Source organism: Bos indicus x Bos taurus, chromosome 1 (assembly GCF_003369695.1).
Source record: "Bos indicus x Bos taurus breed Angus x Brahman F1 hybrid chromosome 1, Bos_hybrid_MaternalHap_v2.0, whole genome shotgun sequence".
NCBI lineage: Eukaryota > Metazoa > Chordata > Mammalia > Artiodactyla > Bovidae > Bos > Bos indicus x Bos taurus.
Window position 1 is genome coordinate 63421507 of NC_040076.1, and position 286404 is coordinate 63707910.

The 286404-nt window shown below is 40.6% G+C and overlaps 1 protein-coding gene across 2 annotated transcripts; it reads right to left on the reverse strand.

The window, feature by feature from the left end:
* Positions 1-93743: 93743 nt before the first annotated feature.
* IGSF11 (immunoglobulin superfamily member 11) lies at positions 93744-238617 on the reverse strand. 2 transcript variants are annotated; one of them, XM_027525957.1, is made up of 7 exons: positions 238250-238617; positions 116653-116816; positions 115077-115284; positions 111706-111861; positions 98718-98840; positions 97522-97588; positions 93744-96082 (listed from the first exon to the last, which is right to left on the reverse strand). In XM_027525957.1, exons 1-7 carry the CDS (start codon positions 238299-238301, stop codon positions 95623-95625), a joined length of 1230 nt encoding a protein of 409 aa, XP_027381758.1. In that variant the 5' UTR covers positions 238302-238617; the 3' UTR covers positions 93744-95622. The 2 variants fall into 2 exon arrangements, with proteins under 2 accessions (XP_027381758.1, XP_027381678.1); XM_027525877.1 differs by having other exon boundaries at positions 97522-97672; positions 238250-238615.
* Positions 238618-286404: the final 47787 nt, after the last annotated feature.

Below are 286404 nucleotides of genomic sequence, written 5' to 3' on the forward strand. Positions count from 1 at the left end.
GATTGAGGATTCAATTCATCTAGACTTACATTCATAGATAAGACCATAATTCTAGAATAAATTTATGTCATTAAGATATAAACATTTTAAAAACATGCTTAGACAAATATAATTAATTTCCAACAAAGAAAGTTAGGGGTGAAAAGGCACACTGCCATGTCACTAATAAGTGTTCAAACATGCTTACTATAAGGCAGAGACTGAAGGTCAGTTCTTCAGGCAGAGACAGGTATGTGATGGCTACCATTCAAGCAACATAGATGCTTCTTTTTAAACCACTACTGTTTGAACAGAGTGGTTAAGAATGATTACTATATTTCTGGCAAGAAGCCTCAGAAACTGAAAACATTATTACCTTCAAGAATAAAAATCCCATCTGGTACTAAAATTCATGGACAAATAATTTTATCTATACCACTACTGTCTTTTTATATTCTGTTCCATGTAAAGTAAGTTCTATAAAATAAGAGGAACTAGGGTAGGAAGTTCTGGGTGAGTGGGGTTTTCAATCTCAAATAGGATGAGCAGGGAAGGTCTTACCAAAAATGTAACATTGGAGCAAAGACCCTAAGAAAGTGAGACAACTGTGCACACATGTGGAATGAGGAAGTCCCAGGCGGAGGGAATAAGTGAAAACCTCATGAGGCAGGAATGACTGGAGGATTGGAAGCCAGAGTGGTCACTGACATGTAGTAAGACAGGAGGCAACTATCAGGACATTGGCTCAGAAAGAGGTGTGAAGAGTCTTGTAGTAAGAGCTTTATTAAGGACTCTGGCTGTTACTCTGAGTGAAACGTGGATCCATTCAAGGTTTTGAGCAGAGGAGCAACATAATTTGACTTTGGTTTTTAAAGAATCATTCTAGCTGCCACGTTGAAACTTCACCATAGCAGGCAGCCAAGGCAGAAGCATGGAGACCATTCAGGGATGATACTGCAATAAACCAGGTGAAAGAGGATGGCGTATGGGACCAGGGTGATAGTAGGAGAGGTGATAAGTGGTGGTCAGATTATGGGTATTTGAGCATCTTGAAAATAAAGCCAATATACTATGCTGATCCACTGAAAGTAGAATGTTAGATAAAAAGATAAATTAGGGATGACTTCCAGCACTTGAGCCCAAGCAACTGAAAGGGAGGAATTGCCCTTTATTGATAAATAAAAATTAGGAAAATCATTAAGGGGAGAGCAGAGGTTCAGTGTGAGATATTAATTTTTTAAATGTCTATTAAAATTTAAGTAGAGAGTTTGGTAAGCATATGATTATATGCATTTCAAGCCCATGGGAGCATTTCAGGCCAAAGATAAAAACTTGGGAGTCATCATCAGACATAATATTTAATACATGAGTCTGGATAGGTGTGGGTGTAGGCAGAACAAGGAAGATATCCAAGGATGGTACTCTAGAGAATCCAATAATTAGAGGTCAAGAAGTTCAGGTTGCACCAACCAAAGGCAATGAGATGTGGAGTGGCCACTGAGGTGTCAGGAAACCAGAAGAGTGTGATGTTCTGGAACCCAAAGGAAGAAACTGTTTCAAGAATATAAGATTATAACCAAACATGCTAAATGCTGTGATAGAGCAATTAGAGTTGAGAACTGTTTTTAGCAATGGGAAAGGCACTGATGGTCACTGTAAGAGCAAATAGGTTGGAGTGGAAGAGGTGAGAAGCCTGAGTGGAGTGGATATATGACAGGAGGAAAGAGAAGGGCTCAAGATGGTAGATAAGAGGACATGGGGCTCACCTCCACCAACAAACAGAACAAAAATACATCTACATTTGGAACAATTCTCATGGAATACTAACTGGAAACTAGCACAAAAACTCCTACAAAACCAAGGCTGCAAGAAAGATTTCTATGGAATTGGGTGGGATGGGGGGAAAGCACTCAGTCAGAACCCATGTCTCTAATAGAGAACTCAGAGGAAAAGGAAGGCCACACAGATGTACTCTCATCCTGGAGAATGAGCAGGTCAGACCACAGACAGGGTGTCCCAGTCCTGGGGTCATTCACAGAGGATACAAGCCACCTTGGCTGGTTAGAAAACTGCTAGGATAGAGAAAAGGGCTGGAGAAGCCTGGAACTCCAATCACAAGGAATGCACAGGTGGTAGCTTGCAACCAAATGAGGCACAGAGAGGTCTGCCCTAGCGGATGCCACCTCATCACATTTCCCAACCCAAGGTGAGTGAATACCCCAGCCATGTTCACCCCACACCACACCTTGGTACCAGATCTAAGGCAGCCTGGTCCTAGGAAAAGACTCAGTCTATGGATGCTAAGACAACTTGGGACCTGAAGTGTGGTCCAGATGGGCAATGGCAGCCAATGTTGGCAGTGACTCAAAAAGCACCCCAGAAGCAGCCCAGACATCTGACAGCAGCTCAGTTACTCAAACCCCTACAACCAACACATCAAGATCCCCAGTCCCAGCTGAGCAAACATCCCAGCCCAGTCCACTCTATACCATTACCTTGCACTAGATCTGGAACAACCCCAAGAGGGAAAAAATATGACCTTGGATTGCATCTGAGTGGAGTCACAGATGCCTACACAAGCTGTGCATAAGACCTCTGAAAGTATACAATCCACAGTCACTATAGCTACTCACCTCCTTTGGGGCAAAGGCCTCAGGGCAGGGAAAAGAAAAAAATACACTTAAAGAGAACATAGTCAATCTGAGTCTGACCCTCAGGGCATTTGTTCCACCAATGTAGGAGGCAGACCTCAATCCTAACAGGAATTGATAGCCGCTGAGCAGACAGGAAGTCCTGCCTCACACTCCAGGCTTGGGCTCTAGCCTCTCCAACACTAACCACACTCCTTATCAAGGTGATAGCAGCCAGCACACCCTAGGGAAAGATGTGGCGGGCATCCACAATAACTACAGCCATCACAACCAAAGAACCTGGGTACACCAAGTCTACAGACAGCCCTCACACATAAAAATAGCCCTTCAAGACCACAATAGATGACTGTCTCACCTAAATTCGTAAAAACAGAGGAAATTAAATAAAAGGAAAGGGCAGAGGAACTACTCCCAAATGAAAGAGAAAGAGAAAACCTCTTAACAAGTAATAAAACAGAGAAAATCAGTCCATCAGATACTTAGTTCCAAAGCTAGTAAAAAAAAAAAAAAAAAAAATGAATCAATCTAAACACAAGATCATTTTAAAAAGAAACTATAAATTATAAAGCAATCTCAATCAAAAATAGGTAGTTCAATTCCTGAAATAAAAAGTACTCAAACCACAATGGGAAAAACAAAAAGAATGACAAATGAACAAAGAACTATAAAAACAATTGGAAAAAAAAGGAATAAAGTGGCAATAAGTACATACCTATCAATAATTATTTCACATGACAGTGTACTAAATGCTCCAATCAATGGCTGACTGGGTTTAAAAAAAAAGGGGGGGGGGGTGGCTATTCAATATACTGCTTACAAGAGACTCACTTCAGGGTGAAAGACACATACAGACTGAGAGTGAGAGGACTGGAAAAATATACTTCATGCAAATGGAAATGACAAGAAAGCAGGGGTAGCAATACTCATCAGAAAAAAATACATTTTATATTTTTACATAATGCATTTTTATAAAGCATTACATAATGATAAAGGGATCAATATAAGAAAAGGATATTACACTCATTAACATACACATACCCAATACAAGAGCACCTAAATATACAAAGCAAATACTAACAAACAAAGAAAAAAAAAAATTGACAATAACACAGTGCTAGTAGGAGACTTTAACACCCTACTGACATCAATGGGCAGATCATCTAGACCAAAAATCAACAAGGCAATAGAGATCCTAAATAATAAAACAGACCAGTTAGACTTAATTGATATCTACAGGACACTAAAACCAAAAACAGCAGAATACACATTCTTTTAAAGTGCACAGGGAATTCTCTTCAGAATATATCACATACTAGATCCCAAAACAAGCCTTAACAAATTTATGAGGACAGAAATTACATCAAGCATCTTTTCTGATTACAACAGAATGAAACTAGAAATCAACTATAGGAAGAAAAACAGGAAAAGAACAAACATATGGAGACTAAACAACATGCTACTAAAAAGAATCAATGACTCAACAAAGAAATCAGGTAATACCTCAAGACAAATGACAATGAAAACACAACCGTACAAAATCCATGGGAGGCAGCAAAAGCAGTTTTAAGAGTGAAGTTCATAGCGACACAGGCCTTCCTCAAGAAACAAGACATATCTCAAATACATAACCTCAGTTCAGTTCAGTCGCTAAGTCCTGTCCAACTCCTTGCGACCCCATGAATTGCAGCACGCCAGGCCTCCCTGTCCATCACCAATCCCGGAGTTCACTCAAACTTACATCCATTGAGTCGGTGATGCCATCCAACCATCTCATCCTCTGTCGTCCCCTTTTCCTCCTGCCCCCAATCCCTCCCAGCATCAGAGTCTTTTCCAGTGAGTCAACTCTTCGCATGAGGTGGCCAAAGTACTGGAGTTTCAGCTTTAGCATCATTCCTTCCAAAGAACACCCAGGACTGATCTCCTTTAGAATGGACTGGTTGGATCTCCTTGCAGTCCAGGGATTCTCAAGAGTCTTCTCCAACACCACAGTTCAAAAGCATCAATTCTTTGGCCCTCAGCTTTCTTCACAGTCCAACTCTCACATCCATACGTGACCACTGGAAAAACCATAGCCTTGACCAGATGGACCTTTGTTGGCAAAGTAATGTCTCTGCTTTTGAATATGCTATCTAGGTTGGTCATAACTTTCCTTCCAAGGAGTAAGCGTCTTTTAATTTCATGGCTGCAGTCACCATCTGCAGTGATTTTGGAGCCCAAAAAAATAAGTCTGACACTGTGTCCACTACTTAAAAGAATAAGAAGATAAACAAAACCCAAAATCAGCAGAAGGAAGGAACTAATAAAGATTAGAGAAGAAATTTATAAAACAGAGATAAAACAACAATAAAAAGGATCAATAAAACTAAGAACTGGCTTTTTGAAAAGATAAACAAAATTGATAAACCTTTAGCCAGACTCACCAAGAAGAAAAGAAAGGGGACCCAAATAAACAAAATAAGAAATGAATTAGGATAAATAACAATCAATATCACAGAAGTATTAAAAAAATCATGAAAGAATGCTGTGAACAGTCTCATGCCAATAAATCAGACAACCTAGAAGAAATAAATTTCTAGAAACACAGTATGCAAAGACTGAGTCAACAAGAAATAGACAATTTGAACAGATGGATCAGAAGTGAAATTAAATTTGTAATTTTTTAAAAGTATTAAAAAAAAAAAATCCCAGCAAACAAAAGTCCAGGACCAGACAGCTTCACAGGGGAATTCTACCAAACATATAAAGAATTTGGGAGTGTTGCTTTCACTTCAGTTTTTTGGAATAGTTTGAGAAAGACAAAAGACACAAACTACTATTTATAAAATAGACAAGCAACAAAGATATACTGTATAGCATAGGGAATTATATGTATTTATCTTATAATAACCTATAATAAAATATCTTCTGAAAAATACTGAATCAATATGCAACATACCTGAAACCACCACAATAGTGTAAATCAACTATACTTAAATGTTAAAAACAAGGCAGGAGCTGAAGTAGAAACAGCAGATGCAGACAGTCTAAGTAGACCTCAATGACTGACTACAGGAGCCAATGAAGAACTAGATGTATCCCCTGATTTCAGCAGCAGAAATTGGCACATATAAAGTGGGCCCAAGTTTACCCTAAGAGGAAGGAAAGAGCTGCTTATCTCTTTGTAATAAGATAAGACATTTTTAACTGCTCATTTTCTCAGCCCACCTGGCTTCTGAATCCAAAGTCACAGTGTTCCTGTTCAATTTGACAAACTCGGGTGGCAGGCTTAGATTTCAGCTCCAATCATTTTCAAGGCCCTCATACGAATCCACGCCCCAAATGCCTCCAGCCTCCACCCAATCAATAAATTGCAGTTAATGCCTGTAGGGAAAATGGCCTTTGATGAGACTCAGTGTTAGCAGCCAATCCAAGCCCATTAACTTCCACATCTGGAAATAGGTGAGTAAGGAAAACGAGGCTGATGGCTTCAATTTAGTTCTCATCCATCTATCAGCATCACAATAACCCAACTCAAGGACTTACAATCCAGGGTGATTGGACGACTCAGCTGAGGTCCAAGACTGAAATAATAAGGAGGCTGAAAGTCAGGATTCAGGATTACTGGGAGAGCCATTTCCAAGAATCAGGTTTAGAGTCAGGGAGCAAGAATAAAAGGCACCAAATAAGATGCTCAGAGGCTCAAACCCAGAAAAGCCATCAAGCTGATGTAGTATAATATTCACAGCTCCCCTATGACTTTTGACTCTTATTATACATATAATAAATATCATAATAAGTCTTACACTTTTAAGGTTATAATAAACCTTACATTTCTACAGCTTAATCTCCTGCAAAACACTTAACTGTCCTGTATATCTCACCCTCTTAAGCTCAGTTTTTCCTTCAATGAAATGGAGAATATTGGTGTCTGCTAAGGGACTCATGTTAAAAAACAAAACAGGAAACAGTGATGGCCAATAAAAAGCACACTTTGTTTCAGTGAATAACACTCCCCTGAGGAGAGAAAGAATTGGCTGTTTTGAGTTTAACAAAATTTGGACAGTATATGTAATGGGGTGAAAAAAGTTTAATCTGTTAACACCAGGATTCTTAAGGAGAAAACAGCCTGCAGTTAGGAAGATACTTTGAGAAATAGCAGGTTGTGGTGTGCCCAGAACAATCCCAATTTCCTGCCTTTTGTCCTAGAGAAAAGGCACCTGTACTTTCAAGGGTTTTCCAGGTCCTAGGATGCGGTCACCCTACTGACTATCTGGGCAGGGAAGGAGCTGAGAACCCACTAGAGAGGGAGGGCCAGCAGGAAACAAGGCAACAAAGGGAAGGCTAAGCTGCTCTGGTACGCCCTAAGATAAACAGGAAAGAAGAGAAGAGCCAGAAGAGAGAAGAAAGCAGTTAGAAGGAACTAGGGAAATTACGTGAGCCTAGCACCCCACTCCAGTACTCTTGCCTGGAAAATCCCCTGGATGGAGGAGCCTGGTAGGCTGCAGTCCATGGGGTCACTAAGAGTCGGACGCGACTGAGCGACTTCACTTTCACTTTTCACTTTCACTCATTGGAGCAGGAAATGGCAACCCACTCCAGTGTTCTTGCCTGGAGAATCCCAGGGACCGGGGAGCCTGGTGGGCTGCCGTCTATGGGGTCGCACAGAGTCGGACACGACTGAAGTGACTTAGCAGTAGCAGCAGCACACCGTAGGGTGTTATGTTCTCAGCAGTAGGGTGCCTTAAGATACCTCATTTCCAATCTGAAATTCTTTTCATTCTAACTTGTAAAACCTTGCCCTGTCCTCCCTTTTCCCCACTTCAGTCACTATACATATAAATTTTTTATTTAAGTTTATTTTATAGAAATTAAAGAAATCCAAGTTATATAGGCAGGGCTAAGAGGCACCGAACAAACAGCACATAAGGGACAGGTGATGATGAAAAATCCAAAATACAGAAAAGCAGAAGTTCAAAGCCTGAGGTGACCATGAACATGTGAGCCCTCCCCGAACTCAAAATCCCCAAGACCCAGTATGGAGCTCTGGGACAATTTCCTGTGATTCTCATAGAGCAGGAATATCCAGGTCACACTTGGGTTGCATGAGGAGTAAACACAATGGGAACTGACAGTTGGCCTAATCAGAAAAGGCAGTTAAAATTTCTTAAACATATTATTCAAAGCTAAACCTATAGATGCACATTTATTCATCAATGTATTCATGCAGAGCCAAAGCTGCTGCTTCTACTTTGAGCCTGTTGATTGGAGTTCTTTATTGTCTTTCTTGCATAAACCACATCCATAATGCAGCATCTAATTTCTTTAGATGAGACAAAACAATCTAAATGCTGAATTCTCCCAGACTTTTATAATATTTTCTAATCTTTTGCAGATGTTTTGCCCATCCCTAATTTGATAACAATTCTTCTTAGTTACTTGTTTTATCAAATCTTTTCCAAAGAAGCTTAGCTTTCATAGAAACACTTTCTTCTTGCATTAAAGTCCCATATACTTATGTAATATTTAATAAAGTTATATAATTATGATAACAAAGACAATGGGCATAAACAAGTTTGCACAAAGGCAGCTGACTCTTGAGAAGTGAAGTCATCCGTGGGAGCAGAAGTGGTTGGTAATAGAGCATTAGGTACTTACCACAACTCTTAAAACACAACGCACCATATTTTACAGAGGAAACAGAGACCTCTACTATTCCAAGGAGCTTAGTAAATGGAGCTGAAGTTTTTTAAGTTTCTATAGGATTTACACCTGATTTTCCTGAAGACTTAATAGCTTGCCAATACAAAGCACAGGGAACAACAGTCATGCCCTGCTCCCTCCAGTGGCTGCATCCTGGTCAGCCTGCAGACATTCCATGGGCTGCTCCTACTGATCTCCTTTCAGTGGGATGCACCTGGCTCAGAAGAAAAACAATCATCCCTGTCATGGTAAAAAAATCACTCCCATTTCTAACTGAATAATCTTATTGTGTGATGGGCTTCGACATACACTCAACCCTCAGTGAAGTCCCTTAAAAGAAGCTCTGCTGTACCAAAAGCCAGACAGATCAGTTCCAGGAGACTCTCAGTAAGAAGCGTAACATTTAGTGGTAATGACTAAACGCATGTATTCAGTGTACATTAGGACTCTCTTCCCCTGGAAAGGGCAAAGAGCTAAATCTCAGAAGTGGTCAGAGAAAAGCAAATTTTCTCCTAATCAGAAAAGCACAATCATGGTGAAGTGGAGCAGGTAAATGGAGCTGGTGTATATAATTAGGATCTTTTCTCTTTTCCTCTAAACCATGAAAAAGGAAAGGTGGGCATGTGAGGAGAAGGAAGTTTAAAATGTCTGGAAGCTGACTTTAGTTAATTGTAGAGATAGGTTAAGCTTTGATAACTGTCTTTATTAAAGAAGAACTGAAAATACCTAAAGCTCAAGAAAGTGCATGAATTTACAGGGATTTCAGATGTCAGAAATTCTAAAGTGACAGCATCCTTTTTTTAAGTTATAGATTTTTTAAAGGATTGACATTAAGTACTATATAAGCATTTAATAAGCAAGATTACTAAAATACCTAGGTTTTATGTCTCTTACATTTTAACCTATATATATATATATATATATTCTTCATTAATATAGCATTTAATAAATACACATGGGTAGTTTAGTACAAAGGGTGGTTGTTTTTATAAAAAAGGTAAAATTGAGTAAAAGAAATGTACGTACTATTGAGGGCTTACCAGGTGGCGCAGAGGTAAAGAATCTGCCTGCCAGTGCAGGAGATGTGGGTTCAATTCCTGGGTCGGGAAGATCCCCTAGAGTAGGAAATGGCAACTCACTCCAGTATTCTTGCCTGGAGAATCCCATGGACAGAGAAGCCTGGCAGGCTACAGTCCACGGGGTCGCAGAGTTCACAGAGTCGGACATGACTGAGCATGCACACACACACACATGTACCATTGTCTCTGGAACTCTGTCTCACCTATGGGTCACCTAGAAATCCACAACCAAGGAAGTTTAATTAATCAGATCTAGAACCACAGGGAAACCAGACAGCAAACTGAAAATAAGAACTGTTTTCTTAAGAAAACAAGAATTGGCAACTGGCAGAGGCAGGATCTGTAAAAAGTGATAAAGTTAATTGGATGTTTTGTTTTTGTATTTAAAAAGTTCTAATCTGATACAAAGAGCCAACTCATTGGAAAATATCCTGATGCCAGGAAAGATTGAGGGCAGGAGAAGGAGGGAACAGAGGATGAGATGATTGGGTGGCATCACCAACTCAATGGACATGAGTTTGAGCAAATTCCAGGAGATAGTGAAGGACAGGAAAGCCTGGCGTGCTGCAGTCCCTGGGGTCACAAAGAGTCAGACAAGACTTAGCAACTGAAGAACAACCAAAAAAAAAGAAAAGAGATTAAATGGAAGTTACTGTTTGGGGGCCTCAGAAACAAACATGCAAATTGTGTTTTACCTGCGGCCAGCTCTGCTGAAGAAGATAGACTGGTTCCAGCCTAGCTTTTGCAGTGTGAAATTGGGAGGCAGGTATTAGTGGGTTCTCCACACCTCCCTCCTCCCTCTAGATCTGCTGCTGCTAAGTCACGTCAGTTGTGTCCGACTCTGTGCGACCCCGTATAAGGCAGCCCACCTGGCTCCCCCATCCCTGGGATTCTCCAGGCAAGAACACTGGGTTGCCATTTCCTTCTCCAATGTATGAAAGTGAAAAGTGAAAGGGAAGTCGCTCAGTCATGTCCGACTCTTAGCGACCCCATGGACTGCAGCCTACCAGGCTCCTCTGTCCATGGGATTTTCCAGGCAAGAGTACGGGAGTGGGGTGCCATTGCCTTCTCCATTCCTCTTGTTCTACCCCAGCTCAAATTCAAGGCAGGGAGGTCCACGCTGAGGCCTCTGCAGGAAACCATCAACAGCAGCTGCTAATAGGAAATCTACTGACCTTTTAATGGGTCGAGGAAAGCAAAGAGAGTTGTGCAGATGATATTTATAATAGAAGAAAAAGAAACTACTTATTAAGCTGAAGCAAGATCTGGCCAGACTAGGCACTGTTCAGCCCAGTAAAGAAAAAGCTGCAGCCCTGCTAGAGAAAGGACAGTTATCACAGCTCTGCAGGTTTCCACAACATCACAGCATCACTGTAACCGCCAAACCCTGGGAGTAATGACACGGCAGTCACAGTGCACCGTAAAACCTCACAGGACGCCAGTGTTTCACAGCAGCGGTGGACGGACATTTTTCTTAACTTGCATTTAGGAAACAGTGTTAACCCATAGGAAACGGACCATGGGTGGGTCTCAGAAACCTGGGCTAAATCCAACTGCAACAAAACATGCTGTCAATCAAATTCAAGCATGCCCATCACAGCAGAAAAGCATGGCTGTACAAATATTTCCCAAGCCATGTTACATTGTTTTACTAAACTAACCCAAATTCACCTTTAGATTTTGAAGATTTCCATCCCATCCATTCTGGTAATATTAACCCACTTGAAACTCTAGAAGGATGGTTCTCACAGTTTGCTCCCCAGACCAGTAGCATCAGTATTACTGGAGAACATTTTTGTTAGCAATGCAAACATTCAAGCTCCACTTGACACCAAGTTACTAGGAAAACTTAGGATTAGAACCAGAATCTGTTTAACAAGCCCTCCAGGTGATTCTGATATATACTCAAGTTCGAGAACCACTGATCTTAAATTTGGCCACACGCTGAAATCTCCACCAGGGAAGCCCAGAGCTTCCTAAGAACCTTTAGAAAGCAAAATGCTGATGCCTCTTCCTCCACCTTCTCCTTGCTCCTACCTCCACCGCCACTTTCAGTTAACTGGCATCAGGTGAAACCTAGGCATCTGGATTGTTTTAAAATTCCTCAGGTGATTCAATATGCAAGAGTGACTGTAACTCTAGAACACACTCAAGAAAGAACATCAGCAGACAACTTTTCTTACCTGAGGCAAAAAAGCATACAGGTAGTCAACAGGTATTCAGAGCTACTGATTACAAAGTATAGTAAGTAATCTGTACTGATAGACTCAATAATGTTTTTCTTTTATCATATTTTAACAAAAGAAAATAATGGTGAATTTTCCAACAAAAGGCTTGGGCTTGATTTATTAAAATGTGTGTTTGAGATTTCCTGTTTTGTCCTTGTTGCTCAAGAACTCAGAGACTACTTTTTGTCGTTTGGAATTTTCTGTCTCCCTTTTAAAGTACCTGACTCCTGCTCATTTGTACCTATGAGAAAGTCCTGTTGCCAGACACGTTTATCCCCAGGCTAGTGAGTGATCTGTCAGGGTATCCAGGAAGCCAGGGATAAAGGTGCCTCATGTGTCAGGAGACCCCAAGTTAATCAAAACCAGGTCACTTAAGGTATCTTAATACTAGGACTTCCCCGGTAGCTCAGAAGGTGAAGAATCCACCTGCAATGCAGGAGACCTGGGTTCAATCCCTGAGTCAGGAAGATCCCCTGAAGGAGGGGATGGCAACCCAGTCCAGTATTCTTACCTGGAGTATCCCCTACTAGTTTATGGGGTTGCAAAGAGTTGGACACAACTGAGCAACAAAGCACAGCAATGTTGACAGAGGTATTTACCCTTTGGCTATCTTTAAGGGCTTCCCTGGTAGCTCAGATGGTGAAGAATCTGCCTGCAATGTAGGATACCTGGGTTCCATCCCTAGGTCAGGAAGATCCCCTGGAGGAGGGCATGGCAACCCACTCCAGTATTGTTACTTGGAGAATCCCCTTGGACAGAGGAGCCTAGCAGGCTACAGTCCACAGGGTCACAAAGAGTCAGACACGACTGAGTGACTTATCGTGGACATCATATGCCTGATGTTGACCTAGAGATCATGCATACTAGGACAAATATTATGAATTGGAAGGCAAAATTGGATCATTCTGGGCTCTCCCCCCATGTCTCCCAAAAACAGTGCCCATTTACTCTCCTCTGCCTTTAGGAGCACTTCCAGGAAGGCTGGAAGGCACAGACATTGTATATATGGGCTTTATTGAAAACTGCCTGAAATTATTTTGAAAGAAAGATATAAACAAATAAATGAAGGAACTGTCCCTTGAGTTCTTTTCTGTGTATTTATTCAAAACATTATTCTATCTCTCCTCCTTCAAACACTTCATCCTTTGGATTCCACTGGACACTAATATTAAAAAAGAGAAAAAATGCTTTTCCCCACTGGACATGACTGATACATGAGCTCTCATGGTGGGAGCCATGCAGAAGAGCTTTGAAATGATAATAAAGCTAACCCCTTCACTTTTCTTAATGAGAATGGAGGCTGGGGCTGGCATTCCAGGTGAAGACGTCTGTCTCCAGGAAGCCTGTGACAGGAGCAAGTGAGGACTGTGCGGCAGAGAAACAAAGGAACAGCGCAGGAAGCAAAAAGGAGGTGAGTTTCCAACACTGAGATTCACGGCAGAAACTTGTAGAAACTTATACGGCAAAAGCTTGAGAAAACAAGGCGCCCTCACCCTCTCCCAGAAGAGTGAGAGAGGAGAGGGGACAAGGAATGACAAAAACCCAAATCAAGAATGCACCCTCCAGGAGAAACGTCAGCATTTCGTACAGAATTCCGGTGTCATATTTACACATTTATAACACCCAAAGGGCTTATTGTTCAGTCTTTTCACAGTCCTCGAGGTGAAAAATAGAACACTGCTCCTCAGAGCTTTTACCATAAAAGGGAAATAAAATTTTCCATCGAGCTGGCCCTGTCTCCCAGCCTCTCCTTCTTCTAACCAAGTTTGAGCTTGGGGAGTTGGCGCTTTGAGTGTATCTCCGGTAGCTCTGGCTTCAGGCACCAGCTCAGGGCACCATGTCTGGGGGCTTCTCACTTCTGCGGTGCTCCATCCGGTGCAGATGGCATTCCGGATAAACGTGGTTCTCTTTGGGTTTGTCAATATTTTAGAGAAGTGAAGCTTTTCTCTTTTTGTCAAGAAAGATTAAAATATAAATAACTAGTCTTAGTACTAAACACTCCCAGCAAGAAAATAAGCATATCCCTTTCGCAGAAAGTTACAGGGGTAAGCTGCTCACTTTCCACAGACTGCACTTGGAGCCATGCATTTTAGAACCCACCCACAGTCCATCCTCCGTCGTAACAATCAGGGGGAGGAAAGGTGGCCTCTGAGCAGGGCCACATGGCCAAGGCGACCAGTGCCCCAGTCTCCCAGTTCAGCTCAATTTTCCTCCCAGTTCACCTCCCCACTCCCCTGAATGCCCCAGACCACAGCAGGGCTGAGAGCTGCTACTGCCACCAGCAAAATAATAAAGGAAATAGAATGAAATCTAGTGGGATGGAAATGAAGACTTGACACCTGATGAGGATGTACACACAGGAGGCAGCGAGTAGACTTGGAGCAGGTCTTTGACTCGTAGGAAAGCAACGGAAGCAGATGATACCACTGCCACCCGTGAGGGCCGGGCGATGCAAACAGAGAGTGCCAGAGGCCCACAGAGCCTGGGCTAGGGCACAGACCCTCCTGTGTCTCTTCTGCATTGATGGTCTGGACAGCTACAAGATATAAGGTCCGACACATGTATTCTTGCACCCAGGGAGGTACTCTAGAAAATTGATTTTAGCTTCCATGTCCTTATCTGTAAAATGAGATTATCCCTACCCTTTAAAAAAAAAAGGAAGTGAGGTATGTGAACTTGTATGTAAATTATTACTTGTATGTAAATTACCTAGGGCTTCCTTCGTAGCTCAGACAGTAAAGAATCTGCTTGCAATGCAGGAGACCCGGGTTCAGTCCCTGGGTTGGGAAGATCCCCTGGAGAAGGGAATGGGAACCCACTCCAGTATTCTTGCCTGGAGAATCCCAGGGACAGAAGAGCCTGGTGGACTACAGTCCAGGGGGTTGCAAAGAGTTGGACATGACTAAAGCAGCTTAGCACACAACACATGTGTAAATTATAAAAGAGGGTGAGATAGCACTTTTACTTATCATCACAATCCCTATCTCAGGGGCAAAAAATACTAGGCCTTTAGGAATTTCTAATAGAGTCCCTAGATTTAGAGATGGAGAAAGTAAATATGTAGTGAAATGAGAACAAACTTTGGAAAACAAACAGGGCTGGGTTTACACAGCAGCTGAATTAAGCAAATTCCTTAACTTCTCCAAACCTATTTCCTAGTGCGTACTAGGAAATTAGTATATCATACCAGAGAAGAAGAGGAGGAGGAAGGGAAGAAGAGAAAGAGAGAGAGGGAGAGATAATAATTAAAAGATGTTAATAAACCTTTCCCTGAGGAAGAATCAATCACAGGGCCAACACAAAATCTTTCTTCTAAACATTCATGCAGTTACTAACTGCAAACCTAATTCCAGTTGAGCTTGTCTAGACACACCTTTGTCTGGAAAAAGTTTCCCTCTGTCCTAATAGCCCAGGGGATTGGAAAGCCAAACCTTAGTTACTGGTGAATCTTCAACTCAGGGCTAGAAATACACCAACTAGCACAAAACAGAGGGGAAGGCAATGGCAACCCACTCCAGTATTCTTGCCTGGAGAATCCCAGGGACAGTCTATGGGGTCACCCAGAGTCAGACACGACTGACGTGACGCAGCAGCAGCAGCAGCAGCAGCACAAAATAGAAAAGAAAGAAAAAACATATTCTGTTTTCTCATTAGTTTTTAAATTAACTAAACAGAGCATCAAATATTCATTATATACTTTTGGAAAATTCTTAAGAATAACTGGAAATAATCACCTATATTTGACTTTCTTATACACACAAGAAATTAGAAATCCTCCTCCAATAAGTGAAAGAAACAAAGTCAGAAAACAGCAAAAGAGATAGTGGGTAGAAATGACAGAAACCACAGTTATCCGATCTGGATCAAAAATATTAAACAAAGAAAAAACACTCATTATTCTGTCAGCTCTAAGACATTTTCAGCTTGCTCAAACTGGAACACGTTCCCCTGTGGTCCTGTAAAACTCACTGAATTGGAGTAAAGTGGTGTAAGCAGCAACTTCATATTTAAAGATGCCATGTAAAATACACATATTAACAAGCAGGGATTTCTCGTTATTCCTTCTGTTTCCCTACTCTGTTCCAAGCACCAGCCATGTCTTAGGAACATGGTATTAAGAACCTGATATTAAGAACCGTTTACATGCACTTGCACCTGCCATGGCCTTCTAACCCTGAGGCCTCAGCCCCTGCCCGGGAGCCCTTCTGCGTTCCTCCAGTAGCACCTGGACTTCTTGAGCCAGGAAACTGACATAAGCACTTACATCTCTCTCCTCTAAGACAATACATGGTAAATAGCACCCAGGTCAAACTGCCTGTATTTGAAAAGGCAAATAAACCCAAAAGCCATGTTTGTGGGTGTGTGTCTCAGTGCTTTGCTCTGTAAATTCCTCTTAGACCTGAAAAAAGATGAGATATGCGAATTCAGATTTACAGTTCCAACACATCTTCAGATCTAGGGAGATCTGATACACCTTGCCATTTCCATTTTGCAGCACATTAGTGAATTGCTGTAGATAAGATTAGGGATTCGTCTCTTCTTGACCCATTGCCATCCCTTGCAACGGACAGGTAGATACAGCCATGGAGCAGGATGACCACAAACTAAGAGACAGAAGACCCTGTGATAACGCCATTGTCTTCTTCAGTTCTTTGTATCTGAGCTGCCCTTTTCCTTCCCACCCATAGTCACTGAGGCATGTCTTTCTGAAGGCACAGTAGCCATCCAGGAAAGTGTGACTCTGGGCTTAAAATCCTACAGAGTATAACTGAGCAACCATTTTTGAAGACTCTCCTATAGGCCTAAAATTATGCAAAACCCTGTATCTCCAGGACCAAGCACAGGGCCTCATGCACAGCAGACACTAATTAATGTTTGTTTAATTTATTAACTAATTTGTACTTGTCCTAGATTTCAAAAAAGAAGTTAATGCTTGAATTTGTATCAACAGATTTCAAAATTTAAAGATAGGTTTGATCTTAGTGCCAAAAACTAATATAGAATTCATGAGAGGAAATTATAAAAGAAAAAAAAAAGTCTAATGTGGCCTTCAAAACAATGCCTGATGAGAAATAAAAAGGAGACATGATGAAAGGAAGAGGAACAGAACAACAAAGGGGTTAGAACCTGGGAAATGCACAAACCCACCAGAGTGGGACAGGAGGTCCCTCAAGCTCCTAGCATTTCACAACAGAAGTACAGGCAGGTGGTTTGAGAACCATAAGTAAAAGTTTGGCATAGGTCACCAGCAAGCAGACAGGGCTCAGCCCTGGGAAAGTCTAGTGGCAACTAGAGACTGACTTGTGGAGTCTAGGGGTCACAGATAGGACTCCAAAAACTAGGTAGGTACCCTACTGTTTAGGCAGGACTCACAGAAAAACTCTCATAGCACAGCTGCAGAAAGCAAGCCTAATGTTCCTTAAATCTCCCTTGGTCTTGGTGTTTGAGACCAGAGTGGACGTGTGCCTATAATGGTATCAACAGCAAACACCGATATGTTCACTGTGCTGCTGCTGCTGCTGCTGCTGCTGAGTCACTTCAGTCGTGTCCGACTCTGTGCAACGCCATAGATGGCAGCCCACCAGGTGCCCCGTCCCTGGGATTCTCCAGGCAAGAACACCGGAGTGGGTTGCCATTTGCTTCTCCAATGCATGAAAGTGAAAAGTGAAAGTGAAGTTGCTCAGTCGTGTCCGACCCTCAGCAACCCCATGGACTGCAGCCTACCAGACTCCTCCAATGGGAAAATTGCCATGGGATTTTCCAGGCAAGAGTACTAGAGTGGGGTGCCATTGCCTTCTCTGGTCCACTGTGCTGGGCACTATTAAACTGAGTCACTCATCTAATCTTCCCAACCTTCTGAAGTAGGCAGGACTATTATCATCTCCATTTTACAGAGGAGGAAAGGCCCAGAACACTTAAATATTTGTTTAAGGTCTTATTACAGCTGATACGTGGCACAGCTGGGATCTGAATCCAGGCAGCCTGGCACCACAGACCATGCTCTAAACACTAGCTACTGCTGCTGCTAAGTCACTTCAGTCGTGTCCGACTCTGTGTGACCCATAGACAGCAGCCCACCAGGCTCCCCTGTCCCTGGGATTCTCCAGGCAGGAACACTGGAGTGGGTTGCCATTTTCTTCTCCAATGCATGAAAGGGAAAAGGGAAAGTGAGGTCACTCAGTCATGTCCAACTCTTGGTGACCCCATGGACCGCAGCCTACCAGACTCCTCCAATGGGAAAATTGCCATGGGATTTTCCAGGCAAGAGTACTGGAATGTCTAAACACTAGACCTGCTGCTTATTAGGGTCCCTGACTGCAGGACTTCAAGGGAGGTGGTCAGGGAGCTCTATGTTCTTTCTAAGCAGAACCAACAGAACCAACTACCTAAGCAGAGATCCAAACTTTGAAATGTGTAGAACTGGAAAGTGGAGCACATAACCAAAGAATTATATGCAGGATGGCACAACCCTGTAAGATTAATTCAGCAGAGCAAAAGCCCCCAAGGGCCTGAGGCTTGCTCATGCAGTGAATTAAAATTTATACATTATGACTCACATGTGCAGAAATGGAGCTTAATTCCCCATGCACTTGAGCCCCCAAGTCCATGTGGCTGACCCTGCAAAGCTTCCAAGCCACCACTGGGTCTCCAAACTGTCTCCTTGGGGTGAATGCTCAGTGCATCCAGGAGTCGCCCCTTTAAAAGAGTAGACTCACCGACTCTCTTAGCTCTGGGAAAGGGTTTCAGGCTGATAGATTCTGCCCGTTTATTCCTGGGCATGGGGCTCTGCAAGATGTGGACACTTAGATTAATATTAAATAACATTTAAAACTCATTTCCCCATTCACACTGGCCACGTTTCAAGTGCTCCATGGCCACGTATGGTGAGTGGCTACCATAACTGGGTAAACACAGATAGAACACTGCCATCACCTTGGAATATTCTATTGGACACTTTATATACCTATGTGTGTGTATTCTAGCCTATTTGTAGCTTCTGAAAGTCTGAAAGTGAAAGCTGTTCAGTCATGTCCGACTCTTTGCAACCCCATGGACTATATAGCCCATGGAATTCTCCAGGCCAGAATACTGGAGAGGGTAGCCTTTCCCTTCTCCAGGGGATCTTCCCAACCCAGGGATCGAACCCAGATCTCCTGCATTGCAGGTGAATTCTTTACCAGCTGAGCCATGAGGGAAGCCCAATTGTAGCTTACTTTCTTCTAAAAATAGTACACATACAATAATATACATATGTAACAAGACATTCAAAATCCAAGTCAGAAGCTCCACGCTTTGTAGAGCACAACTCTGCCAACAGGTGCGGTAGGATAGTGAATGAGTTACTTAACCTCCTGTGTGTCAGTTTTCTGGTCTTTAAAATGGATATACTAGAACCACTAGTCCAACCAACCTCTCAAGTGGTTGTAACGATCACACGAGATAAAGCACATGAAAGTACTTGCAAATTTCTAAGACAACATCCAAATTGAGTCACTGTTTCTCCCACGGAGTCAGTTCTGAGAGCATGTTCATTTAGTCAAAGTTAACCTAGGTACTCAACCGACACAATCAGTTATATACCACTGCACTGAATTGGATATGGAACAGCAGACTGGTTCCAAATAAGAAAAGGAGTATGTCAAGGCTGTATATTGTCACCATGCTTATTTAACTTATATGCAGAGTACATCATGAGAAATGCTGGGCTGGATGAAGCACAAGCTGGAATCAAGATTGCCAGGAGAAATATCAATAACCTCAGATATGCAGGTGATACCACCCTTGTGGCAGAAAGTGAAGAAGAACTAAAGAGCCTCTTGATGAAAGTGAAAGAGGAGAGTGAAAAAGTTGGCTTAAAGCTCAATATTCAGAAAATGAAGATCATGGCATCCGGTCCCATCACTTCATGGCAAATAGATGGGGAAACAGTGGAAACAGTGGCTGACTTTATTTTGGAGGGCTCGAAAATCACTGCAGATGGTGATTGCAGCCATGAAAATAAAAGATGTTTACTTCTTGGAAGGAAAGTTATGACCAACCTAGACAGCATATTAAAAAGCAGAGACATTAGTTTGCCAACAAAGGTCCATCTAGTCAAGGCTATGGTTTTTCCAGTGGTCATGTATGGATGTGAGCATTGGACTGTGAAGAAACCTGAGCACTGATGAATTGATGCTTTTGAACTGTGGTGTTGGAGAAGACTCTTGAGAGTCCCTTGGACTGCAAGGAGACCCACCCAGTCCATCCTAAAGGAGATCAGTCCTGGGTGTTCATTGCAAGGACTGATGTTGAAGCTGAAACTCCAATACTTTGGTCACCTGATGCGAAGAGCTGACTCATTTGAAAAGACCCTGATGCTGGGAAAGATTGAGGGCAGGAGGAGAAGGGGATGACAGAGGATGAGATGGCTGGATGGCATCACCAACTCGATGGACATGAGTTTGGGTAAACTCTGGGAGTTGGTGATAGACAGGGAGGCCTGGCATGCTGCAGTTCATGGGATCACAAAGAGTTGGACACGACTGAGTGATGGAACTGAACTGAACTGTAATAGGTTTATAATATTTTCCACACAAATGATACACTAAAAACAAACACACACAAAAAAAACATTTTCAATCTTACAGCATGGTACCCTGAAAATACAGTAATACAGTACAACAGCTGGCATACAGAGGCTGGCATCAAGTGAACAGGCAAGAAGGGTTACTGACTGGAGTGGGAAGAGGAGGTGGGAGATGGTGGAGCTGAGGATTGTCAGCAATAGGAGATGGAGAGCATGCTGCAACTTCACTCATGCCTGACGATGATGGCACAGGTTCTGGTTCCTTGCTGGATTCAATTCTATCTACCTTCTTGAAAAAACAAGCCAGTGACATCTGGGTAGCAGCTCTGTTTTTCTCATCATAGATGACATGGAAGCACTGGACTGCATTCTGAACGGCTGCTGCAACCTTCGTATAGCTTTCTACATTCGAGCCCTGCACCTCAAAACTAACAGTGCCTTCTCAAGTAAAGAAAATCCCCTTGCCGTTTCCTGCATGGTGGATCACTTCAGATCTTCAGTTATATCTTCTTCCTCGTGTCTCCCTTCATTCTTTCCCTGGACCTCCAATCCCATCAGGTCTTCATTGGTAAGCTCCCTGTGTTGCCCAGCAACAGTACTGTACAGTAAGGTACACAAAACGTGAGCAAACGTACGTTTGCATCTTTGAAAGTTCACAGCTTGAAGGTTCATATGTAGGGGACTTACTGTACCATAAAAGAATCATGATACTGTATTTAAAATGGATAACCAACAGGGACCTACTATATAGCATAGGGAATTCTGCTCAATGTTATGGGGCAACCTGGATGGGAGGGGAGTTTGGGGGAGAATGAATACCTGTATATGCATGGCTGAGTCCCTTTTCTGTCTTCCTGAAAGAAACTATCACAGCACTGTCAATTGGCTAAACCCCAACACAAAATAAAAAGTTTAATTAAAAAAGAACCATGCTACAAAATGAACACTTGTGTCACCCCAAAATTCAGATATGGAAATTCTAACCCCCTAGTGTAACAGTACTAGTAGGTGGGGCTTTGGGAAGAGATTAGGTCAAGAGGGTGGCACCCTCATGAATGGGATTAGGGATTTCATACATGAGACCCCACAGAATTCCCTTGCCCCTTTCACCATGTGAAGACCCATAAGAAGATTCCCATCTCTGGACCAGGAAGTAGGTTCTCACCAGACACCAAATCGGCCAATGTCTTGATCTTGAACTTCCCAGCCTCCAGAACTGTGGGAAGTAAATTTCTCTTATTTAAGCCATTCAGTCTATGGTATTCGTGATAAGAGCCCAAACTGACAGACAAAGCATTGTTTTATTTTTAAAAGGAAAAAAAAATAAACACATGTAGCAGAATTCAGACTAATTAATCTCAGGTGCTGAAGGAATTAGCACCTGTATCTCAGAGTTAATCTATGTTCAGTTCAGTTCAGTTCAGTCGCTCAGTCATGTCTGACTTTTTGTGACTCCATGAATCACAGCATGCCAGGCCTCCCTGTCCATCACCAACTCCCGGAGTTCACCCAAACCCATGCCCATCGAGGCGGTAATGCCATCCAACCATCTCATCCTCTGTCGTCCCCTTCTCCTCTTGCCCTCAATCTTTTCCAGCATCAGGGTCTTTTCAAATGAGTCAGCTCTTCGCATCAAGTGACCAAAGTATTGGAGTTTCAGCTTCAACATCAGTCCTTGCAATGAACACCCAGGACTGATCTCCTTTAGGATGGACTGGTTGGGTCTCCTTGCAGTCCAAGGGACTCTCAAGAGTCTTCTCCAACACCACAGTTCAAAAGCATCAATTCTTCAGTGCTCAGGTTTCTTCACAGTCCAACTCTCACATCCATACATGACCACTGGAAAAACCATAGCCTTGATTAGACAGACGTTTGTTGGCAAAGTAATGTCTCTACTTTTTAATATGCTGTCTAGGTTGGTCATAACTTTCCTTCCAAGGAGTAAGCATCGTTTAATTTCATGGCTGCAGTCACCATCTGCAGTGATTTTGGAACCCAGACACTGTTTCCACTGTTTCCCCATCTATTTGCCATAAAGTGATGGGACCGGATGTCATGATCTTAGTTTGCTGAATGTTGAGCATTAAGCCAACTTTTTCACTCTCCTCTTTCACTTTCATCAAGAGGCTCTTTAGTTCTTCTTCACTTTCTGCCATAAGGGTGGTGTCATCTGTATATCTGAGGTTATTGATATTTCTCCCAGCAATCTTGATTCTAGCTTGTGCTTCATCCAGCCCAGCATTTCTCATGATGTACTCTGCATATAAGTTAAATAAGCAGGGTGACAATATACAGCATTGAGTTACTCCTTTTCCTATTTGGAACCAGTCTGTTGTTCCATGTCTAGTTCTAACTGTTGCTTCCTGACCTGCATACAGGTTTCTCAAGAGGCAGGTCAGGCGGTCTGGTATTCCCGTCTGTTTCAGAATTTTCCACAGTTTATTGTGATCCACACAGTCAAAGGCTTTGGCATAGTCACTAAAGCAGAAATAGATGTTTTTCTGGAACTCTCTTGCTTTTTCGGTAATCCAGTGGATGTTGGCAATTTGATCTCTTGTTCCTCTGCCTTTTCTAAAACTAGCTTGAACATCTGGAAGTTCACAGTTCACATATTGCTGAAGCCTGGGTTGGAGAATTTTGAGCATTACTTTACTAGCATGTGAGATGAGTGCAACTGTGTGGTAGTTTGAGCATTCTTTGGCATTGCCTGTCTTTGGGATTGGAATGAAAACTGACCTTTTCCAGTCCTGTGGCCACTGCTGAGTTTTCCAAATTTGCTGGCATATTGAGTGTGGCACTTTCACAGCATCATCTTTCAGGACTTGAAATAGCTCAACTGGAATTCCATCACCTCCACTAGCTTTGTTCATAGTGATGCTTTCTAAGGCCCACTTGACTTCACATTCCAGGATGTCTGGCTATAGGTGAGTGATCACACCATCATGATTATCTTGGTCATGAAGATTCTTCTTGCCACCTCTTCTTAATATCTTCTGCTTCTGTTAGGTCCATACCATTTCTGTCCTTTATTGAGCCCATCTTTGCATGAAATGTTCCCTTGGTATCTCTAATTTTCTTGAAGAGATCTCTAGTCTTTCCCATTCTGTTGTTTTCTTCTATTTCTTTGCATTGATCGCTGAGGAAGGCTTTCTTATCTCTCCTTGCTAGTCTTTGGAACTCTGCATTCAGATGCTTATATCTTTCCTTTTCTCCTTTGCTTTCTGCTTCTCTTTTTTTCACAGCTATTTGTAAGGCCTCCTCAGACAGCCATTTTGCTTTTTTTCATTTCTTTTCCATGGGGATGATCTTGATCCCTGTCTCCTGTACAATGTCACGAACCTCCATCCATAGTTCATCAGGCACTCTGTCTATCAGATCTAGTCCCTTATATCTATTTCTCACTTCCACTGTATAGTCATAAGGGACTTTCTTCAATTTCAGTCTGTATTTGGCAATAAGGAGTTCATGATCCGAGCCACAATCAGCTCCCTGTCTTGTTTTTGCTGACTGTATCGAGCTTCTCCATGTTTGGCTGCAAAGAATATAATGAATCTGATTTCAGTGTTGACCATCTGGTGATGTCCATGTATAGAGTCTTCTCTTGTGTTGTTGGCATGATGAAATCATGAAGAATAAATAAGGTATCAATATTAGATGGCTGAATACAGAATAATTCTTGAGTTTTTAAAAGCAAGGGGGAAACTGTTCCTGTACCAACTATAGTCCAACACATTAGGTTGCAATTGTGAGGACATTTAGAATGCACTTTAACTGAAATATTCACAACAAGACATAGTTGGTAGAATTCCTTACCAAAGAATAACTTGAGGGATGTGGCAAATACACTAAACCTTGATTTCAGCAAAATATTTAACATTCCCCCAATATACCTCTGTGATTAGAATGGTGAAGGGAAGATTAACAGGCAGTGTGATTAGGTATAACAGTGTGTGTTTGAAAAACTACCCCCAAGTAGTGTTGATTATATGTTCAGAGTTGGGCTGGAAAGAGAGGTCTGAGAATATCATCCTTGGAGGCATTCTGTTGCACATTTCTGACAATGATGGATGCTCTCAAGGGGAGTCTTTGCATAGGGAACAACACAGAACAATTTGCCTGGGCTTCAACGGGGAAGGCTATGAAGCGATGTTCTTTAGAAGGGTGTGGCAGGCAGGCAGCTGCAACTCAGGGCAAGAACACACACACATACACAGTGGATATTTTGTGCTGCTAAACTAACTACAACCATGCAAAGATAGATGGTGACCCCACTTCAGAACTAAGGAAACAGAATCAGAGAAGTTAACATAATCCCTTAGGGTCAGAAATCTGTATGCAGGTCAGGAAGCAACAGTTAGAACTGGACATGGAACAACAGAGTGGTTCCAAACAGGAAAAGGAGTAACTCAAGGCTGTATATTGTCACCCTGCTTATTTAACTTATATGCAAAGTGCATCATGAGAAACACTGGGCTGAAGGAAGCACAAGCTGGAATCAAGACTGCCAGGAGAAATATCAATAACCTCAGATATACAGATGACACCACCCTTATGGCAGAAAGTGAAGAAGAACTAAAGAGCCTCTTGATGAAAGTGAAAGAGGAGAGTGAAAAAGTTGGCTTAAAGCTCAACATTCAGAAAACGAAGATCATGGCATCCGGTCCCATCACTTTATGGCAAATAGATGGGGAAACAGTGGAAACAGTGATAGACTTTATTTTAGGGGGTTCAAAATCACTGCAGATGGTGACTGCAGCCAAGATATTAAAAGACGCTTGCTCCTTGGAAGGAAAGTTATGACCAACCTAGATAGCATATGAGAAGCAGAGACATTACTTTGTCAACAAAGGTCCATCTAGTCAAGGCTATGATTTTCCAGTAGTCATGTATGGATATGAGAGTAGGACTGTGAAGAAAGCTGAGCTCCGAAGAATTGATGCTTTTGAACTGTGGTGTTGGAGAAGACTCTTGAGAGTCCTTTGGACTGCAAGGAGATTCAACCAGTCCATTCTAAAGGAGATCAGTCCTGAGTGTTCGTTGGAAGCAGTGATGCTGAAGCTGAAACTCCAATACTTTGGTCACCTGATGTGAAGAGCTGACTCATTTGAAAAGACCCTGATGCTGGGAGAAGAAGGGGATGACAGAGGATGAGATGGTTGGATGGCATCACTGACTCAATGGACATGAGTTTGGGTAAACCCCAGGAGTTGGTAATGGACAGGAAAGTCTGGTGTGCTGCAGTCCATAGGGTCACAAAGAGTCGGACACAACTGAGCAACTGAACTGAACTGAACTTAGGGTCACAGGGTCAGCCAGTAGTACCAATGGGATTTCAGCCGTGACTTTCCTAACACAGGTGCTTCCAGTCTTTCCCCTTTTCCTCAACCCTACATCTGAAGTGCCCTCACTTGCAGAAATGCAGGACCCCTTTATCCTTCTCTGTCTCCCTCTCCTCTCTTTCCCACCCCGACTCCTTTTCTGTGATCCACTCTTTCCCTTCTTCCCTATTGATGCCCTATGCCTATTCATGTATAGGCAGTCCTTGTCCACTAGGGTTCTTAAGGAGATGCCGAGGCTGATCCCTGCCCTAGAAAATAATGTTCACATTCCCCCCAAAGGCAAAATTACTAGATATCCCAAACAGAGTTGGGAGTGACCCATATTTTACTGTTTGTTCCATTTTCAACTCCAATGGGACAAATAATTGTCCTATATTTTAAACTGGAACTGGAGTGTGGGAGTGTGTACGTGTGTGTGAGGTGGGTGGGAAGAGAAAATATGTAATACTCTCACCTCCTGATTTTATAATTGAAAACTGCTAGGTCAGTCACATGTTGTCCACTCAGCTTTCCAAAAGTATGACCTCTTTTAACCCCCACACACGGGCATCATCAGATACCTGATCGCCTCTATTAGTAGTGGTGATGTCTAGAACCCCAGTATTATTATTCACGTCTTACATGTTCATTTTATTCACAATAATCCTGTCTGATAGGAAAAAAGTTTTTTACCATTCCCATTTTAAAGAATCATCAAATCAGAGAATGGCTATCATTAAATTCACAAGGAATTCTATTTCCAAGCCTATAGATCTGGAGTCCCCTAGCTTCCGGTCTGCTGTCTCTAATCTCACAGGGCTCCTTGACAGCACTGCTGGAAGAAATCTAGGACTCCTATCTTCTTACTTAGGTCTCTTTTACAGGAATACAAATTCACATTCCAAAAACTGGGGGTGGGCAGTTTAAATGGAGATAATTTATTCTCCCCTTAAGTACAAAAGGGGTGAAAGGAATCGGAAAAGAAAAGAAGAGACAAAATCTCCTACCACTTCAGGCAGTTGTGACCAATTTCATGTATGGCCGGGGAAACAGCGATGCACAGTCACACAGAGCCAAGGAATCTAAGAGCAGGGCCCATCAGCCCGACCCCCAGCCCCTTGCACAGACTACAGCATCCTTGATGATCATGACAATAATCACAAACATTCATTGAGCACTCTGTAAATCCCAAGCCCTGTGCTTATGAGTTTCACATGTTTTCTCTACAACCCTAAGAGATAACTATGATTATCATTTCATTTTCTAGATGAGATAAAACTACATTATAATCTATCTTTAATCTCCATAACACTCCAAAGAAATTGCTCTCACCTTTATTATCATTTTAGAGAGGATGAAATAGTCAGGTAAGGTCAGAAAGGTCAGGTAAATTTCCCACAGGTTACACAGATCCCCCAAAATGAGGTGCAAAGCTCCTTCTACAGGGCACTACCTCAACAATACAGAAAAGGCCCTCACATCCTCCTCCTACTAGACTACCCATCAGAAAACACTGAAACATCAGAACCTAACAGTGACATTCTGCAAATAAGCTCAAGCCTGGATCTTGTAGTACCCCACTGAAGACAGGGCAGAACTAGCCCCTGTGGAAATCATGAGTCAATAATTCAAAAAGTAGACATGGATTTGTCCCAAAAGCAAACTTAGCCCTCCAAAAAAAGAGTAGTAATTTCATAGGAAGAGAATTTTTAAAAGAGGAACAGAGAATTGATGACTTAGGTAAGGTAAAGTTATGGCACCGGGTTGTAAATTCTGATCATAAATTAGGGCTGAAATAGAGGATTTTTGATTCGGTGGCGGGGCAAACTGTTTTATTGGATACACGAGCACCACCTTGTGGTGGAGAAAAGGAACTTACAAGGTTCTACCTGCTCTGTACTAAATAAAACACACCTTTGCTCCTGGGGGTAAAACGATGTTGGATATAAATAACAAGATTCCATAATTTCATTCAGTAAATGATGACAGCTATTTTGACCAAACATCCTGCTTTGGGTAAATCCTGTTTTGCCTCAGAGAAGGCAAAGTGCAAAATGAGACTCGTTCTTGTATCTTCAGGGTATATCATGGCTTTATTCATGAATGCTAAAACATGTGGAGGTATGATAATACCTCATATGTGCATGACACTTTCACGCACACAATTTTTATTTTGTTATCAAAACACAGAGCTAGGTGTACAATGCATTGGTCCCATTTTACAGTGGAGTAAATTGAGGTTCATTTGTGTTAACTGTGGAGTCAACGTGTGGAGCTTCCAGAGATGAGTCAGAGGTGAAGAAGCTTGCAGACGTTGAGACTGTTAAGATGAGCAGGCTGAAAAGGCCAGAGGATGAAAAACAAGAGTCAGTTGAGTAAATGTTTCATTCACTTTGAAATGACTTCTAAAAAGCTGATTTCTCAGCAAAGATGTGCCTTTCTCAAGTTTGAAAATAAACAGAACCTAAGCAACAGATGCCCTCTGAGAGAGGCAGCCCTGTGCCATGCCCACGTGCTGCCTGTCACTGAAGTCCCTAGGACCAACATACTAACGCAGGACATTGCTGCCAACCTGGCCTCACCACACTGCTGTCGAAATAACTCAGTTAAGCGTCATCTTAACCAGACCACTTCACCCCATCCCCAGGTTGTCCAAAACCTGCTTGTTCTTTCTTGTCTACAGAACTTCAAAGAAATTACTTCTATCCCTCTGCTTGGACTGAGCCAAGGAACTCATTTAACAGAGAAAAGTCCTACATGTAATCTTCCTACTAGAGTCATGTTCATAGTGGGATGGCATATGTTTGGCAATATTTTTAGATGGCAGTTTTACTGGGTCTGTGTCAGGATGGGATGCTCACGTATCCCACATGGGAGTGGGACTCCCTCGATTCCGATTTTTATGTGGTGTTTTGAGACATTCAAGGGTGATATGTTCATTCACCATTCATTTTATTGATCTCAAATGTCAATTCATCAAATCTACTAATAAATATACTGTGAAAATATATAGGTACATTAATCTTTGTCTGCATTTCTAATTGTTTCTAATGGGGTATTTTTTGAAGGGAGGGGTGTAGAGCTTGACAAGGTATTCTAGAACAGACAAGAATATCTTTTGAAATACCCTAAAAGAAGAATGAGGAACTCTCCATCTTTGTTTGTTGTTTGCCTTCTAAGTTGCTGATGAGGTTATTTGACACAGATTACAAGAACTGGAGGATTCAGAAGAATTTTTGGCCAGGGTTCAGTATTATCTTCTCCTTGGTTGGTCACAAATTAATTAATCAGTTCTTTTTTAAGGCAGTGAGTGAAAGGCCAAGATAACAATCAGACACTTTTTTCAACAAAGTCCCTTTATTTTCTATTCAAGATAACATTAAGAAATCATCAGATATCACTTCTCCTTGAACTGCTTCAAAGGCCTGAGCCAAACTAGACACACACACACACACACACACACACACACACATACATACACACACCACATTCACTGGCTTAGATGCCACAGTCAAGTTCCCAGAACATGACCTGATTCTTCTATCTCTCCTTTCAGAAGTCACAACCTCCTCTAGTATAATCTAAACATGATTGACAGTAACAACACCCAATCACAACTTTTCATTTTTCATTAGGGCTCCAAGAGGTGGGCATCCCATTCTCTGAAAAGATATTATAAAGTACCAATATGAAAACATTTTGGTACATAATACAACATAAAGCTAATGAATAAAGTATTCATTCCTTTCCATTGTTTAATTCACATATGTGTGTACATGTATGTATATATACCCACACATACACACAGATACATGTGAATTTAAGTGTATACAATATAAAATCTCACGGGAACAACCTAGACCTCACTGCTCACAGATGAAGGCTGTATTTTCACTGCATAGGCTGGGATATGGCAGTAGATTTGCCCCTCTAATCCCCAAGAATGCCAAGTCAAATGACATGAAAAACATTAAGAAATGGAAGAAATCTCAAAGGACACTTTTGATAGATTTCACTATATTTTACCTATTGATAAAATTAATAATGAAAATATTAAAACCCTAGAAAAACAGGCAAAGGATTAGACAATTCTAAGAAAAAAATGCAAATGGCTGCTGAAACCATAGAACCTATCACTGCTGCTGCTGCTGCTGCTGCTGCTGCTAAGTCGCGTCAGTCGTGTCCGACTCTGGGTGACCCCGTAGACGACAGCCCACCAGGCTCCCCCATCCCTGGGATTCTCCAGGCAAGAACACTGGAGTGTGTTGCCATTTCCTTCTCCAATGCATGAAAGTGAAAAGTGAAAGGGAAGTCGTTCAGTCGAGTCCGACCCTTAGCGACCCCATGGACTGCAGCCTACCAGGCTCCTCTGTCCGTGGGATTTTCCAGGCAAGAGTACTGGAGTGGGGTGCCATTGCCTTCTCCAAGAACCTATCACTAGCAGCTGATTAAATATATGTTAAATAAAAATAACAGTAAGGAAATATAAATTACCTCAACAACAAGATGCTATTTTCTCTCTATCAAGCTGGCGATGGTTAAGAACATTAAAAAAAAAAAAAAAAAAAAAAACTCCCTCTGTCCAGTAAGATGTATACCTTTTATATTGCTAATCCTCTTCCACTTTGAAATCACTGAGACAATATGTACCAAAAGTCTTAAAATTCTTATAGCTTTTGACCTAGTAATTTTAATTCTAGATAACTACCCTAAGGAAATAATCAGAAGTTCAGGCAAATTTATGTGCAAATATGTTTATTATAGCATTATTTATTATAGTAATAAATGGAATCAATACAAATGCCCAACAAGAGAGAACTACTTAAATAAATTATAGGCCATACAAACATGCATATTGTAGAGTGTTACACAGCCATTAAAAATTACATTTACAAGGAATTTTGAATGACATGGGAAAATGCTTATAGTGCACTAAGTGAAAGAAACAGGATATAAAGCTGGCTGTTTCTATAGCACAATCTCATCCTTATTTTTTTAAGTGAGCTTGTTTGCAAAGATAAAGAAAAAGAAAGTACCAAAGCACAAACAACGTGTACGATTACAAGCGATTTTTATTTTACTCTTTATAATACTTCTTTGTGTTTTCCAAATTTTCCATAATGAGCATGTATTACTTTAACAATCAGAGAAAATATTCATTTCAAGTACATTCCATAGCATGGCATTGCAGGCCCAGGAATGCCTCCATTCCAGCTACTCTCCCTTCTCTCAGTGACTGTCTTCTCAACACATCAGGCATTTCCACACCTTTCTGCTTCTCTTCTTAAAGTTCCTACTGTCTGGAGGTCCTTCCAAGAACTTGAAAGTCAGTTCTTCCGGGTGACAGTCTCTGAAGCCCTCAGTAAGAATTCCCCCATCTTTGTTTTAAAACAACTTGATACTTGGTTGTAGGATGCCATTCACCATATCAATTCTAATTACTCATTTTATGTGTCTCTCTGCCCTCTTGGACTCTGAACTTTTCAAAGGCCCTGGGTCTTAGAAACCTTTAAATGTCTAACACCTAGTACCATCATCCCTGGCATGCCATAAATATTAAACATATGGATGAATGAATGATAAATGGAAGGATGGATGGATGGATGGCTAAAGGAAAAACCTCTAGGTTTTCAAAGGGTGAAAGGATCTAGAAACCAAATCATCTTCAAGTCACTTCACGTAGTCGGATGTGTGCATGCTGCAGACGACACACACGAGAAGCCCTAGAAGAAGCACCACCTTGAGTACTGCTAAGACAAGTGGAGCTATAATGAGCTTATAATAGAATTGAAATTTTTCTAGTTGAAACAACAAATCTGTTATCCTGCTTTACAGCAAATGGCTTTCTACAAAGGATACCCACATGCTACTTTATTATTAAAAACCATTCCAATAAAAGATATGCTGAAAAATTATTGCAATTTCTACTAATTAAAAACTAATTAAGTCATTTGCTGAATAATACATGTTCTCTACTTGCATTATCTACGAGCATGCTCTTCACTTACAAATATTTGTCTTCATTTCATTAAAGTAATTAAACGGCTTCAAGTACGGTTATTTTTACAAGCATTTTATAGCCAACTCTCAATTTTCCATACCAATGGAGAAGCATAATTGAAATATTTAAAACTGAATAACAGATAATACAGAACCTCCCTGCCGTTCTTCTCCTCCTCCCGTTTAACAAACAACAAAAACAAGCGACTTGAGTTTTAGCTCGGCTCCTTTCTCCCACTCCCACTCCGGGAGCCAGAACAGAAAAAAAATTACACATAAACAGTAGGATCTATTCATGCGCATAGCTGCCTGCTCCCCACCCCCCACCTCGCCCCTGCCCACTCCATCTCTTAATGTACAATGTACGTTAGCACAAAATGGAGAGATGAGTGAGCCTGCTTTACCATGGAAGACAGACCATCCCCAAATCAATGACAAAATTAATTGCACTCTGTCTCTCTGACCGCATCACCCAGGCTTTGTCCCAGGCAATTATGACAATTCCTTAAGTTCCTAGAGAAAAAAATGCTGCACAAAGCAAAAAATTCTTTACGCTAAGAATGATAATGGAGATTCTGAGTGGAGGTGTCAGCGTGTGGATGACAGTGTGTCTGGCTGCAGCTTTGTCTGATGTTTTAAAGTAAGGGGAATTATGTAGAAGAAACATTTTCCTTTGCAGGATGGGAGGGAGCACAATTATGAAGGGGCAGAGAGTAAATATACACTGGATGCCTCTAATTACGTATATGAGAAACGTGACAAGAAAACATATCGGAAACGAGTTGACAGTCCATTTTCCGTAACAGGCACTTTGTCAGGGATAAACAGAGCAAAGTTGTTCTGACTCCTTGGTGTCAGTTTTTGCCCTGAATAGAAGAGCTGCCTGTGGGAGGAGAGAGATGGTGCTGGGCAGGGAAAGTACCGCCCAAGGAGGTCAAGAGTCTTGTAGAGGGACAGCCGCGAGCAAGACAGTGGACAAGAAAGGGAGTCAGATGCAGGCAGTGTGCGGCCTGGGAAAACTGGCTCCTACAGTCCGGAAGCTGCAGTTCTGATACAAAACAGATTAGACAGATAGATGGATAGACAGGTAGTAGGTAGACAGATAGATGACAGATAAATGTACAGGTAGACAGACACAAATAATAATAATATCTGTTACCCATATGTAGCATACAATAAGAACCTAATAAATTACCCAACTCTGGAGGTCCTCAGACACAGTATTTCGTTTCTCAGGTTAGACACAATACAGGTTGTGTGGCAGGAAGCAGGAGGAGGGTGTTTTTATATTGTCATTTTGTTTCCTTTTAAGGCCCCTGGAGGTTGGTTCCTTAAATGTGTTTGGAAGGCCTGAAACAAAATTTCATTCAGACCTCATGTGTTGTATGGCATCTCCTTTATTCTGGAATTTCTCTTGCTTTACATTTTATTGGATTTTAATCGGAGACCATCTGATGAAATGTTCAGCACTTAGACTGGAATGGAACATGTACTCCAGCTGAATGAGAGGGAGGACAGTGAAATCGCATAATGGAATATAAAACAGATTTTAAAAGCAATAAAACTGCAGCCAACAGAGTGGTCTCCTCAGGGGCACAGAGAAGCAGGGACATGTAGGAACACACCCTGAGGAGAAAGAGGCCCCAGGACACAGAGGGGCGCAGCCCCCAGCCACTCACCTTGGACCACGATGTACCCAGTCCTGCCCGGGACACAGCAGAAATGAGAGGCAGATTCTGAGCTATTTGTGCAAATAACACTGAACAAAGTCATAAAACAGGAGCAGCCAGAGCCCCTAAAACCCGAGGCAAGCTCATGACTTCTCCAAAGGTCATTATCAGAGACTGTGGAGGCCAGTGTGGCTGCACCATCTGAAGCATAGCTTACTGACCTTGACTGTGCAACTGAACCCCAAGAGGTCTTATTAAAATACAGATTATGGTTCACAAGGTCTGGAGGGAGCCGGACTCTGCATTTCCAGCGGCCTCGGAAGTGACGCTGATGCTGTGGTTCCCGGGACCGCACTGTGCAGAGCAGCATGTAAACCAGTGGTTTTTTCCTCTACATCAGCATCATGCAAACCAGCCATAGCTCAGATGCCTGAGCCCCACCCTGCACCTCCAGGAATGTCATCTGATAATGTGTAGGCTTATCAAGCTCCCCCATTGATGTGCCTGCCTTGTCTTCCACACACCAGACAAATCCCTGGTGATGTGTAACATGGATTTCTCTACAGAAATGATTAGGAGACAGGAAGGTGAGCAACCAGTCAACGGGTAGAATGGAGACTGATGTGAGGAGGAGGGGAGGGGCTCCCCTCGAGGATTTAGCAGTGAGTGTGCAGACAATAAGCCATGCCAGGAACCCTCTCTCTGGGCACCAGGTACATGCATGAGGGCAGACACTCGTACGCAATGGCTATATCTTCCTGAGCAGATTTTTAAAACACTAATCCCGTCAGAGGGCCCCATTCATTTTGGCAGCCATCTTTAACTCTGCACTCTCCCCATGCCCTTCCACCCACACCCGGCTACCAAGACCTGACAGCTCAGCCTCTAAAATCCATCCTCTCACCCATCTCGTCCTCTCCAGGTTCCCTGCTGCATCCTACTCTCAGCTACTGTCTTCTCTCCCCTGGACCACAGCAACCAATCTTGAGGCTGGCGTCCCAACTACCACCCTGCTCCTTGACATTTACTCTCTACTCCACAGCTGGCCTGAAACTCCTTCAGAAGCATCCCCCTGCATCCAGGATAAGATTTTCACTGAAACCTGAAAAGCCCCTGATTATCCCTCCATCTCCCTTGAGCCTCACCTTTCTCTCTGTGCTCCAGCCTCACTGGCCTTCTGTGTGTTTCCTAAACATGCCAAGCTCTTTCCCACCACGCAGTCTTTAGACAGGCTCATTTTTGTTGAATATTCTTTTCCAGACATAGCAAGACCCCACCCTTCCTTTAGGTCTAGGCCTGAGTATTGCCTTCTCAGAGGGAACTTCTGCCCATCTCACCTTAAGTAAGTCCCTCTCTAGACCCTGGGTGTTCCTTTATGGCAGGAATTACAACTGGCAATTATTTCATTTACTTACTCATGTACTTTTCTCTCCCTTTCATTACATCATTGGTGCTCAAAGGGTGGTCCCTGGAAGTCACACCAGCACCGCCTGGGAGACTCTGACGGTTGGACCCAGGCTTGGTTTAGCAAGCCCTCCTTGTGGATGGACACATGCTGACGGTTGAGGACCAGTGCACTGGACTGTAACCACTGTAGGGGTAAACTTGTCTGTCATTATGTGCCCAGTACCAAGAATAGTGCTTACAGAAGATATTTGGAAATGTTTTTTAATGAATGGACAAATAAGCCTCACTAGGCCAATCTTCATTCCCTGGTGGCTTATCAGTAAAGAATCTGCCTGCAATGCAGGAGACCTGGGTTCAATCTCTGGGTCGGGAAGATCCTCTGGAGAAGGAAATGGCAACCCACTCCAGTATTCTTGCCTAGAGAATCCCATAGACAGAGGAGCCTGGTGGCTATACTCCATAGGGTCACAAAGAGTCAGACATAACTATGTGACTAAATAGCAACAAAAGGCCAATTTTCACATTCCAACCACTATTCCATCCTAGAACCATTAGCATACTTGGAAAAGGGCCACCTGAAAGAGAAATCTCACATAAATTTTTTTTTCCAGTGAGAAAGTTTCAAGCTGGCATCACAGAGAATGGATTTTAGGGAGCAAGACATAAACTGAGACACCAGCTAGGAGCCCGTTGCAGGGGTGTAGCTCAGAGATGCTGATTGCAGGGGATGTGGACACAGGGAGGTGAACTGCATGATGGATCTGAGAGACCCAGCCATCAGGACTTGATGACTGATCATAGTTAGAGGGAAAAGGAGGGGTTAGTAAAGCCATGTGGTGAGGGACAGGGAAGCCTGGTGTGCTGCAGTCCATGGGGTCGCAGAGAGTCGGATACCATTGAGAGACTTAACAACAACAAGTAAAGCCATGACAGGGGTGCAGGGAGTGAAAATGGGGGTTCACAAGCATACTGGGTTCCAAGTAAAGGAAATAGGACAATAAAAGATAAACAGACTGCTTTACCCAGGAATGATCACACTGGGCCCTTTCCTTGCTCCCCTTAAACTTCTTTCCCCTCTCCATCTCCCAGAAAACATCTGAAATGTTTGCCATCCCAAGGATGGAATGGCAGATGTGGAAGACATCACTAAGGGGCCCCACATCTTTATTACGAGGCTGAGAGGGCTGCGGCCCACACAGTGGAAGCGGCTTATTCAAGTCACATGGCTGCTGGTGGCCAGCAGGACCAACTCCCAGGTTCTACCTTCAAGTCCACTGAAATACTTGCTTCAGTGGGCACCCTGTGGGAAAAAACAGAAAACCCCAGGGTCCAAAAGGTTTGGAAACGCTGCAAGCAACGTTCTCTGGAGAATGTGAGTTCATGCTATGTTAGGACTGTGAAAAGACTTCCAGTGAAGAAACCAGTTTAGTCCAACATGTCTTCAGCACAGTGGACCATGGTGTCCCATCGTCCTGCGCAGCTTCCTAACATCCAGGAGCACCCCAGACTGTACACACTAAGACTGAGAGATAGGAAAGAGAAATGTTAATCCCAATCTAAAGGTCATATCTGAATTTTTCATATACTCATAGAAGCCTTGGAATCTCTGTCATGTTTATCCACACTTTGAGACCTTTAAATAGCTGTACTAAGCAGCCAGCTAGGCTCACTCTGAAGGCACTGAGCTGTCCCAGGGGACGTAACATCAGACGCCCCTCTGGGCTGACCCTCGCTTTAGGTTTCCCTGTGCACTCTGGACGGGGGCTTCCCAGGCCTGACCCCACGCTCTGAAATTCTGCATGACCCAGCTTCCCTCTCCAACCACAAGGCCACAGCATGTATGGAAGGGCACCCTCGTGTTCTGGAAGGAAGAACCCTCTCATGGCAGAGAGGAGGTGGTGAACAGTGATGAACAACTGGGATGATCAGGGCAGGGATGAGGAGGGAGTGGGAAGGGGCCCAGTGCTCAGGGATCCCTGACCCAGAGGCGATGGGAGCCTGGGCAGGCTTGAGGTTGACTCAGGAACCCGGGGAAGAAGAGCTCTCAGAAACGTGAGATTCTGAATTAGGAGGGTGAACACGGTTAGTGCCCCCTCTAATGGGGATGTGCCTGGACAAGACCCTGGGAGCTTGACTGCACTGGGTCGGTCATCCCTGTGAGGTGGGGACAGTGAGGAGAGCTGACACTCTGGAACTCACACAGACCCAAGTCCCAGGGAGCAAGTGTCTCAGGTTTTAGCCACTTGGCTTTGAACAAATTAGTCAATTCCCCTGAGCCTTGGTTTCTGCATGTGGAAAACAGACACAGTAACCTGTCTTCCAGAATTACTAGGTGGTTTAAATCAGATAATGAATATGGAAACACTGAAAGATAACAGAAGTGCCACCAAATATAGGTGTGATTATAATAAACATTAAGGGTGTTTACTGACAATGCATGGAGCACTGGGTTAAGTTCTTCACAAACAATAGGTTGTCTGAGCCTCCGAGGAGGCCTCTGAGGCAGATAAAAACGTAGTCTCAGTTTTACAGCCGAAGAACCTGAAGCCCAGGAAAATTAATTTACTTGGCCAGAGGCACATGGAAGGCAGAAGAGTTAGCATGTGAATGTTGACAGTCTGAGTATAGAAAATACTTCCAGTCTGCAAACACTGGTGTGGTAATGAGGCAGAGAGATGGACAGGAGAATTCCTAGGAGCCAGCTCAGCTCATCCGAAGGGGCTGCAAATGTGGTGACAGTCAACGGCCCCTCCCGGGGTCAGTTTAACAAGCATAATCCTTTGATATCAATGTGTACCCTCTCCCTGAGACAGAGAAAGAACTAGAAATCCTGTCAAGGGATCCATTCGGTCCTTCCTGGGGAGGGCAGGAGAGCCCAAGTGGGTGGCAGTGGCCAGGGAGGTGTGTGCCAGCACCAGGGGTGGCCGTGGTGTGTGCTGCACTGCCTTCCAGGACACAGCCTCCCTTCTCGGAGAGCCCACGTGCAGAGACAGAGGGTACACTGTGTGCAGAGCCAGCAGGACTCTCACGGCAGCCTGCCCAGCCTGGTTGATGCAACAGCCCTTGGCCATCCAGAGGGAAAAGCTCCAAGGTGGAGATTAAATCATGGGAGAGAGATTCTCCCATAGGGAATCTGATGGACACACACGGTCACTCCTGAGAGATCTTTGAAGGAAGCCGGTGGGGATTTCAAGGAAGGAAAGCTTTCAAGGGACAGGGTGGAAGTGACCTTGACATCACCAGCCAGCACCTGACCAGCAGGCAGTCCTCGGAGTTTTGTTGAAAAGAATTGCTCCAGTAAAGAAGGGCCTGTCCTTAATGTTCCAGGATTCCCTGCCGAGGTAGATGGAGAGGAGCCCTAGAAGGATGCCACGCAAACCCAGAGATGAATCACAGCCCTGGGCAAAGTCACAAGGGGTGGAGTGGGGGCCTGAAGTTAACTTGAGGCTGGGGTGCAGGGAACATGAGGGAATATTATGCCCCCACCCAAGTCCCATTTGAGTCATAAAATTCAGGATAGAAAAGTTTATCTCATGAGTGAAATTACACATTAGTTCAGTAACTTATAGAGCAGGTGCTTAAGCCAAGGAATGTTGGCAGAGAAGGACAAAACTCTCAGTCTTACAGCTCTTGAGTGAAGGAGGCGAGAGAGGGGGAAGGAAGAGAGGGGAGGAAAAGAAAGAAAAGCAGGGAGGAAAGTTAGAGAGAGAAGAAGGCAGAAGACAGGAGCTCTCAAATTCAGGTCAAATGCTAGATGAAGAAATTTTATATCCAAAGCCAGCCCATATGTGATGGAACCATTTTATCCTAAGGATTTTAATAAAATCTATTGTTTTAAAACAATACTCTCAAACTTGGGGGGAAACGGCTCTTAATACAGCTTTAACTCTTATAATAAAGGTAAAAATCGAATTTAAAATTAAACATAAATGATAAAAACCTCAAAATTTTCAAGTCAAATTTCATTAACTGATAAAGGTCTACTCTGAGCCTCAGGCAAGGGCAGTGGAAGGGATTTGGTTAATTTGTAAGATTAAAGGCATATTGAATAATTGAGGCCACATTAGAGGGAGACTCTAGTTTGAATGACATTCCAAGGTCAGAAGACTGAAGAGCTAAAAGTCCTTATCCAAAAACTCCAAGTTAAGCTTTCAGACAGAAAAAATTCAAGCCACTGTGGCCTTGAACTTCAATGACTGATAAACAAGAAGGAGACAATATAAATTGGTAATCTACCTGTTTATACACAGATTTATCTTTCCTTTGGTTAAGGAATCTGACCAGTGGAGTCTTGAATATTTTAAGGTGTTCTGTATAAGGTAATGTGTTATCTTGACAGTTTATTAGCAACAAAGTCAAGAAGGTCAAAACTGAAGACTCCTTCTATAATTTTATTTCCGCTCTGCTTACATCTTAATAAAAGGTGTCTCTTGCAACAGTAAACAGAAACCAATCTGCATTTGCAGGTGCAGAAAAGGTGCTTTCAAATATATTACAAGCTGAAAATGACATAAGCTTACTGGCATCAGCGTTACTCAACACTCTTTGGGCCTTCGCAAGATACAAAATGATCTGTTTCCTCTCTTGGCAAAACAGAAAGTGAATAGCAAAGTCTATAGGATACAAACTAAACCAATTAAGATAATAGTAGTTTTGTTACATTATTAATAATAATACCATATAGAGGGCTTTATACGTATCTAATATTTTTCCGGAGTTCACCAGTCAGAGCTGCCTTTGTTGAAGGTGTGTTTGTTGAGCACAGGTTGGGGCTGAGTGTCCTGCCTCCTCACACCCTCAGAAGTGCTTCCGAAGGCTCTCTGGGACACAGAATTTGAATAACCACAGTCACAAGCTGCCTGATTTTATCCTCAATGTTGTTATCATGGAAATTGTGGTTGTTGCTACCCTAACTTCCATTCCCCCCCGCCCCGTCTCTCAGTAGCTGCCACAAGTCCCATCCTAGAATTTACATCCTGCTCACTGTGGCCTGCATGCTTCATGCCACACCTGGTTCTAGACATGGAGCATGCAGGAAAAGAATTATTATCCTGACCCCAGGCTACAGTTACTGGTTCAAGAGTAGGAACATGACATAATTTGGGTCAGTGAGACTGCACACTGAATTTTCTGTAAAGATCTGTAAGGAGAGGAATCATCTCTCTTCTGAAAAACTTCCAGACAGTTTCCTTACATCCACACTTCAAATGTGGACAAGGAAGCTCACAGCCTGGAGTAGTGGCAACAATGGGGCATATTCTCAGGAAAGGCAAAGAAGGACAGAGCTGAAAAGAAAAAAAATTCCTGATGACCCTACTGGTCTGCTGAATCCCACCAAACCTGAGGCCCACCCAGCCCTAGCCTTCCAATTTTATACTCTAATAAAGTCTCGCTGTTACTTAAGCCAATTTAACTTGAATTTTCTGTTACTTGTAGCTGACCTCACCCTAACTGATACCAGTACTATGTGATATGATACAGTCGCATGTTCTATCTCTGTTTTAGAAATAAGACGGATGAAGTTTCGAGATCTTATGTGACACAAGAGCACACCACTAGTAAGTGATGAAGCCAAGCATCGAGTCCTCTGACTCCAAAACCAGTGTTCTTTCCATTGCCACATGCTACCTCCATGATGTGGTCCTAGAAACTCCCTTTTCAGATTTATGATTCCCACACTGTTTGAATTTAAATATTCTGAGATTATACAATTAAAATAAAAATGTAGAGTGTTGGTTCAAAATAGTTTTGCCTTTTCAAGAGTACAAGTGTTTGTTTGTTAATAACAAAGAGTCACCACTCTCTTGTGGCAGCAAACCCATCAAACAGCTTCATTCACATCACTACCAATGATAGCAGACCTGAGGACAACCTGGCAAAAGTACATGCAGATGACTAATCATGCTCTTCTTATTGGACAGGCTATGTGTGCACGCTCATTCGTGTCCAACTCTTTGCAACCGCATGGACTATAGCCCTCCAGGCTCCTCTGTCCATGGGGCATCACAAGCAAGAATGATGGAGTTGGCTGCCACTTCCTCCTTCAAGGGATCTTCCAGACCCAGGGATCGAACACATTTCCAGCAGCTGCTGCATTGGCAGGTGGATTCTTTACCACTGAGCCATCTGGGAAGCCCTGAACAGGCTATAAAATACTTCAAAACAAAAGCCCTGGGTCAGTTATTTAATGCAATTTAACAATGTGACAGTAATAGTAAATAGAGCTCTGCCTTTCAGAAATTTGTTATCTAATGAGAGGGAAGACAGTGATCCTTCCCCTCCTGCTTCTCAACTACACTTCTCTCCAACTGCTTTCATGTGATATTAACTCTCTGCACATGCAGGCTAAATAGCTATGGGAGAATCAGCAATCTTTCTACACTCAAGGGAAAGTACCCAATATAGTTTAAAGATCAATCAGTTACATGAAAGCAAGTCCAGGCTGGAGGGACAGAGAGAACAGTTAGAAAAAAGAAAAGTGATTTGTTCTCTCAAGAGCTATGTTGGGTTAACAAAGAGCAAACACAACTTGAACCAGAGAAGAAAAATTCAAACCACCTAGAGATAAAGCAGACATAAATTATGATTTTAAATTAGTATTATTTTTGTAAAACTAACTTCAGTCTTATAGAGAGGAGTAGGAACTAGGCAGGTACAGCCAAAAAAGCATGACGCTCTTTCTCCCACTTGGAATACTGACTTCTCACCTATGAAAATTTCTACAGAGTGAAAAGGTAAAGAATAACACTTAAAGGACTACTCTGTTGGTCCAGGGGCTAAGACACCACAGTCCCAATGCAGGGGACTCAGGTTTGTTCCTTAGCTGAGGGACTGGATCCCATATGCCACAACTAAGAGTCTGCATGGCACAACTAAAGATCCTACATGCCACAGTGAAGATGGAGGATCCCATATGCCACAGCTGAGATCCAGCACAGTCAAATAAATAATAAAGAAAGAAATATAGATAAATATTTTTTAAAAAGAATTAACACAGGAATTCTAGGTTCAAGACAGACCTGGACCTGAAGTCCACTCCCAACCTTAATACTCTATGACTGAGTAAATTACTGAACCTATTTAAAGCTACTTCCATCTTTACAAAATGGGTTCTCGTAAGGACTAATAAACCTAATACATATCAGATCAGATCAGATCAGTCGCTCAGTCATGTCCGACTCTTTGCGACCCCATGAACTGCAGCACGCCAGGCCTCCCTGTCCATCACCAACTCCCGGAGTTCACTCAGACTCACGTCCATCAAGTCAGTGATGCCATCCAGCCATCTCATCCTCTGTCGTCCCCTTCTCCTCTTGCCCCCAATCCCTCCCAGCATCAGAGTCTTTTCCAATGAGTCAACTCTTCGCATGAGGTGGCCAAAGTATGGAGTTTCAGCTTTAGCATCATTCCTTCCAAAGAAATCCCAGGGCTGATCTCCTTCAGAATGGACTGGTTGGATCTCCTTGCAGTCCAAGGGACTCTCAAGAGTCTTCTCCAACACCACAGTTCAAAAGCATCAATTCTTTGGCGCTCAGCCTTCTTCACAGTCCAACTCTCGCATCCATACACGACCACAGGAAAAACCATAGCCTTGACTAGACGAACCTTTGTTGGCAAAGTAATGTCTCTGCTTTTGAATATGCTATCTAGGTTGGTCATAACTTGCCTTCCAAGGAGTAAGCGTCTTTTAATTTCATGGCTGCAGTCACCATCTGCAGTGATTTTGGAGCCCAGAAAAATAAAGTCTGACACTGTTTCCACTGTTTCCCCATCTATTTCCCATGAAGTGGTGGGACCGGATGCCATGATCTTCATTTTCTGAATGTTGAGCTTTAAGCCAACTTTTTCACTCTCCACTTTCACTTTCATCAAGAGGCTTTTGAGTTCCTCTTCACTTTCTGCCATAAGGGTGGTGTCATCTGCGTATCTGAGGTTATTGATATTTCTCCCGGCAATCTTGATTCCAGCTCATGTTTATTCCAGCCCAGCATTTCTCATGATGTACTCTGCATATAAGTTAAATAAACAGGGTGACAATATACAGCCTTGATGTACTCCTTTTCCTATTTGGAACCAGTCTGTTGTTCCATGTCCACTTCTAACTGTTGCTTCCTGACCTGCATACAAATTCCTCAAGAGGAGTTCAGGTGGTCTGGTATTCCCAACTCTTTCAGAATTTTCCACAGTTTATTGTGATCCACACAGTCAAAGGCTTTGGCATAGTCAATAAAGCAGAAATAGATGTTTTTCTGGAACTCTCTTGCTTTTTCCATCATCCAGCGGATGTTGGCAATTTGATCTCTGGTTTCTCTGCCTTTTCTAAAGCCAACTTGAACATCAGGAAGTTCACGGTTCACATATTGCTGAAGCCTGGCTTGGAGAATTTTGAGCATTACTTTACTAGCGTGTGAGATGAGTGCAATTGTGCAGTAGTTTGAGCATTCTTTGGCATTGCCTTTCTTTGGGATTGGAATGAAAACTGACCTTTTCCAGTCCTGTGGCCACTGCTGACTTTTCCAAATTTGTTGGCATATTGAGTGCAGCACTTTCACACCATCATCTTTCAGGATTTGGAATAGCTCAACTGGAATTCCATCACCTCCACTAGCTTTGTTTGTAGTGATGCTTTCTAAGGCCCACTTGACTTCACATTTCAGGATGTCTGGCTCTAGGTCAGTGATCACACCATCGTGATTATCTGGGTCGTGAAGACCTTTTTTGTACAGTTCTTCTGTGTATTCTTGCCACCTCTTCTTAATATCTTCTGCTTCTGTTAGGTCCATACCATTTCTGTCCTTTATTGAGCCCATCTTTGCATGAAATGTTCCTTTGGTATCTCTGATTTTCTTGAACAGATCTCTAGTCTTTCCCATTCTGTTGTTTTCCTCTATTTCTTTGCATTGATCACTGAGGAAGGCTTTCTTATCTCTTCTTGCTATTCTTTGGAACTCTGCATTCAGATGCTTATATCTTTCCTCTTCTCCTTTGCTTTTTGCTTCTCTTCTTTTCACAGCTATTTGTAAGGCCTCCCCAGACAGCCATTTTGCTTTCTTGCATTTCTTTTCCATGGGAATGGTCTTGATCCCTGTCTCCTGTACAATGTCACGAACCTCATTCCATAGTTCATCAGACACTCTATCTATCAGATCGAGGCCCTTAAATCTATTTCTCACTTCCACTGTATACTCATAAGGGATTTGATTTAGGTCATACCTGAATGGTCTAGTGGTTTTCCCCTACTTTCTTCAATTTAAGTCTGAATTTGGCAATAAGGAGTTCATGGTCTGAGCCACAGTCAGCTCCTGGTCTTGTTTTTGCTGACTGTATAGAGCTTCTCCATCTTTGGCTGCAAAGAATAGAATCAATCTGATTTCAGTGTTGACCATCTGTTGATGTCCATGTATAGCGTCTTCTCTTGTGTTGTTGGAAGAGGGTGTTTGTTATGACCAGTGCATTTTCTTGGCAAAACTCTATTAGTCTTTACCCTGCTTCATTCCATATTCCAAGGCCAAATTTGCCTATTACTCCAGGTGTTTCTTGACTTCCTACTTTTGCATTCCAGTCCCCTATAATGAAAAGGACATCTTTTCGGGGTGTTAGTTCTAAAAGGTCTTGTAGGTCTTCATAGAACCGTTCAACTTCAGCTTCTTCAGTGTTACTGGTTAGGGCATAGACTTGGATTACTGTGATACTGAATGGTTTGCCTTGGAAATGAACAGAGATCATTCTGTCGTTTTTGAGATTGCATCCAAGTACTGCATTTTGGACTCTTTTGTTGACCATGATGGCTACTCCATTTCTTCTGAGGGATTCCTGCCTGCAGTAGTAGATATAATGGTCATCTGAGTTAAATTCACACATTCCAGTCCATTTCAGTTCGCTGATTCCTAGAATGTCGAATTTACTCTTGCCATCTCTTGTTTGACCACTTCCAATTTGCCTTGATTCATGGACCTGACATTCCAGGTTCCTATGCAATATTGCTGTTTACAGCATCAGACCTTGCTTCTATCACCAGTCACATCCACAGCTGGGTATTGTTTTTGCTTTGGCTCCATCCCTTCATTCTTTCTGGAGTTATTTCTCCACTGATCTCCAGTAGCATATTGGGCACCTACTGACCTGCGGAGTTTCTCTTTCAGTATCCTATAATTTTGCCTTTTCATACTGTTCATGGGGTTCTCAAGGCAAGAATACTGAAGTGGTTTGCCATTCCCTTCTCCAGTGGACCACATTCTGTCAGATCTCTCAACCATGACCTGCCCATCTTGGGTTGCCCCACACGCATGGCTTAGTTTCATTGAGTTAGACAAGGCTGTGGCCCTAGTGTGATTAGATTTACTAGTTTTCTGTGAGTATGGTTTCAGTGTGTTTGCCCACTGATGCCCTCTTGCAACACCTACCATCTTACTTGGGTTTCTCTTACCTTAGGCATAGGGTATCTCTTCACGGCTGCTCCAGCAAAGCGCAGCCATTGCTCCTTACCTTGGACAAGGGGTATCTCCTCACTGCTGCCCTTCCTGACCTTCAACGTGAGATAGCTCCTCTAGGCCCTCCTGCGCCCACACAGCTATAGCTCCTTGGGCGTGGGGTTGGTCCTCCTGGCCACCGCCTCTAGCCTTGGATGTGTGTTGCTCCTCCCGGCCGCTGCCCCTGGCCTTGGGCTTAGGGGCATGGGGTAGTTCCTCCCAGCTGCCGCCCCTGACCTCGGATGTGGGGTAACTCCTCTTGGCCGCCCCCCTGACCTCGGATGCTGGGTATCTCCTCTTGGCCGCCCCCCTGACCTCGGACGCGGGGTAGCTCCTCTTGGCCGCTGCCCTTCGCGCATGGGGTCCTCCCGGCTTCTGCCCCTGACCTCAGACGTGGGGTGGCTCCTCTCGGCCACACTTAGCTCACCGGTCGCAGCTGCCTGCGCTTAGTGCACCAGTCATATAACGTGTCTAAGACAGAGTGTTCCATAAACTGAAGATACGAGTATTAGTTGCATGCCAAACAGTCTTCAAAACTTTGCCCAGATTCCTCATTGCAGATCAAGTCTCTCTTGCTCCCCCAAATCCTGATCATGTGACCTATAGCAGCTACCAAAGCACGGTTACCATAAGCTCTCCTACAGGCTCTGGCCACAGACTCCAGGGAGTTCTGCAACATGAACTCTGCCCTTCTCAGGACCAACCCTTCTTGGCTGGCTTTGCAGACTCTCAACAGGGCTGAAGATCATGCCTCTACCTAACTGCTGAACTTCCTGGGCATCTGGGCACTCCTGCTCAGTCTTGTCAGCTCTAGAAAGATGTGACTTCTGGGTCTGGAAAGGGGTTGATCTTGACTATAGAAGCCATGATCCATGTCATCCTTTTCACACAGGGCCTGGGGAACTGAAAAATGAGAATGTTCGTGCCTCTTCTGCAAAGATTATGAGTCTCAAGGGCTCCCATGGTGGCCTTGCCTAAATATCATTTATGTGGTTCCAGGTATGAGCTCACGTGAGATCTTGTATCAGTTAAGGCAGTCAGGAAAACCACAGAAGAAATGTGAATAGAGAGACTTTAGTTTAAAGAAGTGTATGAAGTTACTTATCTGGAAAATGAAAGAATAAAACAACATTAGGGAAACATGGAGGCATCAAGTACAAGAAATTGCTGCACTCCTAGGGCTGGAGGAGCAATGGAAGAGTGTGTAATTATTACAACCTAGAGAAGGAAAACAAAACCTCCAGAGGGACAGAGTGTACTGAGGAGGGAGTACCAGCTGATGTGGGGTCTCTGGGAGGTGCAATGAGATTGATTCTCCAGGTGCTGGAAAAAACTGCAAACCAAACTCAGCTGCTGTGACAGAAAGGAAGTTCTCCTGCTGGAGTGAAGAAGCCTTACACTTTCGTTTACTTTTGAGTGGGGACACCCAAAAGTAAACAGATGACTGTGGCTTTGTTGTAGAGCCTAAAGTCAGGCAGGTTGATTCCTCCAGTTCCATTCTTCTTTCTCAAGATTGCTTTGGCTATTCGAGGCTTTTTGTATTTCCATACAAATTGTGAAATTATTTGTTCTAGCTCTGTGAAAAATACCGTTGGTAGTTTGATAGGGATTGCATTGAATCTATAGATTGCTTTGTGTAGTATACTCATTTTCACTATATTGATTCTTCCGATCCATGAACATGGTATATTTCTCCATCTATTAGTGTCCCCTTTGATTTCTTTCACCAGTATTTTATTTGTATATATAGGTCTTTTGTTTCTTTAGGTAGATATATTCCTAAGCATTTTATTCTTTTCATTGCAATGGTGAATGGAATTGTTTCCTTAATTTCTCATTCTATTTTCTCATTATTAGTGTATAGGAATGCAAGGAATTTCTGTGTGTTGATTTTATATCCTGCAACTTTACTATATTCATTGATTAATTCTAGTAATTTTCTGGTGGAGTCTTTAGGGTTTTCTATGTAGAGGATCATGTCATCTGCAGTGAGAGTTTTACTTCTTCTTTTCCAATTTGGATTCCTTTTATTTCTTTTTCTGCTCTGACTGCTGTGGCCAAAACTTCCAAAACTATGTTGAATAATAGTGGTGAGAGTGGGCACCCTTGTCTTATTCCTGACTTTAGGGGAAATGCTTTCAATTTTTCACCATTGAGGATAATGTTTGCTGTGGGTTTGTCATATATAGCTTTTATTATGTTGAGTATGTTCCTTCTATTCCTGCTTTCTGGAGAGCTTTTTTTTTTAATCATAAATGGATGTTGAATTTTGTCAAAGGCTTTCTCTGCATCTATTGAGATAATAATACGGCTTTTATTTTTCAATTTGTTAATGTGGTGTATTACCTTGATTGATTTGTGGATATTGAAGAATCCTTGCATCCCTGGGATAAAGCCCACTTGATCATGGTGTATGACCTTTTTAATGTGTTGTTGGATTCTGGTTGCTAGAATTTTGTTAAGGATTTTTGCATCTATGTTCATCAGTGATATTGGCCTGTAGTTTTCTTTTTTTTTGGCATCTTTGTCAGGTTTTGGTATTAGGGTGATGGTGGCCTCATAGAATGAGTTTGGAAGTTTACCTTCCTCTGCAATTTTCTGGAAGAGTTTGAGTAGGTTAGGTGTTAGCTCTTCTCTAAATTTTTGGTAGAATTCAGCTGCGAAGCCATCTGGACCTGGGCTTTTGTTTGCTGGAAGATTTCTGATTATAGTTTCAATTCCCATGGTTGTGATGGGTCTGTTAAGATTTTCTATTTCTTCCTGGTTCAGATTTAGAAAGTTGTACTTTTCTAAGAATTTTTCCATTTCTTCCAAGTTGTCCATTTTATTGGCATATAGTTGCTGATAGTAGTCTCTTATGATCCTTTGTATTTCTGTGTTGTCTGTTGTGATCTCTCCATTTTCATTTCTAATTTTATTGATTTGATTTTTCTCCCTTTGTTTCTTGATAAGTCTGGCTAATGGTTTGTCAATTTTATTTATCCTCTCAAAGAACCAGCTTTTGGCTTTGTTGATTTTTGCTATGGTCTCTTTTGTTTCGTTTGCATTTATTTCTGCCCTAATTTTTAAGATTTCTTTCCTTCTACTAACCCTGGGGTTCTTCATTTCTTCCTTTTCTAGTTGCTTTAGGTGTAGAGTTTATTTATTTGACTTTTTTCTTGTTTCTTGAGGTATGCCTGTATTGCTATGAACCTTCCCCTTAGCACTGCTTTTAGAGTGTCCCACAGGTTTTGAGTTGTTGTGTTTTCATTTTCATTCATTTCTATGCATATTTTGATTTCTTTTTTTATTTCTTCTGTGATTTGTTGGTTATTCAGCAGCGTGTTGTTCAGCTTCCATATGTTGGAATTTTTCATACTTTTTCTCCTATAATTGAGATCTAATCTTACTGCATTGTGGTCAGAAAAGATGCTTGGAATGATTTCCATTTTTTTTAATTTACCAAGGCTAGATTTATGGCCCAGGATGTGATCTGTCCTGAAGAAAGTTCTATGTGTGCTTGAGAAAAAGGTTAAATTCATTGTTTTGGGGTGAAATATCCTATAGATATCAATTAGGTCTAACTGGTCTATTGTATCTGGAGGAATCAACCTGCCTGACTTCAAGCTCTACTACAAAGCCATAGTCATCAAGACAGTATGGTACTGGCACAAAGACAGAAATATAGATCAATGGAACAAAATAGAAAGCCCAGAGATAAATCCACGTACCTATGGACACCTTATCTTCAACAAAGGAGGCAAGAATATACAATGGAGAAAAGACAATCTCTTTAACAAGTGGTGCTGGGAAAACTGGTCAGCCACTTGTAAAAGAATGAAACTAGAACACTTTCTAATACCATACACAAAAATAAGCTCAAAATGGATTAAATATATAAATGTAAGACCAGACACTATAAAACTCCTAGAGGAGAACATAGGCAAAACACTCTCCAACATAAATCACAGCAGGATCCTCTATGACCCACCTCCCAGAATATTGGAAATAAAAGCAAAAATAAACAAATGGGACCTAATTAAACTTAAAAGCTTCTGCACAACAAAGGAAACTATAAGCAAGGTGAAAAGGCAGCCTTCAGAATGGGAGAAAATAATAGCAAATGAAGCAACTGACAGACTTAATCTCAAAAATATACAAGCAACTCCTGCAGCTCAATTCCAAAAAAATAAAAGACCCAATCAAAAAAGGGGCCCAAGACCTAAACAGAAATTTCTCCAAAGAAGACATACAGATGGCTAACAAACACATGAAAAGATGCTCAACATCACTCATTATCAGAGAAATGCAAATCAAAATCACAATGAGATACCATTTCACGCCAGTCAGAATGGCTGCTATCCAAAAGTCTACAAGCACTAAATGCTGGAGAGAGTGTGGAGAAAAGGGAACCCTCTTACACTGTTGGTGGGAATGCATACTAGTACAGCCACTATGGACAACAGTGTGGAGATTCCTTAAAAAACTAGAAATAGAACTGCCATAGTGAAAGTGAAGTCGCTCAGTCGTGTCCAACTCTTTGCGACCCCATGGACTGTAGCCCACCAGGCTCCTCCCTCTATGGGATTCTCCAGGCAAGAGTACTGGAGTGGGGTGCCATTGCCTTCTCCAGGGGATCTTCCCGACCCAAGGATCGAACCCAGGTCTCCCTCATTCCAGGCAGACACTTTAACCTCTGAGCCACCAGGCAATCCCACTGCTGGGCATCACACAGAGGAAACCAGAATTGAAAGAAACAATGTTCATCGCAGCACTGTTTATAATAGCCAGGACATGCAAGCAACCTAGATGTCCATCAGCAGACGAATGGATAAGAAAGCTGTGGTACATATACACAATGGAGTATTACTCAGCCATTAAAAAGAATACATTTGAATCAGTTCTAATGAGGTAGATGAAACTGGAACCTATTATACTGAGTGAAGTAAGCCAGAAAGAAAAATACCAATACAGTATAGTAATGCATATATACAGAATTTAGAAAGATGGTAACGATAACCCTGTATGTGAGACAGCAAAAGAGACACAGATGTTTAGAACAGTCTTTTGGATTCTGTGGGAGAGGGCGAGGGTGGATGATTTGGAAGAATGGCATTGAAACATGTATAATATCATATATGAAACAAATCGCCAGTCCAGGTTCGATGCATGATACAGGATGCTCGGGGCTGGTGCACTGGGATGACCCAGAGGGATGGTATGGGAAGGGAGATGGGAGGCGGGTTCAGGATGGGAACACGTGTACACCCATGGCAGATTCATGTTGATGTATGGCAAAACCAATACAATATTGCAAAGTAATTAGCCTCCAATTAAAATAAATAAATTTATATTTTAAAAAAGTAAACAGAAAGCAATAAACCCCATCTTCCTCCTTTAGTCTTGCAACCTCCCTTTTAGTACCCGCTCCTGGCAAATTCTAATCAGGAACCAGCTAGCTAAGTGCAGTTGACAGGTTATCACAAAGCAAAGTGAAGAAGGGTGGCTTTGTAGGTGACAGACAACAGCTTAATAATTAGCACAATGCTTCTATCTGCCCCCTTGACCAGAGATGTCCCACATTGTGAAACCACTGGAGGGTTCAGAGGCAACCACTCTGCCCTTTTCTACTTAAGAGGATCTCCCCCTTTAAACTGAGTAAACAGAGGAAGGCAGGGATTTCCCAAGGATATGAAAGATTTGAAGGTCCTTTAACTGCCCACACCAGATCTAACTCAGTTCCTAGGTTACAAATCGTGTTTCAAAGGAGAGACTAAAAGGAATGACCAAATTCCCAATATCCACAAATACTTAAAGACTGGGACTTCTCTGACAATCCAGTGGTTAGGACTCTGTACTTCCAGTGCAGGGGGCACAGGTTTGATCCCTAGCCAGGGAACGAAGATCCCATGTGCCACATGGCAAAAAAAACCCAAAACAAACAAACCAACAAATGCTTAGAGACTGTCTATTATGGTCATTACCATTGTTCCACTGTTCACTTAACATGTTGATAATATTCAAGAATTAAAAGTACTAAACTATTTCAGCAACACTTTTGAGGTTGGGATTGAGGAAAAAAAGATGTCTTCCAAAAGTCTCATCTGGGTTGAGGCTGGGAGCTTATGAGATGGGGATAGTGAAAGTATACAGACTTATTTTATTGGGATAATGAGAGCGAAAATAAAGGGAAGATACAGGGTCTTCATGGGGAAAATAAGCAAGATACTTTAAAATAAATAGTAGAGAAATAAATATATGAGTTTGAATAGCATAAAATAGAACAGGAAGAAAAGTATAGCTTCCAGATTAACAAATGAAATGAATGTCAACTTTAAAAAATCAACACCAAAAAAAAAAAGAAAAGAAAATTAAAAGATATTCACTTGGATTATTTAAATAGTTCTAATTCACTGTAATTTATCTATTGGCTTTTTGGCTATATATCTTTTGCTTTGTCTTGTTTGTTGGTGACTGGTCTGGAGATTAGAATGTTAATATCTAACTATACTTTCTCAGTCTAATTGGAGCTAATTTTGTTCCACTTCATATTAAAGGTAAAAGCCTTCCAACCATATAGGTCCTTCCACCAAAATTCATGTTATAATGGTCCTTCATAGTGCATCTTCATATACTAAAAATCTTACAAGTTTTTGCTTTTTTCAGTCATACATACTTTAAAAACCTTAAGAGAAAAAAAACTAGTTTTTTCTATTCAGCCAGAGACTTGCCACTTCTGTTGCTCTACCTTTAATCTTGAGGACCCTTTCAGCTGAAAATTTTCCTTGGTATTTCTTAAGAAGCGGTTCTTCTCCTGATGAATTCTCTTAGCTTTCCTTCATCTGAGAAAAAATGTCTTTATTTTGCTGTCATTCCTGGTGGAAATTTTCACTGGACATAGAATTTGAGGTTGACAGTTCATTTCTTTAAAGCACTTAAAGTTGTTGTTTCACCCTCTCCCGCCCTCCGTGGTTTTGATGAGAAATCCACAGTTGTTCTAATCACTGTTTCCCTCTGCATAATGTCACTTTTCTCTAGCTGCCTTCAAGACTTTATCTTTATTTCATCAGACTGACTATGATGCATCTGGCTACAACTTTTTTGACTTTGTGCTGTTCAAGTTTCACCAAGCTTCCTGAACCTGTAACATATGGCTGTATCTTCTCCATACTTAGGAAATTTTGGCCATTATTTCTTTAAATGTGCTTTCTGCCTCAGTATCTGTTTCTTCTCATCCAAGGACATGTAAGTTAGACCTTTTGATATCATTCCATGAGTCTCTGAGATTGTTAACTTTTTCAACTTTTTATTCCTTTGTTTCTCAGATTACCTTCAAATTCATTGACCTGTTTCTATGTCTTCACTATACTATTGAGTTCACACATGTGGTGAGCTTTTCTATTTTATATTTTTTCACTTCTAAAATTTCCATTAGATTCTTTTTTTAATAGTTTTATTTCTCTGCAGAAAGCTCCTATTTTCCCATTCATTTTCAGTGTGTTTACCTTGACTTCATGGAGCATAGTTACAACACATGATAAAAGACTTTGACAATTCCAACATCTGGGCCATTTCAGGGTTGGCATCTACTTACTGTCTTTTCCCTTCCATATTGGTTGCATTTCTCTGGTTCTCTGTATATCAAATAACTCGACATTGAGAATATTATGTAGACTCTGGGTCCTATTATAATCCTCTGTGTTGGTGAGGACATGAAACAATGGAACTCTCATATACAGCTGGTCAGAATGTAAAATGGTTTAACCACTCTGGAAAACAGTTTGGCAGAGTCTTATAAAGTTAAATCTGTATCTACCATATAACCCACCTTTTTGCTACTACATATTTACTCAAGAGAAATGAAAGCATATGTCCATACAAAGACTTCTACATGAATGTTCATAGCAACATTCTTCATAAAGTCCAAAAACTGGAAACCACCCAAATATTCAGCAACAGGTCACTGGATAGGCAAATTATCATATATCCATGCTATAGACTATTATAAGCAACTGTTACACAAAGTGGGTGAAGCAAAATCTTTATGCCATTTGAAAGAAGTGAGGCCAAAAAAGTACATTCTCTATGATTCAATTCATATAAAATTCTAGAAGATTCAAACTAATTTATATTAGTAAAAAGCAGAAGGGTTTGCCTGAAACCAGAGGTGAAGAGAGGGATGGATTACAAAGAAACACAAGGAAGTTTTGCAGGTGATAGGAATGCTTGTTATCTTGATTGAAGATGTGATTTTACAAATGTATAAATATATCAAAATAACCAAATAAAACACCTAAACTATGTTCACTTATATGTTTCAATATCTCAACCAGCCATGTAAATAAAAAGAGGATGCAACTATGTAAATGAATACAAACCAAAAAAGAGAGAGAGAACATCAAGCATACCAGTCCTTGTTCAGGGCATGACAGAATTCTCCCATTAAAGACAAAAGACAAAACTCAGACCTATTTATTAAACAAAAGCAAACAAACAAACAAAACCCTAAGCTTACAAGAAATACTTAAAGTGATAATGAAAGGCTAAAAATAAAGAACTATACAAACAGAATCTGGGAAAATATAAATAAAAGATAAGTTGAATGAAACATTTTAAAGTCGGCAAGGTTATGAAAACATCAAACACATCTAAAGAGGTATTTTGCACTATTTACAAAGAAGATACCACAGTCACCAAATACACAGCAGATAAATATGTAAAGCAAAAAGTATTAGAAATGCAAACAGAACTTACTAAATAAACAACAAATACACTAGGAAGATTCAACATACTTTGAGAAAGGGGTAGATCTACTAGACCAAAAATTAGCAAAAATCTAAAGGAATGGAATCATGCATTCAATAAATTGAATAATACAAGTAATAAATGTATTAAATATATGGAGAACCACATGGCTCCAAATAGAAAATTTTTGTCTTATGGCCATACACAAAAAATGATTCAGTACTTAAATAAACATATATTCAAGAGAATCATGTATAGGCTATGTTTTCCACTCATAATAAGTTAGAAAATAAATTTGGTCAATTGAAGTAACTGTCAGGACTTTTCCAAGGTTGAAATACCATCTTAATCACATTGATCATAAGTAGACTAAACTCACAGGCAGAAAATCTCGGACCAAATCCACCTCTGGCACAGTGATACTGGGAAGTTACACAAACCCTTTGAGAATCCAACTCCATAAGATATCAGTGATCCTACCCACTCTACAAATTTCATAAAAGTAGTTGCTAGTGTCAAGGCAAACTGAAATCATGAAAATTTTAAGGCAGTTTTCAAACTGTAAAGTCCCATAAAAACATAGGGTTTCTACAAGAAAATATGTCTAAGTAGTAATCAACTGGACTCACAGAAATGGGGGAAAAGGGGACTTTAGAAATATGTCCTTCTATATTTGGTCTATCCGGATGTGTATACAGAGGTATTTTAAAGAAATCTAGAAAGGTCATCGGGTTTCCCAGGTGATGCAGTGGTAAAGAATCTGCCTGCCAATGCAAAAGACATGGGCTCAATCCCTGGGTTGGAAAGATGCCCTGGAGAGGGAAATGGCAACCCACTCCAGTATTCTTGCCTGGAGAATCCCAAGGACAGAGGAGCCTGGCAGGCTACAGACCATGGGGTCACAAAGAGTTGGACACAACTGAGCATGCACACAGAAAGGCAATCACACTTGGATTAGTAGGAGCTGCAGTAACTAACAATGGTAACTTGTTGCCAACTTGCCACTAATGAAGAGGAAAAGTCCCTCAGATAGGAACTACTTAAATATTTGATGACTAATAAATTAAATGTTAATTAAATACTTCAGTGATTTTCTTCCCTGACCAGCATATAATTAACATTTAATTTGTTATAAAATATTTAAAGTTATGAAATATCCTACGGCATCTAAAATGTCTCCATTGTCAGACCATTTTAGGACAATGTGTCAAGGGTACAAGAGGTGAGACTGGCATTTAAACCTCAGGAGACAGATCATAAAAAGTAACTTTTGTGCTTTTCTCACATAAGGAAATTGAGACTGAGATAAGGAGCATCTCATTTTCCAATTGAATTTAGCTAAGGAATTTATAACTAAGTGCTACCAGGGAGTAAAGGATAAACTTCAAATCTAAAACTATAATGTCATGAATGTGGCAAGCACCTCAGTAGTAACTGGAAAACATGATTACAAGTTGGTTAGCACCAAGTTAGTTACGTTACAAGTTGGTTAGGAGGAAAGCGACATTCACTCCAGCCTCTCTGGAACATGAAATTCATCTGTAAGAATGAGCTTAAAGAGAAGGCAGATGGGACAGAACAGCTATCCAGTAAAACAAGGGACACTATTAAAGATGTGCCCTTCTCCTAACTTCCCCCACGTGGCTGTCTGAAAGTCTCAGAAATGCATTTCCCCATTGGTTCAAATTTGACCTTGGAAAGTAGATGAGCCTGGGCTTATAGCAAGGGAAGTAGGGTCTGGAAGGGCAAAGAGAGCTGTGACAAGACATCTAGCTGGTAAGGAGAGAGGGATTTGGGGAATGAACATTCACATTGTCAGTCTTTAAACTTGAATGATGCAGAATAGCCACCGGACCAAACCAAGTGAAACAATTTGCCTAACCTTAAAAATGCATTCCAATATACATTAGATGCAGACAGACACTGTTTGATTCCACTTATAAGAAATACCTAGAATAATCAACTTCAGAGTCAAAAAGTACACTGCTAGATGCCAGGGGCCGTTAGGTAAAGAGGTGGGGGAATAGGGCATTAGTGTTTAATGGAAACAGTTTCAGTCTAGGAAGGTGAAAATTCAGGAGAGGGATGATGGTGAGAGTTGCACAACAATGTGAATGGACTTGGTGCCCCTGGATTGTATAGTTAAATATGGTTAAAATAGTATGCCTTATATTCTGTGACTTTTACCACAATTAAAAAAAAAAAAAAAACATTTAAAATAGAGAGAGAAAGAAACAACTTCTCTTGTGTATAAGCAGAGCTATGCAATGAACCAGGCTAACGGAAATCTCCTAAAAGAAGGCTCCCTGACCCACAACTAGAGCACCAAACAGAACAGGTCAGTTCCACTTCTAAAGACCAAGACTGGGAACACAGCCTCTCCCCTTCCATCCCTTTATTGCCCTTCTTGCACGCAGGGTCTGCAAGAAGATTGAGGGCAGGAAGAGAAGGGGATGACAGAGGATGAGATGGTTGGATGGCATTACCAATTCAATGGACATGAACTTGGATAAACTCTGAGATAGTGAAGGACAGGGAAGCCTGGTGTGCCACAATCCAGGCAGTCAAGAAGAGTCAGACACGACTTAGTGACTGAACAACAATAACTATGCAGCCATGGGAAGGTAGTAGCCATCTCATCACCATGGGGAAGCCCCTCCTGAGGGAAAGCAGCCCATATGCATGGCGATCAGGACGGAAGAAGCCAGCCCTCTAAGTCATTAGTGAGTCATTAGTGAGCCACTCTGGGGATGCTCACCTCTGGTCTTCTCACATCACATTCTTTTTCTGACAGCCCTTCTCCCAACATGCAGCCTTCCTCTTATCTCTCTGTTCCATTTTCTCAATATCTCTGCCCTGTTTAACTCATGTTAATTCTCTGCTACCTGATTCACACAGCCAGAACTTTCACTTGGACAAACCTAAGTCTGTTTACACTTTGTCCAGCTCAGTGCAGCAAACGTGAAGAGTACCTATTATGTACTGGGTGCTAGGCTTTGTGCTGGCAGTAAAGTTCATACGTGCTCCATATAAATGTTTCTAAAATCTAGACTGCAGTATGATTGGTGTTGTCCCTTCCAGACAGCAGTATTCCTGGGTCACCCTGTAATTCTAGATACCTGAGTGTGCAAAATTGCATTCCTGAGTGTCTACATCAGGAACTTTCTCTCTGTGGCCTCAATTCCCACTCCATCCTCCACCCAAGCAAGTTATTTCACTCATTTCCACCTGCAGAGTGAGAGGCGGCCACTCCAAGGAACAGATTCAACCTTGGCAAGAAACATCTATCAATGTCTGGGACTTAAGATGGCATCAGTAAACAATCTGATTTTGCAGCTGTTCTCATGAACCTTAGTTTTCTGGTTGCTTCTATCTGTTTAGCTTCTACAGAACTACAGGTCCTAACCCCTTCCCTGGAAGGTAGGCTACCTTCACAGCATTGCTTTCCAGGAAACTGTGGCCCCAGGCTCTGGCCTGTCTGCCTGGTTCCTTAGCCACTTGTTGGCCTGGTTCTCATTCCTGGCACTACCTTCCATGTCCCAGCTTAGTCAATCACAAGCCGCACAAAAAGAGTCACTGTCCACACTCCAATGTCTATTTGGCCAGGACTCATCTCACACGCTAGTAAAGAAATGCTCAAAATTCTCCAAGCCAGGCTTCAGCAATATGTGAACCGTGAACTTCCTGATGTTCAAGTTGGCTTTAGAAAAGGCAGAGAAACCAGAGATCAAATTGCCAACATCCGCTGGATGATGGAAAAAGCAAGAGAGTTCCAGAAAAGCATCTATTTCTGCTTTATTGACTATGCCAAAGCCTTTGACTGTGTGGATCACAATAAACTGTGGAAAATTCTGAAAGAGTTGGGAATACCAGACCACCTGAACTCCTCTTGAGGAATTTGTATGCAGGTCAGGAAGCAACAGTTAGAAGTGGACATGGAACAACAGACTGGTTCCAAATAGGAAAAGGAGTACATCAAGGCTGTATATTGTCACCCTGTTTATTTAACTTTTATGCAGAGTACATCATGAGAAACACTGGGCTGGAAGAAACACAAGCTGGAATCAAGATTGCCGGGAGAAATATCAATAACCTCAGATATGCAGATGACACCACCCTTATGGCAGAAAGTGAAGAGGAACTCAAAAGCCTCTTGATGAAAGTGAAAGTGGAGAGTGAAAAAGTTGGCTTAAAACTCAACATTCAGAAAACAAAGATCATGGCATCCGGTCCCATCACTTCATGGCAAATAGATGGGGAAACAGTGGAAACAGTGTCAGACTTTATTTTTCTGGGCTCCAAAATCACTACAGATGGTGACTGCAGCCATGAAATTAAAAGACACTTACTCCTTGGAAGGCAAGTTATGACCAACCTAGATAGCATATTCAAAAGCAGAGACATTACTTTGCCAACAAAGGTTCGTCTAGTCAAGGCTATGGTTTTTCCTGTGGTCATGTATGGATGTGAGAGTTGGACTGTGAAGAAGGCTGAGCGCGGAAGAATTGATGCTTTTGAACTGTGGTGTTGGAGAAGACTCTTGAGAGTCCCTTGGACTGCAAGGAGATCCAACCAGTCCATTCTGAAGGAGATCAGCCCTGGGATTTCTTTGGAAGGAATGATGCTAAAGCTGAAACTCCAGTACTTTGGCCACCTCATGCGAAGAGTTGACTCATTGGAAAAGACTCTGATGCTGGGAGGGATTGGGGGCAGGAGGAGAAGGGGACGACAGAGGATGAGATGGCTGGATGGCATCACTGACTCGATGGACATGAGTCTGGGTGAACTCTGGGAGTTGGTGATGGACAGGGAGGCGTGGCATGCTGCGATTCATGGGGTTGCAAAGAGTTAGACACGACTGAGCAACTGATCTGATCTGATCTGATCTGAGAAGTATCAGCTCTGAGGGAGGGAAATGCTTGTATATAGTATTGTGGAACACACTGCCCTGTGAATAAGCCAGGGGAAGTGACAAGTCATCTTCTACTGGGAAGGCGATGAAGCAATAAAAGAGAATTAGAAAGCAATAAGGGCATATGCATCTAAAAGGAATATATGCAGAGGTTCTTTGATAAACACAAAGCTATAAAAGACTAGATTGGAGAATGGTCAACAGAATGAAAAACTGAGAACAAATGAGATGTTTGAAAACATTATACGAATACACAATTTCACTGTTCATATTAACTAAATCAGAATGGGGAGTGTCCTAGATTAGAGCTGATTTCAAAGAAGGAAGTCTTGTTTCTGTTGCATTTAACTACCTATGGATGACTCCACAGTACACAGGTATCTAGCAGTGTTCATGCTCTCATCCATCAGCAACTACACAAACCCCACATGAAGTCAAGCAGCAGCAGCAGGTTTGGTAATGGCTGAAACTTTGCTTGCAATGTCCAAAGATGTTTCCTTGGTGGAACAACTTTCATCCAGCCCACTGAACTCTGTGATGAGCCCACCACAGTGATAACATATCCCCAGACTGGCAGGGAACATCAGCATCACACATAATTATCATCTTCAGAGAAAAGAGTCCATTAATGACCTGGGCTGAAACCAGGTCCGAATACTAATGAAAGGGTGGACTTCTAGGACACTAATTAGGCATGACACTTTCAGGGCAAGCTTGACTTTTCTTCCTAGGATTCCAGTGGATACCATGCGGTGTGAGCAAAATGCAAGTAAGAATGAGAAAGGAAAAGAAGAAACAGTGAAGAATTTTTTAAAAAGAAAGAAAAAAGCAAGAAAAGGGACCATGAAAAGCAAATCAGGAAGCTTTCAATCATGAAACCCCCAAATCCAAAAATTCTAAAAGTAATTCAGGTTCCTGTAACTCAGTTATCAGCTGCCCTCTCCTTGTCATTTGAGATTTAACAAAACTGACTCCATCTTTTTTTCCCTGTGTTCAGTGGGCAGTCTAATACTTTCCCCTAAGATATCTGAGGAGCTCGAAGGTTTATGTTCTCAAGGTTTTTCTAAGTTTAAGTCCCCTTGCACTTCTTCAAAGTGTGGTTTTGAGACCAGGGGTATTGGTAACACCTGGATTGCTGCTGCTGCTGCTGCTGCTGCTAAGTTGCTTCGGTCGTGTCTGACTCTGTGCGACCCCATAGACGGCTGCCCACCAGGCTCCCCCATCCCTGGGATTCTCCAGGCAAGAACACTGGAGTGGGTTGCCATTTCCTTCTCCAACGCGTGAAAGTGAAGTTGCTCAGTCGTGTCCGACTCTAGTGACCTCATGGACTGCAGCCTACCAGGCTCCTCCATCCATGGGATTTTCCAGGCAAGAGTACTGGAGTGGGGTGCCATTGCCTTCTCTGAACACCTGGACATTTGTTAGTAATTCAGAATCTTGACCAGCTGGATCACAACCTTCAAATTTAACAAGCTCCCCAGTGATCTGCATGTATATGGGTATTTGAGAGGCTCTGCTATACCCAATGCAGACACTATGGATGTAGAACTCAGTTACTCCTTGATTTCCTCAAAAATCATGAAGAAAATAACTGACTTTATTACAGATATGGGGCTCTGAAGGGGTTAGCACACTAGACATGCCTATACCTCATACCTCAAATCTCACATCTCAGTTCCCCTCATTTTATTATTCAGAGTAATTTCGTTCCCACTCCAACATAGCCCTGTGCTCACATTGGCATGTGTGAAAATGTTAGTCACTCAGTCATGTCCAACTCTTTGTGACCCCATGGACTATATAGCCCACCAGGCTCTTCTGTCCATGAGATTCTCAGGCAAGAATACTAGAGTGGGTTCCCATTCCCTTCTCCAGGGGACCTTCCTGACTCAGGCATTGAACCCAGGTCTCTTGCTTTGCAGGTGGCTTCTTTACCATCTGAGCCACCAGGGAAGCCCCATGTTGGCATACATTAAAAAAAAAACAAAACCTCCTTTATGTCCTTTGATAAAACAATGGGTTATCTCAACCTTCAGTACCCCCACCCCCAAAAAACTTGCAGCATTATGCAGATTAGCAAAAGAAAGAACAGGAAAGACTTTGAAGTTTTATGCTTTCCTCTTTCTCCCCTTCCAGCCTTTGTGACTAGAAGGAAGCCATACAGATGTATAAACAGATTTTCCTCTGATATGAAATATGTCACCCCTATCCCACTTGAAAGGCAGATACTGTTATAATCCCTTTGGATTTTGAAACACTCTTTTTTTTTCATCCTACAAAGCCCAAATCTCAATTATTCATTGTAAAGCAAGATAAGAATAGCTTAGGTCATTCAAATCCACAGTGTAAACACCATATGCGAACCACGACTTTCGTATGTTTTACCAGAATCACAGGCAGAAAATGAGAATTATTCTAACTGGTTTCTCTTCCTTTTATCCACCATCACTTGTCAAGATCAGCTCTGATCTCAGACTCCAGACATGATTCTGGCCACGCCTTCCTCACCTGGGTCACTGGCTTTACTTGTGGGTTTTGTGGCCACTTTCCTCTGGGATTGTCTATAGTCTCTGACGGGTTCTTACTAAGAAATCCTTGGCTGAGGTAACTGTTGCTTCAGTTTAAAGTTCTTAATTTTGGTGATTTAGGATCAAGTAAGCAGGGACATGGGGTGTCATCAGAGTTACTGAGAACAGGGAGAAGTGAAAGGGGTTCACCTGCTTCCATGAGGCAGAAGCAACACAATATTCCAGATATGGAAGACTGGAGTTGGGCATGAGGAGTGGCCTGCATAATGATAACACATTAGGTTAACCTGTTTTATTAGGTAGATCTACAGCAGCCTCTAGTAGGCACTAACCCAACATCAATCAAGAGAAGCGTTGATAGCTTTGAGTTCAATTAGCATGATCAATGTTCTGAACAACAAACATTTTTTTTAGCAGATGCTAGTGCCAAGCATTGCATCAGACCCTGGGAAAGTACAAATAATTGAAACCTCCTGCCTTCAAGGGGTATAGTCACAGGACAAATTTAACTTGAGTATTATAGTTCAGTTTAGTTCAGTTGCCCAGTCATGTCCAACTCTTTGCGACCCCATGGACTGCACCGTGCCAGGCCTCCCTGTCCATCACCAACTCAACACATAAGTTTATTCAAACTTATGTCCATTGAGTCAGTGATGCCATCCAACCATCTCATCCTCTGTCATCCCCTTCTCCTCCCACCTTCAATCTTCCCCAACATCAGGATCTTTTTAAATGAGTCAGTTCTTAGCATCAGGTGACCAAAGTATTAGAGTTTCAGCTGCAACATCAGTCCTACCAATGAACACTCAGGACTGATCTCCTTTAGGATGGACTGGTTGGATCTCCTTGCAGTCCAAGGGACTCTTGAGAGTCTTCTCCAACAGCACAGTTCAAAAGTATCAATTCTTCGACACTCAGCTTTCTTTATAGTCCAACTCTCACATCCATACATGACTACCGGAAAAACCATAACCTTGACTAGACAGACTTTGGTGGCAAAGTAATGTCTCTGATTTTTAATATGCTGTCTAGGTTGATCATAACTTTCGAGTATTATAGGGTAAGTCCTAAAATCAATATAAGCACAGGGTACATATAGAGTAAAAGAATAAGCAGAGATTCCTTTGCCTGTCTTGGGCAGTCAAGGAAGGCTTCAGGAGGAGGTACCATCTGAGAAGAGATGTTTCTGTTCTACTGTGGTAGAGACTGTTGTCCTATTTCATCATACTTCTCACCATGAATATGCTTATGTTAGGTTTTCTAATGTAATTCTCAACATAACTCTCCTGGAAGCTTTCTAACAGAGTTATTAAAACAAAGGAGCCTATAGATACCTCCAGCCTGCAAGACAGAGGTAGAGATCTATGGGAAACTGGTGTTATGGTTATATTATTATGTGTTAATATGTTATGTTAATTACTTTTATTTTCTTATTTATTTACTGTCTCTACCACGAATACATAAATTACATAAGGGCAGAAAACAAGCCTCTGTTGTTCAGTTTTCTATACCCCAGGACCTAGCACCTGTCTGATACAAAATAAAAAAGTAATTATATATATACTGTATCATATATTTGAAAGTCACTAAGAGAGTCGATTTTAAGAGATCTCATCACAGAAAAAAAATTTACATGTGGTGATATATGTTAACTATCTTTACTGTGATCATTTCACAATACAAACACAGATCAAGTTATTATGTTATACATCTGAAACTAGTAATACATTACATGTCAATTATATCTCTACAAAAAATAATAATAATTTTCAGGACTATACGTTTTACCTGAGACTAACTTGGAGGAACTGATAATAGGGTTACCCTGGTGTAAGGTCACATTCCCAGTCATCTTGTATCTTAGGCTGCTATGACAAAACTACCATGGAATGGTTGGTTTATAAACCACAGAAATTTATTTCTGACAGTCCAGAGTCTGGCAAGTCTAAGACTGGCAGCTATAAACCATCTTCTCACTGTAACTTCATCTGGCAGAAGAGGCAAGGAGCTCTGTGGCATCTCTTCTTTAAAGGCCCTAAGGCCATTCATGAGGACTCTGCCCTCATGACCCAACTGCCTCCTGAAGACCCCACCTTCAAATACCATCACCTCAGGAGGTTAGATTTCAAAATATGAATTTTATAGGAACACACACATCCAGTCTCTAATATCTGGTAAATAATAAATGCCCCAAACAACATATCTTGCCATCACCACTGGTCTTCCTACATCATTTTGAGAATGAACTGCTTGTAAAGGATTCCAATAGTGCCCAGGGAAACGCGATCAATTGTTGGCCTCGAAAACAGGCAAGTTTTTCATAGTAGCAGTAGGATCACAGCTAAATGAATCATTTAAAATAGGACTGATGGGAGGAGAGGGGCCAGGAAGGCACTCCATCCAGTTACAGGGGACAGGCCCTGGGGAAACAGACTCAGCTGCAAATGACACAGAGGTTCCTGATTTCTATCATTCTCTAATCTCGGGCCATGTAAATACTCACTGATACTGGGGAGAGAGGAAGAGGAGGAGGAGCAAAGTTAAAACTGGAGGCTATCTCAGTTGGCAGAGACTGAAAGAAAGGGTGAAACTTAGCAAGTTAGGGCAGGAATGCAATACCTAGATGGTCCACGAGGCGGTAAAGCCCAGCCGCAACCTGGAGTTCATTCGGGTTCTACCTGGAGAGACCTAACCACAAATCTAATCAGTGGTCCTCCCAAATCAAATGGTTCAGCAGGTAAAGAATCTACCTGCAAGGCAGGAGACAAGAGATGCAGGTTGCATTCCTGGGTTGGGAAGATCCCCTGGAGAAGGAAATGGCAACCCACTCCAGTACTCTTGCCTGGCAAATCCATCCCATGGACACAGGAGCCTGGCAGGCTACATTCCATGGGGTCGTACATGACTTAGAGACTGAACACACACACAGCCGTGTGTGTGTGTGTATATATATATATATGATCTTCTGCTAAGACCACTTAGTGTGTACAATCTGTGGTCCAGAAGCACTGGAGGGATAAAATAGCATTAAATACAACATTGATTTGATATACATTTAAAGTATATATTTATAAGAAATCCTTTCAAATAAAAGTGATAGTAGCTAACACACAGAATAATGTTTCAGTCACTGTTCGAAGGGCTTCACATTTGTCAGCTCACTGTATTTTCACAATAGCCTTAAATGCTGGACACTACTATGATCATCATTTTGCACTTGAGAACCAGGTACTGAGATCTGAGCTGTGAAGTCTTGGAGGAAGCAGTGCATCCACCATTTCTGCAGTTCTGCCTCTGTAAACACAGATTTGAATAGCTCTTTAAAGGAAATGCCACCTATTTAAGAAACATATGAGGTAGAACTTGAGATTACCCTACTAGAGAGTTCATAAAATAAAGAAAATTCCTCCAGAAATGGTGAGAATGTTAAAGGTCTGTTCATTTACATGACGCTGAGCTTGGCACACTTAATTAAGACAATAATGCAATGTAGTTCACCTAGAATTAATGGATGATGGAGGAGGCAAACCAGCTCCTATTTCTCAAAGAGGGATGGTAGAAGTCAGGGGAAACTTTCCAGTAGAAAATCAGCTCGGTGAGGAAAGCTTCAGAGAGAACTGTCTTACTGACAACCAAGGGCAAATTCAGAGAGGGTCGCTAGGGCCTGGGACTCGAAAAAGATATCCTGCCATCCAGCAACTCAGACTGTAATTTGAGAACCTGCTTTGGAGGAATATCAGATTATTGTGAGAGCACATTCCAATAAACTAGAGCTCTTATTTGCCTCAGGATGAATGTTTTTAATTTTGAATGCTGTTCTGAATTGTTTATCATGAAAATGTTTAATAATGCAATGTGCCTGCGATATGGGAATGCACCATCGGGAGGGGCAGGGGCTGAATAATTGACCGGGAAAAGCCTCTCAGCTAAAGACCAGCAGGACCACAATGGCCAGTAAAGGAATCACTGAAGTAGGAGAGGGGGAGGGAACAGCCAGAGGAAAACCAGAAGAATCAAAGAGAGTGTCACACAGAGAAAGGGAATTGCAGCGCCTTTCTAAGTCCCTTACAGAAGCTCATATGAGGGATATAGTAGGTTTCTGTCTCACCAAGGGTCCAAACAAGGAAAGATACACTCTCAGCAGTAGGGTTGGGGGGAAAGAGTGGGTTCAGAAGATGACGCCCCTCCCTGAGATCCAGGAAATGTGCCCCAAAACTATGGCCACACAGATGAAAGGCGGAACATCACAGTCAGCAACACAAGATATGTTGGCTTCTATATGAAATTAATGTTTATTGTGTGTTGTTTCCAATTAAATTTCTCACTCATTCTTTGATTTTTTTAAAAAATCTCCTTAATTCATGAAGTGTTGAGAGGAAATAAAGCAACACAATCCACGGTCAATGAAATAAGCTGCCTGAGAGTATTTTGGAGAAGGGCTCTGAATCAAATTATGAGACATTTATGTTAAATGATGTATCAGATATTCCCCAGAAAGTGTCCTAAATGGGGTCTCAATTTCCTGGCAATGGCACCCCACTCCAGTACTCTTGCCTGGAAAATCCCATGGACGGAGGCGCCTGGTGGGTAGCCATCTATGGGGTCGTGAAGAGTCGGACACAACTGAGCGACCTTGCTTTCACTTTTCACTTTCATGCATTGGAGAAGGAAATGGCAACCCACTCCAGGATTCTCGCCTGGACAACCCCAGGGATGGGGGAGCCTGGTGGGCAGCCATCTATGGGGTCGCACAGAGTAGGACATGACTGACGCAACTTAGCAGCAGCAGCAGCAGCAATTTCCTGGCACCACAACAGAAGGAGGTTTTCTTCTCTTCACAGGACTAAACAAATAGTCTGTAATTGTTACTTGTTGGAAAGGTGTGGCCTTTCCAAAGAGAAACTGCATATCTGCAATGAGGGAGAGATGCATGTAACATCTGCAGATTCTTGCTAAGAGACACATCATAGAAAACCTCCCTATTCTCTCCTTTGATGTATGGGTTTCTATAAATACACTTGCCTGGAAAATCCCATGGATGGAGGATCCTGGTAGGCTGCAGTCCATGGGGTCGCTAAGAGTCGGGCAGGACTGAGCGACTTCACTTTCACTTTTCACTTTCATGCATTGGAGAAGGAAATGGCAACCCACTCCAGTGTTCTTGCCTGGAGAATCCTAGGGACAGGGGAGCATGGTGGGCTGCCATCTACGGGATCGCACAGACTTGGACACGACTGAAGCGACTTAGCAGCAGCAGCAGCATATATAAATTTGGAGATGCTAAGATTCTTGTAGGCCAAAGAAGACAAAATAAAATTGTGCCTGGATGTCATATGAGTGCAGTTGCAGCCCAGGATGAATTAATAAAAGAAATCAGCATCCTTACGCCCTTTGCTAGAAGAGTTGCACATCTTCACCAGGCTACTTGGTAGAAGGGATGAAAAGGCTGGGAGTGGGAATGCTTGGGAAAGAGCATCTCAGCATGACAGTGAGAAACCATGTTAGTTCTCTATGGGAATTAAGCAGCTGTGCTGTATGAATCTATAATTCCAGGGACGTGTCAGCCTCATTGCCATAAAGGATAGAAGCTTCAGAGGCAAAATCACTACTAATCCCTATGAGGTTTGCAGCAAAGGGTGTGCTGTCAGCAACAACAAACCCCAGGGGTTCCTGGCTTGAGTTCTCAGGCCACGCTCACATGAACTGGGGTGTCTTTGTACTTACAGTGGCTCTGGAGACTGGTGATACATGCTTCTCTTATCTTACTTTATAAAGAACTGAATTCTCCCTCAGCTGAAGGGATACCCAAACACAAGGACTAGGCAAGGACACAGCTGTGGCATGAGATTTAAAGTTCCTGAGGACACAGAGGGAGTTCAGACCAGGAAAGAGTCCCTCAAGAGTCGAGGGTCAACATACTGACAACCTCAGAGGCAAATGTGACAAACTCCAAAGAGTCAAAACTCCAAAGGCAGAGTGTGATTGCTAGATTGGTTTAGAGAGTTGCTGTAGAGATAAGGACATATTTATAGTCCACGGATAAAGATTTCAGGATCTGCAGGAAAATAGAAGCAGGACATTTCTTGCTTATTTAATCTACAAAGTTTCCTCCTGAACATCACATAACAAGAACAAGGAAAAAAAGTGCAGATCATATCTCTGCTTCTGACCATGATAGAATCTTATATTAAACTAATATTCCCACAGTCATTAACCATAAAAAAGGCAGAGGAACCAGAGACCAAATTGCCAACATCCATTATATCATTGAAAAAGCAAGAGAGTTCCAGAAAAAAACATATACTTCTGCTTTATTGACTACGCCAAAGTCTTTGACTGTGTGGATCACAAAAAACTGGAAAACTTTCCAACAGATGGGATTACCAGACCACCTGACCTGCCTCTTGAGAAACCTGTATGAAGGTCAGGAAGCAACAGTTAGAACTGGACATAGAACAACAGACTGGCTCCAAATTAGGAAAGAAGTATGTCAAGGCTGTACATTGTCACCCTACTTATTTAACTTATATGCAGAGTACATCATGAGAAATGCTGGACTGGATGAAGCACAAGCTGGAATCAAGATTGCCAGAAGAAATATCATTAACCTCAGATATGCATATGATACCACACTTATGGCAGAAAGCAAAGAAGAACTAAAAAGCCTCTTGATGAAAGTGAAAGAGGACAGTGAAAAGTTGGTTTAAAGCTTAACATTCAGAAAAATAAGACCATGGCATCCAGTCCCATCACTTCATAGCTAATAGATAGGGAAACGGTGGCTGACTTTATTTATTTATTTTTTGGCTCCAAAATCACTGCAGATGGTGACTGCAGCCATGAAATTAAAAGACGCTTGCTCCTTGGAAGAAAAGCTATGACCAATATAGACAGCATATTAAAAAGCAGAGATATTACTTTGCCAACAAAGGTCCATCTAAAGCTATGGTTTTTCTAGTAGTCATGTATGGATGTGAGAGTTAGACTATAAAGAAAGCTGAGCACAAAAGAACTTACGCTTTTGAAATGTGGTATTGGAAAAGACTCTTGAGAGTCCCTTGGACAGCAAGGAGATCTAACCAGTCCACTCTAAAGGAGATCAGTCCTGAATATTCATTGGAAGGACTGATGCTAAAGCTGAAACTCCAATACTTTGGTCACCTGATGCAAAGAACTGACTCATTTGAAAAGACCCTGATGCTGGGAAAGATTGAAGGCAGGAGGAGAAGGGGACAACAGAGGATGAGATGGTTGGATGACATCACTGACTCAATGGACATGAGTTTGAGTAAACTCCAGGAGTTGGTGATGGACAGAGAGGCCTGGCATGCTACAGTCCATGGAGTCACAGAGTTGGACACAACTGAGCAACTGAACTGAACTGAACTGAATTATCCATAAAATTGGACAAATCTATGAAGTAAATCACAGCAGATGATGACTACAGTCATGAAATTAAAAGATACTTACTCCTTGGAAGAAAAGTTATGATCAACCTAGATAGCATATTAAAAAGCAGAGACATTACTTTGCTAACAAAGGTCTGTCTAGTCAAGGCTATGGTTTTTCCAGTGGTCATGTATGGATGTGAGAGTTGGACTGTGAAGAAAGCTGAGCACCGAAGAATTGATGCTTTTGAACTGTGGTGTTGGAAAAGACTCTTGACAGTCCCTTGGACTGCAAGGAGATCCAACCAATCCATCCTAAAGGAGATCAGTCCTGAGTGTTCATTGGAAGGACTGATGCTAAAGCTGAAACTCCTATCCTTTGGCCACCTCATGCGAAGAGATGACTCATTGGAAAAGACCCTGATGCTGGGAGGGATTAGGGGCAAGAGGAGAAGGGGACAACAGAGGATGAGATGGCTGGATGGCATCACTGACTCGATGGACCTGAGTGTGAGTGAACTCCGGGACTTGGTGATGGGCAGGGAGGCCTGGCGTGCTGGGATTCATGGGGTTGCAAAGAGTCGGACACGACTGAGTGACTGGACTGAACTGAACTGATGAAGTAAATATTTTCAGATGCTGGACCACAAGAATCATATAAAAGAAGCAATGAGGTAAACTGTATGTTCTCCTTGACTTTCTGTATGAAAGCAATTTCTGCCTAGTTCAAGGAGGTAAGTTCCACAGAGCAAATTGTGTTTATTACCTGGAGAAACAGAGCTTGAAGATCAGGACCTCACGGGAATGGAATTTGTGGAAGCTTGTACTAGAAAGAAAAATGCTTCACAGAGGACAATAACAAGAACTGTGAAAACAGATCTTAGCATTTTCAACAAAGATTATGACGCACAAGATGAGAGTAAACGAGGCATAATAGATAACAGTTGCTGGGGATGAGGCCTGGGTATTGACTGAGTGGTTGAGTAGACATTGCAGAGGTCATAGAATGCACTGAGACATGGGTATTCCAATATTCAATGCAAAGAAACCTCACCCGCACTACAAGAATTCAACCGAGAATTCAGAAAAGCCAAAAATGAATCACCTTATTCTAACCATACTGTAAAGTCTACTATAAATCTATCATAATACAGCTTACATATATGCTCTGAAATCATCAAATGATCCTCCATTAAATTAACTGACTGAACAGAACCCAACACTCTATAAAAGAAGACAACAAAAGACAACTTTTTAAAAAGTACCTAAAATGTCATGTACACAATCAAAAATTACCAAACATGAAAACTAAGAAAATGTGATCCATTAAAAAAAAAAACAACAACAATAGAAACAGATACAGAGATGACAGATATGTTACAATTAGCAAATAGCTACTTTAAATGGCTAATATAAATATGTTTGGGTAAAGAATCTGCCTGCCAATGCAGGAGATGAAAGAGATAAGGGTTCAGTCCCTGGGTAGAGAAGATCCCCTGGACTAGGAAGTGTCAACCTGCTCCAGTATTCTCACCTGGAAAATTCCAGGGACAGAGGAGCCCCATGGACAGGCTATAGTCCATGGGGTTGCAAAGAGTCAGACGCAACTGAATACACACACACACACACACACACACACACACACACACATATGTTTAAGGATTTATGAGAATAGATGAGATAAGTGGACCCTACACAAAAGAACCAAACAGAAATCACATAACTTAAAATTGATAAATAGAAACGAAAAATGCTCTAGATGGACATAGAAGACCGAACACTGAAGAGAAAACCATCAGTGAATATAAAGACAGGACAATAAAAACTGTCCAAACGGAAGCACAGGCATGGGGTTGGGGAGTGGGGTGGGGGGTGGGGGTAGCTGGAAAAGCAAATAGAACCTCAGTGGCTACCAGGTAATATCAAGGAGTCTGATGTAAATGTGACAATTTCTAATGGGAAAGGAGAGGAATGTTATAGTAAAATAATACTGATAATAAATAAAACACAACAACAAAAAAATTTGAAGAAATAATGGTTGAAAATTTTCCAAACTTAATGAAAAATATCAATCTACAGACTAGAGAAGTTCAATATACCACAATCCAAATAAACCAAAGAAAATGACACATAAGCTCACTATAGTCAAATTTCTGAAAATCAATAACAAAAAGAAATGCAGTCATATAAAAAAGACTCCAAAATTCTAAGAATTATCACTGACTTGTCATTAGAAACAGTGCAATCCAGAAACTAATGAAATGACATGTTTACAATGCTTAAAGGAAAAATATACATGGTAAATCTAGAAATCTATATACAGTGAAAATATTCTTCACAAGTGAAAGCACAATAAAGACATTTTCAGATAAAGTCTGAGATAACCCATCACCAGCAAACCTGTTCAAGCGGTTTTTCAGGAAGTTCTCTGAACTGAAGGAATATGATAAAAATTATAAATATTCACAAAAACACTAAAGTAGACATGAATAAATAGAAACTTACCACATATTTCAATAAGATGATGCAACATCATAAAGATTTTAATTCTGAGTTAACCCACAAATGGAACTCTAGCAAAAATACCAATAGCATTGTTTTCTATAGATAGACAAAGAAATTATAAAGTTCCATTGGAAGAAGAAACAAGAAAAGCCAGCCAGCAACAACCTGATAGAAGAAAAGCCAAGGGGGAGAGGCTAGCCTATGAGATATTAGAGCATATTACGATCCTTTAAAATTAAAATTGTGTAATATTGACATATGAGTAGACAGAATAGAATGTCTAAAAACAGACCCAAGCACATATGATAATTTGATATATGAAAAAATGGCATCTCAAATCATATGAAAATGACTTTTTAATATTGAGTTAACAAGAGAGACGTTTGGAAAACAAAACTGAGTCTGCCTCACATCACCCGCCAAGATACTCTCCAAACTGACTGGAGATTTAAATGCAAACAATGAAGTCATATACGAACTAAAAGAAAAACTGGTATAAGGAAAAGCTTCCTACGTGACAAGTTTCAGAAGCAAGAAAAAAGAAAGATGGCTCTATTTGACTACATAAAATATTTTTTCAAAGGAAAAAAAATGTTTACATTAAAAAACAAGAAAAACTAAAAAAACAAGTGAACACACTGAAGGAAATGCAACTTATATTAAAAAAAAATAATCACCAGTCTCCATAAGTATAAAAGGGCTCTTCAAAAAAAACTGTAGCACAAAAACGAATAACCTAATAAAATAAAGGGCAGCAGATGGTAACAAATACATTCACTGATAAAGAAATGTTTCATAAACATATGAAATGATCTTTACCTCACTCTTAATGGGAGAAACACAAATTAAAACAACCCTGATACACTATTTCTTACTTATTTCCCAACAAAATCCATGAGTCTAGTCATAAATCCTTTGCACGAGGCTACAGGAAAACATTTGTTCTTATTGTTAACTGGCAGACAGGGAAAGTGGCAACCTCCAGGAAAATTACGTTTGCACTTACAGAACCCAAGTTTTCTTTACTTTGTCCTGAATTCTATTTTTATATGGAAACAGTTTGTGAAAGTGTGAAAGTTTTAGTCACTCAGTTGTGTCCAACTTTTTGCAACCCCATGGACTGTGCCCGCCAGTCTCCTCTGTCCATGGAATCCTCCAGGCAAGAATACTGGAGTGGGTTGCCATCCTGACCCAGGGATCGAATCCAGATCTCCTGCATTGAAGGCAGATTCTTTACTGTCTGAGCCACCAGGAAAACACTTCAGAGACTCCTTTCATCATTGGGGTACAGTTGGAGTTGGGCTTCCCAGGTGGTAGAGTGGTAAAGAATCTGCCTGCCAAGCCAGAAGACTAAAGAGATGAGGTTCAATCAGTGGGTATGGAAGATCCTCTGGAGGAGACGGCAACGCACTCCAGTATTCTAGCCTGGGAAATCCCATGGGCAGAAGGAGCCTGGTGGGCTACAGCCCATGGGGTTCCAAAAGAGCTGGACACAACTTAGTGACTAAACAACAACAATTGGAGCTGGACTGCTCCATCATCCCCGCACTTTCTAGGTGGAAGCAATAGAATCATACTGTTTGACTTGTCTTTTGCTGCAGGACAATAGGGAAGACACTTGGAACTCTGCTCAGTTACTCATGCCCGGATGGTTTTCAGATGCTAACTGACCAGAGGCAGATACCTGAGCTTATCAAAGGCCAAGACCTGAGAGAGAAGAGTCAAAACAAATATCCTGGATTTTCAAGCTCCTCCCATCTTTCCTGATAACTATGGAATATAGGTTGTTATGGTGATGGCAGGAGTTTAAGAATGGAGAGGATTATAAAGGTGTTTTACATCAGGGATCAGTGAACTATGACCTGTGGGCTAAATACAAGCAGTAGCTTGCCCCTCATTTTTGTAACGAGAGTGTTACTGGAGCACAGCCATGCTCATTTGTATACACACTGTTTATGGCTGCTTTTATGGCAGAATTAAGTGGCTGTAACAGAAACCAATCCACAAAGCCTAAAATGTTTACTACCTAGCCCTTCACAGAAAAAGTAGGCCAACCCCTCCCCTAAAGGAGGGATGTGAACTTTATGAAATCCTGGAACAGTTCAGTTCTGCAAGCAGGTCCTGCTGCGCTGCTCCTCCTTCTGTCATGATATCAGCAACCAAAGGTCAGGCGGGCCTCTAGGCTTTGAGAGGTCAAAGCAGAGCCACCAGCCACAACTCAGACACCCAGCACTGGCTCCCACCCTCCTAACAAGATGAGATCCTGAGGACTGTCAACCCTGGATTCCTGAACACAGGGGCAGTTATATTACCAACCATATAACTCGTTGAAATAGACCTTGCAAAGGAATACCCTCCTCTCCAAGACACTGGGCTTTCGAGTGCACCCCAGGAGTAAATACAACAGCAAAGGCACAGGACTTTGGAAATGTGAGAATCGGGAAGCAGGTGACCCAACAGAGAAGCTTCTCCTCTGAGCTTGCTGATTGAGGCAGAAAGGTCTTATTTATTTTCCCCATGTCACACCCTGCACTCTGGCTGGACAGCTCTACACACACACACATACACACACACATATACAAAGCCCTCTCCCCTAGACACCAGTGAGTCCTTCAACTTCCTCTCACGCCCATCTCTCAACTGTTGTCTCTTCCACCTGCTGGCCAAGCTTGTCACTGGCCTTCAGTCTCCTGGACACAAAGCCCCCCAGAGGATCTCTCCTATCTTGGTCACTATGCTGCCAAACCTGCTCTGCCTGCATGCTAGCTCACACATCTGCAAGCAAGGGAGGCAAGAGGGAAGCCTTCAGAGCTGAGTCACCTCCCCAGGTGCTGCGCCAGGGCTCTGGGGGTTCTTGGCCCTGGATGTGCTGCTGCCCCGGGGGCTGCCCTTGGCCTCTGCTCTCCTTGCCTCTGATGAGGTGGCTGCGTCCACCTACCACAGCCGGCGACTGGTCTGGGGGATACTGAGCTCTGTGACACTGGCCCAGGTGTGCCCCACTTTCTAACAGACTTAGGCAAGATCTTCAAGGTACCTGAACTCACACGGCACTTTGATTTCATTAGTTTCCGGTCCCCGGGGTGCCTTTTCTCTAGCAACAGCAAAAAGGCCCAGCCTTCTGAGTGTGAGCTCCTAGTCACCCCAGCTTCTCCTCTTGTAACATCCCTAACGGACGTGTGAACATGCTGATTATGACTCCGCTCTACACTCTTCCCGGACTTGAGGAGAGGCTGGCTGCTGGATAAGCTAGGGACTAACCACGTCTCAAATGCAGCTGCTCCATCATGAGGACACAGTGGGGGAGGAATCCTGTGGAGGGATTTCCCCCCGCGCCACTCTGCAGGAAGTGAATGCAAAGGGACCTCTGCTCTCCAAACCAGATCCCAGCCTTTGGTTCAATGCCGTCCATCTCAACAGCAAGGTCCAAGGGTCACATTTTCCCCCAGGCCTATAACTGGGAAAACACACCCTTGAATTAAGGACTTTTTCCTGCTGTTGTTGTTCAGTACTAAGCAGTGTCCAACTCTTTGCCACCCTACAGACTGCAGCACACCGGGCTCCGCTGTCCTTGACCACCTCCTGGAGTCTGCTCAAACTCATGCTAATTGAGTCGGTGATGCCATCCAACCATCTCATCCTCTGTCGTCCCCTTCTCCTCCTACCTTCAATCTTTCCCAGCTTCAAAGTCCTTTCCAGTGAGTCAGCTCTTTGCATCAGGTGGCCAAAGTATTGGAGCTTCAGCTTCAGTCCTTCCAATGAATATTCAGGATTGATTTCATTTAGTATCAACCGGTTTGATCTCCTTTTAGTCCAAGGGACTCTCAGGAGTCTTCTCCAGCATCACAGCTCAAAAGCATCAATTCTTCAGAGCTCAGCCTTCTTTACTGCCCAACACTCAAATCTGTATATGACTGTTGGTAAAACCAGAGCTCTGACTATATGGACCTTTGTCAGCAAAGTGAGATCTGCTTTTTAATATGCTGTCTATGGTCTTTGTAGTAAACCAGAAGGCCAAACTATAATGGTTCTCTGCTACAGAAAGCATCTCTGGGTTTACTAGCACATGTGGAACTCAGCGGTGTGTGGCTCAGTCTCTCTCTACTTGCCTCAGTCAATCCCCATCTGAGCATCAGCCCACACCCCTTGCTATCTCCCTCGGCACCACTACCTGTATGTCTCCCAGCAATCACAAGACTGAGAAAGGTGTGGCAGTTTTAAATAATGAAACCAAGCCCCTGCCAGGGGATACATTAGAACCCAGTCCTGCTCCCTTTTCCTGACATGGTTCTTGAGTGGGTCATTACACTTGAGGGTAATTACAAGTTCACCTTCATGATCAAAGAGCAAATTCTCCTCTAGTCCTCTTGGGGCTGAAGTTACTATTTTCTTCCTGTCTCTGATACATGGCAGGTGATGTGAGGACACAACTATCACTCTCGTAGAAGGCCTCATCCCCCTGACCAAGCCGTCCGACCTCATCATCGCCACACTGCCCAACATCCCTCCACTCTGTACCACTCCCTCACCTCTCCCCAGGCCAACCACACTGCTGAGATGGGAGAGGACTTTCCCACTGTTAATGCTCCGACACTCTAACTTGGCCGCTGTAAAGTCCATACCCTCAATACTTCTATATTTAAAGAAAGGACTTTTAGGAGATGGAGGTGATGGTTTAGTCGCTAAGTCATGTCTGACTCTTGCGACCCCAAGGGCTGTAGCCTTCCAGGCTCTTCTGTCCATGCAATTTCCCAGGCAAGAATACTGGAGTGGGTTGCCATTTCCTTCTCCAGGAGAATCTTCCCAACCCAGGGACTGAACCTGGGTCTCCTGCATTGCAGGTGGATTCTTCACCAACTGAGCTACCAGGGAAGCCCCATTTTAATTAAGGTTAAATGAGGTCATAGGGACCATAGGAGCGAGGTCTTAATTTGATAGGAAGAGCCAGCAGAACTCTCTCTTTACCTCCCTCCACCACGTGAGGACACAGTGAGAAGACAGCTGCTTGCAATCCTTGAAGAAAGGTCTCATCAGAAACCATCCCTCTGGCACCTTCATCCTGGACTTCTAGCCTCCAGAACCATGAGAAAATTAGTTTCTGTTGGTTAAGCTATCCTGGCTGTGGCATTGTGTTACAGCGGCTTGAGCTAATACAGTCCCAAACAAGATGTACTTGCCTTGTCACTTGTTATGTTTGTGGCCCTCCGTCCTCATTTCCACAGTCCTTCCTATAGGACATTTAGAGATGCCCACTAGAACCAAAGCCTTTGACTGTGTGGATCACAATAAACTGTGGAAAATTCTGAAAGAGATGAGAATACCAGACCACCTGACCTGCCTCTTGAGAAACCTGTATGCAGGTCAGGAAGCAACAGTTAGAACTGGACATGGAACAACAGACTGGTTCCAAATAGGAAAAGGAGTACATCAAGGCTGTATATTGTCACCCTGTTTATTTAACTTATATGCAGAGTACATCATGAGAAACGCTGGGCTGGAAGAAACACAAGCTGGAATCAAGATTGCCGGGAGAAATACCAATAACCTCAGATATGCAGATGACACCACGCTTATGGCAGAAAGTGAAGAACTAAAGAGCCTCTTGATGAAAGTGAAAGAGGAGAGTGAAAAAGATGGCTTAAAGCTCAACATTCAGAAAACTAAGATCATGGCATCTGGTCCCATCACTTCATGGCAAATAGATGGGGAAACAGTGGAAACAGTGTCAGACTTTATTTTTTGGGGCTCCAGAATCACTGCAGATGGTGACTGCAGCCATGAAATTAAAAGACGCTTACTCCTTGGAAGGCAAGTTATGACCAACCTAGATAGCATATTCAAAAGCAGAGACATTACTTTGCCAACAAAGGTCCATCTAGTCAAGCCGGTTTTTCCTATGGTCGTGTATGGATGTGAGAGTTGGACTGTGAAGAAGGCTGAGCCCCGAAGAATTGATGCTTTTGAACTGTGGTGTTGGAGAAGACTCTTGAGAGTCCCTTGGACTGCAAGGAGATCCAACCAGTCCTTTCTGAAGGAGATCAGCCCTGGGATTTCTTTGGAAGGAATGATGCTGAAGCTGAAACTCCAGTACTTTGGCCACTTCATGTGAAGAGTTGACTCATTGGAAAAGACTCTGATGCTGAAAGGGATTGGGGGCAGGAGGAGAAGGGGACGACAGAGGATGAGATGGCTGGATGGCATCACTGACTCGATGGACATGAGTCTGGGTGAACTCCGGGAGTTGGTGATGGACAGGGAGGCCTGGCGTGCTGCGATTCATGGGGTTGCAAAGAATCGGACATGACTGAGCGACTGAACTGAACTGGAAGCAAAGTCGGAGGCACTTAGGGAGAAACATCAAATGTTGTATCTTCAGCTGTCCACCCTACCCTACCTGCTCAGCCCTGAAGAGAGTCTCAGCTGGCAGCACCCTGATGCCTCTTGAAGATTTTCCTCAGAAGGCCCATTTAGTCATGGGCCTTCTGAGGCCCATCCAGAAACGGCCCCAGTCATTGTATTGAACTGCTAACAATCCTATGGAAGATACTATTGCACTCTACCGGAGCCTCATTTCCACAGGGATGTCTTTTCTCATTTAAAGTTCTCTTTCCCTCTATGTCTCTGTGTTTCTCATTCTATCTTTCAGTGTCTCTTTCCTTTTTTAAAAATATTTTCTTTATTCTCTCTCTACCTTATTCTTGAGGTCTGTCTTTGTCTCTTACTCCTTATCATTCCCCTTTTTGCTCTTTTTCTCTCTTTCATCCTTAATATTGAAGTATGTTTTTAAATTATTTTTAACTTAATGAATAAGATCTGTTCTCAGGTATTAATTTGATATGTAAATTAGTCAAATGATGTGTCTCTTCTTGAGACATATAAAAACAAGTAAATGAAAACCAAATTAATAGAACTTTTCTAATCCTTGACTATTCTTTTTTATAGGCTGCATTATTAATTATTAACCATTATTAATCAGAGAAGGCAATGGCCCCCCACTCTAGTACTCTTGCCTGGAAAATCCCATGGAGGGAGGAGGCTGGTGGGCTGCAGTCCATGGGGTTGCTAAGAGTCGGACATGACTGAGCGACTTCACTTTCACTTTTCACTTTCATGCATTGGAGAAGGAAATGGCAACCCACTCCAGTGTTCTTGCCTGGAGAATCCCAGGGACGGGGGAGCCTGGTGGGCTGCCGTCTATGGGGTCACACAGAATCGGACACGACTGAAGCGACTTAGCAGCAGCAGCATTATTAACCAACATTTGTTGTTACCACAAGGGGGCAGTGCAATCAAGCCGATCATGTAACCCAAGCAGTTACAATATGCCAAGAGTCAGAGGAGGTGACCAGGGGCTTTCTCCTAAAGAAAGGGAGGGCCAGAATGCATCAATTGCTTGCTCTTATCACTTGGGAAGAATTATGACAGGCAAAGAGCGTGAAAAGATCCAACAGGCTTCCTGGCTAATCAATTTTCATATCGATGAATTGAATTATATACAGATACAAGACCTTAAAGCTCATCTGACTCAAAAGTCTGTTTTGCTGCAAATAAGAACTAGGGAATAGTGGTGCGATCAAGAACAACTTCAAATCTTTGAACATGGTTGACCAAAAACACCTGATAATTTGGTTATAAAGATGCTGATTTTGTGGTAGGGACTGCCCAAAGGGAAATGTCTAACTCTCCTCTATAGGTTTGTGCCCAGTGCTCAGAAATAAGGAAAACAGATGCAATTTGAGAGGGCAGAGGAGCCACATGCATGGAGAGCCTCGTGTTCCATGGTCTCCATCCTGGTGATGTGTGTAGGGTTCTGTGTGGTAGCCCTTCTGTTTCCCTCTCCTCCCAAGTGGGGATCCAGTATGAGCCTGCCCTAACTCTCATTTGCAAACACAAAAATTCAATCCAAATTAGAATCAATAAATGTGATACCTGCCTGTGTAATGTGTTGGTGCTCTGTGATAAATTTTATTACAAACACATATACACACAAAAAGGGAATCTATAGGCTACTATAAGTAAAAGGTCTAGAGAAGTGCTAAGCAACAGACTTAGATTGTAAGACATACATGTTTTAAATTGTTAAAGAGACATATTTTAAAAATTAAAAGATCCAAGTGAAATTCATTTTAATAGTATACTTTAGGAATCCAATACAGCTATAACTATTCTCCTTTCAATACGTAATCAGAAAATTAAAATTATTGAAACATTTTTTTTACTTTGTTATTGCACTGTTGGCTTCCTTTGTGGCCATTAACTGCTGCTCATACGTTTTTTCCACACAATGTCTTCAACATCTCCATCTTCGACATCTTGAAACATCAGGGTGTTTGAAATTGGACTCACCGTATTTCAAGTACTCACTAGCCACAGGTGCTAGTGGCAACATATTAGCACAGGCCCAGAGCTAGACCTTCAGGTACAGCCAGACTCAGGCGTTCCATAGTGTGCGCCGGGCTCCCTCTATTTTGCTTTTCTCTCCATGTTGGGCTCGTCCTCTCCAAAAAGAGATACCTTCATTTAGCCAGGCAAGATGGCCCAAGAGAGTATCAACTTACACTGTGTGTGTAGCTCATGGTGTCAGAGGAAAGGACAGTACTGTTCTGATAGCACTGACTGGTCTTGCTGACAGCACATAATCCGTGAACCAATCACTGAGGCCAGCAGAACAGAACCAACTCCAACCCCCCTTCTTAGTCTTCTGCAGCTCTGGCAAACAAATCTGACTGCTCAAGCGTAGTCATGCCCCTCTCTGGAGCTGTGCGAATCACAGAGAATCACAGAGAATCAAGGAAGATGGGTCCCCAAACGAAGGGATGTGGCACAAACCACATATATCCATTTAACCACCACTGTGGGCTTAAACAGCCCGAGACCTTGGACCCAGTGACAAAGCAAGCGGAACCAGGGAAGTTGGTATTAATAGCTGACTCGACTACCAGTTCCTCTTTTTCTACCTACACCATAATCATCGAGTCAGGAGGATGAATTCCCACTGGCTTCCCACTCCTGATCTGCAGGTCCTTTTGTGCAGCTTCTCAATACCTGTGGCTGGATCGCTCCCCTGCCAACCTGCCTGGGGTTCCTCTGAGAACCTAAACAAATGTGTTCCTCCATGCAGCCCTTGAACCTTGGATTTAATTCTGACCATTTGCCTGTTCTATCTCCCTGTGGACTTGAGCTCACCTTTGCTTTGGTGCTTAGAACCAGCACTTTCAGGCTCAGCTTTTTCTGGCAACTCTTGTTGCCCCTGACAGACAGCCTCAGTTCTCATGGCTCTCTCCTGACACTGAGCAGTAGCAGCAATGAAAAATAATACCAAGACAGATTGTAGAGTACAGAATAAGAGCAAGGGCTCTGGGGCCAAACTGAAGCTGGGGTTCAAATCCCAGCTCTGCCCCTTAGTGAACCTATGACGTTGAGCAAGTTATGGAGCCTTTCTATGCCTCAATTTTCTCATCTTCAAAACCCGGATAAAATGGACCTGTTTATGGGCATGGATTTCCCCTCAGAAGGAAGCCTGGGAGAGGGTCCCAGCTGAGCTCAATTTTCCCAGGGTAACACTACCCACAAAGTGTTCGCTGGTGGTGTTATTCCCGCTGGCAGTATTCCCGCTGGCATATGCATATAATAGGTCTTTTGTGTCGCTACCGTTTACTGCTTATATTACACTCCACTAGAGTGTAAGTCCCTAAGGAGGTCTTAGGACACCCGCATTATGCATAATTTACACAAGTTGTCACATAGGCGTTATTTAAGCCACATAACAAACCAGTTGCATAGGTAAGGGAGGTCTTATGACCCACAGAAACGTTACTGAGCTGTAGGTCGCCTGATTCCAAGGCCAGGGCACCGCATTACGCCCTACACCTCTCTCGCCACACGGTGGCAGCACAGAGCACAGTGTGGTCGCGGGACAATGTCTATTAACTCGCTTAGAATTCCGAGATGTACGACAATTAAGCAAGAATGTGGTGTGCGGCGGCACAGTGAAACTGGTTTTCATGGGAGGTTGATGGGATTAGTGTTATTACTAACCCATTAACACCTCAGACCCCGCAGAAACCCAAGTGTTTAAAGAGATGCAGTTCCTACAGTTTGCAGCAAGTGTCATCCGAGAGCTACTGAACAACCCAGGTCAGGCCTGAGACCTAAAAGTTTAGAGAGAAAAGTGGTGTCGTGCGTATCATGTAATACAGGACACGGGTACGTATCAACCGGAGTGAACAATCCTAGAAAAGAAAGAAAAAACATCATACCATCGCAGACGACAGCGTTTAAGATTAGGTATAAACCATCCTACATTGCCCCCTTCCCAATTTTCAATCAGGAAGCGTCTCCCAGGTGGCGCTAGTTGGAAAGAACCTGCCTGCCAGTGCAGATGTAAGAGACACGGTTCAATCCCTGGGTCAGGAAGATCCCCTGGAGGAGGAAATGGCAACCTACTCCAGTATTCTTGCTTGGGAAATCCCATGGACAGAGTAGCCTGGGGGTCGCACGAAGTCCGACATTACTGAAGCGACTTAGCAGGCATGCACATCACCCCCTCCACCCCAATATCAATCAGGAAGTGTTTCTAGGATAAAGCAGTGTGCTAAGTGCTGGGGAGTGGCAGGAGTGTCTCTCAAAGCGGGATCCTCTTTTCTAACTCCGTTTTCCTGACTCTAGTTCAATTTCCCAGTATTTCTTATCTGAATCGTTGAAATAACCCCTAACTCATTTCTAAAGCTTAGTTTTTCCACCATTTTGTCTTTCTATAAGTCTTATCACCTCTTTTTCTGCTTTTTAATCTTACAGTGCTCCAATTCATAAAGAATAAGACCCAAAACTCTGCAAGGCATATAAACCCCTTGAACCCATATTTGACCGAATTCCTGGTCTTTTTCAACAACCACCCATACACAGTACTACCTACCATTCCTCAAAATTAATAAGTACTTCTAGGACCTCTGGCCCAATTCATTTGATTATTCTGCTTTTGGTGCCTGGAATATGCTTTCTTCCCTCAGTGAAGGCCTGGGATGTTCATTACTCAGGTCCCAGTCCTAAAAAGTCACTTCATTATGCCATATATTATTGCAAATGGGGTAACTTGCTGTAAACTCTCTGGATAATAACTTGGCCAAAATAAAAAATCAAGAGGCTGAAAATGAATATCTTTTACCCAAGTATTTGCCATATCTGTGTGTTCTGAGGGAAACAAACTCAAAAAATTATTAAGAGGGAATTATCTGGCAACCCACTCCAGTACTCTTGCCTGGAGAATCCCATGGAGGGAGGAGCCTGGTAGGCTACAGTCCACGGGGTCACAAAGAGTCGGACACGACTGAGCGACTTCACGACACGACATTTGGCAGTCCAGTAGTAAGGATTTCACACTCACCCTGTTGAGGTTCCATGTTTGATCCCTGGTCAGGGAACTAAAATCCGATGCAGAAGAAAAAAAAAATTATCCACAGAAAAATACATTACAGTATTACTTACAACTATAAAAAATATAAGTAACCAAAATGTCCTGCTTTTGGAGAATGTTAAACATGGTAGCTTTTAAAATTTTTTGACTATTGTATATATATTCACACACCAAACATACATTTGCATGTTTATATACAGATATATATAATCTGAAACAAAAGCTTCATGAGACAATACATGTCCTTACTACATACAATACACTCAATTTCATTTTTAAAGTATTGATTGCAACTCACCTAACCTATTAATGAGTTGTGAGCTACAATCTGAGAAATACTAGATTAAAAATGTGATGACACTATAATGGAATACTATTTAGCTACGTAAATATTTCTTAAAAACCACTGAATAAGAATAGATTAATATAAGTGATTAAAAAACAAGTTACCAGTTATCCATACAGCCTGATTTTAATATTTTTTAAGCATGTGTGCATTGGGATGGTTCTCTGGGGCCATAGATAAGAGATAGAGTACTTTATTGCATCCACAATTTACCTAATATTTCTTTGCCATAGTTTCTTGCAGGAAGCAGAACAGAAGAGCCTATGACTTACAGTCCTGGAGTCCTATGTGGAGTCAAAGTAACTATAAACTAGTTTCTTTTTTTTAGTAAACATTTATTAGCCATAAACATTATGGGCTGAGTACTCAAAAGCAAAGGTGCTGCAAATCTACCATAGGGGTGGCAGACATTGGAAGAAATCTGCCATAGGGGTGGCAGACATTGGAAGAAATCTACCATAGGGGTGGCAGACATTGGAAGAAATCTGCCATAGGGGTGGCAGACATTGGAAGAAATCTGCCATAGGGGTGGCAGACATTGGAAGAAATCTACCATAGGGGTGGCAGACATTGGAAGAAATCTACCATAGGGGTGGCAGACATTGGAAGAAATCTACCATAGGGGTGGCAGACATTGGAAGAAATCTGCCATAGGGGTGGCAGACATTGGAAGAAATCTACCATAGGGGTGGCAGACATTGGAAGAAATCTGCCATAGGGGTGGCAGACATTGGAAGAAATCTACCATAGGGGTGGCAGACATTGGAAGAAATCTGCCTTAGGTATGGCAGACATTGGAAGACATGAACGTGCTGGTGCTGCAGATGGACATGAAATGTACAATGGACATCCAAAAGAGAGAGTCCTCATTTCTGCTGAGAAGTGATTCCTGAGCTGAGGTTAAGGATGAGTTTGCCCCCAAGGAGCAGAGAAGAAAAGAAGAGCATTCAAGATAGAAGAACGGAGCAGTGGGGGGCAGAACAGGGAAGGGTGACTCTGCAGGGTGAATTGTGAGGTATGAGGCATCTTGGTATGACAGGAGCATAAGGTAAGGTAGAGGTTACGGTGAGGAGTGAGGTTGAAGAGCTGAGCAAGGGCAAGGGCACAGAGGGCCTGTGTGCCATGCCAAGGGCCTAGACACTCTGGGTCCCTGGATCTTAACAAGGATGCACAGTTTAATCTCCTGTGTAGCTTTAAAAGCTGCAGATGCCTGACTCGCCCCCAGTAATACTGGGGTAATTCATTGGTCCTTCATGAGATCTACCATCTTTCACTTTTTGTTCAATCTCTTTCTGTAGGCAATGAGAGGCTATTTAAGGAGTGTAATAAGCAGAAGTGTTATATCACATTTCCAACCAGCAACAGTGTAGAGAGTGGATTGGAAGTGGACAAATTGAAGGCTGGAAGCCCAGCTAAAGAGCATCATGAGAGTCCAAGTGAATAAGTGGGAAAACAGAGGCTAAAGGAAAGGCAGCTGGGAAAAAGAGGAGGAGAAGGATCTTGAAATGCTGAGTTCCCAGCCTAGGCTTCTATGGAGGCAGTGGAGGTGGCAAAGGGCAGGTTGGGGGCTGGGAGGAATAGCTCCCTCACAGTCTCCTGCAGCCCTCCTGAATAAACAGGTGAAATGAAACCAGGCATTTACTATGCTATCAGAATTATAGGAAAAATCTTCCACTTTCCCTTCTCCCTCTTGCCTACTCTCCAATAGATTGCCACACCCAAGCTTCTTCCTGAAGCCACCTAGTGTCTGGGGGTAGAGAAGGAAGACAGGAGGCGGAGAAAAATCAGGATGACTGCCTCTTCTAACACCTTGGGGAAAATAATACTTACCTCATGGATTCAAAGTGAGAACAAATAAGAAAATGTATGGACTGTGTCTGGCACATGTAAACTCTTGATAAGTCATTTCCTTTTTCTGGACAGGAGTGACTAAGGCTCCAGTCCTCCTCTTGTCTGATGAACATTTCTACCTAGCTCTGTTTTCCTCTCTTAAACATATTTATAAATTTTCTAGTGCAAGACTAAAATGACAAGTTTTCACTTTCTTTTTCAGGCAGAAACGGAGGAACTTTTTTCATCATATGGAATAATTAAAGTCAGAGCTAGGTGAAAGATTTTCCCCTCTTTGGGCTGTGTTTCATCAACTGAGAAGAAATTCTCTTTCCTGATAATCCTCCCTGAAATGTAACATTCTTTTCACCTATATACTCAATTGAAAAAAAAAAAAGTGCTAGCAACACATCGGAAGATTCCTTGTACCCATCTAAAAGTTAATTCCTCTTCAGTGCTTTGCAAGTAATCCAACACACTGCACTTCAAAAAAAAAAAAAAAAGGCTGCAGAGGCCTCTATTAAAGCTGTTCTTTTTATAAAAGTGCAGTCACAAATCAATGCATTGTTAATGAAGAGTTTTCCTCCATTGGCGTCTGGAGATGTGGAGACTCAAGACTTGCTCATGACTTCTCACTGGGGGCAGGGGGGCTGGGAGTTTACACAATGGGGGCTTTCAGTTCAACTTATTTCAGAAGAACCTAGCCCAAGAAGTCAGATACCCACATCAGCTGTGTCCCCTCCTTTCCAAGTGTGAAGCCCAGATTTTTTAAGAACTGGGGAGAGGGGTGTGCTGATCTAAATCATTCAAAATTTTCTCTTAATTTAAAAATGATCACAAAGGCACATTTCTCCTTCTTCTGGAAGCATCAATATCACAAAGCACTATACACAAGAAAACCCAGCAATTAAGAGCCCGGTTGCCTACCATTTGAATCTTGGTCCCAGCGCTGCTACTAAGTACCCTGGGGCTACTTAATTCATGGAGCTACTAGAAATGGCTTTTTCTTGTGAGAGAGATCCTAAATATTGGACCACAGGCCAATTAACGCCCACAGACATGCACAGTTAACTTGAACAAGGTTTAACTTTCTAAATACTTCACTGTCAACTTACACGCTTTAGGAGATAAACAAATCAGTACTTCCGCTTCTCTTGAAGATTCCAGAGATTTGACCACCCTGGGCCTTGGGGTCTCCTGGCAAGTCTCGGTGGGGGCTGAGTAGCTGCTAAACTGTGGGCACAGAGCCAGGCTCCAGGCTGGCTGAGGTCTCCAGCCACTACCACCCATCTGGTCCAATTCTCTCATTGCCTTAAACTCTCTGGGCATTTGCAGTTGTCATGTCAACACTAAAGGGACTGCGGCTTGGAAAAGCACAGCCTCTACCAATATCATCATAAAGGAATGGCTCTGTGAAGTTAGAGGGGTGGACATGGCCTAGCCACTTGATGATTGGGAAAAGGGAAATGAAGAAGATGGAGCATGACGAGCTGGTTGTACATGAGACTCAGATCTTCTGAAGTCTCTCCACTGGAACTTTTCTCCCCTTCCTTATAAAATTCAAATAAATGACTTACAAATAAATGACTTACATAAAACATCAACAGCTCCAACTTGTTGACTATGCCATTTTACATGCATTATCTAATCAAATCCTCAGAACCATAATGATCCTCAATTTAAAGATGAAGATAAGGCTAGAAAGACTAAATAACTTTACCTAAATTCAGTTAGAAAGTGATGAAACTCAGGGTCCAGCATAATCAATATGAACGGTTAGCAATTTCTACCAAATTCACCCAGTGCCTTTGTTAGGTAGTTAGAATAGGAAAAAGGAGTACATAATGGCGGTGGCTAAAGGACAAAGAAAGGAAAAAGCTCGCAAAAATAGAACAAAGGAAGGTCCAAGGACCAGAGTGAGAACCTCAGGTAAAACAAACAGCCTCCTGGCTAGCCCAGTTTACATAGGGCAGGCTCATGGGGAGGGGAAAAGCACATATAAAAAGAGGACACAAAATTGAGCTGGGGGCTTCTCTTCTCTCCCCAGCTTTTGGGTCGGCCTGCCCTCATGCCTTGAAGATGTATTTTCCTTTGTTTGCCAAATAAAACTGAGCTATAACATTAGTCCATCCATCACTTCGAATCTTTGCTGCAACAAGACAGAACCAGGGAAACTACACGCGCCCCCAACACCTTTAAGGACACTTTGTCCCCCCTCAAAACTTCTCCTCTAAGAGAATTTCCTCAAATCATCTTCCTCTCATAACAGCTCTGTGGAGAGTAAAGGTGGTGAGGGGATCAATATATTACGTAAAATGCAAATACACTAGGAGACCAATGAAAAAAAAAAAAGTAAAAGGCTGTGGAACTCCCTAGTGAATACGAGTTAAAAAGGAAGACTCAAAAACTTGACTCTGTAGAGAAAAATAATTTCTAGAAGGTCAGAGATGGAACTCCCCAACCATTAAAAAACACCTGGACAAAGAATGATTAAAAGGAATTCAGAGTCCTGTATATGCCATGTCAAATTTGAGACAATGCCAAGACTTTAACATTTATCAGCTATCTTAATGAAGGAACAGTCTATGAAAATACATGAGCAATACTGTGGGCTCTACAACTTACTGGCTTTGTGACCTTGAGCAAATTACTTAACCCAGAGCCTTGGTTTCCTCATCTGTATGATTAGAATAACACTGAACATGTAAATGTGTTGTGATGACTAAATAGGATGCACACAAAGTGATTAGCATGCTCTGTGGCATACAGTTGGTGCTCTATAAATGCTGTTTCCCCACCCTCCCTTTTAATTCTTCTCGGTGATTTAAAATTGATGGTAACCAGAATATAGATCTACTATTTTCTAATAAAATGTGGGAAACTAGGAAACAAGCATTTATTAAACTGTCGAGTCTTTTCCTTTCTCTTAAAAAGAATCTCAAAGGGCTAGCTTATATGCACCAGCACTCAAATAGCACCCCTGGCAAGAAGAGTTGGAATACTGAGTAGGTATTCCAGGTAAAAGTAGGTAAAAGACCTAACTATCACCTGGAAACTTAAACTTCTGAACTACTACTGCTGCTGCTGCTGCTAAGTCACTGCAGTCGTGTCCAACTCTGTGTGACCCCATAGACGGCAGCCCACCAGACTCCCCCGTCCCTGGGATTTTCCAGGCAAGAACACTGGAGTGGGTTGCCATTTCCTTCTCCAATGCATGAAAGTGAAAAGTGAAAGGTAAGTCGCTCAGTCGTGTCTGACTCTCAGTGACCCCATGGACTGCAGCCTACCAGGCTCCTCAGTCCACGGGATTTTCCAGGCAAGAGTACAGGAGTGGGCGGCCATCGCCTTCTCCAAACTACTACTACTAATGGCTAATATTGAGTGTTTGGGCTTCACTGGTGGCTCAAACAGTAAAGAATCTGCCTGCAATGCAAGGAGACATAGGTTCGATCCCTGGGTCGGGAAAAATGCCTGGAGAAGGGAACAGCTACCCACTCCAGTATTCCTGCCTGGAAAGTCCCATGGACAGAGGAACCTGGAGGTCTACAGTCCATGGAGTCACGAAGAGTCAGACACGACTGAAGTGATTCAGCACGCACCTTTAAGATTGTGAAGACTGATGAAATAATGGATATAAAGTGAACAGCATAGTGTCTGGCTGTAGTAAATACTCAATGAGTGTGTGTGTGTGTGTGTGTTAGCTTGGGTTAATTAGGGATCTTCCCAACCCAAGGATAGAACCCATGTCTCTAATGTCTCCTGCATTGGCAGGTGGTTCTTTACTACTCGTGCCACCTGGAGTAGCTACTCTTATCTCTATTTTATAGAATTTGAGCCTTCAAGAATTTTTTAATTTGTCCTATTAAATGGACAACTACAAGGCATCCATGTACTTATACACAGACGTAAAATTTGTTCAAGCCCAAAATATGAATCTGTAAATCTGATGAACATAGGGAGCATTGATGGATGGTATAGAAATGTAGCTTCAGTGGAATATTTTTAGTCTAAATTATCTAGTTATCCAACCTGCCAAAATTAGATATCAACTGAATTCACAGTGTTAAATACACAGCAGGCACTCACACTTATTGCTTTAATACTTTTGTCTCTATCATTAATGTCTTATGATTAAGTCAGAATTTTGTACCCTGCCTTTACTTAAAATAGGGATGAATACCTTATTCACAAGGGAGCTGTGAGGAAAAGCTATGAATAACTATATATACATAAAATTTACAAGTCTGCATTGCATTCACCTCTCCATATTTTACTGTAAGATTATTATTTTACTAAACACAAGTTAGATGGCTCTCTGAAAGAGGGCCCTTAGAAGGCAAAACAGTTAGGACCCCAGATCTCTCCTCCAGACATGGGTTCCTGGCAGATTACTGACGAGTTTGGCCAAACTGCTTAACCTCTCATAGCCTCAGCTTCTGGAACTGTAAAATATAAGTGATGGTTATCTTTTACATAGGACTGTGATAAGGGGAAATGAATTAATGCGTGCATGCCTTTTAAAAAGTGCCAGCCATGTAGAAAGCACAAAACAAGTAACAGCTATTATTATTATGTAAAACACTTCATAGCTAATTTACATGGGTTTCTTCCTAATCAACATATTTATTACGTTAGCTCTACAGCTTTTGCAAAGAATACTGCATCCCTAGTGTAACAGCAAATACCACCAAGGAAAGTGATAAAATCATTTGCCCCTTGGGTTAATGACTCTGATGCACCATTACTTAAGGAGTTTACTGAATCTTGACTACTACTTTTAATACCTGAGATTAAGAGACCAATCCTACATGTTTGGTTTCATCAAGTTAGCACATCCTTCAAGTACTTTCTCTGAGCAAAGCAATGTGCTAAGTGTTGTGACCACAACCAAGATCTAGAAGAAATCCTCTTCTGCAGAAGACAGAAGAAATCCTCCTGTCTGCTTAAAATTGTGTGTCTGTGTGTATATATATATATATACATATATATATAGTCATATAATTATGATACTAACTGTAATTATTTGCTTATAGGTCTGATTCCTCCTGTAATATGAGCTTCTCAAGGACAGCTGGGGTCACTGATTTTCTCTTTTACCTCCAACACCTAGAACAGTGTTTAGAACTCAATAAGGGATAAAAACTGATTCTGGCATAACTCAAGTTGTAGTCTAGCAGAGGAGTTCAATCTTATATGCAAACACATGATTATATGCATGTAATTACAGGAATGTAATACAGACCATGATAATTCCCTCATGAGTAGTAAATGCTATATGGACAATGAGAAGTAGTAGCACTTCTCACAAGACTGAAAAAGCGTTTTTTAATGGAACGCAGAGTATTTGTACTTGTGGTTCAGGAAGATTTGGGTGGGGACAAGTGGAAGATGGGGGCTTCCCAGATGGCACTAGTAGTAAAGAACCTGCCTGTCAATGCAGGAGACTAAGACATGGGTTCGATCCCTGGGTCAGGAAGATCCTCTGGAGGAGGGCGTGGCAACCCACTCCAGTATTGTTGCCTGGAGAATCCCATGGACAGAGGAGTCTGGCAGGCAACAGTCCTTGAGGTCACACAGAGTCAGACACTACTGAAGTGATTCAGCATGTAGGCAGGTGGACGATGTAGGAAAAAAGGGAGTAGGGAAAAAAAAAAAGAAAAGAACAAGCAAATTCAAGAAAAGATAAACAGATCTGGAGCAAAATTTGCATGTAGAAGACTAGCAGACATTGAGAGTGGAAAGATGGTGAACCACTAGTGGAATGAATGGGATGAGTCACGCCGAGGAGTAAGAATTTTATTTATGATACAATTGAGAATCCTTAAAGGTATCAAACAGTAGAGTACTATAAGATGTGTTTAAAAGTGAAAGTGAAGTCGCTCAGGCGTGTCTGACTCTGCGACCCAGTGGACTGTAGGCCATCAGGCTCCTGCGTCCATGGGATTCTCCAGGCAAGAATACTGGAGTGGGTTGCCATTTCCTTCTCCAGGGGATCTTCCCAACCCAGGGATCGAACCAGGTCTCCTGCATTCCAGGCAGACGCTTTAACCTCTGAGCCACCAGGGAAGCCCATAAGATGTGTTTAACTGCTGATTATTTTAAAAAGTAAAGTTCTAGGATTGCTGGTTCCAGCCAAGATGGAGTAGCCCCATTATAAGTCCTATTGTAAGATACATTTTCCCTCTTACAATGAAAAAAACCTGGACATACCACAACATACAAGCACAGCAATACTGTGAAGTGGGAAGACAACTCATAGGACCTGAGTCGGGAAGCGGAGCCTACATTCACACCTAGCACCAACAAGGTGAAACCAGATGATACCAAACAGGTTACTTGACACTCCACTTCCCCCTCCCCGCCCCCTTCCCTCCCAGTTTCAGCAGGCCCAGCAGGGAAGGGCAGTCCCCACCCCATCCACCATGGTGAGGTCGAGTGAGGAGCATTCCTGGCCCCTCCTCCTCCACTGGTGGACACAGGGCAGAGCTGAGTTTCTGTTGCCACCCTGAGGCAACAAGTGGAGTCAGCACTCTGACTCCTTCCTGGGTGCCAGCTGGCCCAGCAGGAGCTGAGCTTACACTCCCACTTGAAGTCCATGCGGACTGAGGGGGAGCATCCTTCTACCCCATCCATCTGCAGAGAGACCCTGTCAACACTCCATTCTCACTGATGTGGGGCCCAGCAGATAACACATACACTCATCTGGCTCTGGTGCCACACCTCAACAGAGAGAATGGCTGCTAAAAAATAAAATAGTAAAAAGAGGTTCTAGAATCTCATAATATCCAAAATTGTTCAAGAAAAAAATCACACACTACCCCAAGAACCAGGAAAATCACAACTTGAATGAGAAAAGATGATCAATAAATGCCAACATCAAGATGAATCAGAGGTTGGAATTATCTGACAAGATTTTTTTAACACATTCATAATAAAAATATTTCAATAATTCTTCAATAAGCAATTATGAATTCTCTTGAAACTAACTGAAAAACCAGAAAATCTTGTAAAAAAAAAAAAGGAATGAAATTAAAATACATGCTACAATGTGGATGAATGGAAAACATATTAAGTAAATTCAGTCAGTCACATATATACACATACTGTATGACATCATTTATATGAAATCTCCAGAGTAGGCAAATCTGTTGAGACAGAAAGTAAATCAATGGTTGCCTGGGGCTGAAGGTGGTGCGGAATAAGAAGTGACTCAGTGGCTACAGGTTCTTTTGGGAGTGATGAAAACTGCACTAAAATTAGATTTGGGTGATGTTTGTGCAATTCTGTAAACACACTAAAAACTACTGAATTGTATACTTTAGATAAGTGAACTTTGTTGCGTAAATTATATCTCAATGTAATATAGATTGAAATTTAAATAATTAAATTTTCTTTTAAAAAGGAATCAAATGTAAGTTATTAAACTAAAAAATAAAGTACAGTAACTAAAAAACTTGCTGGCTGGGCTCGACAAAAGAGTGGAAACAATAGAGGACAGAAATCAGTAAACCTGAAGACAGCTCAGGAGGATTTACTCTGAACAACAGAGAGAAAATAGACTGAAAAAACGAAGAGGGCCTTCGGAACCTGTGAAACAAAAGATTCATCATCAGAGTCTCGGAAAGATCTGAGAGAGACAGTGGGGCTCAAAGAGTATTTTAGGAAATAATGGCTGAATACTTTCCAGATTTTTCAAGGGTAGAAAGAACAGAACTGTCAACCATGAATTCTACACCCAGTGAGGAATGAAAGGGAAATAAAGGCATTTTTTGGACAAAAGAAAACTAACAGAATTTGTTGCTTGCAGACCTACCCTTACAAATTGGCTGACAGGAGGTCTTTAAACAGAAAAAAGAATGATTTTTAAAAAGGAATATTGGACCAAGAGGAAAAAAGAAAGAAAAATGAAAAAGTACATTCATGAGTATACACAATGAACTTCTCATGAGTTTTTAAATTGTGTTTGATGATTTAAATAAAAATCATACACCATCTTATGATCAAGAAAAAGATATTTAAAAGTGGGGACAGAAAAGGGATATATGTGGAATCAGTGTTCACACTTCACTGGAAGTGGTAAAATGCTGAAACAAGTAGATTGTGATGTTATATATGCTTATTGTAATTCCTAGAATAAACACTGTAAAAATTATACAAAGTGATATACTCAAAAACACTAAAATATAGAGAAGAAATCCTAAAAATTATTCAAGTAATCCACAAGAAGGTAAGAAAAGAGAAGCAAATAATAGGAAATAGAGGAGAAAAAAGGAGGGGAAAAAATAGCAGCTTTAATCCCTAAATATATCAACAATTACCTTAAATGTAAATGGTGTAAATACCCCAATTAAAAGACAGGTATTTGCAGATACAAAAATATGATCCAACCAATGTGCTGTCTATTAAGAAACTTCCTTCAAATACAATAACAGTATAAGAGTTGTTGATCAGTCACTAAGTCATGTCTGACCCTTTGTGACCCCAATGACTGCAGCACACCAGGCTCCTCTTTCTTTCACCATCTCCCAAAGTTTTCTCAAATTCATGTCCATTGATTCAGTGTCAGACTTCTAATGATAAAGAATTGAGCTGGGCTTGCCTAGTGGCTTGGTGGTAAAGAATCTGTCTGCTAATGCAGGAGGCACAGGTTCAATCCCTGGTCCAAGAAGATCCCACATGCCCCAGAGCAACGAAGCCAGTGCAGCCCAACTGCTGAAGCTGTGCTCAAAGCTGGGAGCCCCAACTACTGAGCCCATGTGTCACAACTACTGAAGCCTGTGCACCCCAGGGCCCGCGCTCTGCAACAAGAGAAGCCACAGCAACGAGAAGCCTGCACACCCAAAATAGAGAGTAGCCCCCACACTCCGAAATTAGAGGAAAGCCCATGCAGCAGCAAAGATCTAGCACAGCCAGGGGAAAAAAAAAAGAGTGGAACTAAGTAATTTTTGGAATACTATATGCTCATTAAAATTTAACAGAATGGAAAAATGCTTATAACGTCAAGAGTACATTAAATACAAAATCATGCATCATTAGCATATAAGTAAAAACAACTTTTTATATGAATAAACTTTTATTGAATTTTAGATAATTAGAAAGAATAAAGAAATGCAAGATAAATGCTTTTGAAACAACATCTGACAGTATCATCTTTTTGTCATTGGTATTTTCACTTTTCTTTATAAAAATTATAGACATTCATTTATTTAAATTTTTACAAAGTCAAGAACCATCAAATGGAAAATATAAGTAATGCTGAAGTAAATTCAGCTTTTCATCAATATTGGGATGGTTGCAGTGGCTAGGTTCAGAGCTTAGCCCTCTTGGAAAAATAATGTACGCGGCAGCTGTTGGTTTCCATTATTCAAATAAGTCTGAAAACCAGGAGGCCACTTCCTGTGACTGTTCTTGCAGGAAAAGAGGGCAAAAAGCATAGTGGGATGACAGAATGAAAGACAATGACAGGGAAAGAAAAGATAACCTGATCGAATCACAGGGTCAGAATCATAAAAAATTTAGGAAACAAATCTGGGACGAAACCATTTTTGTGTGTTGCTTAAAGTGTGGTTAAGGCGAGACTGTCACCAACACAAGCATGGCCAGGTCTACAGAGCACACAGTGTGGAGAGTCTGCGGATCACCTGGTGGGCTCCCAGGCTGGGTAACTGACCACAGAGAGTCTCTTTACAGTGGTGTAAAACGCATTTGGGCAAAATTGCAACCCTGAGCTGTGACAAGTACAGGGCAGAGCCTCCCAGGAGCATATCTGAAGACAGTCCTTTTGTCTCAGTCTTATCTCTTTTGCAAATCTAATCATTATAGAAACAAACAAACAAAAAACGAGGACAAAGCAACTCCTGCCCTCCCTTTAACAATCTAGAAACCTCCACTTGTCAAACAAGGAAAGTTACCTCCCACAGTACAAAGCGCATGGGGTGCTGCCCTCATTAAGAGCGACCTGGTGTGACAGCAAGGGAGACCTGGACAGCCCTGCTCTGACGGGCTGCCAGGAATTCCTTGCCACACACCTGCATGACCTAGGTCTTTCATGAAGGGGCCTCCTGCCGGGTTCAATCCACATATTTTCAATGAACATGGTGTTAACAGTAGTCTTTACCTTCCTAACCCAAAGCCTCTCACTTATTTTCTTTAAAAAAAAACAACAGTTTTCTTTTTAAAAATATTTTCCCAGGAAAATAAGGAAGTAATTGTCATGGACCTACAACAGACCCCAGAAAAACATAGACAGGCAATAATCTGTCAATATAGCAGTACTCCAAATATGAAATTCATGGTCCAGGAAGAGATAAATAAATAAATATGACGGGGCTTCTCCAAGAAGTTTCTAGTTTTCACCCATTCCTTACTGACTTTTGTTGGTGTAAAAAGTTTTGATTCTATGATACAAGAGCCAGCCCTGTGAAGACCAATACTCGCCATTTATGCCATCTGGCCCCTACAGCGGGAGGGGATGGGGAGGGGCCAGACGATGTACAGGGGTGCTCAGTATGTTTTCTAAAGACACCTATCTTTTTAAATAATTTCATTATTTAAACTCCATGTGGCACTTTATTCTCTTGAAAAATTATTACGTTAGGCGTGAATTAAAAAAACAAGCCCGTCTGGACTGCAGATGGGTTTTCAGTCCTACTCTGCTTTTACACCTCCTTCCTTGGCTTGGCACATCTGTGAGATCCAACTTTCTGAATGGAATCCTGAGACCGCTCTGGTAGGGGAACGTGTCTTCATGCCGGAACATTCCAGTTCGGTTTACAAATCTTAGTGGCCAGGTCACACCACGGCCTCCTTCTCTGTGCTTTTTACTAGGATCATTGTCAGGAAATTGTCCTTCCCAGAGCTCTGCCACCCCACTCTCCCCCTGGAATGAGGGCATCCTTAGCTTTTTTTTCTGCACATTCCCTCCGCCGGCGTCCTATACCAGGGACCCGGCCCGACTCTGGGCTGGCACCATGACAGGGACAGCGCCGATGCGCTCCAGGGTGGCTTGGCTGACGGTGTAGGAGTGTGTGTGCAGTGACGGTACAGGCGGAGGCCGGGCCTTCCTGCTGACGGAACCGTTGCTCCTGGACACAGCCGGCGGTGATGACCCTCTGTTGGCTGTCACTACCAGGGTCTTATGCGGGGCTGGGGCCAGATGGCTGCCATTGGCATAGATGGCTGGTACGCTGGCGTTGCCCGAGTGGAGGGAAAAGGACTGGCGCAAGTCACCGAAGTGGCCGAACGACTCCGTGTTTCTGTGCGCTTTGGGGTTGCTGCTCCAGTAGCGGCTGTTGTAGGTATTGGAAGAGGTCAGTGTGTTGTTCTCCGAGGAGGATATCTCCATGTGAAATGCTTTGGCAGAAGAAGAACATTTGGGTGGAAGATCATCCTCTCTGAAAATGAACAAAAGTAAAGGTGTTGTCAGAATTTACCCAATGTCCACCCTATCCTTCTGCTCAGGACTCTTTCTTCTCATACTCAGGCTAACATGTCTGCAAAATTCACCCCCTCAGGACAGACCACACTCTCAGGAAAGCAAACAAGGCAAGCACCAGGCCTCGGTGCTGATGTTCATTCCCTTTAAGACAATGCTTAAGAAAAATTCTCCCTCAGTGTCTCGGTCTCCAAGAGAAAACAAAGTAGTATCAAATTTTCCGAAGACAATGTCTTCCAATGTAGTGGAAATATATATATATATGCGTGTGTGTGTGTGTGTGTGTGTGTATATACACATAGTGCTCTAAATAGGAAAATAGTCCATGAAGAAATCAACTGAGCTAGCTGCTATAAAATAGCTAAGAAACCATCCTATGGATGTAGCAACTTCAAAAAACTACTAGGCTTGGCTTGATTTGCATTTTGGGGTATTTGAGAAATCACTGTGGTGTGCTGACGAGAGGTTTTTCCCATTAATCTTACACTGGGATGAAATCTGTCCAAACCCTTAAAAATTATAAGAGCCTAAGACAAGTTCTTAAGTTAATCTAAGATACTAACTAATTCACCTAACATTCCTTGAGTACCAGGCATTTTATTAGATGTTTCATATGAAAAAAAAAAAAAAAAGACAGCTCTTCTACCCAAGACAAGGGCCTAAGTCAACTTATGTGAGAATGTGGTGCCTGGATTAGTCTTGGAGCTGATGGAAGAATGTACTGAAGAGATGGATGAAGAGGGATGGGAAGTATGGTCCAGGAAGAGGGTGGGAGCTAAAGGAAAAGCCTCGAGGCACGAGGAAAGACAGAATAGACTGGAGCTGTGTATGTCATTTTTAATAAGGATATTGACATGATGCCATCTAAGCCTGAGTCTGAACCCCCTTATTCCCACAATACACCAAGGGTCACCTTTCTCTCAATATCATTTGACATTCTTTCCTTACGATGTTCACATTCTTGACTCCAATTGTTTTCAACCAAGTCATATTGGTTTGGTCTATCTGTACAGGTGGTGTTCTTTCTTGTTTACGATCTCATCGTTGATAAATGCCAATATTAAATACACGTTCTAAAGTAATTTTTCTACTATGGCGGCCACCTAACCCCACCCCCCCTGAAGCCATGGGAGGAAATGAGGAGATCCTTTTCTCGTGTCCTCCTCACTGGGCACACGCGAGACTAGCCGCTGCTCCCCCTCCGTGATCCAGTAAGTGAAGCTGAGCAGTCAGTCCGAAAGAGTGATGTAACTTACAAGAAATGACCATTTGGCCACTTTAACTGTCTTGGTTAAAGTCATAAGATTAGCAAAGAAACCTTAGCTGCCAAATAGAAATAGAATAGAAACACAGACACTGGATATGCCAATGTCAGGATAAATTATCTGACACACAAACCTTATTTCATTAGGAATTTCTTCTTCCTCCTCCTCTTTATTTTTGCTTCTCCAGTAAAAGAATGCCCCTAAAATTAGTGCAATGCAAAAAATGATAATAACTGCACCAGTGCCAATGGCTCCAGCTATTAGTCCAATGCTCCTGGGCTGGGCTGCAAAATATATTTAAGGTATATTTAAAGAAAAAAAGGAGAGAGAGAGAGAAATAGAATATGCTCATACAACTTCATAAATAGTTAAGACTACCCAAGAATCTTCTTAAAATGCACAAAACTGCCTACAGTACAGCATCCATCTAAAGTTAAATCTTGCTTAACTTTCTGCATCCCCAATGGCTAGGACTAAAACAACAGGCTCACAAACATTTATTGAATGAATAAACAATTAGACAACTCACAGCTGCAGGAGAGTCACCACTGTAGCAGAGCAGGAAAAAGACCATACCTGACTACTTGTCTGTGTGCGTGCACACTAAGTCGCTTCAGTTGTGTCCAACTCTCTACAACCTATGGACTGTGGCCCGCCAGACTACTCTGTCCATGGGATTCTCCAGGCAAGAATACTGGAGGACTGCCATGCCCTCCTCCAGGGGATCTTCCCAACCCAAGGATTGAACCCAGGTCACCTGCACTACAGATGGGTTCTTTATCACTGAGCCACCTGGGAAGCTGACTACCCGGGAAGCTGACTACCTGCCTAACCTGCCCACAATGAACCCAGCAAGCAGTGGGATAACTTAGCACCTCCTCTTAGTCAGATCATTCCCTTTTGCAGCTGGAATTCAAATAACCCAGGATTCTCAACTAGAGAAAAAACGTCTGCACTACTTAGGTATGACCTGGGCACCCAACATTTTAGCAGACATAAGGGATTAGAAGAAAATACAAAAAGGTCTTGCCATGACCAGAAGGTCACTCCAAACTTTTATATGTCTCCAGCGCTACACAATCAGAACTGATTTGATTCTAATGATCCTGAGGAGAAGACATTTTACCATAAAGAACAAGTCCTATTGCTGAAGCTGAAAAGTACACTAATATATTTTGGTAACATTTTCAATAATGATTAAAATCAAAACAATTTCTTTTTTCTCTTCAAATGACCTAAGTACCATTAAGTGAAACTCTTCATTCCCTGGTTTAATGAAGATCTTGGCATTTCGGAACCAGAGTGGACATCGGAATTTCACATACTTACGAGAAATGACCTGGAGATCCAAAAGACAGGTGCTGGTCCCAATGGCGTTAGAAGCCACACACTGGTACAAACCAGACGACAGGGCGCTGATGTTCCGGATAGTGACTGTTCCCTGGACCTGGTCTGTCACAAAAATAACAGTCAAGTGAAGATTTCGGAAAGAAAATAGGAAACCAGAGAAATCAGCAGAAGGCTATAAAAAGAAATGAACAGTGAAGAACTATCAATATCATTTTTCTGGAGAGAGTTTTTGGTTTATGAATGTTAAAGACTAAATCATAAAATAAAGTTAAAGACCTAGAGCTACAGAAAAAAGTGAAATTAGTTGCTCAGTCATGTCCGACTCTTTGCGACCCCATGGACTGTTGCCCACCACCAGACTCCTCTGTCCATGGGATTCTCCAGGCAAGAATAATGGAGTGGGGTGTCATGCCCTCCTCCAGGGGATCTTCCCAATCCAGAGATCGAGCCTAGGTCTCCCACATTGCAGGCAGATTCTTTAACAGCTGAGCCACCAGGAAGAGCTACAGAGGACTGTCCAAAATAAGGGCAGTCTCACAGCCTAATCTGCAAATTAATGTGAGGTCCTAAAGGTGAGCAGCCTTCCTTGAGGAAATGTTGGCTAATGCCCGTTTTAGAGAATCTACAATCATAAATACTGAATTTTAATTCTGAGGAAATGCTGTAATACAAAAATGAAGTTAAACCCATTATACTAATATTTGCTTCATCCTTAATGGAGAAAATATCCACTCTGTGCGTCAAGGTGTAGACTGTTACTCCCTTTCAATAATGATTATAACCATTTTTAGTCCAGCTCCTTCACAAAGTGGACACCAGGACAAGCAAGAGGTTTACTGGAGGCAACGGCAGTAAAGGAAGCAGAGAGGAGCCTGGAGAAAGAAGGGAGCGGCTCTGACTGCAGTGCAGGTCTGACCACCATGAAGGGGAGAAGAAAGAAAGAAGGGGGCATTTCAGACTGCAGCACAAGGTTGCTGAAGCTTCCACCAGGCTGATGGGGAGTCCTGGAGACAAAGTCACCTGTTTCAGGAATCTCACTCCTTGCAGGAACAGGCCTGTATTAGCAGCCCCGCTGAGAATGGTGACTGGCTGGGAGCAGTCCAGGCAAAGCCTGCCTGGGAGGGAAGCAGTGGTGGATGCTGGAGGAAGCCGCTGAGGCTGTCAGTCAGTCATGTTCCCCACAGCAGGAAATCTGAGCCCGGCATTTTCAAGGTGATCACAGTGATATTACAAAGAACTATTTCAGTGTTTCACGTTCCAGTCATTTATCAACATTAGGATAGTTTATTTATTCCTTATAAACAAAATGTAAATGACTTGGTAAAAACCAAAGTTAATAGTTATTACTATGTGCCAAGTACTGGCTAAGCTTTTATACGTTATTATCCTGATCATTACAATCACTCTTAGAGGTATTATTATTATTAATCCTATTGAACAGATAAGGAAACTGAGGCTTCAGAAGAGTAATAAGATTACACAACTGGGCACCAGGAATTACAGCTGGATGGAGGGCTATCTTACCTCTTAGTTCAGGGTTTCACTGCCTCTCTTAGGCAGAACATAACCATCCGTCACCTCATCTCCTCAAAACAGCAGCACATCAGGAAAGGCTCCTGACAGCTTGGTTTCTGGCGCAAAGTCCACACTCCTCGGGCAACACCTAGGGCTCTCGCTACCCAGTGCTGACAACCCTGACATGAAACTAAGATTGAATTACCTAGTTCCTGCTGGCAATCTTCATAGATCAAAGGCAGAAGCAGAGTCATTTAAGAAATAAATATTTATTGAGCACCTTTCTGTGTACCAGGTAATTTCTGAGGATGGGGATACAATGATGAACCAGACAAACGCAGCCCTGTATTTTAATGAGACAAGTAGGCAAGAAATCATAATAAGTGGGGTAAGTGCCATAACCAGAGGATATAGGATGCTGGGGAGCACAGAAGAGGGACATCTCATGATGATGAGCAAATTCTCAAAGATCCCCCAGACAGCAACAGCCCTCAGGGTTATCTCGCTGCATTCTAACATAATACAAAGGGTAGTGTTAACAAGGACTCTGAATCATCAAACACACTCGGAAATTAACATCAGTATACAGGCCAGGAAAAAGAGGGCTTCTTTTGTTTTGTTTTTGCTATTGCTTTTCAGTGGAAGAATGTCAATGATCCAACCCATACTACTATATGGATATTCTTACTAAATGGATATCTTATTTAGACATTTGAATTGTACTGTACACACCCAAATCAATATACCTGGTAGTTATTTGGTTCACACTTGTATGTTATTTCCTTTTCCTTAAGAACACACAATTCTGATGGCTACCAATGTCTGGGCTTTTCAGTGAACTCACTCAGAGAGTTGAGCCGGTCTGGAGGGAAAATGTTTTCTCCTCCTCTGTGTTCTATTTGATTTCCCAGGCTCTCATAAATGTCTCTCCCATGTGTTTCCCAGCACCCTGTATTCTCTGGAACTTACCCCATTTATTATAATTTCTTACCTACTTGTCTCATTAAGATAATGGACTGGGTTTTTCTTGTTTATTACGGTATCACCATCCTCAGAAATTACCCAGCACATGGAAAGGTAAGCAACAAAGAAATAAATGGGCTATCTTCGCTTGAGTGTCTGTTGTGTACCACATGCACTACACTAAGAGTTTTACATGTCTCTCCAAGTTTAGAAACCTTAAGTTTTATACTCTATACTTTTCAAAGGTGACAAAGCTCAGAGAAGCTATGCAATTGGTCCAAGATCGCACAGGACTCAAGTAGCAGCACATAAAATCAGGTCTGTCTGTGTCCAAAGCTCATAATCACCATACCCCGATTTGGCTTTCTAGTAAGGCACTTAATACCATAATATTCTCTGGGGTACATCTATAGGATATTTTCTAACCTTGCGATCAATGTCCCAATGCTGTTAGTCTTAAACTAAGCCATCTGTGTAAATCCATCTTCAATACATTAGCAAATGTCATCATTCAAGAAAACCATAATCTTTGGACCACTAACCACCCCCCCAATTCCACACACTGTATTACTGTCTTCATAAATCCTGAAAGTCTAGAAACTTGATCAGCTCACACCAAACCACTGATTGTGTTGACATTTCCACAGAGAGAATTAGGAAAAAAATTAACAGCTGATCTAAGCAGCCTTCTGGCATGTGGAAAAGGTAAACTGTAAAGATTCATGCTGAAAAAGTTATTTTTAAAAGGTGAAGTCACTGTTTTCCCATTTTTCCCCTTTACCTCTATAGACACCATAAGTGGAGTGATTAAAACAGTGTTTTTCCATGAGGTGGACACACCATGCTGGAGTTAACTTGGAACAGAATCAGGGGATGAGACAGACTCATTACTAAGACAGGACTAGCCGGAAGCAGAAGAGGGCTGTTTCTACGCAGTCAGGGCAACGCAGACATGGGGCACCTCTACCGCCAGCACCAGACTGCTCCACGCCACGGCGCAGGGCCCTTTCTGAAATGAGAGGGGCCAATCCCCCAGTGGGTCACTTCACTTGGCCTGCTCTGACACAGACTAACTTGTTGAAATGAAGTTGTAGAATAAATATCCTTTTGATGTTCTTTCTTTTAAAGAATAGGGGAAGTTCAACAGGGTGGAACTACAATTTGGAAAGCAACAAACTGCATCACACTGCTCCGTTTTAGTTCACAGCAACACTGTATCCCACATAAGATGCTGACCTCAACCAGAAAGCCCTATGGAATTTAGAGAGAAATAAACACAAGCGCACATTTCCACTTCCATCCTTTCTCCTTAGTTCCAGAATCACTTCTCTGCCACCTAGTCAATGGTAAACTGGCTGAGAGTGTGTGTTCTAGACTCAGGGTGGAACCTGTTCTGCCACTGGCTAGCTAGGTGGTCACGGATGTGCCACCTCTTCCTCTGTAGGCTTCCATGAGGACTAAGTGAGATAATGCACAGTGCCTGGGAAGGCTTCTATGTAGGAATTTCCTCTTGGCATGGCTTTACAAATTTATATCTTTTTCTGATTTATGAGGAAAATCAGTCAAGAAATTGGGAAAATGCTAAATGTCTCAAAATTCCAATAAATATTAATACTCAGGATTTGAGGTTGAGAGATCAGACTTAACAAAATCAGATTATTCAATATGTTATATGATTTATGCATTTTTAAAATAATAAGTGACCATAATAATTGAGTCATTTCTTACATAAAATTCAGAATTATTCTACACAAAAAATAATGAATACATGGCTTATTATTTGCACAACATATGATATATATTATGACATATCTCAAAATTCTCCAAGCCAGGCTTCAGCAATATGTGAACCATGAACTTCCTGATGTTCAGGCTGGTTTTAGAAAAGGCAGAGGAACCAGAGATCAAATTGCCAACATCTGCTGGATCATAGAAAAAGCAAGAGAGTTCCAGAAAAACATCTATTTCTGCTTTATTGACTATGCCAAAGCCTTTGACTGTGTGCATCACAATAAACTGTGGAAAATTCTGAAAGAGATGGGAATACCAGACCACCTGACCTGCCTCTTGAGAAATCTGTATGCAGGTCAGGAAGCAACAGTTGGAACTGGACATGGAACAACAGACTGGTTCCAAATAGGAAAAGGAGTTCGTCAAGGCTGTATATTGTCACCCTGTTTATTTAACTTATATGCAGAGTACATCATGAGAAATGCTGGGCTGGAGGAAGCACAAGCTGGAATCAAGATTGCCGGGAGAAATATCAATAACCTCAGATATGCAGATGACACCACCCTTATGGCAGAAAGTGAAGAGGAACTCAAAAGCCTCTTGATGAAAGTGAAAGTGGAGAGTGAAAAAGTTGGCTTAAAGCTCAACTTTCAGAAAACGAAGATCATGGCATCCGGTCCCACCACTTCATGGGAAATAGATGGGGAAACAGTGGAAACAGTGTCAGACTTTATTTTTCTGTGCTCCAAAATCACTACAGATGGTGACTGCAGCCATGAAATTAAAAGACGCTTACTCCTTGGAAGGAAAATTATGTCCAACCTAGACAGCATATTCAAAAGCAGAGACATTACTTTGCCAACAAAGGTTCGTCTAGTCAAGGCTATAGTTTTTCCTGTGGTCATATATGGATGTGAGAGTTGGACTGTGAAGAAGGCTGAGCACCGAAGAATTGATGCTTTTGAACTGTGGTGTTGGAGAAGACTCTTGAGAGTCCCTTGGACTGCAAGGAGATCCAACCAGTCCATTCTGAAGCAGATCAGCCCTGGGATTTCTTTGGAAGGAATGATGCTAAAGCTGAAACTCCAGTACTTGGGCCACCTCATGCGAAGAGTTGACTCACTGGAAAAGACTCTGATGCTGGGAGGGATTAGGGGCAGGAGGAGAAGGGGATGACAGAGAATGAGATGGCTGGATGGCATCGCTGACTCGATGGATGTGAGTCTGAGTGAACTTCGGGAGTTGGTGATGGACAGGGAGGCCTGGCGTGCTGCGATTCATGGTGTTGCAAAGAGTCGGACACGACTGAGCGACTGATCTGATCTGATATATTTTAATAATATGTAAAAAGTTATTTCAATTAAATGCAAATGTTTGATAATAAGAAGTAATAAAAATGGGAATATTAACACAAAATAAAACCTATTTAAAAATCCAAAGATAATATTACAATAAGAATGGGAATATTAACACAAAATAAAACCTATTTAAAAATCCAAAGATAATATGACAAACACTTAATATTTAAACTCTGTCATTCTTTTTTTTTGTTTTTTGTTTTCTTTTTTTTCCTTAATTTTATTTTTAAACTTTACAATATTGTATTAGTTTTGCCAAATATCGAAATGAATCCGCCACAGGTATACATGTGTTCCCCATCCTGAACCCTCCTCCCTCCTCCCTCCCCATACCATCCCTCTGGGTCGTCCCAGTGCACCAGCCCCAAGCATCCAGTATCGTGCATCGTACCTGGACTGGCAACTCGTTTCATACATGATATTATATGTTTCAATGCCATTCTCCCAAATCTTCCCACCCTCTCCCTCTCCAACAGAGTCCATAAGACTGTTCTATACATCACTGTCTCTTTTGCTGTGTCGTACACAGGGTTATTGTTACCATCTTTCTAAATTCCATATATATATGTTAGTATACTGTATTGGTGTTTTTCTTTCTGGCTTACTTCACTCTGTATAATAGGTTCCAGTTTCATCCACCTCATTAGAACTGATTCAAATGTATTCTTTTTAATGGCTGAGTAATACTCCATTGTGTATATGTACCACTGCTTTCTTATCCATTCCTCTGCTGATGGGCATCTAGGTTGCCTCCATGTCCTGGCTATTATAAACAGTGCTGCGATGAACATTGGGGTACATGTGTCTCTTTCCCTTCTGGTTTCCTCAGTGTGTATGCCCAGCAGTGGGATTGCTGGATCATAAGGCAGTTCTATTTCCAGTTTTTTAAGGAATCTCCACACTGTTCTCCATAGTGGCTGTACTAGTTTGCATTCCCACCAATAGTGTAAGGGGATTCTCTTTTCTCCACACCCTCTCCAGCATTTACTGCTTGTAGACTTTTGGATCGCAGCCATTCTGACTGGTGTGAAATGGTACCTCATAGTGGTTTTGATTTGCATTTCTCTGATAATGAGTGATGTTGAGCATCTTTTCATGTGTTTGTCAGCCATCTGTATGTCTTCTTTGGAGAAATGTCTATTTAGTTCTTTGGCCCATTTTTTGATTGGGTCATTTATTTTTCTGGAGTTGAGCTGTAGGAGTTGCTTGTATGTTTTTGAGATTAGTTGTTTGTCAGTTGCTTCATTTGCTATTATTTTCTCCCATTCTGAAGGCTGCCTTTTCACCTTGCTAATAGTTTAAGTTTAATTAGGTCCCATTTGTTTATTTTTGCTTTTATTTCCAATATTCTGGGAGGTGGGTCATAGAGGATCCTGCTGTGATGTATGTCAGAGAGTTAAACTCTGTCATTCTAAAAGAAAATTTAAAAACATGATACAGCATTAAGTATCCAACAGCCTTGATCTTTGTTTCATGCCAAATTTTTCAGACATAGAAAATTTTATTTCCTTTTTGTGTTGATGTTGGTTGAATTAAGATGGAGATGGAAAAGGGAAACAGCAAAAAATTACACAGTAGGACTGTGGATCTGTCAGTTATGTCTTCTTTTTTTCAACCTAGCCTGGGCCTCTGTTGTTTATAAGTTGTTAAATTTCACTGCTTCTCTATGCTTAATATGCACTTTTGTGTTAACTGTTACTGGCTATTTAACTGGTTTCTTTGCTGTTCATCTAAAGCATGGGGCAGGCTCCTGCCTCAGGGACTTCATTCACCTGGCTGTTCCTTCTACCCAGAATGCTCTCCAGCCCCGATATTCACATGCCTAATTCCTTTAACATCTTCCAATCTTTGCTAGAATATGATCTTCTCTAGGAGGCTTACCCTAAGAATCTTTTTCAAATTTCAGCTCCTCATGCCTTAGCTAATCCATTTTACATTCACCTATTTTTCCCCTAATGAATTTATCACCTTGTAACAGTCTCTGCAAGTTACTGATTTATTATGTTCAATCTCCCTCCATTAGAATTCAAGCTCTATAAGGGGAAGGATTTATGTTCACTGACGTGTTTCTAGCACCTAGAAGAGTGCTGGAAACTAGTAGGTGCCCAACAAGCATATGTTAAATTAACAAATGAATTCAGAGCAAAAATGAAAAAATAGGTATACAAGACTATACTTGAGTGAAAAAGCTAGTGGGAAACTCAACATTCAAAAAACTAAGATCATGGCACCCAGTCCCATGGTACCCAGTCTATTTCATGGTAAACAGAAGGGGGAAAAGTAGAAGCAATGACAGATTTTATTTCCTAGGCTCCAAAATCAGTGCGGATGGTGGCTACAGCCATGAAATTAAAAGACACTTGCTCCTTGGAAGGAAAGCTATGACAAACCTAGACAGTGCATTAAAAAGCAGAGATAACAGTTTGCTGATAAAGGTCCATATAGTCAAAGCTATGGTTTTTCCAGTAGTCATGTACAGATATGAGAGGTGGACCATAAAGAAGGCTGAGCACCAAAGAATCGATGCTCTTGAACTGTGGTTCTGGAGAAGAGTCTTGAGACTCCCCTGGACTGCAAGGAGATTAAACCAGTCAAATCTAAAGGAAATCAACCCTGAATATTCATTGGAAGGACTGATGCTGAAGCTCCAATATTTTGGACACCTAATGAGAAGAATCGACTCATTGGAAAAGATCCTGATGCTGGGAAAGATCGAAGGCAAAAGGGGAAGCAGGTGGCAGAGGATGAGATGGTTGGATGGCATCATTGACTCAATGGACATGAATCTGAGAAAACTCCAAGAGAGAGTAAAGGACAGGGAAGCCTGGTGTGCTGTGCAGTCCATGAGGTGGCAAAGAATCAGACAAGACTTAGAGACTGAACAACAACAACATACAAAAGTATAAATAAAATCAAAAGTTTGGTTTAGGTAGGATTGATTAAAAACATAAAGATGAAAAGGAGCAACAGAATTAGGAATGAAAAGGGGAACATATATGCAGAGTTTTAAAATTCATGAGGGAGTAATAATAATGATAATATAAATGCTAGTATTTATTAAGTGCTTATACATGCCAGATGTTGTGCTAAACATTTTACATGTGCTATCATTTAATCTTTATTTCACCCTGTGAGGTAGTTACTATCATTGTCTCCATTTTACACAGAAGAAGACCAAGGCTGTCACACAGCCAGTGGTTCCTGGAGCTGTGATTCCAAACCACATTCTCTTGACTCCAAAACCTGCACTCTTACATACACATTTGTGTTTTCACATGGAGAATACAACTTGATGCTACTATGCATAAGCATAGACAAAAGAGACATTTTATAGAAAAATAAAGATATAGAAAATCTTAATAAACCTACTACATTAGAGAAACTAAATCAGTAGTCAAAGAGCTATCAAAAAAAACCCCAACAACAAGGCAAAGCTTTGACAAGCAAATTCTACAAAATCATCCAATAACCTAAGTTTTCTTATCCATACTGTTTCAGAGCATGGAAAAATGAGGAAGGGCTACCCAACTCAATGTATGAGGGTTTACTATACTCTGATACTACAACTCAAGCAAGGATAATAGAAGACAGAAAAATATGGGCCGTTCTCACTTATGATCACAGATGATCAAGTTTTATTAAACTTGATGAGATGTTCTATTAAACAGATGAGAAAGGTCTATTAAAATATAAGCATACCAAATATTAGTAATTTATTTTAAAATAATGACAAATAGAATTTATTCCAAAAGAGGAGGGTGGTTTAAAGTTTGGAAATATATTAATGCAGTTCACTTATTGACACTGGGGGTGTATAATTCTTTATTGTGGAGGCTGACCTGTGCCTCACAATGCTCAGCAGCATCCCTGGCCTCTACCCACTGGCTGCCAGTAGCATCTTCCTCCCAGCTGTGACAACTGAAAGTGTCTCCAGACATCGCCAAGTGAAACTGTCCCTGGATCAGAACCACTGATGCAGAGGCTGATGTACTGTCTCAATGGGACCTGGGCCAACTGTACAGGCCTAATGGAATGAGGGCCAAACTGATGCATTTTGCTTCAAATAATATCCATCAAACATAGTTTTCACTCCTTTTAGAATTCAAAGTATTTATATGCCAAAAGGACAATACTAAATCCACTTTGTAATTCTTCTGTATAAAAACAAACTGCATCTCCAAAGAATGCTGGTTCTAAATTTATTCAGTCTTTAGCATCCACATATAAACTATACGAAAACAACTTTTTGGTAACTTTTATTGTGGCATAACTTTTAGTTTACAGAAAATTGAAAGAATACTACCAGGAATTCTTGTGTCTCATATATCATCTACTCAGACTTAACAGTTATTTATATTTTGTCCTATTTGGTTATTATTTCCTCAGTACTTACAGAAATATCTTCCTGGACCATGTAAGAGCAAGTAGAAGACACTACACCTTTTTACCACTAAGTACTTAGTATTTCCTAAGGACAAAGACATTACATAATCACAGTACAAGTATCAAAGTCAAGAAATTATATATTGCTACAACAGTATTATCTCATGCAGTTTAAACTCAGATTTTGTCAACTGCCCAGTAACATCCTTTAATAGCTGTTTCTTCCCCTGTCTAGTTTGTAATCTAGGATTCGGTATTACACTTAGTTGTTTTAACTCTTTGGTCTCTTTATTAACTTTGTATTTTGTACTGGGGTATAGCCAATTAACAATGTGATAGTTTCAGGGGAACAGCAAAGGGACTCAGCCATACATATACATGTACCCATTCTCCCCCAAACTCCCCTCCCATCCAGGCTGCCACATAACATTGAGCAGAGTTCCCTGTGCTGTACAGTAGGGCCTTGTTGGTTACCCACTTACATACAGCAGTGTGCACCCGTCCATCCCAAACTCCCCAACTATCCCTTCCCCCACCCCCCTCGCCCCCACCTAGCAACCATTAAGTTTGTTCTCTGACTCCTCAGTCTCTTTAAGTCTAGGACAGTTTGCCTGTCTTCATTCCCTGCTGGATATTTCCTTGTGATTGGACTCAGGTGATGTGTTTTGACAGAAACACTGAAGCAATGATGCTGTGTCCTTCTCAGACCAGAAGACATGAGGCATCCAACAGCAGTTTGTCACAACACTGCTTGTGTGGTTACAGTGGTGTCCACCAGGCCTCTCTACTATAAAGTTCCTATTTACTCTTTGTGATTAGTAAGTTATTTGTGGGAAAATACTTTGGAACTAGTAAACATGTTTCTCATCAAACAACAGCTCCTATTTTGACACTGGGGATGATTTTCTGTCATTCCTTCTACCAACATTGGTAGCCATTCTAATATAAGAAAATGCTCTTCTTTCTTCCCCATTTATTTATGTCTATCAGCAGGGATTCAGGGATTCTCACTGTATGCAGTGGATTACATTATTATTTCAATGTTCACACTGTCCCAGCTTTGTCCTAGAAGGAGCTCCTTCAAGCTAGCCCCTATACATGGTCAATTCTAATCCCCAAATATTATGCCCTGTCACTACTCAGACTTCTGGGGTGCCCTCTTCTGGAGTCAGTTACTCTTTTCTCAGGAATGCATACTGAATTTATATTAAGCAAATGTATACACATTAGTAAGTTAAATCTTCTAAAAGAATTCTAAGTTATTTTGGGATTATATGCTATTTTGTCTACTGCATTAATGCAGATATTAAGAGGTAAATTTAATTAAAAATCAGACTCATTTAATGTGTATTATTATAATAGATTATTATAATAGATGAAGTTAAGTCTGATAACCAATCCAGAGTTGGAATTATAAGACACATGCTGTCATCTTTGGCATTCATGTTCACTTTCACAGCTCAAGTACCAAAGAATATGTAAGTTGCAAAGAATATATCAAGACATTTGACTAATATCTATTTATTCAGAAACAAGTAGGTATGGAAGGCTCTTTCTACAGATACTCACAAGTTACATACAACCATTTTTAAACTTTCATTTGTAATTCCAAACTCAGCCCAATATTTCAAAGAAATGTTATAAATCATTAGAATCTTAATGCTGATACAGAGGTGTTGGAGATGATATTGTTAAATCCCTTTATTTTACAAAAAGACAACACACACACAAAAAGGATAACACAGGCCCAAAGAGGTGAACTGTTGTAGAAATAGTTACTGGAAAATCTAGGACTTGAATATAGTTTTCAGGATTTAAAGACAAGAGCTATTCTAAACATGCCACTTACAACATTAAGATTAATAGATCAGTCCACACACACACACACAAAAAAGCTATTCAGCCTCACAGTATGGTTAAAACATCTAGCAATAAACAATCAGTAGGGAACAACAGCATTGCAGTAATCATTATTAGAATAACCCAGAAGTTATTATGGTGAAAAAATACTTTTTAAAATAATACTGGGATAGGTTAATTAAAAAGTGATAGGAAGATCCATTAATAATTTCTGTGGGGATTCTTAAAGGAAACTGAAAAGCTCTTAAGAGGCTGGTGATCTTGGTTCTTTAATGTCCAACTTCACCATAGAACTTAGGACTTTTCTTCCCATGACGAGTATACACCATCAATATGATTCAAACTTATCAAGCATAACTAAGGTTGTTTGGGACCTCTCCATTAACTGTCAGCTCCTTAAGTTAAGATCTGTAAATCTTCCCTGAGAATGCTAGAAGAGATATGATCTGTTTTAGAGGTGATGTAACACACAAGATAGCAAAAATTTATTTCCTTGAAACAGAAATTATATGTATAATTCTAGAATTTCCCTCATTTCATAAATTTTCCTCAGTTTTCAAGGGTGTTCCCTTTAATATCAAACCTAAGCAGCTGGATTTACATGCAGAAAGCCCTTGATGATACTCATGTCTCCTCCATCTTTACCTGTCTGCTGTGATCAACTCCTGGATCTACCATGATCTGAGGCCTTTTCCTGCTCTCTTTCCCATCTTCCTCCTCTAATTAGACTTGAGGCTGAAAAGGATGATTAACCCCCTCACGACTATGTGGATGTTTCTCATACTAACATAGGCAATCATTTCTTAAGTAGGAAGTAAATTCTCAGTTACAAACTTCAAGGATTATTTTACAGTTAGCAATTCAAAGAAACTACCAATTAGCTATTTTAAATCTTCGCTACAAAGAAACAGAATTTCCATATATAGTTACCACTGGATAAGATACATTTCATAAAGTCAGCAATGAGAAGATGAAAGAAAATATTTTTATAATCTTTAAAGCTGAAAACACAAAACAATCCTGATAGCTTTTCAGCAGTTACAAATACAGTGTGTTCTTTTTCAAAATCTATTAAAGTTAATTACTTTGTGAATCACCTGAGAATTGAAATTTTTCCATGATAATGAATTAAATAAACAAAGCAACACCATACATACCCTGAGTGGCTGTTGGAGGTAGTTTGAGGGTATTGTCTAACTTCTCCCAAAGGTAAGTTGGTCGAGGAATGCCTTCCTCTGAGCTACAGAGCAGGATGACATCGCTGCCGATATCCTGTGACCCTTGGATTTGGCAGTGTGGGGCAGAAGGGGGAACTGTAACAGGAAGAGTAAGTAACAGACGATACATTTACCATGAGCCAGAGGATGACAGCAGAGACATCAACATTCAGCACACTGGAACCTCAGATAGCACTGCTGGGGAACACATATCAGAAGACCACCTCATGAGCAAAGCCAGTGAACACTGTACTATTCACAGGACTTGGTCACGAGTGCAGGGCCGACAACTTCGGCTGGCAGGGAGCAAATATGTAAAAAAGGCAACAGAGTCTGATTATATTTTCAAGATACCCTATGGTTTTAGTTTCACTGTTTTTTTCCTCCAAAGATCTGTACTCAAATGATTTTTAAAATCCTTCTGTCAACGTATTGCTTTTAAAAGAATTACTGAATTCACACAAGTTCACAGCGGCATTATTCACAATAGCTAAAAGGTGGAAATAACCCAAGTGTCTATAGATGGATGGATGAACAAAATATAGTATGGGCATACAATGGAATATTTAGCCTTGATAAGTAAGGAAATTCTGACACAAGCTACAACATGGATGAAGCTAGAGAATGTTAAGTGAAAAAATTCAGTTATAAAAAGACAAATAATGTATGACTCAACTTATATGTGGTCCCTGCTGCTGCTGCTAAGTCACTTCAGTCGTGTCCGACTGTGTGTGACCCCATAGACGGCAGCCCACCAGGCTCCCCCGTCCCTGGGATTCTCCAGGCAAGAACACTGGAGTGGGTTGCCATTTCCTTCTCCAATGCAAGTGAAAAGTGAAAGGGAAGTCGCTCAGTCGTGTCTGACTCTAGCAACCCCATGGACTGCAGTCTACCAGGCTCCTCCATCCATGGGATTTTCCAGGCAAGAGTACTGGAGTGGGGTGTCATTGCCTTCTCCGATATGTGGTCCCTAGGGTACTGAAATTCACAGAAAAAGAAAACAGAACAGTGATTTCCAGCAGCTGAGGGGACGGAAAAATGTCATTTAATGGGCAGAGTTTTATCTTTGCAAGTTGAAGAAAGTTGTGGAGATTAGTCCAAACATCACTGAATTGCTCAATAAAAAACTGGCTAAGATGGTAAATTTTTGTTATATTTTACCACAATTAAACTTTTTTAGTTGATGAAAGAACCCATTTGTAAAGAAGATATTTCAAGGACAGTCCGGAGCATCCACCTTCTCTAAGCACTTCTGTCTCCCCAAGTGAGCTCAATGTAGCCACTTCTACCACAAATACCCATTTACTCTGGGATTCCCTGGCACATGCTCCCCCTTTTCCCTTCCACGGCTGAGTTACTCAGGGATACCAGGGTTGGCGGTTCTTGTCGTTTTCCTTCTTCAGACGAGAAAATGCTATAGCTCCCGTACCTTGTTCTCACAGTCTTCAAACTATCATTTGCTCAAATATATTAAACTTACACAGACTTTAAAACACTCATGTACTAAATACAGAATACTGTTGGGATTTAACATTATTTTGATATTCACACATATAGTGTAGATAATGAGCTTCCCACATGATTCAGGTCACCTTCAAGTAATTATTTTGGGTTTCCTCTCGTAGCGTCACAGTGGCAGTGCTAAGTCAGTAAATTGAGGTTGGTTTATCCATTACAGCAGTTAAGATCCCCTGAGATTTTTCAGTCTTTCTACCTGTACCCTTTCAGTGTTTTCTCTCCCCCCACCCATTTTCTCTCCTGGTTCCTCTGTATAGAGCATTCATTTTCTACGCATTCATTCATTTTTTTCAGGGTTGAACACATTTATTGAAAAGTCACTAGCATTACAAGTGCATCACCCACTTATATTTAAACTCTACTGCACACAATACCTAATATGAGAGTCCAAGCCATGGGCTTAGTTTATATTTTTATTTGCTTGCTTTTTTTACTATAAACTACCACCTTCTTCCTTTAGTGTTCTTTCTTGGAAAAGTTTGTGTTTCACATCCTTTGTGTCCTTGTCTTTCTTAATGATAATAAAATGTCCATGTGTTACTATCAAGTAGCAGATATACTTGAACCTCACTGTGACTCCCCCTACTATAGAACAGAAGTTGGTATAAAGTCAGTGTGTCTGGTTTCGTTAGTAGAGTTAACTGTGTTCTTAACTAGAGTTAAGACCAATGTTAAGGTGCTTTTAGCCAAGAGTAGCTGGCAGGGTAAGTGGGTATTGTTCCTTGAAATATCTTCTTTACAAATGGGCTCTTTCATCAACTAAAAAATTTTAATTATGGTAAAATATAACAAAAATTTACCATCTTAGCCAGTTTTTAATTGAGCAATTCAGTGATGTTTGGGCTCCTCTGTTCATGGGATTTACCAAACAAGAATACTGGAGTGAGTAGCCATGTCCTTCTCCAGGGGATCTTCCCGACCCAAGGATCAAACCTGGGTCTCCTGCATTGCAGGCAGATTCCTTACCGACTGAGCCACTAGGGAAGCCCACACAACCTTGGAAAAGGCTCTAAATCTATTTGGTCTCAGTATTAAGACTGAGTTGATCATATAATTTATCATTCAAACAATGATATTTTTGAAAGCAAAAGGAGGTATTATCAAAATTCTGCCAGAACAAGAGTTGAAGCTTAGAAGAGTCGTGGGCCTATTTAGCATCACATAAACAGCAAGTGGTAGCAAATTTATTCTCATGTGTGCGAAGCTCCCTGCTCCCTACACATTATCAAACATTCATGATTTAATTTGCATCCAACAATGTCTTATTCTATAAAAGCTTGGGCTTCCCAGGTAGCACTAATGGTAAAGAACCCGCCTGCCAATGCAGGAGATTCAGGAGACACGGGTTCAATCCCTGGGTTGGGAATATCAAATGGAGGAGGGCATGGTAACCAACTCCAGTATTCTTGCCTGAAGAATCCCACGGGTAGAGGAGCCTGGTGCCACAGTCCACAGGGTCGCAAAGAGTCGGACATGACTAAAGTGACTGGGCACACACATAAAAGCTTAGGAAAAGTGAGGGGCTACTTTTGATGGTATTTTTACTGCCTTTCTCCACCTTCAGGAAAAGTCATTTAAGAAGTAAGCTTTTGAGAACCACCTGAAATGGAGTAACGGGTGCAGAAACTATATGAAGAAGCACAGAGAAGCAGAGTCCAGATGTGGCTACAAAGAGAGAGGACAGGAAAAAGACACAGCAGTCAGAGTGTGCAGAAGAAATGGCAGAAGTAAATGTGCTTGGGAGTAAATTTGTAAGTAAAGCCAAAGTACCTGGAACATGTCCTGTCACTCACCTAAAACTGTGAGACCAGTGACCCCAATATTCCTGCCACCTCTATCTGGAAGGTTGTTAACCAAACACTGGTAGGTGCCTGTATCTGACAGCTGAGTGTTGTTAATGAAGATGGAGACATTGGTGGCTGGCATGGTGCCTGTAAATCCTACCCGCCCATGGAACCGGGGGGCACCGTCAAACATCTGTCCACCTTGATAGAGAATGACCTGCAAAGGAAAGCAAAAGAAATCATCTGGCCAATGCATCTCCTTTTAGACACATAACAGTAACTATACAGTAAAGAGCAGACTATACCAAACATTGCAAAATTTTATTTCTAATCTTAGAGTTGTCACCAACGTTTTACTACAGCACCTATCTGTAAGTATCCAGGGGTTTTAAATTCCTACATACCAAAGTGGAACAACACTGTATCCTTACCTAACTCATCAGAATATATAAAGTGCATTTTATGATACCTTACTATTGGTCCATAAATATTTTTACCAGTTCAAAAAATTAATTGCACAATAAAAAGTTAAACTAGCACTGACAGTCTCATGCTTACTAGGTCACAAAATGATAAGATCAAGTTATAGACTGAGTATAAATGAATGTCAAAAAAGGGAAGAAGAGTTACAATCCATGACTGCTTTTCTTACATCAATTTATTTATTAAAGTCAACTATTCATGAGAGAGGACTCAGAATGAAGTTGCAGAAAGCTCTTTGGGCTGACGGTGAGGTACCTGGTTTATCCAAGCTCTCTCTGCCTGTAAATATTTGAGTGTAGTCAAGTCTTCCCTTGCCTGTATCACTGACTCCTCAAATGATGAGGTTGAACAAAATGCTCTCAGTCTAATTATGAAAGGCCCATGGACTAAAGAACTAGAAGAAGTTACTGTTAAACACATCTATTTAAATTTCCTATCAGAAAACCTGGCTTATCAAATATTTTTAGGCAGTAAAAATTCTATTGAAGCAGAGAAACTTCATAACAGAAATAAGTTAACTTTGGGAAGGAAAGGTATAGTCATGGTCACAATTCACTAATTTTCTGAACATTATTTTCTGTAGTGGGTATCATATGTAATGGGGTCTTTTACCTATAACTGATATAGCTTATGAGGTAGTAGCTTCTATTTGAACTTCCTGGAAGATGACTAGTGTGCCTGGCCTTATTTTAAAATACTCCTGCAATTAACCAAATAAATCAAGTACTATTAATACTATCTAAAGTTACTTCCTTAATACTATTATCCACCTATGTCAGTGCTAGTCCCTTCGTGTCAAAATATATCTTTCTTTTACTGTCTCAGTATTTCCTATCAACAATGTCTTCTGATAAGATTCCAGATTCCTACATATTCCTCAGAAGGATCCTCCTGACATGTGTTAACTTTTTTTAGTCTTTCAGAAAGAGGATAGCTTCTTTTGATAGTTGGCTAATAATGTAGGAACAGGACTTAAAACAGCACAGGCATACTGAAGTATCACCTTATTCTAGAAATCATATATGTATTCAAAACACTTTCCTACCCACCTCTTATAAAAAGATTAAAATTTCAGTGGCAGCACAGGATGGAACAGAAGTACCTGCTCAGGCTGGTTTGCATTGGAGAGAGGAATGACCATCCAAATGACATTGAGGTTAATGAGGGCGGCGCTGGTGGTGAAAGTGCAGGGCAGGACTGCTGTCTGACCCCGGGCAACTTGAACACTCCCAGGGCTCTCAGAGACTTCCAGGGAAGCTGCAACACCTAGAGAAGAAGGACAGGAGGTCATGTGATAGACCAAATCCCTTCAGAGAAAGTTCGTGTTTTATATTGTCAGTAACGTAGACAGACTGACATGACAGTACTTATTAAACATCTGCTGACCATTCACTAAGTCAAAGTAATAAAAACTGTTTACCCCTTTACCTCTTAGAGACTATAAATAAAAAATTTTAGAGGGTACTTATTTATTTTATAAGACACTATCTTATATTTGTCAGATTCGAATACAAACTCGGAGAAATTAACCAAAAGCATTTGAGCAAAGTTTTCATGGTGATGAGGGATGAGACATAGACTGAAAACATTTTAAAGCATCACTGCACAATAGAACACTGTAAATTCAACAAAATATGTCCAGGATCTATACCCTAAAAACTATAAAATGCAATGAAAGAAATAAAAAAAAGACTAAATAAAAGGGCAGATATGCAACCCTCATGAGTTGGAAGATTCAGTATTGTTAAGACACCAATCCTACCCTAACTGGTCTACATATAGAGAGTAAAAACAATAAAAATTGAAGCAGACTTCCTGTAGATACTAATTATAAAACACATGAAAAGGCAAAGAACTAGAACAGCCAAAAGAATACCGAAAAAGAACAAATTTGGAGAAGTTACACTATCTGATTTCAAAATTTTCTATAAATTGGCCATAGCAATCAAGACGGTGCAGTACTGGCATCAGAACAGAGCCCCAGACAAATGGCACAGGATTGACAGTTCTGAAATAAACCCTGTATTTATGATCGAACGCTTTCAACAGAGGCAGAAGACAATTAAATGAGGGAAAAATAGTCTTTTCAACAAATCATACTGAAACAGTTCAATATTAATATGCAAAAAGTTTAACTCAGACCTTACCTCACCACATACACAAAAATCAATTCAAAAAATATATCATAAACCTGAATGTAAGCATTAAAGCTATAAAACTTCTAGACACAAATATAGGAGAAAATTTCTGTGGCCTTGGGTTAGTCAAAGAGGTCTTAGATGTGTCACCAGGACCATAAATTGTAAAAGAAAACAATAAACTAGACTTCATTAAAATTTTTAAACAGTTTGTACTTCAAAAGACTTAATTAAGAAGATAAAAAAATCAAAGTATAGAGTGGGAAAAATATCTGTAAATTACATATCTGATAAAGGGTTTGTATATAGAATATATAAAGAACTATTACAACTCAATAATAAGAAGACAAACAACCTAATATTAAAATGGGCAAAGTCTGAGTAAATATTTTAACAAAGGTAATTAGTAAGCACACGGAAAGATGCTCAGCATTATTACTTGCTAGGAAATTGCAAGTCGAAACCATAATGAGGTACCATCACACAGCCACTGGAATGGCTATAATCCAGACAATATGAAGCACTGATGAGAGTGTAGAGAAACTGGACTCCTCCCCTGGACTCCTCCCCATTTACTGCTGGTGGGAATGTAAAATGGTACAATAACTTCAGAAAATAGTTTCAGTTCCTTAAAACCATTTAACATAGACATAGAGTAAACTTACCATACAACCCAGAAATTTCATTCCTAGGAATCTACGCAAGTAAAATGAAAATATATGTCCATGCAAAGACTACGAATGCTTATAACAGCATTATTGATCTCATACTTGTGAATGGAAAAAATATAAATATCCATTAGCTGATGAATAAACAAAATGTGATATATCCATACAATGAAATACCATGCATAAATAAAAAGCAACAAGCTACTGATACATGTTACAACATGGATGAGCCTCTCAAAACCATTTTGCTAAGTAAAAGGACCCCAGATTCAAAAGCCTCAGTTCAGTTCAGTCGCTGAGTCATGTCCAACTCTTAATACATACTGCTGCTGCTGCTGCTGCTGCTAAGTCGCTTCAGACGTGTCCGACTCTGTGCGACCCCAAAGACGGCAGCCCACCAGGCTCCCCCGTCCCTGGGATTCTCCAGGCAAGAACACTGGAGTGGGTTGCCATTTCCTTCTCCAATGCATGAAAGTGAAAAGTGAAAGTGAAGTCGCTCAGTCGTGTCTGACTCTCAGCGACCCCATGGACTGCAGCCTACCAGGCTCCTCAGTCCACGGGATTTTCCAGGCAAGAGTACTGGAGTGGGGTGCCATTGCCTTCTCCGATATACTGCATTATTCCACTAATACGAAAAGTCCAGAAAAGGCAAATCTACATCGAGAAGAGGCAAATCAGTGGCTTGGCTGCATGGGACTAGAGAGAAAGGAAAAGAGACTGAGGCAAATAGGTTCAGTGGAACTTTCCAGGGCAACGGAAAACTAAAACTGATTTATTCTGATGGCTGTGTGACCCTACAAATCTACTAAAAACAACGTAATTTTATATTTACAATGGGTGAGTTCTTTGTAGTATAAATTATACCCCAGTATCGTTATTAAAATTCAAAAAAAGAAAACAGTAACTTACCAGAGCTAACTCCTGGCAAGTCAAAATCAACTGTTATCTCTTCTGAAAAGAATGCCCGCCCTCTGGGACTATAGAACAGTATGCGAATTACAGGAGGTTAAGTCAGAGGAATCCAACAAAGAAGTTATTCTAACTATGAAAAATACAGTAAGTCCATGGCAGTATCTCAAACTGTTTTATTTTGAAGTGATATTATCTCAATTCTCCCAAAAAAGTAACAAAATAATATATTGTTATGATTACAATTAGTATTAAAAAAAATGTTCATAGCACCTTTCTTCTATAAAACTTCCTGTTCTTCATATATAGTCTGATGAAACTCTGGGGAGTTAAACTTGCAGGATAAAATGTTTCATAAAATAAGCCATCTGTGGTAGAATATAAAGTACTTGATAACATCAGGAAAAGTCTTTTAAGTTAAATAACATTAGGGAAAGTCTCTCAATTTTAAAAAGGAAAGTTGACAGAACCTAAGAGGCAAACAGCGAAGGTTATTTGATCACAGAACAGGCACTGGCAGGAAAAAGCCACCTCCTGGGTAGAAATAGGTAAAGGGAGGGCATTTGTTCCAAAGATTATTATAAATGTAGTGGAGATTTTTTTTTTTTTAAGTAAATGTGGGTGCTTCCCTGGTGGCTCAGTGGCTAAGAATCAGTTTGCCAATACAGAAGACACAAGTTCAGTCCCTAGTCCAGGAAGACCCCTCCTGCCACAGAGCAGCAGAGCTCACGCGCTACAAGCACTGAGAGTGTGCTCCAGAGCCTGAGAGCTGCAGCTGCTGAGCCCGCAGGCCCAAAGCCCACTCTCCACAAGAGAAGCCATCGCCATGAGGAGCCCACACACCACAACCAGAGCAGCCTCCACGCACCACAGCTAGAGAAAAGCCCGTGCAGCAGTGAAGACCCAGCAGAGCCAAAACTCAATAGATAAATAAAATTTAAAAAGTAACCGTGGACACCAAACTGGCACAAAACCTCCATCCCTTCATTCTTGAGATGTTACTCCAAAGAAGCACAGGGGATGCGCCCCATCCCCTTTAACTGTACAGGATAACGTATACTCTCCACCCCCAAATCACTAATTTCAAGCTGAATTAGTGATTAGTGATTGAAATTACACCATCTTTGACTCAAATTTTAAAAAGAAAAAAGGGGGGCAGTGAAAGGTAAAGAATGAAATATAGAGATGTAGGTGGGAAAACTACCAAAATATGGCAGGATTCCAGTAAAGGAAGAGGAGATTCGCAGGACCGGGGTCGGGGATGAGAAGTAGGAGCAGGTCTGCTGGCAGAGGGCAGACTCCGGGGTAGCAAAAGCTGTGCAAGACTGACTTCATTTACCTCGCGTTTTTTAATTTATTTATTTTTTTCTGAAGTACAGTTGAATTACAATGCTGTATACTTCTCTTTTTTACTCAAGGTTAACTATAATCTCAGGCACTGAGATAACTGCAGAAGAAATATTCTAGATAAACTGCTTTCAAAACTCATAAAAGCATACATTTGAAGTTGGATAAGGCCTAGTTTGAAATCTGACTCTTTTATCTGCTCTGCTGTGGGGCCTCAAATAAGTCACTTATTCTCTGATTACACCACTTATTTGTAAAATAAGGCTAATATTTTCATCTTCAGGAGAGTGTAATGAAGGCGGTGCCTGATGCTGATGGCGGATGGTGACCACTCCCTCAGTCACTACTTTAGCTGACAACACACACAGCAAGTCTACATTGCTGTTACTCAGTCACTAATTTGTGTCCAACTCTTTTTGACCCCCATGGACTGCAGCACGCCAGGTTTTCCTGTCCTTCACTATCTCCCAGAGTTTGTTCAAACCCATATCCATTGAATCAGTGATGTCATCCAACCATCTCATCTTCTATGGCCCCCTTCTACTCCTGACCTCAATTGTTCCCAGTATCAGGGTCTTCTCTAATGAGTTAGCTCTTTGCATCAGGTGGCCAAAGTACTGGAGCTTCAGCTTCAGCATCAGTCCTTCCAATGACTATTCAATTAAGCACTAACTAAAGTGAAGAAGAACTAAAGATGAAACTTTAAAAAAAGAAGAACTCTTTTAAAGAACTTTTTTAAAGAAGAACTCTTGATGAAAGTGAAAGGGGAGAGTGAAAAAGTTGGCTTAAAACTCAACATTCAGAAAACTAAGATCATGGCATCTGGTCCCATCATTTCATGGCAAACAGATGGGGAAACAGTGGCTGACTTTATTTTGTGGGGGCTCCAAAATCACTGCAGATGGTCATTTCAACCATGAAATTAAAAGATGCTTACTCCTTGGAAGGAAAGTTATGAACAACCTGGACAGCATACTAAAAAGCAGAGATATTACTTTGCCAACAAACGTCCATCTAGTCAAGGCTATGGTTTTTCCAGTAGTCATGTATGGATATGAGAGTTGGACTATAAAGAAAGCTGAGCGCCGAAGAATTGATGCTTTTGAACTGTGGTGTTGGAAAAGACTCTTGAGAGTCCCTTAGACTGCAAGGAGATCCAACCAGTCCATCCTAAAGGGAATCAGTCCTAAATATTCTTTGGAAGGACTGATGTTGAAGCTGAAACTCCAATACTTTGGCCACCTGATGTGAAGGGCTGATTCATTTGAAAAGATCCTGATGCTGGGAAAGATTGAGGGCAGGAGGAGAAGGGGACAACAGAGGATGAGATGGTTGGATGGCATCACTGACTCAATGGACATGGATTTGGGTGAACTCTGGGATTTGGTGATGGACAGGGAGGCCTGGCGTGCTGAGGTTCATGGGGTCATGACATGTCTAGTCGGACATGACTAGGCGACTGAACTGGAACTGGATATATAAACATATACATGTGCATACACATACAAACACTCTCTCTCTCATTTAATACTATGAAGTATTTTATGGCTTCCCAGGTAGCTCAGCTGGTAAAGAATCCTGCAATGTGGGAGATCTGGGTTTGATCCCTGGAGATCTTATGTATTTCATAGCTCATATATAAGATATTGAGGCCCAGAGAGAATAACAACCAGTTCTAGGTCACATAGAAAGTGGTAAGCCTTGGATTCAAATCCAAACACTTTATCTACAGAGAATGTATACTTAACTACCACACTTAACTAATTAACCACCACATAGCACATAGAGATCAGTCCATAAATGTTTATTATTACTGTCACTACTCTATTACAGAATCACAAAATTTTAAATTAGTATGGATTTTTGCATAAAGTCATCAGATGAAAACTCCCTCATCTGCTTCCAAACCTACAAGTCAGCTTCGATCTGCCTAGTCCTCTTTTTCCTCTCTCCTCTTAAAGAAGCTCATCTAAGGTGAACCCCACCCCCTCATCTGAGCATATTTTTTATATTCCATCCTCCTGGCCCTCTTAGTAACCTTATCACAGACTGTCCCGTCTTGTGTAACCTCAACCTCCCCTCTCCACACTTAAGACTTTTTGACAGCATTTAAGCATACTCAAGTATTTCCACTTAGTGCAAAATTCCTCCCTCCCTCCAGCCCATGGTTTCCTCCAGGGACTGCCCTCTCTCTGATACCTCACCACAATCTGTTTGAAAGAGCGGCCTATACCCACTCTCTCCAGACTCTTCTACCATTCAGTCTTTAATCCACTCTGGCCAACATGACTTCTTAACAACAGTTCTCCCTAGGTTTCCCAGAGATCTCCTGATGGCTCCAAAACTCTTTAATTCATTCTTGGACTCTCAGGAGCATCTAACACTGATGACCATTTCCCTCTCCTTGAAACACAGTTTTCCTGTAGCTTTGGTGATACAATTTACTTCTGGTTTTCTTTCCATATCTGAATACTTCTCATATCTCCAAGTAGCTATCTCAAAGGTACCTCAAGTCAACTTGTCCAAGATCAAATTCTTGATCTTCACCCCCATGCCTGCATCCCCTATATACCTATCTGGCTCCTTTCTAGAGTTCCCTGTTCTAGCAAAGGGCTCAACTAGCAATCAAGTTGGACAAGTCAGAAATTTATACATCTTCATTGATTCTTTCTACTCTCTTACCATCACCCAAACCCAACCCATGATCAAATCTGATCCATTTTACCAATTAAATTTCTCTTGACTTCTTCAGTCAGAGCCTTTGCCCTGTCTTCTGCCTTTCCTCTGATTTGCTCTTCTCCACACCCAATGCTTTACTTAATAACCTCCTACTCGTGTCAGCAAATTTGGAAAACTCAGAACTGGCCACAGGACTGGAAAAGGTCAGTTTTCATTCCAATCTCAAAGAAAGGCAATGCCAAGGAATGCTCAAACTACCACACAATTGCACTCATCTCATATGCGAGTAAAGTAATGCTTAAAATTCCCCAAGCCAGGCTTCAGCAATATGTGAACAGTGAACTTCCAGATGTTCAAGCTGGTTTTAGAAAAGGCAGAGGAACCAGAGATCAAATTGCCAACACCCACTGGATCATCAAAAAAGTAAGAGAGTTCCAGAAAAACATCTATTTCTGCTTTAGTGACTATGCCAAAGCCTTTGACTATGTGGATCACAATAAAATGTGGAAAATTCTGAAAGAGATGGACATACCAGACCACCTGACCTGCCCCTTGAGAAACCTATGTGCAGGTCAGGAAGCAACAGTTAGAACTGGACAAGGAACAACAGACTGGTTCCAAATAGGAAAAGGAATACATCAAGGCTGTATATTGTCACCCTGCTTATTTAACTTATATGCAGAGTACATCATGAGAAACGCTGGGCTGGATGAAGCACAAGCTGGAATCAAGATTGCCGGGAGAAATATCAATAACCTCAGATATGCAGATGACACCACCCTTATGGCAGAAAGTGAAGAAAACTAAAGGGCCTCTTGATGAAAGTGAAAGAAGAAAGTGAAAAAGTTGGCTTAAAGCTCAACATTCAGAAAACTAAGATCATGGCATCTGGTCCCACCACTTTATGGCAAATAGATGGGGAAACAGTGGCAACAGTGGCAGACTTTATTTTTCTGGACTCCAAAATCGCTGCAGATGGTGATTGCAGCCATGAAATTAAAAGACACTTAACTCCTTGGAAGGAAAGTTATGACCAACCTGGAGAGCGTATTAAAAAGCAGAGACATTACTTTGCCAACAAAGGTCCGTCTAGTCAAGGCTATGGTTTTTCCAGTAGTCATGTACGGATGTGAGAGTTGGACTGTGAAGAAAGCTGAGCGCCGAAGAATTGATGCTTTTGAACTGTGGTGTTGGAGAAGACTCTTGAGAGTCCCTTGGACTGCGAAGAGATCCAACCAGTCCATTCTAAAGGAGATCAGTCCTGGGTGTTCACTGGTAGGACTGATTTTGAAGCTGAAACTCCAATACTTTGGCCACCTGATGTGAAGAGCTGACTCATCTGAAAAGACCCTGATGCTGGGAAAGATTGAGGGCAGGAGGAGAAGGGGACAACAGAGGATGAGATGGTTGGATGGTATCACCGACTCAATAGACATAGGTTTGTGTGAACTCCGGGAATTGCTGATAGACAGGGAGGCCTGGCGTGCTGCAGTTCTTGGTTCGCAAAGAGTCGGACACAACTGAGCGACTGAACTGAACTCATTCTTCCTATTAACTCAAGTGTTATCTTCTAACAGAAAAGCCTTTCCTAACAACTTATGGAAAGATCAGGGTCTTGTAAAGCAGTGTTCTTTCATTTTGAATATATTCAACTTGTAATCATATTTTGATCAGTGTAATTAAGATAATTTCATTAGAATACTGTGAGGTACATGAATAACTCCAATACAGTAAGCCCACAATAAAAACTCAGTAAGTCAATTTGCACATGAAAATACTATGTGATCCAAAGAGACAGTCCTGCCAAAGGTCTTAAAACTAGGACCTATTTCTTCTGACTTTTGATGGAGTATATTTTCTACCATTTCAAACTCTTCCCCAGAGCATATCTCCAAAAGCAAATGATATTATTACTTGTAGTATGATTAAGGTGATGGGGCACTTCTTTACCAAGAAGACCAAAACTGAGCAATTAAAAACTCAATTTATTTGTAAACATTAATGTATCCGCTCTCCTGTCAGTCTCACATACACAGAACTTAACGTAAGTAGTCTGCTATGTTCCTGAACTATCAGAATTCTCTGTGAACAGAATTTGGCAAGTCATCCAACACCCTAAATGTCAGATATACGACACAAGATATCAAAACAAATTTTAAGACTGACTATACTGAAGGATTTGCACAAAGATGGCTGAAAACTGGCAATGCAACTTTTAGGACTACATAGAGAATAAACTGCTGAGGTGTGAATGTCAGTAAAGAAACTCTGTGGAGAGGTGTGGTATGCAGTCAGTTCCATTCCACTCCTAGCCAGCAAAAGGACCTACTTTCCCTGAATCTGTCACGGCAAAGCACATCTGAGTGGATGAGAAGTGAACGCACGTAAGAGCTGGTGCAGGGTTGCCTTAGATTCTGTCTGAAAGGGTTGTCTAATGAGACTTCCAGCAGAAGGAAGCTGGAGGCTGACCTCTGGACTACTGGGTGGATCACTAGCATTCTGAGAACTACACATAGATATTTGTATATAAATTGAGATTTTCTTGCTTTATTTTTAAACTCAGAGTAATCAAAAAAAAATGTGTAACCTGCTTAAATTTTCATCTAGAAAAAGTGGATCTTGAATAAATTTAAACAGATCTTGAATAAATTTAAACTCTTGGAAAACAAAATGTTGCTTTGTGATTGTGTCTCAAGATTCCTATTTAACATACTGAATACAAATGAAAATTTCTTCAAAAGAGTAAAGAAGGAAGGAAATGAATGTGTTTCAAAATTTAAATAATTAATTTTTTCTATTTTATTATTTTTTTAATGAAATACTTTCTTTTAGAGTGTATTTCCATGTTTGAAACTCTAGGCAAGAATTTAAACTTTAATGCTAAATAACTGAATTAAAAATTCATTTAAAATATCTTACAATTTGCAATGTTTACATGTAAAATGCATAATTTAGGAGTTGAATTGGCAGCATTTTGCAGACTTGAATCTTTTCTTAGTACTTTCGCCCAAGAAAAATTAAGTCAACTCATGAATTCTGAATGACTCTTAGCAATTAAACAAGAAAGACATAAAGCACATGGCCCTGTTTCCTCCCAAGAGTTGAAACCATAAATAACAGTTGTCTATACTCTTTCTTTAGAGCACTATTTCCCAAGATTTAAAGCAGAAAGATTCACATTTTCTCAGACCAAGAGGTACATGTTAGAGGGGAAAAAAGCTGGCAGCAAAGAATCCTTAGAAATCTGAAGAAGGATCATCCACACTACACAGCCAAGAGAACAAAGGAATTTGACAGTGATGGGCTGGACTCAAAGGACACAGGCCTCCCCTGCAACCCCATGAGAGCCGGAACACCCAAAGTTCAGAAGCAGCATTGGCGCAAGCATTCCAACTAAGATGTTGAAATAGTGTTTGCCGATGTCTATGGAGCATGTTTTCATGTTTCAGTATCAGCCCAACTCCCAGAACACTGCTCTGGGAATATGGTTAGCAAAGCATCAAAGGACTTAATGGTACTTGGGTAGACCTATGCTGTACTTTCACCCAAAATGTTAGTTATCAGCAGTCACATAATGTGTATTGGCTTATATGATTCCCACATGATTTCTGGTGTTATTTCATGGATATAAAAGTTGTAAAATTCACTTAGTTTGTTCAAATTCAGCTTTTAGTTCTATCAAACTGAAATAAATTTCAAAAAAACAAAAATTTTATGCTATACTCATTTCCCAGAAGAAAATATGGAATAACACAAGTCTCTAATGTCATAGGGATTTTTAAAGAAATCATTTTCTCTTCATATATTTCAAACAATTTTTAATCAGATGAAATAATCTATCTTTACAATTGTTATTATTATATAATGTTAAAGTGAAAGTCTTACTTGCTCAGTTGTCTCCAATTCTATGCAACCCCATAGACAGTATAGTCCACCAGGTTCCTCTGTCCACGGAATTCTCCAGGCAAGAATACTGGAGTGGGTTGCCATTTCCTACTCCAGAGGATCTTCCTGACCCAAGGCTTGAACCCAGGTCTCCTGCATTATAAGCAGATTCTTTACTTTCTGAGCCACCAGATGTTCATTATATAATATAAACTGCAATCTTAACTAGAAAACAATGTGTTAATTGATATTAAATTAGGTGCTGGCCATCAACACAGCACTAAACTAAATGAAGAGTAAATATTTGGTTAATCTGATCAATGTAGATGGCTCTATTATGCACAGGTCATCTACATTAATCAATTTACAGGATCACTGCCAAGGCTCTACTTCACTTTATGCCATATTAAACAATATGCATACTTTATTGTTAGTATACAAAGGCAGGCTACCATAAAATTACACATCTTCATCTTCTGACTGTATACATGTCCCATGGTATTACAGTGTTATAATTCCATGGTATTATGGTGTCTCTTTAAAGGTCACAGCAGTGCCTTCTCACTGACTCCTCCTTTACAACAACAAGCATTCCTCAAGAAACATGCCAAGGGCAAACAGCATGCCAGGGGCCCCAAATAATGAAACTATTTCCTTAGAGCAGGCCCAGAGGTGAGACAGAGGTCCAGAGGGAGGTCAAGGCCTTGTACTGAATCAATGCTCACACTCTACATTAATTAGCATGCCCCTCTGTGACTCTGCAAGCAATCAAAAGTATACACACATGACTATTTTGCCCCTTCATGACATGGCATATCTATTACATGGGTGACTTCTACTCAGCAATAACTCCTAGAATGTGATGTGACCTTATCGGAATCTCCTACAGCGAGTCTCCCACTATAATCACCCTCTTCTGATTTTACACCTGGCTTAGGGCACAGGTGTAATTTAGGAATTACATTTAGGAATTCCCTTACAGGACTGATGAAAGACTAGCAAAGTTACAGATGATTTACACAGATATTCTGTTTGGCTTATATTATATGACCCACTCAGCATTTTTAAGTACTTTCAATTACAACTAAATAATATAAAACTCTAGATTACCAACTTATCTTTAAAAACTGTAGGTGTTAGTAATATTGAGCTTCTATTTCTCATGGCAATTGATTAATACTGCCTCTTCAGCCAAATTATGAGCTCTCCCCATTGCCACAGTCGCCACCACTCCCTACTGTTTACAATATGGTCCACTTTACTCAGTCAGGATACCCGCCTGTCTGCTATGAACATCTGGGTTTGCAAATCCTTTTGTAAAACTGAGTAATGTGATTAAAATTATATGTATAAAGAAGCAAGCCACAAAGATAGACCCGGTTTTGCAATGTCATGATGAACGTAATAATATGATTGCTACTAGAATCAAAATCCCCTTCAGAGAAGGCAGAATGAAGCAATTCCTTAAACACAGATCACCATGGTTTGTAGCACAGGATCTCATTCATATTCTGGATACAAATGATTGTGCCAGGATTCAGCACCACAGATCAGACAGCTGTTCATGAGGTAACTGTCATAAGATCTTCGTCTAAAGATGTACCAAATACAACAGTGCCTGGCAAATCCAATACGACCTTTCTCCTGTTGGACAGTTTGAGAAAGAAGCAGCATGTGAAGAGAGGAGAACTAGATCACCGAAAGAGGAACAGAGAGGTACATTAAATAATAAGTGGGTCAAAATCACTAAGAACATAATAGTCTTGTGTATGCACCTAACAACAGAGCTTCACAGTTCATGAAGCAAAAACCGATAGAACTGAAAGGACAAAAAGAAAAAAATCCAAATCACGGAGATTTTAGAACACTCTTCTGTCATTAACAATTACATAAAATAACTATATAAAAAATCAATAACAAAAGTAACAAACCAGTAAAAATACAGAGCACCTAAACAACCTGTCTCCTGAGAAATCTGTGTGAAGGGCAAGAAGCAACAGTTAGAACTGGACATGGAAAAATAGACTGGTTCCAAATTGGGAAAGGAGTACATCAAGGTAGTATATTGTCACCCTGCTTATTTAACTTAGAAGCAGAATACATCATGTGAAATGCTGGGCTGGGTGAAGTACAAGCTGGAATCAAGATTGCTGGGAGAAATATCAATAACCTCAAATACACAGATGACACCACCCTTATGGCAGAAAGTGAAGAAGAACTAAAGAGTCTCTTGATGAAAGTGAAAGAGAAGAGTGAAAAAGTTGGCTTAAAGCTCAACATTCAGAAAACTAAGATCATGGCATCTGGTCCCATTACTTCATGGCAAATATATGGGGAAACAATGGAAACAGTGAGAGACTTTATTTGGGGGGGGGTTCCAATATCACTGCAGATGGTGACTGTAGCCATGAAATTAAAAGATGCTTGCTCCTTGGAAGAAAAGCTATGACAAACCTAGACAGCATATTAAAAAGCAGAGACATTACTTTGCCAACCGAGGTCCATCTAGTCAAAGCTAAGGCTTTTCTGGTAGTCACTTATGGACATGAGAGTTGGACTATAAAGAAAGCTGAGCACCAAAGAATGGATGCTTTTGAACTGCAATGTTGCAGAAGACTCTTGAGAGTCCCTTGGACTGCAAGGAGATCCAACCGGTCCATCCTAAAGGGAATTAGTCCTAAATATTCATTGGAAGGACTGATGCTAAAGCTGAAACTCCAGTACTTTGGCTGCCTGATGCGAAGAGCTGACTCCTTGGAAAAGACCCTGATGCTGGGAAAGATTGAAGGCAGGAAGAGAAGGTGACGACAGAGGATGAGATGGCTGGATGGCATCACCAACTCGATGGACATGAATTTGAGTAGGCTTCAGGAGTTGGTGATGGACAGGGAGGCCTGGTGCGCCACAGTCCATGGGGTCGCAAAGAGTTGGACACAACTGAGCAACTGAACTGACTAAACACTACCAATGAACTTAACATAACTGAGATTTTTTTAAGAACACTATCCAACATCATGAAATACATAGTATTTTCAAGTGCACATGTAACATTCACTGAGACAGGTCGTATTCTGAGCTATAAAACTTTAACAAACGTAAAATAATTAAAAATCACACCAAGAATATGAATTAAATTGGAACACAATAACAGAAGGAAATCCAGAAAATCATCAAAGGTTTATAAAAATCCACTTCTAAATAATTCATGGGTCAAAGGTCAAATTTTAAGGAAAATCAGAAAAAATTTTGAATTGCATAAAAATTAAAACACAAAACATAAAATTTTATGGGAGGCAACAAAGCACTATTTTAAGGAAAATTAATAGCATCTAAATGCTCACAGTATAAAAGGAGAAAGGTTTATAATCAACAACCTTAGCACCTACCTTGAGAAACTAAGAAAAGTCAGAAGCAAGTCGAAAGAAGAAAAGTATAAAATAATATAGAATTCAGAGCTTCCCTGGTGGCTCAGTGGTAAAGAATGCATCTGCCAATACAGGAGACACAGGTTTGATCCCTGGTCCAAGAAGATCCCACATGGCATGGAGCAACTAAGCTTGTGCACCACAGCTATTGAGCCTGTGCTCTAGAGCCCGGAACTGCACCTACTGAGCCCATGTGCTGTAACTGCTGAGGCCCAGCCACCCTAGAGCCCATGCTTTGTAGTTTGAGAGGCCACCACAATGAGAAGACGTGTACTGCAACAAAGAGTAGCCCCCACTCTCCACAGCTACAGAAAAGCCCGTGCCCAGCGACAAAGAACCAGCACAGCCAAAATAAATAATTAATAGAATTGTGTTTTTTTTTAAGATAATATGAAATTTTAAAAATGAAGACAGGAAAATTATTAATGAAGTAAATCACTAAAATCACAAGCTGGTTCTCTGAGAAGTCAATAATTGATAAATCTTCAGCCAGACTGATTAAGAGTAGAAAAGAGAAGATATAAATTCCCATTATGAAAGAAGGGACATAACTACAGATCCCAGAGACATTGAGAGAATAACAAAGGGATATTATAAACAACTTTATGCTAATATACATTTAGAAATTCAGATGAAATGAAAAAATCCCTTGAAAGACAGAAACTACCAAAGCTGTCTATAAAACATATATCCTGACTAGCCCTATGTTCATTTAAAACAATGAGTTAATTTGCATTTAAGAATCCATTGACCAAGATAATACCAGGTCCAAATGGCTTCAATTGTGAACTCTGCCAAATGGTTAATGAAAAAATAATGCTAATTCTATATACAAATTCTTCCAGGAAAAAAAAGGGAACACTCCCCAACTCATGTTATGAGGCTGAAACTACCCTGATACTAAAATCCAACAAAGACAAGATATGCTAAGAAAATTACACACTAACATCCCTTCTAAATATAGGCATAAAGCATTTAACAAATTATTAGCAAATTGAATCCAGCAACATATATAAAAATAATTAATCTTGACAAGTGATATCTACCCCTTCAAATGCAAGATTCATTCAGTATTTGAAATCAACATAATTTATCAAGCCAATATACTAAAAAATATAAATATGTGTATGTGTGCGTGTAGTCTTTTCAATGAGTACAGACCTGCTTTGTAGAAACAAACAAACTGCTTCTAAAATGTATGTGTAAAAGTGAAGATTAAAAGAGCCAAATTCTGAAAAACAAAGAAGTCCAAGAACTTGCAATACGTGATTTTTAAAATATACTGTAAGCTACAGCACTTAAGAATAGGACCAGCTAAGCTAGTTCAAATTCTAAAAGATGATGCTGTTAAAGTGCTGCACTGCTGAGCAAACTCAGCAGTGGCCATAGGACTGGAAAACTCAGCAGTGGCCATAGGACTGGAAAAGGTCAGTTTCCATTGCAATCCCAAAGAAGGGCAATGTCAAAGAATGAAACTATTGTACCATTTGCACTCATTTCACATGCCAATAAGGTTATGCTCAAAATCCTTCAAGCAAGGCGTCAGTAGTACATAAACTGAGAACTTCCAGATGTACAAATTGGGTTTAGAAAAGACAAAGGAACCAGAAATCAAATTGCCAATATTTGTTGGATCATGGAGAAAGTAAGGGAGTTCCAAAAAAACATTTACTTCTGCTTCATTGACTATGCTAAAGCTTTTGACTGAGTGGATCACAACAAACTGTGGAAAATCCTTAAAGAGACGGAAGGATTAGACCACCTCACCTGTCTTCTGAGAAAAGCAACAGTTAGAACCTTACAACTTTTGCTTGTCTGAGAAGCTTTTGATTTCTCCTTCATATTTGAATGAGATCCTTGCTGGGTACAATAATCTGGGCTGTAGGTTATTTTCTTTCATCACTTTAAGTATGTCTTGCCATTCCCTCCTGGCTTGAAGAGTTTCTATTGAAAGATCAGCTGTTATCCTAATGGGAATTCCCTTGTGTGTTATTTGTTGTTTTTCCCTTGCTGCTTTTAATATTTGTTCTTTGTGTTTGATCTTTGTTAATTTGATTAATATGTGTCTTGGGGTGTTTCGCTTTGGGTTTATCCTGTTTGGGACTCTCTGGGTTTCTTGGACTTGGGTGATTATTTCCTTCCCCATTTTAGGGAAGTTTTCAACTATTATCTCCTCAAGTATTTTCTCATGGTCTTTCTTTTTGTCTTCTTCTTCTGGGACCCCTATGATTCAAATGTTGTAGCATTTAATATTGTCCTGGAGGTCTCTGAGATTGTCCTCATTTCTTTTAATTCATTTTTCTTTTTTCCTCTCTGATTCATTTATTTCTACCATTCTATCTTCTAATTCACTAATCCTATCTTCTGCCTTTGTTATTCTACTATTTGTTGCCTCCAGAGTGTTTTTAATTTCATTTATTGCATTATTCATTTTATATTGACTCTCTTTTATTTCTTCTAGGTCCTTGTTAAATCTTTCTTGCATCTTCTCGATCTTAGTCTCCAAGCTATTTATCTGTGATTCCATTTTGATTTCAAGATTTTGGATCAATTTCACTATCATTATTCGGAATTCTTTATCAGGTAGATTCCCTATCTCTTCCTCTTTAGTTTGGTTTGGTGGGCTTTTATCCTGTTCCTTTATCTGCTGGGTATTCCTCTGTCTCTTCATCTTGTTTAAATTGCTGAGTTTGGGGTGTCCTTTCTGTATTCTGGCAGTTTGTGGAGTTCTCTTTATTGTGGCGTTTCCTCGCTCTGTGTGGGTTTGTACAGGTGGCTTGTCAAGGTTTCTTGGTTAGGGAAGCTTGTGTCGGTGTTCTGGTGAGTGGAGCTGTATTTCTTCTCTCTGGAGTGCAATGAAGTGTCCAGTAATGAGTTATGGGATGTCTATGGTTTGGGGGTGACTTTGGGCTGCCTGTATCTTGGAGCTCAGGGCTGTGTTCCTTGCTGCTGGAGAATTTGCTTGGTATGTCTTGCCCTGAAACTTGTTTCGCCCAGAGAGGTTTACAGCGTTATATGGAAAAGAGAAGAGTGAGGAGGGAGTTAGAGGTGACCCGAATGAGATGAGGTGGAGTCAATAGAGGAGAGAGTGGGCTATTCAGTAATCTCTTCCTTATGTGCACTCCACAACTGGACCGCTCAGAGTTGTTCACAGAGTTATACAGACAAGAGAAGAAGGAAGAAGGTGGCATAGGTGGCCAGGAGGATAAATGGGGGGAATGAAAAGGAGGGAGACAGATCCAGCCAGTAATCAGTTCCGTAAGTGTTGTCCACCGTCTGGAACACACAGAAAATGAAAACACAAGAACTCAAAACTTGTGGGACACTTTAAAAGCAGTCCTAAGGGGAAAGTTCATAGCAATACAGGCATTCCTAAAGAAACAAGAAAAAAGTCAAATAAATAACCTAACCCTACACCTAAAGCAACTAGAAAAGGAAGAAATGAAGAACCCCAGGGTTAGTAGAAGGAAAGAAATCTTAAAAATTAGGGCAGAAATAAATGCAAAAGAAACAAAAGAGACCATAGCAAAAATCAACAAAGCCAAAAGCTGGTTCTTTGAAAGGATAAATAAAATTGACAAACCATTAGCCAGACTCATCAAGAAACAAAGGGAGAAAAATCAAATCAATAAAATTAGAAATGAAAATGGAGAGATCACAACAGACAACACAGAAATACAAAGGATCATAAGAGACTACTATCAACAATTATATGCCAATAAAATGGACAACGTGGAAGAAATGGACAAATTCTTAGAAAAGTACAACTTTCCAAAACTGGACCAGGAAGAAATAGAAAATCTTAATAGACCCATCACAAGCACGGAAATTGAAACTGTAATCAGAAATCTTCCAGCAAACAAAAGCCCAGGTCCAGACGGCTTCACAGCTGAATTCTACCAAAAATTTAGAGAAGAGCTAACACCTATCCTGCTCAAACTCTTCCAGAAAATTGCAGACGAAGGTAAACTTCCAAACTCATTCTATGAGGCCACCATCACCCTAATACCAAAACCTGACAAAGATCCCACAAAAAAAGAAAACTACAGGCCAATATCACTGATGAACATAGATGCAAAAATCCTTAACAAAATTCTAGCAATCAGAATCCAACAACACATTAAAAAGATCATACACCATGACCAAGTGGGCTTTATCCCAGGGATGCAAGGATTCTTCAATATCCGCAAATCAATCAATGTTATACACCACATTAACAAATTGAAAAACAAAAGCCATATGATTATCTCAATAGATGCAGAGAAAGCCTTTGACAAAATTCAACATCCATTTATGATAAGAACTCTCCAGAAAGCAGGAATAGAAGGAACATACCTCAACATAATAAAAGCTACATATGACAAACTCACAGCAAACATTATCCTCAATGGTGAAAAATTGAAAGCATTTCCTCTAAAGTCAGGAACAAGACAAGGGTGCCCACTTTCACCATTACTATTCAACATAGTTTTGGAAGTTTTGGCCACAGCAATCAGAGCAGAAAAAGAAATGAAAGGAATCCAAATTGGAAAAGAAGAAGTAAAACTCTCACTATTTGCAGATGACATGATCCTCTACATAGAAAACCCTAAAGACTCCACCAGAAAATTACTAGAACTAATCAATGATTATAGTAAAGTTGCAGGATATAAAATCAACACACAAAAATCCCTTGCATTCCTATACACTAATAATGAGAAAACTGAAAGAGAAATTAAGGAAACAATTCCATTCACCATTGCAATGAAAAGAATAAAATACTTAGGAATATATCTACCTAAAGAAACTAAAGACCTATATATAGAAAACTATAAAACACTGGTGAAAGAAATCAAAGAGGACACTAATAGATGGAGAAATATACCATGTTCATGGATTGGAAGAATAAATATAGTGAAAATAAGTATACTACCCAAAGCAATTTATAGATTCAATGCAATCCCTATCAAGCTACCAATGGTATTCTTCACAGAGCTAGAACAAATAATTTCACAATTTGTATGGAAATACAAAAAACCTCGAATAGCCAAAGCGATCTTGAGAAAGAAGAATGGAACTGGACGAATCAACCTACCTGACCTCAGGCTCTATTACAAAGCCACAGTTATCAAGACAGTATGGTACTGGCACAAAGACAGAAATATTGATCAATGGAACAAAATAGAAAGCCCAGAGATAAATCCACGCACCTATGGACACCTTATCTTTGACAAAGGAGGCAAGAATATACAATGGATTAAAGACAATCTCTTTAACAAGTGGTGCTGGGAAAACTGGTCAACCACTTGTAAAAGAATGAAACTAGAACACTTTCTAACACCTTACACAAAAATAAACTCAAAATGGATTAAAGATCTAAACGTAAGACCAGAAACTATAAAACTCCTAGAGGAGAACACAGGCAAAACACTCTCCGACATACATCACAGCAGGATCCTCTATGACCCACCTCCGAGAATATTGGAAATAAAAGCAAAAATAAACAAATGGGACCTAATTAAACTTAAAAGCTTCTGCACAACAAAGGAAACTATTAGCAAGGTGAAAAGGCAGCCTTCAGAATGGGAGAAAATAATAGCAAATGAAGCAACGGACAAACAACTAATCTCAAAAATATACAAGCAACTCCTACAACTCAACTCCAGAAAAATAAATGACCCAATCAAAAAATGGGCCAAAGAACTAAATAGACATTTCTCCAAAGAAGACATACAGATGGCTAACAAACACATGAAAAGATGCTCAACATCACTCATTATCAGAGAAATGCAAATCAAAACCACTATGAGGTACCATTTCACGCCAGTCAGAATGGCTGTGATCCAAAAGTCTACAAGCAATAAATGCTGGAGAGGGTGTGGAGAAAAGGGAACTCTCTTACACTGTTGGTGGGAATGCAAACTAGTACAGCCACTATGGAGAACAGTGTGGAGATTCCTTAAAAAACTGGAAATAGAACTGCCTTATGATCCAGCAATCCCACTGCTGGGCATACACACTGAGGAAACCAGAAGGGAAAGAGACACGTGTACCCCAATGTTCATTGCAGCACTGTTTATAATAGCCAGGACATGGAAACAACCTAGATGCCCATCAGCAGATGAATGGATAAGAAAGCTGTGGTACATATACACAATGGAGTATTACTCGGCCATTAAAAAGAATACATTTGAATCAGTTCTAATGAGATGGATGAAACTGGAACCTATTATACAGAGTGAAGTAAGCCAGAAAGAAAAACACCAATACAGTATACTAACGCATATATATGGAATTTAGAAAGATGGTAACAATAACCCTGTGTACGAGACTGCAAAAGAGACACCGATGTATAGATCAGTCTTATGGACTCTGTGGGAGAGGGAGAGGGTGGGGAGATTTGGGAGAATAGCATTGAAACATGTATAATATCATGTATGAAACGAGTCGCCAGTCCAGGTTTGATACACGGTACTGGATGCTTGGGGCTGGTGCACTGGGACGACCCAGAGGGATGGTATGGGGAGGGAGGAGGGAGGAGAGTTCAGGATGGGGAACGCAGGTATACCTGTGGCAGATTCATTTCGATATTTGGCAAAACTAATACAATATTGTAAAGTTTAAAAATAAAATAAAATTAAAAAAAAAAAAAACAAGAAAAAAAAAAAAAAAAGAACCTTACAAGGAACAACTGCCTCATTCAAAACTTGGAAGGGAGTATGACAAGGCTATGTATTATCACCTTGCTTATTTTACTTTATGAAGAGCACCTCATGTGAAATGCCAGGCTGGATAAATCATAAGCAGGAATCAAGACTGTTGGGAGAAATATCAACAACCTCAGGTATGCAGATACCACTCTAATGCAGAATGTGAAGAGGAACTAAAGAGCTCTTGATGAGGGTGAAACAGAAGAGTGAAAAAGCTAGTTTAAAACTCAACATTCACAAAACTAAGATCATGACATCCAGTCTTACTACTTCACGGCAAATAGAAGGGGAAAATGGGGAAGCAATGACAGATTTTATTTTCTTGGGCTCCAAAACCACTGCAGACAGTAACTGCAGCCACAAAATTAAAAGACACTTGCTCCTTGGAAGGAAAACTATGACAAACCTAGACAGTGTATTAAAAAGCAGAGACATGAGTTTGCCAACAAAGATCCATTTGGTCAAAGCTATGGTTTTTCCATAGTCATGTATGGATGTGAGAGCTGGACCATAAAGAAGGCTGACTACGGAAGAACTGATGCTTTTGAATTGCAGTGCTGGAGAAGACTCCTGAGAGTCCTTTGGACAACAAAGAGATCCAACGAGTCAATCCTAAAAGAAATCAACCCTGAATATTCATTGGAAGGACTGATAATGAAGCTCCAATACTTTGGCCACCTGATGTGAAGAGCTGATTCACTGGAAAAGACCCTGATGCCGGGAAAGACTGAAGGCAAAAGGGGAAGGAGGCAGAAGAGGTATAATAAGGTTAGACAGTATCACGAACTCAGTAGACATGAATTTCAGCAAACTCCAGGGGACAGTGGAGGACAGAGGAGCCTAGCATACTGTGGTTAGTATTTAACCATAGTATCCAAAAATTCTAATCCTAGGTATTTCTCCAAGAGATGTAAAAACATATATCCACACAAAAAAACCTTATATACAAATGTTCATAGCATTTTTACTCACAACAGGGAAGAAAAATTGGGAAAAACTCAAATGCACAGCAACTCGAGAATGAAAAAAATAATTGTGGCATAGCCATACATTGGAAAATTACTCATTAACAGAAAGAAACCAACTTCTGACACATACAACATGGATAAATATCAAAGGCATTAAGCTAAGCAAAAGAACACAGAAATAAAAACTATACACAGTATGCATTCACATTTTTAAAAATTTGTTATTGTGGTAAAAGGAAAACCATGGGGGCAGAAAATGGGCTTGAGCTTGGGCAGAGAGGAAAGGGCATTCAGAAGACTACATGGGGGCCTAACTTCTTTGGGTCATCAGTTCAGTTCAGTCGCTCAGTCATGTCCAACTCTTTGCATGGACTGCAGCACACCAGGCCTCCCTGTCCCTCACCAACTCCCAGAGTCCACCCAAACTCATGTCCATTGAGTCAGCGATGCCATCCAACCATCTCATCCTCTGTCATCCCCTTCTCCTCCCACCTTCAATCTTTCCCAGTATCAGGATCTTTTACAATGAGTCAGTTCTTCGCATTAGGTGGCCAAAGTGTTGGACTTTCAGCTTCAGCATCAGTCCTTCCAGTGAATATTCAGGACTAATTTCCTTTAGGATTGACTGGTTGGATCTCCTTGCAGTGAACAGATTCAAGATTAATCTGATTTTCAGTTCACACAATCATTGAGACATCCAGAAAAACAAGCTCAGGGCTAAATTTCTTGGGAAACACCCAAAACTGTGTTCTGAAACTGGCTTGATGAGAAAACTGCTGTATCTGTCCGTGTCACCAAACCCCAAATGTCAGAACCCTACTGCAACTAATACTAACGCCAAGTCTCCACCAGGCACTCAACCTTATACCACCACCTCCCCCAGAGCCACACTCTCTGCTGTGGCCTACCCTCAGCACAGAGCCCATTTCGCACATGGTTCTCTTCCGACTCACAGTTTCACCTCAGTGCCTCCAACTGGAGAATGAGGTCTAAGCAGCGGAAGAGACTAGAAATTTGAGTTCTATTTCTGACCCAGGGAAGATGAATCCATAATGTGGACATTTCTCCAAATGCAGAAATGATGCTCAGTATATAATGCCCAGATATGAATAGGACAGATGTTGATAACAACAGGCTGTAAATGAAAACACTGAAAGTTCTCTCTCTTTCTTCTCCCCTACCTCTTCTAAGCCTTTCTTTGTTAATTAAGCACTCTGTATTTCCTCACCTCAGAAGCTTTTGCAAGCTGGAAAGCCGGAACTAGCAAAGACAAATAGGCTTCCTATCTCTAAGGAAAGCCTGGGCTCACTGAAGAAACTGTCCTGAGGAAGAGGAGGCAGGAAGGGCTCTCTCTGAGCTTGAGAGAGGAGAAATGGGGCTAGTAGGAAGGGCATGGATGCCGGCCAACTTCCCAGAGAAGCGGGGCTCCAAGCTCTGTTACCTCAGAGGCCGAAGGAAACCACAGTGCCTCAAAAAAGACGGCTGCCCCCTCGTGCAGCTCAAACATGGGGAATGTTACTAGTTATGCCATAGGGGACCAGAGGGGTCCCTCTGCCAGTGTTTTGGCTCTATACGAGCCTTTGCAGTGTGGAGGAAGAAGCCCCAATAATAACTGATATTAAACTTACTGCCAGCTTGATAAGAGAGCTTCAAATTTGAATTTAACTTAAATAGATGAATAGCATTTCTTGCACACCTCTATAGGTCCTAAGAATAAGTATGATTTAAAAGTAAATCTGAATGCCCCAAGGATTATATGATAGGCTTTTTTTTTTAATCTCCATGCTTTCAAATTTCAGAAGTCACTATTTACAAAGAGGGCAGGGCATAGGGAGAGAAAACTGACATTCTATGAGCTATTTTTTTTTTCAGTGTTTTCAGTTTTCAGTGTTTCAGGATTGTCTTTTACTAATAGGGGCAATCTTTTGCCAAATCTGAACATGCAAGTCATTGGCCTTTTCCAGGCAGTGGAAAGTAAAAATGTTTTTAATGTTTAGCTTTCTAAAGAACTTCTAAAATGTAGGCTTTTAACCCAGACAATGACTAGGGTGGGAAGAATGTACTTTTCTTTTCTGGTGTAGTTTTGTTGTGTTCTCTAAAGAAATTACAGAGTTCTTTAGTTTATATTTTTATAGGCCTTTCTGACATTGTGATACTATAGCTAAACGCCAGTATCAATGTGGTTAGCAGACTGAAGATTTATATTGGGAATACTAACTAGAGTTTCCAGATGGCAAAAGGCCAGATAAATGGGCTTTACTGTTAAATAAAACCACGTCCTCTCAGCCTTGCCATGTGGTTGAATATGGTCCCACTTGGCTATAATGAGCAAGCTCCATTTGTTTAATGAAGCATTCATATGATAAAAGAGGCTAAATCAAAAGTCGAGTTATTTATGAACCAATAAAGCCATCTGAAGCCATCAGGAAGGGTGTTATATTCTGAAACCAATTAAATTCTTTTTTAAAAAACGATTCAACTGAAATTTTATTCTTGTTCACCAATAACACTGCCTCTTTCCAAACTAAACACTACTTTTTAAAAATTTTTCTTGATTTGCAGAATATGTTTGTGTCCGTAACAGCTTATCTAACTAGTTTAAAGCATTCTTCGGTGTGTACAACATGAAAAGATAAGAGACTTGAAATGTGGAGGAAGTAAGATCAGCAAAACAAACAGGCAACCTACAGAATGGAAAAAATATTTACAAATCATATATCTGACAAGGGGTTACCAGCCAAAATATAAAAATAACTCATGTAATTCAACAGCAAAAAATAAACAAGCAGTCCAACTGAAAAAGGGGCAGAGGATCGATCTTTCCAAAAATGATATACACATGGCCAACAGGTATATGGAAAACCTCACCTTTCATCAATCACCAGGGAAATGCAAATCAAAACCACAATGAGGTATCACCTCACACCTGTAAGAATGGCTATGTGAAAAAGTCTAGAAATAAAAATTGTTGGCAAGGATGTGGAGACAAGAGAATCCATGTCTGTACTGTTTGTGGGGATATGTTGATAAATTGGTACAGTCACTATGAAAAACTATATAGAGCCTCCTCAAAAAATTAAAAAATAGAACTATCATATGATCCAACAATTCTGCTTCTCAGTATTTATCTGAAGAAGATGAAAACACTAATTTGAAAAGATTTCTATACCCCCATGCTCGTTTCAGCATTACTTGTAATAGATAAGTCATAGAAACGACCAAAGGTCCACAGATGGATGAACAGATAATGAAAATGTGACATATATGTACAATGGAATATTACTCAGCCATAGAGAATAAAACCTTGCCACTTCAATAACGTGAATGGACCATGAAAACATTATGCTAAGTAGAATCAGACAGAAAATGATAAATATATTATCTTACTTATATGTGGAATAGAAAAAAACAGAAACACCAAGGTCAAGAATATAGAGAACAAATTATTAACTGTCTAAGGCAAGAGGGTGGTCCAAATAGGGGCTCTAAAGGTACAAATTTCTACTTCTAAAGTCATGAGGATACAATGTGCGGCATGATGACTAGAGTTAATAAACTTTATTGCATATTTCAAATTTCAAAAAAATTAGCTAGGAGAACAAATCTTAAAAGTTCTGACCATGAGAAGAATAAATTTTATGTACAGTGACAGATGTTAACTGGACATACTGTGGTGATCATTGTGCACTGCGCTCTTGTGTGTGCTCAGTCACTCAGTTACACCCAACTCTTTGTGCCTATGGACTGTGTAGCCCACCAGGCTCCTGTCTCTGTCCATGGGATTTTCCAGGCAAGAATGCTGGAATGAGTTGCCATTTCCTTCTCCAGGGGATGTTCCCAACCCAGGGGTCAAATATACGTCTCCTGCATTGGCAGGCGGATTCTTTAGCACTGAGCCACTTGGGAAGCCCCTTCATTTTGCAGTATACAAATATCAAATCACTGTACTGTACACTTTAAATTAATACAATGTTTATATCAATTATACTGCAACTAAAAAATGTGAAAATAGGGAATTTTGTTATCTATCCTAATAGAAACTTAGAAATCTAAGAATGCAGACAGGCAATATGACATCAGAATTACATCCTGACACAATGTGTCTAAGTACTCTCCATGACCTTCAGACCCTGCTGAATATGGCCTTTGCCTGTTTTTCTAACCAGTCTCACAGCCCTTTCTCCCTCATGGACTTTTCTCAGGTCCAGGAATACAGTGCCTCACCTGGATTTATATGTTCTCTTCCCATAGCTTGAAATACTCACATGCACACCCCATAATGATCCTTCTAATTCCTAGCTATCACTCAGATTTCACATTTTCCCTGGCCTCCAGAACTGTTATATTTCCCTTGAAATGCCTTCACAGCAATCTATTCTTCTTTAAAACTGTCATACTTCCTCAACAGATTCTGAGTAGAAACTATATGCCCAGGTCTAGTATGTTCAATAATACAGCAAATGTTCAATATGTGTTTGATAATATTCATCAAGAATTTATATGCCAAGTACTCTAAGTACTTTTATAAGCCTAGCAACTAACACAGAGAAGGCAATGGCACCCCACTCCAGTACTCTTACCTGGAAAATCCCATGGACGGAGGAGCCTGGTGGGCTGCAGTTCATGGGGTCGCACAGAGTCGGACATGACTGAAGCGACTCAGCAGCAGCAGCAGCAGGAGCAGCAGCAACAAACAAGACTGGGAAGTGATAGGATTAGTAATCATATTTTAAACATAAGATGCCAAGGTCTAAAGATGCTGCTGCTGCTGCTAAGTCGCTTCAGTCGTGTCCGACTCTGTGCGACCCCATAGAAGGCAGCCCACGAGGCTCCACCATCCCTGGGATTCTCCAGGCAAGAACACTGGAGTGAGTTGCCATTTCCTTCTGCAATGCATGAAAGTGAAAAGTGAAAGTGAAGTCGCTCGGTCGTGTCAGACTCTTAGCGACCCCATGGACTGCAGCCCACCAGGCTCCTCCATCCATGGGATTTCCAGGCAAGAGTACTGGAGTGGGGTGCCACTGCCTTCTCCCTAAAGATGCTAAAAAATACTAAAAATAAAATTCGCAGATAAAACTGGGATTCAAATCAGTGTCTAGTCTGACTCCAGGGCCTTTCCTAACCACTACTTCATACAGCCTCCTAGTAACAATGGAAAGAGCACAGGACTTAGCATTCAGGGACAGCTACTTACTAGCTGTGTAACTTTGGACATGTTCAACCCTTTGAGTCTTAAGTTTTCTTGCATTTTTAAGAAAGGGACAAAAACATCAGTCTCACAGGGTCAGTTGGATGAAGTGTACCTTAAGGACCTGGCTTAAAGGAATCCCTTAATGCATAATAATTGAATCTGATCTCAGGAAGATAATCAAAAGTAGTATTAAGTAATAAAAAAGAAGAAAGTATATATTCACCTAGAATCACAATTGTCCGAATGGCATGAAACTCCCCAAGAAAATTATGGTCATATACTTATTTTTGACATATACCTACAGCTGTGATATTTTAAGTATTAAGAGCTACACAAAGTTAGGCCACATGTCATGATCTTAGTTTTTTTTATATACAAAGTTATGCTTAAGCATATAGTTAAGAGAAAAATGCTTTTGGTAAATGGATTACTGCATATTCATATCCTCCATGACCCAACTGAAAAGGTAAAAGACTGAATACATTCACATGACAAAGCAGGACTGAAGTTCAAACATTTAAATATAAAGTAAAAATATCAAAGACACAGTAGAAAACAACCCAGTAGAAATAAAAAGGCAAATCTAAATGAAACCAAAGACTGCACAGGAAGGACAAGCCAGAAGAGAACGGAGGAAGGTAATGGGGCTAGAAGGCCCTGTATTGTTGACAGTATCTGAGCCACTGATTAATGTTATTTCTAAGCAGATTAACCAAATCCCAACTGTTCTACATCAGGTCCTTTCTCTAAGCCTGTCCTCCCTCTGACCAGCAAATAAAGAATAAATTAAAATTTTAAACACACAAATAAAACAGAAGGAAAAAGCCCACCCACACAAAACAGAAATGTACCAAGTGACAATTCACCCTAATTTCCTATTCTTTCCTTTCATTCTGTGCCTCTACTAAAATGATAACATGACAAAGCTGACAAGTAAAAACAGAGGAGAATTAGCTCTTCTGTGTAATTTTTAAACCACAGCAGGAAGCCATCCACTGTCAGCAATAGGTGGTGCAGTACTGGAGATCATCACAGGAGTGGGAGGGCGTAAAGAGACGGTGCAGGCGGAAGGTTATTTCTGTCCCAGAGGCAGGAAGAACTCTTAACCTTCTGATGCTTTTCCTTATCATAACCTTCTCCATAGCAACCACAGAATTGCAGTGGCAAGAAAGAGATGAGAAGATAAAAAATACATAGGTTATACATGTGTGTGCACACACACACACACACTCTTACATATAAATCCTGCAAAACTGCAGAATTCAGTAATGGTTTTTTAAAATATTACACAGTCCTTTATAATCTCATATTTCTGTGGAAGATTAACCACTAAAAAATAGAACTAAGCAAGCATGGTATGCTTGTTTTTCTTTGGCACTTATATTTGGCAACTTATTTATAGCACTTCACAACAGATTTAATCTCTAAAATGAGCCTATTTAACTAAAAAAAAAATTTTTTTTTGAGGTTTAACAGATGTCCCAATGTTTGGTCCAGAAGAACAAGCGTTTACCTCACCTACTATTCCTAAATAAGAGTGTTATGACAGTAGTGTAAGATTGTGACTTTGTGTCCATTGCACATTATACAGGAGTGAAAAGTTTAAAACTAGAAAAACCAGAAAATGAGAAAAGCTTACTCCACTGCCAAGGGCTCTTATGCAGGTAAAAGCAAGAAAGGACTACAGTCATTCTTTGGGAACCAACTTGCCCTAGTTTGCAGTCACTGTTCGCCTATTCTGGCTTAACTTTGACATTCAAGTTCAGGATTAACGGAGGTACATAAAGCATCAGGTTTCATCATGAAGAGGTCCTGCACCCAGGCAGCTGTCAGGAAGCATGATGTCATCAGAAAAAAGTATGGCATCCCAGAGCACCACTGCCTAGAAAGGAAAAGAAGTTTTAGGGTTGCAATGGGAATGACAATGTTAGATGAATGAGTGTCCCCTGCAAGACCTACTCCTTTGAGGAACAGACTGTATTATACATCTTCTCACTGCTGCCATTCCTACTCTCTGGGTACCTCTTAAAACCTACACTAGAATTCAGCAGGTCTCCCCATGAGGAATTTTGGGATGTTTTCTCACCAGTAGGTTCTCTGACTAAACAGTGAAGTCTTATTTACTGGCTCAGTTCAGATATTTACATCCAGTAATTTGCATGTCACAGGAAGATAAATTTTTATGGATCCCCTTATTAAAATATAGGGAAAGGAAAGGCAATAAAGGATTTGGACAATACAGGTTAAATGGATGAGGAATAGGGAGAAAGTATGTTAATGAAAGGTATATTGTTATTAAATAGCAAAGAGTATCACTAATTCTTTCTAGGCATAAGAAGGGAACTAAGCCAGAGTACTGGTGTGTGTGGTGGGCAGAAGACAGGGGAGGCGGGGGAGAGAAGGACGAGGCACTGGCTGGGGCCCAGGGTCTGGGAAGCATGGGAGAACCACACTCTTCATGCTCCACTCGGCCCTAAGGCTCACGGGAGCCCTGGCTGACCACATTTTACATGTTAATTCAGGCAGCCAACCAAATGCCAGGCACCAGGACGAGTGGCAAACATGAGACACAGTTGCTACCCTCACGGAATCTACAATCTAGCAGAAATACAGCTGTCAATCAACCAAACACAACAGTGATAAATGGTATACAGAAGACATGCACTTTTGATTCTCTCAGCCTATGTACAGTGCCGAGTCCTCAGGTCTCAGGAGAAATATCATGGAAGCAGGGCTGACTCATGGTCTGCAACTGCCTCACAAGAGCCCAGATGGTAAACCGGAGGGCACGACTCTTCCCTGGAGTCCTAGGACTATGTGCCCAGCGCAGAGAGTGTGTGGGCGCCCACTCTGGTTATCCAGCCCTTCCAGAGCTGCCTCAGGTTCAGAGACGATTTCAGTTGAATTTTGATCAAACGACATTCAGAGGAAGCCCAGACAGGCTGGTCGAGGGGTGTTTCCTTTGGCATGAGAAAAAATGATGGTGAACTGGAGACTCTGAGCAGGAGAGATAAAACTTGCCGCACAGCTGCCACTTCTCTACAAAAATTAAGCGGCTCCCTGAGAATAATGGCTTTAGAGTGAAATTTCTCCAGCCCCACTGTAGTCATAAGGAGACAATCTGCATACAAGAACATACGTGCTTTTACCGACTTCTAAGGCAAAGTGCTCTGAAAATTATAAACCACGCTCAGATAAGGTAATACAACAACTTTTACAACATGAGTAATACGTTCCTACCATGTGATTCTTAAATTTCTTCGCTCGTTTTCTCCCTTCCCCAAACAGCTTCCGGTTGGAGACTAGAAGCAGCAGCAGCTCCAGGCCCTAACAACTTACCCTTGTATACTGCATACCATCTTAAGTCCCGAACCCAAGAAGGCTGCTCCCCCAATGCTCTATGAGCTGGACAAAGAGTTTCACATCATTCCAACGTAATCCTTCAGACAATTCCTTGGCTATTCAAATTTGTGATTTTCAGATTCAGTCACACAAAAGGAGACTACTAGGAGCAAAATGGCTTTTGACTGAATAATTAAAAACCATAGGAGCACCGGTGTACATGTGTGTCTATACACACATACACACACGCGAACATATACATATACACAAACAATCTGAAAATTTGGAGATAAAAATCAGTTACCTGGATTGGATACCCCAAAAAAAGAAAAAGGAACAGTATTAATAAAACTGCATGAATAAAGTAGCTGCTAAGCTGAAGATTAGGAGAAAAATAAGACTGCCACATTACCTACAATTTTCAAATGATTAAATTTTTTCCCATGGCACACAAAAAAGGAGAAACTGGAGGCCATTGTCAACCTAGTTTCCTAATGAAAATAATCTTCAAAGGAAACATCTTTATCTCACTTCTCTCCTTGAAGCCAGACTCCAGTAGGGACCATCACCTCATCAGAGAAGTGATCAATAAAGGGGAAAGTGACTCTGAGGCCAGAGGTCCAACAATCCCCACTCTGAGTAATCCACTCCTCAATTACAAGGTTATGACCAGTCTCAACATTACATCTCAAGTTATGTGTGTCTGTATAAAACACTAACAACAGACAAAAATGCCTGAAGAATGAAGGCCGAATCAGATCAACAGCTCAACTTAAAGTCCATTAGTTATTCTACTTAAGACAATCATTTCCTTGCTTTTTAAACTTTTTATTCTATACTGGAGTATAGCCAATGAACAATGTCATGACAGTTTCAGGTAGACACCATAGGGACTCAGTCATACATATACATCTATCCATTCTTCCCCAAACTCCTCTCCTACCAGGCTGCCACATAACATTGAGCAGAGTTGCCTGTGCTATTAGTAGGACTTTGTTGGTTATCCATTTTATATAGAGTAGGGTGTACATGTCAATTCCACACTCCCATCTCTCCCACCCCCATTCTTTCACCCATGGCAACCATAAATTCTCTAAGTCTGTGAGTCTATCTCTGTTTTATAATAAGTTCACTTGTATCATTTTAGACTCAGCATATAAGAGAGATGTCATATGATATTTCTTTCTCTGTCTGACCTCACTCCAGCATGACAATACCTAGGTCCATCCCATGTTGCTGAAAATGGCATTCTTTCTTTCTTTTTTAATGTCTGAGTAATATTCCATTATATATACATATGTACACCATGTTCTTTATCCATTCCTCTGTTGATGGACACTGAGACTGCTTCCATGTCTTGGCTATAGTAAACAGTGCTGAAATGAACACTGGGGTGCCTGTATTCTTTAAGACTATGTTTTTCTCTGGGTATATGCCCAGAAGTGGGATTGCAGGGTCATATGGTAGCTCTATTTTTGGTTTTTTTAAGGAACCTTCATACTGTTCTCCATAATGGCTGTGCCAATTTACATTTCCACCAACACTGTAGGACAGTATTTCCTATTTTTTAATTAGGAGCGGATAGGAATAGGCTTCTCCAGATGCCCATACACCAATATTTAGTGGCAAATGTTCTTAGACAAAACTGTCACTGTGCCAACTGAGATGGGAACATGGTCTGGAAGAAAAAACAATCAATTCAGGCAATATCTTTGAGGTTTGACAAAAATGACACTCTCTCACCAATCTAGTGGTGGGGTGGTACACTTACTCAGTTGGCTTTTAAATCAAAGAGTGGTCTACAAATAGTTTCTCAATTTTATAAACTGAAGCTTAAAGAAAAAAAGCATTTAAGCTGTACAGACTGCTTCAATCTTATCTTATTTACTAGCTTTCATTTCCCAGTTGTTTTAAGCTTAGGGAACTCTGAGACTGCTATTCCTACCTACAGTGAATTTTCTGTTCCTTAAAGTATCAGTCACCCAAACTGTATTCAGAAACCAAATCAGTGACCAGACGGCATTTGCCATCGTTGCTCTTCTGTCTTCTTTCATTAAGAGTCTCTTGAAAGTGTTTATTTTGGATGGCTTTGTGTGCCACCCTTTATGTGCCATTCCCTACAGAGCTCACAGATTCTTTAACTTTTCATGTAAAAGTAAAGGTAAATCCTAGATCACAGTGGCATTTTAATGTTCCATTTTTCATTTGAAGTTTTTCAGAATTTAAGAGTAGAAAGTGACCTTAAATATCATCTAATCCAATCCATTTATTTCATAAATGAAAAACTTCCCCCACAACAGGGAAATCACAGGTCTGAAATCACCGTTAGTACTAGAGCTGAAGGCCCAGTTCAGTGTCTTTTCCACCATATCAGATTTATCGTACAAAAGACAGAAAAGGAAATACCCAGGAATAAATCTCAAATATTTATAAATAAGAAGTCTGAAATTTATGTTTCTTTATCTTTTGCACTGTTATTTATTTCACTATTCATTTGGACATTTACCAAATGATGGATGATAGAACGAAAGAAAATGACTGTGAAATCAGCCCATTCTAATAATTTCTAGGAAACGACATTAAAATTGGTAGTTTAAATAATTTCAATTATCTATGTTTCATGTCTCCCTACCTTCTAACGTATCAGGTCAGAATCCTCATGAAAACATTATTAAATATTCTCTAAATTAGAAAATGAAACATTAGTATTAATGTTTCTGCGTGAATTCAAACAAAACAGATGTTTGAAAACTTACTCTATCATAGGGAAAATACAAAAGCTTTTTGGCTATAATTAATACCAGAATATTCCATTTATGATGATCTCATTACACTGTATAAAAATCCAAATGTATTTTTAAAAGTTCTATAACTATTTTGAGAGTTGAATTCAGTAAAAAGTATAAAGCATAAAATATATAAATGCCATGTACCATAGTTATATGCAGCTGAATCTGGTTATGTTACTGTAAAGATAAGTTCTGTTACAAGTTAGAAGTAACTCAACAGCTGTTTAAGATATAAAAGTATGATTATACTAGATCAACACCTGGTCTAGATTCTGTAAATGAAGCTTAGTATAATGTACAATTAAAACATAGCATACTTTTGGATAAAGCCAATGATACTACTTGAAATGGTTAGGATAAAGCTGTTGCCAACTATTAGTAAAAAAAAAAAAGTATATATTTTATATATATATATATAATTTCTACTACCAGCCATAAAAGACCAAACAGTATCATACTCTCCCTCTCATTGTGCACAAACAGCTATAAAACAGAGCAAAATACATGAAGCAGTTGTTTTCAGAACTTGGAAAAGGGGCATCAGAACTGTAGCAAGGTGAGTCCCATGACGATCCCAGTCTCCTTCCTGGAGGCTGGCTCATCCTAGACTTAGTGAAGACAAATTGAGTACAAACAGAACACAGCACACTCCTTAAGCTAAGAAGGCAGACACTCAAATTCGGGGCTGCTAAGGTGGGTGGAATTTGTGGAATAAGTCTTTAAAAGCTGTAAAAAGAGAGTAAAGCTGTAAAAATAATGAGTTCCAAATTCTACACAGGGTTCCCCTCAAGTCTTTGGCTGAAGACGAGCTGTGCGTACAAAAGGCGTGTTTCAGTGCAACTCAAGAAAGAAGAGCTTCTGGGGAGACAAAAAGAGATAGTGCAGGCTGAGACAGTCCAGAAGGTTATGGCTCAGGCCTAGATGAGCCTGTTTCCAGATCTCAGAATCTAAGGGCAAACAGCATGGAGCCCAGGAGGCCAGCTGATAGAATCAAAAATCAACGGACAACGGTGGGCAGTTTGGGTGGTCCAGACATTCTAGGAGGCATGAGAGGAGGTTGCTAAAGCCTCTGCAATTAAGAAGTCTTGGGGTGGGAGGAGAGGCACCAACAGGAGTGCCACTGTGTTGCCATCTGGACAGATTTCACAGCCTTCTGTTGTACAGCCCATTTCAGATGGGCTGGTTTGCAACTAACAGTATATATTCACTCAAGTAAAATTCTTTAATGAAAAATATATTGTCTCCAAAGCCCAGAAAGATGTTTAGCCTATTTGAACATTTGTGGGTGCTGCAAGAGCCATGAGCTGCTTCTTGACAGTGTCAGAGACAGAGTGGCTCTCAGCTTATCAAACAATTTTCAGGATTGTTAACCAAGGTTGCAGGGCCCTGCACTATGTGTGGGGCAATGGCCCATGTCCTTTGTATTAGAATGTCCTGAATAAGTGCGTGAAGTGGACCTCCCTGGAGGAGAATGTCACCAAGGCAATGTCATACTTGTGCTTTTGTAGAAAGCTGGATGTGGTTACGATCTTGCCCGCAAAGTCTGTGTGCAATAATAGGACTAATGATGGACCCTGAGGAGAGCTGGCCAGAGGTGTACTATCTCCCTTCAAAGATAGAGGCATACTACACTGCAGAGGCTGTTGAAACAGACTCTGAACAACACATATTAGCCAAATCTCCAACTGTAAGCTGTTGATTAGATGGAGTCAGTAATCTCCATAATATTCGGAGGGGAGGCCTTAACAGGTAGGATCATGGTTCAAAGGTTATGACAATCCACTGCAAGGCATTCATTCTATCTGAGTTTAAAAACAGGTCAGATTGCACTGTTAAAATGTGTTAACTAAAAAGGTACAAAGCATCACCCTTTCTCTTAAAAGGTCTTATATATATGGGTTTTAGTTCTTGAGGGCTTTATTCTCATTTACATTGGGCAATATTAGCTATTTTAATCAAGAGGTGGGGAGAAATTCAAGGAAATCCTATATTTCCAAGCCAACTGTAAGTGCCAAAAATGTAATTCAATGTATCATTCATTGGGTCAAAGCATTCATGCTAATCTCAGGATATTTGGGGGCAATAAATGCTATGACCATGGGGAATTTAGGCAAGGCATTAATTCCAATGTGAACAGTAAGACATGCCTTTTTTTCTCTATTATATATCTGGTAATTTCTCTAAGAGTATAAGGGGTACTTTATTAAAATTTAACAGGATCCCCATGTTCAGGCTTACCTTGTTTAAATTTATAGGATCCTCAGGAATAACCATAATTTGAGCCCCAGCATCAATTAAGACATGAAGTGAAAGTGCCTTTCAGCAGATATTAAAGTTAATTCAGAACTTATGTTGTAGAGGCGCAAAAGTCAATCAGCCTTTTTATCTTTTCATTAAATTCTTTCAGTAAACTTTGGATTTCCAATTGGGCCAAACTGAGGATCTCTGATTCAGTTTTTATTTCTTTCCCATGTATCCAGGTATCTGTTTAATGACTTTTTTCAGTGATTCCTAACATACTTCAGGGAGATTCTCTCCACCCTGCTCGAATTTTCTTCCCCCAGAGTGCCTTAAAAAAAGTATAATCAAGGTGAAGGCTCTTCCCCATGGCAATGATGGGTCAGATTTGAATTAACCCCTTGGCTTTCTCATGGAATGCCATAGGCGTTTTTCTCTATAATCCTGACATATTTGGAATGCAGCCAAACTAGTGCTTATAGGAAAATGTATAGCTCTGAATGCTTGTGTGATATCAGCAAATAACAAAATAAAGCAAATAAAATTTATAATCAGTTCAGTTCAGTCACTCAGTCGTGTTCAACTCTTTGCGACCCCATGGACTGCAGTACACCAGGCCTCCCTGTCCATCACTAACTCTTGGAGTTTACTCAAACTCATGTCCATTGTGTCAGTGATGCCATCCAATCATCTCATTCTCTGTAATAGTTACATTTATAATCAGGAACAAAATTAAAGAACAACAAATTTCTTTAAATTGACAGATTAGCAAGAAAAATTATTTACGAAAAGTAGATAAATCCAACACTCACAAATAAGATAAAATTAGCTATACTTCATATTTTAATCTAAAACTTTTGAAACATAAATATACAGAAAAATGCACATATCTCAAATATATGCCTCTGCATACTTCACCTCTTAGAGAAGGGATATAGTCACTTAATGTGAGTGTAATATATGAAATCGGGGCTTCCCTGGTGGCTCAGCTGGTAAAGAATCCGCCTGCAAAGCAGGAGACCTGGGTTCAGAAGATCCCCTGGAAAAGGGAACAGCCACCCACTCCAGTATTCTGGCCAGGAGAATTCCATGGACTGTATAGTCCATGGGGTTGCAAAGAGTCAGACATGACATAGAGACTTTCACTTTCACTATCTGAAATTAATTCACCAATAAAAATCAGTATATGTGGTACAGTCCTCAAACCCAAGGTTCAAAATAACTTAATTAGGTTGGAAGGTGAGGGGACAGTTGCCAATGAAAAAGCTTAATAAAGAGTCAGAAAACAAAGAATTCAGTCGGTTAAGTTGCTCAGTCATGTCCAACTTTTTGCGACCCCACAGACTGCATCACACCAGGCCTCCCTGTCCATCACCAATTCCAGGAGCTTGCTCAGACTCATCTCCATTGAGTTGGTGATGCTACCCAACCATCTCATCCTCTGTCGTCACCTTCTCCTATGTTCAATCTTTGCCAGCATCAGGGTCTCTTCCAATGAGTCAGTGCTTCACATCAGATTGGAGTTTCAGCTTCAACATCAGTCCTTCCAAAGAATATTCAGGACTGATTCCCTTTAGGATGGACTGGTTGGATCTCCTTGCAGTCCAAGGGACTCTCAAGAGTCTTCTCCAGCACCACAGTTCAAAAGCATCCATTCTTTGGTGCTCAGCTTTCTTTATAGTTCAACTTTCACATCCATACATGACTACTAGAAAAACCATAACTTTGACTAGACGGACTTCTGTTGGAAAAGTAATGTGTCTGCTTTTTAATATGCTGTCTAGGTTGGTCATAGCTTTTCTTCCAAGGAGCAAGCGTCTTTTAATTTCATGGCTGCAGTCACCAATCTGCAATTATTTTGGAGTGAAAAAAAACAGTCTCTCACTGTTCCATTGTTTCCTCATCTATTTGCCATGAACTGATGGGACCAGTTGCCATGATCTTAGTTTTCTGAATGCTGAGTTTTAAGCCAAATTTTTCACTCTTCTCTTTCACTTTCATCAAGAGGCTCTTTAGTTCTTCTTCACTTTCTGCCATAAGGGTGGTGTCATCTGTGTATTTGAGGTTATTGATATTTCTCCTGGCAATCTTGATTCCAGCTTATGATTCATACAGCCTGGCATTCGCATGATGTACTCTGCATATAAGTTAAATAAGCAGGGTGACAACGTACAACTTTGACGTACTCCTTTCCCTATTTGGAACCAGTCTGTTGTTCCATATATTTATTGAGTCAGGAATGGGAGTACAGATTTGTTCAGAAAAAACTGGTAATCCCCCACCCTCCAGGCACATATATTTGAGGCTACCAGCTCTTTCTAAAGAAACCATAGCCATACACATGCTCCCTCTATATTCTTCCTTTGTCTAAGGAGTAACATATGGGCTCTATCATGATTGGAAATAGAGATATAATCCCATCCACTAAGCTGAACAGCCCTAAGGAATCTATCTGTTACATCACCCCATCACCTGTTTAAGCTTCCTCCAGTTGTTTAACATAGTGAAAATTTTTCAAATCTTCATTAAATGATTAAAAGTGTTCTATTTCCCATTATACTTGGTAAAGCATTATTTGGGCAATAATAAACACTGGTTGCGGTCCATGGGGTCGCTAGGAGTCAGACACGACTGAGCAACTTCACTTTGACTTTTCACTTTCATGCATTGGAGAGGGAAATGGCAACCCACTCCGGTGTTCTTGCCTGGAGAACCCCAGGGATGGGGAAGCCCGGTGGGCTGCCGTCAGTGGGGTCACACAGAGTCAGACACGACTGAAGTGACTTAGCAGCAGCAAACACTGGTTACCAACACGAGATGCAGCATTATCATTATGACAGTAAAAATGTACAAGGCGATAAGCATTTTATAAATTCTATGAAGAATATTTAAGTTTCTCACTGACGTATTTTTCTGAGTTAGTGGGAAATACACATAAATGCAAACACATGTATACCCCAACTCAATTTTGCCATTCATCCCTGGAAAGACACTGGTAATGTATTCTTTGAAGTCCAGTGGGAAAAACCACCCTTTCCATTCCCCTAACCCTACAGAATTTTCTCCTCAACAAGATTCACTAATGTCCAAAGCCAACAATCACCAAAAAGCTTTCTTAAAAATACTTCAAAAACAAACGTATAGACGTCTGCTAAGGAGTGGATTAGTAGCTATAATGTAAAAGTCAACCAGAAGACAAACCTTCCGGTTCCATACTACTGTAAACTACTGGTCCACTGCCTCTGGCCTGACCATTTCTCATGAAGGCACATGTGCATATGTGGAAAGTAATGTGTGAATATTTTTATAAACCATTTGATCATTCTCCACAACAGAACTTTCTGTAATGACAAAACTGTTCTATATATACATTATCCAATATATTACTAGACACATGTTACTACTGAGCACTTGAATTGTAGCTAGTGAGACTGAGGAACTGAATTTTTATTTTAACTAATTTAATGTCCATGTATGACCAATGGGTAGCACAGTTTTAGGCTCTTATGTCTTTCTGTAAAGCTAAACTATTCATCATGCATATTTCCTCCATACCAGAGATTGCAAACAAGTGAGCCATGGACCAAACTTGGCTGAAAAATGGGTTTGGTTTGGTGATCACAGTATTTTATGCTCTTAATCTAAATTAAACACTTTCAGACAGGGTACTCTTCACTGGCCATTATAGCTAACATTTCTTGATTTCCGTAGACACATACACACAAAGATTAGACTTTGCTACTTATACAAAATGGAGTGGTATTATTTTTCTGATTTCTTTTCACAAAGCAGTGCACATTTATGTATTAGAAAGCTTCGTGATGTTTCTGTTTAAAATAATGATATTTTTAATATCATCTAGCCCTTTAATGAACACTAACAATGTATTAAGAACCATCCTAAGTTCACATGTAATAGATCAATCTTTACAGCCTTTAAATAAGTATTGTTACTATTAATATACAGATAAGAAAAGTGAGACAAAGAGGGCTTAAGTAATTTGCAATTCACTGCAAATAAATCACAGAGCCAAATTCTAAACATAAGAAGTGTGCCTCCAGAATCTAAGCATGCTCTTACTACCATGCTCTTCATGCCTTACAGATGAGTTTATTTCCTCCAATCATCACTTATTTTACAAGCAACGTATTTCAAACAAAGTTTTCAATGCAGTTACTAGTCACCTCTGTTTTACAGAGTAAAAGTAATTTCTACTTTGAAATAGCAACCACCTGCTAGGAGAGGTTTCAGAGGAAAGTGCCTTCTCTACCAGCCAGAGTAAAGGAATAGGTGGTTTTGTTACCAACCAGAAGAGGACTCAAGAAACCATTATTCCATTTTTTAGCTCTAAGAAAGGACATCACCAAATTTCCTTACCTTCCTACTTTCTCTGGGCTACTGAGGCTGTTACATATTTCTGGTTTGATTAGGAGACATTAGCAAAATGAGTGATGTTGGTAGTAGCTGTACAGCTCTTTTCCTAAAGTCAAAGGTACTGAAATCCAAAACTGGAAATTCAAAACAAAATGGAAATCATAAACTTAACATTACTTATTCTATAATCACTTGCAAGTCACTTCTTTCCTCAGAATCACAAATATTTCTGCAAACTCCTCTATAATATTTCACAAGATACGGAACTTTTAAAAAATTCAAAGTTGCATAAAAGAGGGGTTAAAGTTCACAACTCACCTTGCCACTGATGAAGATCATTGCTGTTCTTTAATGAAGGAAGAAGGGAGAAAAGTTGATAAATGTGGCAGTGGACCAGCATCCAGAAGCCATCACAAGTACCATCACTGTGGTCACTACTCATGCTTTTAAGAGGGAAAAGCAAGAGGGGATGTAGCTGTATTTTGTGATTAAACTTGGTAATTTCATTTTCCCCTTTCCTTACTTTATCACAATGTACACATAGATGTCTTATATGAGAGCCTAGGGATCTTGCAGTAAGCAGTGCATTAATCTCCAACATTCCAAATCAGTGAAAACCACAAAACGGGTGTTATAAGAGGAATCACCTCGCACTAGTCAGAAAGGTCAACATTAAAAAGAATCTGCAAGCGATAAACGCTGGAGAGGAGGTAGATAAAAGGGAACCCTCTGCACTATTGGTGGGATGTAAATTGATACAGCCACTATGGAGAACAGTATGGAGATTCCTTAAAAAACTAGAAATAAACTACCATATGACCCAGCAATCTCATTACTGGGCACATACCTTGAGAAAATATAAATGAAAAAGACACATGTACTCCAGTGTTCATAGCAGCACAATAGCTAGGACGTGGAAGTAAGCTAGATCTCCATCAATAGATGAATGGATAAAGAAATTGTGGTTCATATATACAATGGAATATTACTCAGCCAAACAAATGAACAAATTTGAGTCAGTTCTAGCGAGGTGGATGAACCTAGAGCCTGTTATACAAAGTCAGTCAGAAACAGAAAAATAAATACTTCATATTAATGCATATATATGGGATCTAGAAAAACGGTACTGGTAAACCTACTTGCAGGGAAGGAATGAGACTCAGGTATGGAAGAATGGACTTGTGGACACAGTGGGGGAAGGAGAGAGTGCAATGAATGGAAGAAGGTAGCATCGACATATATAGACTACCATGTGTAAAATAAACTGGTGAGAAGTTGCTGTATGACACAGGGAGCCCAGCCTGGATTCTGTGATGACCTAGAGAGGTGGGGTGGGGGCAGAGGGGAGGGAGGCTCAAGAGGAAGGTGATATATGTACAATCATGGCTGATTTGCATTTTTGTATGGCAGAAACCAACACAACATTATAAAGCAGTTTTCCTCCAATTAAAAATTAATCTTAAAAAAATAGCAAAAAAGGAGCAAAATAAAGAACATTATTACAAAGGGATATGTGCATATTCACAAAAGTAACCTCAAGAAATGAAAACATTTGAGAGCCATGATTGCTTCTGCCACTGGAATGATTCAAAAATGGAGAACACTAGATTTAAGTGCAATGAGTAAAAAGCTGAGTTAATGACAAAATCAGATGATGACCTGAAGGATTAATAAGCATACTTTAAAATAAATATTCTTCAACACCTTCACTATTACAAAAGACGTTATTATAACAGTAAAATGAAGTACAGATGAACAGAGAACAGATATTTATCATGGGTAAATTTTGTCCTTAGCGCTGAGTTAAGCATGGTGAGGAACACAAAAGCAGCAAATGAGGACTCCCTACATAAACAGAAGTAAACATCCCATTTCATATGTTCCAAGTGCTAACTCCCCTCTTTCCTCCCAGCAGTAATTTTACTTCTGCTGAATGCTATGGACTGCAGAGACACCTGCAAAATGTGTGCTGAGAGAGAGAACTCCACTTTACTAAAAAATAAAGTTGTATATACCAGATTTCACTGGATGTTAAAGATTGGAGGCAATGTCTGGATTAGGTAAGAAACGAAAACAGGCTATCTGCCCTCCGACATGTATGAAGATTTTTCTTTAAACAAGGAGTCAATTTTGATTCTATCTGGTTCTCTATCGTGAACTGCAGGCCATGGGGCTCTGCTTAGAGAAGATCCAAGCCCCTAGGTTAAGATGTCTGACTCAGATTACATACGCTGCCAGATGTCAGAAAAGGAGAAAACTGACAGGACTTAAAAATTCAATTCAACAGCAAAGAGGTAGGACCATACTCCACACAAGGCAAACAGCAATAAATTCCTCAAAGAAATATGTCGAGAGTTATTCTTCCTGAGTAATAGGTGAGGAATAATATTCCAAGATATGTGACTCTGCCCAAGAAGTGACTACCAAAGCCATTCTTAGCTGGCCATCTGAATTCATAGAGGAAAGTAATTAATATCAGGAGAGGTCCCTCAGTGAGAAAAGACAGACAGTAGGTGGCCTCAATTTTTAGGAGAGGACGGATTGGAAAACCTTGATTAGATAGAACAGGTGTGTGTGTGTGTGATGTGATGTGTGTGTGCATAAACATACATGTGTGCACACACATACATGTGTGCACACAGGTTGGTATTTTAATTGTTGCTGTTGTTGTTTTTTTATTAAGAAATAACAAATGTGTGGAATGAAAAGGCTATATTCAGGTAATGTAGCTCAGCCTTTAATCAAGGCTTAGGTAGATAGATTTCATTGCTCAGTTGTGTCCAACCCTTGCAGTCCATGGACTGTAGCCCACCAGGCTCCTCTGTCCATGGGATTTCCCAGGCAAGAATACTGGAGGGAAATGCGGGGGTTGCCATTTCCTTCTCCAGGAGATCTTCCCAGACCAGGGATCAAACCCAGGTCTCCTGCATTGCAGGCAGACTACCGACTGAGCCACCGGCTTAAAGGATCACTAAAATTAACTATCTACTACCTAGTATTTTGAAACTGTTCCTATTTCCTGGCCAGTAATACCAGTTCAAGGAATCTATCTCAAGGAAACAATCAAAGATGCAAAGATTTACAAAGAATTGTATCACAGGATTATTTAAAATGGTGAAAATTTTAAAACAACCTCGATGTCCAGCAATAGTCCAAAGAAATGCTGCCTCAACAAACTATTACACAATTTTTTTTAAAAAATGCTTCTGAAAAACATTTAGGGAAAAGGGAAAATGATCACGTTCTAATATTAGGTGATAAAAAACAGAATATGTAATTCTATAAAAAGCAGTGTGTTAAATTTGTACATATAAAATTTATACCATACGACTATGTAATAATGCATATATATCCACATCCAATAAAAAATTATTAGTTCTGATGACTGATTTATTATTTTTAATAGCATTTGTTTCTCCTAGCAGTTCAGATGATAAAAGAGGAAAAAACGAAATACCATACACAGGGGCTCACAAGATCTTTCCAGTGAGGGGAGAAGAGGGCCTTGATCTGCGTATTGAAGTATTGGTAGCTCTCTTCCTTTGACTGGTTCTTGCTGAGATGTGGCTGGTCCTGGACTAGTCTGGAAAGAGCTGCTGACACTTACTATGGAGCCTGTGGTCCGAACAGCTGGCTATGGTGATGAAGCCCTGCAGAGAGACCTCGAGACTCCAGCACTAGGTGTCCGCAGGCCCCCAGCCTCCCTCACTCATACACCATATCCATTTCTCAAAACTCACAGCACTGTACGCTAGAAAAAGGGTTAATTTTACTGTATGTAAGTCACTGCTCAAAAAAAAAAAGCTATTTTATTAAGTGGTAAAGGGAAATTTGCCAAAAATGTTCATGTTAGGAAAAAGAAAATCTCAATTAATGAATTAACCATATAATGGAAAAGTTTAAAAAAGAATAACAAAATAAACTCCAAGGAAAAAAAAAAAAAACAGAAGGAATTTTTGAATGTGATTCTAAGGCTTCTGGCTTGAGGTGAACATGTGAAGGCAGGATCCAGTGGAATAGTAAGGACACAGAAATGAGCTGAGGGCTTCCCTGGCAGCTCAGCTGGTAAAGAATCCAACTGCAAGGCAGGAGACCTGGGTTTGATCCCTGGGTTGGGAAGATCCCTAAGAGGAGGGCATGACAACCACTCCAGTATTCTTGCCTAGAGATCCCTCTGGACAGAGGAGCCTGGCGGGCTACATCCATGGGGTCGCAAAGGGTCGGACACAACTGAGCAGCTGAGCACAGCACAGCACAAGAGTGGGCTCTACAACACCGCGGTGCACTGTTTACAGCCAACTTAAAAACAATACAAGAATAAAGCAGACAAAAGTCAGCTTCTTTTCACCGTGAACCAGTAATTCTAAACAATATTATTATTAATAAACTACTCCCTGAGAAGATGTGCCGGTCTAAACAACCGCCATGATTATTATTAAGTTTTAGTAATATAATACGTATGGAAATACTGAATTGGCACATTTTTATTACTTAACCTTTAATAAACATTATATTCCACATAGAAGTTATTTTCTAGAAATCACGAATTATACAGGATTTACATCTATGTAATTTTACAGATGGCCTCTGACACACACTTATTTTAAAGAACTGGAGCTCTCTTCAAGTGCAGTTCCTGTCTCCTACCCACGAATGTTTCCAGCTGCATGGTCCTGTGTTTGAAAAGTAGAATCCTAATAAGCATCAATTAGCACAGTGATTTTTAAGGGAAGAAATACGACTTGAATTATTTCAATTTTGTGCTTCTACTTGCAAATCACTCTCTGAAACTTGTGAATTTCACTCTTCTGGAAGTGTTTTTTCACATACTTTCCCTCTTTTTTCAATTATTATATCAATATAATCTTATTACTGTGATTCAGAAGTTTTCATTTTGTATTGTAGTATTTACTTTGTTATTGGCATAACTATATTTAATACAAATTTCAATGAGAAAAATTTATTTCCTAGCCATTATAATGTTTCATTTCATGATTACTACTGAAAATAATTTTACATAAAAAAGGAAAGGTGTCAAAAAATAATCTACTCTGGTTATCAAGTACTTTGGGTAGGCCGCTGGTGGGATCATTTACTAAAACATGAAAGATAGGTAGAAGAAGGGTTTGGGGGGAAATGATTTGGGGTTCAGTTTTAGACACTGAGTTTGAACATTCTATGGGACAAGCAAATGAAAATGCTCAGGAGGTAGCTGGGAAATACAGGTCAAGGGCAAGATTTAAGAGTCACAGACAAACAAAGGGGCCATGAGGTCATAACAATAAACAAAAGGTCATTCAAGAAAAGACAAAAATAAGAGCCAGAACTTCATAGCACACCATATTTCAGGGGCAGGCAGAGAAAGGGGAACTGGAGAAAGAGAGTAATGATGAACGAAGAAGGGTAAGGCAACTACCAGGAGAAGGTAAAAACAAGGGGGCAGGGGAGTCAGGGGGAGAGTAACACAGGCACGCACACACACACAAACACAAAATCGATTTGTACTTTAAAGTCAATATATTATGAAACCTGCAAGTCAACCACACTAGATTTGGCAACCAGGTCTTTGGTGGTCTTTACAAAAGCAGCCCACAAAGGTAGAAGATCTGGCCACTTTGCCAAATCATAAAACTGCAGAATGAGAAGCCCACATTCCTAACCTAGGTGAGCTAGAGAGGGACTCATTGGGCTCCAGTGACCTACAGAGACAAGGTCCCTGAGCCACACGCACCAGGATTATCTGAGATGCATGCTGATTCAAGGACTGAACTTCAGAATCAGAACCTGAGGTGGGAAAAACTCAAACCTAGGTATCTCTAATAAGCTTCCCAGGGAATCCATGCATGCTAAAACTTGAAGATCGCCAGACTACATGCTCATCTCGGCCCATTCTACCACTGACATTCTGTAGTTCGGTGGTTTGTCTCTCTGAAAATAGGATGCTATAACAATGATCACTAGCATTCATCCAGAAGTCAAAAACTTCATAATAAACATACAATAATCAAAGTACTTGGGACAGAAATAACACTTCTCCTCTTCATTTACATCAGCTGTTTTGATTATGTGGCACCATCATTCTAAAGAGGGTTGAGGAAGTACACTAGCCGTGGGGGAGAATTGTGTTCCTGAGTAGACAGGGGACCATGGGGACGGGCAATGAGGGCCCGATGAACCATGTGAACAAGAATGAAAGACAAAGCTCTGTTTGATGGTGCTGAGGTGCTATAAAGAAGTCATGCAACCTAAAAGCACGAGATTACTATTATTAGATACATTAAAGATATTCAGTGTTATCACTTTTCTTCTGGTTTTGGGGGAAAAAAACTATATTTCTATTTATTTATATAGAGAAAGAAAGTCAATGTTTTTATTTATATATAGAAACAAGGAATCAATGTCTTTTCCCTTAGGGAGGGAGTAATTTTAATTACTATTCCCTAATTGGTATTGATTTGAATTGACTAATGACAGTCTTATGATGGGCATCATTGCCAGGTTTCCTGGGTCAGGAGCACAGTGAGCTCCACTATGCACAGAAACCTTTTGTTTCCAGTGGTCCCTGGCTAGGCAACATTTTTTAGGTCTCAGAATATTAGAGCCAGAAAGATCCTTGGGAGGCTCTTTAGTTCAGACTTCACAGTTTTCTAAAATCACTCAAACACTCCACCAGCTCCCCCACTCCCAGCCCTTCCAAAGCCTAAAGGATGCACTCACTTCTCTTGAGTTCTTCCAGTCACTCCCTCTTGACTCATCTGTGGCATTCTGTATATTGGAAAGATGGTCTTGGGTATCCTTACATTCTGGGTTTGCATACTTTCTTTGCAGATTTGTAAGTAAAATAGCAAATAAGTGGGAAAAATTTCAGAAAGTTGAATGAGCTATATCTATGATGGTGTATTAACTACAGCATTTCATAAAGTGTCAACATAACACAGCAGTTCATAAACAGTCAACATACACATAGATGATGAGGGTGGGTTAAAGAATGGACAGTACGAAAGAGGAAGGGAAGCGGGTCAGGGTTGTGGACTTCCTCCCAGTATGTCATAGGCTGAGAAAAGGGTTTGAAAACACTAACTTAAGGTAAGTGTGCATGTAACAGCAAATACACAAGTTACTTGCAGAAAGAAAGGCAACGCAAGAGAGAAGCTGCAAACCAAAAGAAGAAAAGACATTTTAGAGGGGAGGAGCCAAGATGGCGGAGCAGTAGGACGGGGAGAACACTTTCTCCCCCACAAATTCATCAAAACAGCATTTAAACGTCGAGTAAATTCCACAAAACAACTTCTGAATGCCAGCAGAGGACATCAGGCACCCAGAAAAGCAACCCAACTCTTCGAAAGGAGAGAGAAGAAATACAGCTCCACCCACCAGAACACTGACACAAGCTTCCCTAACCAGGAAACCTTGACAAGCCACCTGTACAAACCCACACCCAGTGAGGAAACGCCACAATAAAGAGAACTCCACAAACTGCCAGAATACAGAAAGGACACCCCAAACTCAGCAATTTAAACAAGATGAAGAGACAGAGGAATACTCAGCAGATAAAGGAACAGGATAAATGCCCACCAAACCAAACAAAAGAGGAAGAGATAGGGAATCTACCTGATAAAGAATTCCGAATAATGATAGTGAAATTGATCCAAAATCTTGAAACTAAAATGGAATCACAGATAAATAGCCTGGAGACAAGGATTGAGAAGATGCAAGAAAGGTTTAACAAGGACCTAGAAGAAATAAAAAAGAGTCAATATATAATGAATAATGCAATAAGTGAAATTAAAAACACTCTGGAGGCAACAAATAGTAGAATAACAGAGGCAGAAGACAGGATTAGTGAATTAGAAGATAGAATAGTAGAAATAAATGAATCAGAGAGGATAAAAGAAAAACGAATTAAAAGAAATGAGGACAATCTCAGAGACCTCCAGGACAATATTAAATGCTACAACATTCGAATCATAGGGGTTCCAGAAGAAGAAGACAAAAAGAAAGACCATGAGAAAATACTTGAGGAGATAATAGTGGAAAACTTCCCTAAAATGGGAAAGGAAATAATCACCCAAGTACAAGAAACCCAGAGAGTCCCAAACAGGATAAACCCAAGGCGAAACACCCCAAGACACATATTAATCAAATTAACAAAGATCAAACACAAAGAACAAATATTAAAAGCAGCAAGGGAAAAACAACAAATAACACACAAGGGAATTCCCATAAGGATAACAGCTGATCTTTCAATAGAAACTCTTCAAGCCAGGAGGGAATGGCAAGACATACTTAAAATGATGAAAGAAAATAACCTACAGCCCAGATTATTGTACCCAGCAAGGATCTCATTCAAGTATGAAGGAGAAATCAAAAGCTTTTCAGACAAGCAAAAGCTGAGAGAATTCTGCACCACCAAACCAGCTCTCCAACAAATACTAAAGGATATTCTCTAGATAGGAAACACAAAAACGGTGTATAAACTCGAACCCAAAACAATAAAGTAAATGGCAACGGGATCATACTTATCAGTAATTACCTTAAACGTAAATGGGTTGAATGCCCCAACCAAAAGACAAAGACTGGCTGAATGGATACAAAAACAAGACCCCTACATATGTTGTCTACAAGAGACCCACCTCAAAACAGGGGACACATACAGACTGAAAGTGAAGGGCTGGAAAAAGATTTTCCATGCAAATAGGGACCAAAAGAAAGCAGGAGTAGCAATACTCATATCAGATAAAATAGACTTTAAAACAAAGGCTGTGAAAAGAGACAAAGAAGGTCACTACATAATGATCAAAGGATCAATCCAAGAAGAAGATATAACAATTATAAATATATATGCACCCAACACGGGAGCACCACAGTACGTAAGACAAATGCTAACAAGTATGAAAGGAGAAATTAACAATAACACAATAATAGTGGGAGACTTTAATACCCCACTTACACCTATGGATAGATCAACTAAACAGAAAATTAACAAGGAAACACAAACTTTAAACGATACAATGGACCAGTTAGACCTAATTGATATCTATAGGACATTTCATCCCAAAACAATGAATTTCACCTTTTTCTCAAGCGCACATGGAACCTTCTCCAGGATAGACCACATCCTGGGCCATAAAGCTAGCCTTGGTAAATTCAAAAAAATAGAAATCATTCCAAGCATTTTTTCTGACCACAATGCAGTAAGATTAGATCTCAATTACAGGAGAAAAACTATTAAAAATTCCAACATATGGAGGCTGAACAACACGCTGCTGAATAACCAACAAATCACAGAAGAAATCAAAAAAGAAATCAAAATTTGCATACAAACGAATGAAAATGAAAACACAACAACCCAAAACCTGTGGGACACGGTAAAAGCAGTCCTAAGGGGAAAGTTCACAGCAATACAGGCACACCTCAAGAAACAAGAAAAAAGTCAAATAAATAACCTAACTCTACACCTAAAGCAACTAGAAAAGGAAGAAATGAAGAACCCCAGGGTTAGTACAAGGAAAGAAACCTTAAAAATTAGAGCAGAAATAAATGCAAAAGAAACAAAAGAGACTATAGCAAAAATCAACAAAACCAAAAGCTGGTTCTTTGAAAGGATAAATAAAATTGACAAACCATTAGCCAGACTCATCAAGAAACAAAGGGAGAAAAATCAAATCAACAAAATTAGAAACGAAAATGGAGAGATCACAACAGACAACACAGAAATACAAAGGATCATAAGAGACTACTATCAACAATTATATGCCAATAAAATGGACAACGTGGAAGAAATGGACAAATTCTTAGAAAAGTACAACTTTCCAAAACTGGACCAGGAAGAAATAGAAAATCTTAACAGACCCATCACAAGCATGGAAATTGAAACTGTAATCAAAAATCTTCCAGCAAACAAAACCCCCGGTACAGACGGCTTCACAGCTGAATTCTACCAAAAATTTAGAGAAGAGCTAACACCTATCCTGCTCAAACTCTTCCAGAAAATTGCAGACGAAGGTAAACTTCCAAACTCATTCTATGAGGCCACCATCACCCTAATACCAAAACCTGACAAAGATCCCACAAAAAAAGAAAACTACAGGCCAATATCACTGATGAACATAGATGCAAAAATCCTTAACAAAATTCTAGCAATCAGAATCCAACAACACATTAAAAAAGATCATACACCATGATCAAGTGGGCTTTATCCCAGGGATGCAAGGATTCTTCAATATCCGCAAATCAATCAATGTTATACACCACATTAACAAATTGAAAAACAAAAGCCATATGATTATCTCAATAGATGCAGAGAAAGCCTTTGACAAAATTCAACATCCATTTATGATAAGAACTCTCCAGAAAGCAGGAATAGAAGGAACATACCTCAACATAATAAAAGCTATATATGACAAACTCACAGCAAACATTATCCTCAATGGTGAAAAATTGAAAGCATTTCCTCTAAAGTCAGGAACAAGACAAGGGTGCCCACTTTCAACATTACTATTCAACATAGTTTTGGAAGTTTTGGCCACAGCAATCAGAGCAGAAAAAGAAATAAAAGGAATCCAAATTGGAAAAGAAGAAGTAAAACTCTCACTATTTGCAGATGACATGATCCTTTACATAGAAAACCCTAAAGACTCCACCAGAAAATTACTAGAACTAATCAATGATTATAGTAAAGTTGCAGGATATAAAATCAACACACAAAAATCCCTTGCATTCCTATACACGAATAATGAGAAAACTGAAAGAGAAATTAAGGAAACAATTCCATTCACCATTGCAATGAAAAGAATAAAATACTTAGGAATATATCTACCTAAAGAAACTAAAGACCTATATATAGAAAACTATAAAACACTGGTGAAAGAAATCAAAGAGGACACTAATAGATGGAGAAATATACCATGTTCATGGATTGGAAGAATCAATATAGTGAAAATGAGTATACTACCCAAAGCAATTTATAGATTCAATGCAATCCCTATCAAGCTACCAATGGTATTCTTCACAGAGCTAGAACAAATAATTTCACAATTTGTATGGAAATACAAAAAACCTCGAATAGCCAAAGCGATCTTGAGAAAGAAGAATGGAACTGGACGAATCAACCTACCTGACCTCAGGCTCTATTACAAAGCCACAGTTATCAAGACAGTATGGTACTGGCACAAAGACAGAAATATTGATCAATGGAACAAAATAGAAAGCCCAGAGATAAATCCACGCACCTATGGACACCTTATCTTTGACAAAGGAGGCAAGAATATACAATGGATTAAAGACAACCTCTTTAACAAGTGGTGCTGGGAAATCTGGTCAACCACTTGTAAAAGAATGAAACTGGACCACTTTCTAACACCATACACAAAAATAAACTCAAAATGGATTAAAGATCTCAACATAAGACCAGAAACTATAAAACTCCCAGAGGAGAACATAGGCAAAACACTCTCCGACATACATCGCAGCAGGATCCTCTATGACCCACCTCCCAGAATATTGGAAATAAAAGCAAAAATAAACAAATGAGACCTAATTAACCTTAAAAGCTTCTGCACATCAAAGGAAACTATTAGCAAGGTGAAAAGACAGCCTTCAGAATGGGAGAAAATAATAGCAAATGAAGCAACTGACAAACAACTAATCTCAAAAATATACAAGCAACTCCTACAGCTCAACTCCAGAAAAATAAACGACCCAATCAAAAAATGGGCCCAAGACCTAAACAGAAATTTCTCCAAAGAAGACATACAGATGGCTAACAAACACATGAAAAGATGCTCAACATCACTCATTATCAGAGAAATGCAAATCAAAACCACTATGAGGTACCATTTCACACCAGTCAGAATGGCTGCGATCCAAAAGTCTACAAATAATAAATGCTGGAGAGGGTGTGGAGAAAAGGGAACCCTTTTACACTGTTGGTGGGAATGCAAACTAGTACAGCCACTATGGAGAACAGTGTGGAGATTCCTTAAAAAACTGGAAATAGAACTGCCTTATGATCCAGCAATCCCACTGCTGGGCATACACACTGAGGAAACCAGAAGGGAAAGAGACACGTGTACCGCAATGTTCATCACAGCACTGTTTATAACAGCCAAGACATGGAAGCAACCTAGATGTCCATCAGCAGATTAATGGATAAGAAAGCAGTGGTACATATACACAATGGAGTATTACTCAGCCATTAAAAAGAATACATTTGAATCAGTTCCAATGAGGTGGATGAAACTGGAGCCTATTATACAGAGTGAAGTAAGCCAGAAGGAAAAACATAAATACAGTATACTAACGCATATATATGGAATTTAGAAAGATGGTAACAATAACCCGGTGTACGAGACAGCAAAAGAGACACTGATGTATAGAACAGTCTTATGGACTCTGTGGGAGAGGGAGAGGGCGGGAAGATTTGGGAGAATGGCAATGAAACATGTAAAATATCATGTAGGAAACGAGTTGCCAGTCCAGGTTCGATGCACGATGCTGGATGCTTGGGGCTGGTGCACTGGGATGGCCCAGAGGGATGGTATGGGGAGGGAGGAGGGAGGAGGGTTCGGGATGGGGAACACATGTATACCTGTGGCAGATTCATTTTGATATTTGGCAAAACTAATACAATTATGTAAAGTTTAAAAATAAAATTAGGAAAAAAAAAAGAAAAGACATTTTATTTTTTTATTTAAATTTATTTATTTTAATTGGAGGTTAATTACTTTACAATATTGTATTGGTTTTGCCATACATCAACATGAATCCGCCACGGGTGTACACGTGCTCCCCATCCTGATCCGCCCCCTCCCACCTCCCTCCCCATACCATCCCTCTGGGTCATCCCACTGCACCAGCCCCAAGCATCCTGTATCCTGCATCGAACCTGGACTGGTGATTCGTTTCTTGTATGATATTATACATGTTTCAATGCCATTCTCCCAAATCTTCCCACCCTCTCCCTCTCCCACAGAGTCCAAAAGACTGTTCTATACATCTGTGTCTCTTTTGCTATCTCGCATACAGGGTTATTGTTACCATCTTTCTAAATTCCATATATATACGTTAGTATACTGTATTGGTGTTTTTCTTTCTGGCTTACTTCACTCTGTATAATAGGCTCCAGTTTCATCCACCTCATTAGAACTGATTCAAATGTATTCTTTTTAATGGCTGAGTAATACTCCATTGTGTATAAGACATTTTATACTTTTAAGCTATTAGATTTTCTTTTTTAAGACTCTGAGCATATGGCTCTTTCACAGGTAATCCAATCTCACTTCAAATAAGATCACTCCTAAACCACCCCACACAAATAAAATTTGTCTTAGTTATGAGGGCTTATTGAAGATTACACAAACTCATTCTTGTAGGCAACTTCCACTTCCTTATCACAAAGCTCCAATTATATACAAAAGGACCTCCAGACTTAGGCTAGTACAAAAGTAGCACTGAAACAGTACATCAAAAGACTATGAAAAAGTGAAAGTGTTAGTCACTCAGTCATGTCCAACTCTTTGAGACCAGGCTCTTCTGTCCATGGAATTCTCCTGATAAGAATGCTGGAGTAGGTTGCTATTTCCTTCTCCAGGGGAATCTTCCCAATTCAGGGATCGAACCTAGGTCTCTTGCACTGCAGGTGGACTCTTTACCATCTAAGCCACCAGGGAAGCTCAATATCAAAAGAGTATATATTTACCCAAATAAAAAGCAGTTGGATTATACTAGTAAGGGCCAAATATAGATTTAAATTTAAGACAGCCAAGTGAAAAAATATTCGCTGCTTCCTAATCTCTATATTCAGTTTATTCTTTCATAAAGTGAACACCCGCATCTTAACCCGCCTGCCCAGAGCTCCTTCCTCTCCTTTCATCTCACTTCCATGCCCAGGATATCTCTGGAATGTGGGGGGCTCTGTCTGCACAGGAGTTGGTAACACAGCACCACGTCTGGAAGAGACACTTGCTCCCGTTGCCTTCTGTAATTCTACCTTACAGATAAGCTGGGGAAGGGAAAGGAGAGAGGGGGAAAAAAGACACACGTTCTAAAGCTAACTGAGTACTGAAAGAAGGGTTCTAACACAAACATATTGTTATATTCTCAGTGAAGTAACCCAAGTTCTAAAGGTTACTAAACATATGGGGAAGCCAAGAAAACTGAGTTTCAAGAATTAATGCCAGATATATACATATAGATAGATATAGATAGAGACAGATACATAGTGACTGCAGCCATGAAATTAAGACGTCTGGCTCCTTGGAAGGAAAGCTATGACAAACCTAGACAGTGTATTATAAAGCACAGAGATTACTTTGCTGACAAATGTCTGTATAGTCAAAAGCTATGGTTTTTCCAGTAGTCATGTATGGATGTGACAGCTGGACCATAAAGAAGGCTGAGCACCGAAGAACTGGTGCTTTCAAATTGTGGTGCCAGGGAAGACTTGAGAGTCCCTTGGACTGCAAGGAGATCAAAACAGTCAAACCTAAAAGAAATCAACCCTAAATTTTCATTGGAAGGACTGATACTGAAGCTGAAGCTCCAATACTCTGGCCACCTGATGCAAAAAGCCATCTCACTGGAAAAGACCCTGATGCTGGGAAAGACTGAAGGCAAAAGGAAAAGGGAGCAACAGAGGATAAGATCGTTAGACAGCATCACCAACTCAAAGGACATGAGTTTGAGCAAACTCTGGGAGACAGTGAAGGACGGGGAGCGTGGCGTGCCACAATCCATGGGGCTGCAAAGAGTAGGACACAATTCAGCAATAGAACAACAACATATACATATATATCAAGTAAATGTCTAGGTATTCCACTCATTAAAGTAAAAGGTTTATAAACGCTACTGATCTAAGTATGACCTGTGTTAAATCTCTCCTCTAGGCTTGCTTTACATTCTCTATTAAGAGACAGACATGACTGTATAAGAAACTACTGTTCTGGCAGACTGATGATTCAAAACAAACTATTTCACTTCCACAGCTATTTGTCAATCCTGAACCTAAGAATCGTCTTTTAAAAGTTAAACATAAGCATTTCTAAATGAAGCTGCATTCCAGCACCTGCCACTCAGCCCCTCAGTCGCCTTGTCAAATGTCCAGCCCTCAGAGGGTCCTCCAACACACACAGCCATTTCCCATCTTCAAGGCAACAACCCCTTCTTCCACCCTTTACTCTGATTCCTATTAGCTTTGCAAGTGTCAACTGAGACATCATTTCCTTAAAGAACCCTTCTCAGAAAGGCCCCCTTTCCTGTACATTCTTTCTCATAGTACCAAGTGCTTTTCCTTAACACTATCTATTGAAACATGTTAAATAAGTGCATAAGCAAGCAAGTGAATAAATGTAGTTGTACTCCTTTCCTTTGTAGAGGATTTTCTATTTATTTTATTTAGTTCTTTTTTAACTAGTCACTGGCAAGCAGTTATCATTTAAAGGGGAAGGATTATTCCCAAAGTTAATGCATCTTCTTCCTTACTCTCACAAAAAGGGACAATTTCTCATAACCCTACTGTGAGAGGCTACTACCAATGTCATTACTGGGCAGGAAAGTGTGTATGTGTGTGTGTGTGTACACGTGCACGCACATATGTATTTGTGCACACACACACACACACACACACACATCACATCATTTTTTTGTTTGCTGTCCAGTTGCTAAGTCATGTCCGACTCTTTTGCAACCCTATGGACTATAATACCCAGACTGATCTGTCCTTCAGTATCTCCTGCAGTTTGGTCAAATTCATGTTCACTGAGTTGGTGATGCTATTGTTTTTTTAAAACTGCCTAAGTAAAAAAAAACTCAGATAAGACTCCATTAAAAGCAGAGAATTAAAAAACTCAAATTGTAAGGGGTCATTTGAAATTTTAAAAAATATTAGGTGTACTACCTACTTTTACATGTGAAAAAGGATACATGTTTTATCAGATCAGATCAGATCAGATCAGTCGCTCAGTTGTGTCCGACTCTTTGCGACCCCATGAATTGCAGCACGCCAGGCCTCCCTATCCATCACCAACTCCCGGAGTTCACTCAGATTCACGTCTATCGAGTCAATGATGCCATCCAGCCATCTCATACTCTGTCATTCCCTTCTCCTCCTGCCCCCAACCCCTTCCAGCATCAGAGTCTTTTCCAATGAGTCAACTCTTCACATGAGTGGCCAAAGTACTGGAGTTTCAGCTTTAGCATCATTCCTTCCAAAGAAATCCCAGGACTGATCTCCTTCAGAATGGACTGGTTGGATCTCCCTGCAGTCCAAGGGACTCTCAAGAGTTTTCTCCAACACCACAGTTCAAAAGCATCAATTCTTCGGTGCTTAGCCTTCTTCACAGTCCAACTCTCACATCCGTACATGACCACAGGAAAAATGTTTTATAGGTCCTCCCTATTTGCACTCATCTCACACGCTAGTAAAGTGATGCTCAAAATTCTCCAAGCCAGGCTTCAGCAATACGTGAACCGTGAACTTCCAGATGTTCAAGCTGGTTTTAGAAAAGGCAGAGGAACCAGAGATCAAATTGCCAACATCTGCTAGATCATTGAAAAAGCAAGAGAGTTCCAGAAAAACATTTATTTCTGCTTTAGTGACTATGCCAAAGCCTTTGACTATGTGGATCACAATAAACTGTGGAAAATTCTGAAAGAGATGGGAATACCAGACCACATGACCTGCCTCTTGAGAAGCCTATATGCAGGTCAGGAAGCAACAGTTAGAACTGGACATGGAACAACAGACTGGTTCCAAATAGGAAAAGGAGTACATCAAGGCTATATATTGTCACCCTGCTTATTTAACATATATTCAGAGTACATCATGAGAAACACTGGGCTGGAAGAAGCACAAGCTGGAATCAAGATTGCCAGGAGAAATATCAATAACCTCAGATATGCAGATGACACCACCCTTATGGCAGAAAGTGAAGAAGAACTAAAGAGCCTCTTGATGAACGTGAAAGAGGAGCATGGAAAAGCTGGCTTAAAGCTCAACATTCAGAAAACGAAGATCATGGCATCTGGTCCCATCACTTCATGGCAAATAGATGGGGAAACAGTGGAAACAGTGGCTGACTTTATTTTGGGGGGCTCCCAAATCACTGCAGATGGTGACTGCAGCCATGAAATTAAAAGACGCTTACTCCCTGGAAGGAAAGTTATGACCAACCTAGACAGCATATTAAAAAACAGAGATATTACTCTGCCAACAAACGTCCATGTGGTCAAGGCTTGGTTTTTCCAGTAGTCATGTATGGGTGAGAGTTGGACTATAAAGAAAGATGAGCGCAAAAGAATTGATGCTTTTGAACTGCAGTGTTGGAGAAGACTCTTGAGAGTCCCTTGGACTGCAAGGAGATCCAATCAGTCCATCCTAAAGGAAATCAGTCCTGGATGTTCATTGAATGACTGATGTTGAGGCTGAAACTCCAATATTCTGGGCACCTGATGCGAAGATTTGACTCATGTGAAAAGACTCTGATGCTGAGAAAGATTGAGGACGGGAGGAAAAGGGGACGACAGAGGATGAGATGGTTGGATGGCATCACCGACTCGATGCACATGAGTTTGAGTGAACTCTGAGAGTTGGTGATGGACAGCAAGGCCTAGCGTGCAGTCAGGCACAACTGAGCGACTGAACTGAACTGAAAGAGGGACAGCTGACCAACTTCTGCAAAACGGGTTTCGTGTTCTCCTGTGGACCTGGGGAAAACAGATGCACAGCCAGTGAGGGTGACAGGAGGAATGGGATCATGTCCATGCATGCCTGACGCCTCTCAGCTTTCAGCTCCTTCCTTCCTTTCCCAGGTCTTGCCTGTCCTGGGCCTCCAGTGAATTATTACAGCCAGAGAGGTAATACGGGAAAGGAAGAGCCAACCTCTCCAAAACCTAATGGAAGATGATCCTCCAACACACAGGCTCTAAACATTGAATAAAAAAGGAATACAGATCAGGGCAGGAAAGCAGTGGAGCTTCTTTCAAACAAATAAAACACAGACTGAAATCCATGATAAAATTATTCTTTTGAGGTTGTATCTACAAGGGATGCTAATTAATGTCAGGTAATTTTTCATAGTGCTAAGTTGCTTTAGTCATATCCGACTCTTTGCAACCCCCTGGACTGCAGCCTGCCAGGCTCCTCTGTCCATGAGATTCTCCAGGCAAGAATACTAGAGTGGTTGCCATTTCCTTCTCCAGGGGATCTTCCCAACCCAAGGATCAAACCCCTGTCTCTTTTGTCTCCTGCATTAGCATGTGGGTTCTTTACCACTAAAGCCACCTGGGAGGCCCTAATTTTTCATAATTAAAAAAAATTAACAAAACACTTCAGTAACTTGGAGCAAGTAATAACTAAAGAGGTTAAACCTATAGGTGCCCATATTCCAAAAGTCTTTGTACCAAAGTTTACCACTGCATTAAAACACTCAGAGTACTTATTCAGCTACCTATTTTTAGGTGATACTTGAAAAAAGAACACCATCGAGCTTTCTAAAAATACAGCAGATCAGTTTTGTTTTACTTGTCAGAGACATGCACAGTGCATCCACCCACTGCTGCTGCTTTAACTGCGAGAGTGGTAGAAATGTAGAAATACACAGAGTAAAACAGATAAAATTCGTCTCACGTACACAATGTGTATGATGCAGAAGCAATGGCTTCTACCCTGCTAATTAATGAGTAATTTTCCATCAACTACTCAATGCCCATCATGTGCACAGAATATTATATTCAAGAGAATGCAAGGAAAATATAGGGGCGTACAACCCATATTCCCAAGATGCATATCTTTTAGTTGGATAAATAAAAACTAATGACTGTAGAACAAAAATCAAGACACAAGTAGCACTATGTAACTAAGTGGTAGGCAGTACTGTAATTTTTTTTTAAACCAAGACTGTTGTGACTTTGAAATTAAAAAAAATCTGGGTTGAACCTTGAAAATGGATAGGATTTAGACTGGCGTAAGAGAGGAGAGGCACTATCCTTGACTGAATATAAAGAGGAAAAATATAAGCAAATAAAGAGCAGCTGGGTGGGAAGCTAAGAAGTTCTCTGGCAGATATGAGACTAATGAAGAGACAGGCCTGCAAAAATGAGAGGTTCAATTTGGAAAACAGTGGGAAATGATAGGGTGGAAACGGACTATGAAGAACCTGGAAATCCAAGCCACGTATTGCAAACAGCCAGGTAGACTCTGTGGAAAGAGCAAGATTAGGAAGGTGGCACTGGAAAAGAGCTAGAGTAACAGGTACACATACTGCCAAGCAGCACTTCAAGCATGCAAGACATTGGAGTCCATTTCTGTACGACTGAACTGAATGTCTGTCTGGGGGCCACCATTCCACTGAATGGTCAAACTAAATGGGTAATTGCAATTGATTTCTGGTTTCTTCTTTCTCAGAGGCTGCAGCTAAATTCTGAAAGTATTACAAACCACTATATTTGGGGGATCTGGAGACAGGATGGATGAAGAGCATCACTTGCCTTGATCCCTGCAAATACCTGAGGCTCTTCCACCAAGAGGTCTACCCCAGATCGTGCCCTCATCGTCCTCATCCCTCCCACAAGCCTTCTGCAAGTCTGGCTCTCTCCTGGCCACATTCATACCCCTCCCTGCACACAGGCGTCTCCCTGTTGCCTCCTAAGTTATCCCGGCCATGGACACTAGCAGGGCTGTCTCAGGTCCACCTCCCATGCTGGGCACAGGGGAGCTCTGCGCCACCACGCCAAGCTCTACTTTTCTGAGGACTGGAAGAGCAGATCTGGCATCTTCCTCACCAATTCCCTTTATGCCTCAAGCTTGACTTCTAAAACTGAAAAGTAAAGAACTTGACTCTTTTATTGTAGGGACTAGCTGTGTTTAACCTTTTCATTAAAAACAATAAGACAGATCACCAAATGAAAAGAGGGCAAGCATAAGAGAAATAGCAGGGAGGAGGCAGGCACTGGCCAATACTGCAAACATCATCACGTCAAACCAAGTGGGAGGGAGAGAGGACCTATACCAGGGGACCTTTGGAAATGCAGAGTACATAAGTAAGGTGAGAGACATCAACAGGAAAACCTGACGGGAATGTTTGACAGAAATAGAGGATACTGAGTAAGAAAGAAAACGAAATCAACCCATGGTTTTTCTAGCCTTTGAGATTAGGAAAATAATGGCATTATCAAAACAGATGCCAGTTTAGAGTGAAAGGGTTCTGACGCTGGTTCTGAATCACATTCACATAGGTTTTTCTGGTTCAAGGTGACAATTTAAATGCCAGCAGAAAGGGATTTGAGACTTAAAATCTAGGACTAGAATACTATATTATCAGTAGTATTAGTACCATTAAGTGGTTTCTCAGCAATACATTCATTACTATGGTTTTCAACTACTATCAGATCTCAAATAGATAAACAAGTTTTATGAAAGAGCACAACTGATCTTTTAAAAATGTTTTTAAAATCTTTGAACCCTAAAATCTGCCTTTCCATCTCACTTCTCTATTAAACAGTCTCTTCTTTTGCAGGTATAGGTACATAGGTTATTTATTTGTGGGGGTGGGGGAAAATGTACCAAGAATAATGCTGTGCTGTCCACATGCACACTCACACAGCTGGGCAGCTGAAGCAGAACAGGCTGACACAAAAGAGCCTAGCCCAGCTCTGCACACCCCACCAAAGCCTGGAGGGACATCTTGGCGAGCCTTGGCACTGAAAGATGTACTGACTGCTACCTCTCTAAATAAACCTCTGCCCAGAGGACAACCTGAAGAAACAGAAGCAGAGTCAATTACAGTGTTAGAGAGCAAAAAGCACTGAATAACTGAAGTACATAACAGGCACACTTGGCATGGATACAGCCAGGGCCGAAGAGCAGAGAGCGACTTGCACGTTGTAAATTCCTAGGTCAGCTCTAGTCAGATTAGCCAACTTTGGGGAGTGAAAATCCGGTAACAGAAAATAAATACCTAAGGGAAAAGGTTTAATGTGTGCATATGAAAAACAGCACATCAAAAACTGAGGATTATGCCAGGCCATGTGGTTTGATCTTGACTCTGAAATACACTTCCTCATTTTAGTAACACTGAATATCCTAAAGAGAAGTGACAGGAAGAAAAGGGGAGAATAGGAGATGGAAAGTAGAGTCAGTTGATAAAGGAAACACATGTTTTCCCCACTCACCGTTTGAAGCCCTTCTTTGCACCTGAATATTTCAGTGTGTAAATAAAGAATGAAGAATGGTATTTTCAGGAAGACATATTCTCCAACTCATACTTCAATCTATTCAATAAAAAAAGCATTTAATCAAAAATACCTAAAACTCAAATTATTATTGCTGTATATTGAAGACAAATATTAGAACAAGAAGAATTTCTACCTTGAAGGAGCAAGTCCATGAGAACAGAAAGGGAGAATTCAGTGTTTTCTCTGCTTTGGAGCCTCTTCTCACTAAATTTTGATCCACAGACTTGAGTTGGGAGGGGTGGTGGTTATTCCTGTCCTTTCCAGTCCCAAATGGACAGGACTAAACAACCAATTATTCCTGTAGGGTCCAGAAACCAGGATGTGAATGCCCAACTCCTCCTAGTCCTAAAAATCCATGAAAAGGTACAATCTCTTCAAATTACATATTTTTTTAAATGTAAGGTTTAAATGTATTCAAATAGGAAATATTAATCTATATTCAGGCTCATTATTTCCTTGCCATTCTCTCCTTTCTCTGTTGCTCAGTGCACACATCAGCTCCTAACATAGCATATCCTTATTTTTTTTTTTTTTTACTGTTTATTGTCTGTCTCTCTTTGCCAAAATGCAGGTTCTGTGAGGACAAGGATCTTCACATTTTTCATATCAGAGAATACTTGCTTAATAAACAGCTGTTGAATGGATGCATTTGCACAGATGTGCAATTCCTGCAGCATGCTAAATAACTTCAGTTGAGTCCAACTCTTTGCGACCTTATGGACTATAACCCACCAGGCTCCTCTATCCATGGAATTCTCCAAGCAAGAATACTAGAGTGGGTTGCCATGTCCTCCTCCAAGGGATCTTCCTGACCCAGGGATCAAACCCACGTCTCTTACGTCTCCTGCATTGGCAGGGGGGTTCTTTACCACTATGACTCTTAATTTGCCATTCTGAAGCAATAAAATCTATGTGCTGGAAACATAAAGTATGGTTATAGCACTGAATAGCTGTATCCTGGTCACTCTGGGCAGATGCCATGACTATAAAAGCCATAGCTTAATGCTTTGGAGGTATAATTCAAGGATAAATGAAACAGTTTCAGAAATGCAGATCAGGGTCTCACTGGCATAACTAAAATACAGAGTTCAGTAACTCTGGAGAACTAAAATATGGACACCTTTATTACAGAGTTAACATCTTTTTAAAGTAGAGCTGGGATAAGGCGTAGATTACACTGTAAATGAAGAACAGGTTGGAGTCAGTTACCTCCAGGTGATACTAGGATCCAGATAAAGATTCAAGATACCGAGAAAGACAACCCTGCTCTCCCTGGCTGCTTCGACCTGGAACGTGGTGCCAATCCCCTCTGGGGTGGCTGGGTGTGTGTGTGTGTGTGTGTGTGTACGTGGTGCCAATCCCCTCTGGGGTGGGTGTGGGGGTGTGTGTGTGTGTGTGTGTGTTTTCTTTCTGCTCCTACTGCTCACTCCCAGTCTCTCACTCCCAGTGTGTGTGTGTGTGTGTGTGTGTCTTAGTGCCGCCTTTTCTTTCTGCTCCTACTGCTCACTCCCAGTCTCTAACTCCCAGTGTGTGTGTGTGTGTGTGTGTGTGTTTGTGTGTGTGTGTGTGTGTCTTAGTGCCTCCTTTTCTTTCTGCTCCTACTGCTCACTCCCAGTCTTTCACTCCCAGTGTGTGTGTGTGTGTGTGTGTGTGTCTTAATGCCTCCTTTTCTTTCTGCTCCTACTGCTCACTCCCAGTCTCTCACTCCCAGTGTTTTGCCCCTCTGCTGCTCTCTCACCCCAGCATATGCCCCACCCAGCAGGAGCAGAACTTGTCATATGTGCAGAGCCAGCAGGCCTCCCCTGCCCACCAGCATGTGCCAAGCTCAGCAGTGGCCTGGCACTCATAAATAAGCTCTGATCTGAATAGAGCAGAGCACGGACAGCCCCTAGAATTAACTGTTCCATGCATGCAGCCCCGGGCACCCACCCAGAAGCTAAACACACTCAGAGCATCCAGGATAAGTCCCCTTAAAACTAGAGAAAATGGTCATCTCTGTCAACTGCCTGAGCACAATGGAATTCAGTGCCACCAGGGCTCTGTCAGAAGGTTAAACGAATAAACGAAATAAAGACTCAATTCATTTCTTTCAGCTGACTCGTCTGTCTGAGTCCCCAGAGAACTGGTGCCACAACCACTTGAAATTCAGAACAAGAAGGGCCATCTCGATCTCTAAAGTTCTTCCACTTCCTTTAAAGGTGCATGGTTCAATCACCACCAACTTTTCAGCCTCCATTACATTATGAACAACTATTCTGAGGACTGTACAGACTATTAAATAAAAACATAAAGGACAATAGTGGTAGATAATACTGAGGATATTTAAGTACTGAGGTGGACCATGGATTAGGACTTGGAGAATCAAGGAGGGTTTCAGAAAAGAAAAACAACTCGCGCAGATAATCAGCAGCAGACATGAACATGAACCATTCTTAAGACAAGGAAGATACCAAACTAGCTTCAAATAGTAGGGTTCATGCAGAAGAGCTATGGATGATAACGTGGGTCAGTCTCCTTTCAGTAGACATGAACACTAGGATTCATATACCCTGAATGACAGGATAAGAAGTGTGGCATTTTGGACAATGCAGAAAGCATGTGAATAAAAAGAGAGACGGAAATGATGTTTCATAAAAATGTATTTGGTGGCCACAGGTAGACTGAGTGGTAGTAGATAATGGTTTAACAAAGACCAGTTGGAAAATAACACAGCAGTTCAGTTGTCGGTAATGAGAATCACCACTAATGTATTAGTAACTGCAGTGAAGACGAAAGAGCGAGGAGGGAAACAGAGCAGCAGGGAAGAACTCTCAGTCCCTCCCAAGTCATGGAAAAGCACACTAATTCTAACTGTGTATGTTGAGGGGCATGCAATCTTATTCGAGGGGGTCCCACAATTCTCTAGCACATCCTTGTTACAGCACCTAATCCGAGTGCTCTTATTCAGCACACAAACCACATTCATGTGAATGGTTCCCCCAAAGAGACTTCAGCACATCTCTAATCAATGTGTCTCCTTTCAACTCTCCTCCTGTTCTCCATTCCTTTCTTCGAACAAGCAGTTCAGTGTCGAATTTTGGGGGAGAGGCTTCTACCACAATCAGCACTCCACAGAGCTCATCTCCTCTCTGCTGCTGCTGCTGCTGCTAAGTCACTTCAGGCGTGTCCGACTCTGTGCGACCCCATAGACTGCAGCCCACCAGGCTCCCCCGTCCCTGGGATTCTCCAGGCAAGAACACTGGAGTGGGTTGCCATTTCCTTCTCCAAGGCATGAAAGTCAAAAGTGAAAGTGAAGTCGCTCAGTCGTGTCCGACTCCCAGCGACCCCATGGACTGCAGCCTACCAGGCTCCTCCGTCCGTGGGATTTTCCAGGCAAGAGTACTGGAGTGGGGTGCCATTGCCTTCTCCCATCTCCTCTCTGCTCTTCTACAATCTTTCTTCCCTATTATCTTCTGAGTTAATCTCATTAAAAACCATATTTATCAAGATACCTCATCACCACAGTGATAAGAAAGCAACACTGCAGAGAAGAGAAAAAATTGCCCTTCTTTGAGTAAACATTTCTCAGTTTCCATCAGTTTACGAAAAAGATTAGACCATTAATCTCCAGTCTCTCAAAATAAGCCTGCAAATAGATCAACCCTCTTTCCAAGACCAATATATAGTGCAAGCCTCATCCTAATTGCTCTAATTACAGAAGAACATAATGAGATACAGCAGCAGATGGCTACAGATTAAATTTGACAGAGAAGAAATTCTCCTCTCTTATCTTTTTATTGAAGAAACTTTGCCCGGAAAAAGAAAAATTATTTTGTTCACAAAGCCAAATATATATTTTTAAAGTGCCATTCTACTTTTCTATTTTTATCAGTAGTACCTTTCCTTAAAAAAAAAAAGTTTTTACTCATTTCATGTAGCTTTCATTATTATATTTAGCAGATAAATTTGTACCTCTTACTGAACAAAAGATGTGCTCATAGAAAGTTTGTCCAAAGTTTATATAATAAATCATATATTTCCACAAACTTGTTCTAAAATTTCTAAGATATGTTCTATCAAATATAAAATCAGGGACTGCGGTTATTTGAGGGTAACAACAAGAAGTCTTCATCTAAAGCACTCTTAGCCCAGCTTTCAAAAGGAAGTAGAATGTCACACTTCCAACTACCATGTTAATACCCTTCAAACTCAGTGTCCAAAAGTGAAGTCACTACCTTCTCCTTATAAATAAATTTATTTTCCCAACTTTTTTCTCTGGCTAATGGTAACAACAAGCTCTAACTTGGGCACTATCTTTTCAAACTCCTCTCACACTGATGTCAGTACTATCAAATGGTATCTGATGATGTGCTTAAGTCGCTCAGTCATATCTGACTCTTTGCAACCCCATGGATTGTAGCCCTGCAGGCTCTTTAGTCCATAGGGATTCTCCAAGCAAGAATACTGGAGTGGGTTTCCATGTCCTCCACCAGAGATCTTCCCAACCCAGGGATCGAATCCAGGCCCCCCACATTGCAGGTGGATTCTTTACCATCTAAGCCACCAGGGAAGCCCCTGACTACTGGAGTGGGTAGCCTATCCCTTCTCCAGGGGGTTTTCCCAGCCCAGGAATCAAACAGGGTCTCCTGCATTGCAGGCAGATTCTTTACGAGCTGAGCTAACTCACTGACTAATAAAATTATCAATTACCATTCCAAAACACTAAGATCATGGCATCCGGTCCCATCACTTCATGGCAAATAGATGGGGAAACAGTGGAAACAGTGGCTGACTTTATTTTTCTGGGCTCCAAAAGCAATTCAGATGGTGATTACAGCCAGGAAATTAAAAGACGCTTACTCCTTGGAAGGAAAGTTATGACCAACCTAGACAGCATATTAAAAAGCAGAGACATCACTTTGCCAACAAAGGTCCGTCTAGTCAAGACTATGGTTTTTCCAGTGGTCATGTATGGATGCAAGAATTGGACTATAAAGAAAGCTGAGCACCGAAGAATTGATGCTTTTGAACTGTGGCATTGGAGAAGACTCTTGAGAGTCCCTTGGACTGAAAGGAGATCCAACCAGTCCATCCTAAAGGAGATCAGTCCCGGGTGTTCACTGGAAGGACTGATGTTGAGGCTGAAACTCCAATACTTTTGGCCAACTCATGCGAAGAGCTGACTCATTTGAAAAGACCCTGATGCTGGGAAAGATTGAGGGCAGGAGGAGAAGGGGATGACAGAGAATGAGATGGTTGGATAGCATCACTGACTCGAGGGACCTGGGTTTGGGTAGACTCCAGGAGTTGGTGATGGACAGGGAGGTCTGGTGTGCTGCAGTTCATAAGGTCGTAAAGAGTTGGACATGACTGAGCAACTGAACTGAACTGATTTCAAAACACAACTGTTTGAAGTTTAACAAGATACAAGAACCTTTAAAACAAGTAAATTTCTATTATAGGATATGGGGCAAGAAGAAGAAGGCCAAAGAATTTCATTACCCAGACATAAACTTTCATGTAACCTCTTTGAAACAGAAAAGTTAATGTCCGTCTTTTAGCCCTGTTTCCTTAGTAAAATCCCCTCCTCTCTCCTTAATGCCTTCAATAAAAAGGCCTCTTGACAGTTTCTTTCATTTAGTATTTAACTAGTCAATAATCATAATAGCCATAATATTAATCTTCATAGACTACATCATGCCCTCATCATCAGGGTTAGGCAAATTAACCCTGAATTCTCAGAAGCTTTAAACAAAGTTTACTTCTTGCTCACACAATGTTCTCTGTAGATCCAAAAGTCCTCTACTAAATGGTGACTCAGGCATCCAGTCTAGTATCACCTTGTGATATCATCAACTCAACACATGGGTCTCTACAATCCATATGGCAAAGTGCTCTGGCTCATAAATGACACCTGTCACCTCCACTTATAATCTACTATTTAGAATAAATAAGCGGGCCCAATGTAAATGCCAGGAAGGCAAGAAAAAGCAGCCTTGGCCTGGCTCTAAAAAGGAAAATAAAACAGGACCAGGTAACCATGTACCACTGTCTCTGTCACCAAGAGGCACTTATTCTATGCCTAATTAACTACCATGCATCTGAAGTCTTCATATGTATTAGTATCTTTAATATCCACAACCACTTCTAGATAGGTATTATTATCATTATGCCATTTTACAAACAAGGAAATTGAGGGCCAAAGAAGTTAGGTAGCTTACCAAAGCTTATAAGAGGCCTAGCTGGGATTCCAATCCAGGCAATGGACTCCAGAATGCACTACGTCACACTGCTTCTCAAATATGCAAGACAGCGTGAGGCACTGTTAAGGATACTCGTCTTCAAGTATACGCAAGCCCATAAGATGAAAGAAGTATTCAGATACGTTCTATTAAGTCTTGAGAGGACAAAATAAGAGGCACTACTGAGAGAAAAAATTAAATGAAAAGAATATTTTTGAGTGCCTATTACTAAACCAGACATCACTCTAGAGACTGTATGCATCTTTCATCTGAGCATCAAAACACTCCCACGAGGTGGGTATTTTTATTCCAGTTACACGAATGAAAAAAACAGACTCAGAGAGATTAAGTAACTTGACTAGGACATTACATGATTTAAACCCAAATTAAACTGGTTTCTAAGGCTGTGCAATTTTCCACTGCATCTCACTGTTATTCAAAATAGAAATAATACATACAAATCTCAGTCTACATATCAGAAATGTGCAAGAAATGTGATAACTTCATTCTCTACATTTTTTTCAGTAACTAAACTTAACTTTGATCATGAGCCCCCATCTTGCCTAGGGTCAGAAACGTAATCTTTGCAGTTCTGCTATGAAGTCTTAAAGAGAAGTCCATCTTCCTCTAGATTTCATCAACCCTTCCCAGAGGTCCTCTCAAGCACAAGGCCAGTATCTGGGCTCTCTCAACTCCTGTGAGCTTAGTTGCTCAGTCATGTCTGACTCTTTGCGACCCCATGGATTGTAGCCCTCCAGGCTTCTCTGTCCATGGGGATCCTCCAGGCTAGAATACTGGAGCAAGTTGCCATGCCCTCCTCCAGGAGGCTCTTTCTCAACCTGTCTACAAAAATCTTTTCTCCTGACTTTTCCAAATTTAGTTTTATAGTCAGACCCAGACATTGTAAATTTCTGAAATTCAACAACCAAACACTTGCCTCTTCTCTGCATCCTGCTGATGTATCTCTTCCCTCCACTGCTAATTAGAGAAAGCAAAACTGTCAGAGGGCAGCAGGGAATACCAGGGAGAGAAAGTACACTGGTTACTATATCACAATATCACTGTGTTACATAAAGAAAGCGTTTTGACAACTGAAGCTGCTGAAGATGAAATGAGCCATATGAGACAGTGAACATCCCAGTATAAGAGGTATTTAAGCACGTGTGGTTGGTCATGGGGTAGAGCAATACAGTACAGAGCCTTAAGAGGTATATCTGGAAGGTGGGGGCAGGGGAAGCAGCAGTGATTGAACCTAGAGTACTTGTCATGTTAATGGACAGTAGGAAAGAGGGAAAGAAAAATTTAAAACAGGTAAAGCTATAATTTCTAGGAAACCAGAGCAGCATGGCTGATTTTCTATGCATATTCAAATGGAAGAGGATAGTATAGGGACAGGTTACCATCAATCTCAACACCGACAAGAAGAAAACTAAGGAAAATATGTATAGACCACAAACAAATAGAATGAAAACATCCAAGAATAAGATTTCCTAATTTTATTGAAGCAGGATGAAGAAAAGAAGAGGGAATGGCAGGAAGAAAGGTGAGGATATGGAAGATTCTCCAAAAAAGTATGAGCTGTGAGCACTTTGTCAGTGAGCACTGCCACTCAGTAAGACTTTGCTTCTGACCTAAAACTGCAGAGCCCCCAGGAGACAGAAGGCAGGGCGTGCCAAGGGAGAGGACAAGAGGCCATGGCAGCCCAGACAGTACACTTATCCCTTCTATAGACTAGAGAATACATCCTGATTGTCCTAATAATTTTCTCTCAACTTTTTTTTCTGAGAGCTAATGATAATAATAATAATAAATTGCTGATAAGGACTCCCAGAGGTATCAGAAGTTATGCGAAGCCACATTAAAATGCAGCTTGGAGTTATGCAAAGTATTACATTAAAATTTAAGACTCTTCAAAGTTCAGTCTTATTTAATTTCGAAGCAGTATTTCAAACGAAAAGGCACTATGGGGATTGAGAGAGAAAAGGGAGATAACAGGATCCTATCTCTACGAACGAGAGAACTGAGGTAGGAGGGGAGGGGTATCTACCAGACATTTTTAATGACAGCTTCATTTGTGATATATTCAATATTACAAATGCCTGTCCCTGTGTCACAGTACCTGAACAAAGGAACCATTTCACTTGCTTGTTGCATCATCATTATTGATCAAGATGAAAAGCTACATCTCTGGCTCTGACCTCCTTAAGCCCTAGACCCACATATTGAACTGTTTCCTAATTCTCCCTTCCCTTGGATCACGTTTTACAGGCAGCACCAATTCAATCTGTCCAGAACTGAACTTATCATCTTTTTCCAAAATCTGACCTTCCTCCTTTATTCTCCATTCCTATGCACCTAAAACAAGAACCTAGAAGAGTCCCCTAGGTTCCTTCTCATCCTTTAAGATGAAGGAATCACAGATCTCACCTCCTCTGTTACTCAGCTGGTGTCCTTTTCATCCCTCCCGCCACGCGCTCTCTAAGTTCAGACTCTCATCCTCTCTCCTCTGAACTCCCGCACCAGCCTCTTAGCATCTGCCCCCCACCCCCTGCTCTCCACATTGTATCTCTCACCAGTAGATTCTATGTTCTTGAACTGGAGCAATACTGCTAACATGCAAATGTAAAACCCTAATGGAAAAAATATAAAAAAAGAATGTCTATGTGTGCATAATTAAGTCACTTTGTTACATAGCAGAGATTGGTACAACATTGTAAATTAACTATACTTGAAGTACAAAAAATTAAAATGCAAATTTGAGCATGACACACCCCAGAATAGGGCCTTGGGATGACGAGCCCTTTCTCCATAAGACACAAGTCAAGCTTCACAGCATGACAGAAAGGCCTTCTGTGGGCCTGCCATCAACAGCTTCCCCTCCCAGCCCTAGCCACATCATTACAATGAAATAAGCCTGAATAACTTGCTACACTCTCCATGCTACTTTGCACTTTTTTGTCTTTCTGGTATACTCCCCGTGTAGTCCCCTCTGCCTGGAACCTCCTTCCCCTTCTCAACAAGCCACAGTTCAAATATTTTATTTTTTTGGCCACGCTGCAAGGCACATGGAAGTTCCCCAACCAGGGATCAAACCGATGTCCAGGGCAGTCTTAACCACTGGACCACAGAGGAAGTCTGGGACTGACATAAACACACTACTCTCTATAAAATATATAACTAATAAGAACCTGCTGTATACAGAGGACTCTACTCAATATTCTGCAATGGCCTATATGGGAAAAGAATTTTTTAAAAAAGAGTGGATATGTGTAAAACTGATTCACTTTGCTGCACACCTGAAGCTGACACAACACTGTAAATCAACTGTATTCCAATAAAAACTTTTAAAAGAACATTCCTTTGGGAACCCTGCCTGACCTTTTGCCACCGCCTCTGCTCTTCTCGCCGCAGAATGAGTGCCCTCCCTCCACACCCCCGCAGCACCCCCTCTGCAAACGCCTGCCTGTTTCTCTGTATTACCATTAAGACTGCAAGCAGCTCGAGGAAGCCGTCTTCTCCTCCACTCACAGTGCCCGGTGCCTAAGAAATACTCACTACATTTTTTTCATTAAATGCCTCCATTTCTACTTGATGCTATTTGTAACATCGTCTCCTAGTTTTCAGCACAAACATACATGAAGGATTTATATGTTCAATTTCACAGGAAAACAACAAGGAACCTTTATTAGATTTCCACAGGTCAGCCGGACCCCACACCAATACACACCTTCACGTGATGCTTAATGTTTAATATTGCCACATAAGTTGAGTAGTGACAGTATCTTGTTTTTACAAAGAAGGAAACTGCAGCTCAGATAATAAATTCTCCCAAGGCAACACAGAAACTAATTGGCAAGAAAAGGCCATATAAGGATGAAAAAAGGGAAATTTTCGACTCAGGGCAATGGGATTCTTCTAAGACCACAGCTATTACTTAGAGCACTGTGTTAAGGAAACTTAAGGCTAGTGGTTCTACAAACTTGAGCTTAATTAGTGTTGTCATTCCACCATATTCCATCTATTAAATTTCTAACCTTGTGAACCATTTTGCAAACACATGGATCAGGAAAATGTGTGTAGAGGCTCAGTTTTAATCTATCACCACCATCGCAATATAACTCAAAGTACAAACCTTCCTCATGGCACCTGAACACTTTGGTGTATGAGAGATCTTACAGAGAGGCACAGGGTTCGGTTCTGCAAACAGGATGTGCGACGAATACCTACCTAGAGAAGCTAATGAGCACGAGGGTTAGTCCATGAGCTCACCAAACAGGACGAGGGGTTCTCTCCTCCAGGACAGGGATGAGGACAGGCTGCTGCACATGCCACACTGGTGCATTCTGTGGGCTCGGGACATTCTGCAGAATGCCATGGGGACTGAGGACCATGGGCTCAGTGTTCGGCTGCAAATCCTGCCAGGTAATGTGGTGGCAAAGAAACATGCTTAGCCTATTCACTTGAGGTAATCCAGCCCCAATAAAGACTGCATCAGCGGCTCAACAATGTTTGGAGTTCACCACCCAGAGAACTAAAAGAGCTACAATTCAGGGACACCAGGCAGAAAGCCCAACAACAGCAGCCTTGAAAAAGACGAGCAAGGAAAAATGTAGCAGCCACTCTCTGGGCATGTGACTTGAGATTCTTGGCAGGCTGTCCCGCAGGGCTGGGCAGGCTGTGGGCAGAGAACTCACATCTTTCTCTCAGCTTCCAGAGGCCAAGACAGACCAGACAGAGGACTACCAATTCAAAACCCTTCATCAAGCTAATAATCACCGAAACCCTCCAGAGGAGAACAGTCAAAGAATAACCACAGCTCTCACCTGCTGTACACAGCCATGTGACTGATCAGCATCACTCCAGCTGCGTTTCATGACGTCCACAACCTGGAACAGCTCTGCAATATATTAACTGGATATCAAATATGCAACCAATGCAAGGTTCCTTGCCTGGTAGGCATAGTGCTAAACAAAGCTCTGCAGCAAAAACAAAGGACAGAGGGCAGCTTAACTAGTCAACCAACATTAATGGGCATGAACTGAGACACCATAGAATAGGTAACACAAAGATGAATAAGACGTCTTTGAGGAAACTACAGTGTGCTAGGGGAGGGGAAAAAGCAAAGAGAATGCCAGTATAATATGGTAAATGCTGCCACAGTACATGTATGACAGTATATGACAGCCACCAGCCAGAGCTAAAGGACAAAAATCAAAGCAGGCAAACATCAATTCCCACAGGGACCAAAGGGAAGCATTAAAGGGCAAACCCTACAAATAATCTAGTCTGGATTTTCAATCGAGGACACAAGTTATAAAGGGAGTATGACTTGCCCAGTGTCATACAATCTACTAGCAGCGAGGCCTGGGCTGGAACTCAGGTTTCCAGGGCTTTCCACCACAGTAGAACCCTGTTTTGAAATCACGGATATGCAGCAAGCTCTCAGCTCCTGAAGCTGGGTAACTACAACTTTCAAAAAAAGGCAGATCCTGAAGACAAACGGGCTAATGAACTGTGAACCGGGTGTGAGGGCTGGAGGTCCCCAAGGATCACCCAGAAGACCTGGCATGCACACGTGATATGTCAGCAAAACCAGAAAAATCAGAAGCATTCCACTTGTAACTGGCAGCAAACATTCTCCTCAAAGCAACTATTTGCTAAAAGGTTGCTTCAGTGGTGTTACTAGCTCTCTACTCCTCGTCTACAGCACAGAGCTATTTTATCACTTGTGCTAAGAATGTGGAGATGTCCTGCGTGCACGCAGAGACAACTGAAATTAGGCAGAGTGCAACATGACTGCGTGTACTGCACACTGAGCCAGCAAGCCCCTTCCCGAGCAGAACTTCACTACGGCATCACCAAGTTCCAAGTACTTACTACCTGTATGAACGAACACAAAGCTCTACCCATGTGACTCTGCAAACTGAAGCACAAGCCAGTTGTGATCAAAAGGTAATGAAACCACTGCTACACTCAATTCACTCAACATTCACTGATTAATTGTGTCGTGTACTATTTTAAGACCTAGTTTGGGGTTGGTGGGGGGTTGGGGAGGGGAAGGCAAGGACTAGGGGACAAAGGAGGAAAAGCCAGACAAAGCAAAACACAAGATAAACAAGATGCAGCCCCAGACTAGTCAGGAAAGCAAATACACATGCAAAGAACTGGAAAATGGATAAAAGTTATAATACAGTGCTACTCAAAATGCAACTTAGTTAAGTCCAAAATTGAGCATAAACATTTAGAAACTGAGTAATTTTAGGTCTGTTGAATCTAATAATTTTGAAATGAGGTTTCTAGTCTCAGTCTTCTTTATACCTCACTTTTCTATTTCATTTTTATTTACATTTTACAGAAGTATTGGTACACAGAACAATAAAGTGATATATCAGAAGTGCTATATACAATACGATACTGTGTGAGCACAGATGAAGACAAATAGCCTGTTCAGAGAGGCTCCAGAGAGGAGATAACCTTTGAGTACAAAGGATACGCCAGACACAGTGGGACATGAAAGGAATCGGGGGGTCATAAAAGTAGGCAGTATGTTTAGCACACAGACTCTGAGACAAAGCAGCAAACAGTAAAAGTGCAGAAAGTTAAGCCACCAAGATTCAAAGAATGACTTTACAATTTAGACTTTACCCAAAATACATGGGAACCACTGGCCATTTTTCTAACCAGGAGAAGGATGTGCTTGCATTTTCATTAAAGTCATTCTTTCAGAAGTGAAGTAGGTAGATTTGAAGGGAGAGAGAACTGGGAGGGATAGAGACCAGTTATGAACATACTGGAAAATAATTTAGGTGGGAAGTAAAGAAAACCTGCATCACATCAAGGAAAACTGACAAGAGAGAATGACTTAGAGAAACGTTTAATTTTTTATTTTTTTAAGTAGCAAACAATAAGTCATTTTTATTCAGCAGAATACACCTAGAATGTGTTGACCTGTTGGAATCAGAACTATTTTCAAGGAAAAAAAAAAATCACTTGTCATATCACAGATCATACTCAAATAAGTAAATAATTATCAACTATTACACATAAATTTAGATTAGAATTAAAGTAGGGGAATAAAGGAATTTAGAGCCACATCCCAATTCTTGGTGGGAAGAGTTGTTTTTAATGTGTAGGGGTACAGAATGTGTGTGTGTGTGTGTGTCTGTCTGTCTGTCTGTCTGTCTGTGGTGGTAGATGGGGAGGAATCAGTAGAAATGTAATATTGTGTATGTCTGTGTAAAATGACACTGCATCTAAGATAAACGTTCAATAAACAAGAAGAAAACATAAAACTACCTCTAAGAGCATTAATTGTCATTTTGTTATTAGAAAAAGAACAGATTTTCAATCAGTGTCTATCATCTCCACGACACTATTGGGAATCAATGGAAAACAAAGAGGTCTACAATAAAAAAAAAAAAAAAAAAAAGAGGTCTACAAAAATTATCTACAAGGTCTGGCAAAGATTGAGAATGGAACTGCTTAATACCAACAATGTATGGAGGTAAGCAGAGGAGAAGCTCTGCCAAGCCTTCATCTGTTTGTGGGCTACCTAAAGAGATAATGCAGACAATCTAAACCTTATGAAGGTAAGTGCTTCCTGAAACGTGCCTGGGGCAAGACTGAGTCCCTCAAATGAGAACTGTTGAACCAGCCAGCTCCTCTGGAAGCACCCAGTCTTCAGGGCAAGAGCAGCCCTCCCAAATCCACTGTAAACTCCACAGAGATCCAGAGCTGGGCTTCCTCTTAGAATACAGGTCACAGGCTTATTCAGTGAGTCCCTGAAACTCAGTGACTGTTCAAAGAAAGCAACAGGAGTGGAGAATGCAGAGCAAGTATATATCAAGACAACCCATAAAATGGGAGAAAATATTAGCAATGATACAATTGACAAGGGATTAGTCTTCAAAATTTATAAGCAGCTCATGCAGCTCTACATATATTAAAAAAAGAATCCAAAAGGGACAGATATCTAAAAATAAGATACTTCTCCAAAGAAGACATACAGATGTCCAACAGGCACATGAAAAATGGTCAACACTGCTAATTATTAGAGAAATGCAAATCAAAACTACAATGAGATACCACCTCACAACAGTCAAAATGGCCATCATCAAAAAGTCTACAAACAATAAATGCTGGAGAGGGCGTGGAGAAAAGGGAACCCTCCTACACTGTTGGTGAGAATGCAAATTGGTATAGTCGCTATGGAGTAGAATATGGAGGTTTCTTTAAAAACTAAACACAGAGTTACCATATGATCCAACAATGCCACTTCTGGGCATGGATCCAGAGACAAACATGGTTCAAAAGGATACAGGCACCCCGATGTTTACTGGAGCGCTGTTCACAATAGCCAAGACAGGGAAGCAACCTAAATGTCCATCGACAGATGAATGGATAAAGGAGATGTGGCACATATATACAATGGAATATTACTCAGCCATTAAAAAGAATGAAATAATGCTATTTGCAGCAACAAGGACAGACCTGGAGATTATCATACCAAGTGAATAAGTCGGACAGTATCATTTAATATCACTTTAAAAATTATACAAATGAGCTTATTTACAAAATAGAAACACACAGACTTAGAGAATGAATTTGTGATTACTAGAGGGAAAGGTATAGATTGGGTATTTGGGGTTGACATGTACACACAGGATCTACTGTATAGCACAGGCAATTCTGCACAATATTCTGTAATAATCTAAATGGGAAAAGAATTCAAAATACATGTGTATGTATAACTGAATCACTCTGCTGTGATACAGTAAATATAACATTGCTAATCAACTATGCTCCAATATAAAATAAATTCTTGTAAATATATATTTTGAAAAAAATAAGCCTGTTATAAGATGCAGTCAAAAACAATTCAAATATTATTCTATAATGGATATGTATACCCCCATTTGGTCATAACTAATACACACAGGGAACAGTACTTATCCTAACACTATTGTTGTGAAACAGTCCCAATATCCACGATATGGTGATCTGATTGTGTTCTAACAGGCCCTCATAATAAGTGCCTGCTACGTTTCAGGGCACATTATTTTTCCAAAGTATATAATAGGCTTAGTTTTATAACAACTTCAACTACCTTCTAGTCATGGGCTAGAACAAAAAAACTCCTTTTCTATCTGAACATCTCTATCTACATGTGAAATTCCACAATTAATCCGCAAATTTAATCTAATTATTCAACAAGTATACAAGATTAAATATAAAAAAGTTTAGTTTACCTAGAGAGTAATAAGCTTTGAATCTAAGATCATCAACAGCCATTTCATTTTATTTTACAGAAATATATTGTCCATGTCTGTGTAAAATGACACTGAGTCTAAGACAAATATTCAAGTATACAAAAAGAAAACATAAAACTACCTCTCAGAGCATTAATTGTCATTTTGTTATTAGAAAAAGAACAGATTCTCAATCAGTGCCTATCATCTCCATGACACTATTGGGAATCAATGGAAAACAAAAAGACCTAATTATCCACAAGGTCTGGAAAAGATCGAGACCAGAACTGCCTAATACCAACAGTGTATGGAGGTAAGCAGAGGAGAAGCTCTCCATTCAAAGTCCCCAGGATCCTCGGCAAGGTCCGTACAATGCACCAGCACGGAAAGTGATGAATAAGCTTCATTGAGAATAGTGGCCACGTCATGGCTGGCTGAACATTCAGTCCACAAACAGAAGGCTTCTTGTATTTGCTCGAATCAACCATAGGAAAGTTTCAGCAAAAAAGACTGTTATATTCAAATGGAAATCAGTACTTTCCAGCAAGAATGGACAATTAGCAATTCCTTAAACTGGCACTAAAAGGAAGAACAGGGAATTGCACCAGAATCATCACAAACATATTCCAAAATGTGAAATAAAGACTATGAGGGCTACTCACATTTTGAATAATTTCACATAGCAGACATGAATCGGGTGGTATGGGTCTCCCAGTTGTTAACTTACACTGGGAGACTTCACCCAAATACTCCCCTTTTGTAAATATCTTACTACATACATGTAAGTGTAAACCACAGTCCAAGATTCCAGCACACAGTTAATTTAGATGTACTCCTTAAACATTTGGTGAAAGATTGCAAAGCATGTTTATACAACATCTGGATCTACATTTTAAAAACTTTTATTCACCAGATTAAAAGATTCTAGCAAATACCTCTTCCAGACAGCAAGACAAATAGTTACTATCCTCACCCCTACCTCCAAGCACTGACGCAATTTTGGTCTACCTGATTTATGGACCCAGCATTGTGAAACGGGGACTATAAAAAGTCACAGGCTGTCAGATAAATTACAAAGATTCCATAGCCACTTTGGGAATGAGGAAAAAAGTTCAATGGAAAAAGAGAAGTTTAAGAAATTGCACCAGAGTTGAGCAATGATTTCTTAGATAGGTACCAAAAGCACAGGCAAAAAAGGGAAGAACTGATACATTAAACTTGATCAAAATGTAAAATGCTTGTGCTTCACACCACCAATAAAGTGAAAAGGCAATCAACAGAGTGAGAAAAGATACTTATAAATCACATGTCTGATAAGGGACTTGCATCCAACATTTAAAAAGAAATGTTAAAATTTAATAATAAAAAGACAAAAAATAATTAAAAGAACTGACAAAGGGTTTGAATAAAACATTTCTTCAAAGAAAACATACAAATGGCCAACGAGCACATGAAAATATGCTTAGCGTTATTAGGAAAGTGCAAAACCACAATAAGATACCACTTCAAACCTACCAGAACAGCTATAATACAGGGAGCTCAGCTCAGTGCTCTGTGACAGTCCTAGAGGGCTGGGATGGTGGAGGGGAGGGAGGCTCAAGAGGGAGAGGATATATGTATAATTAGGGCTGATTTACGTTGCTGTATGGCAGAAACAAACACAACACTGCAAAACAATTATTCTCTAATTTTAAAAAAATGTCATGTTCCTGAAAAAAAAAAAGATAGTAACAAGTATTGGTGAAGAGGGGGAGAAACTGACAGCCTGCTGGGGAGAATGTAAAATGGTGCAGCCACTTCAGAACAGCCACTCTGGAAAATAGTTTGGCAGTTAAACAGAGGGTTGCCTCAAGATCCAGACATTTTACTGGATATATATCCAAGAAAAATAAAAACATATGTCTACATAAAACCTGTACGTCAACGTTCATAGCAGTATTTATAAAAGCCAAAAAGTGGAAACAATCCAAATGTCCACCAACTGATGAATGGATACACAGAAGTTAGTATATCCACACATGTAATATTACTCAGCACTAAACAAATGGAATGAAGTACTGATACATGCTAAAATATGAACGAACCTCAAAAACACTATGCTAAGTGAAAGAAGGCATTCATAAAAGACCACATATTGTAGGATTCTACTGACATGAAATGTCCAGACAGGTAACTCTATGGAGACGGAAAATAGGCTAGAGGCTGCCCAGTACTAGGAAGGGGTGGGAGAGGAGAGAGTGACTGCTAATGGGCATAACTTTTCTTTCTGGCAGGCTGAAAACATTCTAAAATTACACTATGGTGATGGATGCACAAATCTGTATACTGAAAAGCACTGTCTAAATGGGTAGATGTTATGGTATGTAAAGTATATTGCAATGAAGCTTTTTTTTAATGTGCCAAACTGAAAATCTTTATGCACTCCTAAAAGCCACCCCACAAGCTACTTGATATCAGGTGGGGCCTGGCACAATCAAAGTAGAACAATTATCACACCAACCAACATGTGTTCACATCCCAAGTATTTGTCTAGAATAGGGCTGGCTCTGGGGGCACCAAAGAACCCAATATTTACATTCCAAACACCTTGAATGTCTAAGAATTAACAAAACCTAGCAGCTCCTGCTGCCAATTTTGGTTGCATTTACATCAACAAACACTGACGGAAGTCCACCACAGGCCAAAGACTGTGTTTACAATACATAGACAAAGGATACCGTGGCCCAATGCCCAAGGGGTTTATAGTCTGTTAGTCTAAGATAGCCATGTATGCACATGTTCAGGTCCAACGCCCGGGGTGCAAACTAGTATAAGTATGGGGGCAGAGAAATGTTACAGAGAAGGGAGGAGTTAATTATGTCCAGAGATGACCCATAACTGTTTCATAGGAATGACAACATCTTAGAAGGGTCTCAAAGGACTGGTCAAAGGCAGTGGTGTGGGAAAGCGGGTGGAAGAAGGGAAGCAAACCAGAACCAAGCCAAAGAGGCTCAGGGGACTGAAAGAAACTGGGAACAGAACCGGTGAGAATGTTCGAAGATGAACCACAAAAGGTCTTACAGACATGCTATAAATTTTAAACCTTACCCTACAGGTTGTCAGGCATTGAAAGGTTTTCAGCAGTAAATGAGATGATCAGATTCATTTTAGAAATATCATTCAAGTAACTGTCTGTAGGATGAAAAGTCAATAGGCGAAGAGGTTTTCCAGTTTTGACTGACCTATGTTATTAATTTAAATGTACTTTCAAATGAAATTTTACACAGAAACCCAAGATGTTAAAAAAGCAAAGCTCTTCTGGTTGAAACAGTGGTAGAAGGGCCTAGACATTGCCCCTCAATCCCCACCCCCCGGCCCCCAGCACAGAAGAATCCTTTGTGATCTGGCAGAAGAAGGTATGGAGAACTCTGGACTGAAGAAAGGATCACAGGAAACTGGAGATTATTAGGAAGCTAGTGCAACAGTCCAGGGGAAAATGGCCAATACTTAAAATCAGCACTAGTAATGGCGAAAGGGCAGAAAAGAGTCCAGAAAGCTCTCAAGAGGTACAGAACTGACAAAACTTCTACTGAATGTAGAGAGTGAAGAAAATGAAAGAATTATGGACAACTTCTGGACTTCGCCTGTATGAAGAGGATTAATGTCATTGATAAGAGGAAATGTACAAGAGACAGTTGACTTTCCTAAAGATATCTCAAGTCTAATAATTCTCAAAATTGAACTCTTGCCCCCACCTAACCTGTTGTCCAGTGTGGGGTTTCCTGTCTCAGCATATGGCACCAGGCCGATGTTAGTGCTTGAGTCAGAAACCTGGGAATCACCTTTGATCGGATCACCAGAGCACCCCCTCCCCCAATTCCCACATTCAGTCCATCACCAAGTGCCACTGATTCTAATTCCAAACTTTCATTTATCCACCATTTCTATCACCACTGTTGCCACTCTGGTTCATGCCATCACCATCTCACTCCTTGATTTCTCCAATCATAGCCTGCTCACCACTATCCTTGACTCACTCTGATCCAGTCTACGTACAAGGATAATCTTTTTGAAGTGTAAAGCCTTCCATAAATCTCTCCTTGCACTCAATGTCCAAGACAGAACGTGTCTTTATTCATCTTAAGGTACTCAGTGCCTACTACCCTGAAAGAATGAGAGAAAGACTATCAGGTCGGGGGCAAGATGACGAGTTACACACCGGCTGGGTTTGAGGTGCCTATGGGACATCTAAGCAGAGTTCCCCTCCTGGGTCTGGATCCCAGTGACATTTGGCTTCACTATTTCAGAACTAACAGAAGTAGAGTTGTCTATGGTAAACAGGACTAAGACTATTTTAGATAATCATGAACTAAGTTAATAAAGCTTGAAGCAAGCTCAGCTTCTTAGAAAAGATTAAAGTGTCTCTCTAATCTGAAATTCTGCAGCTCCAGGTCAGGTCTAGGTTAGCATTTCAAGGACAAGAAAAACCACTGAGATAGCATTGGAGTTGTGGTGGGATCTTTACAAGGAGTGATTTGGTGGCAAAGCCTATGATTTGGGCACTTCCTTCAAACTGTTTTTGCAATAACTCTGTTATCCGATGTCCTCACCAATTTCCAAATGCCTTTTCAATGAGTTAATCATAAATCATTCCTGGCTTTCAGATAGTACATCTGGGGCACTGCCTGGAAGTTCATATTCTGACAACTACTCCAGGCAATTTCTCAGTCTGAGGATGTGACTAAGTTAACAGTTTAGGGAACAAATACAAGAGCTACCTCCCTTCCTCTCCCCTACTATCCCTAGAGAGCTGACTTAGAATGTGGCTGCTACAGGATATTTAGACAATAATAATTGAATTATGACTTACGTGGTCTTCCTATGGTACTGTGCAAAGCATTTAACATTAGGTATTGTACATGACAAATAAACATGAAAAGCTTCCAGAGAGTTTAAGTGACAATTACTGTTCCAAATGCAGGTGAGGAGACACTGATCACAACTTCCAAATCCTTTTTCTTCTTTAACTTTTCCCAATTTCAGTGTTTCTTAACTACTGTATACAAACCCTTCACGTTCAATGAGACAGTATTCAGTTTTAAGTCAATAATAAAATAGGTATCCAAATATCTAAACTTTTCAAACAGAACTTCCGAGAACCTCTTTCTACACATTCAGGGAGCACAGATGGCTATAATGTAAGAGGGGTTCAGCTTACGACCTACTGTTCAGTTGACTGTCTGTTCAGGGGACCACAGACTGGTGACTTTGACAGTACAAAGGTTTTAAACTGATTTATGTTTAGTCATATATCATTTATTGATATCTATTAAGAGCCACTGGTTAACTATAAAAAACATAAGAATTATTGAAATATGTCAATAAAAACACAAACATTAAATCCTGCAACTTCAACTCAAGACAATTTCTACCAGCTCTATATATTGCATTATTTGGTCAAGTTTCTCAGACCTTGCAAAATGTCTCCAATACTTCAAAATCCACTGGGGAAAAAAGGGAAGACACAGAAAATATAACATCAAAAGTGACTCTCCATCAACGGAGAGTAAAGACAGCCACCACAATGTGTTATCTGCCCAAAGAGTACTTACACATAGCTTGAAATATTTGTAAGCTTGAAATATTTATTATCTATTACTGTATTCAAAATGAAAGCCTCAAAATAATTTTTAAAAAATAAGACAAAATACTAGATGGGGTGACAAAGTAGATTTTTATTTATTTTTGATGCCTCAGTACAACCCTGTATTTCAATCTGCACTTCCTGTTCATGTCCCAAAGCATGTAATCTTAAAATTTGACAAATGGTGCTTTATTTAATGTGATTAATTCAGCAACCTTGTTACACATGGAAAATAATGTGTGTGTATGTGTATATATATAAATTTATTCATCTTAGCATTTTTCTTCTAACAGTAAAAGATTAGAAACCACCTAAGTATTCATCAACAGGGAAGACAAGTTATGGTACACCAACACAATGAACCATTATGCAAACTAAAAAAAATGAAAAAACATACAAGTAATGTGCTACTACTTATGCAGGAAAAAAAGGAGGGGGGCTGTACATATACCTGTATATGCTTTAAGTAACTCTAAAAAAAAGACAGCTAACAATACACAGGTTGCCCTGTGGAGGAGACATGCTGGAGGAGTGGAGTCAAGGAAAACTTTTCAATGAATCATTCATTTATTTTTATTTTTATTCTTTTATTTATTTAGGGCTTCCCTCATAGCTCAGTCAGTAAAGAATCTGCCTGCAATGCAGGAAACCCGGGTTTGATTCCTGGATCTGGAAGATCCCATGGAGAAGGAAATGGCAACCCACTCCAGTATTCCTGCCTGGAGAATCCCATGGACAGAGGAGTCTGGCAAGCTACTGTCCATGAGGTCTCGAGAGTCAGACATGACAGCGACTACACCACCACGATTCTTTTATTTATTTTTTTCAAATTTGAGCTATGTGAACACATAACCTTATTCCAAGAAAGAAATGTTTAGTAACATTTTTTAAAAAGTAAGCCATTTCTAAGATTATTTTAAAAGAAATAAGCACTTTCAAAAACGTGGTACTCAATAATCACAGTGATAAAACCATTTTGTAAAGGAACTATCACAATCACATCTGTAATCTTAAAACTGCTCAATGCACGCCTGTTTGAATCACATGGAATACAGCAATCTTAAAGAATTAATTTTGTCTCAGATCCTTTCTATGTCCCACCAATGACTAAAACAGCAGCTACAATGGGTTCCTTCATTTCATTACAATGGGTTTCCTTCAGGGCTACAAGGAAAAGGCAGTAGAAACATGAGCTCTTGAAAAATTCTCATTAGAAATGATTAAGCAGAATGTTATGAAAATATTTAATTTTTCTAATCATACTGCATATCACTTGTTAAGTAAAAAAGTCAAAATGTCTCTTCATGTATAATGCTAAATCAAAACATAAACTTTACAAAAATACTACTTAATAACAGAGTGTTCATTTAAGATCACTTTTATTTTAACCATATTAGCTTGTACTGGCCCAAAATTACTGAATGCTTTGTAAAAATTAATTCATAGGAGGTTCTTAAGAAACAGGGTCTCAGGTTTAAAAAAAAAAAAAAAAGGTGAGAAACACAGCAAGGTGCGTGCACTACCAGTGACCAACTGACACCCAGAGTTGTTGGGGAACAAAAATCACAGATCTAAAAATATAAGACAAAACCAACAAAAAAGTCTGTTTGAAAGGTTGCTTTTTGATTCACTATACAACTTCAGATGGATATTCCCATTATTCATCTCTCACTGAGTTTACAGCAGACAGTCTTTAACAGCTCTTCCCAAAGATTCATCTTTCTTAATTCCTTTCTCATCCTACTCTTTCCAACTCCTGGCAAACACTTCACTTTTCACCTTTTCTAGAAGAAATTCAAGACGTTCTCTCTACCACACTGTGGTGTCCATCTTTTCAGCTTTTGCCCTTCTCTCCTATCCCACAGGAGGTAGGGTAACTCCTTCCTTGACTTAGAGCGTGTCTCAACCTCCACCAAGATCTTGTTTGTTTCACCAGCCATCCACTTCACATTTCAGGTGCACCCTTTTTTAGGCTCTCTCCTTCACGGCTTCAAGAAAGCAAAAATCTTTGTTTTGTTGAAAAGTATCTTTTGACCTTGCTGACTCCTCTAACTCCTCTAACTACCTTCATATTTCTCTCCTTTTTCTGGTCAAGCTGCCCAAATATGTAATTCACATCCATTACCTCCTCCTTTCTCTTTCAGGATGCTTCAGTTTTAAACCTTCTACTAAAATAGCCTTATCAAAGTTCCCTGCTGTGCTGTGCTAAGTCGCTTCAGTCCTATCTGACCCTTTGTGACCCTATGGACTGTAGCCTGCCAGGCTAGTTTGTCCATGGGATTCTGCAGGCAAGAATACTGGAGTGGGTTGCCGTGCCCTCCTCAAAGTTCCCTAATGTCCTCCTAATCATTGAGTCAACACTGACAGAGACTTTCAAGCTTATCTTCTCCATTTAGCTCATTATATGGATAAGGAAGCTGACACTCATGAGCGATTAATTTGACCAATGTCATACAATGAATCACTGTGGCCTGGAATCTTGACAGTCTTCCATCCAGAAGAATATACATTTCTTGGTTTTAAAAAAATAACTAAAGCAAGATGACCCCTACTCAAGATTACTTATTTCATGTATCTCCAAGAAAAAAAAAAAGAAAGAGCAACATTTATAATCTGCAATAAAGGCCAAAACAAATAAAGAAAGAGATAGTTCAAAGTTTGTTACAGTTAGCTTTGGAATGTGGCCTTGAACTCAATCAATTCCTAAACATCTAAAGCAAAAAATAAAGTTTCACTGTGAAATCTTTTCAGGAAAGTCAACCTTTCTCCTACTTTTCTCTATTCCTCTCTCTGCCACGCATTTGTCTGCAATTCACAGTCTAAATCTGAGTGCTGAAAGATCCTGCATAGAAACTGAAATCAGAGTAGAAGAAAGAGAAAGAGAAGAAAAGAATCAAAGAGTTTCCAGGATGAAGAAGCTGTGCTGAATGTTAATTGTGCATATCGTCCCCTAATAGACCTCTTTCAGATATTGTTGGTCATTCTAACTAAGTCTCTGAAGTTTTCTTGAATTAGGGCTTAGCCTCCTTTACAAATAAACACGCCCATGAGCCCGAAGAGTATACATTCCTTAATCTACTTGTACTGTGCTCAGTCTCTCAGACTGTAAATTCTACAGGCCAACCAACAGTGTTAGAGTAAGATATTTGAAATTCTTCTACCAAAGCTTTCTCCCCATCTAGCACCTTCTTCCATAACACACCCTTTGAAACATCCACAACACCAACAAAATAAAAGCTAACATTAATAATAATTTAGGAGTTTGAACAGAGAATCGATAGGAATTAACAGATAAAAAGATTACTTTGTTTACACTCAGCCTTTCCAGGTTAATTCCATTCCCACAGAATTGGGAGTTCATGGACTTCCTCGCTCCACTTCCTACTGTTTTGTCACACTATTTTCAGCTAATATACAAAGTGAGGAAGGCTAGGTTCTATAAAAGACCTAACATCTACCTTAAAATATATAATACCTAGATTTCAAATGAAACAGACAATTTAAAAAGATAACTCAAATGAAAAAGACAATTTAAAAAGATAATGTTTTACTGGCTAGGAAACATAAGATACTACTTTGATATGATTTTTAATATTAACCTAATAAAATTAATCAGAAAAATGAAGAGAGAAGAATGAGCAAACAAGGGGAAAGAAAAGATGGAGGCTTGAGGGATAAAGGGAAAGCAGAGGAAGTAAGGAAGGGAAGAGTCATCCCAGAGGCTGCCCTCAGGGGCTCTGCATGTCGTCAGCCAGTCTCCCTTCCTCAGACTCCAATTTCAGAGCCAAATGGACTTAGAGCCAGGGGACATCCACGGACAGAGTATATCCAAGTACAGGGCAGAGCCACGGGACATCCACGCACAGAGTATATCCAAGTACAGGGCTTCCTCTGGCAAAGCGGTATGCATGAGGTCACGGAGATTCACCCAGGATTCCCAGCAGCCCTGATTAAAAGGAATAAAGATGATGAACAGAGCAAGAAAGGGATAGGCAAGAAAGATGGGAGCAAACACCAAGATGCTTCTCTTAATATCTCAATACTCAAGAAGGGTAGCCAAGAACAGGCCATATGGTCACCTTTAGAAAATATAATTTTGAACTCAAGGAATGATACTAGCTAAAAATGAACTAAGAAGTGATTCAACCCAACCTTCCTACTTAAAAGGTTATTGAGATAAAGGTACTTGGGGAAAAAAAGAATCATTGTGAGGCCTATTTCCAGTTTGGAAGAGTAAACCTCTATAAATTAATCCTCCCACAAATAGCAACTAAAACTCTGGACAACATATGAGAAAACAACTACCTGAGGGCTCTGGCAAGTGAACAAAAGAAAACGTGTCTGGAAGGGAAGTCTAACCTTGGAAGAAGCGATGGTGTGATGTGAGTTTCAAGTCTGCAACTTTGCCGTGAAAGCAGCCACAGTGGTGGTGGAGGAGCTGAACCGCTAAACTCTCACTTTAAGAAACCCATCCCTCTTACTGAACCAGGGAAAGAAGTTCAGGGAAACCAGAGCGATCAGACAGTGAGGGAAAACCCTGATAAGAAGAGAGCTAGACAAGCAGAACATGAAACTCTTAACAAAAACTGCCCTAGTCTCTGACAGACTTCTGAAGCATATCTGTGTGGGACCCAACCAAAATTAGTGGAAACTATGAAATGAGCTGCCACTCATCATAGCCACAACATGTGGAGGTTAAAAATCCCACTGAAAAATTCACCATCTTTCTGGCAGAAGAAATCACAGCCCAAAGCAACAAAGAAAAACAGAGAGTGAGGGAGAAACCCTGCAGAGGATAGAAGAAGACAGTCCAAAGTTTTGTACAGGTACTGTACAAGTCTGTGGCTGACACCCAAACCACGTATGTACAAGGCAAAGCTAAGACAGCCTAAAATGAGACCGGTGGCATTGTCATCACCACAGGGATAGCAGAGCTTGCAATTTGAGTCTAACCAACTTAAATATCTGCTTACAATAGAAAAAAAAAATCAATAAACTTCAGAGCAGGATAAGAGAAACAGTCTCCATAATGTAACATTCACAATGTCAAAAATATACTCTAAAATTACCCACATATAAAAAGTTAAGAAAATTTGATCCATTCTCAAAAAAATAACTGACAGATACTAATCTCAAAATGAAGCAGACAAGGATTTTAAATTAGCTTTAATAAGAATGTTCAACAAAAACAATGAATGTATACTTGAATGAAAATAAAGGAAATCTTGGCAAATAAACATTTTAAGAACAAAATTAAAATTTTAGAACTTGGAAAATATCTGAAATTTTAAAACTCAGAGAAGGAAGAAATGAAGAACCCCAGGGTTAGTAGAAGGAAAGAAATCTTAAAAATTAGGGCAGAAATAAATGCAAAAGAAACAAAAGCGACCATAGCAAAAATCAACAAAGCTAAAACCTGGTTCTTTGAGAAGATAAATAAAATTGACAAACCGTTATCCAGACTCATCAAGAAAGAAAGGGAGAAGAATCAAATCAACAAAATTAGAAATGAAAATGGAGAGATCAAAACAGACAACACAGAAGTACAAAGGATCATAAGAGACTACTATCAGCAACTATATGCCAATAAAATGGACAACTTGGAAGAAATGGACAAATTCTTAGAAAAGTATAACTTTCCAAAACTGAACCAGGAAGAAATAGAAAATCTTAACAGACCCATCACAAGCACAGATCGAAACTGTAATCAGAAATCTTCCAGCAAACAAAAGCCCAGGACCAGATGGCTTCACAGCTGAATTCTACAAAACATTGAGAGAAGAGCTAACACCTATCTTACTCAAACTCTCCCAGAAATTTGCAGAAGAAGGTAAACTTCAAAACTTATTCCATGAGGCCACCGTCACCCTAATACCAAAACCAGACAAAGATGCCACAAAAAAAGAAAACTAGAGGCCAATATCACTGATGAACACAAATGCAAAAATCCCTAACAAAATACTAGCAAACAGAATCCAACAACATATTAAAAAGATCAGACATCATGACCAAGTGGGCTTTATCCCAGGAATGCAAGGATTCTTTAATATCTGCAAATCAATCAATGTAATACACCACATTAACAAATTGAAAGATAAAAACCATATGATTATCTCAATAAATGCAGAGAAAGCCTTTGACAAAATTCAACACCCATTATGATAAAAAACTCTCAAGAAAGCAGGAATAGAAGGAACATACCTCAACATAATAAAAGCTATATATGACAAACCCACAGCAAACATTATCCTCAGTGGTGAAAAACTGAAAGCATTTCCCCTAAAGTCAGGAACAAGGCAAGGGTGCCCACTCTCACCACTACTATTCAACATAGCTTTGGAAGTTTTGGCCACAGCAATCAGAGCAGAAAAAGAAATAAAAGGAATCCAGATTGGAAAAGAAGAAGTGAACTCTCACTGTTTGCAGATGACATGATCCTCTACATAGAAAACCCTAAAGACTCCACCAGAAAATTACTAGAGCTAATCAGTGAATATAGTAAAGCTGCAGGATATAAAATCAACACACAGAAATCCCTTGCATTCCTATACACTAACAATGAGAAAACAGAAAGAGAAATTAAGGAAACAATTCCATTCACCATTGCAATGAAAAGAATAAAATACTTAGGAATATATCTGCCTAAAGAAACAAAAGACCTATATATAGAAAACTATAAAACACTGATGAAAGAAATCAAGGAGGACACAAATAGATGGAGAAATATACCAAGTTCATGGATTGGAAGAATCAATATAGTGAAAATGAGTATACTACCTAAAGCAATCTATAGATTCAATGCAATCCCTATCAAGCTACCAACGGTATTTTTCACAGAACTAGAACAAATAATTTCACAATTTGTATGGAAATACAAAAAACCTCGAACAGCCAAAGCAATCTTGAGAGAGAAGAATCGAACTAGAGGAATCAACCTGCCTGACTTCAGGCTCTACTACAAAGCCACAGTCATCAAGGCAGTACGGTACTGGCACAAAGACAGAAATATAGATCAATGGAACAAAATAGAAAGCCCAGAGATAAATCCACGTACCTATGGACACCTTATCTTCGACAAAGGAGGCAAGAATATACAATGAAGAAAAGACAATCTCTTTAACAAGTGGTGCTGGGAAAACTGGTCAACCACTTGTAAAAGAATGAAACTAGAGCACTTTCTAACACCATACACAAAAATAAACTCAAAATGAATTAAAGATCTAAATGTAAGACCAGAAACTATAAAACTCCTAGAGGAAAACATAGGCAAAACACTCTCCAACATAATTCACAGCAGGATCCTCTATGACCCACCTCCCAGAATATTGGAAATAAAAGCAAAAATAAGCAAATGGGACATAATTAAACTTAAAAGCTTTTGCACAACAAAGGAAACTGTAAGCAAGGTGAAAAGACAGCCTTCAGAATGAGAGAAAATAATAGCAAATGAAGCAACGGACAAAGAAATAATCTCAAAAATATACAGGCAACTCATGCAGCTCAATTCCAGAAAAATAAATGACCCAATCAAAAAATGGGCCAAAGAACTAAACAGACATTTCTCCAAAGAAGACATACAGATGGCTAACAAACACATGAAAAGATGCTCAACATCACTCATTATCAGAGAAATGCAAATCAAAACCACTATGAGGTACCATTTCACGCCAGTTAGAATGGCTGCTATCCAGAAGTCTACAAGCAATAAATGCTGGAGAGGGTGTGGAGAAAAGGGAACCCTCTTACACTGTCGGTGGGAATGCAAACTAGTACAGCCACCATGCTGAACAGTGTGGAGATTCCTTAAAAAACTGGAAATAGAACTGCCATACGACCCAGCAATCCCACTGCTGGGCATACACACCAAGGAAACCAGAATTGAAAGAGACACGTGTACCCCAATGTCCATCGCAGCACTGTTTACAATAGCTGGACATGGAGGCAACCTAGATGTCTATCAGCAGATGAATGGATAAGAAAGCAGTGGTACATATACACAGTGGAGTATTACTCAGCCATTAAAAAGAATACATTTGAATCAGTTGTAATAAGGTGGATGAAACTGGAGCCTATTATACAGAGTGAAGTAAGCCAGAAAGAAAAACACCAATACAGTATACTAACACATATATATGGAATTTAGAAAGATGGTAACGATAGCCCTATATGCGAGACAGAAAAAAAGACACATTGTATAGAACAGTCTTTTGGACTCTGTGGAGAGGGCGAGGGTGGGATGATCTGAGAGAATAGCATTGAAACATGTATATTACCATATGTGAAACAGATCGCCAGTCCAGGTTTGATACATGAGACAGGTACTCAGGGTTGGAGCATTGTGATGACCCAGAGGGACAGGATGGGGAGGGAAGTGGGAAAGGGGTTCAGGATGGGGAACACAGGTAAACCCATGGCTGATTCATATCAATGTATGCCAAAACCACTACAATATTGTAATGTAGCCTCCAACTAAAATAAATTTTTTAAAATAAATAAATAAATAAAAACTCACTGCGTAAGCTTAAAAGCAGAATAGGAAATAAAAGAAGGAAAAAAATGAACTTGAGAACAGAGTAATAGAAACCATCCACACTCAAGGAGAAATAAAAGATTTAAAAAACAGGAACAGACTCTAAGAAATAGGTAATGTGTACCAATTTCAGAATGCTGGCTTACAGTAACCATATTTCAAGAGAGAACAAACGGGGCAGAGAAAAATATATGAAGAAACAATGACCACAAACTCCCCAAATGCGGTAAATGGCATAAACTTACAGATTCGAGAAGCTCAGTGAAACCCACACAGGATAAATTCAAAGAAAACTACACCTAAGAAGTCACAGTCAAAATGCTTGGGGGAAAAAAAAAAAAAAAACCTAAGAGAAAAATGTTAAAGTCAGTCAGAGAAAAGGAAACATTTATATACAGATAAGAAATTATCTCAGTGACTACAGATTTCTTATCCAAAATCACAGAAGGCAGAAGACAGATGAACAATATTCTTTGCGAAAAGGAAAAAGAAATTCTAAAAACTGCCAACCTATGGTATTTCCCTGGTGGCCCAGTGGCTAAGATTTGGTGCTTACAATGCAGGAGGTCCTGCTTTGATTCCTGGTCCGGGAATTAGATTCTGCATGCCACAACTAGGAGTTCACATGCCACAACTAAGACCCCACAGCACAGCCAAAGAAACAGATAATTGTTTAAATTGCCAACCTAGAAATAGGTTGGCAATGATATTCAGCAAAAATACCCTTGAATAATGAAAGAGCGACAAAGACATTTTCTGACAAAGGAACCGAAGAAAATTTGTTGTGAGCAGACTAGCACATTAAGAAACGCTAAAGGAAGTTCTTCAGGCTGAAGGGAAATTGAGACAGAGGAAAACCTGGATCTTCATGAATGAATGAAAAGTATCAGAAATGTCTATTATCTAGGTAAACATAAAACAATATTTTCCTCTCAATTTCTTTAAAATAAGTATGACCATTTGACACAAAAATTGCCTTTTAGGTTTATAACACATGTAGATGCAAGACATATGTCAATAATATATAAAGGACAGTGAGAATTATAGTAAATGGATTTTTATGTTTGTAAGGATTTTATGGTGTTGGAGAAGACTCTTGAGAGTCCCTTGGACTGCAAGGAGATCCAACCAGTCCATTCTAAAGGAGATCAGCCCTGGGATTTCTTTGGAAGGAATGATGCTAAAGCTAAAACTCCAGTACTTTGGCCACCTCATGCAAAGTGTTGACTTATTGGAAAAGACTCTGATGCTGGGAGGGATTGGGGACAGGAGGAGAAGGGGACGACAGAGGATGAGACGGCTGGATGGCATCACTGACTCGATGGACGTGAGTCTGAGTGAACTCCAGGAGTTGGTGATGGACAGGGAGGCCTGGCGTGCTACAATTCATGGGGTCGCAAAGAGTCGGACACGACTGAGCGACTGAACTGAACTGAACTGAAGGATTTATATTGTAGGTAAAATGGTACAATATTAAATTTAAATGTACCACAACAAGTTAAGGATGTATATTATAATCTCTAGAGAAATCACCAAAAAAAGAATTATGTAAAGAAGAATAGCTCACAAGTGGGATTCCCAGATGGCTCAGTGGTAAAGAATTAGCCTGCTAATGCAGGAGATGCCTGAGACATGGGTTTGATCCCTGGCTCGGGAAGATCCCTTGGAGGAGGAAATAGCAATACACTCTAGTATTCTTGCCTGAAAAGTCCCATGGACAGAGGAGCCTGGTGGGTACACTCTGTGTGGTTGCAGAGAGTAAGACACAATTGAGCAGCTTAGCAAGGATGCACAACAGATAATCATCAGAATACACTGCAAGCAAGACACACCTACATGCTACCTCCAAGAGACATGTGTTAAATATGAAGACACAGATAGACTGTAAATAAATCAATGGCGAAAACACACCATATAAATAAATAGCAAGTATAAGAAGTCTCAAGGAGATACAGTAATACTACATGAATAGACTTAAAGACAAAACATATAACCAAAGATAGAGAGGGACAATGCATAATAATTATAAAAGAGCTAACTGATCAGGAGGACATCATAATCTAAGTGTGTAAGAGCCTCATAACAGACATTAAAAGCACATGAGCGAAAACAGACAGAACTAAAGTGAAACAAATAATTCCACAACAATAGAAGATTTTAACACCCATCTTTCAGCAATTGAAAGAGATAACAAAATATTAATAATTAAAAAAAGAGGATTGGAACAGCATTATCAACCACCATGACCTCCAATAATTTCAAAATATACATTATTTTCAAATGCACATTGTACATTTGCCAAAAGCTAGTATGTGTTTCCCTACAAAACAAGTTGCAATCAGTTTAAAAGGAATGGTTTCCCTGATAATTCAACAGTAAAGAATCTGTCTGCCAATGCAGGAGACACAGGTTTGATCCCTGGTCCAGGAAGATCGCACATGGTGTGGAGCAACCAAGCCTGTAGGCCACAACTATCAAGCCTGCGCTCTAGAGCCTGGGAGTTGCAACTCCTGAGCCCATGTGCCACAACTACAAAGTCCACGCGCCCCTGCTCTGCAACAAGAGATGCTACTGCAATAAGAAGCCCTGCAGTTTAGAAGCCAGAGAGTTTAGCCTAGTTAAATTACTCCTTTAACTAGGAAGTAGTTAAAGCTATACCTGCCTATGTTGGAGAGGAAAAAAGTTCTAAAATAGTAACTTAAGGTTCCACTGAAAGAAGCTAGGAAAAGAAGAGCAAAGACTAATTAAATAGAGTGAAAGAAATAATAAGGATATCAGATAATTGAACAGAGGAAAAGAACATCATTTAAACAAAAAGTATTGGGAACAACTGAATATTTGCATTTAAAAAAAATGAATATCTACCTTTAACTCACCTTGAATTACAAAAATCAATTCCAAGTATTACACAGACATTTATGTAAAAGCTAAAACTATAAGTCTCATAGATAAAACATAGGAGAAAACACCTGCAACTTTTGGTAAACATTTCTCAGATAGGACACAAAACACAGAAACTATAAAAGAAAAAAATTATAGAGGGCTTTTCAAAATTAAAACCTGCTCTTCAAAAGACACCACTAATAAAGTAAAAAAGCAATCCACAAAAAGGCAAAAAATATTCAAAATACTTATATTTGAAAAAAAAGATGGTATCCAGAGTATACAAATAACTCTTAAAACTCAAGACAAAAAAACCCTTTTTTAAAAATTGTCAATCGAATTTGAACAAACATTTCCCTAAAGAAATAATACAAATGGGTTTGATCCCTGGGTTGGGAAGATCTCCTGGAGAAGGGAAAGGCTACCCACTTCAGTATTCTGGCCTAGAGAATTCCATGGACTGTATAGTCCTTTGGGTGGCAAAGAGTCAGACGTGACTGCAATCCTTGGGGTTGCAAAGAGTCAAACACGACTGAGAGACTTTCGCTTTCACTTCCCTAAAGAAATGACACAAATGACTGTTAAACAAATGAAGAGATGCTCAACATCACTAGTCATCGTGGAAATACAAACTAAAACCATGAGAACACACTCCACATCCACCAGAATGGCTACAATTTTAAAACACTGACCATAACAAGTATTGGCAATAATGGAAAACAACTAAAATTCTCACACACTAGCAGTTGGGGTAAAAAAAAAAAAAAAAAAAAAAAAGACTCAACTGCTTTAGAAAACAGTCTGGCAGTTTCCTTAAAAAGCTAAACATCAACCGCTCCACTAAAAATTATTTACCCCAAAGGACTGTGTTCACACAAAGATTCATACAAGGATAGCCCCCAAACTGGAAAATAACTCAAATGTTCCTCCATAGGAGAGTGGAAAAGCAAGTTGTAGTATATCCCTGCCAAAGGGTTCCACTCAGCAATAAAAAGCAACAAATCGATGCATGCAACCACATGGCAAAATTACCACATTGAGTAAAAGAATCTAGCCACAAAGGAGCACATACTGCTTAATCCCATTTACAAAAATCCTGGAAAATGCACACCTATACACAGTGGCAGCAAGCAGACCAGTGGTTTCCTGAGGCAAGAGACAGAGGGAGAGAGGGAGGGATGCAAAACGAGACAGACAATCTACAGGGGGCAGTAGAAATGTTCCATCTCCTGACTTCAGTGGCGGGTCCACAGATATATACAACTGTCATCGAACTGTATACTTTAAAATGGATGCAGATTTTTGTACTCAAACTGTACCATATCAAAGTGGATTTAAAAAAAAAAAAATCAATGTCCACTCATCTTCTACAGTAAGATGAGTGACCTAATCACAGGCAACGCACCATCTTACCACCTTCCATAAAATCGTGGTTCAGTAAAGGCTGTAATTACCTCAACCAAGCTAAAGAAATAAATCATGTTCCATTCCATACCAAAAATACCCTAAGTAAACTTTTAAAAGCCATTTCTCTGTGGTGTGTGGGAGGGAAGCTAGAGTTAATAAGGCTGCTGCTGCTGCTAAGTCACGTCAGTCATTTCCGACTCTGTGCGACCCCATAGACGGCAGCCCACCAGGCTCCCCGGTCCCTGGGATTCTCCAGGCAAGAACACTGGAGTGGGTTGCCATTTCCTTCTCCAGTGCATGAAAGTGTAAAGCGAAAGTGAAGTCACTCAGTCATGTCCGACTCTTCGCGACCCCATAGACTGCAGCCCACCAGGCTCCTCCGTCCATGAGGCTTCCCAAGCAAGAGCACTAGAGTGGGTTGCCATTGGCATATGATTCCCCATTCAACTCACATTCCAATGGAGGTTATGTGTATATTCAAACCTCCTCACATATTTGGATATTGCTTTTTATGTTCCTGGATGACTGCTGATCTCCTCAGCTATAAGACACAGGAAAAGAAATATATACAGTTATTCTAATAGGGACAGGGTGGCTATAAAACACTTAGCTCTGAAATAATTTGCCCAATGAATTTTGTAAATTGAAAATGTAAGACTGTATTGATTCTTTTGATAATGTTTATTAAATACCTATTATCTGCCAGGCACTGAGCTAGATTTTTTGGCCACAACACTGCACAAAATAATTTAGATACAGATAATTTTCAGAAACAAAGAACATTATAACTGAAAGGTATGTTCACAGACCACTGAGGCCAGTTCACCCATTTGATGGCAGAGTATCTTGTCCACATTCACCTGGCTAATTAGCTGCAAAGTTAAGACACAAGAAACTGCTCATCTAACATCTCTTTCCTATCCTTTCCCACTAGTTAGAAAGAATTTTGAGTAATGAGACAGATTAAACACTGTTTTGGTTTAAGACACTATATAAATTTCACCATTTTAAAATAATATTCACCTATATGTGAAAATAGGCTTGACGCTACACTTTCAGAAAGGGAAGCAGTGACATAAAACAAATCCAAAGGGAATGAAATAACAGAGACCCAGAAGTGGAGATGAGATTCATCTAAGTCAGCAGATGACATCTATTTGCACTCGTTAGCACTGCCTGGCATGTGCTACACCACCCCCTTGGGTAATTTACATTTTTTTAAAGCATGTATTTCTAAATTTAGGAAGTTAGGATAATCAGGGTGGAAAAGCCCATCTGTTTGACGTTCACTCCAGCTGCTACAGATTCTGAAATGAAATTTGCGTATTTTCTTGTCTGCTTCCTCTTACCCAGTCTAGAATAGGAAGACATGACAGAAGCATAATACTAGCTAAGGGCGGGGAATCTAATATATATATATATACAATAAATATATATACAGACACACATATATGTACATTTATATATAGTGCACACAACACCTCCATTGTGTTTAAATGACCCTACCACAATCACACAAACACATGTGCTATTTATTCACACCTGTGTACACTCATGGTATATGTACAATTTTCTCGTATAATATTTTGTTGAGGTGGTGGTGTGATAGAGATAGACACTAGGAAGTCATGATGTTTGACCTTATAGCAGCTAAAATTAGCATGAAAAGACAGAAAAAGTAACTGAAATATTGCTTGGCCTTTATTGGAATGAGCATTAACCTAGATTCTGGTCTCAACTCTGCCACTTACACTTTACTGTTCCTTATTATACAACCTGAATAGTGCCAGAATAGAGGCAGGAGGGGAAGGAAGAAAGAGGTGAGCAAAGACAAGAAACGAGGGACTGATGATGCTTTCTGGATCTACCACTCTGGGACTGTAAGACAGCTGCAGAAATGTTCTCAAAAAGCCCCTGCAAGCATAAGAAGTTTCCCCTTCTAGTATGAAACGTTCAATAGTAAACCCGAAAGCAGATCAATCAGTATTTATTTATATGCTTTTTTATTACCATTAAAGTATATGTCACATATGTTGGAAGGTAAGTATTCAGCAAATACTAAAACAACTTAAAAGTATTTTTAAAATAAACACAAATGAAACAATGATTTTACATTTCTAAAGTACAAAAAATAAGGTAAAAGGACAAGAGAAACAAGCATTATCCAGGATGCTGTTTACAACTGGTGATAAACATCGGCTATAACTGTTGATAAAGCCCCCTAAGCTTATTTCTCAGAGAAATAACCATTTTCTGGGTCCATAAACCTTTCTTGAATATCTTCCCAGCATAAGCTACTGTGGTATAAGTAATACTATAGCAATAACAGTCTCAGACGAAATTGTTAACATTTTTATTACTGCTCTTAGCAACAGGGAGCCACTTAATTAGAGATACAAACCATACAACTAATAGGAGTCAGCTTCAAATTCTTATGTTAAGATCCAGCTTATCTAACACAACTCCAAGTGTTTCAGAGACAGAGACCCAGCACAGACTGTAACCACCTCCACTGTGTAACTTCACTAAGAAAACTGATCTGTTGGGAGGATGCAAACACCAATCACAAGGTCATAAAAGCTTTAAAAAAGCATGTTTACTGTGACTTAAGGAGACAGGAGACTGCAGTTCTTAACATAATTTCTTTCTCTGTCAGTTATTAATACATTATTCCTAGCCTACCAATGCATTATAAGTGAACAGGCATTTTAAGATGACACGGGGACTCAGTGTTACAGATTCTTTCTATGCACCACATGCATTAGGGCCATCTCTTCATCTAAGTCAGCCACTCAATAGTAGAGTTGTTTTGTGCCTCACATTCCAATGAAGAAAAAGATTTGAAGGCTAAACAAACTTGACCTAAGAAGAGAAGGAAACAGGGAACCCTCTGACCATCTAGTCTACCCACAAGAGCTGGGCTGCAGGTGCAAAAGTCCTGCAGGCAGAACATTAAAAGACAAGTTGTCTGAGACCAGGAGAAAGGCTGAGCTGGGAAGGCTAGCAACAGAATGAACAGCGCAAGGGAAGAGAACAAGTACACACACACACACACACACACACACACACACACACACACACGGTGTCACCAGTTGGACCAAAGCTAGGCAGGAGGCACAAAGGGTGTCCCGCTGGACTGCTGGAGCCCGCAAGGGAGGGTGGGAGGTGACTCCCAAGGGTGAGGGTACAGGGGCCCTAAGAACCAGGGAAATCAGGGAAACCAGGGTGGTGTGTGCCACGTGTTCAAAGCTCCTCAAAGTAAAGACAGCCTAGAAATATGCCAGTAGGAGCAGATGATGGCATGAATGTTAGTGACAAAGATGATGGTCATTTATGGTAATTTATTAGTCGGGCTGTCATTCCTAATTCTTTTTTAAATCATCTTTAGAAATCTAAAGGGAAAAGCCAATTTTCACCAGAAGGAAGAGAACGCTGTAAATATAGAACTATTGACTATGCAGGAAAATGTTTAGAATGCTGAAGCAAATAGTTCAATGGGTACAGATTACAAGCATAATAGAGTTTCAAATGAGTTGCCATAGCTACAAAAAGATAATTAATTTTGAGGAAACAAAAGAAAAGAGATACCATTAGGAGCAGTTTTCAAAGAGCTGAAATAATAAATGTGGCATCCAAATTTAACTCACGTTGCTTCCTGACAGGAGCCAGCCATGCTCCTCTACATGGGACCACTTCCAAGGCTGCCCCCCCTCACTCCCACCCTCCCCAAGCCGCTGGGCCCCGCCTCCCCTGGGCTCAGCTAAATCCTTCTCAGATGCGGAGAGAGACTGCTAGTTCCCAGTTGCTCCATAATGTCTCTCGGAAGTTCAGTTGTCTGTATAGCTTGAACTGTACAATCATCACTTAGTTTTTATAAAGCAAATATCTATTAAGCACTGGCTGTGTGCCAGGCGCAGTGCCTAAAGGTAAGGAAGGAAGAGAGTAAAACAAAGAAGTGAGTGTGCAGATTACAGAGACCAGGATAACAGGATGGGCTGAAGTCTGAACAACACACTACGGATTTAGGGAGGGAAAAAGCCAACTCTAGGAGACCACATGGGAGGTGACATCCAACCTGGGTCCGGAAGCGCAAGCCTTATTTTCCAGGCCCGGAAGGAAGAGCAGAAAAGGGGATTTCAAGCTGAAATGACTGTGTTTTCTTGCTCTCCTTTTCCTGAAGTGAGAAGAGGGTAGGTTTTGGATACCAAAGACATAAGAGCTGTGGCCTTATTTAACCTTTCCTTGTTTATAAAATGGAAATATTCAAGGGTGTGGTAAAGATTAATTATATCCTGTATATTTGAAGGGTGAGTATCTAGTAAGCATTCAAAAAAATGTTTCCTCCCTCCCCTCCTTAGAAACTGTCAACTCAATGCAGGCAGGAGCGGAGTTGTGTACTTTTACCAGCTGCAGTGTCTAACCCACAGGCCAAGCATAGTTTTTTCTTGGAATAATAATTTTTCAATCATTCCCCTTTGAATTTGAGAACTTACAAATCTTCCATCATGCCAACTTATGTGAAATACATAAAAACAAAGTTCTAAACTCTCTTACGGCTCATGCTGTACTATTCACCAGGCACACCAAGCAAATACATAAGGCACCAGCAAGGTAGAAGAGGAGAGAGACAGAGGGAAGGAGGCATAAAAAGGGGTTTTTAAGGTTCGTATCTGATACATGACAGCAAAGATTAAAGCAGTCCTCTTGAAGGAAAAAAAAACAGCTGTGTTGGACTTGCTTACTCCTGCTTCACAGTATAGGTTTCATTTTGACTTTCACAGGCTGGAGCACCATAATCTCCGCATGCTTAGTTAGGTTTTAAAGCATGCTCAAAGTACTGTTCAAACAGCTCAAATAGATGTTCCCCAAATTCTTGTCCAGTGAGGTCGCAGAATTGGGACAAAACCACCACAAATTCAGTTTAAAATAGAAAATGTAATCCAGTCACTGTCTGAGCCTGACACAGCACTAGGCACTTTAGACATTATCTTACTTACTCTTCTAGGCACTTACTCTTTTAGGTACTGAAATTCATTCACTCTCCAACCACACAATCAACTTTCTTGCTTGGAAACAGGGTTAATATTCATCTATTTCACAGGCTTGTCTTAAAGATCACCAAGTAAACATACCTAAAATGCCTGGGCACTGGCACGTGGCACAGGGTCCCCAATCATGGCAGCCACGACTTTAATGGAAACTTGACATCTAGACTGGAAACTTGGACGCGAAAAGCAGGAGAAACGTGCTGACTTAGAGAGGCATCCAGAAGTGGTAGAGCAGCAGAGCTGAAGCCTGGCTGGGCTGGCTCTGGAGACAGGACGGCTTGGCTTGCTACCCCTTGGCACATGTGCCCAGAGCCTATTCAGCTCCAACGTTCCAAGCTGTTTAACCACATTCAGTTCACTGTGGGCACCTCAGTATCCAAAAAGCCTGCCAAATCCAAGTATTTTTAAAAAGCACTCCAAGTGATCAAGCAAATAAAGAGGCTTTTCTTCAAACTAAAGATCATTTATTGAGATTCAATAAACCACTGTAGTATGGTTCCTGCAATTGCTTACACATTTGCTACCATGTTGGTACATCAGCTTAAGTTAAAAACTAGGACAAAGCTCAATACCAGCGCATCTGGCCAGAGGAGGCCATTAGATTCTGTGGGATTGGCCACGCATCTAAACCTAATGTTATCAAGAGGACAGCAATAAGTAAATTTGTGTTTGTTAATAAACAAGCATATGCAAAAAAAAAAGTCTATTTTCTCTCAAACTGATATGATCTTCTTACCACTTCTCACCTCCCAACAACTCACCCCAAAACAGGATGGATAGTGGGCATGAAGGGAGTAACCAAATTCAGCCCAATCTACTCCTCTAAGGCTGACCTAATAATCTGAACAACTTCTTTAAGTAATCTTACAGATGTCTCTTTTAGATGGCTCACATAAAGGCTCAGTCTTAAATTTCCTTCCCCTCATCCTGCTTTTCTTCAAGATGCTATCTGACTGCATGAAGGAGAGAGTTCTCAAACTACCCCATGGCAGAGAAGAGAGCTGACCCTCACAGCCACACAAAGTCCTCTGGGTCTTTACTGGCCTCTCTCCCATAAAGTATCTTAACTCACTGCTTATTAGTCTAGGAGTAGCAGGTTAAGACTGGTGCTCTGCGGGGTGTTCTTCCCAGTGGTGGTGCTGAATGGGGAACAGTGTTGGGTATGTGCTGGTTCTCATCCTTACACAGGGGTACTGGCCACTTGTCTCTGATGCTGAAATCCCTACAGATCTCTTCATTCTAACCTAGGACCTCTATGGTCCCCTCGCCAGGGTGCACAAGCACTACCAGGTCTCTCTCACACTTCATGCAGGCCCCTGGGGACCAGGAGCACCACCTCAGAGGCCACCTGCCTTCTGCCAAAGCCTCCAAGCCATCACCCCAGTGCATGTTCAAGGTGGCTGGCTGCAGAGCTGGCAGATCCCAAGAACCACACTACCTAGGAAAATGACTTGGTGTGTCGAAACAACGAGGACTGAGAAGACAAGACTGCATTCATACCATTAATGTAACAATTAAATAATAATGAGCTCAATCATGTTGTCTTTTAGACTAAACTCACAGAGTCCTAAAGACTAGACTGTATACTTTTTAATCTTTCTATCCTCAGATGCCTGAACCATAATAAGCCTGTTTTTTGCTTTTTCTCTTTAAAAACTGCTAAGTACAGAAAAAACAAAGGTGTTCTGCCTCAGCAACTGGGATGAAGACCAGATGAGCAGTGCACACGGCCTCTATCTTCTTCCACTTGACACTTTACTACATATATCTGTACTTCAGTTCCTCACCTGAGTCTGACGTGTTCCACAATTATTCCTTTTCTGATTCACATAAATCTCCAAGCTGTAACTTTGCTTACAATTCTAACCATAGCTACCAGTCCATCATAAAGGAAATCAGTCCTGAATATCCACTGGAAGGACTGATGTTGAAACTGACACTCCAATACTTCAGTCACCTGATGCGAGGAACTGACTCATTTGAAAAGACCCTGATGCTGGGAAAGATTGAAGATGGGAGGAGAAGGGGACGACAGAGGATGAGAAGGTTGGATGGCATCACCGACTCAATAGACATGAGTTTGAGTAAACTCTGGGAGTCGGTGACGGACAGGAGGCCTGGTGTGCTGCAGTCCAGGGGGTCACTAAGAGTCCGACACAACTGAGCAACTGAACTGAACTGAACACGTGTGTTAGGCTCTTTAAGACCAGGTACCATATCGAATACTCTGTATGACCCACAATGCCTAAGTACAGTGGTGTACATAGCATGGGCTTACGAACAGTTTATTGGAAAATTAAAGAATAAACTTTTAAAGGCTGAGATATTCTCACTGAGAATACCAAACACAACACAAAAATTTCTGTGACATCTCTGAAAACAATTTTTGGACCATGGATTAAAATTCCTGGGACAAAACAAACAGAAGGTGACATTGTTATGATGCAAGGTACTCAACAATATAAAATACTATTATAAAACTAAAATTAATATCTTAAAAGGAGGCTACTACATAATGGGGAAATTAAGATTGCGAGATTTAGAACTCAACTTCAGTTCCAGATGTTGAGGATGGTATTAATGAAGGAGAAGGATGACGATGGCAAAGATAGCAACAGAGGAGGAAGAGGGAGATAGGTCTCCAAAAAACAGTGAGAAGAAATTAATGCTATAAAGAGGAAATTAATATATGAATGCTATTTAAGAAGAAGTGGGCTTCCTTGGTGACTCAGTGGCAAAGAACCTGCCTGTCTGCAGGAGATGTGGGTTCAATCCCTGGGTCAGGAAGATCCCCTGGAGAGGGAAACGGCAACCCATTCCAGGCTTCTTGCCTCGGAAATCCCACGACAGCGGATCTGGGCGGGCTATAGCCCATGGGATCACAAAAGAGTCAGACATGATTTAGCAACTAAACAACAACAAGTTTAAGAAGAAAGTTACATTTCATACTGTTCTGTATAGGTCCCTTTGTGTCTTTTGGGAAATGAGCCTTTACAACCTGACCATTATTAATAAGCATTTACTTATCTCTTACCAGGTGCAAGGCAATATGTTGGTTCCTGGAGGTAAAATGAAATATAAGACCAACTCAAAGCACTTATTTAACCAAGAAGACTAGACATGAATGTAAAAAAGTAAACTACCACAAAAAGTAAGCTTTAATCCTTGACTCCCAATTCTCATCACACACATGAAAAACCAATTTCGGGGGACTACAGGTCAAAATATAAAAGATAAGCAATACAGATTTTAAAAGATCACAGGCTAAGATATCTTACCAAAGACACAAAAAGTGCTAGTCAAAAAGAAAAATGTGTCAAAACCAAATAAATTACAATCAAGAACTGTTCTTTAAAAGACACTAAAGTATGAAGGTGAAAAGGCAAATCACAGGTAAAAGATTTTGTGACCCATATAACCAATAAAGTGCCTGTATTTCAGCAAAAGTATTTTTAAAACCTATACAAATCAAGGGGAAAAAAAGACACACAGACTTTCAAAGTTTAAAAACTGGCAAAAACCCAAGGGTTTGTCAAAAGGTAAATAAACAAAAGTAGCATATATATAACAATGAAATATTACTCAGGCCTTAAAAGGAATGAAGTTTTGATACCTGCTGCAACATGGATGAACTCTGAAATCATGCTAAGTGAAGAAAGTCAGTCACAAATGGACAAATACTGTATGATTCCACCTATATGAGGAGAAGGCAATGGCACCCCACTCCAGTCCTCTTGCCTGGAAAATCCCACGGGCGGAGGAGCCTAGTAGGCTGCAGTCCATGGGGTCGCGAAGAGTCGGACACGACTGAGCGACTTCAATTTTCACTTTCATGCATTGGAGAAGGAAATGGCAACCCACTCCAGTGTTCTTGCCTGGAGAATCCCAGAGACAGGGAGCCTGGTGGGCTGCCATCTACGGGGTCGCACAGAGTCGGACACAACTGAAGCGACTTAGCAGCAGCAGCAGCAGCCACCTATATGAAATACCTAGAATAGGCAAATTCAAATATATCTAAATAGATCAGATGTTACCAGGGCCTGGGGGAAGCAGGAATAGGCAGCTATTATTTAATATTTATTGAATTTCTGTTTGGGATGATAAAAATGTTTTAGAAACAGACAGTGATGATGGTTGCACAACACTGTGGAAATGCTTAATGCCAATGAATTGCACACTGAATAGCAAAATGGTTTGCTATTGTTCAGTCGCTTAAGTGAAGTCGCTCAGTCGTATCTGACTCTTTGCAACCCCGTGGACTGTAGCCTACCAGGCTCCTCCCTCCATGGGATTCTCCAGGCAAGCATACTGGAGTGGGTTGCCATCTCCTTCTCCAATTGTTCAGTCGCTTAGTTGTGTCCTATTCTTTGCAACCCCATGGACTGCAGCATGCCAGGCTTCCCTGTCCTTCACTATCTCCCAGAATTTGCTCAAACTCATGTCCATTGAGTCGGTGATGTCAACCAACCATCTCAGCCTCTGTAGTCCCCTTCTCCTTATGTCCTCAATCTTTCCCAGCATCAGGGTCTTTTCCAATGAGTTAGCATCATGTGGCCAAAGTATCGGAGCTTCAGCATCAGTCCTTCCAATGAATATTCAGGGTTGATTTCCTTTAGGATTGACTGGTTTGATCTCCTTGCTGTCCAAAGGACTCTCAAGAGTCTTCTCCAGCACCAATTCTGGAAAAGAATTTGAAAACACCAGTTCTTCAGTGCTCAGACTTCTTTGTGGTCCAATTCTCACATCCAGACATGATTACTGGAAAAACCATACTTTGACTATATGGACCTTTGCTGGCAAAGTGATGTCTCTGCTTTTTCATACGCTGTCTAGGTTTGTCATAGCTTTTCTTCCAAGGAGCAAGTGTCTTTTAATTTCACGCTGCAGTCACCATACAGAGCAATTTTGGAGCCCAAGAAAATAAAGTCTGTCACTGTTTCCTCATCTATTTACCACGAAGTGATGGGACCAGATGCCATGATCTTCACTTTTTGAATGTTGAGTTTTATGCCAGCTTTTTCACTCTCCTCTTTCACTTTCATCAAGATGCCTTTTAATTCCTCTTCACTTTCTGCCATGTGAGTGGTATCATCTGCATATCTGAGGTTGTTGATATTTCTCCCAGTAATCTTGATTCCAATTTGTGCTTCATCCAATCCAGCATTTTGCATGGTGTACTCTGCATATAAGTTAAATAAGCAGAGTGATGATACACAGCCTTAACGTACTCCTTTCCCAATTTGGAACCAGTTTTAACTGTCACTTCTTGGCCTGCATACAGGTTTCTCAGGATACGAGGCTCAACATTAAGAAAACTAAGATCATGGCATCTAGTCCCATCACTTCATGGGAAATAGATGAGGAAACAGTGGAAACAGTGTCAGACTTTATTTTGGGGGGCTCCAAAATAACTGCAGATGGTGATTGCAGCCATGAAATTAAAAGACTCTTACTCCTTGAAAGGAAAGTTATGACCAACCTAGATAGCATATTCAAAAGCAGAGACATTACTTTGCCAACAGAGTTCCGTCTAGTCAAGGCTATAGTTTTTCCAGTGGTCATGTGTGGATGTGAGAGTTGGACTGTGAAGAAAGCTGAGAGCCGAAGAATTGATGCTTTTGAACTGTGGTGTTGGAGAAGACTCTTGTGAGTCCCTTGGACTGCATGGAGATCCAACCAGTCCATTCTGAAGGAGATCAGTCCTGGGTGTTCTTTGGAAGGAATGATGCTAAAGCTGAAACTCCTGTACTTTGGCCACCTCGTGTGAAGAGTTGACTCCTTGAAAAAGACCCTGATGCTGGGAGGGATTGGGGGCAGGAGGAGAAGGGGACGACAGAGGATGAGATGGCTGGATGGCATCACTGACTTGATGGACGTGAGTTTGAGTGAACTCCGGGAGTTGGTGATGGACAGGGAGGCCTGGCGTGCTGCAGTTCATGGGGTCACAAAGAGTCTGACACGACTGAGCGACTGAACTGAACTGAACTGAAGGTGGTCGGTCGGATATTCCCATCTATTTAAGAATTTTCCAGAGTTTGTTGTGATCCAGAGTCAAATACTTTAGCATAGTCAATGAAGCAGAAGTTTTTCTGGAATTCCCTTGCTTTTTCTATGATCCAACAGATGTTGGCAATTTAAAATTTACATTTAAATTTAACATTTTACCACAATTCCTAAAAATTACCAATGTAATACACCAAAAATCACTGTATACTTTAAACAAGTAAAAAATATGGTATGCTAATTATATCTCAATAAAGCTGTTTTTTTAAAACTGGCAAAAGACTTGAACAGACAGTTCACAAAAGAAGATACCTAAATGGCCAGTAAGAAGGAGAAAAGGTGAGCAACCTCATTAGTAATCAGCCAAGTACAAAATACCTGCAAACTAGGCACACACAGTGTGATACCTTTATTTGCCCATCAGAATGACTAAAGTAAAACAAGCTGACAATACTTGATATTCATCAGGATGTAGAGAAAATGGATAAACTGCTAGGAGGGTGTAAAGATCAGCACAGTCACTTTGGGAAAATGGCAGTACCTACTAAGGCTGAATACGTGCAATTTGTTTCTTAGGTGTATTCCTAACTCTGATTATGTATCCAAAGACACATACAAGAATGTTCACAGCAGTGTTGTTCATTGCCAAAACTAGAAACCACCCAAACATCTATAAGCAGTAGGACGGATAAACCCATATAGTGGTATATTCACGCACTGAAGTGCTATACTGTAACAGAGGTGAAGAAACATGTACATGTACATGTAGCTACATGTAGCAGTGTGGATAAATCACATAATCAGTGGTGAATTTTCAAAGGCAGACACAAAGGAATACATACTAAATAAGAATTATTCTACTTATATAAATTTTAAAAACAGACTAATTTCTGGTATTAGAAGTCAAAAAGTGGTTACCTTTGTCGTCTCCAAAAGTAATAGAAATAAAAGCAAAAATAAACAAATGGGACCTAATCAAATGTATAAGCTTCTGTACAACAAAGGAAACCATTAACAACAACAACCAAAAAAGGTCAACCTACAGACTGGGAGAAAACACCTGCAAATGATGTGACCAACAAGGGCTTAATTTCCAAAACATACAAACAGCCCATACAAACTGATAACAAAAAAAAACAAACAATTCAATCAAAAAATTGGAAGAAGATCTCAACAGACATTTTTCCAAAGAAGTTATACTGATGGCCAATAGACACATGAAAAGATGCTCATCATTGCTAATTATTAGAGAAATGCAGATCAATAATACAATGAGGTATCACCTCACACCATCATCAGCCATCATCATAAAGTCTACAAATAGTAAAGGCTGGAGAAGGTATGGAAAAAAGGAAACCTTCCTAACTGTTGGTGGGAATATAAACTGGTGCGACCACTATGGAAGACAGTGTAGAGGTACTTCAAAAAACTAAAAAGAGAGTTGCCCTATGACCTAGCAATCCCACGCCCAAGCATATTCCCAGACAAAATTATACTTTGGAAAGATACATGCAACCCTATGTTCAAAGCAGAACCATTCACAATAGCCAAGACATGAAAAAAACCTAAATGCCCATCAACAGATAAACAGGTAAAGAAGATGAGGTATATACACTGGAGTATTAGTCATGGAAAAGAATGAAATCGTGCCATTTGTAGCAACATGGATGGATCCAGAGATTATCATACTAAGCAAAGTCAGAAAGAGAAAGACAAATACCATATGACATCGCTTATATATCTAAAATATGACACAAATGAACGTATCTATAAAAAAGAAACAGACTCACAGACATAAAGAATAGATTTGCAGTTACCAAGAGGGAGGACAGATGGGAGATGGAAGGATCAAGAGTTTGGAATTCACAGACGCAAACTATCCAACGCAGGATGGATAAACGACGAGGCCCCACTGTACAGCACAGGAAAGTACAGCCAATATCCTGTGATAAACCACAGTAGAAAAGAATAACGAAAAGAATACACATGCACAACTCAGTCACTTTGCTGTAGGGAGAAGTTAACACAACATTGTAAACCAGCTATACTTTCAATAAATTTTTTTTAAAGTGGTTACCTTGCGGGAGCAGGGAACGGCAGGATGATTGAGAGGGTCTCTGGGGGCTACTGGACGTGGGCAATGCACTGCCTTTGGATCTAGATGATGGTTACCTAAGTACGATATGACTTATGATAATTCACTAAGTACTACTCAGTATTACTACACTATTTTGTGCATATTATGGTTTAAAAAATTTTAGTCCTGGTCACTGCTCTCTTTTGGCAACTTTGAAATATAATCCCCAAAATAACTATGTATGTCATCATTCCTCAGCGGACTGAACAAAGTGCAAATTTTAGAAAGGCAGCAGGGACATGTTAGAAGAAAGCGGGAAGCTACTGTAAACTTAGCTCACATAAAGGAAAAGGCTGAGTGACTGTATCAAAGGTTTTCAGAGTATGCAGTTGTTATTGCTATCGAAGGAAGGGAGAGATATAATGAAAACAGTGTTTGACAGGAGAGCAACCTGGTACAGAATAAAGGATGGATCAAAGAGAAGAAAGGAGAAATAAAGAACCACTAGAAAAGTGTCAGAATAATGCAAACTTAAGGATATAAATTAATGAAGGTAGTGAGGAAAGAAAGGAGAGCAAGAAATTAAGAACACTAAGAAGATATGGTCTAGATTTGGTGGTTCTCAGATGTGAAAAAAATTATAATTATAATTATTATTGCCTAGGCACAGGCCGTGGGATTATACACTTGCCCAGTGGGATGCTGCCACACTGTCCAAGGTGCAGACAATACCAGAAGCTTTGGCCACGTACAAAATCAGTCTGCCTGAGATTTAAACATAAGTGTGTGTGTGCATGCAAACTGCAACATGTAAAATTAGATAACTGTGTGTACATTTCTATATTAGCAAGTATATATAAAGTAGAAGGACAAGCACAGGTTTTGTCAAGTTTAACCTGGATGTGGAAAAGCTAAAGAAGAAATCTACTCACTGTCCCTGAGTGAGTAACAACACCACAGGGAGTGGGGGAACAGCTCCATTACCCTCCGACTCAAGTCAAAGAGAAAGCTGGCATGCCAACTTCCACTGTGTCAAGAGAATCTTGGATGAGAATTCAAGAGGAAGTGCTCAAGATTGCAAATTATTTTCGTGCTTATGGTCAACATCATCAGTTTATAGAAAACTCGTTAGACATTGACGGAGTAAGCAGATTTGATTTATTTCAATGCAGGCAGATGGCTTGGTCGTGGAAATTGTGAAGAGATTTGCTGAGCGGCTTCGTCAGATCAAGGACATTATGGAATTAAAGGGCTCTAAGAGACCTCAGTGGTCCAGTTCCCCGTGGCTCACAACATTACACTTTCTTACTAATAAGAAAGACAACTCAACCACGTGAATCCAAAGTAACTAGGAAGGGAGGAGGGAAGAGCACAATATATTTGTCCAAAGAAGTACAAATGTTAACATGGAAACTGGAGACATCAAAGGGCAACTGAAACATGCTTTGCTCTGAGAACAATGAAATCACAAATTAGCAAGAATTCAAAGTCACATTTTCAGCAACTATTTTTATGACAACGAATCATGTTTAAGTTTCTATAACTATTTTGGAGGATAAACCTTAAGAATCTTCTCTGCTAGCATGTTTTAGTTTCAGAAAAAAAATTAATCTGAAAACAAATCATACCAAGAAAACACAGTGGGCAGTGAGTTTACAAAATCTTATAATTATTTTGGAAGTTCTGCCAATGTGACTAACTGTCCATTTGGGAGACCACCTGGTTTTGCATAAAAACATCCTCTTTCATGAAAATGCACAAAGAACAGCTGGGAAACACTATCAGTGACATAAGTCAGAGTTACAACATGTCCAGCCACACCCCTCCAAAGCTTTCATCACTACCTCCTTGACTAAAACCCATTGTTTTTTAAAAGCTCACAAGCTTTTCACTTTTAATCAACAGCAGCACTACGAAAATGTCTATATACATCATGTGACCCAGTCCAGATACATTTTAGACACTGGTGGCTCGGTGATAAAGAATTCACATGACAACACAAGAGATGTGGGTTCAATCCCTGAGTCAGGAAGACCCCTGGAGAAGGAAATGACAAGCCACTCCAGCACTCTTGCCTGGGGAATCCCATGGACAGCGGAGCATGGTGAGCCACAGTCCATGGGGTCACAAAGAATTGGACACAACTCGGGGACTAAATAACAACAAATGCCTGGCTTAGACCAAGAGCAGTCATTATCCGATAAAAGCAGAGAAAGGTCCTAAAAATCAAGTTAAAGGATCAGGATACAGTGATTGTGGTAAAATGTTTTTTCATAAGTCTGTTCACAGCTGACCCTCTCCTGGCATATATAATACCTATCTATGCTACAAAGGATTTAAGAAAATAAAGATGTATGTACACAGCCTGAGCTAAAGTGAACAGAAATTAATTTTAAAATATAATTCTTTATATTTGAAACCACTTTTTATAATCTTTCTACAACACATGAAGATGGTTTTAATTCCTAGAATAGGTATCACCAAAAAGTCTTATTAAATTGATAGGGGGAGAGGGCATGCTAAGTCAAAAAAACTATTTTAGGAAAAGCTTTATAAATATGTTAACATCAGTCATATGCTTTCTCCAGGTTATTTTATTGCCGATACTCTCAATACTTGGGAGCCAAGTTAAAGAACCATGAGGACACAGAGCTGGAAAAGAAGAGATCACCTAACCACCTAATCCCTCATTTTGCAAAAGCAAGCAGGCCTGGAGAGCTAGCAGTTTGATGGGTCCCAGGTCACACCTCCACCGGTCTTGCTCCCTGACTTGAACTGGGGTTTAGCAATCCTTCTGACTAACTGCCACTAACCAAGCATTTTCATTTTCTACTTGCCAGGCACCACGCTACACAGTTTAGAGATGTGTCATTTCATTTAATTTAGTGCTTCCCAACACACTGAGAAGGTTATTTCCACTTTACAAGATGATCAAGCCCAAGCTCAGGACATCGTAACATTCCCAAAGTCACAGAACAAATAAGTGACAAGTCAAGAATTCAGATCTGAGCTGTCTCACTCTACAAACCCATAAACTTTTACGTGATGCTAAACATGTACAACCAAAAAACTTCACTTTGGGCGACCTAGACTATAAAAATTTCTCCACAAATTTATAGGTTATATGTCCAAAGATGTCTGCTACGTAGTTAATATAAGAAAAATAAGAAACAACAGTAATATACAATAATGGAGAAACAGCTAAATAAATTATACATGCTGTGAAATACCAAGTAATCACTAAGGATAATGTAATAGATGTGGTAAGATACCATGTAATAGATGTGGTAAGCTACCCATATTAAATTGTTATGTTTTAAAAATAAGTTACAGAAGAGTATTATGGCATTATTTACAAAAAAAAAATGCATACGCATGCAGGCTTTGTTTGTGGTTCAAGAAAGGCCTGGAACAATGCACAGTAAAAGCAGAGAATTCAGTGGGTGGAGGTGGGTTTGAGTCAATTCTTAAACATTTCTGCACTCTTTGAATTTTTACGGCTAAGATATGCTACTTTTATAATTTAAAAATTTATACAAAAATAAAGAATTTTACAGTATTTATTTTTTAAAATGCATACATACTCCATTTAATGCCATCCCCCATAACATAGAAAAATTGTACAGCTATTTGTGTCTACAACTTTTTTCAAAAAAAAAAAAAAATACTAACATCTCATTACACTATACCAGCATTTCAAGACTAGTCCATAGATCCATGGGGGTCTCCAAGATCCTGTCAGAAAGTCCAAGAGGTACAAGCTTTTTTCTTAATACTGGTAAAGTATTATCTGCCTTTTTGCCCGAGTTGACATTTGTACTTATGGTGCAGAAGCAGTGGTGGGTGAAACTGTTGGCGCCTTGGCATAAGTCAAGGCACTGTCACGAAACTGTGGGAGAAGGCTGCAGTCATCACCATCACGCACTCATGGTTAAAAAAGGAAATCCAGTTTTTTTTAGATGTCTTTGTGAAGCAACAACAGCAGTTTCATTGCATCCTGACCTTTTCTAGTATTCTGTGTAACCAAATGGGCAGCATGAAATAGGAATCCCATATGCGGTTACAGAGTCAAGTGGGGTCCTAAGGAGAAGCGCTGGGCCAGCAGTTAGAGCCCAAGGCTAACTCAACCATCCGCTTTTCCCCAGATTAGCCCTTGTACTTGAGGGAACAACTCACAGACTAATCAGTCAGACTTGGGAATCTGGATGACATTTCCTCAAAACCAAACAAAGCAAGACTCTCATTTTGAGGGAAGTAACCAACAACTATCTGTTGCCAGTGATAAAACTGGAATAAATATTAAAATTTTGGAAAGCTTGTATCTGCCACTGTGAACTTTAACAGTTTCCCAACACTGAAAGGCTGTGCTGGTGAGCTCAATGGTGGTATTAAATGTGATTATCTTTTTACATTTTATAAAATGCAATACATGTCAACATCTGTAAGATCTGCATCAGTGAATCAATATTTTTCAAACAAACAATGAATAATGTTACAAAAAGAACCACACATGAGTATAAGATCCATTTAAAGTGCAATGTTTAAAATCTATTAAAGTGGACTTTAATGGAATAAGAAATGTTTACTGATATGGTTTCAGAATCTTCACTGCAACCAGTCTTTAAGATGTATGTGTGCTCAGCTGCTAAGTCGTGTCTGACTCTCTGCAACCCCATGGACTGTAGCCCATCAGGCTTCTCTGTCCATGGAATTTTCCAGGCAAGAAAACTGGAGTGGGTTGCCATTTCCTCCTCCAGGAGATCTTCTTAAGTCAGGGATCAAACCCTGTCTCTTGTGTCTCCCGCATTGGCACGTGGGTTCTTTACCAGTGAGCCACCTGGGAAGCCCAATCTTTTAGATACTACCTCTTAAAGTGTTTTGGTGGAATATCAAAGAATAAACAAAATTATCTGAAAATGCTATCAACATACTCCTTCCTTTTCCAAATACATAGTTGTAAGAGGCCAGATATTCTTCATGTAGTTCAACCAAACCAATACATCATAATAAATTGAATACAAAAGCAGATGGGAGAATCTAGCTGTCTTCCAGTGAACCTGACATTTCTAAACAATGCCACTCTTCTAGCTAATATTTTTTGGCTTGAGAAAAACCCATATGTGTCACAAAAATGTATTATGTCAACATATAATGAATATATTACTGTTATTTTTTAATTGATTAGTACATATTTTTTAATTTTCTCACTTTTGGCTTCTAATATGGTAAATTTGTGGGCTTCCCGGGTGGTGCTGGTAGTAAACAAGCCTGCCAATGCAGGAGACACAAGAGATGTGGGTTCAATCCCTGGGTTGGGAAGATCCCCTGAGTAGGAAATGGCAACCCATTCCAGTATTCTTGCCTGGAAAACCATGGACAGAGGAGCCTGGCGGGCTAGAGTCCACGGGGGTCACAAAGAGACAGAGCCCACTGAGCAACTAAGCACAGCACATGGTCAATACTGACAGATACAAGCCACATAAACAAAAGCACTTCTGGCCCTCAATAATCTTTAAGGTCCCAATAATCTTTAACACCAAAAAGTCTGAGAATCTTTGTAGTGTACTGTTAACACATTTTTCATGTGTTCTTCATACTGTCTTAAGTCTTGGCCAACAAGTACAAGTACAGCAATCTGTATTTATACACGCACAATACACATAAGTTAACTGTACTATAAACTTTCTTAGCCAATGAAAACATCAAATGCTAGCTAGCCTGATTTGAATATGTTCTGCAACAAGTGCTGTTCACTACACTTCAGCCTTTTCATTTGCCACGAATTTTGTGTTCTGGCAAATGTTCTTGACCAATGAGGGCTGACAGAAGTTGTATAGCTGACAGTGATGTGCCTGGTCCAAAGAAACAAAGATTAGTATAATGATACTTAAAACTGATGATACTTAAATTTAAATGATGATAACATCACGACATTTGCAAGCACATTGCTGAGGATGCAGTTATGATTAGAAAACAACTTTGGACATTTTGAGAGATATAAACATCACTGCAGACTGAAAGGATGGTACCTAAAGGAATGGATCACAGCAGGAAGAAACTGTGGCTTGAAGTACACAGACTTCAGGGGAAGGGAAGGGAATGAGAGGGAAGGACAACTAGCAAGCTCCACCAGGAGGAGGTTATAATGCCTCCCATGTGAGGCTGGCTGAGTAATGCTCCTATTTCCTAAAAAGCTTCTGCAGTACTGTATGCACATGACATGGGGAAGGGGAGAGAGGGCTTAGACCATGCATGTGCATGCTCAGGCACTCAGTCATGTCCAACTCTTTGAGACCCCATGGACTGTAGCCTACCATGCTCCTCTGTCCGTAGGATTTTCCAGGCAAAAATACTCAAGTGGGTTGCCATTTCCTCCTCCAGGGAATCCTCCCCACTGTGGGATCAAACACACCTCTCCCAAGTTGGCAGCCAGATTCTTTACCACTGCGCCACCTGGGAAGCTTAGACCATATGAGATGTTAATTAATTATCTCCATTCTTGGGAGACTAGTTCCAACATACAGGCCTTCAGGACTAAGAACACCAGTGATATAAATGGGAAACTTCAAGGTTCTAAATGGATTTCCAAAAGTCCAACATCACTCTTCAGTACATGGAGCAAAATCTTTAGAAATTCCTTAGGGGGGGGGAAAAAGTCTTGAGATGGACAACTTTAAAGTTTTAGGATTAAAGGGAAGCTAAGAAGCAACTTTAAAAGGTCTATAAATACAGCATTTCTACATAAACTTCTAAAGTCACAGAATTTGAAAAGACTGTGAAAATAGAACTCTTTCACCTCTATTTCACAAAACATACAGCAAGGTTTAAAGATCAGCTGAAGCTGACAATCAAACCAAATCCCTGAGGAAAATTTTAAAGAAATTATCTTTTTAACAGAAAAAAAAAGGATGCTTTTCAGGCACCCCAAGCACAGGGGAGTACCACCTGCTTTAGTAACCACTCATTCATTCAGTCACAGTTATTTACTGAGCACTTACTCTATGCCAGGCATGGTACTGTCTTTTAGGGAAAATGTATATACATACATATACACACACACACACAATTATATGATAAAGTTAACCTAATGGAACAAGGGGAAACTGTAGAACCAGGTCCACACTCTCATAGAAGCCCACCAATTCTAGCTTCTAAGGTGATTTCTGGGTCTGCCTGGTTGGCTACAGGGGTTTTATTTGTTGATATCAATCCTGGTATAGGTAAAACAGAATAACCTGAAGTAACTACAATATCCAGTAGCTATATTTATTTACTTAAGAAGAATCTGACGCTACTAACAGAACATTACATTCTTCAAAATGGAAGAAGATGGGAAGGAAAGAGAGAAAAGAAACAACATTAATGAGAAAACAAGTGTAAACATTGCTTAAGCTTCCACTGATGTGATCTTCAACAGACTTTGGTGGAATTTTAAATTTCTTTTCATTTAAAAAATTTTGGATTAATGAGTCTTCTAATAAATCACAGCAAGATCCTCTACGATCCACTTCCTAGAGTAGCAGAAATAAAAACAAAAATAAACAAATGAGATTTAATTAAACTTAAAAGCTTTTGCATAATGAAGGAAACTATAGGCAAAGTGAAAGACAACCCTCAGAATGGAAGAAAATAATAGCAAATGAAAGAACTGTCAAAATTAATCTCCAAAATATACAAGCAGCTCATGAAGCTCAATACCAGAAAAACAAACGACCCAATCAAAAAGTGGGCAAAAGACCTAAACAAACATTTCTCCAAAGACCTATAGATGGCTAATAAACACATGAAAAGATGCTCAACAATGTTCATTATTAGAGAAATGCAAATCAAAACAACTATGAGGTATCATCTCACACCAGTCAGAATGGCCATCATCAAAAAGCCTACAAACAATAAATGTTGGAGAGGGTGTGGAAAAAAGGGAACCCTCTTATACTGTTGGTAGGAATGCAAACTGCTACAACCACTATGGAGAACAGTAGGGAGATTCCTTTAAAAACTAGGAATAAAACTACCATATAGCCCAACAACCCCATAGTGGGCATATACCCTGAGGAAACCATAATTGAAAAAGACAAATGTACCCCAATGTTCATTGCAGCACTGTTTATAATAGCTAGAACATGGAAGCAACCTGGATGTCCAATAGCAGATGAATGGATAAGAAAGTTGTGGTACATATACACAACAGAATATTATTCACCTATAAAAAGGAAAGCAGTCAGTTCTGAGTCAGTTCTAATGAGGTGGATGAATCTAGACCCTCTTATACAGAGTGAAGTAAGTCAGAAAGAGAAAGGCAAATACCGTATAATAACGCATATATATGGAATCGAGAAAGATAATACCAATGATCCTCTATGAAGGGCAGTGAAGGAGACAGACACAGAGAACAGACTTTCTTTATGTCTTTCAGTGGGAGGAGGAGAGGGTGGGATGATTTGAGAGGGCAGCACTGAAACATACACATTACCATACGTGAAACAGACAGCCACTGCGCATCTCATGTGTGACACCTGGTACCAGAGCAGGCGCTCTGTGACAGCCTGGAGGGATGGGGTGGGGAGGGCAGGGGGAGGGGGATTCAGCAGAGAGGGGCACATGTACACCTATGGCCGATTCATGCTGATGTACGGCAGAAGCCATCACAATATTGTAAAGTAATTACCCTCTAATTAAAATATAAAAACTAAATTAAAAAAAAGAAGAAAGAATGGCCCAGAAGTGGCACCATTAGACTTACATTCACAATGTCAGATTGCATTATTATTACATAGTGTGATCCTCCATGAAAAAAGTTATTAATTTCCAACAAACCTACTATACTTTAACCATCATCCCAACCCTAAATCCTGACCCACTATCTTTCTCAGCCGCTAATGTTAACCTAGTGAAGGACAGGGAAGCCTGGCGTGCTGCAGTCCACGGGGTCGCAAAGAGTCAGACATGACTTAGCTACTGAAAAACAACAACAATGTTAACCTAATTCTCTGAAGATTCTCGCAAAGACCTTTCTGTGATACAAGAGTTTCCTGAACTCAGCACTTCTGAGACCTCAACTTCTTCACAGGAGGCAATGCTCTTCTAAATAATTGCGCGTCTCATCTGTCGGTTTGTTACCTCTCTCAAGATGAAAATGCTAAACGAAGAGAAACCAGGAAGCATGCTACTTCTAAGAATGTTTTATTGACTAGACTTCTTGTTCACACTGGTAAATTGCATTAGTTTAATCTTGTTCTACAAAAACAAAAAATTAATGATATTTATGAAAACGTGATCTCCCTATAACACATCAGTGAGGCAGAACCACACCCTGTATCATTCTACACAGGACCTAATAATGATAACCAGGAACAGATATCAGATCAATGACTGAGTCTATGATTTATGAAATTAGGAAACAGATTTTTCTTTCTTTGACTTCACATTTCTACAATTTTAAAACCATCACAGATGGAAACTATTACTACAGTCCTTGTTACATGGTAGGAAACCAGGCACTGAGGAAATCAATTACCCAAACTGGAATGGGAAGAAATCCTTCCAGTTTAGTAAGATCAGCTTAACTAATAAGTAAACTAATTAACTTTCCACTTTTAAGACCAAAATCAGCTCAAATCGGATGGCATGTTGAATACCACCCAAGAACTGACAACCTCTCTTAAACTAGCTTCTCTCCAAGTACAATCAAGGGAGGATTTCAGAGCCTCCAGATGTTCTGAAGCTGCTCTCAAAACACAGGGTTAGATGTGTAAGTACCAGGGAGTCCTCATCGAACAAGGGAGGAGGAAATTGAGGGACCATGTTCAGCTGAGGTCATCAGACTACCAGAAAAGTCAGTAATCCCTCAAACTGCCCAAAATATAAACTGATATCACAGGTGTAGATCACGGACTCAGAATCCCTCTTCTAAATAAACCAGTTACAGATGAGAATTTTAGGGGAACGCCACAATTTTCCCAACTTCACTTCCAGAATGGTGTTCTGTATAACTCAGAGCAGCTAAAGAATCTTGTGCACCAGCACACCACCTTGTTTGACACCAAATCACATGGCTTAAGTATGAAGATTCAAATGAGACTTTTCATTATAAATGCTTCCACTATCAAAGTGTGAAAACACATTTGAAAACGTGCCACATACTGTTGCTGGGGGGAAGAAGTCTTTACCCGTTGCATCACTACCTTGGGTCTGACAACAGTTCTAAGCATAACATTTTTGAAGCGCTTGCTGATTTAATATGTAAACTGCTTCCTGAGTAGTCTGTGTTGAATATTGAATTTAATTTCTCTAAAATTTTCACCCAGTGGCTGTCACCTTTCATGTAGGTCAAACTACAAAATTTTTACTAAAAAGTGAATCCTTCCCAAAAGTTCCATAATTAAAGTTAAAGCTAGGTAGTGGAAGTTCACAGTAAATGTTTCATAATGCTAACACTCAGGCTCATAATTCTTCTCATTTTCATTTCATGTTGTCTTTTATGTATTTTCTCCAGATTCTGGAAGGTTACCTGCTGTTTTAAGGAACCACAAGTAATACAAGAAACACTTTAGATATACCTAACCCACTGGTACTCCTTTCCTAATTTGGAACCAGTCTGTTGCTCCATGTCCAGTTCTAACTGTTGCTTCTTGACCTGCATACAGATTTCTCAGGAGGCAGGTCACGTGGTCTGGTTCCAAATCAGGAAAGGAGTACATCAAGGCTGTATATTGTCACCCTGTTTATTTAACTTATATGCAGAGCACATTATGAGAAATGCTGGACTGGATGAAGCACAAGCTGGAATCAAGATTGTCTGGAGAAATATCAATAACCTCGTATACGCAGATGATACCACACTTAAAGCAGAAAGAGAAGAACTAAAGAGCCTCTTGATGAAAGTTAAAGAGGAGAGTGAAAAAGTTGGCTTAAAACTCAACATTCAGAAAACTAAGATCATGGCATCTGGTCCCATCAGTTCAGTTCAGTCGCTCAGTCGTGTCCGACTCTGTGACCCCATGGACCACAGCACTCCAGGCCTCCCAGTCCATCACCAACTCCCAGAGTTTACCCAAACTCATGTCCATTAAGTCGGTGATGCCATCCAACCATCTCATCCTCTGTTGTCCCCTTCTCCTCCTGCCCTCAATCTTTCCCAACATCAGGGTCTTTTCAAATGAGTCAGCTATTCACATCAGGTGGCCAAAGTATTGGAGTTTCAGCTTCAACATCAGTCCTTCCAGTGAACATCCAGGACTGATCTGCTTTAGGATGGACTGGTTGGATCTCCTTGCAGTCCAAGGGACTCTCAAGAGTCTTCTCCAACACCACAGTTCAAAAGCATCAATTCTTCGGTGCTCAGCTTTCTTTACAGTCCAACTCTCACATCCATACATGACTACTGGAAAAACCATGGCATTGCCAGTCCCATCGCTTCATGGCAAATAGATGGAGAAAGAGTGGAAACAGTGACTGACTCTATTTTGGGGGGCTCCTAAATCACTGCAGATGGTGACTGCAGCCATGAAATTAAAAGACACTTGCTCCTTGGAAGAAAAGTTATGACCAACCTAGACAGCATATTAAAAAGCAGAGACATTACTTTGCCAACAAAAGTCCATTTAGTCAAAGCTATGGTTTTTCCAGTAGTCATGTATGGATGTGAGAGTTGGCCTATAAAGAACACTGAGTCCCGAAGAATTGATGCTTTTGAACTGTGGTGTCGGAGAAGACTCTTGAGAGTCCCTTGAACTGCAAGGAGATCCAACCAGACCATCCTAAAGGAGATCAGTCCTAACTATTCATTTGAAGGACTGATGCTGAATATGCCCCTGCACTTTCCACTTCATATCCTACAGCCAGGCTGTTCCTTTGGCTTAGAAAACCAAACACTCCCATCTCAGCCAATTCAAACTCTACTCAAAGTCCAGATCAAAAGACTTTTCCATGAAGTCTCCCTTGATATCACTACCACCAATAACAAATGACACTCATATATATATTCCTTGTATCATAACTCACTTGTGCATGCTTGCAGCTTGTCTGAAAACTGCAAACTCCTTACAGGAGGTGGACAACGTATTTTTTACAGAAAGTGGACAAATTCATATATCTTTGTCTCCCACCACCATCCTGCCCCACCCAAGTGCCCAGAGTGGAGGCTCAGTAAACACTCATCGAACAAATGAACACAGTTTTTTGAGGGTGACAAGTGCCTCTACAAAACAGATTATCACAAAGGCTGAAATGTCCTTGGAAGTCTTTAAAAACATCCCAGTATATTTAGAAATAGTTCTGCTGAAGGAAAAGAAACACATCAGATGACCTTGTAAGGCTGATTCTGCAAATTTCACCAACTCTTTTAAAAAGTACTGCCTAATAATTCAAAACTCAACCATACACAAACACTATTTACCAGAAGAGGGTGGCATTTATTGTAACAGATGAAGGCTAACAATGTATTTTTTACCAAAAAAGTCAGCTGTTCTTACGGTAATATTTAAAACAGTTTCAGTTGTGTCCGAGGGATTATTTAAAAGTTCACTTACTCTATCTTATTTCACGCTTAAAAAAGTAGGACAGAGAAAAATACTGGCTCTCTCAAAGTAGTGACCAAAGTTAATTGGGAAGCACATGTTTATATAAAGCACATACAAATGTCATTTTGTACATCATCACCAAATATATACCTATTGAGGTCCTGAAAAGTTATCTGTAATTTTGAACATTTCCTTCTCTCACTCCTATGGAAAAGATATGCAAGTTTTGTATTTCTTCCTTCCCTTAAACTCAATCTGTACAAATTTAAGTCAGCTAAAATTAAGTTACTTCAAGATCTATGGGTACATTAACAGTTCAAATAAGGTTATAAAATTATGGGAAACATACCACTATCTTCAAAAAGAAACAGCATTAACCACAAAACTCCATAAACCAGTTATCCTGCTTTTTAAATAAAAGCCTTCAGAATAAATCTCAGTAAATCTCAACAATGAATTAAATGGAACAGAAAACTTGATTCCACAGGACAGGAAATTCAAACACACACACACACACACAAAGTCACTTGTATAAAATGAAAACAGGGTCTCAACACGACAGCTAGTCATAGAACGTAAAATTTAAGAAGATTAAGTAGAAATCAAAATTTAAATGGATATTTTTTAGAAGACAGTTAACAAGAAAATCAAACACGTTTATTTCTTTTGTTCTAATATGGCTATGTTCTATGTATTTTTGTAAGTCGACTTAAATTCCTTGGGGAAGAACCTCGACCATTAAAAAATAAATTGTTTTCAAATCTAGTGTACGTACTGTAGAGTTTTTGTGTATGTGTGTGTTTTTAATAAAGATCACATTTTTAGTCATAACCTGCACATGCTCTTTAAAGATTTGGTGAAAACTGCAACTTAAAAGTGTTCCAGATTATTTTAAAAACATTTCCAGTGTTCTGCAGCCGCCTCGTAACGGAAACGATTCTAAATCCCGTTTCTCCCCGGACCCAGAAAGTAAGGGAGTTCGTTATCTAAAGGGGGCAAAGACCGCGGTCACGGTCGGAGTCCGGTTCAGGACCAGCGGTAACCGGGCGGGGGGCGCAGTCACCTCTCGGATCCTAACACCTGAGCCGGAGCCGTGCGGGGAGCTGGCAGAGGGCTCCGCGTGGGAGCGCGAGCCTAGCCGACAGTCACGAATATGGCCCCGAGAAAGTTGGGTTCCCAGGACCAGCCCCGGCGAGACAGCCTTTCCGGGCCTGCCGGCCCCGCCTGGCCCCACCGGGAGGGGAGAGGATGGGAGGGCCACTCACCGTGCAGAGAGAAGAGCAGCAGAGGCGCCAGAGGGGAGCCCCGACAAGTCATCCCGGGGCCGCGGGGAGCGCGCCCGCCGCCCGCCCGGCTCCTCGTCGCAGCAGCCGAGGCGCGGGCCGGGCTCTCGGCGCTCTTGGGGCAGCCGGAACCTCCCAGACTAGCCTCCTGGCCGCAGTCCGCCCGGCGGGGCTGGGACGGTGGGACCTGCAGACGAGACAAGCGCGGCTCCCGCGCCGCCCGGCTCCGCAGAGGCTGAGCTGCGCGCAGGTGCGTCCCGGGCTCGCCGGCCTCGCCCCGCGGCGCCACGGCCACCTCGCACTGCCCCAGGACCCGCCGGCCCCTCGCGCCGCCTGGGGACAGCCACTCCCCCCCAACTCTCGCCCGGCTACTCGGGCGGCAGCCCGGCTGCGGCTCGGCTCCGCGCCGCCCACTCGCCCCTCTCGGTCTCCAGGGCAACCGCGGCTCCGGCGCGACGCCTGGCGGCCCACACGCGGAGCGGGCGCCGCGCGCAGCTGGCGCGGCTCTGGCCACCTGTGAGCTGAAACGCCCGCTCTCCGCACGCCTCCGCGAGCGCCGGAGACCGAAGGCGGGCGTCCTCCTCGCAGGCAGCCAGGGCCCCTCTCCTACTCGGATCCACTCCCCGGACCCGTAATGAAAGTCCTGAACCCCAGAGAGCTCGACGAGGCACTTCACCACAGCCTGGGTCCCAACCTCCAAGACTCTTTTTAGATTTCTGTTTAGCTCTTTCACTTTCTCCCAGTCCTTTCTTTTGTAGCCTAAATAGTCCAAAAAAAAAAAAACCTGACCCTGGCAAAGGTAAGAGTCGATGAAGTTTGTCCTATACTTTTATTTTTCTAACTACCCCTTTCTTCCTTCAAAGGAGCGTAGGGGCTGTACACCGTGGAAGACTTAGATCAACTTAACAGTATTTAAAATTCTTGTTTTAAACCTTTTTGCTTTCTTAAACTAATTTCAAGTATTTGTTGAGTAGTAAAACTAGAAAATTTTATTTTCATGTTAACTAGAGATGTTTTTGTTGTGGTAGTTGATTACTTTGGTTGGGTTTCTATTTTTTTGTTTCTTGTTGTTTTGGTTGTGTGGGAAAAGAGACCTTCATGGCATCTGAAATTATTTTACTTAAATATCTACCTACATCTTTCCTTATAAAACCTTATCTTCATTTCTCTAACAATGAGGTTGTTGCTCTCTTTCTTAAAGCCCATAGTCCCATTCTACTTAAGTCTCCCACTCAAGCCTTCTAGATTTGAGGACATACATACCGCCCTCTGTAATGTCAGCCTGTCCTTGTTAATTTCTACAGCAGCATAGATTAGAATTCTTGGAGCCATTCAGAAATTCTGAGCCCCCATCTGGCAGATGCAGTCCTCCCAGGGCAACTCAGAAACAAAAATAGGATGCACAGAAGAAAGACAAAAAGAGAAAAAAAAAATACCTATACATGTGGACAAAGATTGGGAGACATACATAAAAATTAAAATAGTATCAAGATGGTGGAATTAGGGATGCATTTTTTCTTTTCTGAAAATGTTGCTATTACAATTTCAAATTTAAAAAAGAACCATATTAAGAAATACCAATCACTTTTAATAAGAATACCCTGAAAAGATAGTTTGTTTATGAATTTTAAATCCCTCAATTTTGCTATTTCCAGTTTGCTAGAATCCATGACTAGATCTCTAATGGCAAGAAATGAATGACCGTGTAGACTTTTTTATATTAACAGAAATCTAATATTTTAAATATTTTATCACTTGGTTCATTCTTTTAAACTCCTCAGTAAGGACTAGATTTCTTTTTAATCTGTCCAGTTCAGTTCCTGACTTTGTCTTGTACATATTCCTACATTCTAACCCAGCCCCAAGTAGAGTATAAGAGTCAGTAATATAAGGAGAAGAGCAAGGTGTTACTTGGGGCAGAACTTTGCTTCATTATAATCCTACATTTAAATACAGAGATAGAATACTTATTCTATAATTAAATAATCTAGTAATTGAGGCTGAAAAGCCTTGATAAAGCAAGTTACCTGATATGATACACTGTTTTAGCAATTCAGTTCAGTAAATATTTACTGAGTACACTGTGTAAGGCACTGGGTGGAAGGCTGAACACAAAATATATGACCCTTACCCTTACAAGGCTTCCAGTTGCACTTGGGATACATCTACAGTGTCATGAATCAGCACAGAAAGAGAGCTGTCCTGCCTCTTTGTCACCACAGTGTACTTCTGCCTTCCCCAACAGGAGCTAGTGTGTTACTGAGAGGATAGAGAGCTCACAGTTCAGTGGAACAGTCCTTTTAACTGAAAAAGAAGCATGGCTTCTGAAGGGAGACTGGGACTGATCAAATTTCAGGAGGCAATCTGGCTGCCCAGAAGCATGGGGGCAGATGGTAGATGGTGGACTCGAAGCAGATCGGAGTACTGGAAACTCCAAGTGCTGCACACAGAGGCGTTCAAAAGGACACTCTCACGGGAAACAAAGAGAAAAAAATGTGCTATTTAATTCACAGAGCTTATACTCCTGGCATGTGCTCTGAGTAAAATTTTTATTAGTAATGAGTTTTACCAACTCTTTATCCTAGTCTGCTTTATAACCACAGTAGGATTTAAATCTCTTAATTATTCTGAGTGCTAAAGCAACAGACAGCATCTTTCATTTGTATAATACTTTATAAATTTCAAAGGGCTTACACATATATTGTCTGATTTGATCTTCACGGCAACCCCAGGGAGTATGTAAGGCAAGTAGTATTATCCCTTCTTCACTCAACTAAGACACTAAGTCTCCAAAAGATCAATGGACACCAATGGGCAGAGCCGGAACCAACCCAAAAGTTTTCAACCACACCACAGAGTCTTTCTTTTATCTCTTTATGGACCAACATGTAAAGAAATTTATATCCACCATAATGTCTTAAAGCTATTTGTGGGGAACGCTGCTGCTGCCTCCCCAACATTCCTCCCACTGCCACCACCACCCACCAGCACAGGAATAGCTGTTAAACTTGAATAAGACAAGTGCCACCCTCACCTCTGGAGGAACTAGGGTGGTTCTATCTGACCAAGGAAGAAATGCAGAGAGAAACAACTGGGGCAAGGGACTCTGTTATAGTGAATATTAATCTTGGATCAAAACCACTGATGACCTAGTCTTCCCTGGTGGTCTTCTTACAGTGGTTAGGACTTTGCCTTCAAATGCAGGGAGTATAGGTTCAATCCCTGGTTGGGGAGCTAAGATGTCAGGTGCCTCATGACCAAAAGACCAAAACATAAAACAACAGAAGCAATGTTGTAACGAATTCAATAAAGACCTTAAAAATGGTCCACATTAAAAAAAAAAATCTTAGAAAAAAAACACTGATGACCTTCAAATACAGTCAACCTGTCAATATTTAAATAGGAGTTGCTGCTGCTGCTAAGTCCATTCAGTCGTGTCCGACTCTATGCGACCCCATAGACAGCGGCCCACCAGGCTCCCCGGTCCCTGGGATTCTCCAGGCAAGAACACTGGAGTGGGTTGCCATTTTCTTCTCCAACGCATGAAAGTGAAAAGTGAAAGTGAAGTCGCTCAGTCGTGTCCAACCCTTAGCGACCCCATGGACTGCAGCCTACCAGGCTCCTCCATCCATGGGATTTTCCAGGCAAATAGGAGTTATCCAAATTCAAATTTTAGTCCTACACCAGTTTTTCTCCTCCACCCATCAAAATACGAGATCATCTCTTTCCACAGTCAGTTACTCTGCATTCAAGAAGAGAAAATTAAATTTATGATTAGTTTAGGAAAAACATAATTAGGAAAGAAAATCTATGGAGGGAATTATAAGGCTTTACAAAGCTAAATATAAATTATTTTAATTAGCTATTTTAAATTATTAATACCACCTATCCCTCTCCATTCATGGATGTAATTAAAGGTTAATTTATGTTTTGAGAATGTCTATGGAATATTTTATAAGAATATCATTCATAAAGTTAGAAAATTTCTTTTTGATCCTTGTTTGAGCCAGTAACTCATTCTGTAACTATTTTAACCTCACTGCTTATAACCATATATAGTCTAAAAGCAGAGTCTGGTCCTTTTTTTTTCCAATTTGTATTGGCGTATAGTTTATTTACAATGTTGTAATAATAACATGTATTAATACAATGTTGTATTAATAAACATTGTAAAATACAATGTTTCAAAAAAAATTTTAAAAATTAAATAAATACAATGTTTCTGCTATACAGCAAAGTGAATCAGTTTTATATATATATATATCTCCACTCTTTTTTAGATTCTTTTCCCATATAGGCCATTACAGAGTATTGAGTAGAATTCCCTGTGCTATACAGTAGGTCCTTATTTGTTACCTATTTTAAATACAGTAGTGCGTATATGTCATTCCCAATCTCCCAGTTTATCCCCCCTCCCTACTTTCCCCCTGGCAACCATAAGTTTGTTTCTACATCTGTGATTCTTATTTCTATTTTGTAAATAAGTTCATTTGTACATTTTTTTTAGATTCCACATACAAGTGAAGCACTTCTCTGGTAGCCCAGCTGGTAAAGAGTCTGCCTGCAATTCAGGAGACCCTGGTTCGATTCCTGGGTTGGGAAGATCCCCTGGAGAAAGGATATACTACCCACTCTGGTATCCTAGCCATGAGAATTGCATGGACAGAGGAGCCTGGCAGGCTACAGTTCATGGGGTCGAAAAGAACCGGACACAACTGAGCAACTTTCACTTTCCCTATGAGTAATATCCTATGATATTTGTCTTTCTCTGATTTCCTTCCCTCAGTAGACAGTCTCTAGGTCCATCCATGTTGCTGCAAATGGCACTGTTTAGTTCTTTTCTTATGAGCCTGATCCTTTTAAAAGTAAAGTTTGAGAGGAATTCTTCCCCATTCCCCTTTGGGAAGAGGCAGTAAAGTCTCTGAAATAATAATAATGGAGCAGAGAAGATATTCAGAGAAGGCAATGGCAACCGACTCCAGTACTCTTGCCTGGAAAATCCCATGGACATAGGAGCCTGGTAGGCTGCAGTCCATGGGGTTGCGAAGAGTCAGACACGACTGAGCGACTTCACTTTCACTTTTCACTTTCATGCATTGGAGAGGGAAATGGCAACCCACTCCAGTGTTCTTGCCTGGAGAATTCCAGGGATGGCGGAGCCTGGTGGGCTGCCGTCTATGGGGTCGCACAGAGTCGGACACAACTGAATTGACTCAGCAACAGCAGCAGCAGCAGAGAAGATAATAGTGGAATCATTAGACTAAAGCAACAAGCAAACTAACAAGTGTCTATTGTATGTTAAGACATAAATAGATCATTTATGATTTTAAAACATCCTCCTCAAATTTTGGATCAATTTATAACCTAGATAGACAGGTTGCTGCTGCTGCTAAGTTGCTTCAGTCGTGTCCGACTCTGTGCATCCCCATAGATGGCAGCCCACCAGGCTCTCCCGTCCCTGGGATTCTCCAAGCAAGAACACTGGAGTGGGTTGCCATTTCCTTCACCAATGCATGAAAGTGAAAAGTGAAAGTGAAGTCGCGCAGTCGTGTCCGACTCTTCTCGACCCCATGGACTGCAGTCTACTAGGCTCCTCTATCCATGGGATTTTCCAGGCAAGAGTACTGGAATGGGGTGCCATCACCTTCTCCGGATAGACAGGTTAGTCTTTTTTATATCTGTTTCTGCCTGCTGCTGTGCTGCTAAGTCACATTAGTCGTGTCCGACTCTGTGTGACCCCATAGACGGAAGCCCACCAGGCTCCGCCGTCCCTGGGGTTCTCCAGGCAAGAACACTGGAGTGGGTTGCCATTTCCTTCTCCAATGCATGAAAGTGAAAAGTGAAAGCGAAGTCGCTCAGTTGTGTCCAACCCTTAGCGACCCCATGGACTGTAGCCTACCAGGCTCCTCCGTCCATGGGATTTCCCAGGCAAGAGTGCTGACACTTCTGTTAATGCTTGCTAGACAAGACTTCAGTTCAGTTCAGTCGCTCAGTCGTGTCCGACTCTTTGCAACCCCATGAACCACAGCACACCAGGCCTCCCTGTCCATCACCAACTGGTGGAGTTCACTCACACTCAGGTCCATCGAGTCGGTGATGCCATCCAGCCATCTCATCCTCTGTTGTCCCCTTCTCCTCCTGCTCCCAATCCCTCCCAGCATCAGGGTCTTTTCCAATGAGTCAGCTCTTCCCATGGGGTGGCAAAAGTATTGGAGTTTCAGCTTTAGCATCAGTCCTTCCAATGAACACCCAGGACTGATCTCCTTTAGAATGGACTGGTTGGATCTCCTTGCAGTCCAAGGGATTCTCAAGAGTCTCCTCCAGCACCACAGTTCAAAAGCATCAATTCTTCGGTGCTCAGCTTTCTTCACAGTCCAACTCTCACATCCATACATGACCACTGGAAAAACCATAGCCTTGACCAGACAGACTTTTGTTGGCAAAGTAATATGCCTAGAGCCGGCATATTGCATATTGAGTGCATATTGCATATTGAGTGCAGCACTTTCCACAGCATCATCTTTCAGGATCTGGAATAGCTCAACTGGAATTCTATCACTGCCGGTAGCCAGTGTGAGGAACTCCGCCCATGACAAAGGTCATGAGGAAGGAGGCTCGGCATATGCAAAGGTGGGATCGAGCCTCAGGAGTCCCCCATCTATCCCCAAAACCATAGTCTGCCTACTTTCTGCTTTGTGCTTTCACCTACACCTCTGACTTTACGGGGGGCTGTCCCCCACTACCTCTCTCTGAAAAAAGTTAGCTTACAGTTCCAGTTAATAATTCCTGGGTGTGACAGTGTTTAACCTACAAACTCCTTTAGAAATCCTCTAGCCTGCCTGAATAGGTTTTGCCTGCCTGAATAGGTTTTTCCGGCCACATGTGATTGTTCAGAGCCTCCCAACTGTGAGAGGCAGGAGATGTTCTAAACTGTCTAAACACAGATTCTTTTGAGTAGTTAAAAGATTGATTAGAAATTGTATTGGTGAAGGGATTTTCATTTGTTGGGCCAGTGTTTGCTGCTAAGTTTCCATATCCCTTACCTGCTGTGTCCCTGGCAGTGTATTGATTAATATAATTGGTGTAAGTAGTAGCTTTAATGTTTGTAACCTGGGACCCTTGAGTTAATTCTTTTTCTTGTTATAGCCCACCACACCTTTGCTCTGTAGGAATGCAACTTTATCTAATGCTTTTGGAGGGTGGCTCCTGACCAATCACCTTTAGAGAAAAATAAGTTTTCTGAAGAAAAGGTCTTAAAATGTTAACAGGCCTCCGGGCCAGAAGATGATGCAAATCACCTAAGCTTTTGCATATGATAAGTTTGCAGGAAGAAAGCCTGGCTTGCTGCATGACTCTACCCCTTCCCCCATTATCCTCTATGCATAACTTAAGGTATAAAAACTACTTTGGAAAAAAAAGTGCGGGCCTTGTTCACCAAAACTTGGTCTCACCATGTCGTTCTTTCTCTTACCTTCTGGCTAAATTATTCAGCCTCTTTTCTCCACTGAATTTCCTCACTGAGCTATCCTTATTCTATTACTCTTTATATCCTTAATTAACGTTTAATTAAGCAATTGTTTCCTGATCCTCGCCTATGCCGTCTCTCCTTCGAATACCCTGGATCAGCCAAGGCTGGTCCCCGGCAGTAATATCTCTGCTTTTTAATATGGTATCTAGGTTGGTCATAACTTTCCTTCCAAGGAGTAAGCATCTTTTTATTTCATGGCTGCAATCACCATCTGCAGCAATTTTGGAGCCCAAAAAATTAAAGTCTGACACTGTTCCCACTGTTTCCCCGTCTATTTCCCACGAAGTGATGGGACCAGATGCCATGATCTTAGTTTTCTGAATGTTGAGCTTTAAGCCAACTTTTTCACTCTCCTCTTTCACCTTCATAAAGAGGCTCTTTAGTTCCTCTTCACTTTCTACCATAAGGGTGGTGTTATCTGCATATCTGAGGTTACTGATATTTCTCCCAGCAATCTTGATTCCAGCTTGTGCTTCTTCCAGCCCAGCGTTTCTCATGATGTACTCTGCGTGTAAGTTAAATAAGCAGGGTGACAATATACAGCCTTGACGTACTCCTTTTCCTATTTGGAACCAGTCTGTTGTTCCATGCCCAGTTCTAACTGTTGCTTCAGGAGGGCAAACAGCATCTCCGCCCCCCCACCCCCTCACTGTAGCCAGTCCCTGTCACTGTGGTGAGTATTGCCGAAGTGAAGTCCCACATCTTCATTCATCTTGGGAAAAGTTAGCTCTTTTCCCTGAAACTATTTTAGTATGAACACATTTGTTTTTAGACAAAGCCATTCTCTGAGCAGGGTTCAGTTTAACAGTTCTATTGAATTCACTGTAACGGCAAATTTTAAATAGAACCGCTAGGTTTTTTAGGACTTGAAAAGGGCAATAGCATAAGAAGCATTTTACGACACCTGAAAATTTTTTGTATTCTCTTTCTTATAAGGAAAATAATTTTGAAGTATTCTTCAAATTCTCTGTACCAGTTTTCACGAATCTAAAATAATCTTTCAACCTGTCACTTGATTCTATATATTGGGGTATTAGCAATGAATAATTTATTTTTCAAATTCGATGAGTTTTTCACAGAAGTTTAAAGTATAGATCAGACTTTAATTGCTGACAACAAAATAGATGAGAGACCTTGACTTACAAAAACTGTGAAATTATTTTTTTAATCTTACATGAATTGATGAGCTCTCGATAAAATATATAGAAAAGTCAAGCTAAAATTAGAAGAAAGAAGGAATCCTCTATTAATAGTATGTGCTCTTCTCACAGAGCACTCAGAGTGAACCTATTAGGTCAGGTCAAGTCACTCGACCCGAGTCCTGCCAATGGCTTCCCATCTCACTGAGAGTGAAAGTACAAGTCCTCGCTATAAACAAAAGTGCTTGTGTTAGATTCCTATTGCTGCTGTAACAAATCAATGTAAACGTAATGGCATGAAATCACACAAATTATTATCTGATAGTTCTGAGGTCAAAAGTCCAAAGTCTCATACGGTAGCTTTCTCATCTACAGAGGGCAGCAGGGCTGTGTTCCTTTCTGGAGAATCCATTTCCTTACCTCTTCAGCTTCTAGAGTCTACCTGTTTTCTGTGGCTCATGGCCCCCTTCCTCCATCTTCAGAGCCATCAACATAGACCTTGTCTCACCTTCTCTCACTGCCATCCCTCTGACTGTCTCTCCTGCTTCCCTCCACACTTAAGGACTCTTGTGCATTGAAGAAAGATCTTATCTCCATCTGCAACCATAATTCCCCTTTGCCATGTAAAGCAACATATCCATAGGCTCTAGGAGTTAGGAAGTAGGCATCTTTGGTGGGGAGAGGGACTTTATTCTGTTTACCACAAGGCCTTGTGTGATCTAGTCCCCTGCTATCTCTCTAATCTCTTCTGTTTTCCCCTGGCTCATTCAGCTCTCACTACAGTGATCTTCCCAATGTTTCTTGAATAAGCAGGAACATGTTTACCTCAGTTCAGTTCAGTTGCTCAGTCATGTCCAACTCTTGGTGACCCCGTGGACTGCAGCATGCCAGGCTTCTCTGTCCATCACCAACTCCCAGAGCTTACTCAAACTCATATCCTTCGAGTCAGTGATGCCATCCAACCATCTCATCCTCTGTCGTCCCCTTCTCCTCCTGCCTTCCATCTTTCCCAGCAGCAGGGTCTTTTCCAAGGAGTCAGTTCTTCGAATCAGGTGACAGAAGTATTGGAGCTTCAGCTTCAGCATCAGTCCTTCCAAGTGAATATTCAGGACTGATCTCCTTTAGGATAGACTCGTTTGATCTCCTTTCTGTCCAAGGGACTCTCAAGAGTTTTCTCCAACACCACAGTTCAAAAGCATCAATTCTTCGGCGCTCAGCTTTCTTTGTAGTCCAACTCTCACATCCATACATGACTACTGGAAAACCCATAGCTTTGACTAGATGGACCTTTGTCAGGAAATGTTTACCTCAGGGCCACTGAATTGTTCTTTCACTAGATTTTTGCATACCGCTCCTTTCACTTCCTTTAAGTCCTACATGTCACCTGAAGTGAGGCCTTAGCTGACCCTTCTGTGTAAAATAAAATTTTAAAGACATTTTAAAATACCTTTCCCTATTGTATTTGTTTTAGCACTCCATCTCTAATACACTACAGTTTACTTAATAATCATGTTTGTTTATTGTCTGTGTCACTCAATAGAACCATTGAGGACTGGGACTTTGATCTGTCTCATTTATGGCTGAAATATTGGTACCTTAACAGTGCTTATTACATACTTGTTTTGTTTAATCACTAAGAAATGTATGCTAAGTTGTGTACGACTCTTTTGCGACCCCATGAACTGTAGCCCGCCAGGTTTCTCTGCCCATTGGTATTTCCCAGGCAAAAATACGGGAATGAGTTGCCATTTCCTTCTCCAAGGGATCATCTCGACCCAGGGATCAAACCTGCATCTCCTGCATTGGCAGGCAGATTCTTTAACATGGAGCCACCTGACACTGAATAACCATTTAATAGATAGATCAGTGATTGAAGCAAAATTTCACAGGATTGAAACTAATCAGAATGCATTCTCTGGCCACAATTATCTTAAGCTGTATATCAATAACAGGATGAATACACACACATACACACGCACATTTGGATCTAATAAAGCCACCTCTAAATAATTCAACACAGCTAGAATATATATATGAAGGAAAACTTAGAGCCTTAAATGTTTACATGAAAAAAGATGAAAGCCTAAAAACATTCTCTAACATAAATTGTAGCAATATTTTCTTTAGATCTGCCTCCCAAGGCAAAAGATATAAAAGCAAAAATAAGCAAATGGGACCTGATCAAAGTTAAAGGCTTTTGCATAGCAAAAGAGACCATAAATAAAATGAAAGAAAAAAAAAAAAAACTACAAATTGGGAGAAAAGAGTTGCAAATGATGCACCCAGTATGGAGTTAATTTCCAAAATATAGAAATACCTCATACACCTCAACATCAAAAACAAAACAAAAGCACTACCCAATCAAAAAGTGGGCAGTAGACCTAAATAGACATTTCACCAAAGAAAATATGCAGTTGACAAACATGCACATGAAAAGATGCTCAACGTCACTAATTATTAGAGAAATGCACATCAAAACTATAATGCACCACGCTCACGTCTGAATGGTTATCATCAGAAAGTCTACAAATGATAAATGCTGGGGAGGGTGTAGAGAAAAGAGAATCCTCCTACACTGTTGGTGGGAATGTAAATTAGTACAACCTCTGTAGAGAACAGTATGGAGGTTTCTTAAATTAAAAATAGAGCTACCATATTATCTAGTAGTCCTACTCCTGGGCATATATTCAGAAAAGACAAAAATTCTAAAGCAAAAAGATACAGGCACCCCAATGATTATAGCAGCACTATTTACAATAGCCAAGACATGGCAGCAACTTAAATGTCCATCAACAGATGAATGGATAAAGAAGTACTATATATACATATAGACACGATGGACTATTAGTCTTAAAAAAGAATGAAATAATGCCATTTGCAGCAACATGGAAGAACTTAGAGCTTATAATACTAAGTAAAATTCAGACAGAGAAAGACAAATATTATAGGTATGACCTATACATGGAATCTAAAAATAATACAAACGAATCTATTTACAAAACAGAAGCAAACTCACAGTCATAGAAAACAAACTTATGGTTGCCAAAAAGGAAAGAGAGGGAGGGGGATAATTTGGGAATATGGGATTAACAGATACACAATACCATATATAAAAATAAATAAGCAACAAGGTATAACATAGGAAAATGGGCATCCCTGGTGGCTTAGCTGGTAAATAATCCACCTGCAATGCAGGAAAGCTGGGTTTGATCCCTGAGTTGGGAATATCCCCTGGAGAAGGGAAAGGCCACCCACTCCAGTATTCTGGCCTGGAGAATTCCATGGACTGTAAAGTCCATGGGGTCGCAAAGAGTCGGACACTACTGAAAGACTTTCAAAAAAAATAAAACAGGAAGCAATATTCAATATCTTATAATAACCTATAATGAAAAATAATCTGAAAAAAATTGTATATGTAACTGAATCATTTTGCTATACACCTGAAACTAACATAGTATTGTACATCAACTATACTTTGATTTTTGAAAAAAAAGGATGGAAGCCTAAACACTAATGAATTAAGATACAGCTTAAGAAGTTTGACAAGGAAAATAGGGAAAGGGAAAGGGAAGTCGCTCAGTCGTATCTGACTCTTCGCAACCCCATGGACTGCAGCCTACCAGGCTCCTCCGTCCGTGGGATTTTCCAGGCAAGAGTACTGGAGTAAGAAATTAGAAGGAATAAGATAGTAGAAGGGTAAAATTAATAAAATATTAAACAAACATATAGAGAAGATAAACTCAGTCAAAATTTGGTACCTTGAGAAGTTTCATTAAATTAACTAGACTAGTGAGACTAATCAAAAATTAAAATGAGAGGAGAGCTCTCAAGTAATATCAGAATAAAAAAGGAGAGACATCACTATAGATGCTGCAGACATTTAAAAATAAGAATGAATAATTTTATACCAATAAATGTTAAAACTTGGAAGAAATTAACAAATTCCTAGAAAATATATAATTTATCAACTCTTGCTCAAAAAATAAAGAGAAAAACTGAATAATCTCATATTGAAAGGTTGTTGTTGAATCACACAAAGACACCGGGATTCTTGGTCCCTGGAGGAGAAGAATTCAATCCGGGGCCAGAGACGAGGCTTGATCACTCAGAGCTTTTGTGTAATAAAGTTTTATTAAAAAAAAAAAGTTTTATTAAAGTATAAAGGAGATAGAGAAAGCTTCTGACATAGGCATCAGAAGGGGGCAGAAGAGTACCCCCCTGCTAGTCTTCAGCTGGATGTTATATAGTCACTAGCAGTCTGTTAATGAAAGAAAGGAATGTCCTAAAATTCAGAATGTCACCAGGCCCCTCACCCATAAGATGCATTTTGGGATAATTTGGCACCAAATGGTTTATCCTGGGCCATAAAATGATTAACTTGAATCTTGAAGAAGGGCAGACCACCATACAAATAGTTTCATTTACATAGATTAGGGGAACAATATCTGAGTATAACATACTGGTTTGTCAAGTAGGTTCTGAGCCAGGAGGCGGAACCAACTTGAAGACAGAGTTTGGGGTAAATGCATAGTACATTAGCATAGCTTAAGACAAGCGTTTCCAAAAGAACAAGGCATTGGTTATCCCTAGGTTTGAGAATAGTTAACGTCAGGTGAAACCAGGTGTCATTATGGCAACACAGTATTTTAAGAGAAACCTCCTTTTAAATTTGTATAGAGAAGGAAAAAATATCACTAGTTTGTTTCCTTCTGCCGCTTAAGAGAGAGAAAAATGTCTGACACTTGCAGGCTATTTCCTCCGTTTGGAGACCCCTGGCCTTCCTGCCTGTTACCCTCTCAATATGCATAAGGTAATTAAAGTAATAGTTTAAAATCTTCCTACGAATAAATCTTCAGATCCAGACAATTTTAACAGTACTTTTTATCATACATTCAGGAAATTTAAGATTCCAATCTTTTGCAAACTATGAGAATACAGGAAACACTCCTCAACTTATTTTATGATGCTAGTATTATACTGAATATCAAATATTGGCAAATATAATGACAGAAAGGAAAAGGGTCCAACTTTCATCATCTCAAGAGATGCAAATGCATGTTAGCAACAAGTCCAGTGAAATATGAAAAGGATAATACATCACACCAATTGGATTTATTTCAGGAATATAAGATTGGGTTATCTGAAAAATAGTGCTATTTACTACATTAAGAGATGAAAGGAGAAAAAAAATTATACAACCATTTCATTAAGTTCCTATGAAACCAAGGCTTTGAGAAAGCCGGTTCCCACTCTTGGAGAACAGTAAACTCAGCATGAAGAACTATAGGGTAGGACTACTTTTAATGGCACTAGACTGCTTAAGGTAAGAAAATAACATGCTTAAATTCCTAAATTCTGGGCTCAAGGCATGAAACTCAGATGCTTTCTAAGAGTGTACTAAGATAACCTCTAAGATTTAGGGTTGAAAAAGATTCATTTCAGAAATAAGGTCTGTAACCTCAATAATCTCATTTCTTCCTGTGTCATTTATATAGTTATGATTTTAACTAGATTTCTGTTTTTTTCCTTTTCCTTTACTATTTTATATAGATGTGATAGTGGCAGGTAACTTTATAGTCAGTCCACAGACTGAATAATATCAAGACAGAAGAACAACCCATTGAACTTAAATCTGGAAAACGTGACTAAGACTTTGGGTTGTCTTCTAAAATGGAAGAGACAGATTGGGTTATTTTTCTAATGTAAGGAAGATACACGCATTATGTATTTTTTAAGTATTGTTTTTTCCATCACTAAGTAATGTCCGACTCTTTGAGACATCATGGACTGTAGCCCACCAGGACTCCCTGTCTCTCACCATCTCCTGGTGTTTGCCCAAGTTATGTCCACTGAACGAGACAACTGGATGACAACTGGGTGAGTTTGAGCAAGCTCAGGGAAATGGCGAAGGACAGGGAAACCTGGACTGTTGCGGTCCATGGGGTCCCAAAGAGTCAGACACGACTGAGCGAATGAACAACAGAGTCCATTGAGTCCAAGATGATACCCAACCATCTCATCCTCTGCTGCCCTCTTCTCCTTCTGGATTAATAGCTGGCCAGGAATTCCAGGGGTCCCGTTGCTAGATCCTTATCTATTCCTGAACTGGCTGTGGCTTACTGCCACCTGATGGTACCTCAACTAAAGTTCAGCTATTGGGAATGGTTTTAAATATGTGCTGTGCTGTGCTTAGTCGCTCCATCATGTCTGACTCTGAGATGCCATGAACTGTAGCGTGCTAGGCTCCTCTGTCCATGGGGATTCTAGTTTTTGAGTATGTGCTGTGCTGTGCTTAGTCGCTCAGTCGTGTCTGACTCTGTGACGCCAAGCGCCTCTGTCCATGGGGATTCTCTAGGCAAGAATACTGGAGTGGCTTGCCATGTCTTCCCCCAGGGGATCTTCCCAACCCAAAGATCGAACCCAGGTCTCCTGCATTGTGGGCAGATTCTTTGCCGTCTGAGCCACCAGAGAAGTGCAAGAATACTGAAGTGGGTAGCCTATCTCTTCTCCAGGGGAACTTCCCCACCCAGGAATTGAACCAATGTCTCCTAAATTGCAGGCGGATTCTTTACCAACTGAGCTACCAGGGAAGCCCATTTTTAACTGTAAACATAAAGAAAAATGTGTGGGCAAATGTTGGGTATCAGAAGGGATAGACTCAAATGTTTTGATTGTTAACATTTTTTGACTGTTAAGCATCAAGACCCTCTTCCAGTGTTCATAGAATTCCCCGAAGTTTGATTCTCAATGGGCAGCAGAGCACACTCTCCACTGCAGAAGCCAGAAGTGCTTCCCCGCCTCCCAGCCACCAGCGTGTAGTCAGGGCAGCCAGGTGCGGCTTCCAGTACACGGTGCCTGCAGCAGTGGTACCAGGAACTGTCCAGTGAGTCCTCGCTGGATTCTTCCTGCAGTGTCATTTTGGCTACCTAGCTTCCATGGGCTGTGGCTTCTTTTCTGATCCTTTAGACTTCCCATCTTTTCCACGAGTTACCCAACATCCTAGACTTTCTCTGCTTTAATTAATCACCATCCATTTCTGTTGCTTGCCACAAAGAACACTGTCTTTAGGATTAAAGTGTTCTGAGGTTTTTTCCTTTCTAGAAGGGCGTTAGAGATACTAACATACTTCAAATGGGGAAAGTCGTACTTGATGACAGCCATCAGAGATCTTTCTAGGCTAGTACTCAATAGATATGAAGAAACAAGCCATGACAAGAACCAATATTTCAAAAAGATGGCCTCTGGTCTGGTAACATACATATCAGTATGTGGATCGATATACTCAGTTGGGTATACATTTCAGATTTAATTTCATCTATATTTATGGCATACTTACTATATGCTATGGAGAAAGCAATGGCACCCCACTCCAGTACTCGTGCCTGGAAAATCCCGTAGGCAGAGGAGCCTGGTGGGCTGCAGTCCATGGGGTCGCAAAGAGTTGGACACGACTGAGCAACTTGACTTTCACTTTTCACTTTCACGCATTGGAGAAGGAAATGGCAACCCACTCCAGTGTTCTTGCCTGGAGAATCCCAGGGACGGAGGAGCCTGGTTGGCTGCCGTCTACGGGGTCGCACAGAGTTCGACACGACTGAAGCGACTTAGCAGCAGCAGCAACTATATGCTAGGCACCGTGTTATATATTTCAGTGTATGTAGTCTCATATAAATCCTTACAAAAAAACCCTGTGAGATACATGGTTTTACTCATGTTTTCAACTGAAGAAAACTGAGATTCAGAGATGCTTTGAACTGCTTTGTCAAGATCACTCAACTCTTTAAGTAGTAAAAACCACATAGTAAAACCCAACCTTTCGGACTCAAAGGCCACTGTTCTTTCCACTAAACCTTGATATCTCTATTTGAATTAGCAACCTGATTAACTATCGGAACTGATAATACTTCTGCTACTTTTTAATATTAAAAAATTGTTGATTTAGATGTTATCCTGTCTTCTGAATCTGTTCATGAATATTCTCCCTTAAAAGATATAGACTTACATAATTAAATGGATACATCCTGCTTAAAAATTAATCTAAACTTTTATAATTAATGAGCTTGAAGGAATCAATAATATCTGGATTTTGTGCACCATTAATAATAAAATCAGAAGTAACCCATAAAAATAGAATTCAAATTAAAAAACAGTGAGGCACACTGATGTTTATAGTAACACAATAAGGAAAAAGTTAGATGGCCTAAAAAAATATTTTAATTCTAATAAATTGGTTCATAGCTTTAATACCATTTTAGAAAAATTAACATGGATTTACTCATTATTACCAAAACCCACATGTTAATACTCTATAATTCTAAAGGAAAGGTCCCCCAGTATTAGAGACCTGTCTTGTGCACTATTTCCGATCTTCTCCGCCCTACCTCTCATTCCAGCCTTTGCTGAAGGCTTAGCTCAGCTTCTCACTGAATAACCTGACAGTGACTTCTTCAGAGTGGCCTATACCAAGTACCCCTCCCTGCTCGGGAGCTTCTCCGACACTGTTACCTGGGACGCCCGCAGGAATCTGGTAGCACAGGGATGTCCACACTTACAGGGACACTTCTTGACCAATGTGGGATGGAGTCAGTGGATAATCCTTCTCCCTTGCATACAAGCTACAGTTCTCAGTTCGAAAGCTCCTCAGAAGGTGCTGGCATGACCAATAGTAACCAGCTGACAATGAACACAACCTAACTGACTTTTCCTCCCTCCCTTTTCACTCTCTCATCAATTAACCCTCTCTTCTGAAATTACTTTTTAAATAAACCAACTCCAAATATGCCTTTGACTCAAAACAAATATTCATGGGAACCCAGGCTAAGAGACCTACTCTAAAGTAAATTTTATATATCTATAATATGGCTCTTACTAAGATTCTACTGTAGCTTTTTAAATAACCAGGTGTTTTTATATTATACATCAAATTTCTGGAAATAGTACACTTCTTCTTGTCCTATGGGTCTTGGCAGGTTTCTATCATGTGCCTTTTTGATATCTAGAATCAAATATGGCAAATGCAAATGTAGAGTTTGCATTTGAACTTCTAAATGACAAAAGGTTTGCTCAGTTTCAACTCTGCTTTATTTTTTAATAATTTTTAGAAAGTCACTTAGTTCATGGGGTCGCAAAGAGTCGGATGCGACTGAGTGTCTGAACTGAACTGAACTAACCTCTCTATGCTTCAACTATTTCCTTTATAAAAATGATTTTACTTCCTACTTCATGGTTATCATAAGGATTCAATGAGGTAACATATGTGAAAATGCCTATTATAGGGACTTCCCTGGTGGCTCAGATGGTAAAGAATCTGCCAGCAAAGCAAGAGACCCAGGTTTGATCCCTGGGTTAGGAAGATCCTCTGGAGAAGAGAATGGCAACCCACTTCAGTAGTCTTACCTGGAGAATCCCATGGACAGAGGAACCTGGAAGGCTACATACAAGTCCATGGGGTCACAGAGTCGGACACGACTGAGTGACTAACACTACTACTACCACTAGGGACTGGCAGATAATTGGCCTGGCAAGTAATGTTATCTGCTGTTCTTGTTATCGTTAGTGTAGATCACTGACTCTATTTGAAAGTCTGCCATCATGGGGATAAAATATCCATTTTGTGGAGTTTGTGTTTTCACCAAAAACTTTTTGCAGCCATAAGCAAATATTTGAATTCATTTAGTGTTTGGAAACAAGATATATCCATAGAACAAACTGAGCAAACTTGTGTATGATCTTTGAAATGAGAAACTTCAAGGCTTATTTGCTTTAACAAACACTATTGTCTCAGAACCAACCCTACCCTGTCCTTCCCGCACTACTAAAAGTGCAGAACTTCCATGCAGTCCCTCACCAATTTAACAGGCATGAAAAAATCCAGGCATAACTGTTGAGTGTAAAATAAACAATTATAGCATGTAAAATGCATAGCAACAGTAGTATGAGGTTAAAAAAAATAGCTGGGTTAATACATTGGCTAACTGGCCCGGAATTCCAGAGGTCCCATTGCTAGATCCATATCTATTCCTGTCCTCACTGTGGTTTAGTGCCACTTGGTGGTACCTCAAGCTAAAGCTCAGCTATTGGAAATGTTTCTTGGGTCCTGTATTGATTGGTACTTCCAGGACAGTCTTGCTGATTCCAGGAACAATGAATTGGCACTTGTTTCATCGGTTTGATGCAAGAATGCTGGGCCATAACATACAAAGACACACCCTCTGCTTTCTAAGACAGAACTACTTGCCATCTAACCTTCTTTGTGAAATAACTTCTTTACTGATCTCTGAACCTTGACCTTGGTCACAGATTTCTACCAAACTGCTTTTAAGGAATTAGGTTTTCAGTACAATCTTTTAAAATATGTTTTATGTGGAATATATTATTTTAAAATAGCATTATACTATGTAATGTAATAAAAGGACAACAGTCTATTTATCTTAGAGAAGAGATTCTAATTGTAATATTTCTTAATAGAACATATAAAGATATATTTTATTAGTGATGACAGTCTATCAATACATCTGTATCATTGGTAAGAGAGAGAAGAGGCTTAAGTTTTAGTAGATTGGGTTGCTAATTAAAGCCATAACAACTGTGAGGGAGTGAAATATATTACTACAGAAATTAACTGAGTCAACTTTAGGTATGTCAAATCAAAGAGGAGAAAAATTCCTCTTAGAAATAATCCTATCTGGAGGGTGAAAGAAAGACTAGACAACTATTTTAACTTGTAAAGATTGTAAAGTATAATTTAAATACAACTGAAAATGCAGATACTGACCCTGCAAAGGTCTAAATTTCAGATAATAATAAAACCCCCGGTACATTCTTCAGTATTCTGCAGCCAGCAATTAAAAGGTAGGTGATAATAATGTATTAGATATCACTGCTAACATTTACCCAATCAAAAAAACAGTCTCCATCCTTTCCTTTTGATCCTTTCACAGTAAACCACTAGGATTAGTGACACTAGTTAAAGTGAAGAGAGAAAGAGGAGGAAAGAAATCACGTACTTGCCACCGATTAAAAAGGTGCTATTTGTTAACAGTTGCTCACTGCTTTGGGAAGAAATTTTTCACGTCTCTGATTCTGTTGTCATGGCAATGGCAATGGAGATCTCTATCTTCCCAGCACTGCAATTCCATATAGCAATGCTTCTCTAAAGTGGGAGACAACTCAGGGAGAAAAAGCGCTGGGTAGGAGGAGAAGGCAATGGCACCCCACTCCAGTACACTTGCCTGGAAAATCCCATGGATGGAGGAGCCTGGTGGGCTGCAGTCCATGGGGTCACTAGGAGTCGGACACGACTGAGCGACTTCACTTTCTCTTTTAACTTTCATGCATTGGAGAAGGAAATGGCAACCCACTCCAGTCTTTCTTGCCTGGAGAATCCCAGAGACGGGGGAGCCTGGTGTGCTGCCATCTCTGGGGTCACACAGAGTTGGACACGACTGAAGTGACTTAGCATAGCATAGCATAGGAGGAGTGATCATTGTTGAGCCTCTGCTGGGTGCAGGGCATTTTGCATTGTCTCGTTTAACCCTGACAGCAATACTACTGGGAAGTATCTTCCATTTACAAAGGCGGAAACTGAGGTCCCTAAGGCACCTTAGCCAAGACTACGTAAGCTGTGAAGTTGGAATTCAGATGTTCTGACCTTAGAGCACACACTATATTACAGTTCTTCTAGACCAAAGAAGTAAATAGTCTAACTTTTAACCCTAGGTCCTCAGCAAGAGGATGTGCAGGATGGTTCTACATACACAATTTACTCCTCACCACAACTCAGGAAGAAGAATTATGTTCATCACAAAAAGGTAAAATGACATATACAGGGAATGTAATTCCTGTTTGTAGAAATAATGGGGAATTGACACGTCTGTCTGACTATAAATTCCATCTTCTATCCACTCTCCCACTCTACCTATTATAACATGAAGTGGTGACAACATGTAGTGTGAAACCAGCCTATTAAAAATAAACCATGTATAAAACAGATGCAGAAGTACCAGCGTACTGCCCTATATTTATCTACAGCATAAGTGTTTAATATCATCCGGATCCTGGCTCTCAAACTGCTAAGTAATTTTGTATATTCTGAGACTATATGGGATTCAGAGATACTTCTGGCTATGTCAAAGTAACCAGTGCCAACGCATTCTGCTCTCTATCACCAATGGAGCCAAGCAAAATTGTGTAACTATAAAAAGATCTGATCTACTTGAATCTAGTTTATGCTATCTGGGGATATAAAGAAACTGATACCAAAATAAATGTTCATACTTCTGAGAAAGGCTTAGTTTGCATAATCAGAAGTCCCCCAGGTGACCATGCAGGAGTTGCTATCTGTTGATGGCTGCTCTCTCAGAGGAAACATACAAGAAAACATGAATAGAAACACTGATGGTTATTCATGGCCAGCACAATGCCACAGTCGAATGAGAGATCTGATTAAGACTGAGGCCACAGACTAACCCTTATCTGAAAAATCACACTTATATACAAATGTTTTATTAGAAATCCAGAGTATCAAATTTAACTACATAAACTCAGTAGTTCACCCCCTATCAAAAGTTCAAAACTAAGAATACCAAATTTAAAAACCATTTGCCATGTCAGACGGTAAAGAGCCTGCACGCAATGCAGGAGGCCTGAGTTCAGTCCCTGGGTCCAGAAGATCCCCTGGAGATGGAAGTGGCAACCCACTCCAGTATGCTTGCCTGGAAAATCCCATGGACTGAGGAGCCTGGCGGCTACATATAGTCTATAGGATCACAAAGAGTCAGACACAACTGAGCGACTACACTTTCACTTTCACCTTGTCACTTTCATAGATTCAGCTTGCTTCATCTTCCTAGGTAACCGTGCCACAAAGAATTGTAATATATCTAAGCATGGTTGTTTCAATCTTTCAAGAAGTGAAAGGTAAATCAGTTAGGTAAAGGAGATTAGGCACTTTTCTAATTAGTGCACTAATTAGGCACTTTTCTTGGTGTTTCTTATATCTCATTTAACTCTCCCAATATTGAGATATACAGAGTATTTTTGTATTAGAAAATAACCATCAATTACTCTCAAATTACATTTTTGAGAAGCTGTGACCCAGTTTGGGAGACTTCAGTTCAGTTCAGTTGCTCAGTCATGTCCAACTTTTTGCGACCCCATAGACTGCAGCAATCCAGCCTTCCCTGTCCATCACCAACTCCCAGAGCTTTCTCAAACTCATGTCCATTGAGTCAGTGTTGCCATCCAACCATCTCATCCTCTGTCATCCCCTGCTCCTCCTGCCTTCAATCTTTCCCAGCATCAGGGTCTTTTCCAAAGAGTCAGTTCCTCAGATCAGGTGACAAAAGTATTGGAGCTTCAGCTTCAGCATCAGTCCTTCCAATGAATATTCAGGACTGATTTTCTTTAGGATGGACTGGTTGGATCTCCTTGCAGTCCAAGGGACTCTCAAGAGTCTTCTCCAACACCACAGTTCAAAAGCATCAATTCTTCAGGACTCAGCGTTCTTTATAGTCCAACTCTCACATCCACATACGACTACTGAAAAAACCATAGCTTTGACTAGATGGACCTTTGTCGACAAAGTAATGTCTCTACTTTTTAAAATGCTGTCTAGGTTGGTCACAGCTTTTCTTCCAAGGAGCAAGCATCTTTTGATTTCATGGCTGTAGTCACCATCTACAGTAATTTTGGAGCCCAAGAAAATAAAGTCTGTCACCATTTCCATTGTTTCCCCATCTATTTGCCATGAAGTGATGGGACCAGATGCCATGATCTGGTCATGGAAGTTTGCAGTTGAGTTCAGTCGCTCAGTTGTGTCCGACTCTTTGTGACCCCATGGACTATAGCACGCCAGGCTTCCCTGTCCATCACCAACTCCCAGAGCTTATCCAAACTCATGTCCATTTAGTCAATGATGCCATCCAACCATCTCATCTTCTGTTGTCCCCTTCTCCTCCCGCCTTCAATCATTCCTAGCATCAAGGTCTTTTCAAATGAGTCAGTTCTTCACATCAGGTGGCCAAAGTATTAGAGTTTCAGCTTCAGCATCAGCCCTTCCAATGAATATTCAGGACTGATTTCCTTTAGAATGGACTGGTTGGATCTCCTTTCTGTCCAAGGGACTCTCAAGAATCTTCTCCAATACACACTTCAAAAGCATCAATTCTTTGGTGCTCAGCTTTCTTTATAGTCCAACTCTCACATCCATACATGACTATTGGAAAGACAAAAGCTTTGACTAGATGGACCTTTGTTGGCAAAGGAATGTCTCTGATTTTTAATATGCTGTCTAGGTTGGTCATAGCTTTTCTTCTAAGGAGTAAGTGCCTTTTAATTTCATGGCTGCAGTCACCATCTGCAGTGATTTTGGAGCCCAAAAAAATAAAGTCTCTCACTGTTTCAATTGTTTCCCCATCTATTTGCCATGAAATTATGGGACTGGATCCCATGATCTTAATTTTTTGAATGTTGAACTTTAAGCCAACTTTTTCACTCTCCACTTTCACTTTCATCAAGAGGCTCTTTAGTTCTTCACTTTCTGCCATAAGTGTGGTGTCATCTGCATATCTGAGATTATTGATATTTCTCCCAGCAATCTTGATTCCAGCTTGTGCTTCATCCAGCCCATTTCTCATGGTGTACTCTGCATCCAAGTTAAATAATATATTATTTATTGTTAATATATTATAGAAGGATGACGATATACAGCCTTGATGTACTCCTTTCCCAATTTGGAACCAGTCTGTTGTTCCATGTCCAGTTCTAACTGTTGCTTCCTGACCTGCATACAGATTTCTCAGGAGGCAGGTCAGGTGGTCTGGTATTCCCATCTGTTGAAGAATTTTCCACAGTTTGTTGTGATCCACACAGTCAAAGGCTTTGGCATAGTCAACAAAGCAGAAGTAGATGTTTTTCTGGAACTTTCTCACTTTTTTGATGATCCAACAGATGTTGGCAATTTGATCTCTGGTTCCTCTGCCTTTTCTAAATCCAGCTTGAACATCTGGAAGATCACAGTTCACGTACTGTTGAAGCCTGGCTTGAGAGCCTTAGATGTCACATTAAATCCTTCCCTCATGGCTCCCAGTAAGTAAGCTAGAGTCACCCCAGGTCAGAAAATATGAATTTTTTCAAAAGCCTCATTGAGACTTAATTCGTCTATCACATTATTCACCAATTTAAGGTGTACAACTCAATGATATTTAGTATAGTCACAAAGTTGTACAACCATCACCACTGTAAATTTTAGAACATTTTCATCACCCTAAAGATACTCCATATTTATCTGCAGTCACTCTCCAATTCCAGTGCATAGGTAACCACTAATATACTGTCTCTATCCATTTTTTCTACTCTGGACATTTCATATACACAGAATCATACAGTCTGTGGTTTTCTATGGCAGTTTTCTTTCACTTAATAGTTTATTTCAAGGCTCATCCATGTTCTAATATGTATCAGAACTTTATTCCTCTTATGAAATCGTTGTATGGATATACAATATTTTGTTTATCCATTATTTGGTTGATGGATATGTGAACTGTTTCCATGTTAGGCTCTTACTAATAATACTTCCATGACCACTCATGTACAAGTTTTTGTGTTTTGGTAGTAGAGTTGCTGGGTCATATAGCAAACTCTGTGTTTAACATTTTGAGGAACTGCAGACTGTTTCTAAAGTGGCTATACCATTTTACTCTCCCTAACAGTGTTTAAAGTTTCCAGTTTCCTTACATATTAACCAATATTTATTATCATCTCATTGATTATTCTTACCTCTTTGATTATAGTTCCTAGTAGGTGTGAAGTGGTATTTCCTTGTGGTTTTGACACGTGTTTTCCTGATTCTTAATGGTACTGAGCATCTTAACGTATTTATTGGCTAGTTGTGTATCTTCTTCAGAGAAATGTTTATTCAAGTCTTAAATTGTGTTACATTTCATTTTGAGCCTTTTTCTCTTGCTGAGCTGCAGGAGTCCTTTATATATTCTGAATACTAGACCCTTATCAGATAAATTATTTGCAAGCACATCCTCCCATTCTATGGATTGTCTCTTCAGTCTTTTGATAGTGTCCTTTGATATACAAATATTTTTGTTTTGATGTAATCCAGTTTACCCGCTTTTGCTTTTGTTGCCTGCACTTTTGGTGTCATATTTAAGAAACCATTCCCTAACAAGGTCATAATGATACAGACTAATTTTCTTTCCGAGAGTTTTACACTTTTAACTTTCTGTCTTTGATCCATTTTCAGTTAATTTTCGCATGTGCTACAGGTAAAGATCCAACTTCATTCTTTGCTGTATGAATATCCAGTTGCTTCAGTGACCCCTATTGAGACTATTCTTTACCATTGAATATTCTGGCATCTTTGTCAAAAATAAACTGACCTTAAATGTACAGATCTATTTGGGGACTCTCAATTATATTCCACTGGATAGGTCTAGTTTCACACCATAACCACACTGTCTTGATTCCTGTAGCTTTACAGTTTTGAAATCAGATTTTACTATATGCTTAGTGGTTGAAGCTTTGATTCTTCACACTCAGAGAATTATAGGAGAAACTGCTGCTTTATTCTTGAATTATTATGCTTCTATTAATATATCCCAACATCATGTTATCTTTTAATAATAGCATGATTCCACAGTACCTCTTATCTTGCTCCAAAAAAATTATGGACATTTGCAAACCACAGCTTTATTCCAATCAATATGACAGCGCGGGGGAAAAAAAGTAAACACTAGCCACACAATTTCAGCAGACAGATTTTCTTCTCTTCTTTCTTCATAACAGTGGGAAGTCTTCTCCACTAACAAATAATGCTAAAGAGACAAAGCCCAGAGAGGAGGGGCAGGGACTGGAGATGGTGTATTTTTAGTCATTTTGATTAAATTATGGAGATGTGAAGTTGATAATTTATTGAAGGGGAGCAGGGAAGTCTATGTAAATGTTTGCAGATGAATAATTAATGTGACTTTACGACATCACTAGGCCTTTAATTAAAGCCACTGTGAAATAAAGCAAGAACCAAAGAGCATATTATTATAGCAGATAATTGTAACTTTCTTATCCGAAGTAACATTTGAGAGTCCTTGCCTAATTTGCATCTTTAAAGGAAGATAGACCCTACCTAGGGTGACAGTTGTTTTTAATAGCCCAATGTAACTACTTCCCTGTAGACCAAAAATCTATTAATATATTAATGAAGTTCCTCCTTCGAAAATTTTATCCAGAAAGTTTTGGTTTACTTTTTTAACTGTTGGATTGATTTCATTTTAGGGCAACATATTGGTGCCTCTCCACACTTAGAAAGTACAATAAATATCCAATTTCTTTTAGTATTAAGCATTAAATGTGCTGTTCCATCTGCTATTTACAACATCTGGTTGAACATCTGACTGCCTATGGGGGGCATTCCTCATCTCTTTCATTTATTAGTCTTCACTGTGTCTTTCTTACTCACTTTATTCTCACAGTCCCACTTTCTGGTCTGTTTTTACTCTGCTCCCTTTTATTCTCCTTCTTCTGTCTCTTTCACTACTGCTTTTGTCTTATCTTTCCCATTTACCTCTGCTTCCCCTCACAGTCTTATCCTTTACTTCTTTTCCCTCTGCAGTTTATTGCTTCTTGTTCTCACATATTCATTTTCCCAGTCTGCCTCTTCCTGCTCTATTGGATTTCCATTCTCCTTTTCATGACCGTCATACCTAGATGAACACTGACTCCCTAAGAGCTGGGTGGTTTCCCACCAGCTCCAGAGGCAACACTCCTTCCGTAGAGAATGTTACAAATGCTAAGTAGATTCTTTACTGACTGAGCTACAAGGGAAGCCCAAGTATATACTAAATATATATAACGAACTATACCATGCCATACAGTTACTTCTTTTAAAAATCTACTTTCTGATACACTTTGGGTTTTGAGTCAAGACTTCCAGTCCTGATTTTTAACATTTATAAACTGTACACCTTTGGGAACATTGCTTTACCTCAAGGAGCCTCAATTTCCTCATTTATAAAAAGGAAATTGTTTGGGCTCTCTAAAGTTCTGTTAGTTTTATAAAGCTGTACTTATCCATAGGCATTTGCTGGCTGTCCAAATAAACCTATGTCTGGTAAAATTTTAGGTAACAAGGAAGATATTTGGGGGCAAAAAGACTCCCTTTGTAACATTTCTTGGATCTGTACTGTAAGGTAAGCACTGAACACGGAGACCAGGGAAGAAAAAGGAGAGAGTTTGAAGTCACAGTCCTCAGAACATCCAAGATGTGCGATGCCCAATGAGAGGAATTATTAAGCCTGACTTCCTGTCTCCTTCTACCTTATGGGTTCTTCAGATAGAGTTAGAGAAATTTCCTGCTTCCTCATATTCAGTACCAATACAGCACAACTGAGATTGACTGTGTAAATACTTACCCCTTATAATTATTTATGTGAGCTGCTCACTTTGTTTATTTGAATCAATTAAAATTTAGAGGCTCGTCAAAGAATTAAAACAATATCTCACATGCTAGTAAAGTACTGGTCAAAATTCTCCAAGCCAGGCTTCAACAGTATGTGAACCATGAACTTTCAGATGTTCAAGCTGGATTTAGAAAAGGCAGAGGAACCAGAGATCAAATTGCCAACATCCATTGGATCATCAAAAAAGCAAGAGAGTTCCAGAAAAACATATACTTCTGCTTTGTTGACTATGCCAAAGCCTTTGACTGTGTGGATCATGACAAACTATGGAAAATTCTTAAAGAAATGGGAATACCAGACCACCTGACCTGCCTCCTCAGAAATCTGTATGCAGGTCAGGAAGTAATAGTTAGAACTGGACATGGAACAACAGACTGGTTCCAAATTGGGAAAGGAGAACATCAAGGCTGTATATTGTCACCCTGCTCTTTTAACTTATATGCAGAGTACATCATGAGAAATGCTGGGCTGGAGGAAGCACAAGCTGGAATCAAGATTGCCGGGAAAAATATCAATAACCTCAGATATTCAGATGACACCACCCTTATGGCAGAAAGTGAAGAACAACTAAAGAGCCTCTTGATGAAAGAGTGAAAGAGGAAAGTGCAGAAGTTGGCTTAAAGCTCAACATTCAGAAAACTAAGATCATGGCATCCAGTCCCATCACTTCATGGCGAATAGATGGGGAAACAGTAGAAACGTTGAGAGACTTTATTTTGGGGGGCTCCAAAATCACTACAGATGGTGACTGCAGCCATGAAATTAAAAGACATTTGCTCCTTAAAAGAAAAGTTATGACCAACCTAGAAAGCATATTAAAAAGCAGAGACATTACTTTGCCAACAAAGGTCCATCTAGTCAAAGCTATGGTTTTTCCAGTAGTCATTTATGGATGTGAGAGTTGGACTATAAAGAAAGCTGAGCGCCAAAGAATTGATGCTTTTGAACTGTGGTATTGGAGAAGACTCTTGAGAGTCCCCCTTGGACTGCACGGAGATCCAACCAATTCATTCTAAAGGAAATCAGTCCTGAATATTCATTGGAAGGGCTGATGCTGAAGCTGAAACCCCAATACTTTGGCCACCTGATGTGAAGAACTGACTCATTTGAAAAGACCCTGATGCTGGGAAAGATTGAAGGTGGGAGGGAAAGGGGACAACAGAGGATGAGATGGTTGGTTGGTATCACCATCTTGATGGACATGAGTTTGAGTAAACTCTGGAAGTTGGCGATAGACTGGGAGGCCTGGCAGGGTGCAGTCCATGGGGTCGCAAAGAGTCGGACACGACTGAGCGACTGAACTAAACTGACTGAATATGTTATAATAAAAATTAGTGGAAAGAAATAATGGCAGGGTGAAAGTAAGATGAGATGTCAGATTAGGACAGATAATATATGCCAGAAGAGCCCTCAAACTTACTATGGGTCAGCCACAGATTTGACTCTGAGCTTCCTGACAGGTAATGTAAAGAGAAACATGATCAGTTAGAAGGTCCAGGGTTCTTACAAGGTAAACAGAACAGCGGTTTAGGAGCAGCATAACTATTCCAGGTGCCAAAAACAAAGAAAAGTTTCTTCTAGGAGTACTAATACAGAAAATAGTGTATAATGTAGTAAATCTCATAATCTGAACATCATCCTTACAGTTAATACAATAATATATTTTATGGATTATGTCTATTCTATTCTTCAACAGATAATACTTCAATGCCAAATTTCACTGCTTATCATATGTCCTTAAATTTCATGAAGCACAGTAGTAATCATGCTCATCATTTAACATTTCAATTTAATTGATATCATTTTAAGTTTTATTGTTCAGAACATAAAATTCTGTTCATCTATGTTTAGTCTTCAGAGTTTGTATGTTCAAATATTTGTAACCATAGAAAATTAATTTTACTGAAATCCTAGGAGAAGGATCTGGAAGACATGATAAACTTTCACGGAAAATGTCAATTTAGCATGCCTCTGTGACCCAAACTTCAAAAACGAGTGGGGTTCTCAAAGGTAAACAAACAGAACTAGCCTGCCTCGAGGGGGTATAAAAAGAAGAGTACCAGGTAAGGATAACACAGCTTCAAAATAAATTGTTAGAATTGTGTTTTAAGATAAAACTATAATCACGAAGTCTCAACTGACAATTTAAACACAAATGTAGCACTATAAATTGTGGATTATTTTTCTGATTTCTTGAGTTAACTTCATGGACTATTTCTCTATTGTTTATTCCCAGTTCCCTTCCTAGTCTTCCTGGGAATAAGTGATCTAACTGATCTATAGGATAAGCACTCTTATCACAAAAGTTTTACATATATATATATATATATATATATATAGCCTTTGCCTGGGAGGCTATAGTAAAACACCATACACAGACACAAAGGACAAATGTATGGACACCATCGGGGGGAAGGGGGTGGGATGGACTGGGAGATTGGGATTGACATATATATGCGATTATGTAAAAAATAGATAACCAATGAGAACCTACTGTGTCACATACGGAACTCTACTCAATGCTCTTTGGTGACCTAAATGGGAAGTAAATCCAAAAAAGAGGGGATACATGTAAATACATTAGCTGATTCAAGTCTGCTGTATAGCAGAAACTAATACAACATTGTAAAGCAACTATACTCCAATAAATTTTTTTTAAAAACACAGATTAGGTGGCTTATAAACAACAGAAATTTATTTCTTCCAGGCCTGGAGGTTGGGAAGTCAGAGACCAAGGTGTCAGCAGATTCAGTGTCTGGTGAGACCCCCTTCCTTGTAGACTGTCATCCCTCACTATCTGTCCTCATGTTGTGGATGAGGCAAGAAATCTCTTCTGGGGCCTCTCTTATAAGGGCACTAATCCCATTCACTAGGGCTTCCTTCACAACCTGATCATCTCCCAAAGATCCCATCTCCTAACACCATCACCTTGGGAATTAAGGTTTTAACCTATGCATTTTGGAGGAACATAAACATTCAATCTACTGCATACATACATATGTACATATATATATATATATATATATGCACATGCATATATGTGTGTGTGTGTATGTATTATTTGTTTAACCAGTAAGTCCTGTCTGACTCTTGTGACCCATGGACTGTAGCCCACTAGGCTCCTCTATCCATGGGATTTCCCAAGAAGGAATATTGGAGTGGGTTGCCATTTCCTTCTCCAGGTGTATGTGTTTATACTATATTTTGAGATTATTAACAAACACCAGGAACTTTTAATATCAGTACTCAGAGTCTTGTCCTCCACAATAACTCGAGGTTCAGTAACAGTTTCTGTTTCCTTTCGCCTCCTGGAAATTTTACTAGTTATGATAGAATGTCCAAATTTCTTCTCCACATCAGAGGTTGCTTTTAGGGGTCTGACATCATTTGAGGTGAGGACACATCCCTAACACTGGCAAACGAACGTACCTGTGAGCTCCTTCAGTGCAGGCTCTATGGCTTCTTCAACTCTGTGTCTCTGGTGCCTAGCTAACAGTGCCTGGCACAAACAAGGGGACCGAAATAAGGGTTAATCTGAACTGAATATGTAAATAATTTATCATGATAAGTGGAACTACCAAGGGTATTTATTCATGTCAGCTAATCAACAAGATTGCTTCCAAGAGAGAAATCAAATTAAGATCAGAAGATATACTAGATACAATAGGGAAAATGCTCTGAAGACATTTTCAAGGATAGCTTCATAAAGCTGAAGTATTCTTGTAAAATGCCTCAGGTAGATGCGTCAGGGACAGCATGTGGCATGATTACAGTGGCCCAGCTAATGCTATAAATAGTTATACTTCATAAGAATTTTATTTTATTTTATTTTTTTTAATATGGATCCTGAGAAGAGGGGGCAGAGGCAGCAAAACTTTTTCATTTTTTCAAATCTTCACATGAAAACTGGAAGGGCAACTAGATAGCAAAGTCCAAAACCCAAGAACATTTATTTGAAAGTTGAATGACAAGACAATGCTTACAAACCACAAAACACAAATGGGTGTGTAGGTGACCCATTAATAGCCACAAAATTTGTATGGTACTGGTGTCTGTTTTATGGGGAAAACAAAGGCATCTTCTGATGGATTTGACAACAGAACCCCTTTATCAGTCAGATGCTTCAGGAAGGAGAAGCGGTTACAAAGTCAGGAGTGCAAGGAAAGGGCAGAACAACGAGGAGAAATAGATGGGAGTGCAATCAAAATTGAGCCGAATATGAGAAAAGGAGTAAGAATTTCTGGACCAAAATAGCATAGGTAAACAAAGCGAGAAAACCCTGGAATGCAAGCCACCATATTTTTAACACCACACCAAAGACAAAGTTCTGTAAAATTAAACAAACAAACAAAGACTCTTCCCCAAATCCTCTTCATTCTAAAGGTTCAAGAAATTTTCACATTAAAATGAGCTAAGGAAAAGTATCAAAGTCAAAACAAACAGCATTATTTGAAAAAGCAAGGATCTGAATCAATCTCTCTCTCTTGCACACACACACACACACACACACACACACTTCAGATTGTGGCTCATGCCTAGATCAGAGATACCCTCTCCCTTACACTAGGAACCATGAACTATTACAGATCTATTGCAAGGAGAATATGCACATCATTTTTCCAAGAACAGAACCAATGAACCACGTAGATCTATGCAGCTCAGAATTAGAGAGAGCAAAAGCCATCATAGGGCAGCTCTGCCTGACTCAGTATTATCCAAGTGGTACACGTGACCTTCTTGTCAACCTAGACAATGCATATTCATTCTTCAAGTCTCAGGTTACTTCCCCAAGGCAGTAAGAAATTGTGAAGTGTCTACATACAAGCTGACAAGCTAGCTTATTACTATTTAATGGTGCTGGCAGAAGACATGAGATGTCTAAATCAAAGACAGAGGACTTCATGACGACACAAGTGGTAGCCAAAGCTTCCTGTGTGCTGGGTCCTTGGGTCCTCCAAGGCTCACAAGGATGGCACAGGACAGTCTGGAGAGTCGTCCACATATGCAGTGGGCTGCATCACAGGAGAGGGGCACTGCACTTGGAGACTCGCCACTTTTACATTGAGTACGCAGCAAGCCTATTTTTTGTCTCGGGAAACATTCCCTTATGCTCAAGATTGCCTGCTGCAAACCCAACCCTGAGGAAAGGTTCAGGAAAAGGGAGCTCAGAGCCTTGTATTCTTGGCATATCCAGCAAGAGCACACAGCGATGCTCTGGGGCCATTGAAGATTGCTTCATAAACATCTTTATTTTTTACTTATATCTTACTGTGTTCTAGCTATCCATGTACATGTCTTTTTTTCCAAGTACACTTTGAGCTTATTAAGGACAGGAACTACGTGTTTACATATTTTATCTCTAGCAACTACCTAAGTGCAATGTTTAGTACTTAAAAAGGAGTCACCAAATGAGCAATGGATGTATTAAATTAAATCTACCATGGTTAAACGGACATCTCTCTCAAGCACTCATCTCGGTGAGAAAGCACCTCTTGCTGGGCATACTTGCCCCCAAGGTGTTAACTGGCCTGCTCCTCCTGGCCCAGGCTCTTGAGCATATATGTGCCACTAGGACAAATGGACATATAGATGGCTTTCAGTTCATAAAAGGAAACACAACTTTTATAGATGATAATAAAGTCCAGAAACTCCAAGGACTCTCTGGAGAAAGGGACTAGATAGATCAGATTTCCTGACCCTGTATGAAATTCTTCCTTCCCTTTGGGTCTCCTTGCAGATGACTAATGCCCTAGTCACATTTCCCTCTAGGTTGTAAAGTTGTGCTACTTTATATTTCCAAGCTGCCCAATGTGTCTTTTCTTTATGTCCAGCAGCAGAGCTGGGAAAGGCTGGACATTCAGGCCTTTATTAAATGCCAGGGCATATAATACGGAAACAGAGAAAGTGGCATCGACCTTGATGGGCTATAAATTTGTGTCACACAGGCCCCATTTCATCTCCTGGGGCCTTAGGTAAGGCAGACAGCTGTGGAGTTCCTGCTTTTTAATTCCCTGAGCTTCACTCCTGATCCACACCACACCCTCCTCTGGACCAGGAGTCCCACTTGCATCAAACACTGTTTTGTCAGAAAGTCTGTTTTTCCACAATTTAGAGGCCTCCACTTTGTCACATTGCCATCTGTGTGACGCTTCCACTTTTAAGGGTGACCGTACCCATTTTGTCTTAGCTTGAGCTGTGGTGACAAAGTACCTCAGGGACTTCCCTGGCCGTCCATGGATAGGACTCCATGCTTCTTCTTCAGGGAGCGTGGGTTCGATCCCTGGTTGAGGAATTAAGATCTCACAAGCCGAACAGTGCAGCCAAATATGTGCACTATGTGACTCAAACGAAAGACATTTATTTTCTCACAGCTCTGGAGGCTGGAAGCCTAAAATCAGGTGCCAGTGCAGCTGAGCTCCCATGAGAGCTCTCTTCCTGGCCTATAGACAGCTGCCTTCTTGTTTTATGCTCACAGGGCCTTTCTTCCGTGGGTGCTCATAGAGAGATACTCCTCTACTTCCAAGGGCATTAATCCCATCATGAGGGCCTCACTTTCATGGCCTAATCCCAAACCAATTATCGCCTAAAGGCCCCTTCAAATACCATCACATTAGTGGTTAAGGCTTCAACATAGGAATTGTGGAGGAACACACTCAGTCCATACCACACCTGAATAAACCAGGATAATCTCCCATTTTACAGTCAGCGGATTAGCAAACTTAATTCCACCTGCATCATAGTTCCTCCTTTTAAAAATATTTATTTATTTTTGGCTGCGCTGGGTCTTCCTTGCTGTGCAACTCTTTCTCTAGTTGCAACACATGCGGGCTCCTCTCTAGCTGCAACACATGCGGGCTCCTCTCTAGCTGCAGTGCACTGGCTTCTTACCGCAGGGGCTTCTTGTCGCAGAGCACAGGCTCTAGCATGTGGGTTTCAGTAGTGGCAGCCGCAGGCTCCACAGCACAGGCGCAATAGTTGTGGCACACGGGCTTAGTTGCTCCATGGCATGTGGGATCTTCCTGGACCAGGGACTGAACCCCTGACTCCTGCATTGGCAGGCAGATTCTTTACCACTGGGCCGCATATAAACTAACATTCACAGGTTTGGGGATTGGGATATATACATATTTGGGGGGAACCCAATGGTTTTCTCAAAAAAAAGTAACTAGTAAGTAGCTGACAGGAGCTAGAAAATATTAGAGGTATGCATTGCCACTACTTCTGGTGTTTACTTCCCAGAAAAAACTTCACTGTAATTACTGGTGTCTCTCTGCTCCAAGGTGATGGAGTGATTTATCTGGTAGGTAATTTGGGGAGAATAAATTAGGCATGCTTGACCTGGAGCCTGCCTCTTTTGGGGGGTATGAGGTATCTATAGGAAAAACTCATATCACAGCTCCTTTAGGGACTTTGTTCTGCTGGGAGCAAGCACTGACTGGAAGGCTGCAGGTGAGGCTTACTAAGCCTGGGCTCCCCTTCATAGAGGGTGAAGGGGAAACTGCCAGTCCTGAGCTCAGCATCAGCAGACCCACCTGGCAAAGAGACCTGAAGCCAAATCCTGCAATTTGGCTTCTATTGGCGATAATGGTGATATTTTGGCCCCATCTTTTGTCTTATTTGGCTGCTACTTTCGTCGTATTGGGCTTCCCTTGTGGCTCAGCTGGTAAAGAATCCACCTGCCATGTGGGAGACCTGGGTTTGATCCCTGGGTTGGGAAGATCCCCTGGAGAAGGGAAAGGCTACCCACTCCAGTATTCTGGCCTAGAGAATTCCATGGACTGTATAGTCTATGGGGTCACAAAGAGTCGGACACGACTGAGCGACTTTCACTTTCACTTCACTCGTCTTATTCATTAAACTTCAGAATCCAGGTGAGAAAGACAAGTACCTTTATTGATACTCTATCATGGACCTCAAGAGGAAGCACTTAATTCATAAGACGCTATTTATTTCCCCAGGATGTCTCATTTCTCCATAAGTGATTATTTTCTGAGCATAGAACTTATTGCGGGAAATACTTTAGTAGCACAATGATGAAGAGGCCAGGTGTCATGTTATATTACCTAAATGCAAACACTGGCCCCACCATTTAAATGTTGTGTGATGCTTAGCAAGGTACTTAGCCTCTTTGAGCCTCCGTTTACACCTGTAAACAGGAACACTAAAGCCTGATGCTTCTCAGAGTTGTTGTGAGTAGTAAGTCAGACAATAGAAGTGAAACACATGGAACAGTGCCTCATTCCCTGTACGCATTCAGTGCATTATGGCGTATACATATTTGTATCTCAAAACTTTCTTTTAGTGAAACGGGGTTTTCTGAAGCTAGGATATGTCTTATTTGACTTTATATTCCCAGGAAAAGCACGGAGCCTATCACAGAGCAGAACTTAACACATGAATATATGAAATGAGAAATAAATTGAAAACTAAGGTGAGAGAAATGTTCTAACATATAGCACAATTAGTCTACTAAGCTTAACAGCTAATACTAGAGATTAATTTCCACTTAGCCAGAAAGTCAACAGAATATGTGGTTTTTAAATTAATTGCAAATGCATTTTGTCCAGTTTTGCATTGAAAACTGTCTTTCAAGAATAATCCCAAAGTATTTTACTATTGCCTGGTGCAATCAATTTCAGCTGAAGCTGAAACTCCAATACTTTGGCCACCTGATGCGAAGAACTGACTCCTTGGAAAAGACCCTGATTCTGGGAAAGATTGAAGGCAGGAAGAGAAGGGGACAACAGAGGATGAGATGGTTGGATGGCATCACCGACTCGATGGACATGAATGTGAGTAAGCTCTGCGAGTTGGTGATGGACAGGGAAGCCTGGTGTGCCTTCAGTCCACGGGGTCGCCAACTGATATGACTGAGTGACTGAACTGAACTGAACTGGGGCAATCATGAGTCACTCCTGCCCTCTAGTGGAAAAAGTAATGTAATGCACATGAAGGCCATATTCTTATCATCTAACGGACTCTTTGAGAACATTGCCTGAACCAGGAATAAGCAGTTCTGGCCGGTCAATGGGCAGTTGTAAAATACTGTGACTAAAATTGTTTTTTAACTCAAAAAAAAAAAAAAAAAGACAATTTTTTATTCAATATTTTTCTAAATACCCATCATTTGATTTTAAATTTTGTATTAATATCTACAATAGAAAACTTACTTGTATTTGTAATTTAGTCCATCTGGGAAGTCAATCATATTAAGTATGTTTCACTTTTTAAAAATTTGCACCAAGTGTAATAAATACATTTCAAAATAAATAGTCATGTGAAAATTGAAACAAAAAGCCACAAGTGAAGAATGCCATTTAGAAGTATAACAAGTCACTCAAGAGCACTTCTAGTCTGTTACTACTTAAATACTCATGATTAATCCCTCCAGTTTCTAACCTCAGTTTTCAAACCAGTTCCATATCACTGAAGCTCTGCAGAGGAGACACAAATAGCCTCAAATTTAATCCAAACTTTTTTCTGGGCATCTAGAATGTGCCAAAGTTAGGAAAGAGAAAAAGTTGGTGGAGTATACCAAAATGAAAAAGATATAGTCTCTACATGTAAAGAGAGAAGTACATGTACACATATACCACTAAACTGGAAAGAAATCTACCGGAATACTATTCTGTTGGTGGTACAAACTCAAAGACATGAAAGAAAGGGAAAACTTTGCCCTGAAATCATCCTAAAGTAAGTAGTAAATGAATAAGCTCTTGAAAGACAGATACATCTTCAATAAAAATATACAAGGGAAAAGTTACCTCAGGTGGAAGGGAAAAATGAACTAATAAACATTAATGGAAAAGCACAGATTGAATTTTGGAAAAGATGACTAGTCAGGCATGGATGCAATGGCAGATATATTCAGAAATGAAATCAGAAACATGAGCTAGTTACAAATCATGCAAGCTGTGAATGCCCTCCAAGAAATTTGTACTTCTCATCTATCTCCAAGAACAGTTAGTGAAAAAATTAAGAGGTCACAATAAGACTCACATTTTTAGAAAAAAAAAAAAAAAACATTTTACTATAATTCAGAAGATAAAAAAGAGAAAGTCTAAAGCTAAGGAGATCAGTTTTAAGGCCACTGCTAGAGTCCAGGCCAAAGACTCTGGACTCCAGTTGGAATAACGGCAATAGAGAAAGAGATGCTGACACAAGATGCTTCAGGAAAAGTGCGATCAAGATGGCAGGGCAAGAGAACATGGAGGTCACCCCCACAAAGAACATGTCGAAACTACATCTACAGGTGGAACCATTCCAACTGCAAACTGGCAGAAGGACTCCTATACAACCAAGTCTGTAAGAAAGATACACATGTAATTGGGTAGGACAGAAGATGAGTTGAGTCAGGACCTGTGCCCCCAGGAGGGGTCTCAGAGGAAAAGGGAGATCGGATGGGCAGAGACTCACCCCAGGGAGTGAGTGGGTTGAGCCACAGACTGGGCATCCCAGTCCTGGGGTCCTGTGTGAAGGAGCCAAGTCCCCTTGGCTGGCCAGAGAACTGTTGGGACAGAAAGAGAGGCTGGAGAAGCCTAGGCTCTACCTGTAAAGAGTGTGCACAGGATGACTTGGCAAGAGAGGTCCGCTCCAGCAGGTGATGGGCTTCCCACCTCCACCTCCAGCCCCAGCCTGAACTGACGGAACGTTCCTGCCCTGCTCACTTCACATCACAGTGCAGCATTGGGCCTGAGGCAGCCAGAACTGGGGAGAAAAACTCAACCCTGGGACTCAGAGGAGGCAATGTAGTCCCATGGTGGAGCCTAGGAGGGGCAGCAGTGACCACTGTTGGTGCTTCTTGAAGCAGCACCCTAGAGGCAGATTTCTGGGAGCAGCCACTTTGTCACAGCTCACTCCCTAATACAGAGAAACCTCACAGACCTCACCTCCCGTGCAGAGCAGGTTCAAGACAATCAGCAACAGCAGAGGCTGGGAACAAGGATCAGCTGGGAGACACAAAGGGGTCTTGTCCCCAAGGCAGGGCAGACAGACATCTGTCCTGCAGCTGCCGAATTTCCTGCCCCAGCCCAAGCCCGGTGAACACTCCAGCGCTGAGGCACTGGATCTGGGGCAGCTAGGACTGGGGAAAGACTCCGACGTAAGCTGTGTCTAGGTGGAACCACAGTCACCTACACAGGCAGCGCAGAGGACCTCTGTATGCCAGGAGCCCCATTTGCTTCAGCACTGCCCTCCTCTGAGGAAAGGGCCAAGGGCAGGGAGAGGGGAAAGCACACGCTCGGTAACCAGCAAAGACCTGCTATACAGCACAGGGAACTCTTCACTGTTATGTGGCAGCCTGGATAGGAGGGAAGTTCAGGGGGAAATGGATACATGTACATGTATGGCTGAGTCCCTTTGCCATTCATCTGAAACCATCACAATACTGTTAATCAGCTATACTCTAATACAAAATAAAAGGTTTTTTAAAAATTCAGTGTTAAGAAAAAGTTGAGCAAAAAAAAATAAATGACTACCATGAAAAAGGGCTTCCCTGGTGGCTCGGATGGTAAAGAATTCACCTGCAATGCAGGAGACCTGGGTTCGATCCCTGGGTTGGGAAGATCTCCTGGACATGGCAACCCATTCCGGTATTCTTGCCTGGAGAATCCCATGGACAGAGGAGCCCGGTGGGTTACAGTCCATGGGATTACGGAGTTGGACACGACTGAGCAACTAAAAACACACACCATGAAAACAAGCGGGGGGTGGAGGGGGGGATGGGGCATAGAGCCAGCTCAAGCCTGACCTTCAGGGCTTCTGCTCCAGCAACTTCACAGGGTGGTGACGGCTACTGTGAAGAGAGGAAGTCCCTCCTCACACTCGGTACCAGCTCTAGCCTCTCCACCTCCAGCCCACCTCCTACCAAGATGACAGCTGCCAGCACACCCTGAGGAAAGACATAACTGATGTTCACATCTAATACAGCCCTCCCACCAAAGACACTGGGCACACACTCTATATGGAGCCATTCCACATAAGAACACCTCTTCAAGTCCACAGTAGGTGACGGTTTCACCTGATTCACAGAACCAGAGAGAGTCAAGTAAAATGAAAAGCCAGAGGAACTTCTCTCAATTGAAAGAACAAAAGAAAATCACAAAAGACAGATAATGAAACGGAAACAATTTGCCAAAGAATTCAAAACATCGGTAGTAAAAATGTTAACTGATTTAGGGGAAAGAATTGATCTAAACACTGATCATGTGAACAAGGATCTAGAAAATATAAAAATTACCTAATCAAAAATAAATAATTCAATATCAGAAAATTTAAAAACACACTAGAAGGAATAAATAGCAAGCTAAGTAACACAGAAGAATGCATAAGTGATCTGGAAGTCAGAATAACGGAATTCACCCAAACAGAACAGCAGACACATGAAAAGATATTCACTGCCACTAGTTATCAGGGAAATGCAAATCAAAACCACAATGAGATATCACCTAACACTTATCAGAATGACTATCATCAAAAAGATAACGAAAAACAAGTGTTAATAAGGTTGGGAAGAAAAGGGAACCCCTGTATACTGTTAGCAGGAATGTAAATTGGTACAGCCACTACGGGAAACAGTATAGCGGTTCCTAAAAAAAAAATAAAAAATAGAAATGTCATACAATCCAGAAATTCCACTTCTGAGTATTTATACCAAAAAAAAAGAAAATGCTAATTTGAAAAAGATATATACACTAAAATGTTCACAACAGCATTATTTATGGAAGGAACCTAAATGTTCATCAATAGATAAATGGATAAAGAAGATGTGGTACGTATACAATGGAATATTAGTCACCCATTAAAGAAAAAGAATGAAATCTTGCCATTTGTGACATCAGTTCAGTTCAGTTCGGTTCAGTGGTTCAGTCGTGTCCGACTCTTTGCAACCCAATGGACTACAGCACGCCAGGCTTCCCTGTCCATCACCAACTCCCGGAGCTTGCTCAAACTCATGTCCATCGACTCAGTGATGTCATCCAACCCTCTCATCCTCTGTGGTCCCCTTCTCCTCCTGCCTTTAATCTTTCCCAACATCAGGGTCTTTTCCAGTGAGTCAGTTCTTCGCATCAGGTGGCCAAAGTATTGGAGTTTCAGCTTCAGCATCAATCCTTCCAATGAATATTCAGGACTGATTTCCTTTAGAGTTGACTGGTTTGATCTCCTTGCAGTCCAAGGGACTCTCAAAAGTCTTCTCCAACACCACAGTTCAAAAGCATCAGTTCTTTGGTGCTCAGCTTTCTTTATAGTCCAACTCTCACATCCATACATGACCACGGGGAAAACCATAGCTCTGATCATGTGACATGAATGGACCTAAAAGGTTTTATTCTAAGAAAAATGTGTTAATGGAGAAAGACAAATACTGCATGATTTCACATATATGTGGGATCTAAAAAGCAAAACAAACAGGTTCATAAACAGAGAAAAAACTCGTGGTCACCAGAGGGGAAAGGGGTGAGAGTTTCAACAAAACAGGTGATAAGGATTAAGAGGTGCAAACTTGCAATTATAAAATAAGTAAGTCATGTGGATAGAAACTATAGTTAATAATATTGCAATATATGTGCATGGTGACAGAGAGTTACTAGATTTATGGTGATCAATTTGTGATGTATATAAATGTTGAATCATTGTGTTTTACACCTGCAACTAATACATAATATTGTATGTCAACTATTCTCAATAAAATTAAAAGAGGAAAGATGAAGAGATCAAAAGTATGCAAATTCATGTTCTAAAATAAGGAAATTTTTAACAAAAATCTAAGTCACATATTGCTTCTGTGCCTTAGGGTTTTCATTGGTAGAATAAAATGATGAGATCATGATAAATTTCTAGGGTCCTTTTTAGATCTAAATTTGATGATTCTTTAGTCCAAAAATTAGTTAAGGATATGTATTTGAATTAACATGTAGTTGGCACTTGATAATCCAGGTAAAGGGCTTCCCTGGTGGCTCAGATGGTAAAGAGTTTGCCTGCAATGCAGGAGACCTGGGTTCAATCCCTGGGTTGGGAAAATCTCCTTGAAGAGGACATGGCAACCCACTCCAGTATTCCTGCCCAGAGAATCCCCATGGACAGAGGAGACTGCTGGGTTACAGTCTATGGGGTCGCAAAGAGTGGGACACAACTGAGTGACTAACACCTTCAATCCAGGTAATGTAGAATTTATAAAAGATATAAAAATTGTACACAAAGGGGTGCAAATTGAAGTGGTGGGAGGTGGAAAGGCATGACATAACAGAACTCTACAGATACAGCTGAAGGATGAAGCCTGTGGACAGATCTTTAGGGAATCTGAGTATCTCATCTTGTGGAATGGCACTAGCAGAAACTCAGATGCCATCTTTGACCTCTCTTCCTCACCACCCACCATGCCAACTGATAATTCTGCCACTCCATCTACCTATCTCCATCCTCACTGCCACTTTGCCAGCTCAGGCCACCATCTTCTCTTGCACCTGTGACTTAAATACTCTCTCTCTTTTAATATGTAGAGAAAAGACATACAGACACAAGGCGGGGAGGAGGGGTGGGATGATATGAGAGCTTGCAATTGGCATTTATACACTACTGTGTGTAAAATAGATAGCTAGGGAGGACCTGTTATAAAACACAGGAAGCTCAGCTTGGTGCTTTGTGATGACCTGGAGAGGTGGGATGGGAGTCTGGTGGGAAGGAGCGGATTTATGTATACATATGTCTGATTCACTTCATTGTGCAGCAGAAACTAATACAACACTGTAAAACAACCATATTCCAGTTTAAAAAAATGTATTAAGTATTTCTTTTTAAGAAAGTTAGTTTTTGAAAGTAATGTTAAAAAATTCAAAACTTTCCCAAAGGTATACAATAAACATTTCTCTCCCATCCCAGGCCCCCAGTGACGCAATTCCCTTAAAAAGAGGAGACCCAGCTAATCAAAGTTGTGTAAGTCCTTTCAGAGACATTTTATCCATACACAAGCATATATGTATTTATGTTGATTTTCTTTCCCCTCTGTTCACTTTGTTTGGGACCTTGTTTTGTCCCTTAATAACACAAACTTTATTTTTCACATTTGCAAGTGTATCTGTGGGGTAACTATAAACTTATAATGCATTTAATCATATATTTTATTGGACAGTATCTATTATTCCATAATATCTGCTGCTGCTGCTAAGTCGCTTCAGTCATGTCCGACTCTGTGTGACCCCATAGACGGCAGCCCACCAGGCTTCTCTGTCCATGGGATTCTCCAGGTAAGAACACTGGAGTGGGTTTCCATTTCCTCCTCCAGTGCATGAAAGTGAAAAGTCAAAGTGAAGTCGCTTAGTCATGTCCGACTCCTAGCGACCCCATGGACTGCAGCCTACCAGGCTCCTCTGTCCATGGGATTTTCCAGGCAAGAGTACTGGAGTGCAGTGCCATTGCCTTCTCCTCCATAATATCAGCAACTCTTAAATTTATATATTTCCATTTCTTTTTCATGCTCCTCTTTACTCTTCACCCCAATAACAGCACATTCCCATTACTTAAACTACAGAAACGTTGGGGGCTTTTTCCCCTTAGGGTATAGTGTCTTTTCTGGAAAATTTTTCTCTGTCATTTTTGTCTGAAATATGTAGATGCAGCAATTTTCTTTGTCTATTCATATTTTTACTTGACCACAGCTGTTCTCAGTAAGTTTTCCTCATATATTATGGTTCAGGGCTAGAGATTTGATCTAACTTTTTTTCAAAGATTTAATTTGCATTTCTGTTTTTTGTTCTTATCTTGCATTGATTTCTGACAGAAGAAGAGTTTAGTGCCATCTTTACTTGGCCATTTAAAAAACAGAAGCCTCTATAATAAAGTTTTATTAGTCTCCCTACCTCTGATCTTATCCTTAAACCCATTTTTTCAATTATAACAAGAATGACCTAAAATTCAGATCAATCCTATCAGTGTCCTTCAAGAAACCCTTTCATGACTCTGTATACTCTTAAGATAAAGACCAAACATCTCTATGATCAGGCCTCTGTCCATGTCTCCTGCCTTGTCTGTTTTTCTCCAATCCCTCATACCTAGTATTACAGCATAATGAGTTTCTTTTAGTTACTCAAACTCCATAATCTGTTCTGCCTCCAGGCAAGCAATGTGCTCTTCTCTGTGCCTGGAATATTCTTCTCCTGACCTTGATCACTCAGTTACTTCTCAACCCTTGATAATCCTTCATGGGGTTGGTTCAGTCTCTCAGTTGTGTCCAACTCTTGTGACCCCATGGACTGTAGCCCACCAGGCTCCCCTGTCCATGGGATTTCCCAGGCAAGAATACTGGAGTGGGTTGCCATTTCCTTCTCTAGGGGAATTTTCCTAACCCAGGGCTCAAACCCACATCTCCTGCACTGCAGGTGGATTCTTTACCACTTGAGTCACCAGGGAAGCCTGATAACCCTTCAGCTCTCAAAATAATAATGACCATTTTTTATTGTTTACTGAGGTACTGTTGGAGAAGGCAATGGCAAGCCACTCCAGTACTCTTGCCTAGAAAATCCCATGGATGGAGGAACCAGGTGGGCTGCATTCCATGGGGTCTCTACGAGTCATTCGTGACTGAGCAACTTCACTTTCACTTTTCACTTTCACACAATGGAGAAGGAAATGGCAACCCACTCCAGTGTTCTTGCCTGGAGAATCCCAGGGACGGGGGAGCCTGGTGGGCTGCTGTCTATGGGGTCGCACAGAGTCGGACACGACTGAAGCGCCTTAGCAGTAGCAGAGGTACTGTGCTAAGCAATTTATATGCACTGACATTTATTTTCACAGAAAACCAATAAGGTGAGTACTATTATTTTCCCCATTTCAAATATGAAAAAACTGGAGGTGGTAAATATCAAGAAATGTGTCCAAGGTGGTAAGCTGGTAGATGTTGGAGCTGTAGCAGGACTGTGGCTCTGCAGAAGTCCTACAACAAGAAACTGGCCAGACTTTATGTCACCCTTACGTCACCGCTCCTCACCCCTCAGCTGAGAGTTAAGTGCCTCACCTACATGCACCAACAGCTGCTTGTACTTCTCCCTTCATAGTTCTTTTTTTGGCTGCAACTGGTTAATTGCAGCACACAGGGTCTTCAGTTGCAGCGTGCGAACTCTTAGTTGCAGCATGTGGGATCTAGTTCCTTGACCAGGAATTGAACCCAGGCACCTGCGTTGGGAGCATGGAGTCTTAACCACTGGACCACCAGTGAAGTCTCTCCCTTCATAGCTCTTCAATACAGTATACTAACACATGTATATGGAATTTAGAAAGATGATAACAATAACCCTGCATACGAGACAGCAAAAGAGACACTGATGTATAGAACAGTCTTTTGGACTCTGTGGGAGAAGGAGAGGGTGGGATGATTTGGGAGAATGGCATTGAAATATGTATATCATATATGAAACGAGTCGCCAGTCCAGGTTCGATGCACGATACTGGATGCTTGGGGCTGGTGCACTGGGACGACCCAGAGGGATGGTATGGGGAGGGAGGAGGGAGGAGGGTTCAGGATGGGGAACACATGTATACCTGTGGCAGATTCATTTTGATATATGGCAAAACCAATACAATATTGTAAAGTTAAATAAAATAAAAAAACACAGAATTATAATTTCTTGCTTCCATACCAAAGATTCTTTCTAGAACATGAGGTTCTTGAGGTTAAAAACTATCTATCTTGTTTTCTACTGTATCCACCTTACCTGACACATAAGAGTATATGATAAACATTTTTTGAAGTGAACATTTTTTCCCAGGATTGTAAAATGGGAGACTTCCTTTTAATAAGAGAACATCACAAAGGCTTCCCTGATGGCTCAATGGTAAAGAATTCACCTGCCACTGCAGAAGACACGTGTTTGCTCCCTGGGCCAAGGTTATCCCACATGCTGCAGAGCAACTGAGCCCATGAGCCACAACTACTGCGCCTGTGCTCTAGAGCCCAGGAGCCGCAGCTACTGAGCCTGTGGGTCACAACTCCTGAAGACCATATGCCTGGAACCCATGCTCCACAGCAAAGGAAGCCACAGACAGCAATGAGAAGCTCAGCACCACATCTAAGAGTAACCCCCAGTCCCTGCAACTAGAGAAAAGCCTGCACAGCAACGAAGTCCTAGCACAGCCATAAATAAGCAAATAAATAAAATTACTTTTTAAAAAGAGAATGAGACAAAAGGTCAGAATCATAAAAGCCCTTCCTTAGGCTAAGGTCATCAGAAATCATAACTGCTAATACTGCTAAAATTTTATTAATGCCAAGTCACTCACCAGTACTACAAAAGCAGTCCCATAAGAGCAAAAGTCCCACCAGAGACATCTCTTCTTACCTGGGAGGGGTGAGGAAAAGGAGAAATGGAGGTTCTATGTTGTAATATAATATAATAACATTATAAAAAATCGATTTCACATTTTAAAAATTTTAAATAATTACTTTTAGAAAGACCTCTTTGGATACATGGGACCTATTCTATTAGACCACTGAATCCCACACAAACCAAATGGATTACTTAAAGCTAACTGAATTTAGATCTGTAGGGCATCATCGGCAGTTGTCCCAACATAAAGCAGGGCAGCAGGATGGATACTGCTTCTCTGTCGCAGCTGCCACCATTCAGGGGCTCTGATCTCCCTCCTCTCCTGTATTACTCCTTGGAATAAGTCATCTACATGGATTTCAGCAAGTTATCAGAACAGTAACACACTCATCCAATCTTCCTCAGTAAACTATAGTTCCTCTGCATAATTGGTAAGGAGTTAAATATCCAAGCTCTTTGCAAATTGAGAAACCAGAGATACATTGAGTCTTTTCACTTCAACAGGTCTAAATCTTTGTAATCTAGGATTGGACAGTGGTTTCTTAAATGTGACACCAAAATCATAGGCCACAAAAGAAAAAAAAAATTAACTGGACTTCATTAAAATTTAAAACTTTTGGTCATCCAGCAATACCACTTCTGGGCATATAGCTGCAGAACCATGTTTGAAAGGATACCTGCACACCAATGTTCTTTGCAGCACTGTTGACAATAGCTAGGACACGGAAGCAACCTAAATGTCCCTCACCAGAGGAATGGATAAAGATGGGGTGCATATAGACACGACTACTACTCAGCCATAAAAAGGAATGGAATAGTGCCATTTGCAAAGACATGGATAGACTTAGAGACTGTCATACAGACAGAAGCTAGAGAAAGACATATCATATGTTACCACTCGTATGTGGAATCGTAAACAAGCCAACAAACGAACTCATGTATAAAACAGAAATACAAACTTACGGTTACCAGAGGGTAAGAAGGCTGCAAACTGTGGGAGATTGGTATTGACATATACACACTACTATATATAAAACTGATAACTAAAATAAGGACCTGCTGTATAGCACAGGGAACTCTACTCAATACTCTGTAATAGCCTATGTGGGAAAAGAATATTAAAAGAAGAGTGGATATATGTATATATCTGATTTACTTTGCTGTATTTTTCCAGTGGTCATGTATGGATGTGAGAGTTGGACTGTGAAGAAAGCTGAGCACCGAAGAATTGATGCTTTTGAACTGTGGTGTTGGAGAAGACTCTTGAGAGTCCCTTGGACTGCAAGGAGGTCCAACCAGTCCATTCTGAAGGAGATCAGCCCTGGGATTTCTTTGGAAGAAATGATGCTAAAGCTGAAACTCCAATACTTTGGCCACCTCATGCGAAGAGTTGACTCATTGGAGAAGACCCTGATGCTGGGAGGGATTTGGAGCAGGAGGAGAAGGGAACGACAGAGGATGAGATGGCTGGATGGCATCACTGACTCGTTGGACGTGGGTCTGAGTGAACTCTGGGAGTTGGTGATGGACAGGGAGGCCTGGTGTGCTGCGATTCATGGGGTCACAAAGAGTTGGACACGACTGAGCGACTGAACTGAACTGATACCTAAACTAACACAACATTGTAAGTCAACTCTACTCCAATAAAAATTTTAAAAACACTTTTTTTAAATTTTATTTTATTTTTAAACTTTACATAATTGTATTAGTTTTGCCAAATATCAAAATGAATCCGCCACAGGTATACATGTGTTCCCCATCCTGAACCCTCCTCCCTCCTCCCTCCCCATACCATCCCTCTGGGTCGTCCCAGTGCACTAGCCCCAAGCATCCAGTATCGTGTATCGAACCTGGACTGGCAACTCGTTTCTTACATGATATTTTACATGTTTCAATGTCATTCTCCCAAATCTTCCCACCCTCTCCCTCTCCCACAGAGTCCATAAGACTGTTCTATACATCAGTGTCTCTTTTGCTGTCTCGTACACCAGGTTATTGTTACCATCTTTCTAAATTCCACATATATGCGTTAGTATACTATATTGATGTTTTTCCTTCTAGCTTACTTCACTCTGTATAATAGGCTCCAGTTTCATCCACCTCATTAGAACTGATTCAAATACATTCTTTTTAATGGCTGAGTAATACTCCATTGTGTATATGTACCACTGCTTTCTTATCCATTCATCTGCTGATGGGCATGTAGGTTGCTTCCACGTCCTGGCTATTATAAACAGTGCTGCGATGAACATTGGGGTACACATGTCTCTTTCCCTTCTGGTTTCCTCAGTGTGTATGCCCAGCAGTGGGATTGCTGGATCATAAGGCAGTTCTATTTCCAGTTTTTTAAGGAATCTCCACACTGTTGTCCATAGTGGCTGTACTAGTTTGCATTCCCACCAACAGTGTAAGAGGGTTCCCTTTTCTCCACACCCTCTCCAGCATTTATTATTTGTAGACTTTTGGATCGCAGCCATTCTGACTGGTGTGAAATGGTACCTCATAGTGGTTTTGATTTGCATTTCTCTGATAATGAGTGATGTTGAGCATCTTTTCATGTGTTTGTTAGCCATCTGTATGTCTTCTTTGGAGAAATGTCTATTTAGTTCTTTGGCCCATTTTTTGATTGGGTCATTTATTTTTCTGGAGTTGAGCTGCAGGAGTTGCTTGTATAAAAACACTTTTG

Coding starts and splice junctions, on each gene's coding strand:
- IGSF11 (XM_027525877.1), bottom strand. CDS start 238,301: ATGACTTGTCGGGGCTCCCCTCTGGCGCCTCTGCTGCTCTTCTCTCTG. Junction 98,841..111,705: donor ACCTCCAACAGCCACTCAGG/GTATGTATGGTG, acceptor TTTTTGTGACAG/ACCAGGTCCAGGGAACAGTC. Junction 97,673..98,717: donor GGATCTCCAGGTCATTTCTC/GTAAGTATGTGA, acceptor TATATTTTGCAG/CCCAGCCCAGGAGCATTGGA.